The sequence below is a fragment of the Peromyscus maniculatus genome, chromosome 19, assembly GCF_049852395.1.
Source record: "Peromyscus maniculatus bairdii isolate BWxNUB_F1_BW_parent chromosome 19, HU_Pman_BW_mat_3.1, whole genome shotgun sequence".
Classification (NCBI taxonomy): domain Eukaryota; kingdom Metazoa; phylum Chordata; class Mammalia; order Rodentia; family Cricetidae; genus Peromyscus; species Peromyscus maniculatus.
Window position 1 is genome coordinate 26,562,582 of NC_134870.1, and position 285,718 is coordinate 26,848,299.

Genomic DNA, 285,718 nt, shown 5'->3' on the forward strand with positions numbered 1-285,718 from the left:
TAAATATTACATTCATCATTGTGTCTGGATGTGGGTGCTGGTGTGCTGTAGAAGTTAGTAGACTTTTAAAAGTTTGTTCTCTCCTTCCACTGTGTGGGTCCTGGGGATTGAACTCACATCCTCGGGCTTTGTGCAAGTGCTTTTACCTACTGAGCCATCTTATTTTTAATTGTTGAGATAGTGTCTCTCTCTATAGCCCAGGCTGACCTCTAACTCCCTGCAGCCCAGACTGGCTTGAACTGGTAGCAATCCTATATTAGCCGTTCCAGTACGAACATCACGGTACACCCAGCTAGAACCGGAGTTCTACTTTATCCTCACTAATTCATTTATTCATTCAATTGTCCACTCACTTGTGTATAAATCGAAAGTTTAGTGAGTGTCTGCGATGTGCTACAGACTGGACTGAGTGCTGGAGACCTGCAAAAGGACAGACCCCGTGACCTCTGTCTTAGTTAGGGTCTCTAAACTGTGATAACACACACAGCCAAAGCAACCGTGGCAAGAAAAGGGTTTATTTGACTTACGCGTCCATATCCCTGTTCATCACTGAAGGAAGTCAGGGCAGGAACTCAAGCAGGGCAGGAACCTGGAGGCAGGAGCTGATGCAGAGGCCATGGAGGGGTGCTCCTTACTGGCTTGCTCTTTATGGTTTATTCAGCCTGTTTTGGTTTGTTTTTTTGTTTTGTTTTGTTTTGTTTTTTTAAAATAGAACCCAAGATCACCTTCCCAGGGTGACCTCACCCATAACGGGCTGGGTCCTCCCCCATCAATCAGTGATTAAGAAAATGCCTTACAGACTTGCCAGCAGCCTGATCTACCGGTCTTTTTCTCAGTTGAGGTTCCCCCCTCTCAGATGGCTCTAGCTTGTGTCAAGTTAACATAGATCTCACCAGCATGGCCTCCCAGGGTTCACAGTGGGAGAAATGAATGAGCAAACAGGGACTGACAGGGCACAGTGGGATGAGAGGCATGCAAGGGGAACAGCGAAGCTACTGTGGGAAGAGGACCAGTTTTTCATCCTGACATGGGAACAAATGGAAGAGTGACCAGCTCAGCTGTGGGTGGCATACTTGCTCCATGTGTCCAGATGTACACCTGGAAGAGAAGTCTGTCTGCAGTGTTGAATTTGGGTCAGACTTCTTACACCAGCAGCACATACCCCTGAACTGACTTGATTAGGCCCCTCCCTGTTTTTTGAGTATACCGCTTCTAGTTCTTTCTCTCCCATTCCACCCACTCAGAAAACAGAAAGAAGTCAGGCCTTTATTACCAGTGGGTGGTCAGGGTCAGGATGAGGTGTTTCTAGGCTCTTGGCTTCTTACTCAGGGATTGAAATAAAAACCCATACAGATTTGCAAACAGCAGTAAAGGAACTTTATGTAAAGCAAAGCAGTAGAAAACAGTGGAATACAAGCTGGGTGATGGTGGTGTACACCTTTAATCCCAGCACTTGGGAGGCAGAGGCAGGCAGATCTCTGTGAGTTTGAGGTCAGCCTGGTCTACAGAGCGAGTTCCAGGACAGGCACCAAAACTACACAGAGAAACCCTGTCTCAAAAAAACCAAAACCAACTAACCAAACAAACAAAGAAAAAACCCAGAGCTGAATCTGGCTGCTCTTACAGGAGACTCAGATTCAGTTCCCAGCACCCACACAGTACCTCACAACCACCTGTAACTCCCATTCCAGGGGATCCAACATTTTCTTCTGGCCTTTGTGAACACAGGGATGCACATGATGCTCATACAAATATGCAGACACTCATGTGTACACATAAAATAAATAAGTCTTATAAAAAAGGTGAGAACACACTGCAAGTGCACAGCAGACCACATGAGAGAAGAGATTCAATGACTCTGACTATTGTTTGGGGCTTTGTTTGTTTGTTTTTTGAGACAGGGTTTCTCTGAGTAGTTTTGGTGCCTGTCCTGGATCTCTCTCTGTATACCAGGCTGGCCTCGAACTCACAGAGATCCTCCTACCTCTGTCTCCCGAGTGCTGGGATTAAAGGCGTGTGCCACCAATGCTCAGCTTAGGGCTTTCTTTTATAGGGTTCAAGAGGAGGGCGAGTTTGGTTACTGTCATGATTAGTTTTTGTCAACTTGAAACAAGCTAGGACCTGGGGAGAGGAACTTAAGTTGAGAAAATGCCTCCATCAAACTGGACTGTAGGCAAGTGTGTAGGGAATTTTCTTGATTAATAATGGATGTGGGGGGGGAACACCATCATGGGCAATGCCACATCTGGGCCCATGGTCCTGAGTTGTGTAAGGAAGTAGGACGAGCAAGCTATGAAGAGCAAGCCAGGAAGCAGCACTCCTCCTGGGCTCTGATCCAGTTCCTGCCTTGAGTCCCTGCCTTGAGTCCCTGCCTTTGAGTCCCTGCCTCGAGTTCCTGCCTCGAGTCCCTGCCTTGAGTCCCTGTCTTGAGTTCCTGCCTTGAGTCCCTGCCTTGAGTCCCTGCCTTGAGTTCCTGCCTTGAGTTCCTGCCTTGAGTTCCTGCCTTGGCTTCCCTCAACAGATTGTGACTTGGAGATGTAAGTCAAGTAAACCCTTTCTTCCACACGGTGCTTTTGGTCATGGTCTTTATCACAGCATAGAAAGCTAACTAGAGCAGTTATAAAGGGTGTAGCGAGGGTGGCTCTCAGTTTTGATCAATTGGCTCATATAATTATTTTCCTACTGTACACATCTCTTACTTTAACTTGCCTGGTTTTAATTGTCTACACGCCCCGTCATGCATAGGCATAAGATGCTAAATAGGAGGTTCTTCCTGAAAGCTCACTTGAGTAACAGTTTCGCATCATGAGCATGCACCCAAAACCAATTCAGGGTAGATGGGCTCCCCCTCCCCTGTACCGGGGTGTATCAGGAATACATTTGAATAGAAACTGTCAAAATTCCATGGTCATTAAGGGGAGGGAAACTTTATCCCATTGTTCAGAGAGTAGCTTGTGTATACATAGTTTAACGCAGGTGGAGGCTTGGGGTTGCTAGGTGCACTGTTCACAGAGGGATATATATGCTTCTGGTGCAGGCAGAGGAGTTAGGTTGCCAAATGCATTATCAGAAGAGGGAGTGTGCATAACCCAAACCAAGTGCCATCCTGTCCCAGTTCCTAAACTATCCCCTGCCTGTTTGCCTCACCTTGAACAACTACATAGTTTATGTAGCTGTAAGGAGCTCTGTACTAGAGGCCCCAAAGAAAACAGGCTGGTGGATTTTTCCTTCTGTCACATACCCAGGAAAGCCTGCTCGCTGTCAAAATTGGGCGATAGTTAAAATGAAACTAGACCCACATTACAAAGAAACCAATGCAGTGACTTATAGGTTGAGTGAAGAAGTAAGGGCTGGGGAAAGGGTGAGTTCATTCCTCCTGTCTGTCTGGTTCCTACACCCACAATATATGTCTTTGGGCAACCTCCCACACAGACTCTGACCCACCAACTACAGCTCTCCAGCCCTGAAAGGAGACCTTTTCCTGAGATTCCCTGCTGGTTAGTAATGGGCAAAATGCTGGGAGGGAAAAATAAAGAGAGAAAGGGAGGGGAGGAAGGAGAGAGGAGGGGAGAGTCTTTGAAAAGGAGAGGGCAGTTGGCCTCCTTCACTGTTGTGTGGGTGTCAATGAGCTAATCCATCAGTCAAAGCGGCAATCAAGAAAAAAGTGTGCAATTTTAAAAAGTACAAAAAGCAAAACCAACTGGCAAGCAACCAACCACCAAACTGTATTAATTTGGTGGTGGCCTGACGATCGGAAGGCCAATCATGGGACGGGGTGGTTCTAAGTTCTTCTGCCCTTGGATGAAGTTGGCCTGCAAGCAACTATCCCCATTTTCTAGAGGCTTGGCCTGGGTCAGGCACCTCACCACACCAAAGAGGAAATGGTAGAGTCTTGTCCTCTTCCCTCTGGAGACTAGTGGCCAGGATGAGTCATGGTCCTTGAAGAGGCTGGGCCCCCTGGACAAGGTCAGCACTGGGCAAAATTACATTAGCTAATAGCAATCAAGTGTGATTACTTCACCCCTCCAAAACCCAGGGCTGTCAGTCATTACTCTGGGGTTAAAACTACTCCCACTTCCCTGGTTTGTGTGAGGATCAAATAAAATCCTATAGAGAAAACACCATACAAAGACCAGAGTTTGAGCTGGGTGTAGTGACAGACACCTGTAATCCTTGAACTTGGGAGGTGGTAGCAGGAGGATCAAGAGTCCCGGGCCCCAAATCCACCCTAGTCCATCAGCACAGGTTAGCGGTGCTTCTCCAAAATGTATCTGCATCTGAGAATTCCTCACCACCTCCTCAGCCACCATGCCGACCCCAGCCATCACTGTCTTTTATCCAGTCTGGTAGAGCAGTCTCCTAACTTCTTATTTCCTACTAACTTACTAACTTCTAACTCCTGTTTTTAACACTTGTGTCCATAGAGCCCATTCCCTGCCTAACAGTCGTGTTTCTAAAACATAAATCAAATCACATCATCCCCTGGGTAAAGTGCTCCTTGGCTTCCAAGCTGTTTACGGCAGCCTATAAGGGAGGCTCCACGTTGGCTTGCCTCACCCTTAAATTGTGATGACGGCCACAGCTGCAGGCACCCCTTTCTGCCTCTTGCATATACAAAATCCGTGTTTTCCCCTAGGTCTGTTTTTAACTCAAGACCGTCACATAACTGCTCACTGCTTGTCTCGGGCCAGATGTTGTCTTCTCAGAGGACCCTTCTTGAGCTCCACCCCACATAAATGAATTTTGTCCCCACTAACACCAGGAGTATAACTTATTCCAAAACCACCGATTTCTGAAATGATTCTATTTCTTTGTGCACATATTGCCGGCCCCTGACAAGTGATTGATTCTCCAGGGACAAAAACAGAGCTTGACATTCTTTAAATGCCCCCCCTTTTTTATGAATAGATGAATATCCTTGCTCCAAAATGCACCCTCCCACCACTGTATCAAGATGCCTTCTCCTTCAGAGTAGAGATCTCATTTGGAAAGTGTTAGGGAGGCCTCCGCAAATATTTGCTGAATGAACAGAGCTAGAGTGAATTACACCAGCAAAGAATGCCACCCTGGGAAGGCCCAGCTAGTCGCAGGAATTAGCATTCTCCAGCAGGAGCCTGGCTTGCAGGCCTTGTTGACAAAGGGAAGAATTTCAAACCAGTCGAGTTGAAATGACATATTTGGACAGAATTGCTGTCCCATGGCTGCTTAAACCCCCCAATACTTATGAGGGTCCCTTTGACATTAAGTGTGAGACAGAAACTGAAAAGCATCATTTGCTTTTAAGGAAAGAGCAGAGGACTAGCAGAGGACTGAGTTTCAACTCTAAATGTGTCATGAATTAGTACCTTGGACAGGTCAAAGAATTTGAGGCCAGCCTGGGCTACATAGTGAGCTACAGGACCCTGTCTCAAATAAAGAAAATTCATTATGCAACTGAGATGCTCTTGAATTCTTGATCCTCTTGATTCTATCTCCCAATTGCTGGAATTACAGGTATGTATCACCAGGCCCACCTCTGAATCTTTTTCCAATGATTTCTTTGATACATAGTTTCTGGATATAAGAGAAAACCAAGACTGGGTGCGGTGGCTCACGCCTTTGATCCCAGCACTCAGGAGGCAGAGACAAGAGGATCTCTGTGAGTTTGAAGCCAGCCTGGTCTACATAGAGAGACCCTGTCTTTGAGACAGAGACAGAGAGAGAGAGAGAGAGAGAGAGAGAGAGAGAGAGAGAGAGAGAGAGAGAGAGAGAGAGAGAGCAACCTGAAGAATTCAGGAATGTCACTTAGAAGTTAGAACTCAGGTTTGAGAATTAAGTTTCTCAGTATCCTGACTTTGTCCCTTAATTATATCATCTAACTTCTCTCAGCCTCAATTTTCTTACCTCTGCCAAAAAGAACACCTATGTCCCAGGTTGTGGTGAGTCTTAGGTCAGCCAATGCCCGTAGAGTGTTCAGCCAGTGCACATATGTAGAGAGCACTCAATGGACCTAGATATTATTAACCTATCAATGACGGTGGTACACGCATTTAATCCCAGCACTTGGGAGGCAGAGGCAGGCAGATCTCTGGGTTCAAGGCCAGCCTGGTCTATATAAAGAAAGCCTGTTCCAAACAAGCAAACAAAAAATTCTCAAAGGCACCTGAAGAAATCTGTTGAGAAAAAGGGGATATTCTTTAAGGCTCAGGGTGCCAGTTTCCCATGATGGTTGATGCTGAGAAGTGGCTACAAGTTCAGCACCTCCCAGGACCGTGACGTCAATCACGGAGAAGGCCAAAAGACTACCGAGGAGAACTACTGTCAGCAACAGGGGCATGAGGAGAGGACAGCAGAGAGGCATGAAGCCTGCAGGAAACACCAGCTGAGGCACAAAGTGTGCTCAGAAAGCCCAGCCCTGGCTGTTGGAAGGGCTTGAGCCGGGAAACTTGGAGTCAGGAAAAAGAGCCCCAAAGGAGAGCCAAAGAAACCAGCTCTCCAGTTATTTCTGCCACCTTTGTTATTCTCTGTGATTACCAGAATCAGGCGTTGGTCCTTCACAGAACTGGATGGAAGGCAAGATCAAGCAGCCTTGATCCAAGCTTGGTGTTTATGTTTTGTTTTTATTTGTTTGTAATAGGTATTCGTGTAACCCAGGATGACTTCAACTTTCTTTGGAGCTAAGTACTACCATGAACTTCTGATCCTCATCATGACTATTTCCCAAGTGCTTGGACCAAGCTTGGGTACCTGAGTGTGATTCCTTGAACTCACGTAAAGATCAGAGAGAACTGACTCTATGGAGTTGTCCCCTGACCTTCATACATGTGCATTCACCCCACACAAATAATAATGCACTAAAAACTAATCTCTCTAGTGAAGTATAACACAGAGAAAAATGTGCAAGTCATATTCAGTGAATTTTCTCACCTCGAATAGACCTGGGAATCCAGGCGGTAGATCGTAGAACAACTTTATCGGATCACTAGATCTTCCCTGTGACTCTTTCCAGTCACTGTTGATCCCAACGAGTATCTCTTTCCTGATTTCTTTCACTATAGGTTAGTTTTATTTTTAATATCACGTTATTACCATGAGGGAGCAAGGCTCATACCATTGTGCTGTCAGAGGACCAACTTGGGGAGTCAGTTCTGTGTGTCTTGGGGACCAGACTCAGGCCATCAGGCCTGTCTCAGCCATCTCACTGGCCCAGTTTTTTACTTTGTATGAAACTGGACCCACACACAATGTCCTCACTTAGGTCTGGCTCCTTCTGTCACAAATGTATCCGCATCACCGTTTGGTACATTATTGTCAAAATTTGCCAGTTTGCTTATTCATTTCATCATCAAATATTAGAAGGGTTGTTTTGTGGGATTCTGTTTGGGTATTGTGCTGGAGATCAAATCTTGTGCATGCCAGGAAAGCACTTTATCCCTGAGCTACAGACACCCCCCAGATCTGTTTTCTTGTTTATTTGCTTGTTTGTTTTTTTGTTTGTTTTCTTCTGTTTTGAGACAGTGTTATGTAGACCAGGCTACTCTCCCTTCTCCCCCAGACAGGGTTTCTCTGTGTAGCCCTGGCTGTCCTGGAACTTGCTCTCTAGACCAGGCTGGCCTTGAATTCACAGAGACCCATCTGCCTCTGCCTCCTGAGTGCTGGGATTAAAGACGTGCGGCGGCGGCGCCACCGCCGCCGCCGCCGCCGCCGCCGCCGCCGCCACCACCACCACCACCACCACCACCAAGCAGCCTGGGCTAATCTCAAACTAGCAACTCTCCTGCCTCTATCTCTTTAGTACTAAGATTGTGGCAGTATCCCCACATCCTACTGGTTTCTAGTTTTCAATGATTTAAGTAATGCTTTAAAAAGATCATTGTTTTAAGTCTTGATAAACACTGGTACTTCTTTCTGTTGCATAAACACCTAAGAGTAAAATTCTTGGGTGATAGAGTAATCATACAGCTTTGGGAGTTACTGGTTGTATTAGCTACTTGTCTCACTGCTGTGCTAAAATCTCTGACACAGCAACTTAAGGAAAGGTTTATTTTGGTTCAGAGTTTACACAGCATTTCATGGCAGTGAAATCAGGGCAGCAAGAACTCGAAGCAGCTCGAGACATTGCATCCTCAGTCAAGAAGCAGAGAGATAAGTGATGGGGCCTGGTTTCTTTCCTTTTACTGTTCCATGTGAACTAGCCTGGAGAACGGTGCTGCTCAGTTAGGGTGTGTCTTCCTACCTCAGTTAACCTAGTCTAGAAGTCCCTCATAGACACACCTAGGTGTCTCCTTCGGTGATTTTTGAATTTGCCAAGTTGACAGTCAATATAAACCATCACCCTGCTTGGTGACTAGAGTTCAAAAAAGATATTCAAATTACATATGAGATCTCTGTGTGGGCCAAGTACAGTGGCGCCCACCTGTCACCCCAGCACTCAGAAGTCTGGGGCAGGAAGATCCAGGGTTCGGAACAAGCCTGGGCTACACCTCAAGACCTTGTCAAAGAGAAAAAGGAAGAAGCAGAAGAGGAGACGGAGGAGGAAGAAGAGAAAGAAAAGCAAAAAGAAGCAAGCTGGTTCAGGTGAAGGTACTTGCTGCCAAGCCTGATGACCTGAGTTCCGTCCCTGGGCCCCCCGGGGTGGAAGCAGAGAACTGACTCCCACAGGCTGTCCTCTGACATCCGTGTGTGTATACCTCCCTGATAACAATAAATAAACAGTGAGCTGCTGATTTTGTGGTCATGTAGCCTTTAGCAAGAGCTGACCAGTACAGAAGCTAGTTTAGTCTGCTGGCCATCTTTGCTTAAAAAAAAAAAAAAAAAAAAAAAAAAGGATTACAAGGAAGGAAAGAAAAACATCTCTATTTGGGCTGCCAGAGAAACTTCAGCAAGTCACTTCTCTCCAAGGAGAGACAGGAAAAAGGAGAGACAAGCAAGGGCACTTAGCGAGGGCCTTCCTTGCCCCCCGACTCACCAAGGACGCCGTGCATCATGACAGGCCCTTAATTTCACGTTTACCCTCCCTTGACAGCACCCCTCTAAACCCCACCACTTTCAGGGCAACACTAGATTAACTCTGCCCACTTGATGGCCTCGGATTGGAGTTTAGTTTTCTTACAACAGTGCATGAGTGTAACCAACACCACGCTTCCACCTCAGCTTTATTCGGACAGTAAACACATGGGGCTAATGTTCTAGTAGGAGCAGATGGACAACGAACAAATAGGAATGTGTCAGCAGTACTTGGGAACGACAGAGGAGCACAAATCCCTCCCAGGAGAGGATGGTATGTTGAAGAACGCTCTGGGTATAACAGGGCTATCAGAGAAGGACTGCAGAGCAGCCAAGATCTGTCCATGTGTGCGTCAGATGTGGGGGCTCAAACCTCGGACTTCTTGTCTGCAAAGCACGTGTTCTACCACAGAATCACCACTCCCGGCCCTGAGCTTTGTTTTGAATAAAAGATCATTCTGGCTAAGAGGCAAGGTGGAACTAGGAAGGCAGGAGGCCATCTCAGAGTCCAGGTCTGAGAGGATGGTGTGTGTGTGTGGGACTGGGTGATGACAGTGACGGTGGTGGCACATCTACACTCAAAAGGTAGAGCAGACGAGTTGTCGATGGATTGGCCTTAGAACGTGAGAGCAAAGGCAAAAACCATCTTGTTCTTTCCAGGAGCGATGGCAGCTTGCATGCACCGTACACAATTAAACCCTGAGTCTAGGACCCGACAACTGAACACACAGAAGTCCAGCCCCCCCAAACTTCCTATACCAAAGTTCTAGTCTTTCTTGTGTGAGAAGTAGCAAGCATTAAAACAAAAGAACTAGTCCTAGCTCATGGTGTCTTCTCAGGCAAGTTATACAACCTGAGCCTCAGTTTCCTCTTTTAGGAAAATGAAATAGCAATAGTACCCCCATCCTGGAGTTGTAGATAGTGAGGGCAGTGTTCATAAATATTCCTGACACGGAGACAGAGAACTTAGAATTCCTATGTTAAACAAATTCCCAGTTACAACAAGCAGACCAGGGCTGGGGAAATGGCTTTGTCAGTAAAGTGCTTAATTTGCAAACACAAGAGCCTTAGTTTGTCTGCCCAGTGCCCGTATACAAGCCAGCACACCGGCATGTGTCTGTAATCCCAGACCCTTGGTAGCAGAGGAAGATACAGGAGAATTCCTGAAGCTCCTTGGTCCGCTAGCCTGGCCAAACTGAATTGATGAGCTCCGGGCCCAATGAGAGACTTGTCTCAAAAAGCAAGGCAAGCAAGCTAGGCATTAAAGGCTTACACGCCTTTAATGTCAATCACTAAGGAGGCAGAGACAGGTAGATTTCTGAGTTCTAAGCTGGCTAGGGCTATGTAGTGAGGCTTTGTCTGAAAAAAAGGGGGGGGGAATTAATAAATAATAAAGGAGAGCAGTCATGAAAGATACCTAAAGTCAACCTCTGACCTTCACACACACAGAAACAAAACCAACAAGCCAGGTGTGGTGGTGTAAGCCTTTACCCCTAGCACTCAGGAGTCAAAGACAGACAGGTCTGAGTTCAAGGCCAGCTTGGCCTACATAGAGTCCCAGGGTAGACAGCCAGGGCTCCATAGTGATACCCTGTTCAAAACCACAACAACAACAAACAAACAAAACTAAGCAGACCATGGAGTAAGTGTTATCTTTATTTGGATCACAAAGTATAAATATGAACCAGGTTTTGGAAATATAGGTTGTAACAGTTCATAAGTGGCACCAGAAACTTCCATGGGACCATAACAGCATTACAGTTTTGGTGAGACGGTATAGTCTTCTTACCCAAAACCTTCCCTACCACCAATCTTCTCTGTAGCAATTGATAGGTAATCAATTGCCAAGGATAGTCAACTCCCACATTCCCTGCTCCTCCTCGGCCTTTCTCGTTACCAATCCAATCCCTTCTCCAAAGTGTCCTCTGCTCTACCAACCTCGGCATGGAGTAGCACCACAGGAACAGCAGGAGTAAGGGAAATGTCTTGGCACAGGGAGACTGGGAAAGGCTGATGGCAGAAAAGGGGCCGGGCAGCTGCAGGCATGGACGCCCAATGCCTTCTGAGATTTGGCAGGGAGAGGATACAGGTAAACACCAGTATCTATTACACACGGACATCAGCACCTTGGGCTTTCAGAACACAGACAGTAGACAAAAATCACCTAGGCAAGACTGCGGGTCCAACTCACAGAGTGGCTCTGCCCACATCAATCCCTACGCTCTGACCACACGCAACTTCCCCCGGGTACTCTGCTTCTGGGGTCTCTTCTGAAATGTAGACAGACAATAAATTACTGCAGATGGGTTACAGAGCACGTGGGAGTGTGGCACTGAGCCAGAGGGTAGAGCTGCAAAGAGGTGGGCCAGGATATTGCCAAAGTAACAGTCTAGGCACTTGAAATATTATTGTTAGATTGTTAAAAACTAAATAAATTAACATACATAGAATAAAATAAATATATAATTTAAGAGGCATTTTACAAACAAATAACAAAAAAAAAAATAGTTGTTATTTTCTTTCCCCTGTGGATAGAAGTCCCAAAATTCAGAGTTCTTGGGCTTGTGGTACTTCACAGTTAGCTCATCAAATCCAGCGTGCTGGAGGGTCCAAACAGCAGATCCCTTGTGGTTACTTGAACACACAGCTTCTCAACTCTGTTGCTTTCTTCCAATCCATAAATCATTCTTCCTTCCTCCCTTTTTTTTTTTTCAGTCAAAAGTCCTGGAGCATATGGGATCTAGCTGGCACTTTAATCCAGAAGCTAAGTGTTTAAACAAACCGGTGGGCTCGGTGTGGAGGGGACCAGAAAGGCCTGGAGGGCTCTTCTGCTTCCACTGTGTTGTGATCTGGATCCCAGTGGGCATGTCTGTTTGGCACTTAGAGGCTCTGATACTTTTTCAGAGCAATTACGGGAGGCCCAGTCAGGGTAGCAACTGGGAATGAAGAAGTCTTCACGGCTGCTTGCGAAGTCTTTCCCTTCTGTAGAACTTGTAATGAACCACGGTCTCAGAGGTAGCCGTCCTCTGAAGGTTCCTGGAGCACAAGAGGGAGGCATTGAAAGCTGGGTCCAATCTTAGGAAAGGCAAAGAACATTCGGAAGGGGGCTAAGGGTACTGCAACCTTGAAATCTAACTGGAGATGCCTCACCAAGTCTCTGAAGACAATTTGGCATGGGAACTGACTCCACAGTAGTAACCTGACCCCTGCAACCCCTGGTAAAGGAATTCAGCACTCACTGAAACCTACCCAAGACCCACCCGTGCCTTGGCCTCTCTCTGCTGCCCAGGGCAAAGAATGGACCATTACCTTGAGCACAGGTCCTTCTCAGTGGGAATTAGTCATGCCCAGCTTCACTTTCTCTTCATTTTCCACGTCATAACCTCCTCGCCTATGGTACCTGAGGAAGATAAAGGGTTGTGAGGAAATGACAAAGTGCAGGCCCCACAGCCAGTCCTTGCAAGGAACTCCCATGACTCTGGTTCTTGGAAAAGCCTGGAGGTTATGGCAACTCACTAGTCTTTGGCCCAAATCCAGCTTCCCCAAAGGGATTCCTGTCTCTACCAGCAGAGTATTTAGATATTTACATCTGTATATATATGCATGTTTTTAGACACAGCACCTAATAACCCAGACTGGTCTAGCATTTTCTATGTAGCCCAGGCTGGCCTCATAGCAGGTACACACCCGTCTTGCCTGACTTTATTTATTTTAATGTTATTTGGTCCTCAAAACATCCTTAGAGAATACAATCCCTGAAAGATTATCATCAATAATATTATCCATGCCTTTACTCCCGAACTACACAACAATGCCAGGAGAGAAATGTTTACGAGTGTCTCCATGGGTGAGTCACACAGGCCACAGGGATAGGAAGTGAACCCCATGAGGAACAGAGGAACAGAACCTGAATGGCCTGGCAATAGGTACTCTGGGCTCTACACTGGCTCCATGCTGTGTCAGACAAAATAGTTTTTTGAAAATATACAGTAACAAGCCCAGGGGTAGGAGAAAAGGCTCTGTTCCTAAGTCCTAGGAGGAGAAAGAAGTGAGCAATTTGCAGAACCGGCCTTCAAAGGCTCCAAACACTCACCTAAACATGAGAAGTCCCACTATGACAAGTAGACAGACAGATGACAATACCACAGCCACCACAGCCAAGACGGTAGTGTGGTCATAGGTATATAAGGGATTCTCCACCGGTAGGGTCAGCCCGTGACACCTCTCTCCATGGTAACCTGGGTGGCATCTAGAATAACCAGAAGAAGGTAGAGTTAATGGTGGAAGCACCCTCTCTCCCCTCCTCACCCCTACCCCAGAGTCTGCTTCAGGCAGGGAAACAGCGAGGGAGGAGCTGAAGGTCTCAGTTTAGATGTGTTCCACATGGGTCTAATCGATTTCATCTGTGCTAAGGTGTTTTGCTTCAGCCACCGAAGAGGACTTGAGCATCAGGCTGAAGGATGGAGCTGAGGGGGATTCAGTATCACTCCCTCTAGAGAGGCCCTTCTACATTCTGACCCAGAAATAAACCCAGCCTTGCCCATCAATGCATCCAGCATGCAGTCCCTCCCCACCGCTGCTCAGCCTATTAATAGTCCCTGTCCTGGTGCCAGGAATCGTTTTTTTCCCATTTCCTTCACTTAACTCCTAGCTCCCAACCTGGGAGCTAAACTCCAGCCTTTGGCCTCCGAATGCTGGGCTCTCGGGCCTCCTTCAGCACAGGACAAAACAAACAAACCGAGATAACATCTTCCTGCCCAGCCACCCCTTCAGTCAGTCAGAGCATGAAAGAATGTTAGAAACAATCCCTTGGCTCTTCTCCCTCAAGAAACAAATCACGTGACAACTGCCTCTTGGAACACAAAGCATTTCCTTGAAGCTCTTAGGAAGAAGGCTGCTGAAGAAACACATTCACATCCCTTCCTTTGATGTAGGTGGGAGCCCCATGCTACAGAAAGGTGGCAGGGCCTCCCAAGGCCATGCAGCAGGGCAGCAGCATGGGCACGGACTCTAACTTTGTCCACTCCACAACTGCTCATCCGCCAGCTGGGGCGGGGGGTAGGCTTGCCAGCTTGGGGACGTTAGTTAGGTCAGTAGCTGCTGAAGGAGGCACCAAGAACCCAGTGGCCCTCTACTCTGAACCGCATCTTCTTTGGAGGAGGTTGGGTACCTGGAGCCTCAAGAGCCTGGACGTATCCCTCCTTCCCGACGGTAGGGGCCTGGGAGGCTGCAAGGAGCAGAGATGTCCGCTCTGGCAGTGGCAGAGGGGTGGGGCTGGGTAGCACTGCATCCCTGTCCCTGTTTAGGACTACCTGTACCTATTCCTGGGTACGGAGCAGCGTAAAGACAGGTCAGGTCCACAAAGGACGGAATGGCTACCTTACCTAGCCTCTTCAGCGTGTCTAACTCTTGAGTCAGAGTCGGGGGGAAAAATACATCCCTACCCTGCCAGGACCCAAAGGAAGCTCCTGGGAGTATCCCTGGAAAATCATGTGTGCACAGAGATAAGGTTAGGTCTCATAACTAGGAAGCAGCAAGGCCAAGATCAGAAGCCACTACAATCCTGTCCACCCCAAGCAATGAGGGTAATTGAAGAAAACCTATCTGGTAGGTCCTGACCATATTGTTGTTATTGTCTATTATACACAGCTTGAATTATAAATAGCAAGCAATAAAGGCCTACCATGACCAAGCATTCTGCATTAACTGCTTCGCAAGGATTATTTTATTTGAACTTTGGTGCTGGGGCCTGAACTCAGGGCCTTTGATTCATTGAACATTTAAGGTCAAACCACCTGTGAAGTAGAAGTTATCATCCCCATTTTGAAGCTGACAAAACCAAGGCTTAACCTCTGCTAAATAACATGCCAAAGCTACAGAGTTAGTGAGTAGCAGAGCCTGGATTTAACCAGCAGTCTGGATGAGTTCAGCAACTATACTATTCCAGGGGAGGGAAGCAGAAGCTGGATCTGCTCTGCACTTCCAACCTATCATCACTGAAACCCTACAGGTAGTTACTCAGATGATAGAAATAAAACTTGGCCTCAGAGTCCTGCAATTCAGTTACATAATCTCTCTAACACCTCTGTCCTGAGTCAAAAGGATAATAATGTAAATGTGCTAATATTACCCACTCAGCCCTCCCTTCAAAGCCTGGCTTCCCTAGGGAAGGAGGGGGGCTGAGTACATTCCACACATCCCCGGATGAAGGGCAAGATCATGTGTCTTGCCCCAAGCCAACACACACATCCATCAAACTAGGACACGATTCTCCTCCCCTTGTCTGTGACCCACTTCAGAACTTGCACGACAACAGGAGTTCCTTCTAGAGTCCAGAGATATTGTCTACACGATCTCATATATTTCCATATCTACTCCAGAGGTTGGAGGAAGCATCATTTGATAGAGGAGATCAGTCTAAATGAGTTCCAGACCGGTTCTGTTATTTCTAGCCAGGTGATCAGAGGTAATAAAAGCCTACCTCAGTGGAGCATCACTAAAAGCCCAGCCGCAATTGTGTGAGTTATTATACAATCAAACCCGAGGGTAAAGCCTGTATCTCAAGGAATGAGATGCTCAAGCCAGATGGGGTCAAGAGAAGGGAGCCTCTGCATGTGAGCAGTGTGGACAGTGAGGTTCCAGGCCTGTCTCTCTCCTAGTTCAGTCCTTCCCGATCCAACTACCCCTAGGTTTCCTCTAGCCACGGGAAACTTTGCAGCCAATTTCTGGGTCAGTAGCCAGTCAGAAGCCCAAGAAAATTGCTCTTTGAGGGAAACCTTTGGCGGGTGACACAAGGATTTTCCTGTTTGTGGTGGCTGTCAAAGGCTGATTTAGGAAGCCAGCTAGCCTCGAGTTCACCACAGCAGCCAGGACACACCCTCAACTGGCAGTTTCTGGGTCTAAAGTAGAGGAGAAGCCACAAAAAGGGACACAGATGTAGGTGCACGGATGTTACATTGCCCCAAACCAGGATCTCTGTGTCAGAGAACCCAGCCTGGGAAGTGTGCCTAGGAAGGTGACAGAAAGTCTTCTAGTCACTCACTATGCTCTTAGACTAGTAAAATCCTAACGAGGTTCTAGGACTACAGCTGCCCTCCATAAAATCCTGCTCAACGCTGTAAGGACAGGGATAGAGGAGGAAAGCCAACACCCAGTGTGGCCTGGGAGCATGAAAAGCATGCTGGGATAGGAGTGAGACCCTGTCCTCTCCCCATGAATTTATTTAGCTGTTGATCTCATGCAGATAACTTTCTACTCACTCTCTGTGGTTTCCTCATTTTTAAAGTAGAGAGAGAAAGTTCTGCGTTCCCTCCCAGCAGAGGGCTTTTGGAAATCCCAAAGACCATTTCTTTTCATCCCTTTAGACAGTGTACTGCACCAATAAATACTCATCATGCCTGCTGGGCTGAACTTGATTTAAATGTAAACAATTAAGATCTCAAAGAAATAATACCAATATGATTGTTATCACTATTCCCAGATAGTGATAATATCTTACGCACACTTCTTGGGTTCTCTGAGTTTAGGAGGTCAGGGGAGTCCTGCTTCTCGGCTGATCAATGAAAGAGCTGCCCATCCATTTGCCGAAACACCCTGAGCCAGTGTGGCTAGACAGACTCCTGGCTCTTGTCCACCCTGACTACGCTCAGAGTCACTTTCTCCTCCCTGAGCTAATGATGCCATTTTACACATTTAAGACAAACATTTCCTGTCCTGTCCCAGGACACCGGGAAGGAGCAGACAGAGATCCTTCCATTCTTAAACAAGTCTCTCCAACACACCAAGCTCCTGCCCAGGGTGTTACAGGAAGGGACACACTGACTGTGACAGTGGGAAGCAATGGGTCTGTCTGCCAACTGCTAGATACAGGACAGAGCTGCTGTGTATGATTAGACAGGACAAGGATGCTTTTAAAAGCCAAAGGACCCATGTCAGTCACAGGTGGAAAAGATGCCATACAGACAGATTCTTTTGACAGGATGGGAGGCAGTGTACACACAATAACATCCTGGACTGTCCAGGGTCTCCTAGGAAGGGTCATAGGGCTCTAAGAGTCTGCCTCTCTAGGGCAGAGAAGAGAGCGGATGTTTGTAGCCTGATGTGGGGTGTTGGCCTCAGGCATAGTGGTTACATTATACCTGCCAGTGAGCATATCACCACCGACATCTCTGAGGGGTCCACCGTCATCTCTGAGGGGTTGCCACGGTGACCACTTGCTGGGTTTGGCCTATGAAAGCATAATAAACCCACACTCCTGACAGGGACTAGTGATGCTGCAGGCTGAGTTAGGTTCCACTGCTAATCCTGCACAAAGAAAACTGTTCTCCAACCCCCTATTCCACGCAAGGTCAATATCCTCTATGCCTCCCATGTCCTTCTGTCCCTTGCCTGGGTGAAAAAGCAAAGAGGAGGAGTTTCAACTCCTTCCACATGATGGTTCCTCTCTGTACAGCCCTCCCTTCTGTGCCTCAGAATCAATCCACGGCTGCTCACTCACACGCACGCGCGCACTTGAGCACACCTGCACAGCATGTGACTTCAGGCACCTTAACATCAGCTGCTCTCCTCCCGGGAACCCACTCCGCCACGTTTCCCATCAGCGTTTCTTTCCAGAGAAGGGTCCAAGGCCAGAATAAAAGACCTCCTTCACCAGTGTCAGCCCTCCTAGATACATGCTCATTTATGGGTATGCAAGAGGAAATGTCCTGAAGGATTAAGGAGCGTCACAAACCCATGCCACAGGAAATTGCATCCTCTTTGGTGGTGGTGGTGGCGGTGGCGGGGGACTTCCGCTGACTAAAAATATGTCCCTTCCTTTGAACTTCCTCCCAGAGGTTGAAAAGAAACTGGGTGAAATTATGAATTCAAGGAACAGTGACAAAGAACATGTGGCTGAGAGTGTGAGAATGGATCCTTTCTGGGATGGGCCACTTACTTGCATGATGGAGCCCGGAAATCCTTCAGGTATTTACATTCCCCATGGATGCAGTAGTCCTTATATCTCCTAAGACACGGGTCTCTCTTCTTTCCTAATCCCTTGCCTTTCTTCTTTTTTTTCCCATTCTTTTCTTTGCTTGGCGTGGCCAGAGCTTGTGGTTTGGTGGAGAAAGCAACTGCAGGAAAAAAAAAAGGTACCCATATAGACTCTGTCCTTTGGAGAAAATATCTGCAGATCTCAGCCAGGCTGATCTCAAACTTCCCGTTCCACCCACCCCAGTGTCTAAGACATGGAATTCTAGGTGGGTGCCCCACAGCTGAGATGAGGATGCACACATTCTTTGACCCCCACCTGGAGTCAGAGGCCTGGGAAAGCTCTTCAAGAACTACCAGAAAGAGGAAGCTTTAGGAGGAAATAGAAGTTGATTGGGTTCCAAGGAAGAAGAGCCTCATTCTAAGAAAGCCAGAGAAACTACAGCCCACTGAGCAAAGCTACCAGCCTTGCCCTCGAGTTCTGCCCACTTTCTACCCCCATCTGTGACTCCCCTACGTCGATGGGATTCTATTTTAGCCTTCAGTCAGCCTCATTTCCTGATACCGTTCTCAGTGACCCACTTGCAGGAAGATAGTGTCACAGACAAAAATTGCTTTGGGAGAAAGAACTTGGCTGTTTTAGGGTGGGAAGCTTCTAAAATAAGAGTGTCTATAGCTTTAGGACCTCCTCTGGAGTACCCATTGGTATCAGGGAACATGTTTGGTGCAGAACCTAGCTCTGAAACAGCAAATGGGCTATCCCTGATTTTAAAGACCTTACTTTTTTGAGTTTGTACAAAGTATCTGCCCCACCCCATGCCCTTTAACAATGTATGCACTTTTTCAAATAGCCATTCAGATTTATCCTCAAACATCCTATTCACACCTGGAATAGGGAGGGGGTTACAATACATACAAGGAACTATCCAGAAGGAACTAGACTATGACATCTCCCCTCTTCTTTGCAGGCTGCAGATACTGGGGGGTGGGGGGTGGGGAGAACAACTTCACATCCACCTGGGACTGGCCATTAGCCCAGGAGTCTGATGCCAGCCTCTCCCATCCCTGAATGCAATAGTTTAAAAGGTGCTTACTGCCCATAGCTACAGCCTGTGTCTGGTGGAAAGGTGAAAATGATAGGTTAGACTAGGGACATGGAATCCTCAAGACAAATGAGACTTCAACAAGGCCAAGGCACTCTCAAGATGAAAACCGCAGGATCCCCAAAAGGCAGGGAGGGACCTGCCCCAGGGCCGTGCAGGATTGGGATTAGAACTGTGGTCTCTGGTCCTGTTCCTCCTGGCTTCTTCAGAGTTCAGAAGGTGATGCAGGCGGCCAGGGGAAGCAGGGGAGGACCAAAGTGATCAGAGAGAGAGAATAAGAAGATTGACAGGTTAGGCTCCTGCTGAGGAGAGGGAGCAGTGAGTCAGGTTGGCAGAGGTATGAGGAGCAGCCATGTGGGTGGGGGGGTGAGTCACTTCCCAGCCCAGCCCTACCCAGCCTAAGAGAGAGCCAGGAGAATCCAGACTGTTCAGAACATAGGTGACCCCAAGGGTCCACTGTAGAGAGGGAAAAGTGTGGGACCCCAGCCTCAGTTTGGGAGCAGACTCTTGATTTATGCAAAGCAGAGCAAGCACCTCAGGAAAGCCTTGGGTGAGAAGGGAGCAGGCAGGCTGAGCAGCAGGTGGGGCTGAACAGGTGTGCCTCCTTCCAACCAAATATAGTCATTCCGGGGTCATGGGGCTTAGTGCTGGCTCCACCTCTGAGAATCACTGCAAGTGGCTAGAGGCAGGGAGGCTATCAGGTTCTGGACTCTGCCCAGTCCCTGCGCTCAGCCACAGAGACAGGTTGCAGGATCACACGTAACTCTTTCCTCTAGGAGTCTCCTTAGGGCAGAAAGTCTACAAGTTTCAGATGCACAGCCTTTCAGAGCCTCCCAGAGACCCAGCACTCACCATCCATGGCCAGCTGCAGCGGCACTAACCTCATCTACCAGAGCCAAGCGTTCCTCACAGCCCCCGAAGAAGACTAACACTGCACTTTCGATGCTCCCATCTGTCATCTCTCTTTATATGTAATCACCACGCATACAAACATACACCAGATAGGACAGCAGCTCCCCCTCCCCCCCCTATGCAGATACTCTAGAGAAAGCCCTGGGCGGTGGTGGGGCACGTCCTTAATCCCAGCACTCGGGAGGCAGAGGCAGGCAGATCTCCGAGAGTCTGAGGTCAGCCTGGTCTACAGAGGGGTTCCAGGGCAGCCAGTGCTACACGAAGAAACCCTGTCTTACCCCCCGCCCAAAAAAAAACACAACTCTAGAGAAAGCATCTCAACCATGCTTTCCTATCATCTAGCTTACCTTAGAGGACAATCTGCCTCTTTCGGTTTGCTCCAAAGTATACAGAAGAACCCACACCAGGTGAGACCAAAGATAAGAATGATAGCATTATTTGCAGAACTCCCCCCCCCCCCCAACTACAATCAGGCCATCAGCTTTTCCTTGAAGTCTTCCATAAACATCCCCTTAGGGCATGGGGTAGGGGGCAACAGCATAAATCTCGGGCCTGTGTATTCTTCAGCTTCGAACAGCATCTAAGGTTAGGCATCCCCCTGACCCACCTCTGAAAAGGTTAGGATCTGTCTCTTCCAAGTCCTGGACTTCCTGAGTACGACCATCTCCCGTGGGTAGCAGCTGGTTTGTGGATCCAGTGGGAGAGTCAGGGTTTCTGGTTGCTGCCGCCAGACCTCTCCGAAGCCGCTCCAGACTCTCACCGGTCACCAACGCGGACAACACTGGGCAAGAGAGGAGGCCACATCACACCCATCGCCTAGACCCCACGCCACCACGCCATCGGGGTCCACGCCCGCCCTCTAGGGCGCACTGGCCCCACCAAGTGGCCCGCTCCGGGGGTGGGGGGGAGGCACCGCATCGATTTTCCCACGTGTCCCCTGCACGGCGCCCCCACCCCACCCCCGACCTCGGAGACATCAGCTGCCCTCTTACCTGCGGCCAGAAAGAGCTTCAGCACCACCGACGGCAGCAGCTTCATGGTCCCGAGGCTGGCGGAGACGGCGAGGCAGTGATCACTTTGAATGCAGCGGCCGCTGGACGCCTGCACCGGGGCCAGGCGGCGGAGGGCAGCGAGATTCCACCAGGCAAGGTCTGCTGCCCGTTTCTGGGTGCGATCCAGCCGAGGAGCTCTGCGGCCGCGGTACGTCTGTCTGTTCGGAGTCGGTCAGTGCGTCCGCCCAGCCCCTGCGCGTCCGTCAGGCCGACCAGCAGCGTGTGGCATGCAGCTCCCAGGGCCGACTGAGCGCTCGCTCGCAGCGCGCGGCCGGGAATAAGGCTCCTGGAAAGGAGTGGGAGCCCCGCCCCGCCCGGCGCCGCCCCCTCCCCTCCCCCTCCCGCGCCGGGAAGCCCGCCCGGGGAGGCGCCGGCAGCGCTGCCCGGGACTAGGAGGCAGTCGGTCGGGGAGGGAGGACCCGGAGGCGCTCACATTTTTGGGACCAGGCCAGAGCAACCGTGGCCGGAGTGTGGGTGTAGAGCGAATGACCAGCAGGTGGTGAAGACCGGATCCTACCTTTCCTCCAACGCCGGTCCCGCGGCAGCCTAGTGAAAGCTGAGCTGAGAGCTGTTCCAGGCCTGCGTCCCTCTGCATCTTTGACAAGTCCCCGTTCCATACTAGGTATCTGCACTCAGAAGCCTACCGACAGGGCAAGCAGTAAATAATATTTCGTTTATCGTTTAAAAATTAGATACACGAATGCCAGCTCGTCGTCTCCTGAGGGCAGAGTGACCAGACCTGAAGTTGCAGTCTTTTTTTTTTTTTTTTTTTTTTTTTTTGTGATGCCAGTCCAGCAACAGCAAAGGAAGTTAGGAGTGGCCTCCACTGCTTCCCCCGGGGGACATAGTCTGCTTTAGGATTTCTGAGCTGTGCAACAGAATTCCCAGGCGTTTGCAATCAGAGAGACACAGAGTATGGGACAGGCCTCATACTCTTCCTTGGGTAGGTACTAAGAGCACCCTCTCAAACATGAGCTCTCCTCTCAAAGGACCCAACCAGCTAACCTAGATGAGTATGTGCAACCCATGCCAGACTGATGCTTCTCTTCCAGCTGGTGTATTTTTACGGGGAAGGGGTCGCCTGGAGTCAATGTCCTGACTCAAATAATGACTCCCTCAGTAAGTATTTCAGCTCCCGGGGACGTGCTGGGTAGGGAGTTTGACACAGGGCTGGGTTGGCATTCAGAGTCCTCAGTTGTGCCAGACAGAGCACTTGCCTGATTCAGCCATGTGTAGGGATAAAAACAGGCCTGCTATTTATACACTGTCTATCCCACTCTTTCCCCCCGCCCCACCCCCACACTGCAGGGGGTCAACCTGGCTCGCCCCCTCTTAATTCTCCTCCATACAGTCCCGGGCCTAGGTTCCCACAGTGCACCGCCGTGTCTACAGACTCAGACTGCTACTTACTGTGCGACCTTGGACAAGACAACTGATTTTTATATTTTTGGAAGGAGGCTAATTTGTTTTATTTTCTGTGTGTGGGTGTTTGCCTGCATATATGTCTGTGTACAACATGCCTGCCTGGTCCCCACAGAGGTCAGACGAGGGCATCAGATTCCCCAGGACTAGAGTTACAGGTGGTTGTGAACCCCTGTGTGGACATAGGGAATCAAACCTGGGTTCTCTGGAGGAACAGCCAGTGTTCTTAGCTGCTGGCCGTGTCTCTAGACCCTAAGATAATTGACTTACTAAGCCTCAGTTTCTGCATATCCCGAGTGGGAATAACAGCAGTAATATTAACGACATCTACTTTGCAGAGAGTTTTTTGAGGATCGAATGAGGGGACAAATATAAAGCAGAAAGTATAGTGATGGGTATAAGCTCTTGATAAATGTGACCTATTATTGCTGTTGTTATCACCGGACAGTCAACCTTGGCTACTCCTTTTCCTTAGAGCCCTTTTCCCGTCCTTCCCTGGACACCCAGTCTGGCCAGGTGTCAGGATCCATGTGCAGACAAATGGGTTTCGGACGGAAGCTAACTTGTCACCTATTTGGCCCAAAGCCACCTTGGGTGCTGGTCTGGGTACACAGTATCGGGCCTAGGACCTCAGAGATGGCCACCACCCCAGCCACACCTTCATCTGCACCAGCAGGTGTTTGATCACCTTCTTAAAAACCAAGCCATCTAGGGGTCAGGGTTCTCCCTAGGGCAGGGTGGAGGGAGATACTTCCTGACACATGACCAAATCACTCCCCCCCCCCACACCATTCACGCCCTGCTCTCCTGTCCTAGCCTGCTTCTTCCTTCCTCTGCTAGGTCCTTCCGCCTCACCCCCACGTCAGCCCAGCTTCACTGGGGCAACTCCAGGCTTTCATCACACAGGAGCCTCACCCTATCCAGGTCTGTGTGTCAGGTTTTACGAGGAAGGGCCTGGAGAAAAGAAGACAAAAAACCTGAACTGGACTTGGGGTAGTCACTTCCCTTCCCAGAACTGCACATAGTCTGGGACTAAAACACTGAGCAAAATAAAACAAAATGACAGGATGGGAATGCAACTCGGTGGCAGAGGGTTTGTCTAGCAGGTGCAAAGCCCTGGGTTTGATCTTCAGCTCCTCAAAAGTGCTCAGAAAAGAAAAACCGCCGCCGCCGCCGCCGCCGCCGCCGCCGCCGCCGCCGCCGCCACCACCACCACCACCACCACCACCAAAAGCAAAACCCTGGGCACGGTGACACACACCTGTGATCCAGGCTCCTGTAAGATGGAGGGAAGAGGATCAGGAGTTCAAGGTCATCCTCCTCTATACATTGACTTTTAGTCCCATCTGGACTACATGAGGATTAGTCTCAAAACCAAAACATCTCAATCATAATTCGTCCTGGGTTAGCCTCATTAGCTGGCTTATTCCAGAAGCATTCACAAAACACTTTTCAGATGCCAGGGAGATCCTGAGATGGGAGTTCAAATGATGTGCTAGAAGAGGATGCGTTCTGGTGCCTGCACTCACACCTTAGGTTTGATGATGGATTAATAAAGCCTTATCTGAAAAGACGACGGGTAAACTGAGGCCTTGGGTGAGAAGAAGAAAACAGACATGTGATTATTGGTGACCGAACATTCCAAGTCTCATCAATAGTGCAAAGAACAGGATGTAGAAACAAGCTTGAAGCATTCAGAGAGGAGCATGCAGACCAGAAAGGTGGTGATGTGAAATCCCAGTGGGACAAAGGCTAGGGCAGAGAACGGAGGACATGAAGATGTCAGGGTAGACAGTGAGTTTTATTCCCCATCATTGTGAGAATCCAATGAGATGGGAATGGAAAAGCAGAGTTATGCAAGAATGTTCCATGTTCTTTTTGCCTCCTGCAGGTCCCTCTCCCTGCTTTGGTGGTCAAGGGCCAGAGTCTGATGGATAAGTCTGCTTTCTTGAACTCTCTCTATTGAGCAGGAGCAAACTGAGGCTTGGGGACTGACCAGCCTTTTGCTACTAATGAGTCAATAGGGAACTAATCTAGAGCAGAACCCATGGCATCCTGTTTCCCAGCCCAGGCTAGGTTCCCAGGCAGCTAGAAAGGCAGGCTCCCTGGGACTCTGAGTGCTGCTGACTCACTGCTAAAGCACTGAGTTCTTGATCTGAGTACCCTTGCATGCCAGCGTGGAGGAGCTGGGAGAAAAGGAGCCACAAGACACTGGAGTGGGGCGGCATGAGGGGTGCTCTTGGAGAGGGACCACTCGTGATCCCTTCCCCTCTGCGGCTGGTACATATATCTTGTAGGTGGGTTCCCTTAAACCTGACTGTGCATCAGAATCACCAGGGGCTATACTCAAGATGAAAAGGCCCAGCCAGCAGTGGTGGCGCACACCTTTAGTCCCAACACTTGGGAGGCAGAGACAGGTGGATCTGAGTTCGTGGCCAGCCTGGTCTACAGAGGGAGTTCCAAGACAGCCAGAGCTACACAGAAAAACCCTGTCTTGAAAAACAAAACGAAACAAAGAAGGCCTAGACTCAGGGTTGGGGATGTAGCTCATTGGACGAACACATGCCTAACACGTACAAGGCCCTGCACTATGAAAACAACCAACTAAACAAACAAAACAAACGAAAGGTTATGTAAAACCAGACATGGTGGTTCATACCTATCATCTCAGCACTTGAGACCAAGACAGCAATATCAAGATTGGAACTGGAACCTCTGAGGCAGGGGCAGAGGAAATTTGAGTAGAGAGACACATCCATGTGCTCAGTGCTTAGCTTGTGTTCTCTTATTGATCCTCCAACATCAGATATGCTAGAAACGTCACCCCCATTGGACAGGATTAGAGCTCAAAGATGTATGTAACAGCCTAAGGCCACCCAGCTAGAATTGCTATGGCTGACCAATGTGCAGCCCTCTCTTTGATTTGGGCTCCCAGCTTCAGTTTAACGGCATCCGAGCCGGTGGTGAGAAGGCAGCAGCTTCCCCTCTGCCCGTGCAGACAATACCATCGTCAGCTTTACCCAGGGAGTCCTGGGGTGTGCGGACCACAGTCACTGCCTAACTGGGCTCAAAGGTGGGTTGAATGAGAGCAACAGAGCAGCTGGTGAGGTGGATACACTCTTAGCAATCACACAACTCGGAGTTTGAATTGTGGTGCTGATTTTAGTGTCTTTTTGTTTTTTTCCAGCTTGTTTGACATTTATTTGTTTTAGCATTGGTTGTGAAATGCTTGCTGGAGCCAATCCTCTCCTTCTACCATGCGGGTCCCAGACCTCACACTCAGGCAGGCCACCGGGCTTGGCATCCAATGCCCTCACCTGCTGAACCATCTCTCCAGCCTCTTTGTTCAGCTTTCTAACCTGTAACAAGTTATAAGTGTCTTCTTATATGCAGTTTATACATCTCGAACTGAGGGCAATGATAGTATCACAGGGCTCTTGTGATGAATAAATCAGATCGTGTATATGAAATAGAATATGGCTGGGTGGTGGTGGCGGCGGCGGCGGCGGCAGCGGCGGCGGCACACGCCTTTAATCCCAGCACTCGGGAGGCAGAGCCAGGCGGATCTCTGTGAGTTCAAGGCCAGCCTGGGCTACCAAGTGAGTTCCAGGAAAGGCGCAAAGCTACACAGAGAAATCCTGTCTTGAAACCCCCCCCCCAAAAAAAAAATAAATAAATAAATAGAATATGGTGTCTGACATACAGAAGGTGGTAGATGGTTAATCACAGTTGTTATTATAAACAAGTTCTCTCTCTCTCTCTCTCCTTTTTTTTCTTCCCAAGTGGGGATTTGATATATATCTATGCACTCAACACGTCCTGTGCCTTGCTTCAAGCCTTAGATTCCTCACTTAAAAATATGAGTTTCCAGGCTGTGGTGGCTCACGCCTTTAATCCCAGAACTTGGAAGGCAGAGGCAGTCGAATCTCTGTGAGCTCGAGGCCAGCCTGGTCTACAAAGCAAGTTCCAAGACAACCAGGACTGTTATACAGATAAACCCTGTCTCCAAAAACCAAAATAAAAAAAAAGGAGAAAAAAATGAAATGAGGGGTTAAGCAATTGTGCGGTGTCTAGGGCCAGGGAGGTCCATCATGCTTTTTAATTTTTTTCCCTTGTCATGCTGCTGTCAAAAAGCTTGCTAAGACAGTTCTGCGATGATCTAGAGTAGCTAATCTAAAATACTCTTTATCCTGGGCCAACCTGCCTCGGAGATGAAGTGCCAGATATGGCTATGCATAGTAATGAGGTAGAAAATTACAAGTTTGGAAACGTCATACCAAGAACAGCAATTCTTGCTCAGAGTTCATACAGAAGCTTGTGCGCAGAAGATCTGGTGGTGTCCTAAGCAGCCCCAGAGCTCTATTGGTTTGGGGGAGAGTGATTAAAGAGAGCACTCTACTAGGGGATGCTTTAGCAACAGGTAGCCATGAGGCTAGAGCCACCCAAACTCAGACAGTCAGGATGTACGGTCACTATTCCGTCTCGGGCTGGTTTCTCTTAGCCTAGCTGAGTCAGTTCATCAAGCAACATTTAGAATGTTGAATTATGGCCTGTCTTTGGGGTCCCCTGTACCCCTTTATGTTGGCCTGAGGCATCAGGTAGTGAATGGGGATGGCCATGCTCTGACACCTGAGTGGGGCCAGGATTTGAATAGTATAAAGAACAGGAATGGATGTGGTAGGAGGAAGCTTTGGTAGAAACGTCTAGAAATCCAGGACACTCAGCCAGGAAAGGACATTTATGATGTCCCCATTCTCTCATTTATTTCCATTTCCAACTGCATTTCTGTGACTTTATGCTTCGGCCATTCCCTATCACAGATGGCTTTCTGCTGGCAGAAAGGGAGCAAAAGATTCCTCCTTCCTCAAACAACCCACCTCCCTCTTCAAGGCTTAGATTCCTTAAATTAAAAAAAAATAGAGGGGTTTGAGCAGTCATGCCATGTCCAGGCATTGGCCGTGGAGTCCATTATGTGTTATTTCCTGTCATGCTGCTGTCAAAGGCTTGCTGAGACAATCTCCAGACTCTGTAGCGGCTGATCTACAGGCATGATAGCTTTTGCCTGTGACTCAATCTCTTTGCTTGTAAGTTAAGGCCAGGTGATGGTGGTACATGCCTTTCATCAGGAGGCAGAGGCAGATGGATCTCTTGAGTTTGAGGCCAATGTGGTCTTCAGAGGGAATTCCAGGACAGCCAGGGCTACATAAAGAAATACTGCCTCAGCCGGGCGTGGTGGCGCACGCCTTTAATCCCAGCACTTGGGAGGCAGAGGCAGGCGGATCTTTGTGAGTTCGAGGCCAGCCTGGGCTACCAAGTGAGCTCCAGGAAAGGCGCAAAGCTACACAGAGAAACCCTGTCTCGAAAAAACCAAAAAAAAAAAAAAAAAAAACCAAAAAAAAAAAAAAAAAAAAAAAAAGAAATACTGCCTCAAAAAACAAAAGGAAACAAAAAAACAAAAGCATCTACTTATGGTGCTCTTGGGACAATTGAAGGATAGTCTCTGAAGTGCTTAGGAAAATGCAGAGCTCCATGTGAGTAAGTTAGTACTCTTGTTAATTTTTCCAGTGCTTAACCTTGGAATGCAGTCACACCATATTCTGTACCGGAAACAAGCATGTTCAGTTCCTCATTGGTATGGAGTTACAGGGCAGAAATTTAACAGTTTAACAACCATCTACAGCGAGGGCTGGTCTAAGACAATGGTTTAGGAAGGAGGAGATACTGCCCCCTAAAGGACACTTGAGGAATTTGTGGGAGAGTTTTTTGTTACCAGGTAATTCTTAATGTGACTGAGAAAAAAAGTGGGCTACATAGCTAAGGATTGTGCCCAGCCAGCTGTGGTGATGCACATCTGTACTGTAATTCCAGCACATGGAAGGTAGAGGCAGGCTGATCTTTGTTGAGTTCAAAGCCAGCCTGGTCTACACAGTGAAGGCCAGGCCAGGCAAGAGTACATAGTGAAACCCTGTCTAAACAAACAAAAAACAAAAAAATGAGAGACCTCGGCCCTGACTGGGATGTCTAGAGCATGTTCCTCCCTCAAGGCTCGGGGACCTATGTAGAAAAGGGGGCAGAACTATTTATAAGGCCAGAGGTGGCAAATGACTTTAAGGCAGCAGTGTTTTCTAGACATAACAGGACAGTTAGATATATGAACTCAGTGACTGCGACAGTACACATGAAACCTGCATCATTTCAAGCCAGGGGAAAAAAACCAGCATGGAGGAGAGGAGGTGGACACCAAGTCCTGCCCCTAGTGTTTGGTGTTTGGCTGGTCCTGAGAAGGGGAAAGTCGGTTCCCTAACGGTGTGGCACCTGGCATGTCCAGGGCGGAGCCCGTGCCCAGAGGAATCAGTCCACACAAGCGGACGTGATGAGTTCAAAACCAGAGAGGAGGAACAAGAAGTTGAGGAGGTGGGGGAGGTTCGAGAGGATCTGGGGGGAGGTGGGGGAGGGGAGTAAATAGGATCAAAATACACTGTATGAAATTCTCAAAGACTTGATTAAAAAACTACTAAAAGAACATAAAAACAACAACAACAAAAACCCAAAACACCAAAAAGGAGGGGTTAGAGAGATGGCTGCTCCTCCAGAGGACCTGGGTTCAATTCCCAGATCCCACAGCTCCAACTGTCTATAGTTCCAGAACCAGGGGATCTGACGCTATCTTCTGGCCTTCAAGGGCACTGCATGAACACAGTAGACTTAACACACATGTGTGGGCTGGAGGGGACACCCATATCCGTAAAATAAACCTAAAAATACACAGAATGGAAAACAAATAAATTGCCGTACATTTCATACTTCTTTTGAGCGGCCTGCTGCCTTCCTGGCTAAAAACCTTGCGCTTAAACCCATTTCTAATTGATATAAAATATACAGAGGGGTTTTCCTTGAGCTTTTCCGGGAAGGACGTTTGAATGGAATGCTCATTTTGGTGGTATCTGAATCAGTCAGTATCTATAGCTGTCATATTCCTGGTAAGCCTGTGTCGACATCTGTAATGTCATTTCTAGAACAGTCTTGACGGAAGAGTTACATATTGAATGACTTTGTTTTGAGATGGGGGGGGGGGGGAGTATCCTGCTATTATGTCCAGGCTGACCTTGAACTCTTGGGCTCAAACATTTCCTCTGCCTCTACTTCTGAGCAGCTGGAGCTAAAGATGCTCCATTTGCCTGCCTCCAGGTACTGATTTTAAGACTAAGTGTGCAGATAGGGTATTACCTTTGAACAGAGTTCTGGTAACAGCCCGTGTTATAAACATGAAGTATGAAAAAAAGAAACTCCCCCCCCCCCCTTTTTTTGAGACAGGGTCTCATGTTTCATAAGCTGGCCTCCGAGAATGATTCTGAACTTCTAATTCCTGCCTCCATCTCCCAAGGGCTGGGACTGCAGGCATGCACCACTGCATCCAGTTTATTCTGTGGTAAGGAGTGCACCCCAGGCTTTCACACGTGCTAGGAAAGGAGTCTACCAACTCGACTACACCCCAGTCCAGATTTTAAGGGAGGTGAAAACCACTGACACTAAGAGACAGGCATGAGGGCCAGTGAGATGACTCAGTGGGTGAGGGAGCTTGCCACTGAGTCTGAGGAGCTGAGTCCAATCCCTGAGTCTTACAGGCAGGAGAGAACAGAATTCTGATAGTTGTCCTTCAACCCCCACACAGACTCTCTCCCTCTCCCTCTCCCTCTCTCTTCTCCCCCCACTTCCCCCCCCACACCCGGAGCTGAGGACGGAACCCAGGCCCTTGCACTTGCTAGGCAAGCGCTCTACCACTGAGCTAAATCCCCAAGCCCCACTTTTTTATATACACACCAAAAGAGCTCTCTTGTATCCTTTGGTAAAGTGTTATTCTAGGTATGCTTATTGATGAAGTCTCTTGTACAAATTATTGCAGTTCCTGTTTTTGTTTGTGTGTGTGTTTGTTGTTATCTGCTTTGTTGTTTGTTTTCAAAACAGGGTTTCTTTCTCTGTGTAGCCCTGGATGTCCTGGAATTTGCTCTGTAGACCAGGCTGGCCTCAAACTCAGAGATCTGCCTGCCTCTGCTTCCTGAGTGCTGTGATTAAAGGTGTGTGCCGCCGCCGCCGCCGCCGCCGCCGCCGCCGCCGCCGCCGCCCAGCTACTTAGTTGTTGTTTGGGGTTTTTTTGGTTGATTTTTTGATACAAGGCCTCACTGTGTAGCCCTGGTTGTCCTGGAACTCTCTGTGTAGACCAGACTGGTCTTTCAAACTCAGAGGTCCACCTGCCTCTGCCTCCGGAGAGCTGGAATAAATGTGTGTGTGTGTGTGTGTGTATGTGTGTGTGTGTGTGTGTGTGTGTGTGTGTGTGTGTATGTGTGTATGTGTGTGTGTGTGTATATGTGTGTGTGTATGTGTGTGTGTGTATGTGTGTATGTGTGTATATGTGTGTATGTGTGTGTGTGTATGTGTGTGTATGTGTGTATGTGTGTGTATGTATGTGTGTATGTGTGTGTGTGTATGTGTGTGTATGTGTGTGTGTGTGTGTGTGTGTGTGTGTGTGTGTGTGTGTGTGCCACCACATCAGGCTCTATTTTGTTCATTTCTTTACTACTTGCTAGAATGTCACCTTCACCTGGGAGGAGCACACAGGGAGCGGGGCCACACTCATCCCTGTGGCGGCAGTCTCCCATATCTTACTGCAGGAGGATCTGATTCTTGGGAATTATCTACCCAACCATCTTTGTTTCCACAAAAGAAAGCCGAGACTCAGAGACAAGGCCCTTCATCAAGGACTCCCGAGAACTCTGTGACTTCACCAGGATGAGAACAAGGACCTTGAACTCCAGGGTGCACATCCAGGGCTGCTCCTACACACAGCATGCCTTCCCCTGGCCCTGTCTAGGAGACCAGAGGCTGACCTGGTTTCCTGGGCAACTCCTTCACCAATCTGCCCAGCTCTGAGCACCCAGGCTCAGAGGTTGAAATGAGGCTGGGGAGGAGGTGTGGTGGCACCAGAGGTTATAAGGAACTCTTGGTGCTGGGCCACAGAGATAGGCAAGGACAGACTTTCCAAACTTTAGCAGAAGTTATGGTGGGGAGTGTGTATGTGTTTGGGGTTATTCATGTCTAACCCCTCAAGCTTTCTTGAGTCACTTGCCCCCTAAGGTTGGGACACATTCTTGAAGGAATAGTCACAGGGGTTCCCCTGCCTTTTCAGCCCCTAGGCCAGTTTCGGCTCCTCTGGGGACTGATCCACCTCAGTGACTTAGTGACTCCTTCTGCCTTGGACCAACCTCCTGAACTATTGAGGAGGTTGAGGGACAGGGACATCTGAATCCCATTTCCAATGAGGGCTTTGGTTCTCATTCAAACGAGCCTGACTGTCTTTCCCCTCCCCGTCCTGAGATGCACCTCCACATGCCATCCCTCGGGGCCAGACTGCGTTGGGCCAGGACTAGGCAGAGATTCAAATACTCCTCCCTGCCATCTTGCCATTTCCCAGCCTTGGCAGAAAAACAAAAACACAACCGCTCGCTCTTAGGGAGCGGCTCCCACGACTCAGGCCATGGAGAGCAGCGCCCTCGTGTGGCCCCCAGAAAAAGCGCAGTTCTTGGCCCAACCCTTCCTTTCTATGCGTTCATCGAACAAATATTTATTGAGGGCCACTATGTGCCAGGCTGCTCAAGGCTCTGGGGCCAAGTCAAGTAAGATACCGCTTCACGGGCTGTACAGCTGTATGCGTGTGTGTAGAGAGGCAGGCAATAAACCCCAAACAGTAAACAAGGTTACTAGTAGTAACTACTAAGTAAGAAAAACAAAACAGAAATGTCATAGAATGATTCCAGAGGGAAGGTTCCTTGAGTAAGTCATCTTTGAGATGAGACCCGAGGCGCAAGGGTCCAGGCATGTGAGGACCCAGGGAGAAGATATTCCTTGCGGAGAACAGCAAAGTCCCTTGGGCAGGAGCAGGCTTTTCATTTCCCAGAAAGGGGCTGGAGGGTAGGAGGTGAGCAAGACCGTAGCAAAAGATGTGTTCAGGAGGGTGGGGTGGTGCGGTCACCAGCAGCAGCGAGAGACACAACTCGAGGCTGCCAGCTAGGCAGCCTGAAGTGCTCCCCTCAGATACTCAGGGGCTCTATTCAGGGAGAGGATGTGCTGATGCCTTTCTTTATCTCATCCACGGAATTTCGTCTTGGAGGAGGAGACCTTTTTAAAGGTACATTCCGTAGCCAGCGGTGGTGGCATGTACCGCCACCATGTACCTTTAATCCCAGCACTTGGGAGGCAGAGGCAGGCAGATCTCTGTGAGTTTGAGGCCAGCCTGGTCTACAGAGTGAGTTCCAGGACAGCCAGGGCTACATGGAGAAACCTTGTCTTGAAAAACCAAACCAAAACAAACCAAAACAAAAAAGGTACATTATGTAGGCTTGCAGCTGGAGAAAGGAGTGCCCTTACTTATATATAAGTCAGAAGGGGATTGAACTCAAGGCATAGCTCATTGTGTGTGTGTGTGTGTGTGTGTGTGTGTGTGTGTGTGTGTGTGTGTGTGTGTGTGCGTGTGCGCGCGCGCCCTCATGTAGAGCTCCAGTCTCCTAAACGGCTGGGATTACAGGCCTGTGCTACCAGGTCCAGGTTAGAAAGCCTGAAGGGAGAGTTGGGAGTGTTGGGGGTGTGTGTGTTGCCTGCATATATGTCTGTCCATCATCTGCGTGCCTTGTGCCTGAGAAGGCCAGAAGAGGCGGTGCCATATTCCATGGAATTGGAGTTACAGACTGTTGTGAGCTTTATCAAACCAGGGTCCTCTGGAAGAGCAGCAAATGTTCTTAATCACTGAGCCATCTCTCTAGCCCTAAAAATATTTTTATTATACAGTATTCTTTTAGCTATCCTGGGTCTTTTGTTTTTCCATATGAAGTTGAGTATTTTTTCTTTCCAAGTCTGTGAAGAATTGTGTTGGGATTTTGATGGGGATTGCATTGAATCTGTATATTGCTTTTGGTAAGATTGCCATTTTTACTATGTTAATCCTACCTATCCATGAGCTTGGGAGATCCTTCCATTTTCTGATATCTTCTTCAATTTCTTTCTTTAGAGATTTAAAGTTCTTATCAAAAAGGTCCTTCACTTGTTTAGTTAGTGTTATCCCAAGGTAGTTTATATTATTTGTGGCTATTGTAAAGGGTGATGTTTCTCTGACTTCTTTCTTAGCCCTTTTATCATTTGTGTATAGGAGGGCTACTGATTTTTTTTAGTTGATCTTGTATCCTGCCACTTTACTGAAGGAGTTTATCAGCTGTAGGAGTTCCCTGGTAGAATTTTTGGGGTCAGTTATGTATACTATATCTTCGGAAAATAGTGAAAGTTTGACTTATTCCATTCCAATTTGTATCCCTTTGATCTCCTTTTGTTGTCTTATTGCTCTAGCTAGAACTTCAAGTACTATATTGAATAAATATGGGGAGAGTGGACAGCCTTGTCTTGTTCCTGATTTTAGTGGAATCGCTTTGAGTTTCTCTCTGTTTAATTTGATTTTCTTTTCTTTTCTTTTTTACCTTTTTAGAGCTTTATTGGGGAGAGAGAGAGAAAGGGAGGGAGGGAGAGAGAGAGAGAGAGAGAGAGAGAGAGAGAGAGAGAGAGAGAGAACAGACGGAAGGAGAGAAAGCAGAAAGAGAAGCTCGCTTTTTTTAAGATTTATTTATCTATTGGAATTTGTAAGAACAAGTTATAAAGGGCTAAGGATAAAAAGGCTTAAATAATGATTTAAAAAATGACTTGAGATGTATAAAAAAACATGTTTCAGATTTCTTTCTCTTGCTATTCTGCTGTTATATTGAGACTCTAAAGTTACATAATTTTGCTCTAACTAAATACCATTTGGAATTTTTGTCTCTTTAAGGAGATTCTTACAGGCTTCAAGAGACCTAAACCCAATGCCCACAGGTGAAAACAGACTTCAAAAAATACTATTAATCTATGGTTTTTTTTCCCCAACTGCCTGTTTCCTTAAGGGACACATCTTTTTTTTCTCTCTCTGAAACTCCCCTTTCTCATCTGCCAAAACCATGCACTTAAAATTTCCAAATAAACACCTAAGAGAAAAATTTCCTCTTCAAAATTTCTTAACTTCATGTTCTTCCCATTACTATATATTTGTTCTAACAGATTTCTAATCACTTAAAGGTTACAGACTACTCAAACTGCTGCCTGTACGTCCCTAGCCTCAGATGGTCCTACATCACCTGGACAACAAATGAAGCAGTCCACTCTTCCTGGACTTGGTCAATATTCCAGCCTTTTGGGTCCCCAGATACACCCCAAATTTCAGCAGGAAGTCATTCATTTATTTACAAAAGACTGGAATATTGATTTACTAACCTGGGATATATGCTGAAAAGTCTATTTAACATACGCTATCAAAAAATTACTAATGTTCTCAATAGACTAAAAGATTTACTGCTGCTTTAATTTTGTGCATCACTATACTCATTACTACTGTAAAAAACTGTTGCTACATTAATTTTAGGCATATCTGCCTTGATAGCTATTATTACCACCTTTGCTGTAGCTACCACTACCTTAGAGTGCAAGAAATCCATACTGCTCATTTTGTTAATGAATTAAATAAAATTTTTCCTTGGCTTTGTCAAAAAAAAACTATTTATTTATTATGTATACAGTGTTCTGTCTCTGCACGTATCCCTGCAGGCTAGAAGAGGGCACCAGACTTTATTACAGATGGTTGTGAGCCACCATGTGGTTGCTGGGAATTGAACTCAAGACCTTTGGAAGAGTAAGCAGTGTTCTTAACCTTTGAGCCATCTCTCTGATTTCCGTATGTCGAACCATCCTTCCATCCCTGAGATGAAACCTACTTGGTCATGGTGGATAATTTTTTTGATGTGTTCTTGGATTCGGTTTGCTAATATTTTGTTGAGTATTTTTGTATCAATGTTCATGAGGGAGTTTGGTCTGTAATTCTCTTTCTTTCTTTTTCTTTCCTTTTCTTTTTTTTCTTTTTTCTTTCTTTCTTTCTTTCTTTCTTTCTTTCTTTCTTTCTTTCTTTCTTTCTTTCTTTCTTTCTTTCTTTTTTTTTTTTTTTGGTTTTTTTTCGAGACAGGGTTTCTCTGTGTAGTTTTGGGCCTTTCCTGGAACTTGCTTTGGAGACCAGGCTGGCCTCGAATTCACAGAGATCCGCCTGCCTCTGCCTCCCAAGTGCTGGGATTAAAGGCGTGCGCCGCCGCCGCCGCCGCCGCCGCCGCCGCCGCCGCCGCCGCCGCCGCCGCCGCCGCCGCCACCACCACCACCACCCAGCTGTAATTCTCTTTCTTAGTTGCATCTTTGTGTGGCTTGGGTATCAGGGTAATTGTAGCCTCATAAAAAGAGTTTGGTAGTGTTCCTTCTGTTTCTATTGTGTGGAACACTTTGAAGAGGATTGGTATTAGTTCTTCTTTGAAAATCAGGTAGAACTCTGCACTGAAACCATCTGGTCCTGGGCTTTTTTTGGTTGGGAGACTTTTGATGACTGTTTCTATTTCTTTAGGGGTTGTTGGTCTATTTAAATAGTTTATCTGGTCTTGATTTAACTTTGGTATGTGGTATCTATTCAGAAAATTGTCCGTTTCTTCCAGATTTTGCAATTTGTGGAATACAGGTTTTCGAAGTATGACCTGATGATTCTCTGGATTTCCTCGTTGTCTGTTGTTATTTCTCCCTTTTCATTTCTGATTTTGTTAATTTGGGTGCTCTCTCTTTGCCTTTTGGTTAATTTGGCTAGGGGTTTGCCTATCTTGTTGATTTTTTTCAAAGAACCAACTCTTTGTTTCATTGATTTTTTTGTATTGTTCTCTTGGTTTCTATTTCATTGATTTCAGCCCTCAATTTGATTATTTCCTGGCGTCTATTTCTCCTGGATGAGTTTGTTTCTTTTCTTTCTTTCTTTTTTTTTTTTTTTTAAGATTTATTTATTTATTATGTATACAGCATGTATGACTGCAGGCCAGAAGAGGGCACCAGATCTCATTACAGATGGTTGTGAGCCACCATGTGGTTGCTGGGAATTTAACTCAGGACCTCTGGAAGAGCAGCAGTCAGTGCTCTTAACCTCTGAGCCATCTCTCCAGCCCCGAGTTTGTTTCTTTTTGTTCTAGAGCTTTCAGTTGTGCTGTTAAGTCATTGGTATGAGATTTCTCCATCTTCTTTATGTGTGCATTTAGAGCCATAAATTTTCCTCTTAGCACTGCTTTCATAGTGTCCCATAAGTTTGGGTATGTTGTACTTTCATTTTCATTGAATTCTAGGAAATCTTTAATTTCTTTATTTCTTCCTTGACCCATTGGTGCTTCAGGTGGGCATTATTCAGTTTCCATGAGATTGTGGGCTTTCTATAACTTTTGTTGTTGTTGAAGTCTAATTTTAAGGCATGGTGGTCTGATAAGATACAGGAGGTTATTCCAATGTTTTTGTATCTGTTGAGATTTGTTTTGTGACCAAGCATGTGGTCAATTTTAGAGAAGGTACCATGGGATGCTAAGAAGAAGGTATATTCTTTTGTGTTAGGATGGAATATTCTGTAGATATTTATTAAGTCCATTTGAGTCATAACATCTGTTAGGTCCTTTACTTCTTTGTTAAGTTTCAGTCTGGTAGATCAGTCTTTTGGTGACAGTGGTGTGTTGAAATCTCCCACTACTAATGTGTGGGGTTTGATGTGTGATTTAAGCTTTAGTAATGTTTCTTTTATGAATGTGGGTGCCTTTGTATTTGGGGCATAAATGTTCAGAATCAAGACTTCATCTTAGTGGATTTTTCCTGTGATAAATATGTAATGTCCATCCTGATCTCTTTCGATTGATTTTAGTTTGAAGTCTATTTTATTAGATATTACCATAGCTACACCAGCTTGCTTCTTAGGTCCATTTGATTGATAAGCCTTTCCCCATCCCTTTACTCTGAGGTAGTGTCTGTCTTTGAAGTTAAGATGTGTTTCTTGTATGCAGCAGAAGGATGGATTCTGTTTTCTTATCCATTCTATTAGTCTGTATCTTTTTATAGGTGAGTTGAGACCATTGATATTGACGGATATTAATGACCAGTGATTGCTAATTCCTGGTTTTTTTTTTTTTGTGTGTGTGTGTGGTAGTGTTGTATTTTCCTTCTTTGGTATTTGTTGGTGTGGGATTATCTATTGTCTGAGTTTTCATGGGTGTGTTTAGCATCTTTAGGTTGGATTTTTCCTTCTAGTGCTTTCTGTAGGGCTGGGTTTGTGGACAGGTATTGATTAAATCTGGTTTTGTCATGGAATATTTTGTTTACTCCACCTATGGTGATTGAGAGTTTTGCTGGGTATAATAGTCTGGGTTGGCAACTGTGGTCTCTTAGTGTCTGCATAACATTTGTCCAGGACCTTCTAGCTTTCATAGTCTCTATTGAGAAGTCTGGTGTTATTCTGGTGGGTATGCCTTTTTATGTTACTTGGTCTTTTTCCCTTTGCAGCTCTTAATATTTTTTCTTTGTTCTGTATGTTTAGTGTTTTGATTATTATGTGGCGAGGGGACTTTTTTTTTTGATCCAGCCTATTCGGTATTCTGTAAGCTTCTTGAATCTTCATAGGTATTTCTTTCTTTGGGTTAGGAAACTTTTCTTCTATGATTTTGTTGAATATATTTTCTGTGCCTTTGAGTTGGTATTCTTCTCCTTCTTCTATCCCTATTATTCTTAGGTTTGGTCTTTTCATGGTGTCCCAAATTTCTTGGATGTTTTGTGTTACGACTTTTTTGTCTTTAGTGTTTTCTTTGACTGACAAATCTATTTTCTCTATTGTATCTTCAGTGTAAGAGATTCTCTGTTCCATCTCTTGCAATCGGTTGGTTATGCTTGCTTCTGTAGTTCCTGTTTGTTTAGTCAGAATTTCTGTTTCCAGCATTCCCTCAGCATGTGTTTCCTTTATTGTCTCAAATTCATTTTTCAGATCTTGAATTGTTTCCTTCATCTGTTTAATTACTTTTTCTTGGCTTTCTTTTATTTCTTCCAATTTTTTGTTTGTTTTTTCTTCCATTTATTTTTTTATTATTTTATTTTATTTTACAATACCATTCAGTTCTACATATCAGCCACGGGTTCCCCTATTCTCCCCCCTCCCACCACCTCCCCTTATCCCCAGCCCTTTTCTTCCATTTCTTTAAGGGAGTTTTTCATTTCCTCTTTAAGGACCTCTATCATCTTCTTAATGTCATTTTTTAGGATTGATTTCTTCTGCCTTGGTATGTTCAGGTCTTGCAGGTATAGAATCGGTAGGTTCTGATGTTGTCATATAGGTCTTTATGTTGTTGCCTGTAGTTTTGCACTGGCGTCTACTCATCTCTTCCTCTGCTCGGTGTAGGTCGTGTCTGTGTCTGAAGGTGCCTCTCTTGTTCTAATTGTTAGTCTTAGTCTACTAAGAGTTGTTGGTTAAATTGGTGCTGTTGGGCTCTGTTTCTTCAGGAGCAGCTTAGTCCAATCAATGTTAGTGGGTTCTGTCTCAGGGAGCAGTTGTTCCCAGTTGGTGTAGTGTAGGCTTATGGTTCTAGTGATCTGGTTTGGTGGCTGGGTGGTGCCTTCTTTTGTGTTCTCAGGTCACGTTTTGCTCATTCATCATCTCCTCAGCTGGATCTTGTTTCCTCAGACTGCAGACTGTAGGATTCTGAAACCTCTCCCGAATGGATCTCAGCTGAGAAGGTTGTTTAGTAGGGAAATCTCACCAACACCTCCAAGTTGTTGGGTTTCGTAGGATCGGCAGCTGGGCCCTGGGTTGGCCTCAGACAGAGTGTTCGGATCCGTGCTGGTTCTGTCCCACAGAGATGACTCCTTCCCCGAGTGCTGGGATTAAAGGCATCTCTAAAAATATTTTTAAAAGAACCCTTAGCTAGGAGTGGTGGCACATGCTTTTAAGCCCAGCAGTCAGGGGGCAGAGGTAGGCAGATCTCTGAGAGTTCAAGACCAGCTCAGTCTCTGTAACAAATTCCAGGCCCGCCAGGGATATATAGTGAGACCCTATCTCAAACAAACAAATAAAATCCTTATGGCTGCTGTATGGAAGATGGACTTTGGAAAGTGAGGAAGAGCCAAAGACAAAGAGGTTATTGCAAAAGTCTAGTGGGCTACTGAAATAATTCAGGTGAGAAATGATAGTGGCTTGGATCAGAGTAGTAGTGTTGGAGTTGGGGAATGTGGTTGGATTCTCAGTACATTTGAAAGGTAGCATCAATAGAATTTGATAAAGGACCACATTGTTTTTTGTAATTTTGGCTCCAGAAACTCGTACTTATGTACACACACACACACACACACACACACACACACACACACACACAATCTCTACCATCTTCAGTGAGGATTTGAGTTAAAAGGGGCAGGTAACTAAATTGGGTGTCCAGACATTGGATAGAAGAATTTAAGATATAGGCATTATGTTCTCCATGACCTGTCTCTACTTTCCAAAGTTAGCCCATTTAAGAGCTCTTTACTTTCTGTCTCCCTTGCCTGGCCTAGCTTCCACAAGCCCAGTTATTTATTAGTTCCTTCTTGGTCCAAATGTGTGTCTGTGGCCCCCATGCTATACTGTTGACACCCAAACAGTCCTGGATTTGTGGTGTCAATATTTGATACAGGATGGCCAGGGGCAACAGAATCTGGGCTGGGTAGCAGTTACTCCTATCTATTTACACAAAATACAGTGAGGTCAGATGTGGTGCACATACACAGGTTGGGCACTTCTGAAGGGTCTGGGAATGGCTAATTAGTCTTACAGACACTTAGACCAGCAGGGCTCTGAGAACAAGTAGAGGAGATGACCAGTATTTTCTGGAGCCAACAGGCTTGGCTTGGCTTGTGCTGAGCTGTAGTAAGGGGTGCAGTATAAATGCAGCCAGCCAGAGGGCCCCAGGACAGCACAGCTCCCCAGATTGTGTGCAAGCCTCTCCAAGATGAAGCTGCCAGGCCAAGAGGACTTTGGGCATTCTAGTGCTCATGAAAATGTCCTTGCGGAGGAAGTGGACAGTGGCCTTGGCCCTGGTCCCGGCCCTGGTGATCCCTCAGACACAGACAATGGGGAGTCGGGGATATCCCAGGACCCTCTGCTCTTCATTCAACTGAATGAGCTGTTGGGCTGGCCCCATGCACTGGAGTGGAGGGAGACGGGCAGGTGAGTAGGACCTGGCTAGCTCTACAGCATCCTTCCCACCTCAAATTAGGGTTTGTCCCTTGTATTCTTTCCACGATACTCAGCTTCCTCTACGTGGTTCTGAGTTCTCTGAGACCCAATGAAGGGTGACTGCTCAGGGAGAGCTACTCCGCACAACTGGATCAAAGGCAGCTGCACTGCCTTCTACGTACTAGACGTGGGAGAGTCTCCCGACAACACTGTCTATCCCTTCGTCACAGGTGGGTGCTGTTTGAAGAAAAGCTGGAAGTAGGCGCGGGCCGGTGGAGTGCCCCCCATGTGCCTACCCTGGCCTTACCCAGCCTCCAGAAGCTTCGAAGCCTGTTGGCCGAGGGCATTGTACTGCTGGACTGTCAAGCTCAGAACCTCCTGGAGCTTGTGGGTAGGCTTGGGAGACATTCTATTCCCTGGGAACTTCCCCCCCAAATCTTTGAATCTTCCAGAGCCTCTCCCTCCCCCATCCTACCCCAGGGACTGCCTGTTTCTGTCACAGAGATAGTGATGGAAAAGCAGCTGGGGGTGGTGACACATGTCTGTAATGTCAGTACTTGGCAGGCAGAGGACAGGAGGACCACTGAAAATTAGGCAGCCCCGTTTATGTAGTGAGATGCGTCTCAAAACAACATCTTGCATGGGAGTTCATTAGCCCATGCATTTCCTGAGAAGGAAAAACTCAAGGAATGAGAAGCACAGAAGGGCAGTGGTAGGACAGAGAGCTCTCAGGAGGGGGTTTGAATGTCACGCCTATTCTGCAGAGCAGGTAATCAGTGGGGAGTCCCTGAGCCCAGAACTGAGAGGACAGCTCCAAGCCTTGCTGCTGCAGAGACCCCAGCACCACATCCAGACCCCAGGCATCAGGCCCTGCAGAGGTGAGAGATGCCTCCTTGGGCCTAGGATCAAGACTCTGGCATAGGAGGAGCCCAGGTACCTTCTGTTTTCTTGAGCCAGGAGTGGTCGTGACTTGGCTCAGTCCTCAGGCCAAGCAAGATTCATGGGCAAGAGGAACCTGGTAATGGTGGAGGCAGAAGAGTGGGCACCGGGGCCATAACAGCCAGGGCTCTCCAAAGGGCTGCACTTGGCAGGTCCTGTGCCAGGAGCTTTACATGCAGTATCTGCTCATTTAAACTTCAGTTACCGTGGAGACGTCTACCACAGCTGTCCCCCAGTAGGCCTTCCCCTAAAGCTTGTGCTCTTCACTACTATGCATTCCTGTTTTGCAGGGTCTAGTGCTTTCAGAAATGCTTCTCATGATGAGGACAGCCCCCTGAAGGTTTGTGGCCCTTCCTTGGGCAAGGCTGGGAGGAAGATCGGGAATTGAGAGACCCACCTTCCACCTGGCTCCTCAGTTGAGTTTCTGCCAACATCTCCCTCTCTAAATAATCTCTCATACTCTGCCACCCAGCATCAGAACCCCTTGAGACAGAAGCTGCCTCCGGGAGCTGAGGCAGCAGCAGTGTTGGCAGGAGAGCTGGGTTTCCTGGCTCAGCCACTAGGGGTCTTCGTAAGACTGCGGACTCCAGTGGTGCTGGAGCCTCTTACGGAGGTGATCTTGCCTAGCAGGTGAGGTGACTGAGAGTCAGGGAGGGCTCTGGGGCACAGAAGGGCCTTTACTGAGGAGGGTGGGGTCTTTGGATCCAGTTCCCTGAGAGTGTCTAGGAAATGCTACCCAGGGGTGAGTCTGCAGAGCTGGTGTGTACCTGAGCAGCAGGGAGGTCAGCGCTAAGTGTCGGAGGCTCTCTTAGCAGGCAGTGCTGCCGGATGAGAGAGCAGCTTGGAGGCCCCATTCCTTCTTCAGGTTTTTCTGCCTCCTTTTGGGTCCTCCCACCCTGGAAGGGAGCTACCGCGAGATGGGTCGGGCAGCAGCTGTCCTACTCAGTGACCCGGTGAGTAGAGCAGGTGTTCCTCTGTGCATATTTGCGTGTGTGTATGGAGCATGCATACAGACTCTGATCAGAAATAACAGTGAGGCAGAGTGTGGCTTTGTGTTTGTAACCTGGGGGCTGACATTTCCATAACTATCAATGTAGCTGGATTGCAATAGGCACAGCATGAATGAATGAATGAATGAATGAATGAATGAATGAATGAATGAATGAACGAATGTATGCATTTGTGTGCAAATTATAAATCTGACTGCTTGTAGTTTGTGTGAGTGTGGTTTTGAGAAAATACAAGTGAAAACACTTGTTCAAATAGTGCATTTACTGTCCACTCTGTGACCTTAAATGCAGCAATTCCAGTGGTCAGTTCGCCGGGCAAGCGATCTTCATGACCTTCTGGCAGCCCTGGATGCCTTCCTACAGGAGTTGACAACTCTACCCCCAGGGCGGTGGGACCGAACAGCCCGGATTCCCCCGCCCAAATGCCTACCCTCTCAGCACAAAAGGTACCTGGGACCACAATTCCACACAGATCTTCCCTTTGGTTATGGGTCTACCGTGCTCCCTGTCTAAGTTTGGCATTCACACAGTGGGACTATGACCTGGATCTAACTTCTCCCCGACAGTTTAAGAGCTGCCCTTAGCAGCCACCACAGTAGCCTCCAGGGGGCGGGGTGTCACGGACTCCGGAGTCAGATGTCAGGTTGGCTGAAGATGTCAGCCCATCTGGGGTTCCCTTTCTGCTCAGACTCCACTCGGAACTGCAGGAAGTCACTGGCCTCTCGGGCCGGAGTGCGTCCCAGGCAGAGGACTGGCACCACCATGGACAGCACACACCCAGCCCAGAATTGCAAAGGACCGGCAGGTGAGGGGAGCTGGATGGGAACAAGGGCTGGGATCTTATGGAAGACTCACAGGGGCATCACAATGTGCAGGCAAGGTGGGAGGGGCTCCCCTGGATACAGAGAAAAGCAGGATGCAGGCAGGGGGTATGGAAACCTGGATCACTGACGACCCACGGGTGGGAGGCTGTTTGGGGGTCTTGTCCAGGACGTGCGCCGGAAGGCATGCTGGTACCCCAGCGATTTCTTGGACGCCCTACACCCCCAGTGTTTCTCAGCTGTGCTCTACATTTACCTGGCCACAGTCACAAACGCCATCACTTTTGGGGGTCTGCTGGGAGATGCCACTGAAGGTGCCCAGGTGCGTGGGTTTGTATGATGGGATTGGCATAAACTTTGGTGTCCCACCGGCCTGACCTCTTGGGACTGTGAGTGGGGCTGAGACTCCATGGGAGCTAGGGCTCCTGTGTTGGGAGGTCAGGGTCCTATGAAGAGCTATGTCCACTTCCAGGGAGTGCTGGAGAGTTTCCTGGGCACAGCGGTGGCTGGCGCTGCCTTCTGCCTGATGGCAGGCCAGCCCCTCACCATCCTTAGCAGCACAGGACCAGTGCTGGTGTTTGAGCGCCTGCTCTTTTCTTTTAGCAGGTAGGAGACCTCTCTCACCTCTCCAGCCGTTGGTGGGTGAAGAGGAGAGGGTGGGGGCTCTCTCTGGCTTGAGGGGCACCTACCCTGGGTTAGGCGGGGAGCAGCTAGCCCTGACTGTCCTCACTCCTACAGAGATCACAGCCTGGACTACCTGCCCTTCCGCCTGTGGGTAGGCATCTGGGTGGCCACATTTTGCCTGGTGCTGGTGGCTACAGAGGCCAGCTTGCTGGTGCGCTACTTCACCCGATTCACAGAGGAAGGATTCTGTGCTCTCATCAGCCTCATCTTCATTTATGATGCCGTGGGGAAAATGCTGAACTTGATCCGTGCCTATCCAATCCAAAGGCCGGGATCTCCTGCCTATGGTTGCTTCTGTCACTACCCAGGACCAGGAGGTAGGTGAGGGAAACTGATACCTTGGCCAGCTGAGGAAAGAGGTGGGAACTGGGCTGCTAAGTTCAGGAAAATGCTGAGTACTTATCCAACAGCCAGAACTCTCCTTTCGGGTTCAGGATCAGGTACAAAAGAAATCTACGGAAATCCCAGGATTGTGTTTATTTCTGACAGCCCTGATAGAAGAGTATGGGATCTACATATGGGTTAATGGGCTTCCTAAGAGTAAAGCCAAAATCAGACTTACCCATCCCAGAATGGCAGCACTGGATGGGGGACTGTGTTGCACCAGAGGAGCAGAGCAAAGTACGCCAACCAGGCAGCTTACTCTCGAGAGAAGAGAGGAAAGGGCAGGACCAAGCATGCCTGCCTCCACTGCCTAAAGTCCCCAGTCCAACAAATCACAGCTCCTGAGTGAAAGAGGAAAACCAGGTGGAGGGGTTTGGAATGTTACGCTTACATAGATCCCTCCACGTGGAAGGTAGCAGCAGAAATGGGGGAAGGTGTCCTTGGTGGAGAGGGGGCGGCCCAGGGGGAGACAGGGTCTCATGTAGTCTAGTATGGTCTCCAACTCACTATGTAATCAGTGATGACCTTGAACACCTGATCCCCCTACTTCGATCTCCAACTGCTCAGAGCATAAGCGTGAGGCATCAACTGCCTAGGTAAAGACGTATCTTTTCTAATCTGTGTCTGATTCTACTAGTCCTGAATGAGCCCATTTCTTGCTCTGGTAGACACAGATCTGTGAGTGCATGCATTTGGTCAATGTTTGATGGGCAAGTGTGGTGGCTCAGTTCTGTGCTCAGCGCCAGAGACACAGAGGGCAGGGAATCCGAGGGCGTGAGTGTACACAGTAGCAACTTGCAAACACACCCAATCAGCAGGATGATCAGAATCAGGACCTTTCTAGTTCAGGTGGAGCAACAAAGTCGACTCCTGTGGAGAAAAGTTTCTCAAGGAAGGAGGGCTTAACGCCAGAATTCTCTGCTTCCCAGGAAATGCATCTGAGTGGACAAGCACAAAGCACAAAGACACAGATGTCTTAAGCGTGGTGAGAGCCTGCGCCAAGAAAGGTCTGAGAAAGAAAAGAGTTAGAGGTCTTCGGCTCTTCCCACCCAGGGAGGAAAGAAAGCTTCATTGATTACTTCAATTTAGCCTATGGCCAATCCTGGGTCCCTGATGTCTCTGTGGGTTCCCTTCCTTTGAGGTGGGTCCTCTGCTGCCCACTGTCCAATACCTTAGCACCCCTCTATTCAGCACCTAGGGCTGGTCAACGCATCCTTGCTGTCTCCACCCGAGTGCACCCGGCAGGGAGGCTACCCGCGAGGTCCCAGCTGTTACACGGTGCCAGACGTTGCCTTCTTCTCCCTTCTCCTCTTTTTTACTTCCTTCCTTTGTGCCGTGGCCCTCAAGCATGTCAAGAACAGCCGCCTCTTCCCCTCTGTTGTAAGTTCCGTTTTTTCTTTCTGTGTAAAAGCTCTGGTTTTAGCCCTGGGTCCTGTCTGCACATGGGAAAGGTGGAAAAAGAAACGGAAAGGCGGGCCCAGACTAAACCGTCCACTATATGGCCAGGTGCGCAAGGTGTTGAGCGACTTTTCCTCAGTCCTGGCCATCCTGCTGGGCTGTGGCCTGGACGCCTTTCTTGGCCTAGCCACACCGAAGCTCTTGGTGCCCACAGAATTCAAGGTGAGAGCTGGACAGAATGAGGGAGGAGGATGGGGACAGTGGAGCCAGCAACTCTGGAGTAATAAGCTGCATAGATTCCGTACTTCTCTTCTTCCGCATCTTTCCCTTCACTCATGATAGAGAGAGCAAAAACAATGGCCTCACAGAGTCGTTGAGTGATAAAACGAGGTAGCTCAACAGACACATAAGGCATGAAGAATGCTGTACACAGTAGCTGTTATTATAGGGTAGGTGTTGGAGGATGGGCTCTGGGCAGCAGGCTTGGGTTTGAATTCCAATTCTGCCTCTTCCTAGCTGGCTCTAGGCATCTATGTTTTTTGGAGACAGAGTCTCCTGTAGTTCAGATTTACCTCAAACTCCCTATGTAGCCAAGGCTTGGCCTTGAACTCTTGATCTTCCTGCTTTGACCCTCCATGTGCTGTGATTACAGGCATGCACCATCATCCCTCCCCTGAGAATTTCAGTCTATAAAAATAGGATAATCGATAGCCGCCTCTCATAGGTTGTTTTCGGGTTTACATATCATAGTCTAAATAGTTACTACAGTGCTCGGCGCATACCACATACTGAGTGAATGCTGCTGTTACGGCTTCTCCCCACCACCGGCATGGCCCTACCCACTTCCATACACCCTACTCCTCTTTACACCCCTCACTGCCAACTCTGATTCAGTAAAGCTGGGGCTCCCTCTGTAGGGCATAACAGTATACAGTACCAGACTTTGCCTGGACAATAGGAAACCTTCCCCCCACTGACCCCACCAGGGCAGGACAGCAAGGGGGCTCTAATGGGGGTGGTTTTAGGGCTCAGAGCCTCAGCCAATCACCTGGGCCCCCTCCCCACCACAGACGCTTATAATCAGAGCAGACGCAGACACACCTAACCCCGCCCCACCTCTGCCCCAGACTGAGGCAGGTCTGAACCTGAGCTGCCCCGTTCTGGATGGTGGGGTGGGGTGTGAGCCTAAGGAGGAAGGCTGTGAATAAGAACAAAGCAGTGTGTGCAGCTTATATTCTCCAACTCTTCTTCCAGAGAGAGAGAGAGAGAGAGAGACAGACAGACAGACAGACAGACCCTGGAAACTAAAGCCCAGAGCCCTTGGCTCCATCCAGACTAGTCCCTTCTTTCTGTTCCCTTTTAAGGCACTGGGATACACGAAGGAGAGGTGTGTGTGTGTGTGTGTGTGTGTGTGTGTGTGTGTGTGTGTGTGTGTGTGACAGTGCTACTATCTAGAATCTAAGGACTTGGGAGCAGGAGGTAGATTGTGGGAGAGTGTCAAGATGGGAGATAGGGGTGTGCAGGTGAGGTGTTCTTGGGAGACACTTTCCAACCTGTCCATGGAATGTCCCCTCAGCCTACACTCCCTGGGCGTGGCTGGCTGGTGTCTCCGTTTGGAGCGAACCCCTGGTGGCTGAGTGTGGCAGCTGCCTTGCCTGCCCTGCTGCTATCTATCCTTATCTTCATGGACCAGCAGATCACAGCAGTCATCCTCAACCGTGCAGAGTATAGACTGCAGGTAAGGCTGCTGGGTAAGGGCCGAGATAAGAGACAGAAACCCAGAGCGGGCTCCAGACGGCACTTCTAGCTTCAAAACCACCCCCACTTCCTGCAGAAGGGAGCTGGCTTCCACCTGGACCTCTTCTGTGTAGCTGCTTTGCTGCTGCTCACATCGGCACTTGGGCTGCCCTGGTATGTCTCAGCCACTGTCATCTCTCTGGCCCACATGGATAGTCTTCGGAGAGAAAGCAAAGCCTGTGTCCCTGGCGAAGCCCCCCACTTCCTGGGCATCAGGTAAAGCATGTAATCAGTAGGCTGGAGTGAGAAAGGTGTGGCCAAAGAGTTATGGGATGTGTGAGTTATTCGGGTAGCTTCAATTCTGTGCTTATGCCCTTTAAGAACTGCCATGGGGAAAGTAGATGCACTTTGAGATGGGTGAGGGGCCTCAAAAGAGTGTTATGCAGGTGGTGGTGCACATCTTTAATCCCAGCGCTTCAGAGGCAGAGCCAGGCAGATCTCTCTGAGTTCAAGGCCAGCCTGATCTACAGAGCGAGTTCCAGGACAGCCAGGACTACACAGAGAAACCCTGTCTCAAAAAACCAAACCAAACCAAAGACCAAAACAACCAACCAAACAACAACCCCCCGTCCCCCGCAAAAAGAAGAGCATTATAAATGTAAGGGTGAAGGTAGCCAGGGATAAAGTGGAGGGTGAGATGCCACCTAAGAGTCCCCACTCAATGTAGAAGCATACCATGGACGTTGCAAAGGAATCCATGAGAAAAACAATTTTGTAGCTGTTAGAAACAGAGTCTACCTAAAATACATGACATCGACTAACTTTGTAAATTATTAAATATTAAGTCTTTATGGCAGTGGAAACTGCTAATTTCCCACCAAAAATAAAAAACAACTTATGGAATTGGGGATGGAATTCAGTGGTAGTGCTGACCTAGTACATATGAGGCCCTAGGTTCGATTCCTAGAACCACTAAAACAAACAAACAAACAAACAAAAAACCCCAGCGGGCTGGTGAGGTGGTTCAGTGGGTAAAGGTACTTCTGGCCACATCTCATGACTTCCTGGGACCTGGGTGGTAAAAGGAAAGAACTGACTCCTGCAAGTTGTCCTCTGACCATCACATGCACACCAAGACAGGCACATACTTATATACATGCATGCACATACACAGTATAAGTCAGTACAATGTAATAAAACATTTTTGTTTTTTGTTTTTTTTTTTTTTTGTTTTTTGTTTTTTTTTGTTTTTCGAGACAGGGTTTCTCTGTGTAGTTTTGCGCCTTTCCTGGAGCTCACTTGGTAGCCCAGGCTGGCCTCGAACTCACAGCGATCCACCTGGCTATGCCTCCCGAGTGCTGGGATTAAAGGCGTGCGCCACCACCGCCCGGCTTGTAATAAAACATTTTTAAAAACCCAAACAAAACAGAACAATGAACCTGAACTGATGAGGGGCCTGGGCCCCATGCTGGAGTGCTTTGCCTTTCCTTTCAGTTTTTTACAGCAGGCAAGGGGCCTTCGCCAGGTAACCTATTGAGGGAATCCCTCTTCTCTCTGGATGCCAGGTCTGTTCTAGGCCTGGTTAAGGGGTCTAGCCTGGGTGCTCGAGGAGCACACACAGAGCCAGGTAATTCCTCCTTCTCCCCACAGGGAGCAGCGGCTGACGGGTTTGGTGGTGTTCATCCTTACAGGCGTCTCCATCTTCCTGGCACCTGTGCTCAAGGTACACGTTTGGCCAGGGTCAGGGCCAGTGCAGCAAGAGCAATAGAACAGACTCTGGTTAAATTCTTACTAGTGTTCCAAGAACTGCATCTTCTTCTCACACTGTTTCAATAATCCTCATCTAACTAATCCTGAGAGACACATATACTCTACAAACGAGAAACCTGATGGTTAAAGATGTAATTTGTAAGTGCCTGCCAATTTCTCAGATTAAAAAAAAAACCCAGATTTCCAGAGCATGGTGGATTTTACCTGTAATCTCAGAGCCAGGAGGTTGAGGCAGGAGGCTTGCTTCAACTTTGAGGCCAGCCTGCATACACAATAAGTTGCAGGCCAGCTTAGGCTATAGTATGAGACCCTGTCTCAGAAAAAAACAAAAAAGTGGTGTGTGTGTGTGTGTGTGTGTGTGTGTGTGTGTGTGTGTGTGTGTGTGATGGCTCAGTGAATAAAGGTATTTGCTAACAAGCCTGAATTTGATATTGGGCCTGAGTCTATAAGATGGAAGGAAAGGACTGATTCTAACAATATATTCTCTAATCTCCATGCTTGCACACACACACACACACACACACACACACACACACACACACACAGAGAGAGAGAGAGAGAGAGAGAGAGAGAGAGAGAGAGAGAGAGAGAGAGAGAAAATATAGTAACAATAACAACAAAAGAAACCAAAATAGACCAGGTGTGGTGGTCCCATAATTCAAGCACTTAGAAGGTGGAGGATCAGGAGTTCAAGTTCAAGGCTAGCCTCAGTTATATAGTAGGTTTGGGACCATCTTGGTCTACATGAGACCTTATCTAAAAAATAAACATTTAAAAACTGTACCTAATTTCTTGGCCAGTAGGATTTCTGTTCGGTAGAGTGGGATATAGGGATTCCATCACCCCTAGGGTTCTAGCACTGCCTTTGTTCCAGTCTCCCAACAAGCTTAAGACTATGTCTGTATTCATGTCCCAGAAAAACTTCAAAGCAAAAACCATTCACTCTTTCTCAAGGTTTATGAAACTTCTGCTGGGTATCCCACTGTGCTTGGTACCAAAGAGAGGAGAGAAGTCCTGAAAAGGAATATGAAACCAAACTTTACCAGAAACTTTACACACACACACACACACACACACACACACACACACACACACACACACAGCCTAGCTATAGAAGAAAAGGTCAACAAGCCAAGCAGTCAAGGAGGGTGTGGAAATGTCAGACAAGAGTCATTGGCAGGAGGACAGGAGCAGGAGGTTAAGCAGGGCCAAGGTCATGGAGGCTGGGTGAGAGTGACGCAGTAGGAGAGCCAGATGGACTGGATTAACCACTTGCTAAGTAGGGTGACTCTCCTAAATGATGTGCCAGCCACTGTGCCAGGAACTGGAGGTATACAGTGGTGATAACACACATCTCTATCCTCCTTGGAGTCTGGAGATAGAGGACAGATTTTTAAAAGTTAGAGCAATGGGATAACTTCAGATGATAACTTCTGTGAAAAAAACAAAAGTGGATAAGGTGATTAAGAGTGCTAGGGCTGGCCTGGCAAGATGGTTCAGTGGGCAAAGTCTCTGGCATGCAAGACGGACGACTGACCTGAGTGCAGTCCCTAGAACCCATGGTGGGAGGAGAAACCCACTCCCCCAAGTTGATCGTTGACCTCCGTACACAAGCTGTGGAACACATATAGTAACAGTAGTAAACAAATATTTTTAAATTTTACAAACAGTGCCAGGGCTACTTCAGATTGAGCAGTCAGAGAAGACCTTTCCAGAATGAAATGAGATGAAGCATGAGTGGATATAAAGTACAAGAGAGGAGTATTTGATTGATTGGTTGGTTGGTTGGTTGAGACAGGGTTTCACTATGTAGCCCTGGCTATCCTGGAACTTGCTACATAGAACAAGGTGGCTTTGAATTTATATACATCTTCCTGTCTCTGCCTCCCAAGTGCTGGATCACAGGTGTGTGTCACGATGCCCAGGCATGAGGGACATTTTAGGAGGAAAGAATAGCAAAGCAAAAGGCTTTGAAAGGGTAAGGAATAAATGCCAGCATACGAATGGAAAGTGGACAGTATATGGGAGCATATAGAGCAGAGGGCAATGTGAAGATAATACAAGAGGAAGCTGCATATGGTGGCACAATGTAATCCCAGCAATCAGGAGGTTAGGGCAAGAGGATGTAGAGTTCTAGGTCAGCAATACTGTGATGAAATAAAAAGATTGGAGAGGCAAGTTACTTTGTCTCTCTATTCCTCATCTGTAAAATGCAGACAACAATAATAATCTACCTCATGTGATTGGCATGAAAAGACTCAATGAAATCAGGCATACGAGATGTGAAAGGAAAAGCAAGGCCTGGCAGGCTCCAGTTTGGAGGTCTAAGTGGGGCACATGGGAGGCTGGAAGGTAAGTTCCTTTGCTATCTGTCTACTACTAGTTCATCCCAATGCCTGTGCTCTACGGCATCTTCCTGTACATGGGAGTAGCAGCACTCAGCAGCATCCAGGTGAGCTCATTACAATCACCTGGCAACCCCACTCCTCCTCTCCACATTTGCCGATCTCCCTCAGATCCATTATCCTGCTTCTCCTGGACATAGGAACTCTGCTGCCATGCTCTAGATGGGGAGGCCAAGGGAGCTCTCTGCCCTTCCCCTTGCAGTGCGTGTAGCTAACAGTGATATCCTCCAAATTATCTCATCATCCCGCTTTCTTTTCCTCCCATTCTCCCAGTTCATGAAAAGAGTGCAGCTATTGTTGATGCCAACAAAACATCAGCCAGACACGCTGCTCTTGCGGCATGTGCCTCTGAGCAGAGTCCACCTGTTCACAGCCATCCAGCTTGCCTGCTTGGGTCTGCTTTGGATAATCAAGTCTACCCCTGCAGCCATTATCTTCCCACTTATGGTAACTTGGATGTGGGGTGTTGAGCAGTTCTGGGAGACTCTGAGCTTGGGGTGGTGGCTGAAGAACACTCCTCTCTCTTACTTTCCCTGGCTCTTTCTGGTTGGAAATCCTAAGACCAAGAAAGCTGGCTGGGGGATGCTTACAGATGAATTAGTCTCAGGATACTTGATTCGCCAAGTTTCCTAACTAATTTGGGTTTGTCCACAAACCCCCCCCCCCCCCCGCCCCCAAATAACTGAGCTCCTGGAAGGACAATGCTGACACTTTTGTTACTCAGTAAGGCTTAACAGAAGAGAAAGTTACAAACTTCTGGCTTTGCAATAGGACCAATCTAGTTCCACATGCCAGGTGTGTGACCTCAGGGAAGTTACTAATCTTTCAGGGCTTCAGTTGCCTTTTATGTACAATTTGAGTAAACTACAAACTGGGTACAATGTTTTTTGCTTGTAACCCCAGTACTTGGGAGGCTGAGGCAGAAGGATCACATTGTGTTTGAGGCCAGCTTGGACCTCAAGGTGAGATCCAATCTTAAAAATCAAAACAAAAAGTGGATGTGGTGGTAAACACCTGTAATTCCAGCACTCAGGAGGCAGAGGCAGGGGGATCACCACAAGTTCAAGGCCAGCCTAGTCTACATAGCGAGTTCCAGGCCAGCCAGAAGTACACACTGAGCTGCACAGTGAGAACATGTCTCAAAAACAACTAACCAACCAACCAACCAACCAACCAACAAACAAACACAAAAAACTAGGCATGATGGTGCACACTTGTAATCCCAACACTAACACTTGAGAGGTTGAGGATCAGGAGCTCAAGGTCATCCTTAGCTACATGGCAAATTCAAGGCCAGACTGAGCTACATAAAACCTTACCTAAAAACAAAGCAATAGCAAACAAACAAAAAAAGGGTCTACTTCGTAGAAATGTGTCAGCACTCAGTGAAATAAGAGGAGGCCTAGGACTGCTTGTCCCAGCTGCTGTTGCTGAGAGCCTGGGGCTTGTTTCTCTCTCTACAGTTACTGGGCCTGGTGGGAGTCCGAAAAGCACTGGAGTGGGTCTTTTCACCACAGGAACTCCTCTGGCTGGATGAGCTCATGCCAGAGGAGGAGAAGAACATCCCTGAGAATGGACTGGAGCCAGAGCACTTGTTCAGTAGAAATGACAGTGAAGATGTAAGTTCCAGGCTGAGTCTTTCTGAGGGAGTGGGGAGGGGTTGAGAGGCTGCTGTCCGGAGCTGTCCCTAAAGTCTGAGATCTTCATTCAACCTGAAGACCTGATCAACATAGGCATCCCTGTTGTCTCTGTATTACTGCAGGCAGAGCGGAGGGCTTAGGGAAACCTTCCTCCACAGGCAAAGTTCTGGTTTATGAGTCCATGGAGACAGAGAGAGCTATCACACAGCTCTGTGAGCTAGCTTCTCTACCCAGACCTTTGTTTTGTTTTTAATGTAAATTCCTATCTAGTTCCTGAGTCCCTTTTTTTTTTTTTTTGTCTGTTCCCAAACTGTCCTTGGATATTTCTTCCACAGTCAGAACTGATGTATCAGCCAAAGGCTCCAGAAATCAACATCTCTGTGAATTAGCTGCAGTAAGAGTGTGGAGACACCAGGAACCAAACACAAGGTGAGGGTGTGGGGCAAAGCGCTCCTGGGGTGGAGGGAGGAAAGGTGTGGGATCAGACCTTGGGACCTCCTGTTTGCTGGATGGATATCCTGGTTTTCTGCCCATATTCCGGTCCCTTGTGAACTCTGGGATGTGGAGGAAGTAGAAAGGAACTTCCCAGAGGGAAGAATGAATTCCCAGGGCAGTTCTGGATTTTTGCCGGTAGAGGGAGGTCAAGCTTATTACAAACAGATCCCAGGAGATGGAGGTGCGGAGGAGAGGAAGGGGTGAGTGGCCCAGGAGGGAAGACTGGGAAGGGAGGCGGGAGGAATAAAGCCTATGCTCCCTTCTTCTGCCCAGGAGTCCCCTCCCCGAGGTTGGCAGGAACCATGCTCGCTCCAGACAAGCCTTCATTTTATTCACCCATGCAGCACTTGTGATTTATATCAACATAGGATAGACAGAACAATCACAGCCCCTGATCCCAGGAAGCTGAAACTGGAGTGGGGGAGACAGAAACATGGACGATTTTTAGTGGGAGAGCGCTGGATAAGGAAAGAAGCACAAGCCATGAGAAGAGCAGAGGACCCTTGCATGGAGGTGGGGTAGGAAGAAGAAAGGGTTTAGGAGTAGAACAGAAGTGGGCCAGGTAAGATGGAGGGGAATATTCTATGCAGAAGCCACACCATATGCATGAGCTGAGAAGCTGAACTGAACTTTCCTTGTGGACAACAGTACATCTCTCCATACCTCTACCTGTCTAAGAACCTCCATCACTTGAAATGAACCTTTTCTTTCTTTCTTTCTTTCTTTCTTTCTTTCTTTCTTTCTTTCTTTCTTTCTTTCTTTCTTTCTTTCTTTCTTTCTTTCTTTCTTTCTTCTTCTTTTTCTCTTTTTTTTCTTTTTGGTTTTTTTGAGACAGGGTTTCTCTGTGTAGCTTTGGAGCCTGTCCTGGAACTCACTTTGTAGACCAGGTTGGTCTCGAACTCACAGAGATCCACCTGGCTCTGCCTCCCGAGTGCTGGGATTAAAGGTGTGCAGCACCACCACCACCACCACCACCACCTGGCTTTTTTCTTTCTTTTTAATCTAGAGGGTATTGTTACATAACCTAGGCTGCCCTCTAACTGGTAACCCTTCTGCTACATCCCGAGTGTTGAGATTACAAGTGTAGGCCGCCATGTCTGGTTCTGCGTGTTTGGGGACATGTGTGGGACGGGCTAAAGAGCAAAAGGACAAGTCAGTCACTGGCTAAGCCAGAACAACATCTCCCAGGCTCTCCGTGTCCCTGTCCCCGCTGTGTGTCCCTGTGACTGCCTTGATCACTATGTCCTCTCTCAGTTCACAGGTGTTTTATTCAGGAAGTCAGCATTGGTGGCCTTTGGCTTCACTGCCAGATGTTGTTGGCTAGGGACCTGAATTGTGACGCAGGATTGAAAGGCAGCTGGCAAAGACTACCTTTGGAGCTGGGGTCTAGGGGTGGGAAGTAGCAGGAGCAGCTGGTTTGTTGCTGCTTAGGAAAGACAGACAAGCCAGAGGAACCAAAGCAGGTGCCAGTCACTCAGTCTTTACACAGTAAAGGGACCTGAACACAGCCCTTTTATTTATTATTTATTTATTTATTTATTTATTTATTTATTTATTTATTTATTTATTCATTCATTCATTCATTTATTTGAGACAGGGTTTCTCTGTGTGATCCTGGCTGTACTACTCTGTAGACCAGGCTGGCCTGGAACTCAGAGATCCGTTTGCCCCGTTTGCCTCTCTCTCCCTAATGCTGGGAATAAAGGTATACACTACCACTGCCCAGCTAAGAAGTCCTTCTATTTTTAAGTCCTCACAATAGCTTGTAGGGATCACCTTTTCTACTTATAAAAGGGGGGAAAAGGACAGATGTGTGGTTCACATCTGTAATACCAGCACTTGGTAGACAGAGGCAGGAAGACTGCCACAGATTTAAGGCCAGTTCAGTACATAGTGTGAGACTTTGTCTCAAAAAAAAAAAAAAAAAAAAGGGTGGGTGGGATGGGGTGGAGAGACAGGCACATGCCTTTGATCCCAGCACTTGGGGAGCAGGGGTAAATGGATTGCTATGAGTTCAAGGCCAGCCTGGTCTACATGGCAAGTTCTAGGACAGCCAATATAGAAAGACCCTGTCTATAAAAAGAAATGGTCCTTTTTTCCAGAATAGGTATTCTCCACCTGATACTTTTTTTATGCACATAGAATAAGCTTTATTGCTTTATTGATCACAAAAGTAAATAAGGTTACTAGAAAGTACTGAAACATTACAGAAATTGAATTTTTTTCAATTTCTATAATTTTGAAATTAAAATTTACTGGAAATAACCACTGCCCATATTTTTGTGTTCAATGTTAAGATTTATTTCAATGAGCTGGACAGTGGTGGCACAAGCCTTTGATCCCAGCACTCTGGAGGCAGAAGCAGGTAGATCTCTGTGAGTTTGAGGCCAGCCGGGCCTATAGAGTTGAGTTCCAGGCATCCAAAGCTGTTACACAGAGGAACCCTGTCTTGAAAACAACAACAAAAAACCCAAAACCAGCCAAACAAAAAGATTTATTTCAATGAACAATATATGTTAATTTTGTTGTTTTTGGTTTTGAGTTTTTCTAGACAGGGTTTCTCTGTGTAGCTTTGGCTGTCCTGGAACTCACTCTGTAGACCAGGCTGGGATCCTGAAACTCAGAGATCCAACTGCCTCTGCCTCCCAGTGCTGGGATTAAAGGCATGCACCATCATTGTCTGGCTGAACAATTTGTTTATTAAATTGAATCATACTATGGGGTTTCATAACATACCTGCTACTTAATATTCATTGGATAGTTTCTTTACATATATATCTATCTCATTCTTTTTACTATCTATTATCTTAGTTGCTTTTTTATTGTTATGATAAAATACCACGACCAGAGCAACTTATAAAAGAATTATCTAATGTGGGGCTTCCAGTTTCAGAGAGTCAGAGTTCATAACTGTCACAGTGGGGAGTGTGTCAGCACGAAGACCCGGCACAACACAGTGGAGGGCGGGGTTCAGAAGTGGTCCAGCATCTTGAAACCTCAAGGGCCACCCCCAGTGACACACCTCCTCTAACAAGGCCACACCTCCTAATCCTTCCCAAACAGCTCCACCAACTGAGGACCAATTATTCAAACATATGAGCCCATGGGCTATTCACGTTCAAACCACCATATCTGTATATAATGAATAATTTTATAAGTTGAAGAAGATAATAAAGAGTATACAAAATGTCTTCTGCAAGTACAAGAATTTTCATAGTGTAAATACCTAGGAGTGGAATTAAAGAATAATAAGGAGTATGAAAATGCCATAATAAAGCCCATCATTTGCCAGGCAGTGGTGGCACTCGTCTTTAATCCCAGCATTCAGGAGGATCTCTCTGAGTTTGAGGCCAGCCTGGTCTACAGAGTGAGTTCTAGGACAGGCTCCATAGCTACACAGAGAAACCCTGTCTCAAAAAACAAAAAACAAACAAACAAACAAAAAAACAACCACTACCACCACAACAACAAAAACCATCATTTGTATATAAACTTGAGAATTTAAAGTATATATATATATAGAGAGTTGTTTTTTGTTTTGTTTTTTAGGGTCTGGAGAGATGGCTCAGCGATTAAGAGCACTTGCAGCTCCTCCAGAGGACCTGAGTACGATGACCAGCATCCATACGGCAGCTTATAGCCATCTCTAACTCCAGTTCCAGGGAGTCTAGCACCCTCTCCTAGCCTTCTTGAGTACCAGGCATGCACAAAGTGCCCTTGAATACATGCCGGCAAGATACACATAAAATAAAATAGATCAATCCTTAAAAATACTTTGTGGATAATTAAAAAAAAGAAGACTGAGCCAGATGTGGTCATGTACACCTGAAATCCTAGCACTGGAGATGCTGAAGTAGGAGGATTTCAAGTTTGAGGAAAGCCTAGGCCACAGGGTAGGTTCATGGTCAGCCTTGGCTACATAACAAGTCTGTCTCAAAACAGGAAAGACAAAGAAGAGCAACTCGTAACAAGGAAGGGGATGGGGACTGGCTCAATGGCAGAGCGCTTGCTTTGAGAACATATGACCCCCAGATACTCCTGCCCTTCTCAAAGACAGTAGCAACAGAGAGAACACCTTTAGGTTAAAAATAAGATATTTTAAACTGGGTCATAGGTACACATCTGTAATTCCAGAACTCAGAAGGCAGTGGCAGGAGAATTCTGAGTTCAACTACATGGAGAGTTTAAGACTAGCTTGGGCTGTATAAGTCTGTGTTTCAAAAACCAAACGAAACTAAACCAAAACAAACAACAACAAAGGGCCACCAAACCTCTTCCCCAGCCTCATTTCAACCTCTGAGCCTGGGTGCTCAGAGCTGGGCAGATTGGTGAAGGAGTTGCCTAGGAAACCAGGTCAGCCTCTGGTCTCCTAGACAGGGCCAGGGGAAGGCATGCTGTGTGTAGGAGCAGCCCTGGATGTGCACCCTGGAGTTCAAGGACCTGGTTCTCATCCAGGTGAAGTCACAGAGTTCTCGGGAGTCCTTCATGAAGGGCCTTGTCTCTGAGTCTTGGCTTTCTTTCATGGAAACAACGATGGTTGGGTAGATAATTCCCAAGAATCAGATACTCCTGCAGTAAGATAGGGGAGACTGCAGCCCCAGGGATGAGTGTGGCCTCCCCCGGAGGCGCAGGTGATATTCTCTATCAGGTGGTGAAGAGATTTATCTTTGCTGCTGTGGTGGTTTAAGCCTTTTATGCCAGCACTTGGGAGGCAGAGGCAGGAGGATTTTTGTGAGTTTAAGGCCAGCCTGGTCTACATAGCAAGCTCTTGGACAGCCAGGACTAAACAGATAGATCGTGTCTCAAAAAACCAAAAATAAATTAAATAATAAAAACAACAAAACAATAGAAAAAACCAAACAAACAAAACCCTCAAAATGGCTAGTAAGATGCTTGCCACACCCAAATTTAATCCACTGGACCTACATGGTAAAATGAGAGATCAAGTTTTTTGACATCCACATTCATGTTGTGGCATATACATGCACACACACACACACACACACACACTAAATGTAACAAGAAAAAAAAAAAAAAAAAAAAAGGAAGCCCACTGGTTGCTCTTCCAGAGGTCCAGGGTAGGATTCCCAGAACCTACCTAGCAGCTTAGAAAGATCTGTAATTCCAGATCCAGGGAATGTGACACTCTTCTTCTGGCCTTCGAGGTTAACAGGCACAGTGGTGCAGACATACGTGCAGGCAAAGCACCTTAGACATTAAAAACCCAAACCCAAACAAAACCCCTGTTGTGAGCTAAGCAGGTAATTGTGCTTACCACCGAGCAGTTGATCCCTCCAACCCATAAGGTGGAAAGAAAATACCAATGCCCCAAATTTGCCCTCTGACTTCTTTTTTTTTTTTTTTTGGTTTTTCGAAACAGGGTTTCTCTGTGTAGCTTTGTGCCTTTCCTGGAACTCACTTGGTAGCCCCAGGCTGGCCTTGAACTCACAGAGATCCGCCTGGCTCTGCCTCCCAGAGTGCTGGGATTAAAGGCGTGAGCCACCACCGCCCGGATGTCTTCTGACTTCCAAATACCTGCTGTGGAACACATGTACCCACCTATCCCTAAATAAATGTAAATTTAATATTTTTCTTTCATCTTAAAAAAAATTTATGTCCGTGTGTGTCCATGTGGCACATGTGTGTGGTGCCTGCAGAGGCCATAAAAGGGTGTTAGAATCCCTGGAGCTGGAGTTACAGGCAGTTGTGAGCCAACAACGTGGGTGCTGGAAATAGACTTAGGGTCCTCTGGAAGCTCCGAAAGTGAGTGCACTGAACTACTGAGCCACTTCTCCAGCCTCTGGAAGGTATTTGTTTGCTTGTTTCTTTGTCTCTCTCTCTCTCTCTCTCTCTCTCTTTCTTTCTTTTTAAGATTTTATTTATCATGTAATACAGTGAGTGTTCAGCCTGCAGGCCAGAAGAGGGCACCATATCTCATTACAGATGGTTGTGAGCCACCATGTGGTTGCTGGGAATTGAACTCAGGACCTCTAGAAGAACAGTCGGTGCTCTTAACCTCTGAGCCATCTCTCCAGCCCCCGCACCCCCCCCCCCCCCCCCCGCTTCTTTGTTTCTTAGTGAAAAAAAAAATCTAAGCACTAATCACACGGATATAGGCAGATTACAGAACTGAGACTTGAATGTCAGGCAAACACTCTACCACTGAGCTATGTCCTTAGAACACACACACACACACACACACACACACACACACACACACATACACACAAAGACAAGGTCACAAGCTGAATGTGGTGCTTTAGTCTCAGCATTGAGGAGGCAGAGGAAAGGGGGATCTCTATCAGTTGGAGGCCAGCTTCGTCTACAAAGCCAAGTTCCAAGACAGCCAGGGCCGTTACACAGAGAAACCCTGCTGAGAAAAAAAAAAAGACAAGGGCACATTGTTATAGTCTTGGCTTCACACTGTTAAGCTCCAGGGATGGACCAATCTAATTAGGGGCAGCTAGGGAATGAAGAGAAGACAGACAAAGACACAGGACACACAGAAGACATAGGTTTGTGTGGACTGGGCTCCCTAATGGAGAAACTGCAGCATCTCAGAAGCTCAGGAGTTGGACGTGGAGGCAGGGTTACTACATATAGGTAAACAAGAAGATAAGGAGGCAAATGTTGATGGAATACAGCTGGACCAAGCAGATGGGTTTAGCTAATCTCCATAGCAGCAGTCTCTGTAGCGGAGAAGTCTTCAGGCCATAAAATATCTAGGAGGAGAAAGCTATGGTGGATGTTTTCTGCACATTACCAGTATGTATAGTTGGGCCCACTAGGAAGGCTTTGACATTTACTGAGCCTCACCTCTACCTCAAAGGTAGAAGGCTTTGCTATTTTCCTCTGCATTTGAGGCTAGGGTCTATGTCAACAACACACACTCACTTAGTATATCACACACTTAGGACTCCCTCCACTCCCCACATCATATTTAGCCATTCAAACCAGGCCAAATGATCTTAAGATGTAAGCTACCATTTTCTGTCAATAAAACAGGCCAAGATTATGGATTTTTAAGTCTTGTGTGCAGCAAAAATTAATTGATGCCTATAACACTGTTTGAAATCTTTAGATGAAAGACATACAGCTGTATATAGAGTCATTAGGGCCTCGCAAGGTCCAGGGAAACCCTTCATATCAGCCATTTAAGACCTCTTGTCTCCAGCCTGAACCTGTGGAATAATGGTTCTCAAACTTGTGTGGGCATTAAAATCCAGGGTTACCATGTGAATTCCCGGCCTCTTCTGTGGTTCTGATGTACACTTTCTATTTCTCTGTCCCTTTGTCTAGTACTTCATACTTCTTTTTTTTTTGTGATATATATTTTTTATTTTACAATACCATTCAGTTCTACATATCAGCCATGGGTTCCCCTATTCTCCCCCCTCCCACGCCCTCCCCTTACCCCCAGCCCACCCTCCATTCCCACCTCCTCCAGGACAAGTCCTCCCCCGAGGACTGTGATCAACTTGGTAGACTCAGTCCAGGGAGGTCCAGTCCCTTCCTCCCAGACTAAGCCAAGTGTCCCTGCATAAGTTCCTGGTTTCAAACAGCCAACTCATGGAATGAGCACAGGACTTGGTCCCACTGCCTAGATGCCTCCCAAACTGATCAAGCCAATCAACTGTCTCACCTATTCAGAGGGCCTGATCCAGCTGGGAGCCCCTCAGCCTTTGGTTCATAGTTCATGTGTTTCCATTCATTTGGCTATTTTTTTCCCAATAATTGAGTAAAACTGAAATTGATTATATGCCACAGTCATCCTAGGGACCTCCATGCTATATATATAGCCTCTATGGTTCTATGGGTTGTGGTCTGATTGTTCATTTTATATCTAGAATCCACCAATGAGTGAGTACATACCATAACTGTCTTTCTGGGTTTGGGTTACCTCACTCAGGATGATTTTTTCTAGTTCCATCCATTTGCCTGCAAATTTCATGCTTTCATTGTTTTTCTCTGCTGAGTAGTACTCCATTGTGTATATGTACCACATTTTTTTCATCCATTCTTCCGTTGATGGGCATCTAGGTTGTTTCCAGGTTCTGGCTATTACAAATAGTGCTGCTATGAACATAGCTGAGCATGTATCTTTATGGTATGTATCAGCATTCTTTGGGTATATGCCCAAGAGTGGGATGGCTGGGTCTTGAGGTAGTTCGATTCCTAATTTTCTGAGAAACCGCCATACTGATTTCCACAGTGGTTGTACAAGTTTACATTCCCACCACTTCATACTTCTTAACACTTGAGATCTTTTTTTTTTTTTTTTTTGCAAAAGGATCTGAGAGTGTACTTGTACGTGTTGGTTCATTTTTGTCAACTTGATACAAACTTAAGACATATCTAGGGAGAGGATATATATATATACATATATATACATACATATACACATATATGTATGTATATATATAAAACACACACACACATATATTGTGTATATATATATATATAACTTTATTAAATTTTTTTGAGACAGGGTGTCTTTGTGTACCCCTGACTGTCCTGGAACTCACTCTATAGCCCTGGCTGTCCTGAAACTTGCTCTGAAGACCATGCTGGCCTCAAATTCAGAGGTCCACCTGACTGATTCTGCCTCTCAAGTGCTGGGATTAAAGATGTTTGTCACCATACCAGGTTGGAAGAGGAAATCTGTTTTTTTGTTTTTTTCTAAGACAGGGTTTCTCTGTGTAGTTTTGGTGCCTGTCCTGGATCTCGCTCTGTAGACCAGGCTCGCTTTGAACTCACAGAGATCCATCTGGCTCTGCCTCCTGAGTGCTAGAACTAAAGGCGTGGGCCATTACTGCCCAGCTGGCAGAGGAGATCTTAATTGAAAAAGTGCCTCCATAAGATTGGCCTGTAGGTAAGTCTGTGGGAGTATTGCCTTGATTAATGATTGATATCACTGTGGATGGTGTCATCCCTGGGCAGTCTGGTGATGTATGAGAAAGCAGAATTTCTCTGTGTGGCTTTGCTCCTTTCCTGGAACTTGATTTGGAGACCAGGCTGGTCTCAAACTCACAGAAATCCGCCTGGATCTGCCTCCCGAGTGCTGGGATTAAAGGCTTGGGCCACCAAAGCCTGGCTATGTATCTTCTTTGAGCAAATGTTTCTTTGCCTTTGTTTGTTTTGTTTTTCTAGACATAGTTTCTCCGTGCAACTGTGCAACAGGCTGAGTATCCTGGAACTCTCTCTGTAGACCAGGCTGGCCTCACAGAGACCCACCTGCCTCTGCCTCCTGAGCGCTGGGACTAAAGGTGTGCATTACCATGCCTGACTCCTTTTGCCTTTTTTTTTTTTTTTTTTTTTTTTTTTTTTTTTGAGACAGGGTTTCTCTGTGTAGCTTTGTGCCTTTCCTGGAACTCACTTGGTAGCCCAGGCTGGCCTTGAACTCAGAGATCCACCTGGCTCTACCTCCCAGTGCTGGGATTAAAGGCGTGTGCCACACCACCGCCCGGCTTTGTTTTTGTTTTTGTTTTTTTGAGATAAAGAGACACACACACACACACACACACAAAGAGGGGGAGAGGGAGGGTGAGAGAGAGAGAGAGAGAGAGAGAGAGAGAGAGAGAGAGAGAGAGAGGAGAGAGAGAATCCTGTGTCCCAGAATGTTCTTGAACTCCCTAGCAGAGGTTGGCCTTGAACTTCTGATCCTTACCTACATCTCATCTCCCCTGTGGTAGAATTACAGTTGTCTGCCACAATATCTACTTTTGCAGTGCCAGGAATGGAATCTAGAGCCTTGTGCATGGTGAGTATGTGTTCGGAACTAAATCTCCAAACTGAGGACTTTCTTAGTAACATTTGCTTTTCTTTCTCCTTTAAGTGCCTAACGAGAAAGAATACATTGAATGTTGGTAGATTTTATACTAATGCCTCAAATAATTGTGCTAAGGTATCAGCAGGTAAGTTGTTTTTCCCCAAGACAGGGTTTCCCTATGTAGCTTTGGCTGTCCTGGATCTCACTCTGTAGACCAGGCTGGCCTCAAACTCACAGATCCACCTGCCTCTGCCTCCTGAGTACTGGGACTAAAGGCATGTGTAACTACTGCCTGGCAAGCAGGTAAGTTTTTAATTTTGTCTCTTCCTTCTCCTCCTCTTTTTATTGTGACAGGGTTTCAATATGTGGCTCGGATCAGCCTCAAACTCACGGTGACCCTCCTACTTCAGTTTCCCAAGTGTTGGGGTTATAGGTGTGCTGAACCATGCTCAACTCAAAAACAGTTGTTACTTCAGGGGCTCCCTGAAAAGGTCTTCAAACCTCTGGGCATATATAGATCACACTTTTGAGAATTGTGGCTGGGCGGTGGTGGCACACGCCTTTAATCCCAGCACTTGGGAGGCAGAGCCAGGTGAATCTCTGTGAGTTCAAGGCCAGCCTGGGCTACCAAGTGAGTTCCAGAACAGGCTCCAAAGCAACACAGAGAAACCCTGTCTCGAAAAACAAAAAAACAAGAGAGAGAGAGAGAGAGAGAGAGAGAGAGAGAGAGAGAGAGAAAGAAAATTGTGGTAATAAAACTGGGTGTTTATGTTAAAAGATGTCAAATATTTTTCCCTAAGTTCCCATTTCTCTAAATTAAGTGCACTTTGTAGATTTGAGAGTTGGGCATGTGGCTCATGCTTATAAACCCAGCCAGCCCTTGGAAGGCTGAGGTAATAGAAGGATTGCTGCTAGCTTGAGGCTACTCTGAGTCACACAGTGAGTTCCAGATAGCCTGGACTGTAGAGTGAGATCCCATAACTAGCAAACAGTGGAATAGAAGTTACTTCAGAGGAGATAGCAAGGATTTCTTATCAGGTGTTTGGTGGTATGTGCCTGTAGTTCTAGTACTTGGGAGGTAGAGGTGAGAGGGTCAGGAGTTCAAGCCCAGTTTGGGCTACAGAAGACCCTGTCTAAAACAAACAACAACAACAACAAAAAAAAAAACCCAAAACTAAACAAAAATAATAATGTTGGCTAGCTTGGTGTCACAAGCCTGTAATCCCAACTATCCTAAGGGTTGAGGCAGGAGGATGTCACTTTCAAGGCCAGCCTGGCCAACAAAGTGTGGTTTCTTTAGGTTTAGAGTGTAGTTCAGTGGTACAGTACTTGCTTTGTTTATTTGGTGCCCATACGTTCAATTCCAATATTGCAAGAAGATTAGGGGGTCAGGGATATAGGGTACTTGCTTAGCATCTACAAAGCCCTGGGTTTGATCCCAGAACCCTATCAAATGGGAAGTAGTAACAGATATCTGAGTTAGAGCTGGGAGGATAAGGAGTTCAAGGACATCCATGGTGACATAGTGAGTTCCAGGCTAGCCCGAGCTACACACACACACACACACACACACACACACACACACACACACACACACACACACCTTTTATTTTTTGAACAGGGTTTTTCTGTGTAGCCCTGGATATTTCAAACCTAGCTCTGTAGACCAGGCTGGCCTCAAATTTACAGAGATCCACCTGCCTTTGCCTCCCAAGTGCTGGGATTAAAGGTATGCACCATTACCACCCAGCCTAAGATTTTTATTTTTTTATTTATGTGTGTTTGTATGTATACACTGTGTACATGTAGGTGCCCCTTGAGGCCAGAAGAGAGCATCAATTACTCTGAAAATAACCTGGAAATAGTGTTACATGTGGTTGTGAGCTGCTTGATGTAGATGCCGGAAACCAAACTTAGGTCCTTTGAAAGAGCATGCATTGCTCTTAATCACTGTCCACCTCTCCCTGGGCTACATATTTTAGGGTGATGATCTGGGTGATTTTAGGGGTTACTACAAAACTGCCACATGTTTTGTAAACAAATTCAAACAGTGCATATACAAGTAAAGTGTTGTCTTTTTAAAAACTGAAATGAGAGGTGGTAGATCAGAACTTCAAGTCTAGCCTGGGTTACATGAGACCCTTCTAGGATAATAGGATAGATTTTCTTAACTTTTTTTTTCTTTTAGACAAGTATATACAGAATCAGAAAATATTTTAGCTGTATAACAAGTTATTTACCATTTCCTCACTGATGGACAAATAAGGTTTTAATGAATATTCATGTACACACACACACACACACACACACACACACACACACACATGCACACACCTTGGCTCATATGTTTTTGCACCACCTCTTCCCCAGAATTAAATAGGCTTGCTAAAGGAAAGGTATATGTATAAAAAATCTGGAGTGGGGCTGGAGGGATGGCTCAGTGGTGGTGGTGGGTTTAAGAGCACTGGCTGTTTTTCCAGAGGATCTAGGTTTGATGCCCAGCACCCACACTGTAGCTCGAAACTGTAACTTTGTTTCAGGGGATTTGATGCCCTCTTGTCTCTGTGGGCACTGTATGCACATGATACACAGACTTACATGCAGTCAAAACACCCATACATATAAAATAAAAATAAATCTAAACACAAACAAACAAAACAGAAAAAGACCATCAACACAATTAAAAAAAAAAAAAGGCCCCTAAGTATAAGCCAGTGAGATGGGTCAGCCACGGTATAAGCCTGAGGTCCTGAGTTTAACCCCCAGAACCCACATTAAAAAGAATAATAATAAGCCGGATGCGGTAGCACATATCCATAATCCCAATGGCAGAAAAAAGAGGGATCATGCATCAACACCATAGAAGGAAGATAACTGACTTTCATAGGCATACCTGTGTGTTCTCTCTCTCTCTCTCTCTCTCTCTCTCTCTCTCTCTCTCTCTCTCTCTCTCTCTCTCTCACACACACACACACACACACACACACACACACACACACTCAGATGAAGTCACCTCTAAGATGATCTTACTAAAGATTCTACCCCTCTGCTCTGGTGCTCGTGGCACATGAGAAAGCACGAGAACTTATGAGGCCAATTATTGAACACGGGATTACGAGGCTCTAAGTAGTGGTCTAACCAGTTTTGTTTTAAATATTTCTGAGTTCTTTTGTCATTCTCCAGAATTCCTAACATTCTCATGAAATGCTAGGTGTATAGGACAGTCCTTTGGACTTTCTAGTATGGCTCAATCTTGATTCAAAACTGCTGATTTATGAACGGAGATTTTGAGAGGTCACTGACAAGCCTGCCCACTTCTCAGATATGTTTTCTACATGACAGTGTAATAGTGCAGTAATTCTCTTTAACCGGCAAACTTTTATATCTAAATCTCTGATGAAGTCCAATATTGTTGTTTTCTTCCCCGGCGCCACTAGTGCTGACAACACAGGGTTTGAGAAGGGCTTCTAGGGGCTGGAGAGATGGCTCAGAGGTTAAGAGCACTGGCTGTTCTTCCGGAGGTCCTGAGTTCAATTCCCAGCACCTACATGGTGGCTCACAACCATCTGTAATGAGACCTGGTGCCCTCTTCTGACCTGCAAGCATATATGTAGGCAGAACACTGTATACATAATAAATAAATAAATCTTAAAAAAAAACCAAAAGGGCTTCTAGATGAAAAGTTCCAGAGAGTCCTGACCACTTTTCTTTCATGAAGCTTCAAGCAGACTCAAGGCTCAAACAGGCTTTCTGTACATATGCTCTTGGGGCCACAGTAGACAACATGCCATTCTTTAAGGAAGAACACCTGGGAGGTGGCACTGTCACCTTGCCCTGCAGGTAAACGCCTTGCTGCGTCTCCTGATTTATGAGCCTGCCTTGATGAGTGAGAGGTGTGGCAAACTGAGTTAAGTTCAAACACTCCACAAGAGTTGCAGAGATCAGCCTGCAGAATGACTCAGGCCTCACCTGTAAGTTAAAATTGCTCCTCCAATTGGAGTCCTGGGCTTGCTCCTTCCCCGCTTTGGTAAGTGCTTCTAAGTCCCACAGAAAGCGATGTGACAGGTAAGATCCTGTCTGCTCTCTCAGAGATTTTCCCAGGAGATACCGACACTAATGCCCAGTCTTCCAGCCACTGCTGTAGTAAAAGGGGAATGTGAGAGAAGGCAAGGTGCCTCAGAAGGTGCCCACAAGGGGCCCCCTCCCATCATCCACACACAACAGCAACAGTAATGATAGAGGTGTGAGCTGTGTGTGATTGTGAACACCGGCATTATTGGTGCTTGTTTAGTGGAGGCAGGAAGTTCATGAGTTCCAGGCCAGCCTCAGCTATATGTTGAGTTTGAGGCCAATCTAGGGTATATGGGACCCTGTCTCAAAAACAACTGTCAGGTATGGTGAACTTGATGCCAGCACTTGGGAGGCAGAGGCAGGTAGACCTCTGTGAGTTTGAGGCCAGCCTGGTCTACATAGTGAGTTCCAGGCCAGTCAAGGATACAAAGAGGCCCTGTCTCAAAAAAGAAAAAAAAAAAAAAAAAAAAAAGAAAACAAACCTAAACCTCTTCAAACTTTGAGGTGAAGTGAGGCCAGTCTGTAGTTGGAGCCGCAGAGCAAGACCCTGTCTCAAAAATAAAATAAGTTAGAAAGAAAAGTGATAGGATTATGAAACCTAGAGGATTCTCAGGAGTCTTTCTGACTCAAAAGTGCGGACGACTAAATGCCAGGCCACAGTAAACTGTGAATTGAGTGAGTTCTTGTGTTGGGGTTACTATCTAATGGCTCCCTCATCAAGAAAGTGTTTATATACGAGAACCCAAGTTTCCACTGACCTGGGACTAGCAGGACATGGCACTAATAACTAAGGAGAGCTTCTAAAGAAAGCAAGTGTGGCTGCCTAATTTGTAGTAAGATACATATGAAAGGTGCAAAGTGGATACTTGAGGCAGAAGCAGAAGTCTGGACCTTTCCAAGGGGTCTATTGATTGTTTGGTTTTGCATGTCCAAATGCAGACTGGGCTGTATTCCAACAGTTGCTGGTGTGCGATCCTCAGACTTTTCGCTTTTCCTGTACTATGTACCCATATGGGGGAAATGCCATAGAACTGCTACAACTTTTCATCTTTCACTGGAAAAATGCATCTTCCAGGGAAGGCAAGACCCAATGTATACTCTCCAAGGGCTCACAGGGGAGAAGTGACTTAGTCTACATTTTGCAATTTTGTATCTTTTTGAAACATGTTTCTAGTTACTGTAAAGACAGGAACCTATGTTTCTGTTCAGCAGTTTCTCAGGAGTTCTGGACTTCACATGGGTTAAGTTCCTCCAAAGGATGAATCAGTCATCTACACCTTCACCTGAAAAATGGTTGTTGCTAGCCCAGACATGGTGGTGCATGCCTAAGATCTCAGCACTTGAGAGGTCAGGGCAAGAGAATTCCCTTGAGTTTAAGGCTAGAGTGAGACCATGTCTCAAAAAACCAAGTAAAAGAAGTACAAACAAACAAAAACCCCTTCACACTGACAAGTATCCCATTTGACAAGCTGTTCATTTTATACATATGGTGGTTTTTTAAAAGACAGTCTCATGTAGCCCAGGCTGGCCTTGAACATGCTATGTAGTCAAAGATGACCTTGAACTTCTAATTCCTGCCTTCCACTCCAAGTGATTAGGATTACAACCAATGCAACCATACCTGTTTGATGAGATGCTGGGAATCAAACTCAGGACCTTGTGCATGCTAGGTTGGTACTCTACTAACTGAGCTATATTCCCAACCCTCCTATAGTGATCTTTTTCTTACTACCATTACTGAATCTTCTGATTACCCAGAGTAATGCATTACTTACAGATAAGTTAAAAACTAAGTTAAAGTCACTTATGGGTCAGCAAGATGGCTCAGTGGATAAAGCCTGATGACCCGAGTTCAATCTCTAGCTGGAATCCACACGGTGAAAGGAGAGAATATTAGTTTGTGTGCGCGTGTTCAAGGGGGCTAGAAAAAAAAGGTGTTGGATTCCCTGGAGCTGGAGCTACAGATGGTAGTGAGCTGCATGATGTGGGTGCCAGGAACCAAACTCAGGTCCTCTGCAAGAGCAGCGACGAGTTCTTGTTCTCTCTCTCTCTCAACTGAGACAGGGTCTCACTATATAGAGTGCATTTTTTCCTGATGGTAGTACATGCCATCCCAGCACTCAGGAGGCAAAGGCCGGTGGGTCTCTGTGAGTTACAGACCAGCCACGACCTACATAGTGAGACCCTGCTCCGCTCCCCCTACCACCCGAATCCACAAACAAAAACCTTGAAGCTGTAGAGCTTGCCCTCCCCCCTTTTTCTTGGCCTGCCTAAAGGATGGTAAAAAAGAAGTGTGAACTTAGAAACATTGTAAATATACCATATATTACTGGGGTGTAGCTCGGGAGCAGAGACCTCACCTAGGATACATGAAGCCTTGTGTGAAGTCCTCCACGCCCTAAATATACAAAACACAACAAATGAGGACAGATACAGCACCGTAAGTACTCCTGTTAGTTTCCTGTGGGACAATTTTTATTCTAATGCTCATTTCTAACAAGTATTGACTGACTGAGACAGGGTCATGCCATGTAGCTCAGTTTGGCCTTAAATTCTCAATTCTCCTGCCTCAGCTTCCTGAATGGTGGAATTACAGGTGTGGACCACTATACCCAACTCAAGAAGCACACACACATACACACGTGTGGCTAGTCTGGGCTACAGAGTTCCAGTCAATAACAACAAATGTGCCAGTGGCACACGCCTTTATTCCTACGACTTTGAAGACAGAAGCAGGGGGATCTCTGTGAGTTCGAGGCCAGTGTGGTATACATAATGAGTTCCAGGCCAGTCAGAGCTACATAATAAAAACAAACATACAAACAAACCAAACCAAAAAATCTAGCCAGGCACAGGAGTTGGAAGAGGGAAGGTCAGAAGTTCAAGGGCAGTCTCTATTGAAAGTTCGAAGCCAGTTTGGGCTATGTGAAACCCCTTTCCATAAAATAAAAATCAGGAGCAGGTGAGATGGTTCACCGAGTAAATACGTTTGCCACAAAAGTCTGGAAACCAGAGTTAGATCTCTGACAACTACGTAAAGGTGAAATGACAAAACCTGTTCCACCAAGTTGTTCTCTGACCTCCACTTTAGCACTGTGGAACATGCAAACACACACACACACACACACACACACACACACACACACACACACACACACTATAAAAAAGATTGCAGGGTGATGGTGGCACATGCCTTTAATCCAGCACTCAGGAGGCAGAGGCAGGAGGATCTATGTGAGTTTGAGGCCAGTCTGGTCTACAGAGTGAGTTCCAGGAGAGGCTCCAAAGCTACACAGAGAAACCCTGTCTCCAAAAATCATAAAAAGAAAAAAAAATTAAAAATTAAAAAAAAAAAAAGAGGCCTGGAGGGATAGCTTGGTGGTTAAGAGCACTGGTTTTTCTTGTAGAGGAACTGGGGTCTGAATCCTAACATCCACACAGCAGCTCACAACCATCTGTAAGTAATTCCAGTTCCAAGGGATCTGACACCCTCTTCTGGCCTCTGTGGGTCCCAGGCACATACATGTGGTATACAAACATACATGTAGGCAAACACTTACACACATAAGAAATTAAAAAAAAAATTAAAAGCACAGAGCTGTAGTTCTATGGAATAGTCAATCATTCTGAACTACACATCAGTCACCAAAATTCTAGGAAACTTAGAGTCTCATAATAATAAACTACTGACAAGTGTTTCAGGTAAAGGTTCAGGGGAAACAATGAGTATTGCTCAATCATATTGACCATGCTCTCTGGGTTAGTTGCTAGGTACTGAATCAAGTATATAGTTCTCAAATGGATGGAGGAAATGAAAATATCCAGTTTTCAGTTTCCTCTCTTTCAGATTCATTAATTTGTTTAAATACTTTAATGTACTTATTCATCGAGTTGCATCAGAAATTATTTTTGTACTTGTGGTAGCAATGACAAGTAGTTCCTTTGTAATGTTGCACCAGTCAATACCTGTTTTTGCCTAAGGATGTATCCAAACCAATTCTGGATAATCCAGCTTTGAAGTGGGTTGGGCAGTGTTTTTTTTTTTTTTTTCTTTTCTTCTTAGTTGCTTAGTTTGGATTGTGAGCTAGTCACACATGCCTTGAAAACATCGGAGGATGCAGGCTAATTAAAACTGTATATGTTAGCCGCCACACCTTTAATCCCAGCACCTGGGAGGCAGAGGCGGGTGGATCTCTGTGAGTTCCAGGCTAACCTGGTCTACAGAGGGAGTTCCAGGACAGCCAGGGCTACACAGAGAAACCTTGTCTTGAAAAAACCAAAACAAAACAAAATAAAACAAAGAATCCAACAACAACAAAACCTGTGTATGTTGTTTACATAAAAAGTTATATAAAATAAGATCTCTCCCATTTCCTACAACTTACTATCTAGAAAGAACATTTACTAAGTATGTTCTTATCATAGGAAACACTGTCCTTGGCATATGAAATGCCAAAATGAGCAATTATCAAGTCTAAGAAATCTTAAAAGTAATAAAAAAAAAAAATGCTTGGCAGAACCAAGTGTTGGTATTACAAGCATGCCTGATTATGCCCAGAAACAAAACAAAACAAAACAAAAAAACCCAACACTATATTTTTGTGAGCTTGGCTCTTAACGGCCAAGAGATGGTTGATTTCTTCAGCCCATTTATATTCTTTATAGTATTTTCAAAACCCAATTTAATGGAGGTGAAATACTGAATATTGCACAATGGAGACAGATACAATTCTTAATAAGAGCTCTAAGAAGAAAATGACAAATCTTTTGTTTTTAGCTAATGTGTACATCAGCTGGATAAAAGGACATTTTTTTCATGCAAGCTTCACCAAATCCCTTTGTGATTTTAAATAATGAATTAGTGAGAAACCGTAACACTTTTAACCATTTTTATTGATAAAAAGGGGGAAGGGGTTGAGACGGAGAGGAAGGGGAATCATTAGAGAGACCGGTGAGCTCCTTGGTCAGAAATTTTGTTAGAACTGGTTTAGCTGGCAGAACCCAGGACGCGCAGCGAACTCCTGAAGAAAGAGAGAGGATTAACTAAGAAAAACGAATCTTCTCTCTAAGTTGGCCACTCTGCTCAGCTCTGCGTGCTGCTATCAACTTTAACTTAGAGCCACCCAGTGGGGAGGGGTGCTCACGTTCCCATTTTACAGAGAGTAACATCAAACGCGCCGAGGTCACCCAACAAGGAAGTGGCGGCACCTGACCAGAAAGAGCCCGCGCGCGCGCGCGCACGCCCTCTGCTTTGCGTCCAGCCTCGCGGTGGGATTCCACGCACCGTTCCATCTTCCTCCTCCGCGGGACAGTTCCCGGGACGGAGGGATGGCGCTGTCCAGCCCGCGGCCCCGCCGGGCCGGGCCAGCCCAGCCCAAGGCTGCAGAGCCTGGCCACCACCTGGCGCGCGGGCTGGACCCAGAAGCCTCGGGACGGCCACCCGGAGCGGCTCCCGGGTTGCTTAAGCTCCGCGCGCTGGGTTCAGCGTCCAGAGCGGTGCGGGCGCGGGCGCTCCCCGTCCCCGGCTCCCTCCCAAACAGCCGGAGGCAAACGGGTTAAGTAGCCTCACCTGTCCCGGGGGCGGAGCCTGCTGTGCTGACTGACGTCGCGGTCCGCCAACTAGGCAAGGGCAGGAAGAAGGGGCTTCGCTGAGACTGATTGCTTCTTTCCGCCAATCCCCGTGCAGCTACTTCCGGCCATAGCCGCGGCGCCCGCGGGAGAGCGACAGGTGGGAGCTACTTTGTTACCTCGACGCCTCTTGCATCTTGGACGCACAAGACTCTCCAAGCGAAGGGTTAGGTTTACTTCCTATTTTGTTCATTCTTGCGGGTTTTCACGCCAGCCCTCCTTTTAATGAGAAATGGAAATTCCCCAGCCCTTTCCCGTCACCTCAGATGGGGGCGGGATGAACAAGACCCCCACAGGCCAATTGTACCACGCGACGTCCCGTGACAAAATGACCGACAGTCTCTGGCGCCAATTGAGTTCCCCATTGCTAGGGTTCATTGTGAGTGGCCGCCGGGCCAACTAATCCACTTTAAGGTCGTGATACGATAGTCACGGAGGCTGACCAATCGACAGACAGGGAGACCGGAAGTCAGCGCGGGAGAAGTAGGGGGGCGGGCGTTCACAACCGCCTAGGCCTGCGCGGGTCAACGCAGCTTGGGGGCTGCGAGCCAGCTAGCAGCGCGTGACGGAGAGCGTGAGCGACAGATCGCTTCGGCCAATGGTTCGCAGGCGCCTGGGAGTCGCAACCAGTGATGAGTCTAAGGGGCGGGAGGCAGCAGGTTAGGCAGTGAGAAGTTAGTGGCGCTGCTGGGACGGGGGGGAAGGAGACGCTTCTTCCTCCTGCTGCTCCTCACCTTCCTGGGATCAGCCGCGGCTGGGGCCGCGAGTGATTCCGCGGCGTCTCCGGCTCCGCGCGCGAACCATGCTGACGGACAGCGGGGGCGGCGGCACCTCCTTCGAGGAGGATCTGGACTCCGTAGCTCCGCGATCCGCCCCAGCTGGGGCCTCGGAGCCGCCTCCGCCGGGAGGGGTCGGGCTGGGAATCCGCACCGTGAGGCTCTTTGGGGAGGCTGGGCCCGCGCCGGGAGTCGGTGGCGGTGGTGGCGGCGGCGGCGGCGGCGGCAGCGCGGGCGGAGGGGACGCAGCGCTGGATTTCAAGTTGGCGGCTGCTGTGCTGAGGACGGGCGGCGGAGGTGGTGCCTCTGGAAGCGACGAGGACGAGGTGTCCGAGGTATAGCTCCAGGACCCTTGTCTCTAACATTGCGTGAGACGTGGATTCTTTGGGTCGACACCCGGCGGCTGGTGCGCTCTCCCGCTTCCCGGGTGCAGTGCTCTCTTGACAGCAGTCGCCTGCAGGGCGACGGTGGCAGCGGCGCGGGCCTAGCGAGCGCTCTGCTTGCTCTTGGGCGCGCGTCTGGAGCGGGACGGCTCCCCGTCCCCCGTCTGCAGACCCACAATAGGGAGCTCTTTAGTCTGCGAGCTTCGCGCGGGAACCCGGACTCCGCAGGCTACCTCCCGCCCACCCCGCGTTGGAGATGGGGGAGGGCGGGGTCTTTGGAGCCCGAGTCCCTGCCCTTGGTACTGAGGGAGCCCAGAGACAGATTGGAGGACACAGCTAGCTCAAAAAAGCCTCTCTGCTGTTCCTCTGCCTTACCGTGTTGCCTTGCCTATGCATTTAAGTAGAGCGCTTCTTATTTTCTCCTTAGTTTGAGGCAGGTGAGTATTAAGTTTCTCAGCTTTCACGCTGAAAAAAATAATCACGTGACTGGCTCTTGGACGTTTTGTGAAGTTCGACAGGAAAAGGAAGTTCCAAGGCATCTTTGAGCTTCGGAATAGCTGGATAGTCGAACGCTGAGGTTTTTAGCCTGGGAGAAGGTGAAGCATCCAACACACACCTTTTCTCGTGAAGAAAATGAGTTGAGCTCTTGCATTTCTTTTAGCACGTGTGCACATTTCAGGTGTGAGCAACTTAGGATGGTAGATACTCTTTGGTCTCTTGGGAGAAAAGATGACATACATAGTTGTAGATATTTGCACACTTAATCGCATAGTATACATTTATAAGTCACTATTTTCTTTGACAGTGGTCAGACTAGAGCACTGTACTGTGATATTTTTAAAGTGCTCAGAATTACTGTTTTTTTTTTTTTTTTTGGCAATGATTTATTGAATGTTTTAATTTAGCCTGTGAGTTGCTGTGTAGATCAGGCTGACTGAACTTTATGTGATCCTTCTCCTGCCTATATCTCCTTAGTGCTGCATTACAGGTGTGCAACACCATGCCTAGCTAACTATTTCTTCAATGTTGGTCCTAACATGCCTGGTTCATCCCTTGTGATTTTAACCTCTGGTTCTGGTGTTAAAGTACAGGAATTTCTGTGTACCACAATGATCCTGGCTTGTACATTTGAGAGAAATAAGGAGAAATTACTGCAGAATACAGTTACACACTGTTATTCCTATGTCTGAACAGGAGTTTCTTTGGACTCAACATTTTACTTTGGAAAAAAAAAAGCTATGTATGTTATCCATTCATATTTTTCAATTTCACTGTAAGAAAATAAATGCTAAGCCAAGAGATGAGAGAAGAATTTTACTTGGGTAGTCAGTTGTTGGGATGGGTAGTCAGTTGTTGGGAGAGTCTGCAGCTCCCTCAATTTTGGGTTTGTGGAAGGCTTTATCCTTTTAGTGAAACTCGATGAGAGCTGAACCCAAAACACATGTTTAGCTAGGAAATAAACTGGTGGTTAACTTTAGATTCTAAAATTTTGTTTCATTTTTCTTTGTAACTTGAAAGGGAAGCTCTGAAAAGGTTGGCTTTATTCTAAATGTTAGGGGAAGATAGTCACCTTGATTTGGGGACCACTTTGACATAATTGGCATGGATGAGATTAGAGGTTACTAATAGCTTTTATGAATAGTGTTTAAATTTCTTCACAGATAAAAGTGCTAGTGAACTTCCAAGTCAAATTTCTGTTTCAGTCACACACACACACATTTCATATAATGTGTGTTAAAGCTATAGGTATACCTTTTCATCCTTTTTTTTTTTTTTTTTTGTTTGAGACAAGGTCTTACTGTGTAGCTCTGGCTGGCCTGGAACTGGCTTTGTAGACAAGTTGGCCTTAAATTCACAGAGATCAATCAGCCTGCTTCTGCCTTCCAAGTATCAGGATTGAGTGCATGTACTGCCATGCCCAGCTTAATACTTAAAGAATTATTATTATTATTATTATTTGCTTTTATATGTAATGGTGTTTTGCCTATATGTGTGTATACCACTTGAGTGCCTGGTGCCCATGGAGTCCAGAAAAGGATGTCATGTCCCCTGAAACTGGAGTTACAGCTGTTTGTGAGCCATCATGTCAGTGCTAGGAATTGAACTGGGGTCCTTTGGAAGAACAGTCAGTGTGCTCTTAACCACTGAGCCATCTCTCCAGCCTCAGAACACCTATTCTGTTGGTTTTGTTTTTTCAAGACAGGGTTTCTCTCTGTGACAGACCTGGCTGTCCTGGAACTCACTTTGTAGACCAGGCTGTCAGAGATCACAGAGATCCACCTGCCTCTGCCTCCCAAGTGCTTGGATTAAAGGCATGCGCCACCATGCCTGGCCAGAACATCTATTATTCTCCTGCTTACTTATATATTCTGTGCCAAAAAAAAAATGATTTTGGACATGAGTGTATATTCATATTTTTTTCTTTTTGTGGACAGGGTTGTACATTGTAGCCCAGGCTGGACTTGTGTATGCTAGGCAGTCTTCTGTCTGTGCCACCATTATGTCTGGTTGGCTGGCCTTCTTTTCTTTTTCTTCCCTTAAAAACAACAACAATAACAACAACAGAAACAAAACAACTTTAGTTTTGGAATGTAGCTCTCTGAGGTTTATAGAGATTTTTGGAGAGAAAGGGTGGGGTTTCATGTGCATGCAGTTTGTTAACCTGTGGAGAAGGAAAGCTATTTTTGTGGTTTTTTCCTTTTAGAAAAGAAATTCTTGAAATATTTCATAGCAGCCGTAAGTGTTGTAGGGTATATATAGTCTGCCTTTGTAAATGAAATGAACTATTTTGCTTAAGTAAGCTATTTACCTTTTCTGTTTTCTCTTTCATGAGCTGTCTTATCCTTTTGCTTTAGAAGGGATAACAATGTTCTTAGAAAAATACTAATGTATGAAGTATTTGATGAAATAATAATAAAATCCTAATTTTCATGTTTCCTAAATTATTTTAGAGACAATGAATTAGTTGTTACATAGTTGGAAGTGGAGACTGTCTTCTTCCCCATTTGGGGCAGAAGGTAAGAAATGAGAAAGAAAAGACCAGTACTGTCTTTTGCTGGTTATGTTAAAAGGTCCTGCAGTTTGAGGAGGGGATCTAGGACTATTACTATTAGTAAATTTTTTTCCTTAATCTTAATCTATTATTATTATTATTATTATTATTATTATTATTATTATTATTAGTGCAGTAGCATTCTTGTGGATGTCATATGGCAACTTGTGGAAGTCAGTTCTCTCTACTATGAGTTCTGGAGTTTGAACTGAGATGGTCGGGCTTGAAGTGTTTGTGACTGCTGAGCCATCTCTCCAGCCTCCATACAATTTTTTTTTTTTTTTAATACTGGAGTTATATTATCTTAGGGAATGCTGTCATTTGGTTATTTATTTGTTTAGTGGTGTTGGGGATTAAACCTAGGGCCTTGCATATGCTAGCAGTACTCTCTAATTATATCCCTAGCATCTCTTTACTTTGTAAGATTTGAGAGAGGTGCTTACTAAGTTGCCCAGGCTAACCTTGACCTTGCTTTTTAGCTCAGACAGGGATTAATCTTGTTTTGTTTTTGTTGTTGTTGGATTTTGGGTTTTGTTTTTTTTTTTTGTGTGTGTGTTTTTGAGACAGTCTCACTATGAAGCCCTGGCTGTCCTGAAACTTATGGAGATCCACCTACCTCTGCTTCCCAATTGCTGGGATTATGCCACCACACTGGACTTAGAACTTTTGATACTTCTGCTTCAGCCTCAGTGTTAATAGGCGACACCACCAGATTCAGCTGTTGCATATGGATTTTTTTTTAAATATTTATTTATTTATTATGTATACAGAAGAGGGTGCCAGATCCCATTGCAGATGGTTGTGAGCCACCATGTGGGTGCTGGGAATTGAACTCAGGACCTCTGGAAGAGTAGTCAGTGCTCTTAACCTCTGAGCCATCTCTCCAGCCCGCATATGGATTTAAATATAGGGGAATATCTGTTTTGTATTTCTTCAGGGTTATTGAGTCTCTTCCTTCTCCATATAAGTCCTTAACTAGAGGAGTAAGAACTTACATTAGATAATAGAGGTCAGGTTAAAAATTTCTTAGAGCTAGGTACAAAACTAATCCAGTGAGTTGGGAGAATGAGTCAGGGGATCAGGAGTTAAAGGCCAACTTCAGTTTCATAGCAGGGCCAGCCTGAGCTACATGAGAACCTGTCTCAAAAAAAAACCAATATGAATGAGTTAAAATTATTTTTTAAAGATTTATTTTTATTTATTTGTATATGTGTGGTTCTGTTGGAATCTCTAGAACTGGAAGGCGGTTGTAAGCAGTCCAGTGTGGGTGCTGGGATCTAAATTCAAGTCCTCTGTAAGAGTAGTCCATGCTCTTCACCACTAACCCATCTTTTCTTACAAACCAGTTTATTTTTTTAATTATTTTATGTTCATGACTATTTTGTTTATATGTATCTGTGTGCAGTGCCCACAGAGGCCAGATGAGGGCGGTGGATCTCCTTGGGACTGGAGTTACAGACAGCTATGAGCTATCATATAGATTCTGGGAATTGAACATAGATCCTCTGGAAGAGTAGTCAAGTCTTCTTAACCACTGAACCATTTTTCCAGCTCACAAACCATTTTCTGTTTATTTGTTTTTTGAGACAGGGTCTCACTGTGTAGCTCTGGCCGTCCTGGCACTCACTATGTGAGCTGGCCTCAAACTCACAGAGACCCATTGACCTCTGCCTCCCTAGTGCTAGGATCAAAGGCATGCACCACTACGCCCAGTTACAAACCAGTTTTTTTAATGTGAATTTGAGAGTGATACCTTTTCCCTTTTTAACAGGCTGAAAGAAATAATTCCTAAAGAAAGGACTTTTTTAGATTGATGAATTTTAAGTTACCTATTGTAAGAGTATGCATATACTATATTTGAATAATATGTGACATCTTTTTAAAATTATGAAAATGCTGGGTGTGGTGGTACACATATATACCTTTAATCCCAGGCAGACAGATTTCTGAGTTCAAAGTCAGCCTGGTCTATATAGACTATATATCGAGTTTCAGGCCAGCCAGGGCTACATAGTGAAACCTTGTGTGGGTTGGGGGGAATTACTACAAAGTTATGGGGCTTAAGGTGTATCTCACTGGTAGGGTAGAACTCTTGCCTAATGCACATGTATCTCTGGGTTCAATCTCCATTAAAGGGGAAAAAAAGGTTAAATTTATTATAAAACTAAACAGTCTTATGAAGAACAATTCAACAGTCTAGAAAGAAAAGATAACATAAAAAGTAAGTTCTTCCAACTTCAATTAGCATTACAACTCACATTCTTTAAGGTAGCCAATGATCTTTTTCTTTTAATAAATGTATATCATATTGATAGTTTTTTAAGCATATGCCATATTTACAATTATGTAGAAGCACAAAGATGCTGAATATGAACCTGAAAATTATAGCAGAAGATTTGTAGGGATTTTTTTCCTCTCTGAAAATTACTTTTAGATTCAAAAGCACAGGCTGGATGGGTGGATCAGTAGTTAAATCAAAAGCACAGACCATATAGAGTTTGTTTTTCCTCCCCTGGCAAAGGAGCTAGTTAATTTCTTTTATAGTTATTTGTTATATAACACAGAGCAGGGTTTTTCAGTAGCATAGTGAAATTTTGGGCCACATCAATTCTTTGTTGTGAGGGTTCTCCCATGCATTAGCAGCATCTGTATCTATCCACTAGATGCCAGTAGAAACTACGTGATTGAGATAGACCCAACTCCTTCAGATGTTCATCTGATGCCTCCTGTGAACAAAATCACTCTTGCTTGAGAACCACTGGGATAGAGGCAGCACTTGTGAGGGATGGCAATTTTGTCATGAATACTCTGTATTCAAACTTTAGGTAAACAAGGTGATTCACTGCTTTTAATAGCATCTCAAGGCTTACACTTAACCTGAACAAGAGAGAGAGAGAGAGAAGGTACTAAAAAGTTTAATGTAAAACTAGTCAGAAATGTTTTAAATTTTCTAAAGTAAGTTTATCAGTTAAAAGAAATTTTACAGCCGGGCGTTGGTGGCACACGCCTTTAATCCCAGCACTCGGGAGGCAGAGGCAGGCGGATCTCTGTGAGTTCAAGGCCAGCCTGGGCTACCAAGTGAGTTCCAGGAAAGGCGCAAAGCTACACAGAGAAACTCTGTCTCGAAAAAAACCAAAAAAAGAACTTTTACTTTAAATATTTTCAAAAAGTTTACCTAGTTTTTGTGAAAATAAACATACAAAAATTGTTATGAGGACTTTTAGTGTGTTCAAGACAGAAAGAGTTTTATTATATAAGTACCAGTAGTAATAAAATAGGAAATATAACTATTTTATTATATAGTTATTTAATATATAATAAATAAATAAAATAAATAAATATAATTATTCTAGTGTGTAAGTTTTGGAGACATTGGAAATGGTAAATCAAGAAGAGGCTATGTGCTATTACTGTAACTGTTATATACTTGATATAACAGACAATGATATTTTCAAGAGTATCAGTCTTGACAATATCATTCTGTACAGCAGTAAGACAGCATAGAAGTTAATGTGTTGATTGTGATTATTTGAGTTATGAATTTAGAGCAATGTAGAACTGGTTGGTGTGAGTGGGAGGAGACCTTATTGTGAAATGAAGTATGAGAGTTTTGTTTCTGTTCATTTTTTTTAAAAAGCGTCTTTAAACATATAACATGTAGTTCATAATCTAATAAAGGACAAGTAATGAACTCCCTTTTTCATTTTTTAATGTTCCTTTAAAAAATTGTGTGTGTAAGAGAGCAGAGGGAAGAAGGGAGGGGGGAGAAAGGGGTGAGGAAGGAAGTGCAGGACCCATTGTCCGAAAATGTAGAGGTCAGAGGACAACTTTTGGAAGTTGGTTTTCTCCTTCCACTTGTAGATCTGGGTCCAATGAAGGTTTGAGGTTTGTGTGGCAGTGTGTTTACCTGCATAGCCATCTTTGTTGTCCCCATTTCCCCCTTTCGTGAGACACAGTGTCACACATACAGCCCAGATTGGCCTGAAACTCAAGATCATTGTGCCTTAATCCCTAAATGCTGGGATTACAGGTACCTATCCTTTTTTCCCTTAGTTCCTTTCTTCCTTTCTCTTGTGTGTGTTTTTAGGTATATAGCCCAAGCTGGCCTCAAACCTGTTAATGTAGTTTAGGATGACCTTAAACTCTTACTCCTCCCACTGGAGTTAGAGGTGTGGACAGTCATCTAGCTCTCTAGTCTTGAAGGAAGCACAGGGTCTTGCTTTCTAGCCCATGCTGGCTTTGAACTCTGAAAAACAAACACACAAACAAACAAACAAAAAAACCCAGAGTCTTTCTATTTAGTCCTAGCTGTCCTGAACTCCATATGTAAACCAGGCTGGCCTCAAATTCAGAGATCCTCCTGCCTCCTAAGTGCTGGGATTAAAGTCACCAAGCCCAGCCTCGATTTGCTCCTTTAGCCTTGGGAATGGAATTATAGGGATGTGCCACCATCCCCAGCTTTTGATGGTTGTGAATAATGCTGCTGTGAATATAGGTAGACAAATATCTCGTTTAGATACTGTGTTCCATTCTTTGGATATATGACCAAAAGTGAAATTCTTTTTTTTTTTTTTTTTTAAGATTTATTTATTTATGTACCTTATGTATATGAGCGCTCTGTCTGCATGTATACCTGCATGCCAGAAGAGACATTATAATGTATAATGTAACTGTGTGGCTTGGAACTCTGGCATTGTTTACTCATTCAGTCTTTGGCTTTTTTCAAGACTTATTTTTAATTTTAATTATGTGTCTGTGTGGAGCTGTATGTGGAATCTGCATGTGAGTGCTTGTATTAGTGGAGGCCAGAGGCATCAAATTCCTCTTGAGCTGGAGTTAGAGGTGGGTGCTAGGAAGAGAACTCTGATCTTCTGCAAGAGTAGTATGTGCTTTTAACCACTGAGTCATTTTTCTAGTCCTACGGTTTACTCATTTTTTACAGAAGAAACTCTTTAGTGGGTGGACCTTCTTCATGAACTCATCTTTCATAATAAAATTCCATATAGTTCCAGGCTGGGAATGTAGCTCAGTTGGTAGAGTGCTTGCTTAGTACAATAGGAAAATCTGGATTTTATTCAAGCACAGTGTAAAACCAAGCTGTATGGTACAAGGCTATATTTCCAGTACTTGGGAGGTAGAGGCAGGAGGATCAGAAGTTGAAAGTTGTCCTCAGTGCATACTGAATTAAGAGTTAGAAGACAGCAGGGGCTCTAATGGACCCTATCTCAAAAGAAAGAAAAGTAAAAGCGAAAGAATTCTAAAGGTCCCTGCCGGTGTTTTAGAATACAGGGAAACTAAGGCAAGAGGATCATGGCGTGCCCAGGCCAGCCTGACCTATACATTAAGGAATCAAAGGATAAGGGTGGCTGGGGAGATAGCTCAGTTGGTAAAGTACTTGCCAGGCAAGCATGGTGATATGAGTTAGATCCCCAAGATCCATGTAAAAAGTAAAAAGCCACAAGTGGCAGTGTGTGTTTGTAATTCTACTCTGGGGAGACCAAGACAGGTAAATTCTCTGGAGCTTGCTAGCTGCTAGCCAGCCAGCCTAGCCTAGCCTAGCTAACTTAATTGGCTATTATTCCCAGGCCTCAGCGAGATACCTTTTCTCAAAAAACAAGGTGTATGGTGCCTGGGCAGGAAGAGCATCTAAGGTTGTCCTCTAGCCTCCACCTCCACCCCCTTCCTTAGCAGCTGAGGCTATAACTCATTTGGTAGAGTGCTAACCTAGTGTGGATGGATCCCTAGGTTTGATCTACACATAAACTAGACTTGGTGATGTCCACCTATAATCTCAGCACTTTGGGGGTAGAGGCAGGAGAATCAGAAATTCAAGGTGGTTCTTAGCTATATAGTGAGTTACACAAGACCCTGTCTCAAGCTAGAACAAAACAAGAACTGGTGATTGTAGCTTGGTGGTAGAGTACTATCATATCCTGTACAAAGCCAAGGATCTGTCTTCTTTGCAAAAAGAAAGCAGAAAAACTCTTTCAAAAGTTTTAGTCCTTAATAACTTAAGAATTCTTTTAAAATGCTTTGTCAAACCTGATGACCTAAATTCAGTATCTAAAACCTGTATAGTGGAAGGAGAGAACTGATTCCAACAGGTTGTCGTCTGACTTGCACATGCATGCTATGGGACACAGAAAATACACACAAGCGCACACGCACACGCACACACGCAAAAATTTTTTTTTAATTAAAATGAATTTTGCTTGGTTGAACATCCATTTATTCATCTATCCATCCATGCTGGGGACTGAAACCTAAGGTTTTGGACATCCCAGGAGAGAGCTCTGTGGCTGAGCTATATTCCCAGTCATTTTTTTTTAAAGATATCATTTCATACTGTAGTATTATCCAGGCTGTTTTATAGCTCACTTTGTGTAGCCCAGGCTTCCCTGGAATTTATAGCAATCCTATTTCAGCTTCCCAAGTATTGGGATTATAGGCGTGAGCAGCGATGCCTGGCTCCCAGCTTTTTATCTTTTTCTTTGTGGTGCTAAGGATTCCAGCCCTCTTTCCTTTTTATTTTTTGAGACAAGAATCTCAGTAAATTGCCCAGGCTGGCCTTGAACTCATTTCTAGCAGGTTTTGAACTTCGTGCCTCAACTTCCTAGGTATCTGGGATTACAGGATTACACCACCAGGTTACACCTGATTGTTATTTTTGAGTAGATTTATTTATTTAGAGTCATCTTATTTGTTAAGCTTTATGCTAGGCTTTAGATGATAAAAAAAATACTACCTGCTCTTCAAAATATCAGTTTTTTTTTCTAGTAATAGGAGCATTTCAAGGAATGAAAAAACTTTTACATGTCCTTTTAAACTCCTTGCAATATTAATGAATTTATAGTGTGTCCCAGGAATGTTGCAATTTAATTACCTCATCATATTTAATTTTGTTATGGCTCTGTGACAATCCAAGATACCAGATTCAATTTATAACTCTTGTTATGCATTAATTGCATGATCTCTATAAAGATAGTGTTTGAGTCTTTACTTGAGGCTATGGATAGACCTTAAGAGGTGGATCTGTGGGCTGGAGAGATGGCTTGGCAGTTAAGAGCACTGACTGCTCTTCCAGACATCCTGAGTCTAATTCCCAGCAACCACATGGTGGCTCACAGCCATCTATAGTGGGATCTGATGCCCTCTTCTGGTGTGTAGGCATACATGCAGATAAAAAAGAGGTGGACTTACAAACATAATTAAAATAAAAGCATTCCTACTCAGTTATCATGGTTTGTTGTCTTGTGTCTTGTGCTCATGTTTTAGTAGAAGTCCAACTACTTTATCTTATAAACTCTTTGTGTGTGTGTGTGTGTGTGTGTGTGTGTGTGTGTGTGTAGATGTAGGCAGGAGTATGCCATGGCATGTGTGTATGGAGGTCAGAGGAAAACTTTTTTTTTTTCTTGAGACAGGGTTTCTCTGTGTAGTTTTGGTGCCTATCCTGGAACTCGCTCTGTAGACCAGGATGGCCTCCGACTCACAGAGATCTGCCTGGCTCTGCCTCCCAAGTGCTGGATTAAAGGCATGCACTACCACCCGGCCAGAGGAAAACTTTTGGGAGTGAGTTCTCACTTTCTACCTTGTCATGACAGGGTTTCTTGTTTCTGCTACTGCACCGTGTCCTGCAGCCTAGCTGTCCCATGGGCTTCTGGGTAATTCTTCTGTCTCTGCCTTCTATCCCATGTCTGGCTTTTCACTTGGGTTCAGGGAGTTGAACCCCGATTGACAGACTTTCCTGGCCAAGTGCAGTTAGTACTTTTGTCTGCTGAGCCACTCCCTGGCCTAATGTGCTGTATACTATACCAGCATATTCTACTTCTAGGCTTTTGCCATTTTCAGGTCCCTCTGATAAGAACATTCTCCTTTAAGATATCCAGTGTAGCTTCCCTCTTCCCTATCTCTTAAGTAATTTTAATCTGAGTGGTGGTATTGCTGGATATCCATGGCCTGTTAGTGTGTTTGGTATAGCATTGACTTGACTACTTTTTAACACTGAGCTACATACATCAGCAGCCTGATACCCCCACTTATTTAAGCTATTTAATTTTTTTCTGTGTAGCCCTTGGCTGGCTTGGTGCTCCCTGTGTCTCCCAGGCTATTCTCACACTCTCATACCTTAACCTTCCTCCATGCTGGGATTACAGCTGTGTGCTACTGTTCCCAGATTCTTTTAAGAGACCTTCCAACTATCTCTTGTTTGTTTTCTGTAAATATCTCAACCTCTCCAGTTCTAAAACTGAAACGATCATTTCCTTCTTCCATCTACCTCATCCCTTCTTCCTCTATATGTGTGTGTGTGTGTGTGTGTGTGTGTGTGTGTGTGTGTGTGTGTGTGTGTGTGTGGTGCTGGACATTAAATCCATGGCTTTGGGCATCATCCTAGGCAAATACTTTAGCACTGAACTAAATACTCAGCCTCATCATTGTAAGTAGCATTGCCCTAAAACCTAGTAACTTACTGCCCTAACTCAAGCCAGAGACCTCATAGCTCACACTGCTGCTACTTCTCACCATAGACATCTAACTCATTCCTTTTTCTGTATTCTCACTTCCGCTATAAATGAAACTGTCTTTCACCTATACTATAGCTGTCTGTCTGCCTCTAATCTTGTGTCTCTAGATCTTTACCCTGCCATCAGAGTAAATTCTCTTTTAGCAAAATGTTATTTATTTCAGCTGGCTTGGTGGCTTACACTTGTGGTCCTGCAACTGTGGAGGCTGAGGTAATAGGATTGCTGCTAGCCTGGGCTGTTGAATAGTCCCAAAAAAAGAAAGAAAAAGATTTTTCACAGCATACAAGATTATTTAGGATTTTGCTTTTGTTATCTTTCCAGATTGACCTTCATTTGCTTTTTATATTTAAGCCATACCAAATTGCTGTAGTTCTGAACATCAAGCTATTTTATATTCTGGAATATATGCTTTCGCTGCTTTGGCTTCCAGAATCATAGTAATATCTATGATATGTTGAGCGCTCATTGTCCACTGCACTAAATGCTTCCTTATATATTCTAAAAATAAACCTCGTAGGTGCCATAGAAGGAAAATTATATGGTTCTTAATTTGCATATGAGGAACATGATATATAACACTATATATATGTATATGTATATGTATATGTATATAACGCAGAGTTATATTCAGTTAATGATAGTGCTAGGCCTTTTCCTTTCTCTCTTTTTCTCTCTTTCTTTCTTTCTTTCTTTCTTTCTTTCTTTCTTTCTTTCTTTCTTTCTTTCTTTCTTTCTTTCTTTCTTTCTCTCTCTCTCTCTTTCTTTCTTCTTTTTCTTTTTTCCTTCCTTCCTTCCTTCCCTCCCTCCCTCCCTCCCTCCCTCCCTCCCTCCCTCCCTCCCTCCCTCCCTCCCTCCCTCCCTCCCTTCCTTTCTTCCTTCCATTTTTGAGGCAGGATTTCTGTACCACAGCCCAGGCTATCCTTAAACTTGACATCTCCTTCCTTAGCTTCTGAATAAGATATAGATGTGTATTCCCACATCCAGCAAGAGTCAGGATTTGACCTGATTCAGACCTTTGGTTTTTCTTTTTCTTTTTTTTAGGATTTATTTATTTATTATGTAGACAATGTTCTGCCTGAATATGTGCATGCAGGCCAGAAGAGGGCACTGGATCTCATTACAGATGGTTGTGGATCACCATGTGGTTATTGGGAATTGAACTCAGGCAGGACCTCTGGAAGAATAGCAGGTGCTCTTAACTGCTGAACCATCGCTCCAACCCGACCTTTGGGTTTTAAAATCTGTTTATATACTTATTTTTTTCAGGGGTGGGGGGTTGGGACAAGGGTCTCTCTACATAGCTCCATCTGTCCTAGAACTCAATATGTAAACCAGGCTGGTCTTGAACTCAAGAGATCCGCCTTCCTCTGCCTGTGGGTTGCATGTGCCACCATGCCCAGCTATGGACTTGATATTAACTGTAGGCTGAAGAGTGATAAACTTATTTATTTTGAGATGGGTTCTTGCTGTGTTGTCCAGGCTAGTCTTCAACTTGTAGCCTCATATATCATTCATTCTACATCAGCATCCCAAGTAGCTGAAACTATGAGTGATGAGTTTTTTTTTTTTTAAGTTTATATTGTTCTCTCTCTCTCTGTGTGTGTGTGTGTGTGTGTGTGTGTGTGTGTGTGTGTGTGTGTGTGTAGGTCAGAAGACAAAGTGTGGGAGTTGTTTTTTCTCTTGCTGCCAGAGTTTTAGGGTTTGAACTCTTCAGGGTTACTAGATTTGTATGGCAAGCATCTTTACCCACTGAGTCAGCTTGATCTCCCCACTCCACCCCCCCCCCCCTTTTTGAAACAGAGTAATCCATGTTTGGCCTCAAATTTACTGTGTAGCCAAGGCTATTCTTGAACTCCTGCTTTTACCTTCCAGGTGCTGAGATAACAGGTGTGCCACCACACCTTGCTTGTAAAGGCTTTGTAAAGACTACCAAAAATGAAATTTGTGGTTGCTAATATTCAACTGTCAACTCAATGCCATTTTTTTACTCATATTTAAGAGCTTAGGTGATGTCACTTGTCTTTGCCTGGTTTGACCACATGGCTAGTGTATGTATATAATCAAAATAATGCATATGTTTTATGTTAGAAGTCTTTTTTGTTTGTTTGTTTTTCAAGACAGGGTTTCTCTGTTTAACAGCTCTGGCTGTCTTGGAACTCACTTTGTAGACCAGGCTGGCCTTGAACTCAAAGAGATTTCACCTGACTTTGCCTTCCAAGTGCTGGGATTAAAGTCATGTGCCACCATCACCCAGCCCAAAAAAAAAAAAAATCTATTTCTTAGAAATATAGGCTAAGAATAAGATAAAGTAAACTAGATACTGGTTGGTTGTTGAAAAAAGTTTTTTAAAAATCATTTTACCATTATTAGTCTTAAACCATATTAGTATAATTGAAAGTTTCACATTTTTATACCTTTATGAGATGGGAAACAGAACAGTAGATAGAAAAAAAGAGACGTAAATATGAATATTAATTGTGGGCTAGAAAGCCGGCTCAGTGGCTAAGGCTGTTATGCTGTTCTTGCAGAGGACCTGAGCTAGATGCCCAGCTGTCCATGTTAGGCAGCTCAAATCACCTATGGTTCTAGTTTTAAGGGTCTGGTTGCTTCTTTGTTTGTCTTTGTTTTCTGAGGGTACCTGTGCTCATGTTAACATAACCCACAGGAATATACATATACATATAATTAAAAATAAATCTTAATAAATTCCAAGGAAGCTGTGTAACTTAATTTTTAAAAATTCAATTAGAATTAACTTGATTTAAAATTGGAGGGTTTCATGTATATTTTTTAATTTGATTATTGTTTATACTGTTTATTAATTTCAGCAAAATATACATCAAATGCCTGCTAGGTATGATGTATTCTTAGGTGTGCACCATCACACCCAACAGTGGGTTAAATCTGACTCTTATTTTTTTAGAGTCAGAATAAATTATTTAGAAAAGAGGACAATTGTCTTATAATGGCTTAGCAATGCTGTTATCTGTTTTTCAGTATTGGAGATTGAGCCTCGAGTTTTGCACGTTAGGCAAGTGTTCTAATGTAAGATATATACCCAGTCTCCTAAACATTTGTTTATCAGTGTTTGTATATGTGTGTGCATATATGGGTGCCAGTGTAGAGGTCTGAGGACAACTTGCAGAATTCAGTTCTCTCCTACAATGTCGTTCCCATGATCAAGCTCAGATCATTAGGGTTGGCTGCAAGTACTTTTACTCTCAGCCATCCACCCCCACCCAACACCCCCGCCCAACATTTCTGTTTACTTAGGACAAGGGTCTTACTAAGTTGCCTAGGTAAGCCTTGTACTTTGATCTTCTTGCCTCAGCTTCTTGAGCAGCTAGGATTTCAGGTTTGCACTAGGAGGCCTAGCTGTATGTGTTTGTGTGTAATTGTTATTTTGCTATCTAGATCTGTGTACAACTTCCCAAGAGGTTATACACATATACTTCATAAAAATCACATGTGTATATAGATTTTTATGCTCTCTGCTAGGAACATAAAGATACAGCGCTCTCCAAGAAACTTATTGGTGTGTCTGGGTTATACCTGCTATCATGCTTAAAGATTAACAGAGAATGCTCCCTCAAAGTTCTGTCCTCAGGGCTCATGTTTATATAATTATCTAGTTATATTTGAATTCCAAATAATACTGACTTATCGTTATTATAGTCATATTGGCATCAGCTTCATCATTATTTCATCTTTAATTCATAAACAGGTTGAATCATTTATTTTGGACCAAGAAGATTTGGATAACCCAGTCCTTAAAACATCAGAGATATTCTTATCAAGTACAGCAGAAGGAGCAGATTTACGCACAGTGGATCCAGAGACCCAAGCGAGACTGGAAGCATTACTAGAAGCAGCGGGTACTCTACTGATTTTCTCTTTAAAAGTAGATCTCATCAGGAGTGGTGGCCCACGCCTTTAATCCTAGCACTTGGGAGGCAGAAGCAGGAGGATCTTCTTAGGACCATGGTCTACATGCATAGATCCTATCTCACAACAATGACAACAGAAAAGTGTAGATCTCTCTAAGATGTCATACAAGGTTACCTCAGGAATATTTGACATACCAAATTTACAATCTGTTTATTTTCTAAAAAGTTCTCACTTTGTATTTTAAAAATTCTTGGTTGAATGCAATGAATAATTTTTTACTATTTTTTTAAGTTAATAAAGATATTTAGTTATCAAGGACAACATCAGATGGAAGTTAAGTGTAGTGGGTTTTTGTTTTGTTTTTTGAGACAGGGTTTCTCTGTATAACAGTCCTGGCTGTCCTGGAACTCTGCCAGTCTGTAGACCAGGCTGGCAGAACTCACAGAGATCCACCTGCCTCTGCCTCCGGAATGCTGGGATTAAAGGCGTGCACCACCACTGCCCAGCCTGTTAAGTGTAGTTTATAAAATTTTTACTGTATTGAAACTGATTCTGGGAACTCTAATATTGTTTATTCGTTTTAATTGATTACCTTAATTATAAATAGCTATTTTTTATTTTTAAATGAATACAAATTTAAGACTATAATATATCAGGCTATGCCAAACTACTGGTTTTGAAGTACCAGCAAAGAAAATCTGTGATAGGCCTAATGTGATAGCTCATACCAATAATACTAGTCCTCTGTAGGGCTTTTTTTTGCTGGACAGCCTGGGCTACATAGTGATTTCCAAGCCAGCTGGAGCTACAGTATGAAACTTTGTCTCAAAAAAATGATTCAGGGCTGATGAGTTGTCTCAGCAGTCAAGAGCACTGGCTGTTCTTCCAGAGGACCCGAGTTCAATTCCCAGCACCCACATGGGTCTCTCAACCTACATTAAGCTAAAATACCTATGAACACAAAACATGGATCCAAATATATAATAAGCATGCTTTCTCACTGGGTGTTGTACATATATATATAAGGAAAACTGAGGCACATAATCACAGTTACATGTTACAGACTTAAAGAAACAAAGCACACATAATATGCTTTCTCAAATATATACTTATTTTTAATTTACTATTATTTTTTAAATTTTATGATCATTGATTTTCTCCCCCCCCCCCCCATGTATCTGTGTGAGGGTGTCAGAAGCCTTGGAACTGGAATTATAGACAGATGTTATGCATGTGGGTGCTGGGAATTGAACCCAGGTGTTCTGGAAGAGCAGCCACTGAGTTTAACTGCTGAGCCATCTCTCCAGCCCCTACTTACTATTTTATAATGTAGTGTCTGCTCTTTATTTACTATACAAAGTTTCCATTGCACTGTAATTAAAGCCTTTTATCTTCTCTAAAATACAGAACTCTAGAGCAGGGTGTAGTAGCACAAGCCTATAATCCTGTCACCTGGGACACTGAAGCTAGAGAAATGCCTCAAATTCAAGACCAGTTTAGCCTCCATAGCAAGACCTTTTCTCACAAAAACAAAAGAAGGAAGTCTAGCCAGCTGCTGGAGTGCATGCTTACAGTTCTGTCACTTGGGAGGCTGAGGTAGAAAGATTACTACAAACCTGTAGCTACCCTGACCTATAAAGTAAAATTCTTTTTTTTTTTCCTTGACTGCATGTGTTAAGTAGGTGCCTGGGAGGCTAAAGTAAAAGGACCAAGCATCGAAGGCCAGCCTTGACTACATATTGACTCTATCTCAAAAAAATGTTTTTAGAGAAATTAATAGATACATTTAAAATTATTGTTTATTTAAAATTATTAATTTTTTAAAAATTTGTACATATTTATATGTGTGAATACTTGTGCCACTTCATGAGTTTGGAGGTCAAATGATAACTTTTGGGAGGTAGTTTTCTCCTATTACCTTGTCACTGAAGTTAAACTCAAGTCATCGGGCTTGGCAACAGGTACTTTTACTTGATGAACTGTCTCATTTCCTCATATGTTCTATTTTTAAAATAGGACCTAATCCAGGCATGGTGTCACACACCTTTAATCCCAGCTCTCAGGAGGCAGTGGCAGGTGGATCTCTGAGTTTGAGGCCAGCATGCTTTCTTTGTCTACGTATTGAGTTCCAGGGCAGCCAGGACCACATACACCCTGTCCACCTCCCCTCACCACCCCCAAAAAAAATTCAAATAAAGAAATAACCAAGACTACAAAGAGAGACCTTTTCTGTAATAAATAAATAGATAAATAAAATAATAAAAAAATGGTAGCTACACATTAAGTGCCATACTTTTACTTTATATTAGCTGTTAGCTGGCCTTATGTTACACTCCTATAACCGAAGCAGTTGTTGTTGGAGGCGGGTGAATCAGGAGTTCAGGGCCAGCTTTGGCTGTGTATTACATTTGAGGCAACCTAGACAATATAAAAACTAAAGGAATAAAGACTGTTAAAATTCAAAATAAAATTCAAAATAAAAAGTCCTAAAGCACAAAAATTAATTCAGCTTCCTAGTACTACTAACCAGGTGTGTGGTAAGCGCGAATGATCTCAGTACTCAGGAAACTCAAGGCAGGAGGATCAGAAATTCAAGACCAGCCTAGGTTATATAGCAAGCCCATATCTTAAAAATAAGATTGTATATATATTTGAGGTGTTGGATAGATGTCTCCATGGACAAGAGTGCTTGCTGTGCAGTATGAGAGCATTAGTTTGGATCCTACAACCACATAAAAAGTCAGGTGTGGCAGGCTTGTAACTCCAGTGCTGTGGGGGAAGCAGACAGGAGATTCCCTGGGCTTGCTGGCTGTCAGCCTAGCTACTAGTTCACTGAGAGACGGAGTTTAGAAGGACTAAGGTAGAGAGTACTAGAGCAAGCATTGTGATATTCTCCTCCAACCTACACAAAAGCATGTGCATATACTATATACACATACACCATACTCTCATATACATACATGCACATACAACACTGAAAACCAAAACCTCAAACTGTACTGTTAGAGGTTCAGAAAGATCATTAACAGCTTTTTAACATTATCAAAGGAAGGAAAATTTAAATTTCATCTATTGACTAGATAAAAAGATATAAAGGAAATTATGGAAACTATTTATAAATTACATAAATTCATTGGGTGTTACATATTTTGGTTTTTTATTTATGGTATCTGTCAAACTCAATTTAAAATGTTACCCAGAAGATGTTAAGTGCATATTTGACCAAAAGGGGAGAAAATGTTGGATTACTTATTATGATAAATTACAGGTTCTCTCCTTCATTGCTACTGAAAATAGAATGGGCAAGTGTCCTGTACTAGAGCGGTTTTTTTTTGGGGGGGGGGGAGGCAGTTCAAGATAGGGTTTCTCTGTGTAACAGTCCTGGCTGTCCTGGAACTCACTCTGTAGACCAGGCTGGCCTCAAACTCACAGAGATCCTCCTGCCTCTGCCTCCCGAATGCTGGGATTAAAGGCATGCACTACCACTGCCCAACTGGAGATTTTCTGATATGACAGTTCTTCAAGTGAAATATTACTCATTTGGTACAATAAGGATCATATTAAGTCAAATGCAGAATTAAGTATAGGCAAAGTTAATATGTATATTGTGAAGATGGAAATACCGAGACATGGGTGGTTATGGCTTTGACGTTAGTGGTAGAGCTGAAATCATCAGCCCTATTTATTTGCGGTCAGGTTCATATATGGGGTCTATGTCGTTTCTTTGGCATGTGTGCTTAAAATACAATTTCAACACTTTTTTGCTTTTTCTTCCCTTGCACTGCCTCACTGACTAAGGAATTGGCAAATTGTCAACTGCTGATGGTAAAGCTTTTGCAGATCCCGAAGTACTCCGGAGACTGACGTCTTCAGTGAGCTGTGCACTGGATGAAGCTGCTGCTGCACTGACACGGATGAGAGCAGAGAACACACACAGTACAGGACAAGTGGACACGTATGCATTCAGTACTTTGTTAGCATTAAATGTTTTCTTGAAAAACGTGAGCCAAGTGGGTATTCTAAGTTGATATATGAGTATGTACATACTATATGAATATAAAAAGTGATATTTTTATTCATCTATTTTGAGACAGAGTTCCTCTATAGCCCTGGAACTCATTGTAGACCAGGCTAGCTTTGAACTCGGAGACCTGCCTGCCTCTTTTAATTGCTGGGGTTAAAGGCATGTACCACCATGCCTGGCTTCATCTTTTTTTTTTTTAAGTATTTTTATTTTTATGTGTATGAATGTTTGCATGTATGTATGCTTACTACATGTGTGTCTCTCCTTCCCCCACAAAATGCTGCATGGACCAGGAAATGTTTTTTTTTTTTCCCCAGACAGAGTCTCACTATGTAGCTCTAATTAATCTGGATGCTTTACATATCCTGGAATTGAATTTGCTAAGTAGACCAGACTAGACTCAACTCACAGAGATCTACCTATCTTTGCCACTTGAGTGCTGGAATTAAAGATGTCTCATTCTGCTGGGTACTGGTTTTATTTTTGAGACAGGATCCTTACTCTGTAGCCCAGGAGGCTCTTGAATTCTCAGCACTCCTGCCTCAGCTTCCTTAAATGCTGCTGTTAAAAGTGTGAGCCACTCTACCTAGCTTTGCATCCACTGTTAAACATTTTTGTGGGTATTCAGTATTACAGTATTTGAGAAATCCAAACTGAATTAGACCTAGTTTCTACTTCAAAATAAGTTACACATCCTAAAGGTTACAGTAAATCTAACCTGACTACTTGATTAGTCATAAATGAAATGGATTACTTACTCAACAGTCTAGTTGCTGGTTGTTTAAATATGGTTTGTGGAGTATGAGTAACTATCAGAGCTTGTTTGAAGTATACAGTCTTAGGCTATGTCTTGGCATGTGTTTGTGATACTTAGCACTCTGTAGGTAGAGACAGGGGCATTGACAGTTCAAGGCCAACCATGGCTACATAATAAAGTTAAAGTGTGAGCTGTAAAAGAGAGCCTGTTTCAAAATAACTGTATGTTTTAAACTCAGACTATAACCCAGACATACTGGATCAAAATCTGCATTTTGATAGTCAGTATGGGTAGACTCCTAGATTTAAGTTAGGAATGCTGGCATACCTGTAATCTCAGCACCTGTGAGACTGAAATGAGATGATTAATGTGAATTCAAGGCCAGTCTGGGTTACATAGTGATCTTGAGGACTGCCGAGACTATAGTATGAGAGTCTGTCTTAAGGAAAGGAAAAGTCTGTTCATGGATTTATTTATTTATTTGTTATTATTATTATTAGACAGGATTTTACTATGTAGCCTTGTCCGTCCTAGAACTTGCTTGGTAGACCAGACTGACTTTGAACTTACAGAGATCCCCTGCCTTTGCTTCCTGAGTGCTGGGATTAAAGGTATACCTCAACACTGCCAGGGTCAGTTAGTTATTTTATAGCAATTGTTTTTATCAAGGTAAGACTTTGAACCATAGTTTCATGTACAAAAATATCTTTGTGAATCAATATGGTGGTAGCCTTTCAAAGCTTGTCCATTTAATGCCTCCAAAGATAACTTTTTTACAAAGGAAAAAAATAGTATCTTGGCAAAAGATCTGCCTCTTTAAGGAGGCAGAGGCAAGCAGAACTCTGTGAGTTCAAGGCCAGTCTGATCTACATAGTGAGTTCTAGGACAGCTGGAGACATATAATAAGACCCTGTCTCAAAGAATAACAGACCAGTTAATTGGACTCACCATGGGTGGCTTTTATGCAGTCTATTACAGCAGTGTTTGTTAACACAAATAGTAAAGACAAAAATGTGATGTCAATTTTAATTACAAGAACTCTGGATTCATTTGTAGATTATGATTACTGTAAGTTAATGCTTTGAGAGAAGCTTAAGCTTCAACCCATACCAGAAAACAGCAACAGAAAAAAGGTAGTCCCTTTGTGCTACATCAGTTACATTTTAAATTATTTTTAATACTTTAAACTGAAAAACAGTCCCAGCACTTGGGAGGCAGAGGCAGAAAGATCTTTGTGAGTTTGAGGCCAGCCTGGTCTACAGAGCAAGATCCAGGCCAGCCAGGGCTACACAGATAAACCCTGTCTCAAAAAAACCAAAAACAAAAAAAACCCCAAAAAACAAAAGAACTTGAAAAACAAAACTCTAAACAAACTGGCTAACACCCTAATTTTATGTATAATGACAGTATTATTTAAAAAATATTTTATTTGATGTGTGAGAATACATGCTGCATGTGTATATTTGCATCACGTGTATGCCTGGTGCTTGTGGAGTCAGAAGAGTGTCAGGTGCTTGTGAACTGAACCCAGGTCTTCTGCATGAGCAGCAAGTTCTCTTAACTACTGAGCCGTCTCTTTAGTCTCATAATGATTATTTTATACTACTTTTGTATAAGAAGAATTCTACTATCAGATTTGTACCAGAAGAATTCTTTTTCTTGCTGATGTTTTGGGATTTGAAATTAATGGCTGTGGCCCAGAAAGATAAGTGGTAAAAGGTCTTACTGCCAAGCCTAATAATCTGGGTTTGATTCTTGGGACCCACAAGTTAGAGGGAGAAAATAAACTCATGAATTGTCCTTTGACTTCCACACACTCATGATGTGGCAGAGGTAGAAGTACACATGTACACACATACACACAAATAAATGTTAAAAAAAAAAAAAAGCTAATAATTCACCCTAAGAGCCTACTGTTTTCTCTGCTGAGGAACCCACTGCAGAGCTAGTGCTGATGTTTTCACTGCTGCTGTTATATGAGTCGATGTCTAAATGTGATTTTGGATAAAATATTTCTTTCAAATTAAGCTTATATAAAACTTTCAATATCTTAAATTGCTAAAATGACACAGTAGTGCATGCCTTTCATCCCAGCACTTGGGAAATTGAGGCAGGTGGATCTCTGAGTTTGAGGCTAGCCTGGTTTACATAGTGAGTTCCAGGACAGCCAGGGCTATGGAGAAAGACCCTGTCTTTTAAAAAATATTGCTCAAATATTCTTCTAGGACTTCCAGTATTGTTGTATTTAAAAAACAACATTGTTTCATAAACTCAAGATTACAAAGTCTGAGGGCCAGTAAGGTTTGAAACTCAAAAGATTGTCAGGCTTGGTAGCACTTGCCTTTCCCCATTCAACCATCTTGCTGGCCCTCAGTCTCTGTGTGCCTGTCAAAATCTGTACTGGAGCTAGGTTTGGTCGAATTTGAGTGTAATCTCAGCATTACATAGTAGAGTTTGGGAACCTTTTGGATTACATTAGACCCATATTAATAAACAGACACAAGAGTACTTCTATATTCTAAAACCCAATAGTGATTCTATTAGTTGCCTTTGAATTTGTAAGCTTTGAGGATTGCTATTTTGTGAAGTCAACTTCAGATATAAAAAGTTTACCAGAAAGATTTTGAAAGATAAAAACAGCAGTTATTGAGGGATGATGGTTGGGAAACCAGTGTAGGAAGATAAGAGAATCAACAGAAATAAAGTATGTATGAAAGTCTGGTAATGAACTGTATTATATATACTATTAAAAAATAAATAAAAAAATAGGGCAGAAGAGATGGCTCAGCAGTTAGGAGCACTTGCTGCTCTTACAGAGGACCTGGGTTTGGTTCTTAGAACTCACATGGTACCTAACAATTGTCTATAACTCATAAAAAATACATCTATAATAATAATAAAAAAATAGTGTATTTTCAAATTCATATTTTTGCCTAGTTGAAGTTTGTATATAATTACAGTTACAAATAGAATACTTGGCACAAAATGCTCATGCCAATTTATCTTTGCATTTTTCTATATGTGTCTGACTATTTGATGTAATTTTGTATCATAGGATCATGAGTCTTTTTGCACCAGTTAATTTTGTGTAATGTTTGATTTTAGTCGCAGTCTGGCAGAAGCTTGTTCAGATGGAGATGTGAATGCTGTTCGCAAATTGTTAGATGAAGGCAGAAGTGTAAATGAACATACAGAAGAAGGAGAAAGCCTGCTGTGTTTGGCTTGTTCAGCAGGATATTATGAACTGGCACAAGTAAGCAGAAATAATCTTTATTCATTTTAGTAGTGCTGGGGATCATCAAATCCAGGGCCTTCTGCAGGTGAAGTAAATGCTTTACCCCCTGAGCTGCATCCCCAACCCCCAAATAATTGTTAGTGTTTAAAATTATAGTTATTTTTATGACTTGTAAAAGAAACTATAATTAGAGGCCAGAGACCCTTCCTTCCCTTTCTCTTTTAGAAATATATACAATTCTTTTTCTTTTTGCATATATGTAGCTAGGCATGGTTTATTTTTTTTAATCATTTATTCAAAGCTAATCCTATTGAATAAGAATCACTTAATAATCATATTTTAAGCTCTTCTGTTTTTGGCGTTTTTGTGTACAATGTTGTATGTGTATGTTTGAATATGTGTGGGCATGCATATATAGGCCAGAAGTTGATGTTAGGTGTGTCTTCCTTGACCACTGTCCACTTTGTTCACTGAGATAGGGTCTTTTACCCTGGTGGACCTAGAGTGCACTGGTTTGCTCCTCTAGCTAGCCAGCTTGCCCTGTATCTGCCTCTCAAGTTCTGGGAACTCCAGCCCTCAGGTTTTCATAGTGAACACTATCTATCTACTGAGCCATGTCCTCTGTTCTAAACTTTAAAAAATAGTATATAAGCTCAGCAGTGGTGGCATACACTTTTAATCTCAGCACTTGGGAGGCAAGGGAAGGTGGATCTCTGATCCTGGTCTACAGAGTGAGTTAGAGGACAGCCAGGGTACACAGAGAAACTGTCTTGAAAAAGAAAAGAAATAGTGTGTAACTGGGGCTTGAGAGATGGCTTTGTGGTAAGAGCACTGGCTGCTCTTCAAGAGGACCCAGCACCCACATGGTAGCTTACAATTATCTATAACTCCAATTCCAGAGGATCTGATGCCTTAGGGCCTCTGTAGGCACTATGTATGGATGTGGTACACAGACACACGGGCAGGCAAAACACCCATACACACAAAATTTTTAAAAAGAAAATAAAATAGATAACTGGTCAGGTGAGATGACTTAGCAGGTAAGGTCATCTACTACTAAGCCCAAGACCTGACTTTGAGTTTGATTACTGGGGCCCACATAGTGAAAAGAGAGAGATCCAATTCTTACAAGTTGTCCTCTGACTTCCACCTGTGTGTTGTGATCCTTGTGTGCCTGTTCACACAGAGAATTAGTACAATGTAATTAAAACAAAACAACACATAGCTAAGGTGGTGGTGCCCACTGTAATTCTAGCACTTAGAAGACTGGGGCAAGCAGGTAACAAGTTTGAGGTCAGGCTGAGCTACATAGTGCGTGCCTGTCTCAAAAAACAATAAAAAACAATAATATAACCATAAAAGAAAGTAGAAGTTTATTTCTGCTCCATTCAGAATGCCCCTGTTCTAATGTTTTTTCCTTCTACATAGAGCGATATTGGGAAGTAAACCATTTTTATTGTTCCCTTGCTGGACAATCTCAAACACAGCACAGATTCTTTTACAACTGCAGACATATAGGATGGCTAATGGAATCTTCATTAAAGACCACATGTACTAGCTAGGAGTGGGGGTGCATGCCTACAACCCTAGTGTTTGGGTTGTGGGGATAGCAGGACCTGGGATTCAAGGTTGTCCATGGCTGCCTCGTTAGATACATAAGATCCTCTCTCAAGTGGTACTGGAAAAATATATGATCTGACCTGTCATTCTAACCAGTAAAAATTGTATTTTCCTAAAAGGTGATTATTTTTATCCCTATCTCAAAAGGTTATCTTCTCGGATTGAATATTTTGTCTGTAAGTACTATTAATAGTAAACAATAATAACTTCTTTGTGTGTTTTTAAAGGTACTACTAGCTATGCATGCTAATGTTGAAGATCGAGGGAATAAAGGAGATATAACTCCTTTGATGGCAGCTTCCAGTGGAGGTTATTTAGATATTGTGAAATTATTACTTCTCCATGATGCAGATGTCAACTCCCAGTCAGCAACGGGTATGTAGAAATTGATATGAAGGAAAAACTGACATAATTTTTTTATTATATTACAAATTGACTGCCAGGCAGTGATGGCACACACCTTTAATCCTAGCACTCAAGAGGCAGAGGCAGGCGGATCTCTTTGAGTTTTAGGCTGGCCTGGTCTACAGAGAAAGTTCCAGGACAGCCAAGGGTACATAGAGAAACCCTGTCTCAAAAATTTAAAAAAAAAAAAAAAAAAAAAAAAAAAAAGACATAATTTATTATAACATGATAATAAAAATTTGATTACTAGAGCGTTATGCGATGGCACAGTGGGTAAGACACTTGCTGCCAGGCTTAATAACTGAGTTCCATTTCCAGGATGCACATGGCAGAAGGAGGGAACCAACTCTTGAAAGTTACCTCTTCTTTCACACTTAGGCCATGGCATACACATACCCCACCTCATGCACACACAAAACAAATAAATGTAATTTCAAAAAATTAGATTATCAGGAAAAAATGAATGGAAACCTTCTGAAAATAATTTTGACTTTGAGATCTTAAAAAGTCTTTGTTGTAGTTGTTGAGTTTTGGTCTCAACATGTAGACCAGGATGGCCCTTGCACTCAAAATCCTCTTTTTTCAGCCTCTGGAGTGTTTGAATTATAGCATGCACCAACATGCCTGGCTTTTTTTGAAAAGTCTTTAAGCCAGTATGCAGCCTTACTGAAGTCCTTGTACTCAGGAGGCTGAAGTAGGGGACTTCTTGAGTTTAAGGATAGTCTGGGGTTGATAGCAAGGTCCTATTTCCAACAACAACAAATCTAACATAAACTTGAACCAGGCATAATGGCACTTGTGTATAACCTTAGCATTTAGGAACCTGAGGCAGGACGATTGCTGTGTGTTTGAAACACATGTTGGGTATATAGGGTCTTCCAGGACAGTTCTAGTCTGCATAATAAAACCATCTCAAAACCAAACAGTGTAGGTTCTGTTTGGTCAAGATAAACAGTTTTCTGCTACAAATAGTTTCTTTTCTTTTGTCCCAATGAAATGTAATGTATAAGAAAAAGCTGTATGTCCTGTAGTTCTTTATCTCATTCAAGTGTAGCTCCTCTGACTTTGTTTATGGTGTCAGATTTTTCATTTATGGTATGCTGAATAAATTTATTAGTAAGAAAATACCTACCCCCAATTTACTTCTCCCTCTTCTTTTTTTAAACGCATAAAGAAAGTTTTAATAATATATATCAAAAGTATGATTTAAGTTTAGATCTGGGGCCAGGAATGTAGCTAAGTTGGTATAGTACTTGCCAAATGTGCATGAAACCCTGAGTTTGGGCTGGAGAGATGGCTTAGCCGTTAAAGGCTAGGCTCACAACCAAAAATATGAGTTCGGTTCCCAGCACCCACGGCTGTCTCTCCAGCCACACCCCCCCCCCCCAAAAAAAAAAAGAAACCCTGAGTTCAATTCCCAGAATCACATAAGCCAGATGTCTTAGTTACTTTTCTGTTGCTGTGACAAAACACCCTAATCAAAGCAACTTCTAAAAGAAAGCATTTAACTGGGTTTATAGTTTGAAGGCATTAGAGTCCGTGATGGTGGAGCACAGACATGGCACAAGAATAGCGGAGAGCTCACACCTTTTTTTGTTTGTTTTTTGAGTCAGAGTTTCTCTGTGTAACAGTCCTGGCTGTCTTGGAACTCACTCTGTAGACCAGGCTGGCCTCAAACTCAAGAGACCTGCCGCCTCAGCTTCCCTAGTGTTGGGGTTAAAGGTGTGTGCCACTACTGCCCATGCACGCATTGGGAATGGCAGAAATCTTTTGAAACCATAAAGTCAGTCCCCAGTGATACACCCACTCCAAGACTACACCTCCTGATCCTTCCCAACCAGTTCTACCAACTGAGGACCACATATCCAATCATATGAGCCTATGGGGGCCATTCTCATTCAAACCACTGTATTTCACTCTATAACTCCAAATAGGCTTGTGGCCATATCATAATGCAAAATACATTTAGTCCAACATCAAAAGTCCTTATAGTCTTATAGTCACAGTCTCAATACTGTTTTAAAGTTTAAGTCTTTTCTAAAACTCAAGGCTAGTGGATCTTAACCTGTGGGTCATGACCCCTTGGGGGTCAGACAACCCTTTCACAGGAGTGGCCTAAGACCATTGGAAAACACAGATACTTACATTACGATTCATAACAGTAACACAATTACAGTTATGAAGTAACAATGAAAATAATTTTATGGCTGAAGGGTCACCAAAACATGAAGAACTGTATTAAAGGGCCACAGCATTAGGAAGGTTGAGAACCACTGCTCAAGGCAACCTCTTAATTGTAACCCTTCTTAAAATCAGAAAACAAGCCAGGCGGTGGTGGCACACGCCTGTAATCCCAGCACTCGGGAGGCAGAGCCAGGTGGATCTCTGTGAGTTCGAGGCCAGCTTGGTCTACAGAGCTAGTCCAGGACAGGCTCCAAAGCTACAGAGAAACCCTCTCTCGAAAAACCAAAAAAAAAAAATAATCAGAAAACAGATTATATACTTCCAATATACAATGGCACAGATATATACATTACCATTACAAAAGGGAGAGATGGGACACAGAGAGGAAATACTAGACCAAGATGGAAACCAGCAGGGCAAACTCCAAATCCTGTAGCTCCATGTATAGTATCAAAGGACTTAGATGGTTCTTCCCTTCCAGCTTTGCAACCTGCAATACACTTCTTTTTCCGAGGCTAGTTCCAACCCCTGTATGCAGCTCTCCCTGGCAGACATCCCATAGCTCTGGCACCTGTAATATTTTGGGATCTCTGATGCAATCCAGCTGTCACCTTGACAGCTTTATGAAGTGGTCTCTCAGAGCCTCTATGCAGGGCCATCCCTGCTACACATCTGGCTTCAGTGGCTCTTCTTAACCATGGGACCATGGGGGAAGATTTCTTTACTCCTGTATCCTTTGTACTGCCCGCCCCCCCCAGCTGAGGACTGAACCTAGGGTCTTGCTACCACTGAGCTAAATCCCCAACCCTTCCTTGTACTTTTTTTTCTTTTAAGATTTATTTATTTATTTATTATGTACACAGAAGAGGTCGCCAGGTCTTATTACAGTAGGTTGTGAGCCACCATGTGGGTGCTGGGAATTGAACTCAAGACCTCTTGAAGAGCAGTCAGTGAGCCATCTCTCCAGCCCCCTCCTTCGCACTTCTAAAGCACATGGACAACATTGCTAAGTTCATCTGCCTGCTTGGACTGGATCCTGGTGCCCTTAAATCATATTTATAGCAGCTTTCATTTGTTGTTGCTTTCTAGGAACAGAAAATTCCTTAAGCCTTTTTATAAGTTGGAAGCTTAGCTGAGTGGAGTCTTCCCTTTATTTCTATGTGGATCAGGCCTCACCTTAATCTCCTTACCTATTTCAGCACAAACCTTAAATTTTAAACTGTATAATTTCTATTTATTTTAGTCCCATTTGCTCATTTTTATAGTAACCCTACATAAGAGTGATTATTAGGCTGTCTTCAAAATCTCCGACAAAGAAATTTCCTGTTATTGTCGATTTATCCTCAGGAAAATTCTTAGGACAAGAAAGCTGCCACATTCTTTGCCAAAATATCACAAGATTATCTAGAGCCCAGCTGGTAACATTGTTTCTCTCCCAAACCTCTTGAGCTAGGTCTCCTTAGCACTACTGTCTTCCAAGCTCCTACTAGAATGGTCCATTAAGCTCTGCTTACAACATTCAACTGCTTTTCTAGTCTAAGGTCCCAAACTCTTTTACATTCCTCCCCAAAACCACATGGTCACATCTGTCACATCAATAGCCCACTCTCTGGTACCAACTTCTGTATTAGTTAGGGTTTTTATTGCTGTGATAAAACACTATGACCAAGGCAGTTTATAAAAGAAATTGTTTAATTGAGCTGACAGCTTCAGAGGGTTAGAGTCCATGATGACAGCAAGGACATGGCGACAGCAATGTCTGAGAGCTCACATCTTGATCCCCAAGTAGGAGGCAGAAAAAAGACTGGAAATGATACCTCAGTGACAGATGTCCTCCCACAAGGCCACACTTTCTAATACTTCCCAAATAGTTCCACCAACTGGGGCCCATGTATTTAAACATGACCCTATGGGAGCCATTCCTCTTTAAACCAGGTTTATGTCTATAATCCCAGAACTTCCAAGCCTGAAGCCAGAGAAGAATTCCTGTGAGTTCTAGACCAGCATGGACTACAGAGTGAGAAACTATCATTTTAAAAAAAGGGCAGTGGGTGGGCTGGAGAGGTGGCTCAGAGGTTAAGAGCAGTGACTGTTCTTCCAGAGGTCCTGAGTTCAATTCCCAGCAACCACATGGTGGCTCACAACCATCTGTAATGAGATCTGGCGCCCTCTTCTGGCCCGTAGACATATATGCAGACGGAACATTGTATACATAATAAATAAATAAATCTTTGAAAAAAAGGATCGTGCGGTAGTGGCACCCATTCAGCCATTAGCCAGGCAGTGGTGGCACACTTTAATCCCAGCACTCAGGAGACAGAGGCAGGCAGATCTCTGTGAGTTTGAGGCCAGCCTGGTCTACAAATCGAGTTCCAGGACAGCTAGGACTGTTACACACAGAAACCCTGACTCAAAGAATCAAAAAAAAAAAAAAAAAATTTTTTTTTTTTTTATTGCTTTTGAAGGTGTTAAGCTGAGAGGAGTGTATACCCATCTTGTTGGGTTATGTTGTGAATGTGAGTGTAAGATATTTGTCTCAGGTCTGGAGAGATGGTATGCCATTTAAGATCAAATACTGCTGTTACAGAGGACCCAAGATTATTTCCCAACTCCATGTCAGGTTGCTCTCAACCATCTGTAACTGTAGCTCCAGGAGGATCTAACACCTCTTCCTCTGCCAGCACCTGCATGCATGTGTTCATATCCACATTCATACACACACACACACACACACACACACACACACACACACACACGCACACACACACACACACACATATATATATATATATATATATATATAATAAAAAATTAATTTTTTAAGGGAAGCTATATGTCTGGGGGAAAATGTATCCAAAGCAATGAATTGTCTTTTGACTGGATCTGCTAAAAACATTAAAAAAAAAATGGATAGAAATAAAATGTTCAATATTCAAAGTTATACAGTATTTAAAAAAAGTACTTTTAAATAATTTAGAATTTTATTTTTATTTTGTTTATTTGGGGTAGGGACTTTGAGATGGGGTCTCACTGTGTAGCCTTGACTGGCCTGAAGATCACAATTTAGACTAAGCTGGTTTTGAACTCAGATCTCCCTGCCTCTGCCTCCTGAGTGCTGGTATGTAGAAAGAAGCCTGGCTATGTATCAGGCAGTAGATATGTGCCAATAGAATCTTTTTTTTTTTTTTTTTTCTCGAGACAGGGTTTCTCTGTGTAGCTTTGCGCCTTTCCTGGAGCTCACTTGATAGCCCAGGCTGGCCTCGAATTCACAGAGATCCGCCTGGCTCTGCCTCCCGAGTGCTGGGATTAAAGGCGTGCGCCACCAACGCCCAGCTAGAATCTTAATTATACTCTATAAAAATGGCTAATGAAACTACCTCACCCCTGCCCTCCCATTTCCACTCATGATTTTAACTCATTTAATTGGAAAAATAGAAAATTTCAAAAAGAAGTTGATTTATCTTCCCATAAGTAAATTTCTAATTAAGCTATTTTTTTAATTAATTGATTGATTTACTTATTTTACATGCTCTTGTATGCACACATGGAGGCCAGAAGAAGCCATCCTCTGTCACTGCCTACTTCTTTGAGGCAAGGTCTCTTCCTGTCCTGGGACTCTTTGTTTTCTTGACTAGGCTAACAGCCCATAACCTGCTCTACCTCTCTCAGAGCTAGTGTCCAAGGCAGATGCAGGATGTCTGGCTTATGTGGGAGTGGTGATCTAAACTCCAATTTCATGTTTTTGTATTTTGAGACAAGGTTTCTCTGTGTAGTCCTGGAATTCACTCTGTAGACCAGGCTGGCTTCCAACTCAGAGATCTCTTGCCTGTGCCTCTAGAGTGCTGGGATTAAAGGCGTGCGCCACCACCGCCTGGCCAATTTCATGGTTTTAACCAGTGAGCCATCTCTTCAGCCCCGAATTTATTCATTTTGTTCAGTAGACTGTACCTCCTACTGTATGCCAGAATTATTTAGAGTGATTACTAAAAATATAGTTTCCAGGCTGATAAGATGGCTTAACTGGTAAAAGCACTTGCTATTCAAGCCTGATGACCCAAGTTGATCCCTGAGACCCACATAAAGATGGAGGGAGAAGACCAGCTCCTGAAATTTGACTTATGATTTCTACATGCATGCACACCAACATACATGTATGCCCTTACTCACACAATACTTATAACTAAATATAATTTTTTTCTCCCCTCACCCCCCCTTTTTTTTAATGGCGTTGGTCTTTTGCCTGCATGTATGTCTATGTGAGGGTGTTGGATCCCCTGGAACTGGAGTTACAGACAGTTGTAAGCTGCCATGTGGGTGCTAGGAATTGAACCCAGGTCCTCTGGAAGAACAGCCAACGCTCTTAACCACTGAGCCATCTCTCCAGCCCCCCCAATAAATATAATTTGTAGGAAAAGTTCCCAGGAGTTTCCTTCTTTACTCCAAAGCAGGAGTTTCCTTCTTTACTCCAGTTGGGGAGACAGCTGAAAAGGAGTTTCCTTCTTTACTCCAGTTGGGGAGACAGCTGAAAACCATAGCACTGTACTTGGACTTTATCTGGGGAGGTGTCCAGCATTCTTGTTACCTGGTTTAGCTGCTTTTTGCTTGGTATCAGATATCCTTACTTTTACAGGTACCTGCTCATCATCTGAGGATCAGCACAAATAGCTATTCCCTTTTTTGGAAAACAAAATAAAACCCAGACTAGGTGGTTCAAACCTGTGTAGTTTGGGCTTAGACAAGGAGGTTGCAAAGCTGGGCCATCTCAAAAACAAAACAAACAAATCAGCTTTATTAAGATGACTCATATTGTGGAATTCATGTTTTGAGTGTGCAGTTCTAGAGTTATGCAATCTAATTTTAGATTAATTTTGTCACTATTGAAAGATCTCTGCAGGACCAGGATTCCATTCTCAGTGCCTACATTTGAGCTCACAACTACCTGTAATTGCAGCATTGGAGAATCTGATGCCTTCTTCTGACCTCCTTGAGTACTAAGGACACATGTGGTACACGTACATACATGTACATATATACAGGCAAAACACTCATAAATACATAAATCTAAAAAGATAATAAATAAAGGATCTCTACCCATTTGCATTTTGCTCAGTTTTAAGCACCATTATTCTTTTTTCTGTGTTTAGATTTGCCTTTTCTATACCTTTTATATTGTCTAGACACTTAAAATATATAGCATTTTGTATTATGCTTTGAAGAAATTCTGTCAGAAAATAAAGATAATGCTTTAAATTGATGACAGTAAAAAAGAACTGAGTTGGGGATGATTTTTTAATATTTGTAATTCCAGCTACTCATGAAGTTGAGGCAAGTAAATTGTGAGTTCCAGACTAGTGTGGGTAACTTGTAGAAAGACTACAGGGTGAGGGTGGGAGGAGAACATGTTTGTCTAGCATGTGTGAGACCCTGGGTTAACAAACACAAACAAAACATATAACTTGGGATAGTAGTTGTGGTTTATGTCAAGGAATTGGAGAGAGATAACGAGAACAGTAGCATGACATCTATTGTTTCATAATTTTATACTTTTTTGTTCTTTATTAGGGAATACTGCACTAACTTACGCCTGTGCTGGAGGGTTTATTGACATTGTAAAAGTGCTACTTAATGAGGGTGCAAATATAGAAGACCATAATGAAAATGGACACACGCCCCTAATGGAAGCAGCCAGTGCAGGTCATGTGGAAGTTGCCAGAGTTCTTCTAGATCATGGTGCAGGCATCAACACTCATTCTAATGAATTCAAAGAAAGTGCTCTAACACTTGCCTGCTACAAAGGTACTTTTTAATGTCAGAATGTTTATAATTGTTTTCATAACAACTTCAAATTTCGAGTATCGAGTATTGGGTTAACTTGTATATTCCTTCTTTATCTGAGTATTTGAATTAACTTTATATATATTTTTTCTTATGGTGTAAACTTATAAGACATATTAGAAAGCCCATTTTAACCTGTATTTTCTGTACTATCACAATATATATATTATTATTTTAATTCATTTAACTATGATGTCAACCAAACAACTTATAGGTTTAAGGATTTCCCTTTGTTCTATTTGATTTTTCCATTAAGAATTATACACAAATCTATTGATATACAGTTGATGTAGAAAACCTGAAAAATGTGGTTGTAGCACAAAGAAAAATTTAAATGGTCTGTAATATTACCATCTAAAGGGGGAAAAGCATGTAAACAATATTTTAGCATATGTCTAGTGTGTTTTTAAATAAGTTTTAAAAAATATACATACTTTTGAAATAAAATAATTTAACAGTTTTAGAGTCTGTTTATTTTATTTAGTAGTTATCCTGAATATGTACTCATCAATAAATGTTCTTATAACGTATTTTTTAATGATCACATAGTATTTCAGTTAGATTTTCTAGACTGGTATAACTGCATATACCACAAAACACAATATGATTTGTACAGAAGAGAAACCTAAGAGTAAACTATCTTGTGCTACTATTATAATTCAATCTTGTCAGTAAGATCTAAGAGTGTTATTTTTCTGTTGTACATCCTAGTATATGGTTTCTGTCCTTAATGTTATCTGTAGTCCAAAGACAGAGTCCAGCAGTACATACTTTAAGATGAAGAGGGTAAGAGCAAAGTAGCAACTGCCTTCCAATTTAGTAAGTTCCTTCAAGAAGTCTCTAGAAGCTTCACTTTGAAACTCTCACTGCGTTCCATTGGTTCCTCTCTGCTACCAGGAAGGCTGGAAAGTAGTTTTAAAAGTTAGGCATATTGCCCCCTAGGTAAAATTCAAGTCCTGTCTCTCGAGAATAATAATAAGAATGAATATTGAGGGAACTCAAAATCTCTGCCAAATACATGAAATTGGGTACACCCATCATTTCAGTGGATACACCATAGTTTCCTATTGTTGGACACGAATTTTTCCCCAGTTTTTTACTATTATTTAAAAACACTGTGATAACATCCTTGTGCAGACATTTTTGCCTAATCTCTGATTATTTCCTTAGGATAAATTCTGGAAGTGGAATTGCTGGGTCAAAGGGTATGGACGTTTTTAAGGCTTTGATACATACTTCCAAATTGCCTTCTAGAAAGGTTGGACCAGTTTACTAGGTGTCTCAGATCCCACTAGGTTGTCTGAGAATCCCTTTACCCACCTTTCACCCCCTCCAGTATTGGGCATTATCATTCTCTTTATTCTTTGCCATTTTGGTAGCTAAAATAATGGTGTCTCATTTAATATCTCTTCTATCAGCTTAATATCCATTTATGTACCTTTTGAATTACCATTTTATATCCTTCACCTGTTTTACACTGAATGTTGGTATTTTTCTCATTGACTATTAAGTTTTTTTTTTTTAATTAAATGTATTAAGAGGATTGGAATTACATTTAAATGGAGTTGGTTTTGTGTGTATTTGCTCGTCATCACAGTGAGGTTATGGTGATTTTAAAGCTGTTTTTTTCTAGAAAATATGTTCTAATAAACTTTACCTGGCTTTCTGTTTGATTCCTGTGTTTTCATAGTTTGTATAGATTAAATTGGAGAACAAGTATGATTTACTTAACTAGAAATATGTGCCTTAGAAAGTCAGTCTTTAAAATTTAGAGAGTATAACCTTACTGAGAGTGCACCTACTTAATTGTTTTCAGTTGACTTTGTAAAACTGTCATTGATTTTATTAAATTCAAATTAAAACCTCATAGATTATATATAGACATTTGAAAATAAAACTCTTCAATTTAATACTCATGCATTAGATTGATAGTCAATTCTTTAACCTTATTTTTAAGGCCATTTGGATATGGTTCGATTTCTGCTTGAAGCTGGTGCAGATCAAGAGCATAAAACCGATGAGATGCACACTGCCTTAATGGAGGCTTGCATGGTAATTTAATTGTAATTACTTGAAATTTTGTAGGGGAAAAATTCATGCATTTGTCTGAGAATTATTGTTATTGTTGTTTCATGTGTGTGTGTGTGTGTGTGTGTGTGTGTGTGTGTGTGTGTGTGTGTATGTGTGTGTGTATGCAGGTACATATGCAGGTGCAGACAGCTTTGGGTGTTACTTCTCTTATACTTCATCCACCTTACTTGTTGAGGCAGGGTTTTTCACTGGCCTGGAACATTCCAAGTAAAATAGGCTGGCTGACTTTGAGCTTTCGTGATCTGAGTATCTCCACGTCACTATTGTGCACACCTGGTTTTATTCTTTTTCTTTTTTTAAACTATGGGTTCTGGTGACCAAACTTATGTTCTCTTGCTTAACATGGCAACCACTTCAACTGAGTCCAGTCTCTACGAATTGTTAGTTAATTTTTGGCTTGTATTTTTAACTGAATTCTAAGTAAAAAACAAAACAAAACAAAACAAGTAACGCTTTAATATATGGACTTTAGAGGATGATAGCAACTAGTAATCTCAGTGTAATGTTTTTAGGGTTTTGTTTTGTTTTTTTTAAGACAGGGTTTCTCTGTATAGCATTGCTGTTCTGGAACTCACTTTGTAAACCAGCCTGGCCTTGAACTCACAGAGGTCTGCTGCCTCTGCCTCTCAAGTACTGGGTTAAAGGTACCACACGGCCCTTTTTTCATTTTGTGTGTATGGGTGTATTTCCTGCATGTATGTCTGTGCACCATGTGTGTGCAGCGCCCATGGAGTTCAGAAAAAGATGTCAGATTCCCTGGAACTAGAGTTTGGGTCTTGAGAATCAAACCTGGACCCTTTGGAAGAGCAGCCAGTGCTCTTAACTGCTGAGCTCCAACCCAAAGATATTAATAAAAAAAAACTCTTATTTTTTGAGATGTTAGACATATTTCCAACTTGTTTATCTGTTGTTTTCTTATTGACTTCATACTAGCCCACATTGGTCTGAAGCTGAAGCTAGCTACTTGCACCTTATTATGATCCTCCCTGTCTCAGTTTCATGAGTTCTGGGATTACAAGTTGTGAACTATCATGCCTTGCTCTCTACATTTTTATAGTTTCATATTAAAATCCATATTAAAATCCATTTTTATAGTTTCATATTAAAATCCATATTAAAAAGAATCATTGAGTTGGTTCAGTGAGTAAAAACTTGACATATAAGCCAAATGACCTAAAATGTGTCCCCAAAACACATGATGAGATACTCAGTTCATTGGCCTATTCGTTTATTGACTGGATAATTTGTGAGGTGTTTTTTCACCCTAGATTTATTTATTTCATATGTATGAATGTTCTGCTGGCATGTATCTCTGTGTGCTACATGTATGCCCAGTGCCCACAAAGATCAGAAGACTGTGTCAGATACCCGGAACTAGAGTTGTGGGGATTGTGAGCCACTGTATGGCTGCTGGGAGCTGAACCTCCGTAGAGTTCTCTAAACCACTGAGCTATCTGTCTCTCTAGCTCAGTTTGTGAGATTGTGATGCTTTAATATTTTTAGGTTTTTTTTTTTTGCTTGTTTTTGTGTTTTGTTTTTGTCATTGGTCTTGGTGGGTTTTGTTGTTGTTTTTTCTTTTTCTTTTTTATTGTTTTGTTTTTGAGACGGTTTCACTGTGTAGTCCTGGCTGACTTGGAACTTGATATGTAGTTAGGCTGGCCTCAAACTTACAGAGACCCACTTTCCTCTGCTTCCCAAATGCTAGGATTAATTTTTTTCAGTTCTTAAAACTGACATTTTAATATGAGTCACCTAGCTTTGGCATTTATGTTAAAAGGGATTAAAATTTGGCCAAGAGTCCATGAGATAGCTCAGCAGATAATGGTGCTTGACACAAAGCCTGATACCCCGAATTTGACCCACATGGTGAAGACAGAGAACTCTACAAGTTGTCCTCTGTCCTCTGACCTGCACACACATTCTTATCCCCCTTCTCTTTCTTTCCCACCAACCCCTTCTCCCTCTCTTCCCACTTAAAGTAAAATAAGTTAAAATGTAATAAAAATTAAGCAAAGGAAATTCCATATATTAAAAAAATAATTAAATCTGAAATGTTGAATTTCAGTATTCATCTCATCTATTATGTGGGTCTATGGGTTTGAACTCAGGGTTTTAGTGTGTGTGTGTGTGTGTGTGTGTGTGTGTGTGTGTGTGTGTGTGTGTGTGTGTTGTTTGCCAGAGGAAGCCAGAAGAGGGTGTTGGAGTCCCTGGATGTATAGCCAGCTAGTTGTCAGCTGCCATGTGGGTGCTGAAACTGAAGCCTAGGTCCACTGGAAAGAGTATGCATTGCTCTTAATCCAGGAATCATCCCTGTAGCCACCCAAATTTACTTTTTATTGATATTGTGATCACTTTTGAAATGTAGAATGATATAACATTTGACTTCCTATGCTTGTAACAAGTATTAAAGCTAACAGTTTGAAGTCAAGGACTGAAAGTCTGGAGAGATGGCTAAGAGGTTAAGTGTCTTAGTCACTGTTCTATTACTGTAAAGAGATACCATGACCAAGGTAACTCTTACGAAAGAAAGGATTTAATTGGAGGCTTGCTTATAGTTTCAGAGGGTTAGTCCTGTTTCCCATCATAGCAGGAGTATGGCGGCATGCATGGTACTAAGGCAGTAGCTAAGAACTGCATCCTGATCCATAGGCAGCAAGCGCGTGCGCGCACACACACACACACACACACACACACACACACACACACACACACACACACACACACACACTCTGGGCCTGATGTGGGCTTTGAAATCTCAGAGCCCACCCCCAATGACACACCTCCTCCAACCAGGCCACAACTCCCAATCCTACTCAAACATCCCACCCACTAAGGACTAGACCTTCAAATATATGAATCTATGGGGGCCAGTCTCATCTAAACAACCACAGAGTGATTAGTGCTCATGCAGAGGTCCTATGTCCCAGCACTCATGTGGTGGCTTGCAACTGCCTGTAACTCTAGCTCTAGGGGATCCAGTGCCCTCTAGCCTTTTGGCACATGGTGCCTGTAAACTCATTGGCACACAAGTATACACATAAATATAAATAAATCTTTAAAACCAAAAAATTTGTGGACTGGAGTGGAGCTCAGTGGTTAAAATATGGGCTTAGTGTATATAAAACCCTAATAAGTAATTTACATGAAAATAAAATACGTTTTTAAAATATTCTTTGATTTGGTGCAACAGGTTGCTATGATGAGGCAAAGATAGAACAGTACTAAGCCATAGGGACTTAGCTAAGTATAAAATCCCAATTGGTAATGACTTCACAGTTCATTATGGTTTTTTTGTCTTGTTCTTGTTTTTTGTTTTTGTGTTTTGTTTTCCTTTCTAAAGATCTAATACAGTTCCTACATTTGAAAATAGAAACCCTCTAAGTTTGAGAATATGGTTATATTTGACCTGATAGTTGTATGAGCAGTAATTCATTTTGAGGTAGTTGACTGGATTTGGTAGTTTTTTTAATTTGAAAGAATATAAAAATTCCAAGTTATTTGTAATTGTGACTATTTTTTTTCAAATTGGATTTGTTTAGAAAATTTTGCACTTTGTGAAAATTAAGGTAATTTAAAACATTTATTTTTATTCTATGTACATTGGTATTTTGCCTGCGTGTATGTCTGTGTGAGGGTATTAGATCTTGGAGTTACAGACAGTTGTGAGCCGCCATGTGGGTGCTGGGAATTGAACCCAGGTCCTCCGAAAGAACAGTCAGTGGCTCTTAACCACTGAGTTATCTCTCCAATCCCATAAACATTTAAAAAATAGAATAATTGGGCCTTAGGTAAGGTTCAGGTGGCATGATAATAATGTATGTTATCTAACCTACATCAGCTAATCTTTGTTTAGATCCTTGTTCACCTTCCACTTTAAAAAAACAAAAGCTAGCCGGGCGGTGGTGGCGCACGCCTTTAATCCCAGCACTCGGGAGGCAGAGCCAGGCGGATCTCTGTGAGTTCGAGGCCAGCCTGGGCTACCAAGTGAGTTCCAGGAAAGGTGCAAAGCTACACAGAGAAACCCTGTCTCGAAAAACCAAAAAAAAAAAAAAACAAAAAAAACAAAAAAAAAAAAAACAAAAAACAAAAGCTAAACATAAAGCGCTCTTTGTTTCATCTCTGAACACTGCAGGATGGACATGTAGAAGTGGCACGCCTGCTTTTGGACAGTGGTGCCCAGGTGAATATGCCTGCAGACTCCTTTGAGTCTCCTTTGACTCTAGCTGCTTGTGGGGGACATGTTGAGTTGGCAGCACTGCTTATTGAAAGAGGCGCAAATCTTGAAGAAGTTAATGACGAAGGATACACACCCTTGATGGAAGCTGCTCGGGAAGGGCATGAAGAGATGGTGGCACTGCTGTTGGCACAAGGTACATTATACATTGTGCATTATAACAATTAATGTCCTTGTGTGTTTTGTCTATCAGTTGAAATAGATACTGTTTTTGTACTGATGAGAAAATAAATTTTCGGTAGCCTAGGCAGGCCTTGAACTTTCAATCTTAAAAAATTCTCAATACTCTAGAAGGAACAACCTAAGCAGAGATGGTAGATGATTATCATATTTGAATACTGTATTATAATTCTCTTTTAGCTAGTTCTGTCTTTTGTTGTGCTTCCAGGTGCAAATATAAATGCCCAGACAGAAGAAACCCAAGAAACTGCTCTTACCTTGGCTTGCTGTGGAGGCTTTTCTGAAGTTGCAGATTTCCTGATTAAGGCAGGAGCTGACATAGAACTCGGCTGCTCCACACCTCTCATGGAGGCTTCTCAGGAGGGACACCTGGAGTTGGTGAAATATTTGCTGGCTGCTGGTATGTGACTTTAAAAATGCCTTTATCACAGAAAGAAAAATACAATACTTTACTAATCTAAAAACAGCTGAACTAAGAAATAGAGTGCAGAGGTGACTATCGGAGTCTACGGATAATGTAAGAGGATGAAGAATCTACAGCAAGAAAGGGAATGTTGGCAAAGAGTGCTAAGGATCATTGACTTGCCCCCTGCACAGAATGGTAATGATGCTTAAGAGTAATGGAGTGTCTTATTTTTTTTTAATTTTTATTTATTTGGAGAGAATATGAGGATGTAAACACAGGCATGCATGTGCCATAGCACACATGGAAGTGAAAGAAAGGACAGCCTTGAGGACTTGATTGTCTTTGCACTGAGGATTTCAGTAATTAAACTCAAGTTGTTAGGCTTGTACCATAAGTACTTTCACTTGCTAAGCTGTCTCTTCACCTCCTAATTCAAAATTTCTTTCTTTTTTTTTTTTTAAAGATTTATTTATTTATTATGTATACAGAAGAGGGCGCCAGATCTCATTACAGATGGTTGTGAGCCACCATGTGGTTGCTGGGAATTGAACTCAGGACCTCTGGAAGAGCAGTCGGTGCTCTTAACCTCTGAGCCATCTCTCCAGCCCTAATTCAAAATTTCTAATGTGAACAGACTGTGGGTATTTTTACCATCAAGAAATAACATCTATGTCGGGTGATAGATAATAATTAACATGATTTGATTATTCTAGTATGTTCTTAGCATAACATTGTACCCCATAAATGTATACAAGTATTGTCTGTTAAAAATAAAATTAGCTTAGTGTTAAAGGGTTGCTTTGAATGCATTAAGCTCTGGATTTATTAGCTTGTTGTGCATCTATGATCTCAGGTACTAGGGAGGCTAAGGATAGAAGATCTCCTGAGCCCAGCAGTGTGATGCCAGCCTGAGCAATCAATATTCCAAGACCTTGTCTTTAATAGACTTCTTACTGTTGTTAGTATTTGCTTAGTGATTGTAAGGCCTCTTATAAACTCTCCATTCTTTTCTTTTGGAAGAAGAGTTAATTCTTCCTGCTTAGTCTGTGTTGCATAGTCATGGCTATGGCATGTACTTTAAACCTGTTCATTTTTTGACATTTCTAAGTTGCTTCAAAAAGAAAATCACAGGGTTGGGGAGGTGATAGCTCTGCTGATAAAGCACTTGCCATGCAAGCATGAGGGTCATACCCGACACCTGTGTAAAAGCTGTGTGGGCCTGATGGCCACCATGTAACCCCATGGATGAGGAGGTGGAGACAGGGAATCCACAGAGCAAGATGACTAGCTAGGCAAGCTTCAGATTCAGAGAAAGACTCTATCTCAATAAATAAGATAGAGAATGATCAAAGAAGACACCCAGTGCCAACCTTTGGCCTTTACAAACATTAGCAAATATGTTCTACACATGTGTGTAGTGTATTCACACATAGACACACATACACGCACTAATGTACACCACAGTCACATACATAGAACCCAAAAAAGTGGGAAATAATTTTGTTGGCAAAGACTTGTTTCAAATATTTACACTTCATTCTTTCCCCTCCACCCCCCACCCCCGAGACAGGGTTTCTCTGTAGCTTTACACCCTTCCTGGATCTCACTCTGTAGACCAAGCTGGCCTTGAACTCACAAAGATCCGCCTGCCTCTGCCTCCCTGAGTGCTAAGATTAAAGGCGTGCACCACCACCACCCAGGCTACACTTCATTCTTAAATAATATCAAGCAATAAGTATCATACTTTAGAATATATGTTGTCTGTAGGATATGGCAGGAAAAAAAATCAATCCAAATAGAGATAAACTTGTCTTTTAGAAGTAATATTGAGTTTCTTATTTTATCCAGGTCTGACGCATTGTTGTAAAGCTGAAGTCTAATATAGTGGCACACGCCTGTACTCTCCACACTAGAGAGGTAGAAGCAGGAGGATCCAGCATGGTCTGTAAATTGACAGCCAGGGCTACATAGTGAGATCTTGTCTCAAACAAAACAAAACAAAACAAAACAAAACAAAACAAAAAGAACTTTATATAGGTGGAATCAGGAGTTCAAGATCATCCTTGAACCACATAACAGTATATCTGAGATACATGAGACCATGTAGCCACAAACCCAAAACAAAACAAAAGAACTTACTGAATACTAGATATTTTACTCAGCTTTTGTATTATCTCTATTAATCGCCTCTAGTCATTGTGTTATAAAAAATGTTAGCTTGATGTGGTGGTGCATACCTTTAATCTGAACACTCAGGAGGCTGAGGTAGGTGGATCTCTGATTTCAGAGCCAACCTGGTCTACACAGCAAGTTGCAGACTCTATAAAAAAAGTGAGATCCTGTGTGAAAAAGAAAGATTATTAAACTTTGTTTAGTTTTTTTTTTTTTTTTTTTTGAGTCTGAGTCTCAATATATGTCTTTGTTAGCTCTTAGCTCAACCTTCTCGGAAGAGTAACTGGCTTAAACACATTTTTTTTAAAATCTTGAAACTGACTGATTCACAGTTGCTATATAATCTCACCAAGCTAACCTAGCTAGCATTCAGTGATTAAACCTGGAGTCTCTAGCATTACTTTATGTTGTGTCTCGGTTGACTCTCATATTTGGCACCTGTTGCTGACTTCAACGCTATTATTTAAAGTTTTATTTATGTGCATGTATTTGCCTGAGTGTATATGTGTGCACTGTGTATATGCAGTGTCCCTAGAGACCAGAAGAGGGTGTAGGATCCCCAGAACTGGAGTTGGAGTGATTGTGAGCTGTGGTGTTGGTACTAGGAACTGAAACCAGGTCCTCTGCAAGAGCAGCAGATGTTCTTTACCTCTGAGACCCTTCAGCCTCTAAGTGTAATTTGTAAAACTTTAAAAATTAATTTTTATGCCGTTATACAATGGTTTACTATGTCTCTAAAAATTAAGTTAAAAATAGCCACAGTGCTTTTTTTCCTGCTTCTAAAAAGTAGGGTCAGCTGTGTGTGGTAATACACATCTTTAATCCTAGCATTCAGGGAGGCAGATGCAAGGGCATCTGTGTAAGTCCAGCCTGGTCTTCATAGCCAGCTCCTGGACAGCCAGGACTACATAGAGAGACCCTGTCTCAAGATACCAAAAATACAAAAACACACGGTCACTGAGTAAATGCATAGAGATCTGCCTGTCTCTGTCTCCAGTGTGCATTATCATGCTTGCCATGCATAAGAAATTTTAATCTGCAGGTTCTCTGTAGTTTTTCACATGTTTTTTCCTTGTGATTTTTATGTGTTGTTGTTGAACAAATGATGAGTTTATTCTTTAGGCTTCCCAGTGTATATATTTTGCTAATTGTATTTCTGTCATTAATTGACACATATATATATATATATATATATATATATATATAATGTATGTATATAAATCTCCACACACAGGGTTTTTCTGTGTAGTCCTGGCTGTCCTGGAACTTGCTTTGTAGACCACGCTGGCCTCAAATTCACAGAGATCCCTCTGCCTCTGCCATGTGCTGGGATTAAAGGAGTGTGTCACTACCACCCAACTCCTTTTTCCTATATTTTCATGAATTTAATGGTTAGCTTTAGAGGGAAACTCAGTTGTATTCAGGTAGAATTTTTAAAACTAGGAAGGCCTTCTCAGTGATATTTATATAACTTCCATGGGCATCTGGTTTTTCAGTGTCTAGTTTTTGCTATCTTTTTATAGTATCATTCATTAGCCATTATTATAATTAAGTCACTTATATTATAAGAGGTTGCAAAGTAGAGATATCCTAGAATTCTATTATTCCATTCTTGCTCATTAGCTGGGATTTTCTGTAAAAAGAAATCTACCCTTAATCAGAATTTGGTAGGAATTCATATAGCAATAGTAGGATAAAGTCAGGCTTGACTTTTCTCCCCCACTTTTTAAAAATTTATTTATTTCTATTTTATGTACATTAGTGTTTTACCATGGGTGTCAAGTCCCCTGAAACTGGAATTACAGACAGTTGTGAGCTACCATGTGGGTGCAAGGAATTGAACCCATGTCCTCTGAAAAAGCAATCAGTGCTATTAACCACTAAGCTATCACTCCAGCCCGGACTTTTCTCCCCCTTTATTTATCCATTTCTAGAAGTAAAGAGATGAACCTGTAGTATCCTTCAAAAGTAACCAATGTAGTTCAGCGGGTGGGAGCGAAGGAGTGTTTTGTTCTTTGGTGTTGTTTTGTTTGTTTGTTTTGTTTTTTGGGTTTTTTGTTTTTTGTTTTATCAAGACAGAGTTTCTCTGTGTAACAGCTCTGGCTCTCCTGGAACTTGCTCTGTAGACCAGGCTGGCCAGAAACTCACAGAGATCTGCCCTTGTCTCCCCAAGTACAAGAATTAAAGGTGTGTACCACCACCATTTGGCCTCTTTGATGTTTCTTAAAATTACTATCTGTGTGCATATTCGTGTGTGCGTGCGTGCGTGCGTGCGTGTTGTGTGTGTGTGTGTGTGTGTGTGCTTGTGCAGACGTGTATGTGCTTGAGTGCATGACCACAGGTATACCACAGTGTGCATGTGGAGGAGAGGACATCTTTATTGAAGTCATTTTTCCTTCTTCTACCTTTTTGTGGGTTCCATAGGTCAAACACATATTGTCAGGCTTGGGTGGCACTGTTAGCCTGCAGAGCTATCTTACCAGCCTTTATGTTAGGGTCCTTTGAGCTTCAGGACTTTTTAGTTGGTCAGGATTAGGAAATATATATTTTCTTAAACATTTAAAAAATATGTCATAAATTCATTGTTTATACTTCCAGTTTAGAACCACAAGGTTTTTATTTAACTTAAATAATTGTGTTTTCTTTTAACAAGAAAAATTCTGTTCTTACCAAATAATTATTTGCTTGATTTGTACAATAGTATATAGAGTTGTTTGAGAATACAAACCAATATTGATATCAATATGGATATTTACAGTTTAAATTTTTTTTTTTTGTATCTACTACTTAAGGTATGTTTTGTCAGATGTACAGGCACATTTTTCTGCTTTAAAATAATTTGGTTTATTGCTTTGTTGTCAGGCAAAACACATTTTTATGAAGTTTAGTTAAAGGAAATAAGATAAAAACAGAAAATACAAATACCTAAACTGTATTTTGGTGGTGTTTTCACATTTTCATTTCTTTAATTTCACCATATTGTAAAATTGGACTAATATAATTCCACAACTCCAGGGTAAATGTGTCATTTTATTTTATTTTATTTTTCTAGGTGCTAATGTGCATGCTACCACAGCAACAGGAGACACAGCTCTAACCTATGCTTGTGAAAATGGACATACAGATGTTGCAGATGTTTTACTTCAAGCAGGGGCACATTTAGTAAGATATTTTAAATTTCAAATATTTGTGCATAAATGCTAATATTTATCCATAGCTACCATTTAGAAAACATTAGTAATGATCAATAGTTTGTATGTTTTGCGTAAAATAAGGATTGGTAGTATGGCACACTGTGTAAAGGCCTTGCTGCGGAGACTTGAACAACTTAAGTTTGATTCCTTGAACCCACATGGTAGAAAAAAAAGATAACCAGCTCTCAGAAGTTGTCCTCAAACCTCATGTGTGCATGTGGTCACACACACACACACACACACACACACACACACACACACACACACACACACACACACACAGATTCAATTGAATAAGCCAAGCCTCTGGCCCCCTGTAAGTTGTTGGATATATTAAATGCATTTGGAAATGTTTAATAGAAAATACTGTTTCTTTCCCTAGATATTAGTTTCTCATCCTACCTCCATTTAACTTGTACTTTTAAAACTGCTCTTTATTACATATATCATAAAATTCAGTGATGTATTCACAGAATAAAGTAACTTGTTAATTCACTTTGGATGATTCACTTTCTCTGACTAGAAGCATTTAAAAGCAAAGCTTCTTCTGAGCATTCTGAGCATATAGTTGAGTGGTAGAGGGCCTGCCTGAACATGTGTGAGGCCCCAAATTCAGCTCCCAGGATGACAAAAGGAGACTAAAGCTGATACTGTCAACTATCCTCCTAACAACATTACCATGTTCTATTTTTCCTATCCTTTTATATTTGGCTTTTCATAATATCAAATTAAGTAGCAAATTCATATGTATTATAATGCTTAGAGCTATGAAAAATTATAAGTCAGGCAGTGGCGGCGCACACCTTTAATCCCAGCACTTGGGAGCCAGAGACAGGCAGATCTTTGTGAGTTCAAGGACAGCCTGGTCTACATAGTGAGTTCCAAGACAGCTGAGGCTACACAGAGAAACCCTATCTTGGGGTTAGGGGGAGGCGTCTCTAGAAAGTTATAAATAATACAATGAATAGTTAAAATAGTTGGCATGAGACATACATAGCTAGAAATATAGAGAATTTTAGTTAGTTTCACTTATTTTGGTAAATGAATACAGATGCCTTTTATTTCCCTAACAGACATTGTTAGAAAATAATTGAATTAAGTAGGTATATAATATGGTTATACTATTATCATTTCTACTAATCTAAATACTGTAATGATAATCATTATTCATTTTGGTATGTTGAGACAGAGTTTTGCTGTGTTTTCCTGGCTGGCCTGATGCTATGTAGACCCAGACTCTTGTCTTAGCCTCTCACAAACTGGGATTATAGGCTGGTACCACCACCACCCTAGCATTCATTCCTTTTCTTTTTTTTTTCAACATATATTTTTACAATTTAATTAATTACTATTGTGTATGTAATTGTATAAGTACCATAGCAGACATGTAATGTCAGAGGGCACCTTTTGGGAGTCAGTTCTCTCTGTCATGGGATCTAGAGATTGAACTAGGTCATCAGGTTTGTGTGACAAGCTCTTTTACCTGTTAAGCCATCTTGTCAGCTCACTCTGTGTATGTGTGTGTTGGGGGTAGTGGATGGAGGCCACAGGTTGGTGTTGGGGTCTTCCTCCATCACTCTCCATCTTTTATCTTGAGGTAGAGTCTCTCAAACCTAGAACTTACCGATTTGGTTAATCTAGCTAGCTTGCTTCCCCTGTCTCCCATGTGCTGGAATTATAGGCAGGCCACACCATACAAACCTGGCACCGATGTGTGTGTGCTGTGGATCTGAACTCTGTCCTGGTCCTCATGATTGCACAGCAGACAGGTGCTAAGTCTTCTGTCAACCTTAGCATCCATTCTTACACATTAGTATCTGCTGCATCATTTAATATTTTGGGGAGATACATGAGATTTATAACAGTAGATCTCAATATGTTGCCTTTCTGGATTTTTTCCCTTCTATTTTGTGTGTGTGTGTGTATTCTTCTCTTTCTCAGAGTGAGGGGATTGTACTGCAGTATGCTTATGGAAGTCAGAAGACAATTTGCAGGTGGCATTATCTCATTCCATCATGTTGGTTCTAGGAATCAGCCTTGGGTTGTCAGCCTTGGTGGTAAACATCTTTACCATCTGAGCTATCTCACAAGCCCAAGAATCTCTTCTTAACCATCACACTCTCTAATCCATTTTCTATGCAAGATGATTTTTAAAAATGTATATCAAATGCTCTGGTGTCATATTATTCTAGGCTGTTTCCTTAATTGCTGCAGAAAATTTTAGAGCAGAAAACTGAATTTTAATATATTTTACTATTCTCACCTCTCTCCTCCTGCACCAGTATTAAGGATTAATTTAAATGCTAAAAGTCACTCTACCACTGAACTATATACCTAGTCTTACTTTTTTTTTTTTTTTTTAAAGATTTCTTTATTTATTATGTAGACAGGAGAGGGTGCCAGATCTCATTACAGATGGTTGTGAGCCACCATGTGGGTGCTGGGAATTGAACTCAGGACCTCTGGAAGAGCAGTCAGTGCTCTTAACCTCTGAGTCATCTCTCCAGCCCTAGTCTTACTTTTTTTAAAATTCAATTCAAGGTCTCATTAAGTGCTCAGGCCAACCATGTATTTACTTTGTAGCCCTAGTAGGCCTTGAACTTGTGCTCCTCCTGTCTCAGCCTCTGAAGTAGCTAGAATTACAGGTCTATACCACCAGAACACATTCTCATCTTTATAGCATACTTTACTAAAACATGTATGACTTACGGCCTACCCTCCCTCCCCCCTCCCCGCCCAGGACAGGGTTTGTCTGTGTAGCACTGGCTGCTGTTCTCTGTAGACCAGGCTGGCCTCAAACTCAGAGATTTGCCTGATGCTGCCTCCCAAGTACTGGAATGAAAGGCGTGTGCCACTGTGTCCAGCTCAATGCATTGGCTTCTTTTACCACAGTTCTCTAGCACCTCCTCAGTATAAGTCAAGTTAAAGGTAGAGAACTTACAAAATTTTCATTTTTTAATAGTATGATTTGGGTTATGAAGTATTAAGACATCTTTCTCTCTCCCTTGATCTCTCTATCCAGATCTCCCTCTACCTTCCCCTCTTTAAGTTTGGTTTACTAGCTGGGTGGTGTGGCACTCGCCTTTAATCCCAGCAATGGGGAAGTGGGGGGCAGAGCCAGATGGATCTCTGTGAGTTTGAGGCCAGCCCGGTTTATAGAGCGAGATCCAGGACAGGCACCAACTACACAGAGAAATCCTGTCTCGGGGAAAAAAAAAGTTTAGTCTACTGTGATGTCAAGTTTTCCAGGCTTCCGTGTCCAACCATTTTATAGTGCAGAGTTTTATTAATAAGAGGTATGAAGTCATAATTTCTAAAGTACTTAAATGACAGTCACTTCATATTAGGTGGCAACGTAGTGTCAGCTAACATACTTAGAGATGTTTTGATTTGATGTCTTATATTTTCAAACTATTTGTGAAGATAATTCTCTTTGCCTTTATTGTGGCGTGTTGATTTCAGCACTAAAACAGTACTTATAAAGGAACTATATGTTGCTGTAGACTTTCCTTTAAATGAACTTTCCAACAGAACTAAAATGGAGTAGGACAAAGAGCAATATATAAATTGAGTAAATAAATAGTCTATTCGTGTTTCTTGCTCCTTGGCCTGTCTTCCATTTCTAGATTTATACTGTACTATACTACTGATGGGGGATTTCTGTATTTAAAGAGTTTATCCCATAGTAAACAACTAACATAGATACTAGAACTAAGTACATTAATTTCATATTCATTGAATGAGATTTTGAGATTCCCTACAGCATTTCATTTGCCTGCATTGTCATTAAAGTAGTCTACTGAAAAAAAGAAATGCCTGTGGGGGGCATCTTACAATTCTGTACATTAAACATTGGAAAAGTAACAAATTTTCATCATTTCATCAAGTCACTAATTTGAGAATGGTTCATGCATATAACCCTAACACTCTAGAGACTGCGACAGAAAGATTTTTGAGAGAGTTCCAAGCCATCCGAGGTGCATACCGCGTTACAGCCTTATCTGGACTATTCTGTGGGACTGTCTCATAAAACAGACAAATCAAATCAAAACAAAACAAAAAACACTTCTGCCTCATTCTTATATGTAAAATAAAATGTAATACCATCATCTAGACTATTTGGTCATGTAAATTTTGCTATCGTCATTAAGAGTTTCAGAAGAATTTCAAAGGGAGATAGTACAGTGTAGTAGAAATGTCTTTTCTTATGCTGGGAGATAGTAAACTTGGGTCATGTTTTGTTTTGTCTTGTCTTATGATTTGGTCTCATGTTGTTACCCAGGCTTTCCATGAACTTGCCATGTAGTAGCTAAGGATAACCTTGAAGCTCTATTACTCCTGCCTTGATTTCCTGTGTGTATGTGATCTAGTTCAGTTTGTTGAATTACTGCCAAGTATACCCGGGGCTTCAAGTTTGATCCCCAGCACAGCATAAACCAGGTGTCAATACACACACAGGAACTCAAGGCAGTAGCATCAGAGTTTCAAAGACATGACAAATTCAGGGAAAGCTGAGTAACATGAGACCATATTACAAGACAAGACATACAACTTGGGTTCTTTTTTTTCTTAAAGATTCATTTTTATTATTTTAATTTGTGTATGTGTGTCTTGTAGAGAGGAGTTAGATGCAATTATGAACTGCTAATGTGGGTACTGGGAACTGAACTCTGGTCCTCTTAATCACCAAACCATCACTCCAGCCCAAAATCAGAAGATTAAGAGAAGTTTAGAGTTTTTATCTCAATAAATCACTTAAAGTCTCTAAACTTCTCTTAATCTTCTGCCTTTTTTCTCTTTCTTTCTTTCTTTCTTTCTTTCCTTCTCTCTCTCTCTCTCTCTCTCTCTCTCTCTCTCTCTCTCTTTCCCTCCCTCTCTTCCTTCTTTCTTTTTCTTTCTCCCTCTCTTCCCTCCCTCCCTCCCTCTTTTTCTTTCTTCTTTCTTTCTTTCTTTCTTTCTTTCTTTCTTTCTTTCTTTCTTTCTTTCTTTCTTTCTTTCTTTCTTTCTTTCTTTCTCTCTCTCTCTCTTTCTTTTTCTTTCTTCTTTCTTTCTTTCTTTCTTTCTTTCTTTCTTTCTTTCTTTCTTTCTTTCTTTCTTTCTTTCTTTCTTTCTTTCTTTCTTTCTTTCTTTCTTGTTTTTCTTATGGTGTCTCACTGTGTAGCTCAGGCTGGCATCAAATTTCCAATCCTCCTGCCTCAGTTTTCTAAATGTTGAGATTTAGGTATGTGACACTATACCTGAATCCCCTTTCTTTATCTTCCACTCCCCCCCCCCCCCCCCAGAGATCCACCTGCCTCTACCTTCCGAGAGTACTGGGATTAAAGGCATGCACCATTACTACCCAGCTAAGATTTTATTTTTTATTTTTTATTTTATGTGTATAGCTGTTTTGCCTGCATGTATGTTTGTGTACCACGTGTGTGCGGTGTCCACAGAGGCCAGAAGAGGGTGTTAGATCCTCTAGAACTTGAGATTCAGATGGTTGTGAACTGCTATGTGAGTGCTGGGAATTGAACCCTGGTTCTCTGCAAGAGCAGCAGCAAATGCTTTTAACTGATGAGCCATCTTGCTAGCCGTCAGCACTTTGTTTTTAATGAGGTGTTTAGACCAAATGAATTTTAGTTAAGTGGCTGCAGCAATCTGTTTTTATGATTTGTAAAGATCATGTTAATCCAGTTAGTTACCTGTCTGCTGGCATGGATGGGGTATGTATGTGGTCCTAAGATGAAATACTTGAAAAAAAATAAAATTTCAAGGTATAAATTATTACTGGTAATGGTAGTAAGTGCTATATAATTGTTCTTTTAAAATCTTTGTATATATGGGTCTAGAGGAGTGGTCTTACAGAGAGGACCTGAGTTTGGTTCTTTAGTACTCTTGATGGGTGGCTCACAGCCACCTGTAACTTCTAGGAATCCAACACCCTTAACTGGCCCCCTCAAGCACCTACACTCATGAACAGACCTCCCCACCATATACATAATTAAAAATTAAAATCCTCATATGTACTAGGTGTATCATATAGCACATTATTTTTTAATTTACTTATGGTGACTGCTTATGGACATGTTTTATAGAGTTTTATGTGTTTTAATAGATAAGAGTTGTTAATTCCTAAAATACACAATTAATACATTGTCTATTTCAATAAAAATAATCTAGTATTAAAAATTCAAATTATGGGCTGAGGCACCAACTCAGTGGTAGAACACTTGCCTTGTTTATGGATTCTTTCCTAGCAACACAAAGTGAAAAAAGGTAAATCATCCCAAGTTTTTTTTTTTTTTTTTTCCACTTACAGTTTCATACTACTAAAATAGGTCAAAGAATTAGGAAAGAAATTTTTTTTTAATGTCAGTATTAATTTGGAACATAATTCCTTAGGTTACCTATTGTTATTTACAAATAATTAGTTTACTCACAGTTTCCGAGTGTTCAACTCATAATTGTTTGGTCTTGTTTGCTTGATCAGAGTATCATAGTAGAAGCACAAGCGGAGGCTGCTCTTTACTTCTTGTCAGATAATAAATGAATAGAAGCTTTATTTTCATATCCATACTATTATATATCTGTACCTAATATACTTTGCTTATTTGCACTAATACTGAACACAGAAAATAAACTCAGGTCAATGTTTAGTATGTGGCTTTCTGAAACTGTCTTATCTGATATTTTTATTTTATTAGCATATATTGTACACAATAATGAGTTTAATTAGGACATTTTCACACATATATAATGTGTTCTGATCATGTTTACTCCCCCTTTCATTACCCTCTTATCCCTCTCCCACTTTTCACCGATTTCCTTCCTCTTCCCAAGTAGTCCCTCTTCAGTTTCCATGGATTTTGTTATTTTCTGTGACTCAGTGAGTTTAGTTAGGATTATTACAGGAGCTTAGGTGAGGTTATATATGGGAACATGAGTAACTTACCAGTAACTACACCAGAAGAAAATGTCTCTCCCTCCCCCGGCAACCATTAACTGCCTCTAGGTCCTCAGAGAAGGATGGAGCCTTGTGAGGCCCTACCCCCAATCAACTGTTAACCGCCCCTCCCCCTTCCATGAGGGAATGTTGACAACTCAATCATGTGTAGGTCTTATGCAGGTAAGCACAGTTGCTCTGAGTTCATGAGTGTGATGGTTTTGTCATGCCCCGGAAGACAGCATTCCATAAGACTCTACCCCTTCCTCCAACTCTTCCATTCTTTCTACCCCCACTTCTGTGATAATTCCTGAGCCTTGGGATTGGGGGTGAAGGGTGGTACCGATGTCATTTAGAGCTGAGCATTCAACAGTCACTTATTCTCAGCACTTTGCAGTAACACCAACCACAGCAAAATGAAGCTTCTCTGACAAGAGCTGGTAGAACAGCACTAATTTATTGACATAAATGTAGTTTTTTGGTTTTTTTTGAAAATGTGCATGCCGTATATGTAGGTGTCCCCTGGAGGCCAGAAGAGGCTGTCAAGACCTCCTGGAACTGGAGTTAAAGATTTGGGTGCTAAGAAGAGATTTCTGGTGCTCTGAAAGAGCCAGTACCCCTTTTAACCAATGAACTATCTCTTCCAGTGCCTCAGCATAAATATTTAGAGGGCAATTTGACTACCACAACATGTCCACTTAGTAAAACAGCAGTATTTTCTTCCTCTTTAGAGCTTGTGACCAGCATGGAGTTTTGAGTAGGTTTTTGTTTTAAAGACAATCCTCCTGCCTTCTAGAGTGCTGGGTTCATAGGTTATCTGAATTCTAGCTAAGAAATTAAAGGACTTTGCTGACTGACAAAGAAAATCTTCTTCAATTTAAAAATATTATGATGTCTCAATGAAGAGATTTGCATTGCTAGTGGTGGTTTATTCCTTGGCATTATTTGTATGTGGTATTTAAAGAAATCTCCCAGAAGAATAAAGTTAATTTTAGTGAATCTCAAACTTAAATGAACAACCTTCTATTGATACTAATGTCTTAATTAAATATCACAAGCAAATACACATGAAGTAGACAAATTCTAGCTGGTAAATGACTCAGCTGAAATACAAGAACATTTTCATAGCCAGGTATAATGGAAATCTCTGCACTGGGGGGCACAATAGGCAGGCAGATCTCTGTGATTTTGAGGCGAGCCTGAGTTCCAGGAAAGCCAAGACTATATAGTGAGACCTTGTCTTAAAAAAATGTGTGTGTGTGTGTGTGTATGTATGATATGTTTGTGTATTTAGCTATATAAAGTATTTAGCTATATAGAGTAACAGGAGAAAAATGTAGCACACCTTTTCTTTGTGTTAAGGCACTGTCATTTAAAAATGAACCTGGAGTATTTAAAATGAAATTTAGTTTTATAATATAAAAGTATGGCAAGAAATGTCAGTTGGCAGTGGAAATGTGTGCTTCTGACAAGTAAAAAGGAGGAAAAATAGCAGTGATGTTCTTTGTCCATCTTCCTTAATGAAGGAGCTATAGTTTAAATTGTTTAAAGTAGTAGATACAATGGATATTGTTACAAATTTGTTGACTTTTTTTTTTTTTTTTATTTGTTGACTTTCTAAGGGATGTAGGTGCTGACTACTAATGGTATCAAAAGTATATTCAAGCTAGGCTTGGGAGCTTATGCCTGTAATCCCAGTATTGTGGGGGCTGAAACAGGAGGATTGCTATGAATTCAAGGCAGTTTGGTCTCTACAGAATGAATTCAAGGCCAACTTGGGTTATAGTGTGATACTCAAAACACCAAATGATAAGAAGCATATTATGCTCAAGATTGTTTTCTTTTGTTTTTGTTTTTGGTTGGGTTTTTCTTTTTTATTTATTTATTTTATTTTATTTTTTGGTTTTACGAAACAGGGTTTCTCTGTAGCTTTGGAGCCTGTCCTGGAACTCGCTCTATAGACCAGACTGGCCTCAAACTTAGAGATCCACCTGTCTCTGCCTCCCAAGTGCCTGGATTAAAGACATGGGCCACCACCGCCTAGCTCAAGATTGTTTTGCTACCTGTATTTATAATAAGACTGGGGGTGCTGATGAATTTGTGTTAAAAGTTGTTCTTGTATGTTGCATATAATAAACATGGTAAATATTTATATAGTCTTTGTTTAATGAACCATACATTTTACGTTTAAATGAAGCCAATAAAAGGAAATAGGTGTATAGGTAGATGATTTTTGTCTGTTATTTTTTGTTTGTTTGTTTTGTGTTGCTTTTAAAATTTTTTACATTTATTTCTTGTGTGTGTGCATATATGCACATTGTACTTGTGGAAATCAGAGGACAACTTGAAAGAGTCAGTTGTCTGCTTCCACAATGTGGCTCCAGGGATTGAACTCTGGTCATCAGGTTAAGCTGCCAGCACTATCTAACTGGCCTTCTGTTGTGTTTTTTGAGATGAAGTCTCAAGTAGCCAAGGCTTGCCTCAAGTTCATTATGCAGCTGAAGATGATTTTGAACTGATTTGTGTGCCTCTACTTCCAGAGTGCTGGGACTACAAATATGAACCACGGAAACATAGCTCTGCGATTAAAGTTAGACTTACAAGATAGTAAATAAAATGTGCAATGTAGGAAAATAAGGAAATAATTTGGATATGAAAACTAAGCAAAATCCTCTGGGGCATTTGATGTCTTCATACATGTGTGGCTTGACTGGAAATCACAGAGGATTAGGGTTAGGGTTAGGGTATCTACCTGTCTCTGCCTCCCGAGTGCTGGGATTAAAGGTGTGTTCCCACTACCACCTGTCGTGTATATATATTTTTTTAATCTAAATTGCCAAGAATGCTAGTTGCCTACATGTAAATTCAAAGTTCTTTCTAAAAAGGGTTTATTTTAGAATTATCTATGTTTGCTCATTCTCTCATAACTTTGAGATGAAGTAAAAATTATAACTAATTTTATTATAATAATAATTAGATTATTACTAATCTACATGTAACAATTAAAAAGTCAAAGTAAACTTACTTTTTGTCAGTAGTTGAGGAACAGTATATACAATCTGGACTTTGTAGCCACTTGTTTATCAGATATAGTAGGGTGTACTCGTGGACTTAATACTGTCAAGGGCTGAGACAGAACAATTGCAATTTTGAGACCTGTTGACCCTGTCTCAAAATAAAATTTAAAAGAAAAAAGTCTTTTTGGGTTGGAATTTCTTTTGCTGTAATCCAGTTTAAATTTTCCAATCGTCTGATAATCCACACTTAGGTGTTTTTTAAGTTTTTATATACTTTATATGTGTTCTGTATGTCTGTGAGCCACTTTTGTGCCTGGTGCCCATGGAAGCCAGTAGAGGGCATCAAATCTCCTGGAACTGGAGTTCTAGAAGCTTGTGAGCCCTCCACCTCCCCATGTGGGTCCTGGGAATTAAACTTTGGTCCTCTGGAAGAACAGCAAATGTTCTTACCTGCTGAGCCATCTCTCCATCTCCCATACTTAATTCATAATGTAGATTAAAGTTTTCTGTAACTTGAATTGCTAAATGGTCTATTAATAATAAACCCGGAGCCAGATATTAGGGGTGAAAGCTGAAAGATCAGAGGAATAGAACAAGCCAGCCACAAGTTTTTACTGCTAGAAAATCCTCAGCCCAAGAGTGGTACTTCCTGTATACTCACATCTTATCTACCTTTCTGTGCCCATCTTACTTTCTCTCTCCACCCAGCTACATCATTTCCTCTTTCCGCCCAGCTCTTTCACTTCCTGTCTGTCTACACAGACTTCCAGACCTCTGTGGTTAACTAGTGCTGAGATTAAAGGCGTGTGCCACCACACCTATCTCTGTTCCCAGTGTGGCCTTGAACTCACAGAGATCAGTTGAATCTCTGCCTTCCGAATGCTAGGTAGGAATAAAGGGATATGCCTGACCTCTATGTTTAATATAGTGGCTGGCTTTGTCCTCTGATCCACAGGTAAGCTCTATTTCTTAGAGCACAAAATATCACCACAGTTTTTTATTGTGTTCTGTTGATAAAGCCCTATTTTTAAATTTGATTATATGGCAGCTAAGTGACTTTCTGAGTTAATTTAAAAGAATGGTGAAATGAAACCTGTCATCACTTTTTCAGCGTTTTCTTAGTAATAAGTCAACTGGACTAGCAGAATTCACATTTACGTACAGAGTATAATTTAAACATAAACCTGGAGGATAGGTAAGAAAACTCTACATAGACAAAGTTATCAGCAACAATTTCAGTACTTAGGTGAATGTAGTAAGAGTTTGCACATTAACCATACTAAGACTAGTAACCATATAAGCAAGTTCCTTTTAGTGCCATTTGATATAAGGCCTGGGTAGAAGCTGTTTTATCATTCATTCTTGTAGCTGCAAACTTTCTAAAGAAGAATAACGATTTTGCTGGTAAAACTTTTATCTTTTGCCTTTGATTATTCAAGTGTTTCTATTCTAAAAAATTCTGTCCATTGGTATATTTTTGTTCCCAATTACCCCTAAAATACTAATGATTTTCTTTTCTTTTTGTGTGTGTGTTTTTTGTTTTTCCAGACAGGGTTTCTCTGTGTAGCACGGCTGTCCTGGAACTCACTCTGTAGACTAGGGTGGCCTCAAACTCAGAGATCCGCCTGCCTCTGCCTATCTTTTGGTAGAATCCTTTAAAGTGTGTGTGTGTGTGTGTGTGTGTGTGTGTGTGTGTGTGTGTGTGTGTGTGTGTGTTCATGCGTTCGTGCTTGTTTGCATGCATGTAACAACATATGTAGAGGTCAGAGGACAGCTGCAAAAGTCTGTTCTCTTCTTCCACCCTTTGATAGAGTTCTTAATGGCTTTAAATAAAAGATCAAGATTTTTTTAATCACTCTATGGGACTTGTTTCTTTTTTCACAGTTCACATGAATGGTTACGAAAAATTCCTTAATTATTGTAATTAGAAAAATTAAGTTATTGGGAACCAAACATTATTAGTTTTAGTATCTTTAATGATTATTGTTGGGTATGTGAGGTTGAACTTGCCCATGATAGGTTGTGCTATGTAGTGTAACTGAAATGAACCTGTACATTAGGCGAATTGAAGTGAGTAGTGTAAGTGTCCACGAGTATTAAATCTTCCTTGTTTATCATATCATTAGTACTAAGTCCTTAAAATAAATATAAATATAATTAGTTGATACTGAATCATTTTTCTGTTTCTTTAATAGGAACATGAATCTGAAGGTGGAAGAACACCTTTGATGAAGGCTGCAAGAGCTGGTCATTTGTGCACTGTTCAGTTTCTTATTAGCAAAGGTAAAGCAAGTTTAAGTGGCTGTTACTATGCAGCAGGTGGATAACTTTGGGAGTTCGCTTATGCTTCTGTAACTAAACAGAACATCTAGTCATACCCAGCAACAACCCTGCTCATATAATCAGAATTGCCAGAAATAGGAACATATTGAATACTGCCCTTCTAAATAATTCCATTGCCTGAATTTATTGTTAAACAACTTAAAAAAAATAATCTCATGTTGCAATAACAGCCAGCCAGGCGTGGTGGCACACACCTTTGATCCCAGCACTCAGGAGGCAGAAGCAATCGGATCTCTGAGTTTGAGGCCAGCCTGGTCTACAGAGCAAGTCCCAGGATAATCAAGGCTACACAGAGAAACGTTGTCTCAAACAAAATAAAACAAAAAAATCACATTATTGTCTTGTCTTTCTCAAAAAGTTGTTTTTACCTAGTTTGGGATTATGTTTAGTTGAAAATTAAATAGACTACAACAGTAGTTTGGTTTTTTTTTGTTTTGTTTTGTTTTTTGTTGTTTTTTTTTTTTTTTTTTTTGTCTTACATACATATTTTATTTGTGCACCCCAATAAAACTTATCTGGGGATCAGAAAACAGAGCCAGCCACCAAATTAGACATAGGGGTCAGGCATGGTGGCACACACCTTTAATCCTATCACTGGGGAGGCAGAGATCCATCTGGATCTCTGTGAGTTCAAGGCCACACTGGGAACTGAGCTAGGCAAGGTGGCACACACCTTTAATCCCAGGAAGTAATTTGGCAGGACACAGAAAGGTATATAAGGTGTGAGGAAACAGGAACTTATGCTCTGAAGGCTGAGGGGTTGGTAAGGTGAGTTTGGCTGTGGCTTGTTCTGTTCCTCTGATCTTTCAGCATTCTCCCCAATATCCAGCTTTGGGTTTTTTATTAAAGGACCATTTAGGATTTGTGCAACACATATCAGTTTGGAGTCAGAATTAGTAGTTACCAGGGTGGAGAGTAACTAAAAGGGTACACATGATGAGATTCTCTGTGGATAGTGTTCTAGTTCTTGATCCGGGTTCTAGTTACACAGGTGTGTTTACTTTGTGAAAAATTTCAAGCTGTATGCCTATAATTTATACGTTTTTTATCTTCATCATACCTGAGAATCATCTTTAAGTGATATTGTAAACTAGCTTGATTTCACCTGTGTTAAAAATACTGTTTTTCTTTAAAGGTGCCAATGTGAATAGAGCTACAGCCAATAATGATCACACAGTAGTGTCACTGGCATGTGCAGGGGGCCACCTGGCGGTGGTTGAACTACTCTTGGCTCATGGAGCTGACCCTACTCATCGACTCAAGGTATTCCACTTTGGTGTTTTATTTTTGTTGGTTTTTTTTTCGGGGGGGGGGGGACGACTGGGTTTCTGAATGTAATTTTGGCTGTCTCTGGAGTTCATTTTGTAGACCAGGCTGGTCTCAAACTCAGATCCTCCTGCCTCTGCTTCCCAAGTTGTGGAATTAAAGGCATGAGGCACCACACCCAGCCCAAGTTATTTTACTTAACTATAGCATATGAGTAATACTAGCTGATTATGATAACAGGATTGTCAATAGGTAGGCTGGAGCAGTACTATTGTAGGTTCAAAGCCAGCATGGAGTAAATACTGAGGCCTTGTTTAAAAAAAAAAAAAAAAGCAAGCAAACACAAACCACCAACTACTAAGATATATTATTATTAAAGGTATGCTTGATCTCTTAGTGCTTAGTATTAATTACTGTTAAATGAGATTTGAACTGCTTATGGTGACAGTATTTGGAAATCCAGAGCAGCAGGATTGCCTTGAGTCCAAAGTAATTTTTGGGCTAGATAGCAAGGCTGTCTCAAAACCTGAAAATAAAATTATTACATTTGATTTTATATGTCTTACTAAATAATTTTATCAGGTTATAAGAATAAATTTATAAAGAATTAACTATGGTCAATTCTTTCTTAGGATGGATCAACAATGCTTATTGAAGCTGCAAAAGGTGGCCATACTAATGTTGTTTCTTATCTGTTGGATTACCCAAATAATGTTCTGTCGGTTCCCACCACAGATGTGTCTCAGCTTACCTCTCCTTCACAAGATGAATCTCAGGTAGAGTAAAATAGAATATTTCTTGATATAAGTATTCTTTGAAAGTTTTTGTTTAACGAAAGCAATAGTTCTTTTCTATTAAGTATCCTGGAAGTTCATAGTTGAATAAATACGTTGGAATTTTATTTTCTCTTTTACTCATATAGAATTTGAACAAGAGTAAATTGGCCAGTATATAGGGAGTAATGTGATTTGTACTCCTAACTATAACTGGGGCTGCAAGACTTTCACTTCAGCAAGAGATAATGTTATTTAACCTAAATCATTGAATACTTGTAGTGTTCTTGAGTCATCTTATTCAGTATTTCCAGAAATTACTCCTTGAATGAAGGCTTAAGAAAAATTTTAAGCTTTAACAAATAAAGTGAGGAGGTGGGAGAGATGGGTAGCATTCAAAAGCACTTGCTACTCTTGCTAGGACCTGGCTTTGATTCCCAGCACTCACATGATGGTTCACAACCATCTATAACTCCAATTCCAGGGGACCTCATGCTTCCTTCTGACTTCCAAAAGCACCAGGCTCACATGTGCCACACTTATATACACTCAGGCAAAACACTCATATACATAAAATAAATCTTAAAAAAAAAAAATGAACTTGATGGTATATGCGTTTTCTTTATGGACCTTTGTTTTCCTCTATGATCTGAGATGACTCTTTCTGAGTTGACATTTTAGGTCCCACGTGTACCCATACACACACTTGCCACGGTTGTGCCTCCCCAGGAACCCGACAGAACTTCCCAGGAGACGTCTCCAGCCCTTTTAGGAGTACACAAAGGTTAGTTGTTGAATTCTTTTTCTTAAAATGGATACTTTTCCAACTAATTAATAAATTATACTTTAATGGTATATAAATATAATATACCTGTGGCTAATTAAGATACATAACTTTACAAATGTCAATACTGAGGATGCTTAAAATAGGAGTCTTAAGTATTAGAAACCTGCTTTACTGTTTTCCTGTTAACATACTGCTAGATGTAGTTTCATCGGTAAAATTACTTAAGAAATAAATTAAGCTGTTTATTATATTAAAGGAGAGAAATTTGTCAAACCTTTTTTTCCCCCTACCTGAAAACTCTTGTTTTGTTTTTCAAGACAGGCTCTTGCTATGTAGCTGTGACTAGCCTGGAATTCAGTACTTGGACCAGGCCGGGCCTGATATTGTAGCAATCATTCTGCCTCTGCCTCAGTGCTGGAGATATGAGCATGTGCTACCACACCCAGCTTTTATTTGACAATATTTTAGCCAAACTGTAGTGTAATAATAAAAATGTGTGCTGGTTACCTCAGTAAATCTTTACAGCATTAATTTAACTTATGGAAAAAGGTTGAAGAATTGCAGTCTTGTTTATATAGAGCAGGAATATAGTGGGTGAACCTGAACAAATGATTATCAGTCTGTGAATTTAGATGATTAATTAATCAAAATGTGTATGAATAAAATCCAGATGACTTTGTTAATGAAATTATTATTATTATTATTTTTTTTTTTGGCATTTTAAGACAGGGCTTTACATTGTAACCCAGGCTGGCCTGGAATTCTCTTTGAAGTCCAGGCTACCCTCCTGCTTATGGCAATCCTCTTGTCTCAGTGTTCTAAGTTCTGGGATTATAGGCGTGAGCCCCAAATGATTATTAAGAAGGGTGTACTCTGTTTGAAGAATTTAAGCCTCTCTGGTTTTGTTCTCCTATCTTTTCATTTGTAGATATAAAGTATCTTCTCTTGATAATTATATGTTGTAATATCTGAGTTTGCTCAAGTAATTTCTAGGATTTTAAAAACTACATAAGAGCCAGGCAGTGGTGCCACATACCTTTAATCCCAGCACTTGGGAGACAGAGGTAGGTAGATCTCTGTGAGTTCAAGGCCAGCCTGGTCTACAGAGCCAGTTCCAGGACAGGCTCCAAAGCTACACAGAGAAACCCCGTGTCAAAAAACCAAAAAGTTTAATAATTTATTTAATTAAATTAAAAACTACATAAGAGTTGGAACTATTACATAGTGGTGAAACACTTATGTAGCATACATGAGGCCCTGGATTTTATCAATACTTGCTGCCCTATTGATAAAATTATTAAGGCCACTCCACATAGTTAAAAGGGAGGTTTATTTAGTGGCATAACTTACAAATGAAGGGATAGGTAGGTTGCAGGGTCTGGGAAAGAATCTAGCGCAGTCCGGCAGTGTTCTCTGGAGAACTCTCCTCAGTCTACCTCCAGCGTCCAGGATCCAGGAACCAAGAGAGCCGGTGGTCCTCTCATGGCCCCGCCTTGTAGGCATGACAGTTACCAAAGACTCAGTGGGAGTTAGAATTTCCAGATCAAAGCTGGAATGGCTACCCACTACACTGCCCAAAAAACTTAACATAAAAAACTCTATGAATATGTCTTACTTAGTGTATGATAAATAAAAGACTATGTGATAAATAAAATCACAATTAGATATGTAAGTATTTGTTAATGTAGCCACCATGCCTGTCTTCCTGCTATTTTTAATCTTAGCAAATAATAAACTTACATTTTTATTTATTTATTTATTTATTTATTTATTTATTTATTTATTTATTTATTTTGGTTTTTCGAGACAGGGTTTCTCTTGTGTAGCTTTGCGCCTTTCCTGGAACTCACTTGGTAGCCCAGGCTGGCCTCGAACTCACAGAGATCCGCCTGGCTCTGCCTCCAAAGTGCTGGGATTAAAGGCGTGCACCACCACCGCCCGGCTAACTTACATTTTTAAAGGAATCTGAACATTATAACCAGCTAACACCCTTTTCTAAAATATTTTAAAGTACCTCTGTTTTTTTTTTTTTGTTTTTTTTTTCAGATTAAAAAATTATTACTGTGTTCAGGTGTTCATATGATGTGTGTGTGTAGGAATACATGTGCCATAGTACAGGTGTGGAGGTCAGAGGACAACTTTGTGGAATGGTTCTCTCCTTCCAACTTCACTTGGTTTCTAGGGATCGATCACACAGGTCACCAGGCTTGCAGCAACCACCTTTGCCTTTTGGGCTGCTTTACTGGTTCTGTTTTGGGTTTTTTTTTTTTTTTTTTTTTTTTTTTTGAGAGGGTCTCATTGCGTGGTGCAGGATAATTCCACTATCCTCGTGTCTCTGCCTGCCGAATACTGGGATTACAGGTTCATGTCCCTGTACCTGGTTTGGTTTTGTGTTTGAATGGCTAAACCCTATAAAGGACTGTAAGAAATAGAGCTTCAGAAATTCAGTATTTAATAGGAAATCACTTTTAAAAGTTCACACAAAGCCACAAAATAACCAAAAAAAAAAAAAAAAAAAAATCTAGACAAACTGTTCAGAGAGGACTTGGAGTATTTTAAATCTAGAGCTAAATATGTAAGCAACAGAAAACCTTGGGTGGTGATCTTTATGTTGATATTCATAAGCACTGTTTTTACTTAGAAACTATCTTATACTAGGAATCCACCTCTTTCTTCCATTCTGGTTTACTGTTTTACTGAGTGGTATAAAAATTAACTAACCCTCCTAAAGACACTTTTATTTTACTAAATTTTTAAGGAAGGACAGTAGTTAACATTTGTATCTAAACATTTGGGCACTTCCTCTTAGGTGCCTAACAATTATAAAGGGAATATAGTGTGATAATATATTGGATTAAGCTGTCAGGTTAGTTTAAAAGAAAAAAAAAATCAGACTCATCATAGAATATATGTCCCTGTAAATTCTGTTTTGTTTTGTTTAAGTCACTTGGAGGCTAGAAAGTGGCTTAGCAGTTAAGATTGCTACTCTTCCAGAGAACCTGAATTTGATTCCCAAGACCCATGTTGGACAACTCACAACTACTTATAACTATAATTCCAGAAGATTCAATACCCTTTCTAACATCCATGGGCACACATACACATAAATAAAAATAAAATCTTTCAGAATGAAAATGTCCTTTGGGTCAAGTGTGGTGGTGATACAAGCAAGTCTTTATGCTATCACTTGCAAGGCAGGCAGATCTCTGTGAGTTTGAGGCTAGCCTAGTCTTCATAGCAAGTTTCAGTCTAGCCAGGGCTGCATACCTAGAGTCTGTCTCTAAATAAATAAGTAAGCAAATAAACAAACAAATAAATAAATAAAGGGGCTATTTGATGTAAAAGTATACAATGGACATGGATTGGTTAGATATAAAAGTCCATCTTAAAACAAAGATATGTTAAGTTTTAAAAATTACATTGTATTTATCTTGTGTGTATGTGTGTAGTCACACACATGGGGTGTATGGGAAGGTCAGAGTACACTTCGCTGCGTTGCTTAGTATGTATAAAACCCAGGGTTCAGTTCCTAATAGTACTAGTTTAGATTTTGTTATCTTTTTTTTCTTTGTGGTGCTTAGTATTGAGCACAGGACCTCATACACAATAGACAAATACTCTACTACTGAAATATATACCCCTAGCCCAACATATCTTTTATGGAGCTTAAACCTTCTTGAGAGGTGAACTTTAGTTATAAAAGAGTGCTATAGTTCTGTGAACTGTAGTACTTTGTTATTGTTTCCTTCTGACTTGTCACTTCCCTCTCTTTCAAGACTTCAAGTGTAGGGTTGAATTAATCACACTCAGTTCCTAGTATTTTGTCATTATAACTCTTCTGTTTTTTCTTGTATTATTTTCCCAGTGTATCTGAAGTCCACATTCTTTGTCTTACAAGTTCTTATACAATGCTCACTACTTTCCTCTGTGTTGATTTCATCTGTATCATTCTCCACCTCATTTTTGTATGAGATAGGATCAGTGACTGAAGCACACCAGTTTGACTAGGCTAGCTGGCCAGCAGCCCCAGTGACCCTCCTGTCTCTCTCTCCCCATTGGTGAGATTACTGGCTTGGGCTGCTATGCCTAACTTTTTATGTGGATCCAGATTAAGGTCTTCATGCTTGCACAGCAAGCACCTTACTGACTAAATCATCTCCCTAGCCCATACCGTGTGTGTGTGTGTGTGTGTGTGTGTGTGTGTGTGTGTGTGTGTGTGTGTGGAGGTCACAGCAGGTTTGACTGAGGGATTGTCTCAAAAATGAAACTGACATTATAATTAAAGAATATAATGTATAATTTAAAATATAATATAATATGTACTTTAAAGAAATCAAGATATAGTAATGAACCTGGCATGGTAGCACATTCTTTAATCCTAGCACAGGCGAAGTTGAAGCAGGAGGATCACTGTCAGGTCAAGACTAGCCTAGACGACAAACAAGCAAGACCCTGTTTCAAAATAAAACAAAAAAAGGCTTGATGTGATGATACCTGTTTTTAATCCAGCACTTAGAAGGCAGAGACAGGTAGGTTTCTGAATTAGTGGCCAACCTAGTCCCCATAGAGAGTTTCCGGGCAGCCAAGACTACACAGTGAGACTGTCTTTAAAAGAGCAGTTTTTAAAGTTGTACTTCAGGTTGACAATGTTTAGAGAGAGAGACCCAAACAGAGATGTAAGGGAAAATGTGTGCTGCCTCACCTCCAGAGTTGTTTATTGGAGTCAGTGTCGATGAACTCTCATGTCTTTATGAGAAATTATTAAACTATATAGAAAAATTTGTGTATGTTGTAATTCAAATTGAATTTTCTTCTGTAAACTTTACTAATATCTCTACTAATTTTTATTCATGTAATCATGTTTATGTAAGTTTATGCATGCCTAAACTTACCAACGTGCTTTTACTTATAACTACTTTTACTAAAAAGAGATAGGTTGGGTGAATCTGTTATCATGAAACATAGACGGTCTATCTTTGGACATCTTGGTTAAGAGATTTCTATGTTAAAACTGTAGATAACAAATGTTTTTCTTTGGTCATTTTTTTTAATTGCACATTGTACTAATTCATTGGTATAGACTTGAAAATAATAATATTAAGTTCATTTCATTAGAGGGCTAAATGTTTCGCAGGTGCGAATCTCACTTACCTATTGCCCATAAAAATAAGTAAGTTAATGAATGTACATCAGTGGTGGGGGAGTGTAGCTCAGTGATAAAACATCTACCATGCACAAGACTCTGAATTCCCTCCCCAACGCTGCAACAGAAGCATAGGTCTGGGGATGTAACTCAATGGAAAAATGCTTGCACAAAACACTCAGTTCAGTCCCCAGCAACAGAAAATTAAAAAACAAAACAAAACAAAAAAACCCCAAAAACTAAAAACAACAACCCAGCAATAAAAGTGATTTCAAACTGCTATAGACCACAGTTTCTAGTGCATACTTTTTCTAGTTTTTTTACTAGGCGGGGAAAGCTTAGAGGGAACAAAAAGCATAGGATAGAAGCCAAACCAAAAGAGATGGTGACTCCTTCTACTTCTAAATTGTACTTGATATGTTTTATATATATACATACATATATATATATATGTATATAAAACATATATATATATATAAATGGGAAATATTTGAAGTTGGAAATCTTATTTTCTGGTGTCTTTTAATACTTCATATTAAATTTTTGTTGTCAAATGAACCCTTGTCAAAATTTTTACCCACTAACTGGTATCTCTCTAGCTTCAGGTGACATACTGTTTTTACCACCCTTGGTTTATGGAGATAATTATAGATTGTGTTAGTGCTTTGATGATTCCCTGTCCAGATAATATTAACTCCCTAGCTTTGGATATTTCAACTATTGACTCTTTGAAGAACTGCTTTTTATGCATTATATTTTAATTTTTTTATGTTTTCATTTTGTTATGTATATGTACGTGCAGATGCACAGATGTCATGATGTATGGAAATCAAAGGACAACTTGAGGAAGTTGGTTTTCTGTTTCTATCACATAGGCCCTAAGGATCAAACTCAGGTTATTAGGCTTGCAGCTATGGCATCTTGCTGGCCCATTGTCATACATTTAAAAGAATTTTTTTCATTTAATGTGCATGCATGTGCAACTCAGTATATTTTTACATACCATGTGCATGCAGTGCCCATGAGCACCAGAAGAGGTGTTGGAACCCAGGAACCAGAGTTACAGGCAGTTGTGAGCTGCCCAACTTGGGTGCTACATATGTTCTATATATACTTCTCTGTTCTATGAAATGCTTCTTTTAATTCCATGTACCATGAGTGTGCCATTAGTAATCATTCTTCTCTTGTTTTGGATCATCTTATCTCTGAATGTCCAATGTAGTCATAATATAATTTACCTTCTTGGCAGCCTTAATCCTGGTGCAAGCACAACTATATTAGGAAAGTTTTAAGACATATTCAATCTTTGCTGAGTCTTTACATTTACTCTGCTTATGTCATTACATTTACTCATGAAACTGAAAGTTTTACTTGCTGTGCTAGTTAGTGAACTTATACATTGCTATTTGTTCTAATTTTGCCTTTTTATTTCCATTAATTGTTAAAACATTTGGCTCCTTTAAGGTCTTATGAAAGTAATAATCAAATTATCGCTCAAATCTAATGGCTTTTGCTCTAAAAGAATAGTCTTTTCCTACCACTTTGCTGAAGTAGGAACATGAAATTTAATATGATGTGCTTTGCTAAATTTGTATTAGAGAGTAAGTAAGCCTCTGAAAGTGATTGCAATGTAGTACTGAAACTAGTCTTCTGACCAAAGGGAAACCTTGGATCCTTTTAGGAAGTTAAAACATATACTGCATATGTTTGAACTATCTAAAGTTTTTATTCAATTTTTTGGAGATGTGGTCTTAATTGTGTTGGCCTTGAATTCCATATCCTCTTCCTTTAGTTTGCTATAGAACTAGTATTATAAGTGTGTGTCATCAGGCCTGGCATGTAGTTCTAAGATGTCTTATTTTCTTTTAGTGTATAAGTCTTTTAAACTTGAGAATGGTTTTTGGTATAAGATGATTTTTCTTTTAAAATTTCTTGTGTGGGGGCTGGCAAAATGGCTCACAGGGAAAAGACATTTGCCTCCTAGCCTGATGACCTAAATTTGATCCCTGGGTCCTTCATGGTAGAAGGAAGAAAACTAACATCTGCAAGTTGTCCTCTAACCTCCACAATATGCTGTTACATGAACACACACACGTGCTCTCCCTTTCTTCCCTCTCCCTGAACAAACAAACAAATACATAAAATGTTAGGAAAAAAAAAATCCTTGAATGTGATGGTGTATACTTGACCTCCAGCACACAAGATACTGGAGCCCTGAGATTGAGTTTGAGGACAGCCAACTGAGACTCAATCTTACACAAAAAGAACAAAACAAATTTTAAATGACTTGTGTTTTTTATTTTTATTTTTGGTTTTTCGAGACAGGGTTCCTCTGTGTAGCTTTGTGCCTTTCCTGGAACTCACTTGGTAGCCCAGGCTGGCCTCGAACTCACAGAGATCCGCCTGCCTCTGCCTCCTGAGTGCTGGGATTAAAGGCATGCGCCACCACCGCCCGGCGACTTGTGGTTTTAATGTTAACTACAATTCAGGAGAAGAGTCAGCTATTTTACCCAATTCTCTTTTTAAAAAGAAAATACCTTTACTGGGGACTGAAGAGATGGCTCTGTGGTATAAAGCAATTGTTGCTCTTGCAGAGGACCCAGGTTTGATATCCAGTACTTATATAGCTACTCACAAGCTCTGAGAACTCCAGTTCCAATGGATCTGAACCTCTCTTCTGGCCTCTATGGGTTCCAGGCATGCACAGACATACTTGAAGGCAAAACATCCATACACATAATTCAGTAAATAAGTTTTAAATTAAAAATAGCTTTATTGTTTTTAACTGTGAAGTTCACTCATTTTAAAATATGCAGTGCAGTATGTTTTGGTAAATTGGCCAAGTTCAGTGACAATCATAACTATCAAGTTTCGAGGGGTCCTCATTGTTGTTACTCTTGACATTGAGACAGTCAGTCTTACTGTGTAGCATAGGCTGGTCTCAAAGTCTTGATCCTCTTGCCTCAGCCTCCTAGTTGTCGGGATTTCAGGCATTTACTGCTCCACACAGTTCCCACTTAGCTTTAACTGCCCCCAAAAGATCTGGTGCCTGTTTGCATTTGAACTTTATTCTCATTGCCATACCCCAAGGCCACTGCTTTCTTTTTTATCTTATGTATGCCTTTTCTCTGTAAATTTTATGTAAGTGGAATTTTGCAGTATATAATTTCGTGTCTGGCATCTTAATTCAGCACAATGCTTTTGAAGTTTCATCTACGTTGTTAGATGCATTGGAAATTTGTCCTCTCTCCCCAAGTAGTCCTAGTTCTTCCTGAATTTGCTCGAACAAGTCAAGAAGTATATCAAAATTTTTATTTATCCTCTTTAAGGCTATTAATAATTACTTTTCAGCAGACTTGTTATAAGGAACAAATATATTTAATAACCTTAAATAATGTTTTCTTTTTAAAAAAATATGTTTCAATATGAGTATTCCTATATGGAATATCTGATTTTTGTCCCTATTAATAACATGCATTGTTCCTCTTTTAGGTGGATATTATTTGGAAGGTTTATTTAAAATTAGTTTAAATTATCCTTTGTGGTAGAAGTTTAATACAGTGTTTAGGTATAACAATGTTAGACTTTTTTTTTTTTTTTTTTTTGGTTTTTCGAGACAGGGTTTCTCTGTGTAGCTTTGCGCCTTTTCCTGGAACTCACTTGGTAGCCCAGGCTGGCCTCGAACTCACAGAGATCCGCCTGGCTCTGCCTCCCGAGTGCTGAGATTAAAGGCGTGCGCCACCACCGCCCGGCCCAATGTTAGACTTTTTAATGGAGAATTTTATAAAGACTCATCTTTGGTTTATTGAGAACAAGTTTCCAGGTAGTTCAGGCTAACCTCAAATTCAGCTATATAATTGAGTATAACCCTTAACTCCTGATTCTTCTACTCTGTTCTCTGAGTGTTGACTTTACAGGCATATGGGCTGCCATGCCTGTCTAAAGAAGACAATGTCTTGAGAAACTGACTTCACATTGTATTTTAGTATAAGAATAGAACTATTTTGCCAACTTAAAAAATATTTGTCCTATTTTGTTCTCTTGGAGTAAATTTTATTTGTATAATTATTCCTAAAATAATTACTCTGAAAGAGCAATTAAACTAATATTAATATTGTTCTGAATGCCATTTTATTCTGATTTATATTAGGTATTTTCCTTTTGTTTTGTTAGTTGGGTTTTTTATTTGTTTGTTTTTGTTTTTTTCTTTGAGCCAAGATACTCACTGTGTAGCCCTGGATGACCTAGAATTTTCTATGTAGACTAGGCTTCCCTGGAACTCACAGAGACCCCTCTGCTTGCCTCTGAGTGCTGGGATTAAAGGCGTGTGCTAACATGCTTAGCTAGGATTAAAAAGTCCATCCTGATCAGCAAAATTCTGAGATTCTTTTTTTTTCCTTTTTTTCTCTTTGTCCCATCATAATTTCTAAAATCCTCCTACACTTAAAAGTAGATTTTTTTAAATTCAGTTTTTGGGTTGATAACATCCCAGTTTATGCTATGTGAAAACAGATGAGATAGTTCAGGTTTAATCTACCTTCCACTGGTGTGACTTTTGAATCATCCTAGAGCGTTAGTTACAATGGTTTGGGGAAGAAAGTCTGGGAGAGGGGAGGGATATGTTTTTTTTTTGTGTGTGTGTTTTTGTTTTGGGGACTCTGGTTTTTGGTTGTTTTGTTTTTGTTTTCTCTTTTCTTTCTTTTTTTCTTTTTTCTTTCTTTTTTTTAGCATGGCACTTTTTCAAACATTTTTCATGTGCTTAGGTGCATCCAAGCAGAAGTCCAGTTCCCTGCAGGTAGCAGATCAGGACCTACTGCCACCTTTTCACCCATACCAGCCTTTGGAGTGCATAGTAGAGGAGACTGAAGGCAAGCTGAATGAACTGGGACAAAGAATTAGTGCTATTGAAAAAGCACAGCTTAAGTCGTTGGAGTTAATTCAAGGTGAGCCTCTGAACAAGGATAAGATAGAAGAACTTAAAAAGAACAGAGAAGAACAAGTCCAGAAGAAGAAGAAAATACTGAAAGAACTGCAGAAAGTGGAAAGGCAATTGCAGATGAAAACACAGCAGCAGTTTACCAAAGAGTACTTGGAAGCCAAAGGTCAGAGAGACACAGAGTCTCCCCACCAGCAGTGCTCTCATAGAGGAGTCTCCGTGGCAGGGGAAGAAGAAGGCAGTCTCCCAGAGGATCACTCTTCAGAATCACCCCAGGTTGATGCAGTCTTATTTAAAGATCATGGTATTGGTGATGAGCAACAGTCTCCACCATCAGCAGAACAAATTGATTTTGTCCCAGTCCAGCCTCTATCATCTCCACAATGTAACTTTTCCAGTGACTTAGGTTCTAATGGGACAAATTCTCTTGTGCTTCAGAAAGTATCAGGTAACCAGCAGATCATAGGACAGCCTCAGATTGCTATTGCTGGACATGAGCAGGGGCTGTTAGTACAAGAGCCAGATGGACTCATGGTTGCAACTCCAGCCCAGACGCTTACCGACACTCTTGATGACCTGATAGCAGGTGGGTTAAGAAATATATCTAAGATACTTTCTCTTTAATCTGTGTGCTCAACTTCTTTAAGTGCCCCTTCAAAAACAAAAGACTTTGTATTTCTCTATTTTACAATTGTGTTTGTAAAATTACTTGGATTCCTTAGGAATTTTGAAAGCCAATTTGATTAAGTCCAATAACACTAACACATTAAGGGTGTTTCCCCTTTTCTATTTAGAAACAAACAAACAAACAAACAAACACATTTCAAAGACAAATAAGGTTACCATAATCCTTTAGAAATTTGCTATCAAAGCCACTCTTACTTCCTGGATAGGAGCACTCATTAGAATCTCTTATATGATTTAAAAATAAGCAGGTAAGGCTACCCATTTAATTTTCTTGCCTGTGAATTTCATGTTTGGACATGAAAATTTTAAATGACACTGCTTTTTGTTATTAGACCAATTTAATTATCTCTAATTAAATGGGAAAAGCTGAACATTCCATGGTATAGAGTTTGTGTTCAGAAGATTAAAGTACATTTAAACTATTGTACTTGATGTTTTAGAGAGTGGAATTTTTGTGTAAACTCCTGATGAACAAGCCATAAGACACACTGAAGGGTGTGCGTGTATACATGGGCATTCATGCACATACACACAGAAAGAAGGACTAATAATCTTAAAGTGTATGTTTCTGTTTATTGTTGTGTGGAAAATTACAACTAGATATGAAATGAGGTGCACAAGTTTACTTTCCCTTTCATTGTCCTTGCAGCAGTGGGAAAACAGTGCAATTAATCATTTACCTTCCTAAAGATGGCTGGTGAATGTATCACCTCCATGAGAGCCCAGTTCAGAATTGCAGCCAGAATGGCTGTTGACAGTGGATGAAGACCAAGAACTAAGATGTAGCTGGAGTGATATTCAAAGGCAGGCCAGTCCTCTGTCTCTTGATTGCAACATTTTTTTTTCCTTATTGTTGTCTGTTTCCTCTTGTCATATTCTCCTCCCCTTCCTACCCCAATTATACTATCCCAGTTTCCTTTCTTCTTTTGTGAGCCTTTAGTCTTCCTAATCATTACTGAATCTTGACAAATGTGCAATAAGATTAAATCAGAAATTTTTCTTGGTTATATGTGTTACTTCCATTGGTTATAGATGTCATTTTTGCCTTTGAGGCTCCTCTGCCATGTAATAGGTAGTACTGTTCAGAAGAGAAATGTCTAGTTTTCTTAAAATTCAAATGCTGGAAAATATTTTAAGGGGTTAGGATCTTTATTCTTTAAATTGAATTTTTATATTTTTGATTTATAGAGCTTCTTAAGTCAAATTTACTTTCACAGAAACAGCTCTAAAGGAAACTTGTAGTTAACGTTATACTAATTATGACAGATGTTTCTTAAAAGTTTTTATTTCACTGAAATGTTTTTAAATAGAAATGATCTTTTACAGAGTTCATATGAAACTTTAAAAAGAAATTACCTTAGAAAACATCTTTTAGTGTCATATGTTAATTGACATAATAAAATTTAATATATATTTGACATTAACTACTCATCCGATTTTAAATAAGTTTTAACTTTTAAATTGATAAATAAAATTCCATTTTATGAAGTTGATCTGTTTTGAAATGCATGGAGATAATTGTATTCTCTGTTCAAGATGGTGACATGTCTCACTTAAAATTATTTTTCCCAAGTCTAATGTTCTTAATTGACAGTGACAAAAATTACACAAGCTTAATAGCTAATTCTATAGTTGTAAAACATTTGAGCTTATCAGTAGGATTATGGAGCAAGCCATAAACAGAATTAATTCTACTTAAATTTATTCTCATTAGTGAAAGAGAGAATAATGTGTATCTTAAAGTTTCACTTTGGAGAATATATATATATCTTTCTTTCCATAAGAAATATAAATTTCTCTCTTTAAGAATGTTTTCTCATTATTGCTGTTCTACTCTCAAAATATTTTCATGATAATTAATGAATTGTTTGCATAAATAACTTATAAATGTTATAACTTGTTTATTAAGTTGGCTTATAGCTAATATGTCATACTCTCTATGGTCCTAAACAGGATATTTAATCTTGATTAGGAACATGGTATCCCCAGTCTCCTTCTTCTGAAAGCACTAGGCTTTTAGTAGTTACCATAATAGCAAGTGATCTCAAAAGTTAAAATGTATATCAAATTAATATGAAATTTTAATTGTACATATGCTCATGGGAGCAGTTATTAGATCTGTTATTTCTAATTTTTCGTTTGTATTTTACCAGTTTTCATTAGTTTTAATAGCCATTTATCTATTTTCTTGAAAAAAAAAATTTTTTTTTTTTTAAATCCCTTCTTGGGCAGGGTTTTTTGACTGTAATCCTAGCACCTGAGAAGCAGGAGCAGAAGGATCAGGAGTTCAGAGTCATCCTCACTATATGTCAAGTTCAAGGCCAGTCCTGGCTATACAAGACCTGTCTTCAATAAACAAAAAGGAAAGGAAGGAAAATGTTTAGGTTAAAAACAAACAAACAAACAAACAAAAAAAAGTTAGGACTAGAAATTTAGAGCAATTTAAAGAAATTCAAAATAGTTTTAACTGTTGAGCAATTCTAGAAAGCATTTAATAAAAATTTCATTAATATGTAAAGAGGACTGGTTAAAAATATCAATTATTTACACCTATGGAGCACTTACCATCTGCAAGCTTTGTGGTAGTTACTTTATATGCACCATCTCAGGCTGTTTTAAATCCTCCCATAAAATAGATTTTCCCACCTCAATTCTGTTGCAAACTGAAGCTTAGAGAAGGGAAGTAGAGAGTATCCCCCTTGTACATTTCCCAGACTCAGGAGTTCCTTCTCACCTTTAATAACTACATCCATCTGCTTTGCAAGTGCTGGTAAGTGCTTAAGTGCACACCTTGAATTTGGGGACTCATAAGGCAGAGGCAGGCAGATCCGAGTTCCAGGCTAGTTAGAGCTACATAGTGAGATCCTGTCTTTTTTGTTGTTGTTGTTGTTTTGTTTTTTCAAGACAGGGTTTCTCTGTGTTGTTTTGGTGCCTGTCCTGGATCTCACTCTGTAGACCAGGCTGGCCTCGGACTCACAGAGATCCGCCTGGCTCTGCCTCTTGAGTGCTGGGATTAAAAAGTGTGCCCCCCCCCACCCCCCACTCACCAACCTAAGACAGAGCACCTGTGTGGCCTGGACAGGCATCTCCATGACGGGTAAGGTGACCTGCTGACGTCCCACACAACCCAAGTCAGAAACTCATTTTTTAGTAAAAGGGGGACCTGTAGGTCCCTGGCCCCCATTTTGGGTAACTGTTGTTTTCCTTGTGGACCTTGACCTTGATATCCTCCCTATGCTAATTCCCTGTGAAGTTCCACCCTCCTGAATGCTAAAGGGAAGTTCCTTGTCTGTGTATCCTAAATAATGGGCGTTAACAGCTTAGATGCAAGATTGTAAAACATCAGTAGCGAACTTCTGCCCTCCGGGGTTCTCCCATAGTGCTGTAAGACTGTATTTAAGACCTCCTCCCTCCTTCAATAAATGACATTCGGCATTTAAAATTAAAATATATATATATATATATATATATATATATATATATATATATATATATATATAAATAAAAGTGTGCCCCCACCACCTGGCAAGATCCTGACTTTTATAAATAAAAAGAGAGAGTGAGCATTAGTCATTTGAATAAAAGTTCTGCAATTTATCTTAAAAATTCTATTATTTCTTACAACAGTTGCTCTTATTTTTATATTAAGATTTGATATGTATGTGAGTTTTACTGTAGTTTTGTGTCTAATACAGTATTACTGTTGGCACTTTGATGCATTTGTTTAAATTACAGTTTTAATGTGATTTGCTTTAAGTGACACTGAGTGATCATTGTTGAAAGATAAAAACGTAGGGCTGGAGCGATGGCTAAGAGATTAAGAGCATGTCCTGTCCTTCCAAAGGACCCAAGTTTAGTCCCCAGTACCCATGTCAGGTGGCTCACAGTCACCAGTAGATCTGGACATGGTGGCACATGCCTTTAATCCTAGCATTCAGGAGGCAGAGGCAGAAGGCTCTGTGAGTTTAAGGCCAGCCTTATCTACATAAAGAGTTCAAGGCCAGCCAGGGCTACATAGTGTGATCCTGTCTCTTACACACATACACACACAAAGATCAACCACTCCAATTTCAGGAGATCAAAATTTTAGCCAAAGGCATCTGAATATACATGTGACACACATATATAACATACATAAAATAAATAAAAATAAATAAGTCTTTTTACAAAAGAATTAGGAAATCCTCTTATTTTGTAGGGATCTATAAGATATTTTAAGTAATAATTACCTCTAATGTTAATATTTAATTTTTAAGCTTTGATTTTGTTTCTTTTTTTTATTTACTTATTATGTATACAGCGATCTGTCTTTACGTATCCCTACCTGCCAGAGAGGGCACCAGATTTCATTATAGATAGTTGTGAGCCACCATGTGGTTGCCAGGAACAAACTCAGAACCTCTGGAAGAGCAACTTGTGCTCTTAACCTCTGAGCTATCTCTCCAGCCCTCATTTTGTTTTTCAAGACATGGTTTCTCTATGTAGCCCTGGCTGTCCTGGTAGACCAGGTTGGCCTCACCCTCAAAGGCAGAGGCAGGTGAATCTGTGAGTTCCACCTGCTTGAGTTCTGGGATTAAAGTGTTACTTAGGTTTTAATTGAAACTGTTTTATCTGATAACAATAAAAATTTCTGCTGTTTTATTTTTTTTTGAGTTACTGGGCATTTAGCCCAGGACATCACAAATGTTAGGGAAGTCCTCTATCTATGACCTCAGCCTAGTTTGTTTTTTGATTTTAAAATAAGATCTCACTCAGTTGTTCAGTGTCCTTAAATTCACCCTATATCCAGGCAGGCCTTGTACTTGTGATCCTCATAACTTGGCCTTTGGAGCAGCTAGGTTAAAAACTAGTACTACCAGGCCTGGGATTCCTGTTTGATTTTGAGACAGGGTCTCATGTAGTGTAGTCCAGGCTAGCCTTAAACTCCTGATACTTAAACTCTAGCTTCTATCTCCCAAGTACTAGGATTTACAGGTGGGTAGCACCATGTCCACTAAGTGATAAAATTTTGCAACATATTTTGCCTACCTAGTAGCAATAAAATTTTTATGTTAAGATTTATTATTATTTTATACCATATGCAAAATATTGCTTGGTTTCATAAAAAGTCAGGTTAAAATAATTATATTTGGTTCTATTGCCCTCCTTTTGAACAGTGTAAAAATTTAATTCAGATTGTATATTGATTTTTTTTGTTGTAGTTGTCTGTTTTTGTCATTTTAAGAGACATTTTGTTCAGAGATAGGAAATGTTTTAAAATTTATGAAAATGTCATGGTTCTAAAGTATAATGTTCTTATAATACAACCTTTATAACTTTCATTTGTAATTAATCCTATTAAAGTCACTTTCCATGGAATGGTTCTGATTGTCATTATTACAGAGAAAATATCCTAGGATAATGTAGTATAAAAATGTATAAAATATAATACCATGTTTTGGGTAATAGAGCTGTTAAATACATAGGAAGCGGTCTTTTTTGTTTGTTTTTAAAGTAAGTTCTGTAAAGGAGTCTTCCATAACATCACATTCCAGCTTTCCATGCTAGGCAAATACTTTTAAAAAATTTAAAACACTAAAAAAAAAAAAAAGATGACATGAATAAACTGATAGAAATATAATTCTTTTCTAAGGTATATGTTAATAATTATAAGACCTACCACTGTAAATCTGTCAGTAAGGGTTACCTATCAATCTAGTATGTTGGGGGGGTTGTTGTTTTGGACCTGTCTTCCAAACATACCAGGTATTTTGAGATGTAACATTATCTGCTTCTTTTGTTGCATGACAAAAAGTTGTAAAGCTTTGTGTCCATTGTGCATATTTTTAGGTGAAACAAAAGTTTATGATATTATAATAATTCCTATTTATAGCCGGATACTTAAAAGTTACTTTCATGGTGAATAAAGTTGTTGGAATTTATATTGCCAAGATGGTTTTATATATCAGTGAAAGTAAAGGAGATGGTTCATGCAGAAGCAAATCTAGGCATCTTAAATTTTGCTAAGTCTACTAAATTAAACTGAGATTGGCACATACCAGTAATCCTAACACTTGTAAGGTAGAGCAGGAAGATCAATAGTTCAAGACCAGCCTTGAATACATGAGACTCTGACTTTAAAAATTCAAAGATCTAGTAAATCACTAAGTTCTGTCCTTTATAGGTTTCGTTGCCATCATGGAAGCTTCATTTTTTTTCTATACTATTGGTTATATGTCTCCCCCCCCCTCCCCCCCCCCCGAGGTTTTTTTTTGTTTTGTTTTGTTTTATTTTGTTTTGTTTTGTTTTGTTTTCCTGGTGGTAGAGGGAGGTTGTAGCTTTGAAACCTGTCCTGGAACTTGTTCTGTAGACCAGGCTGGTCTTGAACTCACAGAGATCCATCTGCCTCTGCCTTCCAAGTGTTGGGATTAAAGGCATGCACCACTATTGCCCAGCTGTTTTTATTTTCTAATACAGTGAGTAATAGTACTGCAAGTATTGTAACATGTCTTGTTTTACACTTATTGAGCACTTACCTTGTGTCAGGCACTGTTGAGTGCTTTGGATACATTATCTCACAAACTGCTAACATCTTTTTAACCATTTGTGAGTCAAAACTCCATCCTCCATGAAACAAAGATATAAGAGACATAAAATAAATAATATTCAACTTCGGTTTTCAAACACCACAATATCTGGGTTTGTTTTCTGAGGCAAGGTCTCATGAAGCCTAGGCTGGCCTTAGATTTGATGTGTAGCTGGGGATGACCTTGAATTCCTTCCTGGCCTTCCTGCCTCCACCTCCCAAATACTAGAATTATTGGAGTCTATCACCATTCAAAACTTCAAACTCCAAATTTTGTGATTTCAAATACAAATTTCTAGTATTCATTTTAAAAATAGTTCGACTTTCAGAAATTGATTTTATCTAAGTGGTGCACACTTCCCCCCACCTTGTGCCCGCCCCCCAGACTAATTTAATTTAAAAATGTCAGCAGGCATTTTTGAGCTTGAGGCCAGCTTGGTCTACATAGAGAATTCCAGGAAAGCCAGGGCTATATATAGTGAGACCCTGACTCAAAAAATAAATAAATAAATAAATAAATAAAAATAAAGTAAATGCTGATTTTTAAAAAACACATTCCCTTCTGTTTGTTTGTGGGGAAAGTGATCTAACTTGTTGACTGCCCTGCCCCTTTTCATTGTTTACAGAATATTTTTGTCTAACTTTTGCAAACTAAGATAAACATTCTTTGTTTTTTGATGGGTATCCCACTCTGGCCTTGAACTTGTAATCCTCTTACTTTAGACTTCTGAGACCTAAGATTACAAATCGATCACTATACCTAGCTAAAAACTCTTAAATTAGGAATTAATATAGTACTTATTGGCAGTGTAATATGCTACCATTTATTATATATCCACTAACAACTGGCCCTGTGTTCAGTTACACTTAACTATTTCAAGTGATCTTCCCAGAAACTTTTCAAGGTAGGCACTATTCTTATCCTCATTGTCCATATAAATTAAGGCTCAAATAAGTTAAATTAATTGCATGAGTTCACAAAGTCATTCAATATAGGTTCTTTTGACTCCAAAGCTTGTGATTTCACTGTAGTATGTTACTCATATGGACATTTCTGTTTTACATGTTTTTCTATGTACAAACATTATTATTACTCATGTAAGTGAAATTTAGCAATACAAACATTATTTTTCAGCTGTGAGTACCAGAGTGCCTGCTGGTTCAAACAATCCCTCTCAGACTACAGAATGTCCTACACCCGAATCCTGTTCTCACACTCCAGCCAATATGGTTTCCCCATCCGTGCCCCCTGTGTATCCTTCTGTTGACATTGACGCACATGTAAGTAGATTTCATATAAATTTGTTTCACATGTTCTAATTATTTTGGAAGGAAAAATTGTCATTGTACATTTATGAGGGAATGAAATGTTTTTTATTGAGAACTCTTTTATAAAGATATGAATAAATATTTTTTTCTCCTCTAGACCGAAAGCAATCATGACACAGCTTTAACCCTGGCCTGTGCAGGTGGGCATGAAGAACTTGTATCTGTTCTCATTGCACGAGATGCTAAAATTGAGCACAGAGACAAAAAAGGTAGGAAACACTGACAAATGAGTCTTAGTATTTACACACACACCCGAAATTGTAGAATTTTTGCTATGAAGAAGTAGTTCTTACATTTTTAGTAATAAAATAAATAGACAGTGGCCAGGGTCATTCATCTGTAGAACGAAATAATTCTCTGAAAATTAAGAAACATAATATAAAGTATTAGTGAAGGTGATGGAGTAGCAGGTCCGAGCTCTTTTCCTTCAGGCCCTAGGCTCAAAAACAAATTGTGGATGCCTTTGTCTTTGATCCTGAGGTGGTGTGGGGTATACATTTTAATAGTTTTTATTGAGTTAGCATTTCCTTTTGCCAAGTGTTTGTGTGTTTTAAACATTAACAATTTAGAATTTAGAGCAGTATCTGCCCTGAAGTCTTTTAAATTAAAATAAAAGGGAATTGAGAACAGTGGAATTACAGTAAATAAAAACCACAGATTTCTTAGAATTTTTTATTTTCTAATTTAGGTTTTACTCCACTCATCCTGGCGGCAACAGCAGGGCATGTTGGAGTTGTTGAAATCCTTTTGGATAAAGGTGGAGATATAGAGGCACAATCTGAACGAACTAAGGATACTCCACTTTCTTTGGCATGTTCTGGTGGACGTCAAGAGGTTAACATTAGTTTTCTTTCGTAAATATTTTTCTTATAGTTTTTAATGTGTATATGCTTATTACTTTTTCCAGGTTTTTTTTGTTTGGTTGTTTGGTTTTTTGAGACAAGGTTTCTCTGTGTAGCTTTGCACCTTTCCTGGAACTCACTCTATAGCCCAGACTGGCCTCGAAATCGCCTGGCTCTGCCTCCCCAGTACTGGGATTAAAGGCGTGCACCATCACTGCCCAGCCTTGAAATTTTTTTTAAATATGTAAGTTTATATATATTAATATTCACATGCACATGAATGCCTGTGGAGCCCAAAGATTTCAAATCCTAAAGCTGAAGTTATAGATGATTATGAGCTGCCTGATTTGGGTACTGGGAATGACTGAACTTGGGTCCTCTGCAAGTGCAGTAGATTCTCTTAACTACTGAGCTCCAGCCCCATGATCAATATTTTAATTACATGTAAAACACATGTGTTTTACAAGTTCAATAATCTAATGGTTTTCAACCTTCCTAATGATGAGACCCTTTAATACAGTTCCTTATGTTTTGGTAACTCCCAACCATAAAATCATTTTTGTTGCTATTTCATAACTGTAATTTTGCTATGATATGCAGAATATTTGATATGGGACCCCTGTGAGAAGATCGCTCAACCCCTGAAAAGGGGTCACGACCCACAGGTTGAAAACCATTGCCATAGACTTTTTGAGGATTGAAATACATTTATTTAAGTATAATAAAAATAGCACATACCTTTTAAAAGAATATGTTTTTACCCATAAAGACAAATACGAATTGTCTTTATTTCTACATTTATTGGCATTCAGTCAAGTACAATTCTAACATGTATAAAATGCAAATCCATGCTCATTAATTGACAAATGGAAAAGGTCTTGTTTCACTATAACTGGGATTTTGAAGCTCTGAATTTCTTTTCCCTGCCTGGTCATGGGTTTTTAGGACAAGGTCTCATGTAATGAGCCCAGGTTGGCCTTCAACTCATTATAGCTAAGGCTGGTTTTGAATTCTTCATCTTCCTGCTTTCACCTTACAAGCACGGGGATTACAAGTGTGTGCCTCTGCATAGAGCACAACACTCCGAATTTGTTTGTTTGTTTGTTTGTTTGAGTCTCAATCTCTTATTTAGCTGAGGGTAGCCTTGAAGTTGAGGCAGTCTTTCTGATTCTAATCCCTCCAGAGAGCTGAAATTATAAGATTGATCTACCACACAGGCTCACAATTTTTTAACTTACGGATATGAAATTCAGCTGGGCGTGGTTGCTGTATATTTATAATCCTAGCATTTAGGAAGCTGAGGCAGGAGAATTGCTGCAAGTTTCAGGTCAGTCTTGGCTACATAAGCAAGACCCTATCTCAAAAACAAATATGACCACCACAAAAAAAGAAATTGAATCCATTTATCTAGTGCTGATATTTTAATACTTAAGAACTAATAAAATATATTTAAAATGTCAGATATTTAGACAAGAAAATTGCAGGTTCTACTTATTTGTGTTTCCTTCATTGTAAGTTGAGCACTAGGTATAAACTTGGTTTCTCTGTCCATATTTTACTTCGTAGGTGGTAGATTTGCTTCTGGCCCGAGGAGCCAATAAAGAACATAGGAATGTGTCTGATTATACACCACTGAGTCTGGCTGCATCTGGAGGATACGTGAATATTATTAAGATTTTGCTTAATGCTGGGGCAGAAATTAATTCAAGGTATCACCTGTTCCTTCATCTTACCATTCATGATTGCTGAGCTTTTAACCCTAGAGCAAACCATCTTAAGTGGGAATTAGTTTTTGTTTTTGTTTTTTATTCTTGTCTCATATAGTACATCTTTCCCCCAAAAGTTATGTTTTAAATTATGAGATTTTTGCCTTTCCTGATTTAGACAGATCTGTTCATCTAGGTTAGAAATCTTTCTTTACTGACATTTTCATCTGTTGTGCTTTTTTTTTTTTTTAAGAAAACAAGGCATCATCCTAATTTTCTGAGCACATTTCTTCCTTAGGACCGGGAGTAAACTAGGTATTTCTCCTCTGATGTTGGCTGCAATGAATGGACATGTTCCTGCAGTGAAATTGCTGCTTGATATGGGTTCAGATATTAATGCACAAATAGAGACCAATCGGAACACAGCTCTCACGCTGGCCTGTTTCCAGGGCCGAGCAGAAGTAGTGAGTTTGCTTTTGGACCGCAAAGCCAATGTTGAACATAGGGCAAAGGTAAGAAATTTTATAATTTGTCAACATTTTCAGCTTCAGTTTTATAGAAACAAGTATGGCATTTCAGCTCATCCCCAGTGCGGGTTTAGGGAACTAAACAGTGCCAGTGATACACACTATTAACATTTAAAAAAATCATCTTTAATGACACATATACTTACTATGCTAAAAACCCTAAACAAAAAAACTTCATGCATTTTAAAATTGGACAACAAAAATCTAGTTTAACCATGATAAATTCTGAGAGATTTATGACTATTTTGAATTTAGAAATAGCAGTACTTTGACTTTCTTTACCCTGAAATATTAGGTACTTATATAGCTAGGTGGAAGTTTTTTAAATGAAATGACAATTGAAACCTTATGTCACTTAAGATTGGAAAATCTGAATGAAAAGTTCATGTGTCTCATTTATAACACTCCTTTTCTTTCTTTCTTTCTTTCTTTCTTTCTTTCTTTCTTTCTTTCTTTCTTTCTTTCTTTCTTTCTTTCTTTCTTTCTTTCTTTCTTTCTTTCCTCCCTCCCTCCCTCCCTCCCTCCCTCCCTCCCTCCCTCCCTCTCTCTCTCTCTCTCTCTCTCTCTCTCTCTCTTCTTTCTTTCTTTCTTTCTTTCTTTTCTTTCTTTCTTTTTTTTTGAGACAGGGTCTCTTTATGTAGCTGTCATAGAACTTGCTCTCTTTGTAGACCAGGCTGGCCACAGAGACCCTCCTGCATCTGCCTCCTGAGTTCTGGTATTAAAGGCATGCACTACCACTCCCAGCCTTTTTATTTTTAAAAAATTTATGTGTATGAATGCTTGTCTGCATGTGTATATGTGTACCATGTACATGCCTGGTGATTGCAGAGGTTAGAAGAGCTTGTCAGTCAGATTCCCTGGAACTGTAGTTACAGGTGTTTGTGAGTCATGATGTGGATGCTGGGAACTGAATTCAGATCATTTGCAAGAGGAGCCAGTGCTCCTAACTGCTGAGCCATCTTTTCAGTCCCTCAGTTAATATTCTTAAAATACATTGCAATACCATGAAAACCTGTCTGAAACAAAAAGTTTGGGGGCTAGAGAGATGGCTTAGTGGGTAGGGATGTTTACCTATTAGCCTGATGACCTGAGATCCCTAGAACCCTCATAGTGGAAAGAAAGGATGAACTCTCTGAAAGCTGTCCTCTGACTTCTACATGTGTGCAATGGCATGAGCATCCTCTCCAACACATATACAGAATAATTAAATAAAAAAAATTTATAAGAAAATACAAACAGACCAATAATTTGTAGGAGGTTACATCAGCAGTCAAACATTTCCCCAAAATAAAAAAACAGAGCTGATTGTTACACTGGTAGACTCTACAAAGAAATTGAGGTAATTCTTTCACTCTTTCATGCAGTATATAATTTGCCTTGATCGTGTTCCCTCTCCTAATATCCTCTTCTCCCTCCTACTGAACCCCTTCTTCCCAACAAGTCCTTATCCTATTTCCTTTTTAAACATTTTGTATTACATTTGTTTCTTTGTGTGTATGTTCCTGTGTTCACAAGTGCATGCCAGGTCATGTATGGAAGTCAGAGGATAACTTGAGGTAATTGGTTTTCTCCTTCCACAATGTGGAACTTGGATTGAAACTAAGGTGGCCATACTTGTTATCACATGCCTTGACCTGCTAAGCCATCTCACCAACACACATACACCCACTTTTGTGTTTGTGTGTGTGTGTGTGTGTGTGTGTGTGTGTGTGTGTGTGTGTTCATGAGCATGGGTGGGTGGGGGTTATTTACTTAAGCAAAGGCACATTACCTATCAGTTGTTACATCACTAAGGAATAGGAGTTCTTCTCTTCCAGAAGCCATTAACTCTCAAGGATGGGTGGAGCCTTATAAGCCCCTCTGCCATCCATGATAGAATGTCTTCTGTAGGTAGCCACTGTTGCTGTGATGTCATGGGTGCAGTGGTCATGTGACATACAAAAGATCGCCTTTTCCTTTTCAATTACAAGTATTAATTGTAGTCTATTCACCTATTAAAAGCCCTAGAATGATGCATACTGTTTGGGGACTAGTATTTGTTTGTTTTCTTTCATTTTGGTTTGGGGATTGTTTTGAGACAGTAACCCAGGCTAGACTTGAACTGAACCTCCTGACTCTACCTCCCTAGTGCATGGATTACAGGCACCATGCCTGGCTTAAGAAGTGTCTTTGATAAAAAGTCAGGCCAGGCATGGTGGCATAGTCTTAAAATTCCAACATTATAGAAGCTAGGGCAGGAAAACTTGATGATTGAGAACCCCCTGGGCTATATAAGTAAGACTCCTTCAAAGGGATGGGGTAAGAAAATGAGTAATTCTAGCTCCCTCAAACTCACTCTTCCTGCCTCAGCATCCTGAGAGCTGAGCTCAGGTATCTTGGCACCTGGCTTTGCTTTCCTTCTTGTTTACGATTATGAGTGAGTGTACTCTGGCATGCCTCATTAATTCTAACAATTCTCACTTGGTGTTTAGTAAGATTTACTTATTCAAGTATTTATTTATTTTGGGTGCTATTGGAACAGGATTTCATGAGGTCTACACTAGGGATTATCTTGAGATCCTGATCCTTCTGATTCTACCTCCCAAGAGTTGGGATTATAGGAGCTACCACAAAACTAATTTAGTACAATTGAAAAAAGAATGTTATTTAGTTTTTTCATGAGATAAAATCCGAAACAGAATGTACTTAAATATGAATTAGCTGAGCCTTTTAAAGAAGTTACATAATTTCATTGTATTTTTTACTGATTTAAACAGACTGGTCTTACCCCCTTGATGGAAGCAGCTTCTGGAGGATATGCAGAGGTTGGAAGAGTTCTCCTTGATAAAGGAGCAGATGTCAATGCGCCTCCTGTCCCTTCCTCAAGAGACACTGCTTTGACAATAGCAGCAGACAAAGGCCACTACAAATTCTGTGAGCTCCTGATTAACAGGTGAGTAAATTTCTGTTGATACATGTAGAACTCTAACGATCCCTTTCGCTTTCTGTGGACCTTTAAAAGTGAATTTAAACACAAATTGTATGGTAAAGAAATCATAACCATAAAATGTCAGCCTCTTATAGTAAACATACTGTTGATTTTTTTTTTGTTGTTGTTTATAGGGGAGCCCATATTGATGTTCGTAACAAGAAGGGAAATACACCACTTTGGCTGGCATCCAATGGTGGTCATTTTGATGTAGTACAATTGCTAGTGCAAGCAGGTGCTGATGTGGATGCAGCAGACAACCGAAAAATCACACCTCTTATGTCAGCATTTCGCAAGGTAATATGGCATAAGGGGAAAAGATAAAATTTGATGCTTTTTAAACTACTATAAGTTGAAACCTTGTGCAAAATATAAACTGAAGTCACTGATTATTGCTGGACATGGTGTTTCCTGCCTTAATCCCAGCACTCAGGAAAGCAGAGGCAGGAAGATCTCTGAGTTCAAGGGCAGCATGTTCTACATGAGATCCAGGCCAGCCAGGAGTGAAACCCTGTCTTTAAAAACAAGCAAACATTACTATTGCCAGGCTTGGTGGCACATCTTGTAATCCCAGCATTCAGGAGGTGAACTCTGGATCTTCAGAGTTTCAGGCCACCTTGGCTATAAAAGTAAGTTAAAGGCCAGCCTGCGATGCATGAGTCCCTATCTCAAACAAACAAAAACACTGCTGTCTTTTCATTATTTTCTGGCTACACCTAAGAATTATTTGGTAGTTCACTGTAATCAGCTTTGTTGTTAATTCATTGATGTCCTGAGTAGCTTATATTATGTCATACTACTGAAGCATAAAATGTAGGGCTGGGGAGATGGCTCAGTGACTAAGAATTTTTTCTCTGCATGCAAGTTGCTTAGCACACAGATTAAAAGCCAGTCATGGCTACACCTGCCTGGAACCCCATTGTTTGGGTCAGGGACAACCTAGTTAGAATGACAAGCTTCTGGTTGAGTGAAAAACCCTGTCTCAAGGCAATAAGGCAGAGAGATTAATACAGTAAAACACCCAGAGTCCTGCTCTGGCCTCTGCATGCACACATACCACACTTACACGCATATAACTCACACACACACACACACACACACACACACACACACACACACACACACCATGAAATTTAAGGAAAGCAATAGATACATACAAATGGTTGTTTCTGAATAAAAGGGAATGAACTTTTATGAAAAATTTATGACTCATTATATATGTGTGTATATATATGTATGCTCATTTTCTGCTTTTAAAAAATGTCTACATCTTATAATTAATGACAGATAATAAAGTACTGCATGTGGTCTATGAAGCCCAGCCCTGCATAATTTTGTTCTTGTTACCTTCCATGGCTGAATCATTTATATTTCTCTTCCCCTTTTGTATACTATATTGTATTGTCACTGGCCTAGAATGCACTAGGCTTTTGCTCATTTATTTCCCTTTTTTGAAAATTTACTTACTTACTCTTCAACCTGGGCCACCATTCTGCTCATCCTTTATTTCTTATTTTAAATGACTTTTCAGAGTTATTCTCTAATACCCAATTTGAGAAAGGTTTTATAGTTGAAATTTTATTTTCATTTTAATTTGTAATTACATGTTCAAACATTTTTACTATTTTCATGCCCATGAGGGCTAAGAAACATTACTATCATTTTCCTACTGATTATTCCCAGTTTAAGGTTTTGTTTATTTATTTATTCTAGTTTTATGATTTTTTTTTTTTAAGACCAGTCTTACTATATAACCCTGACTGGCCTGGAACTAAAAATGTAGACCAGGATGTCCTTGAACTGACAGAGCTTCTGCCTCTCAAGGTCTGAACTTAGAGGCATGTACCACCACATCCAGTTTCAGACTTTTTTAAAACAAAAATGTATTTTATATGTAGAATGTTTGCCTGCATGCATATATGTGCACCATATGCATGTTTGGTATGAAGGGAAACTAGAAGAGAACATTGGATCCCATGAAACTAAAGTAACAGATGGTTGTAACCATCATGTGTATGTAGAGAACTGAACCCCATCTTCTGCCAACATAGCAAGTACTCTTATCCACTGAGCCATTTCTCCAGCCCCCCAGTTTTTTGTTTTTTGTTTTTTGTTTTGTTTTAATTGTGGGTATTGCATGGGCATGCAAGTGGATGCCAGGGGCTTTAGATCCTAGATACTTTAAACTCTAAGCCATCTCTCCACCCCTAACCCCCCCCCCCCCCCCCAAGACAGGGTTTCTCTGTGTAGTTTGGTGCCTGTCTTGGATCTCGCTCTGTAGACCAGGCTGGCCTCGAACTCACAGAGATCTACCCATCTCTGCTTCCTGAGTGCTGAGATTAAAGGCGTGCTGAACCACCACCACCACCACCACCACCACCACCACCCACCCACCCACCCCTAATATTTTTAGACTTAAATGTCTTCTGCTGGGTGGTGGTGACCCATGAGTTCAGTCCCAGCACTGAGGAGGCACAGGCAGGCAGATCTCTTAAGAGTTCAAGGTCAGCCTGGTCTACAGAGAGAATTCTAGGGAAGCCAAGGCTCCACAGAAACCTTGTCTCAAAAAACAAAAGCAAGGGCTGGAGAGATGGCTCAGTGGTTAAGAGCACTGACTGCTCTTCCAGAGGTCCAGAGGTCCTGAGTTCAATTCCCAGCAACCACATGGTGGCTCACAACCATCTGTTAGGAGATCTGGTGCCCCCTTCTGGCCTGCAGTCATACATGCTGTATACATAATAAATCTTTAACAAAACAAAACAAAAAACAACCCAAAAAACAAAAAAATCTTTTAATTAAAGTCTAATTTAGAGCAAAGAACAAAAATCTTGTACAGTTTGACTTTGTATCAATGCATATACCATGTGCTTCATACCCTATAAAGGTAAAAAGTATTTTCCTAACCCTAGAAGATCATCTAGTATCTGGTTTGGATTAATTTCTTGTCCCAGAGGCAACTACTTTATATTTTCTTGTCTCCCGTAGAAACAGACTAATATCTTCTTTTGTTATAGTTAGGAAGCCCGTTTGTTGTGGGGATTGCTTTTACTATTGTTTGCTTGTTGGGGGCAGGGGGCCGGTGTATGTGTGTGTGTGTGTCTGTCTATCTGTCTGATAGTGTGTGAATGGAAGTCAGAAGACAGCCTGCAGGATTCAATTTGTTTCTATCCTTTGGGTCCTGTGGAATCACATTCAGGTTGTCAGGCCCTATGGCAAGTGCCATCACCAGCTGAGTCATCACACCAACCTGAGACAAGACGTTCTTGAGGATGTTTTAGGACCCTAATAGGAAGGGAAACTTTGCAAGCTTTGTTGTATAAAGTAGATGTTCTTAGACTCTTACCTATCATTCAATCCCCAGTAAGGGCATCTAGAAAGTGTTTTATCAGCCAGGTGTCTCACACCTTCAGTCCCTGCAGTCAGGAGGCAGAGACAGGTGGATCTCTGAGTTTGAAGCCAGCCTGGTCTACAGAGTTGCAGGATAGCCAGGGCTAAACAGAGAAACCCAGGCTTGAGAAAAAAGAGTTTTATCTATATGCAAGTCATAAAGTTCAGGAAAATGTTATAGACCACCTTGTTTATTAGTAAGATGAAACCCAAATAATGCTTCGAAACCTAGATAAATAGTGTTTACAGACTTAGTGCCCTTTTCACTGAGATTCATTTCACATTGCCCATTTTTACCTTATTAGTAGATTTATTATATAAAATGCTTTTTCAATAATACTTTCTTGCTTTCTGTGGGAAATGGGATAATTAATATCTCTTCTTTTTTTTTTTTTTTCCCAGAGCTGAGGACCGAACCCAGGGCCTTGCGCTTGCTAGGCAAGCGCTCTACCACTGAGCTAAATCCCCAACCCCTTAATATCTCTTCTACCATATACTCTTTGCTTGCTTGCTTGCTTTTGTTTTTTGAGATTAGGATATCTTTATGTAGCCCTGACTGTCCTGAAACTTACTATGTAAACCAGACTGGCTTCTACATCACAGAGATCCATCCATCCATCTTGAGGGCTGGGATTAAAGGCATACACCATCATGACCAGCCTACCACCATATGTCCTTGAGCATGTTATACTTACATTTTTCTGTTTATAAACTGAACAGTGTCCATATTTCCATAATTACAAATTTAGTAAACTATAATTTTTCACATTAAGTTTTTAAACAAGGATAAAATTTCAAAGAATCCTTTCATGATGTTTTGTTGTATTTTTTATAGGGTCATGTAAAAGTTGTTCAGTATTTGGTGAAGGAAGTCAATCAGTTTCCATCTGATATAGAATGTATGAGATACATAGCAACAATCACAGATAAGGTAAGTTTACTGTGTTATTGAAGCACATTTTCATTCTTTAGCATTATATGCCAAGAAGTATAATGTAAGAACTTGCTTCCCCTGGGCATGTACTCTGACAAGAGTATATGCTTAGTTGGCAGAAGGTACCAAACAAAGAACTTTTTCTTCTTGTCATCTAAAGGTTAGAATAGGGGTCTTATTGTGGGTGTTGGTGGCACATGCCTTTAATCCCATCAGAGGAGGAGGCAGAGGCATGAGGAACTCTCTGAGTTGGAGGCCAGCCTGGTCTACAGAGTGAGTTCCAGGACAGCCAGGGCTGTTACACAGAGTAGCCCTGTCTCAAAAAGCTCCCACACCCCCAAAAAAGAAAAGAAAGAAAGAAAGATGCCTTTGTCTTACATGGTGATGCACACTTAAATTCCCAGTACTTGAGAGGAAGAGGCAGGAGGATTGCTAGAAGTTCGAGGGCAGCCAGAGCTGCATAAGGAGATGTTGTTTTTTTTTTTTTTTTTTTTTTTTTTTAAAAAAAAAAAAAGGCCTTATTTTTGCCACATATGGTAGTTCCATACCAGTTGTTCCAGCACTTGGTTCAGAGGCGGGGGTTCAGCAACTCAAATTCAAGTCCAGCCTTAACAGTTTAATGGGGTTGGAGGCTAGTTTGAGCTGAGATGCTATCTCAAAAAGAAAAAAATTTAAAGATGTTTCCTTCTTAAGAAAGATGGATGCAGAACTGAACTCAAAGTGTAATTTGATTTGATTTAGCCAATTTTCAGTAGTTGAAGTTTTAACTTGTGTACCTTTCTATTCGGCTCCATTTATATTGGATCCTTTACTTTAAATATTTTTGTACTTATTATATAATTATATTTTGGCCTGCAGGAACTGCTGAAAAAGTGTCACCAATGTGTTGAGACGATTGTGAAGGCTAAAGACCAGCAGGCTGCAGAAGCAAATAAAAATGCAAGCATTCTGCTAAAAGAACTCGATCTGGAAAAGGTGAGGGGTGGGATGAGCATCTTGTTTGTTTGTTTTAATTTTTTTATATTATTATTATTATTCTGTTATCAGCTTGATACAGTACAAATTCTTATCCTAATAGTGAAATGTTTCACTGAAGTTTGCCCAGTGATTGAGTAAAACCAAAACATATTATAAGCCACAGTCATCCTAGGAGCACCTTGTTGAAATCAAAGTTGGAGTAGTTTATTGTCTGTATGAATAGTAGTCTTTAGCAAAATATGATTAAAAAGTTATAGTAAACTTTCTCTCTTTTTTTGGTCTTTGGAGACAGTGTTTCTCTGTGTAGCTTTGCACCTTTCCTGGAACTCACTTTGTAGCCCAGGCTGACCTCAAACTCACAGAGATCTGTCTGCTTCTGTCTCCTGAGTGTAGCTAGAGTTTTCCGGCCTTGCCCACAGTCAGGACAAATCTCTGTCACCCGCCAGTCCCACAGCCGCTCAGACCCAACCAAGTAAACACAGAGACTTATATTGCTTACAAACTGTATGGCCGTGGCAGGCTTCTTGTTAACTGTTCTTATATCTTAAAGTAACGCATTTCTACAAATCTATACCTTGCCACGTGGCTCGTGGCTTACCAGCATCTTCACATGCTGCTTGTCCTGGCAGTGGCTGGCAGCGTCTCCTTCTGCCTTCCTGTTCTTTTATTTCTCCTCTGTTAGTCCCGCCTATACTTCGTGCCTAGCCACGACCAATCAGGTTTTATTTATTGACCAATCAGAGCAACTTCACATACAGACCATCCCCCAGTACAGCCAAGTGCAGACCATCTCAGACACCTGCACTCAGGCCCATGGTCCTAATCATCCTCTATGCAAACCTGCTGGGTAATGCCACAAGGAACCCAAGAAGGGCTCCCACGGGACATACATTAACATCCCACAGCACCTGAGTGCTGGGATTAAAGGTGTGTGCCACCACTGCCCAGCATAAACTTTCTTTGTAAAGTTCTGATATTCTGAACTATCAAAATAAACATTGAGACCATATAATGCAGAGACTAGATTTTTCTCACATGACATCACTGTCTAAGTTAAGTGGTTTTAACATTAGTCTTTGAAGTATACTAAAGCATTGAAAATCCTTTGTTTATTATAAGATTTGGACTAAAGTGGCTTATTACATTGCCTTCTAATGAGTGTTTAAGGGTTAGAGGTGGAACTTAAGAATAGAATGCTACAACACACCCTGTCTAAAAGTATCAATCCGATGAGGACCAGGCATGGTGATGCACACCTTTAATCCCAGTACTTGGGAGGCAGAGACAGGAAGATCTGAGAGTTTAAGATTGGCCTCATCTACATAGTGAGTTCTAGGCCAGCTAGGAAAACATAGTTACAGACTATTTCTCAAAAACAAATGAAGAAGGAGGAGGAGGGAGGCTAAAAGTATTTGAGCAGATTTGCAAAGAGAAGTTACCCCTCTACTATGATTTCCACAACTGAATAAAAAGGATATGTATTCTTAATGATCCAGTTTTAGAAATCCAACAAAAGGCAAAGACTCAAGGTCTGAGTATGAATGGCCACTAAGATGGCTCAATAGATAAAAGCATTTGCTGCAAAAGCAGAGTTCAGTCTCCGGCACCCAAATAAAGGTGGAAGGACAATTCTGCAAAGCTGTCCCCTGTGATACCCTGTGCATACACACACACACTTATGATAATACTTGTAATAGAAGTAGTAACAATAATAAATTTAAGATAAAAAATGTGTGCAAGGACATTCATCCTATTATTATAATAGACAAAAGCAAAAACCTTAAAAGTCTTGTCATTTGAAAATTAATTTTAATACTTTCATGTATTTGATTACAGAAACAAGACTGAGAAAAGTTATATACATTTTTGTTTTATTTTTTAGTTTGATTTTTGTTCTTATTCTAAGACAGGACCATATTCTTAGCCAAGGCTTACTATGCCTCAGCTGGAATTGAATTCATAACAATATGTTTATCTTGGCCTTTTAAGTGCTGGGATTACAAAAATGTACCTATCCAGCTCATTTTGTTTTGTTGTTTCCATTCTAAGTTAATTGTATGTGTGTGGTGCTAGGGATTCAGCCTGGAGCCTTGCACATGCTAGGTAAGTATTCTACCCTCAGGCATGGTAGGCAAGCACTTTACCCATGAGCTATAGCCCCAGCCTTCTTTTTGCTTTTATTTCAAGACAGATTCAGAATAGGCGGTGGTGGCACATGCCTTTAATTTTGATGACATCCAGTTTGTGTTTTCTTTTGAGACTGTCATCCACGGGAAGTAAAGAACAGAAATGACATTTCATTTAGTATTTAAATTACTGCATCGGGGCTGGAGACATGGCTCAGCTGTTGAGCACTTGTGTTGTTGCACTTGCAGAGATCTGGGTGCAGTTCCCAGCAGCCACATTGGTGGCTTACAACCATCCATAACTCCAGTCCTAGAGGATCCCGTGCCTGCCTTTGACCTTCTTGGGCACCAGGCATGCCAAGAGGTGGAAAGAACACCTATACACAAATAAATCTTAAAAAATGTTTTTACATTATTAAATTAAATGATACACTTTATTTGCAGTCAAGAGAAGAGAGCAGAAAGCAAGCTCTTGCAGCTAAAAGAGAGAAGAGAAAAGAAAAGAGAAAAAAGAAAAAAGAGGAGCAGAAAAGGAAACAGGAAGATGAGGAGAACAAACCTAAAGAGAATTCAGAACAACCAGAGGGTGAAGATGAAGAGGAGAATGACGAAGATGGTAAAAAAGACTCATCTGATTTAGATATAAATTCATCCTTTGTTAGTCAGCGTAGTAAATAAACCTGTAATCCTACCATATAGGATGCTAAGGCAGGAGACGGTCAGGCTAGGCTACATAGAAAGACCCTGTTTCTAAGTAAACAAGTAAAATTTAAATTAACCTTTTGGGAGGCACCCTTGTTAAGGGTTTCATTACTTTAATCTGAAATTGATAGTTGGTTTTTATAGTAAATAATACTAAATGCTTTACACTATAAACTAATAGAGAAAACAAGGTGAAGGCAAGCATGACTTAAAGAGGTGGAGTGTAATTTAAGTCAACCAGTAAAGCACCTTGTATATATATATTAAAGGGTATTATTAAAGTAAAAAGTTTGCCAGTCTTCCTTCGGGTTCTTCTCTACCTGTAACTTCCCTGATTAGAATAATTCCTTAGTAAACTCTTAGCTGAGGTTAAGGCCAAAAACCATGGATGTTAGCCTTGTCAGTTGAGATGTTTGTGGTGCTGCCTCGTAGTTCTTGGAGTAGGCAATTAATTGTGTTTCAATTCTAGTTCGTTGATATTATTCCGGATTTTTCCTAAATTCATACTATATTATAGTTTTTGAATAGTTCATAGGACTTGAATTATCAGTCTTAAGAATACTAATGGGAGGGCTGCAGAGATGGCGCAGTGGTTAAGAGCACTGGCTGTTCTTCCAGAGGACCCAAGTTCAATTCCCAGCACTCACATGGCAGTTCACAATTCACCCACAAACTCCAGTTCTAGGGAATGCACCCTCACACATACACACATGCAGACAAAGCACCAATGCACATAAAATAAGTAAATAAATCATTTAAAGAAAAAAAGAATACTGATGGTGTGTGTGTGTATACATATATATTCATTCTACACCAACTTACACATCAGAATATTATTAGTGAAAAGGAAAATATAACCTAAAAGGTTGATTTATTATGAGATATTTTATGTATTCTGTCACAATTTGTTTTGGGATCTTTGGCTCTCATTGTGATTTTTTTTTTTTTTTTTTTTTTTTGTAAATAACTTCAGCAGAGCAGGAAATTCCCATAGAGCCTCCGAGTGCAACCACTACCACCACAATTGGAATCTCTGCTACATCTGCCACGTTCACAAATGTATTTGGGAAAAAAAGAGCCAATGTAGTGACAACCCCCAGCACCAATCGGAAAAATAAGAAGAATAAGACAAAAGAGTCCCCTTCCATGGCACATATAATTTTACCTGAACCACATATGTCTTTAGCAGAACAGAAAGCAGATAAAAACAAAATCAATGGAGAACCTAGAGGTGGTGGTACAGGTGGCAACAGTGACTCGGATAACTTAGATAGCACGGACTGCAACAGTGAGAGCAGCAGTGGTGGGAAAAGCCAGGAGTTAAACTTCACTGTGGACCTGAATTCCACCGGTGACAGAAGGGGCCCCACAGTTCTCAGTTCTCAAGAAGAAAAGACGGTTCCTGCCACTTCCAAGACTCAGACACGGTAAATTTCCCTATTTTGTTAACTCTATATTCACTGCTCTTGCATAAAATTTCACAGTTTGTTATCTAAGTACAAGTGGTATTGAAGTATCTAAAATATTACCTTGCCTCCAGTCTTCAGAATTAAAATTCATCTGTCCTTTTAATCATGTGCTTATTGTAAAGATTACTAGATATTTTTTATAAGATTCTTAGTCTGAAGTTTAAAACTATTACCATGCTTTGATTTTATTTAACGGTGTTAATTTTATTGTATAGCCCATTTTGATACTAAAATAGATGGTGGACTCTTTGCTTATAGTGTTTGTTTTCCTGTCTTGATTATCGAATATATATACCAAGCTTTAAAGAGTCTTTCATTATAATTTTGTTATGTACTCGCTTGAATTTCTACCTTGAATATATCTTTTGTTGAATTCTGTAATTCCCTTTTCTCAGCCTTGAAGGTGAAGTGAATTCTAATTCCTTATCAGCAAGCTACAAGTCATTGCCCTTAAGCTCTCCAACCACGAAACTGAATCTCACTAGTCCTAAAAGGGGTCAAAAACGAGAAGAAGGGTGGAAAGAAGTTGTTAGAAGGTAAGTGGAATCAATCCCATCTGTTAGTTTGTTTGCTTCCTTGTTTGGCTCTTTTTTTTGCCCCCAGACAGGATTTCCTTAGGCAGCCCTGGCTACTGCTACCTTCAAGTGCTGGGATTACAGGAGTATGCCACCCCAATGGCTTCTTATTTTGCTTGTTTTTTTTTTTTTTTTTTTTTTTTTTTAATGAGTCTGATGCAACCCAGGCTGACCTTAAATTACTGATCCTCCTGCCTCTACTGCCCAAGTGCTAGGATTACAGGTGTATACCAACACACCTGGCTTAAAATCCTCCATTTTGTATGCTAGGTTACCTATTTGATTGAATGTAACCATTATTACAAACTAATACCATACTAAATCCAGAATATGCTAAAACAAAATTAGAAGGAATATTTACATGCATATTTCATATGACAACGAAGTAATGAATTACATTTTATGTAGGCTAAATTTGAGACTTTTAAAAAATTGCTAAATATGAGCTGTTTATTGTTTACAATTATAAGCTAGCATATATTACTCAGTGTAGATTTTGTTTTATTTTTGAGACGGGACTTTACTATGAAGCCCTGACTGGCCTTGCATTCATAGAGATCCACCTGCCTCTGCCTCTCAAGTGCTGGGATTACAGGTGTGTGCCACCACTACTCCTACCCCAATATGGTATGCTTTTGTTTTTAATTTAGAAAGAGAAAGCATATTAATTGCAGATTAGTTGACTTGTGATATTTTGAGCAGATTTGAATGTTTACATTATGAGTGAGCTAAATAAGATTTTTGTTTGTTTGTCTTTTTTGTTTTGTTTTCTTTTTGATACAGAATCTCAGTAAGTAGCCTTGGCTGTCCTGGAATTCACAATGTAGCCCAGGCTGGCATCAAACTCAAAGAGATCCGCCTGCCTCTGCCTCCTTAGTGCTGGGGTTAAAGGCGTACGCCACTATGTCCCATTTAGAAATTTTGTTTAAATGGCAATTAATTTTTAATCTAATTTTCCTCAACTAAATTCAATATAATAATATATTCTAAAATAAGAATTCAATTAAGGTGAGACTATTCTATAAAATTCTATCAACATACTTAGAAATCTTAACTTTTTGTTCCAATATTTACTATTTAAAGAAATTTGATTTCATAAGCTCATGGGCAGCCTTCATTTTATAGGTCAAAGAAATTATCTGTTCCAGCCTCAGTGGTGTCCAGAATAATGGGAAGAGGAGGATGCAACATTACAGCAATACAAGATGTTACTGGTGCCCATATTGATGTGGATAAACAAAAAGATAAGAATGGAGAGAGAATGATTACAATAAGGTAACTGTAAAAAAATAAAATAAAAACATATATTCTGAATCAAAATTTTATAAGAATCATACACACACACACACACACACACACACGTAAAATTTATTTAATTTTATGTACATTGGTGTGAAGGTGTCAGATCTCCTAGAACTGGAGATACAGACAGTTGTGAGTTGCCATGTGGGTACTGGGAATTGAGCCCAAGTCCTTTAGAAGAGCAGCCCATGCTCTTAATGACTGAACCCATCTCACCAGCCCCAAGAAGCATACTTTTACTAGATAGGAATTTTTTTTTTAATTTATTTATTTATTATGTATACAGTGTGCTGTTTGCACATATCCCTGCAAGCCAGAAGAGGACACCAGATCTCATTACAGATGGTTGTGAGCCATCATGTGGTTGCTGGGAATTGAACTCAGGACCTTTGGAAGAACAAGCAGTGTTCATAACATCTGAGCCATCTCTCTAGCCCCCTAGATAGGAATTTTATTTGAGAGTTGGAATATAGCTCAGTTATGGTAAATTGCTCGCCTAGCACATATTAATCCCAGGGTCAACACCAAGGGGAGAAAAATTGATTCATAAGATTATGTAGGGAAAAAAACAAGATCAAAATGTATTGTATAATTTTTTTTCTATTATAAAAATGATTATCTAAGGTGTGTTGTTGTTTATATTTTTGGTCTTACTTCATTTGTTCTCCAGGGGTGGTACAGAATCAACAAGATATGCAGTTCAACTTATCAATGCACTTATTCAAGATCCTGCAAAGGAACTAGAAGACTTAATTCCTAAAAACCATATCAGGACACCTGCCAGCACCAAGTCCATTCATACAAACTTCTCATCTGGAGTAGGCACTGCAGCAACTTCCAACAAGAATGCATTTCCCTTGGGTGCTCCACCTCTTGTAACATCACAGGCAACAACATTATCTACCTTCCAGCCCACTAATAAACTTAGTAAGAATGTGCCAACAAATGTACGATCTCCTTTCCCAGTTTCTCTTCCCTTAGCTTATCCTCATCCTCATTTTGCTCTGCTGGCTGCTCAAACTATGCAACAGATTCGACATCCTCGCTTACCCATGGCACAGTTTGGAGGCACCTTCTCACCTTCACCTAACACTTGGGGACCATTTCCAGTGAGACCTGTGAATCCTGGCAATACAAATAGTTCTCCAAAGCATAATAATACATCCCGTCTACCTAACCAGAATGGACCTGTTTTACCATCAGAATCTCCTGGACTAGCTACTGCCACTTGTCCTATCACTGTCTCTCCTGTGGTTGCTGCTAGTCAGCAACTATGTATGACGAATACTCGGACTCCTTCATCAGTCAGAAAGCAGTTGTTTGCTTGTGTGCCTAAGACCAGTCCTCCAGCAACAGTGATTTCCTCTGTGACAAGCACTAGTAGTTCCTTGCCTCCTATCTCCTCCACATCTACCACTAGTGGACAAGTTACCACCACATTTATGCCTACAACTACTCCTCAAGTACAACTTTCTTCACAAAAGACAGAGTCTTTCTCTGCCATACCACCTCCCAAAGAGAAAGTGTCCACACAGGAGCAGCCCTTGACAAACCTATGTACACCATCTCCAACTGCAAACAGTTGTAATAGCTCTGCCAGCAACACCTCAGGAGCTCCAGAAACTCGCCCATCCGGTAGTCCTACTCCTCCCTCCAATAATACACAACAGGAGGGACAGCCACCCAATGTGTCTGATTTAAATCCTATGTCAATGCCTTTTGCCTCTAACTCAGAACCTGCTCCATTGACTTTGGCATCACCTAGATTGGTCACTGCTGATAATCAGGACACTGGTAATTTACCTCAGTTAGCTGTACCAGCACCTCGAGTTTCTCATCGAATGCAGCCCAGAGGTTCTTTTTACTCGGTGGTACCAAATGCAACTATACACCAGGATCCCCAGTCAATTTTTGTTACCAATCCTGTTCCTTTAACACCACCTCAAGGCCCACCAGCTGCAGTGCAGCTTTCATCAGCTGTGAACATTATGAATGGTTCTCAGATGCACATAAACCCAGCAAATAAGTCTTTGCAACCTACATTTGGCCCAGCCACACTTTTTAATCACTTCAGTAGTCTCTTTGATAGCAGTCAGGTACCAGCTAACCAAGGGTGGGGAGATGGTCCCCTGCCCTCAAGAGTTGCTGCAGATGCCTCTTTCACTGTTCAGTCAGCCTTCCTGAGTAACTCTGTGCTTGGACACTTGGAAAATGTACACCCTGACAACTCCAAGGCACCTGGCTTCAGACCACCTTCCCAGAGAGTTTCTACCAGTCCAGTTGGTAAGTCATTATTATTGTTGTAGCTAAATGTGGGGCTATTATAACTCACCTTCTAAGCTAGTAGGCACTTATTTTGCACCTAATATTATATAACCTTAAAGAAATAATGCCTTTTAGTTAATGCTGCTTAAATAGGCCCCCAAAATTGCTGTATGTAAATCACATAAAATAAGCTATTTCATACTTTTTCTCTATTTCTCCTAACAGTAAGGAGATTGATTATACCTTGTATTGTACCAGTTTTTTGGGAAGTTGGTGTCTATTATATTAATAAAAAGGATTCATGGCATACTTCAAGGATTCCAAATTTATAGACTTTTAAAATTATAGTGATTATTTGTTTTTTCTGATTGAAAACATTGGAAATGCACACTGCTTAGGTATTGCCCCATCATTCACATTACTTTATATTACATTAATGGTGCTGCTACTGGGAAAGATTAAGGTCATGTGCTGACTCTTAATAGATTTTTTTTTTGTTGGAGACAAGGTCTCATTCCGTAACCATACTGGCCTTAAACTCATAGCAGTGTTCCTGTATCAGCCAGAGAGTACTGGGATCATAGGCATGATCATAGGCATGAACCACTATTTCTGGCTTTGTCTTCTTGACTTAGAAATTAGATGCTGCTATGGGTTCTAAGAGATCACTGCTATCTATTAGTTGTATACCCACTGGTGAGTGCACCAGGCTCAGATGGTTCCAAACTCAGGGTCAAGCAGATAGCCCTAGTAAATTTTTTTTTTTTTTTTTTTTTTTTTTTTGGTTTTTCGAGACAGGGTTTCACTGGGTAGCTTTGCGCCTTTCCTGGAGCTCACTTGGTAGCCCAGGCTGGCCTCGAACTCACAGAGATCCGCCTGGCTCTGCCTCCCGAGTGCTGGGATTAAAGGCGTGCGCCACCACCGCCCGGCAGCCCTAGTAAATTTTGTAGGACACTAAATAAAACCCAATAATATGGAACAGGGATTTGTACAGAAGAAGTGGGGTTGGCTCAGGTAGGAATGAAATAAGTGATTGTTACAGGGGAGAGTAATCAGAATACATTATAAACGTGTGAAATTGTCAAAGGAAAAAAATAACAATTAGCTGCTGATACTGTATTAGAAAGATATAGATGCTAGGCGGTGGTGGTGCACGCCCTTAATCCCAGCACTCAGGAGGCAGAGCCAGGCGCATCTCTGTGAGTTCGAGGCCAGCCTGGTCTACAGAGCAAGATCCAGGCACCAAAACTACACAGAGAAACCCTGTCTCGAAAACAAATAAACAAACGAAAAACAAAAAAAAGAAAGGTAGATGGATTGGGAGCCAGTTTTGACTTGGAGATATTTGAAAGAGGAAATCTATTTTGCAGAGAATAAGAGCAAAATTTTAGTCCAATCTGCACTATACTGAAAAATGAGAAATTCTTAAATGTCTGAAATTATTTCAAAACTTAAGGTAAAGCCAGGCACTGGTGTCACACAACTTTTTTTTTTAATGTTCATCAAATTTTAATATTTTTTTTAAACGTCAGTTTTTTAAAAAAATGTAAATAATATCTTTAGATATTTCTTTGCTTTTAATGTATATATGAATGTGCTGCCTGCATGTGTGTATGTGCACCAAGTGGGCACACAACTTTAATCCCAGCACTTGGGAGGCAGGCAGATCTCTGTGAGTTCAAGGCCAGCTTGGTCTACAGAGTGAGTTCTAGGACAGGCTCCAAAGCTACACAGAGAAACCCTGTCTCAAAAAAAAAAAAAAAAAAAAAAAAAAAAAAGGTTAAAAAAAAATAACATCATTTGTAGTATATACCTTTAATTGCAACACTTAGGAGACTGAGGTTGTAGGGCCACAAGTTCTAGGCCAACCTTAACTGCATAGCAAGATCCTGTCTCAAATGCAAATGTGAGTACTAGAGAGAGCAGTTAAGTGCACTAACTGCTCTTACAGAGAACCCTGGGTTCAGTTTCTACCATCCACAGCAGCTCACAACTGTCTATAACTCCAGTATCTAGGGATCTGACACCCTTTTCTGGCTTCCATAGGCACCAGGCATGTACATGGTACACAGATGTATATGCAGACAGAACACCCATACACATAAATAAAATTAATTTTTAAAAATAAAATAAAAATCTGCTGGCCCACAGTAGTGATAAGGAATATGCAAGTAAGGTAAAACATCTATACACATAAAAATAAAATATATGGGGCTAGAGCACTGACTGCTCTTCCAGAGAACCTGGGTTCAATTCCCAGCACCCACATGGCAGCTTACAACTATCTGTAACTCCAGGATCTGACACCCTCACACAGACATACATGTAAGCAAAACACCAATGCACATTAAATAAAAATAAATAAATTATTTTTATTCTCTTCTAATTGGAAAACTGCTTTTTAGTCCATGACACCCTTTTGATAGCTTTATACTGCTAGTTTTATGTTGTTCTGGATATGGTATAGACTTAACTTTTATTTCAGATATGTTTAGATTTACTTGCCTTTTTCAGGAAAACATAGCTGTTATTTTTCAAATAGATCTATAACCTTGCAAAACTATTATCCAAACTATCATCTATACAGGTTTTTTTTCCCTTCCTTTTTTTTTTTTTTTTTTTTTTTTTTTTTTTTTTTTTTTTTAGCTTTTCAAGACAGGGTTTCTCTGTATAGCCTTGGCTGTCCTGTAACTCTGTAGACCGAGCTGGCCTCGAACTCACAGAGTTCCACCTGCCTCTGCCTCCTGAGTGCTGAGATTAAAGTCATGTGCCATTATTGTTCTTTTCTGTAAATAAGCATCTATTGTGACTATTAATTTTGGGAAACTAGTAGAAATTTTGAGAACCCTCAGTGTGAAAGAACTCACTGTTAGTGTCCTCAAGGGCTTGATAGAGAATATTTTTCTTTGACTTTCCTTACGAGGAGAAAATGAGGAGCTGGGGTGCATACACATGCACCTGGAGACCAGAGGATAAATGTCAGATGTCCTCCTTGGTGGCTCTCCAGCTATTATTTTTTTAATTTTTATTTATATATGCATGGATATATGTGTACCTGTATGCCAGTACTCTCAGGTAAGAAAAGATGCTTAACCCTAATGCTAGAGTTACAGGCAGCTGTGAGCCACCAAATATAGTACTGGGGACCAAACTTGAGTCCTGACAGAACAGCAGAGTGTGCTTAACCTGTGACCCTCTCCAACTTGTTATTTTATGTTGTGTGTGTGTTTGTGCGTGCGCGCGCGCGCACATGTGCCTCAGCACACATGTGGAGGTTAGAAGACAACTTGCAGGAGTTAGTTCTCTTTCCCCAATATGGGTTCCTAAGATGAAAACTCCGATCATTAGGTGTGATGGCAAGGGCTCTTGACTGCTTACCCAGTCACTAGTTCCTCTGCCCCTTAGTTTTTGAGACAGGATCTTCCACTGAGCCTTGAGCTCAGTAACTTAGCTAGACTGGCTGGCCCGCCACCCCTTGGGATCTTCTTGAGTCTGCCTCTCCAGTGCTGGGGTTAAATGTGCATACTACTGAGCCTGAGTACTTGGGATCAAATCAGGTCCTTTTGCTTATACAGCAAGTGTTTTACCTACTGAGCCATTTCTTCACTCCCATTTCTATACTTTTTAAATACTTTTTAAATGGATATGTGTATTACATACCAACACTTTTTTTCTTAATGATGGAGAAATCAATTGTTTAAAAGTATCCTCTTAAGATAATTTTTGATAATTTTTTATGCTGATAAAACGGTATTTTTTTTTTTTGGCTGGGCATGGCAGCATATGTCTATAGGTGTATCACCTGGGAGACAGAGACAGGCAAAGTTCAAGGTCACCTTGGTCAACGTAATGAGTTTCATGCCAGTCAGGTTAGGGGGAAAAAAGAAAAAAAAAAAAAAACAGGCTGAAGAGGTGGCTCAGCAGGCAGTTAGGAGTACTTGTTGCTCTTATGAAGGTTCTAGGTTTGATTCCATAGTGACTCACAACCATCCGTAACTCCAGTTTCAAAGGATTCAACATTTCCTCCTTTTCAGATAGAGTCTCACACCTATAACTCGGGCTGGTCTGAAACTCACAGAGAACCACCTGCCTCGGCCTCTAGTGCTCCACTACACCCAGCCACCCTCTTCTGACCTCTGAGGGCACCAGGCTTGAGTGTGGTATACTTACAGACATTGAGGCAAAACATTCATACACAAAAATAAACTTAAAAAAATAAAATAGCCAGGTGGTGGTGCTGGTGCTGGTGCTGGTGCTGGTGCTGGTGGTGCACGCCTTTAATCCCAGCACTTGGGAGGCAGAGGCAGGTGGATCTCTGTGAGCCTGGTCTACAGAGCAAGTTCCAGGATAGCCAGGGCTAAACAGAAATGCTGTCCTGGAATACATAAGTAAATAAATAACTTAAAAACAAAAACTACTTGTTCTGGACTGGAAATTAGTACGTACCTATAATCTTTTTCTAGAACTTTGTCTCATTTCCCTAATACACTCAATAGAGAAATCAATGAAACTTAAAGAAAGCACTAAATTCAAATTTATACAAACTAATGGAAGCTATGATATGGTTTGCAGTTTTTATGAGACTACTGAAATTAATGTTATTTTATTGGGTTTTTTCTTCTTTGTGAATAAAGAAACATTGGTAAATTTTGTTGATCATCTTCATTGGAAATAACTATAGCTTTGTAAATAACTAGCTGTACTTGAAGTTTCCTCAAAAGGTAATGCAGACATTATTGAGCAAGTACCACTTAGATATGTACAATATAATCTTATTTCATGTCCCATTCAGTAACAAAAGCTTGAAAATTTATTTAGAACATTACTCAGATGAACTTGCATTTTGAAACACTGGGCTCACTTTCCTATAGTTAGAGATATTGGGTGATATTCTTCTGATTATAAAAGATTGGGTTTGGCAATATAGTATAATATATATGAGTTCATTTTTCTTTGATTTATGAAAAATAAGCCATATTCTTTATCTTGAAGAAAAATTAAGTAAACCTTAAGCTCTCCATTTTAAAGCCTCAGCTAACTGAATGTCTTGAACCTGTTTTATTTCAGGGCTGCCATCCATTGACCCCTCAGGAAGCTCCCCATCTGCTGCTGCTCCTCTGACAAGTTTCTCGGGCATACCAGGGACAAGGGTTTTCCTGCAAGGGCCAGCACCTGTTGGGACTCCGAGTTTCAACAGACAACATTTTTCTCCCCATCCTTGGACAAGCACCTCAAACACAAGTAGGAATCCTAGAGAAACTCTTTGCAAGGAATATTGAATTAGTTTCTGGTTACATTTATGTAGTGGTTTTAGTAAAATAAGCAATATGCAGATACTTGAGGTTTGTATGTGATCAATCTAAAAATATTTCCATTGGGACTTTAGAACAATTAGTAATACACATAGTAGTTTACAAAAGGCCCTTGTGAAGGAAGGCAGTGTTGTGAAATTACTTTACTCTGAACTGATTTGAAAGTGGCCCTTCTGACATGGTTTCACGCTTATTTTTGCATTTTGTGGACATATTATAACCTTTTACAGATGTACCTTTATTTTTACTTATTTCAATATTTAGAACATGTGAATTATTTGGTGTCACATAATATATGATATTCTACCCCACTGCCTTGTTCTGGGAATTGAGCTCTGGGCCTTGCACATAACTAGGCAAGTTCTTTACCACTAAGCTACAGCTGCAGCTCCTGATTTTTTTTTTTTTTTAATGTAGTCCATATTAGCTTTTTATTTTCTTCGTTCTTTTGAGACAAGGTTTCTCTATGTAACCTTGGCTGTCCTGGAACTTAGTATTTAGACAAGACTGTTCTCAAACTCACAGAGATCTGCCTGCCTCAGCCTCCAGAGTACTGTGATTTAAGGTATGCCTGATCTGTATTAGCCTTTGCGACAAAGAAAACTACACACACATATTACCTAAGTCCATTGAAGAATCAAAGTTATCACTTGAATTCTAGAATGATTTTAACATTTAACTTTTTTCCTTATGGAAAAGGGGGCTATAAAAATGGGTGGAAAAAAAAAAACAAATGTTTTCCAGACAGTAATTTCAGTAGTCTTTAAACACTGCCTTAGTAAATGTAAGATGTAATTATGTTTTCAGAGGATTTAGTATAATAGTAAAGTCTTTTCTAGCTTTGTCCAGTTCAATTGGGAAATTGAACCTTACAAGCTCTTTATACTTAGCTTTAGGCAGAAGTAGTCTAAACAGCAGTAATAGAAATATTTTCATTTGAATTATCCTTTTAAATGAACTTTTCTTTACAGAACCCATGTTGTTGGAATAGATCTTTACAAGGTTTCTCATATTCCTTTAGTTTTTATATGTAATAAAACAATAGAGAAATATTTTGCCACCAGGTGACTCTCCTATTCCATCTGTTTCTTCGGGATCATCTTCACCTCTTTCAGCCACTTCTGCACCACCAACATTGGGCCAACAACCCAAAGGAAACAATGCCAGTCAGGATCGAAAGATACCTCCTCCTATTGGGACAGAAAGGCTGGCCAGGATTCGGCAAGGAGGATCTGTTGCCCAAGCCCCTGTAGGGACCAGTTTTGTTGCTCCTGTTGGACACAGTGGGATCTGGTCATTTGGTGTCAATGCTATGTCAGGTACAGTTACCTTACCCTTTCTTTGCCAAGACATTTTGAATAAGTTATTAGAGTTTGCCATTTAAACTTAATTCCTAGGGGTAGGGTAAGAGGGACTAGAGAGAAGACTCTGGTAAAGAGCATTTGTTGCTCTTGCAGAGGACCTAGGTTCAGTTCTAAGCACCCAAATGACAGCTCGCCTAGTTCCAGGGCATCTGATGCCTCTTCAGACCTCTGTGGGCTCCTGCATGTAAGTGGTACACACACACACTCAAGCATGCACATAGACACATAAAATTGAATAATTTTCCCCCAGAACTGAATTTCTTCCGTTTTTGTTTTTGTTTGTTTGTTTGTTTTGTTTTTCGAGACAGGGTTTCTCTGTGTAGCTTTGTGCCTTTCCTGGATCTTGCTCTGTAGACCAGGCTGGCCTCGAACTCACAAAGATCCGCCTGCCTCTTCCTCTTTTTTTTTTTTTTTTTTTTTTTTTTTTCAGCGCTGAAGACCAAACCCAGGGCCTTGGGCTTGCTAGGCAAGTGCTCTACCATTGAGCTAAATCCCCAACCCCAGAACTGAATTTCTTAAGCTTGTGTATATTGGTACACACCGGTAATTCCAGGACTCCAGAACCTTAGGCAGGAGGATCACCAATCCCAGATCAGCATGAGTTACACAGTGAGTTCATAGTCCAGACTGAGTTGTTGCACAGTAAATCCTTCTCTCACACAAAGCCAGAGAGGACTGACGTAGCCCTAAAGTAGAGCACTCACCTTGCATATACAAAGGCATGGATTGGCTCTCTAATTCTGCACAGAAGCAAAAAGTCTTTAGTTTTTAATGGGCATAGAGACACAACATACCAAAGTGTAAAAGAAGAAAAATCCCTCTATACTTAACATTCAGTGAGAGCAAAGTATTTATATCTCTGAGGGATTCATTTCTATCCTAGTCTAGAATGTTATTTGGGGTGATATATAGAATTGATCAGAAGTAAAAGGTTCAGCTGGACATGGTGGCTCAGGAGGCTGAGGCAAGAGTATTGACGTGAGTTCCAGGCCAGCCTAAGCTACCACAGTGGGTTTCTTTCTCAAAAGAAATATGATTCAAAGCTTAATTCCTTAAGGTTTCCAGTGCAGAACAGAGCAATTATTTGAGTTCTTTCAGGTAAGGAGTTGGGAGTATGCAGAGGCATTCACCTGGTTTTCTAGGAACTTGATTTTTATTTGTTTGATTGATTAGTTATGGCTTGCTAGAGTGTGATAAACGTCATAGGAACCCTTGAGAAGGGTTATTTTGATAAAATTTGATATAAGGGAATAATAATCCAGCTGAGCAGTGGTGGTAGTGCATGCCTTTAATCCCAGCACTTGGGAGCCAGAGGCAGGTGGATCTCTGAGTTCAAGGACAGCCTGGTCTACAGAGTTGAGTTCAAGGACAGTCAGGACTGTTACACAGAGAAACCCTGTCTCAAAAAAAAAAAAAAAAAAAAAAAAAAAAAGTAATATTTTATTATTTCATCTAAGCAAATACTAAACACTATTTTTAATTCTTTTTTCCAGAAGGCCTATCAGGTTGGTCACAGTCTATGATAGGGAACCATCCAATTCATCAACAATTATCAGATCCAAGCACATTCTCCCAGCATCAACCAATGGAGAGGGATGATTCTGGAATGGTGGCTCCTTCTAACATTTTTCACCAGCCTATGGTAAGTGGCTTTGTGGATTTTTCTAAAGTGAGTTGACATGCATGGTTGTAACTTTGATACATTGCCAACCACTGTGGTCACTTGTTAAGGAATAGTTTGTGTGGAAATGACTCTTCTATTTCTGTGACTGTTTTAAGAGGGTACTGTTGTTTTATAGTATTTTGCCCTCAGCTGTCCTGAAGCTGTCCCATCCTTCTAAAAGACCTGAGAGATCCGAGTTCTGTGCCACATGTGTAAGGGAGGTCTCTACCCTCCAAAGAACTGGCTGTTGGGTTCAGTGTTCTTTCATGCGCTTGCCGTTTCCTGGCTGCCTTATAGCCAGATTATAGCTGTGAATGCTCATATAGAATTACACTTATATTTGAGATGGGGTCACACCATGTAGCCCCTGGCTGTCCTGGAACTCACTGTGTAGACCAGGCTTTTTTCCTCAACTCAACAGAGATCCGCCTACCTCTGCCTAGGATTAAAGGTGTGCACCTCCACACACAACTACTCTTTTCTTATTAGTAAAATTGAACTACGAGACAATTGAACGTGTTATGTTTTTATCCAGTGTGAGAAAGTTCCTGATAATTTCATATTGGATTTTGTTTTGTTTTGTTTTTCTTCTTTCTTACTGAAAAATACTGCAAATGAAAATGAAACACTTGATTTCTTAATACTGTGCCATGATATACTAATAGAATTCTCAGAAGTTATTTGAGTGAAGAATTATAAAGAGGTCTCAGCTGGTATTAATGGAATCATTATCTGTCATTTTATGATTAAGATGTCTTTTTCTGCTGTTTTAGGGCCTGCCAATTTCCATGTATGGAGGTACCATTATACCCTCTCATCCTCAGCTTGCTGATGTTCCAGGGGGCCCACTGTTCAATGGACTTCACAACCCGGATCCTGCTTGGAACCCTATGATAAAAGTTATCCAGAATTCAACTGAATGCACTGATGCCCAGCAGGTAAAACAGGCTTTTCAGATTTATCATGTGACCCTGAATTTGATGGGAAATGTAAGGTCTGAGTTAATCTGAATTAAGTTTTTCATTATCAAGATGATGCTACTAAACATTCTATTTCTTATATGTGTATTCTTCCTAGGCAGAAACAGTGCATTGCCATTGAATTTATATATTCATTTCACAAATGTGTAAAGATTCCTAATTAGAAATTCCAATTTTTCCTCCCCCTTTTCAGATTTGGCCTGGCACGTGGGCACCTCATATTGGAAACATGCATCTCAAATATGTCAACTAAGTTAGAAGGTCTTTACTCTTTAGCCTTGTTTGGGAAACCTATGACTTTGGAAGAACTCTGGGGTTTTTGGTTTTTGTTTTTTTTCGTTTTGTTTTTTAATGTGCCTAACTAAAATATTCTCTGAGGCTTTAGCAATGGAAATTTGATTGCCCATTGTGTAAGAACAAATTGATTTCTTATCCACCTGAGTATGTTCTCTGGTTGGTTTAGCCATTTTTGACTTGAGATAAGATGAACCTAGTACTTTTGGCTAAACATACTGAATGCTACTTGTATGCAGAAGAGAATTAGATGATTACATGTTTCAACTTTTTAGGGTGGTAAATACATGTATAATTGTTTACATACTTAAAAGAAAAAAATATGAGTAAATTTCTTGTCATATAGTGGCTCTACTTAATGTAGCCTGTATTAATGTGAAATATTTACCAGAATATTCAATAAAAAAAATGAACAGTGTTTAGAAGTGGGGTGTGATCCTTTCAGTGGTCATGAAGATTCCAGCCAATCCACAGCCATTTTAAATTAGATTGCGAATCCTATATTTATTTGTAACATGCTTTTCACATTTAACACTGTAGAATCTATTCTTGGACAGCCATAAAAAGCACTGCTAAAGCTTGTTAGCTTTCCTGTCTTCCGCCTCATTAAATATGAGGATGTTCAAGCCCTTACAGTTTGTCTTAGCTGACATTAGCGAATAGGCCGCTTGGCAAGTTTTGCTCTTTATGGATCATGACTGTGTAAGAACCTTAGGCTTTATATTGAGCAGATTTAGGGATACCCAAATCATTCACTTTCGGTTCCTTTTGTGCTTCTTGGCTTTTGAGTTGAGACATAAGAAATGGGGGAGGGAAGGGGTGACTTCTGTTAATAGGTTATATTGATGAATACTGAGTACTATTTATAAATAGGTGACTAATGCTGTGTTTAGTTCCATGGCCTCAAAAATGGAGAGTCAATATGCTCTTAAGTTAATCACAAAAACACTGGAATAGGTTGGTTAAACCATACACTTTGCCAAGAATCTGACACAACAGAGAAAGAAATTCTACTGAAATATATCATCAGTTGTGTTTGTTTGTTTTGTTGTTTTTTGTTTGATTTTTCGAGACAGGGTTTCTCTGTGTAGCTTTGCGCCTTTCCTGGAACTCACTCTGTAGCCCAGACTGGCCTTGAACTCAGAGATCCACCTGGCTCTGCCTCCCGAGTGCTGTGATTAAGCCATGCGCCACCACCGCCAGGCTTTTTTTTTTTCCTTCCTTTTTTCAGTTGTGTTTTAATGTAGTTGAATATCCCAGGGACTGAGAGAAAGCAAAAAAGAATGCATGCAAACACATACATACAAGCAACAACTAAGAGTAGAGAATCATGAAAGCAGCACTTTAGAATTCTTAATAATCCTTGCCTGAATCCTAAGCCATCACCAGGTCAGAAATACCCTATTAATTCTATGTAAGATGTAACTTGGTTCTTTGGTCTTCCATATCATTTTACATATGAGAAAGCTTCCTTAAACTTATTTCTTATTTTCTATTTTTGATGAATTTGGAAAGTATCACTGGTGGGAAGTTTACTGCCTTTATAGTGGTCATATCAAATCTTCTCAAGAGGCCATCTCACTCTAGGGCAGAACAGTTCCTTAGATTACCTACATATCTTGCTGTTTCCTCCTATCGATAACAGAAATAATCACTTAAAATTAGTGAATTGAATGAAACTCCTCTTGATAAAATAGAGAAAAGTAATCTTAAGTAAATTGTTCAGTAGGACAAAAAGGTGAGTTTTATTCTACATTGATTTTCTGTAAAATATTTGAATGATCTGGATGAATCCTGAAATCTATTTCTAAACCCTGAATAGAACAGAAGGAATTCAGTCTCAGGTCAGAAACTAGACTCCATAAAGAGAAAGGGAGGAGAAACCCCTAGAGAATTGGGAAGAAAGAGGAGTTGTGCAGTAGGAGCTCTGGGGAGACCTTCCTCCTTTCCCTTTCCCCAACCTCACCCTCCTTTCTATTTGGATCTCAGTAGCCTAATCCCAGCCCTATTTTACCTGCTATAATCTCTTCTTCCTCTTCCTGCCTCTTCCTGCCATTACTTTACTGCTATTTTACCAACTTGAACATTGGATAAAACCTAGCTCAGGTAAGAACTTGATTATTTTCAAAACATACAAGGGATGGAGGGAGGCAGTCTGGGTACAGTTGGAGTGAGAGTCCACGGACTAGGTCCTATTTTCATTCTGTCACTTACAACTCTGGCTGTAGGCAAGTCATCTCATTTGTCTGGGCTTCACCTTCCCCATCTGAACATGAAAGCAATCCTAAGTTGACCCAGAGGAGTCTTACAGTTATAACACAGATTTTCTTCTTTTTCTTGTCAGTGAAAATGTATGGTATTGGGAATACTGGAAACAAACATTTGCAGTTCTGAGGTTTGGTTGTGATAATTGGAATCAAAGGCCTTCAATAGAATACTAAAGACCAATATTGATTTGGAAATTAGTGAAAGCAGAAGAATATGTAACATAACCATAGTGAGTCCTTAAGTTTTAAAGAAACATCCTGCTAAGTAAGGCACATGTCAAACCCCATGAGAATAAAAGCTCTTCCAAGGAATAAAACTGTATCTTCAAGGTTTCCGGATCCATTTCTTTCAAGTAGTGTTCAGTGTAATAAAACTGTTGATGTTTTAGAACACTTTAAAACTGTTGTGGCTACAGTGTGCTGACTTGCCCTTTTGTAGGCCAGTGTGCTTTCTTCAGTCCCTGCTCTCAAGGGGGAAATTCCATCACCTCAGCTAACCAGACCAAAGAAGAGAGTTGGACAAGCAATGGTGGCCTCTCCTAACCAGAGGTAAGAATCTTAAGCCTTATGGTTTCTGTTCCTCCTCCCAACTGTAACACAAGAGGTCTGTCCTTGGTTTGAGTTAGCTTGTAGAAGGGGGAGAACTAGGCACAAGTTTCAAGCCAAACAAAGTTCAGCATGGTTGTGCATCCCTGTGTGCCAGCACTTACAAAGTGAAGGAAGAAGGGGGATCAGGATTTTCATGCCAGCCTCAGCTCCATGAAAAAGCTTACCATCTCAACACTACCTACATCTCCCCAGCAAAAGGCCCAAGGATAGGACTTTTTTATACATGGTTCTTTCCTAGTGTTGAAGACCTTTGGACCGCATTGTAAACCCAGAAGAGGCAAACAGACCTGTAGGAAAACAGCTTCTGAACATCTTGTTCTGTGACTAGCAAGAAGTACTTCTACCAAACAATACAGCTGTTCATATCTTCCTAGATGACCCTGTCCTGGCGTGAGGGCTATGATGACATTGCATTTTCTATTTATTTACTCTCAGTGATTTGGCAATTGACCACAGGCTAGGTCTTTCACCATCACTCTACTTTAGGAAATGAATGTGAAAGATAGTTTTTAAGTATCAAAATTTTAAGTGTGTTAATACCACATCCAATAAAGGTCATAAAGCCAGGCATAGTGGCCTGTGCCTGAAAGTTCCTTCTGAGGTAGAAGGATCACTTGAGCCTAGGAGCTCAATACTAATCTGAACAACATAGGAAGTCCTCCATATCAAAATAATAGTGGACATGAGCCTGGGCTTCAAAATCTAATTAGAGGACAAGATCATGAACACATCAGCTAATTTCAGACCGGTCTGTGAATACTTTTCACTTATATAGGAGATCCACCTGCCTCTGCCTCCCCAGTGCTGGGAGTATAGGTGTGTGCCACCAAACCCAGCTTGTTTTGCTTTATTTTGGTGGTACTACTGGGAATTCAAAGCCATTGAAGAATTAAGTGGTAGAAGTCTGGTATTTGCCTTGTAGGTTTAATTTTATCTCTGGTAGTTAATCCTAGGCATAGTTTTTGTTTTGATGTTTTTTTTTTTTTTTTGGTTGATTGTTTTTGTTTCTGTATCAAATTTTAATTAGTGTGACCTAAACTTCTGATGCTTTATCAGGTTGTGCAGTAGTTTCCTAGCCCTGCCAGTCAGTCCATAGTATGTTATAGAGTTACCTAAGAAAAGCAATAGTAATAATACTGGCTGCTATTTTATAGTAGAGAATCAAAGTCAAAGAAGGAAGACATCATTTCACATGCACCTTTCTTGAAAATCTCTAGAATTGTTTGGGTTTTATTTTCATTTTGGCAGTGCTAGAACCGCAGGCATGCTACGCAAGCACTCTGCTAGCTGGGCTACATCTTCAGCCCCTATAATTTTTGTGTTATCTCACTGTGTAGACCTGGGTAGCCTCAAACTTAGGGATCTGCCTGCTTCTGCCTTTCCAGTGTTAGAACTAAAGAATGTGCCACCACATACAGCCAGCCTCTTTAGTTCTATTTCTGTTTTTTCTTAGTCTCTTTGGTGAATCACTTTCTTAATTAAATATTAGTATGCCAGACCTCTTCTCGCACTGCATCTTCTCAGATGATACATCCCATACTCTTGTATTTCATTTCATTCATATCTGAATAAGCAGACAGTTTTCCCCTTGGACTTCTGATTATAGCTCCTCATAGTGCTCTATCTTGTTACTTTGCACACAGTATTCATTCCTTAATACAAGATGTGCTCCTTTTTGTTTTCCCTTTTACAGTTCTAGCTACCAAGATTCGCAGACCAAGAGATTGGGAGTTACCCTAGCTTATCTCCATTTTCCTCAGCCTGCCCTTGATTAGATCACTTCACCTTCCACCCTTAAATTTTTATTACATTTATTGGGGGAAAGGGCATGCATGTGCATGTCGCTGTGCCTTTGTCAGGGGACTGCTTGTAGGAATTGGTTCTTTCCTTCCACTTCATAAGGTCCCAGAGATGGAACTTAGACCATCAGGCTTGACAGCAAGTGCCTTAATCTGCTGAGCCATCTCACTGGCCCCTACTCGGTCCTTTTGTGTATCTGAATTTATCCATTTTTCTGTCTCCATTGCTACTGCCCAATGGACTCATCTTCAGTATCAACATCCTCTCTACTCCATGCGCCGACTCTTAACCATCAGGTTATTTTTTCAGTTTGCTTAAAAGTGAAATTGTCAGACAATTATCCACAGCTTGCTTAGATATGCACCACTTTGTAAGAGACTCCAGTACCTTTTGGGGAAGAATAAAATATATGTGCACCTGCTACCTGGAGTGTGATTCTGAAAACCTGCAGCTTCTGCATTAACAGGAATTGTCTGTCATATCAAGCTCAGCCAGGCTTGGTGATGCATGCCTTTAAGCAATCAATACTCAGATATAGAGGCAGGTAGATCTGAGTTGAAAGCCAGTCTGGTCTACATACCAAGTTCAGGCCAGCTAGGACTACACAGTGTGATCCTGTCAAAAAATAATAATTAAAAAAATAAAGTCCATTCTCTAAGGCAAGCCTACCTTTGATGTTCCTTTCCAGAGAGCTAACAGGCTAAGCCTTCCTCACCAAGTCCATAGTTAGCTATGACTATCAAAGAGCTGGCCTCTGTACTTTTGATGTCTTGACTACAGCCTTCCCTTCCCCCACCCCCTAATTTACTTTTTGTAGACCTGGTGTCACCTTCAAAAAGCTTCTGACTTCCTGCTATGCTCAAAGGCAGGCCATCAAGACACTTAAACCAAGTACAGCAATTTGCTACCAGAGGCACTGGGCAGAAGGACCCAAACTCTAGCCACTCTGGTGGGATCTCTGGGCATGTTTTATCATAGAACATGGTTCATAAGTGCATTACTGCCTGAAACTGTTGAAAGAAATGGGTACAGCCATACCTCCCAACATCCAGGAGTAACTAGCAAATAAACTTCTCAACATCCCTCAAGTCAGAGCAGATCCTGAGAGTTCCTGAGCGAGTGGGCGGAACCCTTAGGTTGAGTGACTGGCCAATGGCCCACCCCGGGTGTGACGTATCCTAGTGTTGTTGCCTGCTGCCACACGTGGTCAACTGAGACTGCCTACACCTCAGACCTGTTTTCCGGGCATTCCCGGCTTTCAAGGCACCCACTGTTGCCTTCCCGCTGCGCTGCTCGCTATGTCCACGTCTACGAGTTGCCCTATTCCAGGGAACCGAGACCGGCTCCCAGACGGCTACAGCACCACGCCGGGGGGCACACTCTATGCCACTACCCCGGGAGGTCAGCGGGCAGGGCAGTGGGGGTGGGGTGGGGCGGACCTTGGAATTGCTTCTGCGGGCTTCTCTTCAAATTACAGCGAGACATTTGAAACTGTTTTACAGAGAAACTCAGAGCAGTGCAACAGCGCTTTAAAACTGGCTTTCTGGTGCTTCTGGGCAGGAATTGACTCTGCCCCGTGCCTATGCTGCACCGAAGTCAGTGGTGCTAAGGAATAGTTTTAAGTCCCAATAGACTTCCTAATGCTGAGACCTTTGAAATAGCTCCATGTTGTGGTGATCCCCAACCATAAAATTCTTCCCATTGCTACTTCATAACTGCAATTTTGCTACTGTTATGAATTGTAATGTTAACATCTGTTTTCTGATGGTCTTAGACGACCCCAGAGAACCACTGCATTAGAAGGTGGCCACAACAGAAAGCAAGTATTATGAAGTAGTTGCAGCACTGGGTTGTGAGCTGCTGGGCTGGCAGACAGGTTTCTGCCATGTGGAATCAGAAGGGAACAGCAAGAATAGGGCAGGGCTCTTTGAGGCCACTGCTGGCCATGTTCCCATGGGTGAGGCTAGCCCTAAAGGACTTGGGGGTGGGAGTGTTTTCCAAGAAATGCAACTCTTCCTTGCAAGGTGTTAGAGCCCAGGAGGCTACACTGGGTGAAATTCTTAAAAGTTACTGAGCTTTTTGGTGAGAGGTTGGGCAGTTAGGCCCCACTATACCAAAGCAACAAGAACGGAACTGTAGAGTAACAGCCTCAAGTACGTGAGTTTAAAGTGTGCTGCCCCTTCTCAAGACTACCACCACCACCACTATCCTAGCCCAAAGCACCTATTTAGATTAGCTAGAATGTCCAACTTGCCTTAATGTTGCTTAGACTAAACTTGTTTGGGCATGACTTTTGTGGTGTGACTTGACAGCTGAATCCTAGCTGTGCAGTAATGTGTTCAAGTTCCTGGTTCTTAACTTCAGCCCTTACTCCTTCACAGGCACCAGGATCATCTACGACCGAAAGTTCCTGCTGGAGTGCAAGAACTCTCCCATTGCCCGGACGCCTCCCTGCTGCCTCCCTCAGATTCCCGGGGTCACAACTCCTCCAGCAGTCCCACCCTCCAAGCTGGAGTTGCTGAAGGAACAGAAGCAGACAGAGGAAGAGATAACCGGTAAGAAAGTGAGACTAGCAACTAAATGCATCTGTGAAGTAGAGTTGGGGTTCAATTCCAAGAAGGGTTCCTGTATTAACTGGGCTTACAAAAAGTTAGGAAGAGTAACTGCTCTCTTGACTTCTCTCCCCAGATGACGAACAATTTGAAATGGACATGTGAGCTGGACATGTGAGCCAATGCAAGTTGACCTGCGTGGAGTTACAGAAGGATCCCTTATGCCACTGTTGCTACCACCTCTTCTAGGGTATCCAAGGGCCAGCTGGCCTCATCTAATCTGGAAGAGTGACTTGTTGGTTCTGGGCTTCCTTTAGTTCTGAGGCAGCTGGACCAGGGATAGCAGTGGGCACTTGCCAAGCCCTTAGATTTCTCTGGTCTATACATATTCCTCCCAAACCCTGGCTCTCCCCTCAGGGTTGGCACTGGGGGACAGAGTATGTCACCTTCTGGCTGCTTAGTAAAAATTCAACTAAATGCTTTGGCTCCAGCGTTCTCCTCAGTGCTCAACTCTCAGCTACACAGTTGAGGGACCCAGCAGCCCTAAGAGGCTGCAAGTCTGTTCCCAGCTCCCACTGGCCCACTTCCTGCAGCAATTAGGGCTGGAGGCAGGCTATGAGAGAAGGCTGCTGGAGTTCCCAGGCCACAACAGCAACAGCCTGAGCCTTGCCAAGGGCTCAGGCTGTTGCTGTCTTTCCTGGAAGTGAGGCCCCCACTCCCATCCATTTGTATAGTGGACTCGTGGAAGAGATGCTGCTTCAGCTAACAGCCATCCCCAGCTTCTCCCTGCCTTTTCTGCTTCCTACCTCTAAGTACCAATCCCCAGTTCAATCCTGGAAACCTTGTGCCTTCTCAGCATAACCACCAGTAGGTTCCAGTCTTTTTGGTTTTTGAAACAGGGTTTCTCTGTGTAGCCCTGACTGTCCTAGAACTTGCTCTATAAACCAGGTTGGCCTTGAACTCACAGATAGCTGCCTGCCTCTGCCTCTCAAGTGCTGGGATTAAAGGTGTGCACCACCGCTGGGCTAGTCTTTCTTTTTTCAGATTTATTTCTGTATAGAGTGCTCTGTCTGCATGTATGCCTGTACACCAGAAGAGGGCATCAGATCCCATTATAGAAGGTTGTGAGGCACTTGATTACTGGGACTTGAACTCCAGACCTCTGGAAGAGCAGCCAGTGTTCTTAACTGCTGAGCCACCTCTTCAGCACCCTCCCCCCAAATCTTTTCTAGCCCTTTTAAAAAAAAGAAATAGCTGGACTGGAAATATACTGGTGGTTATGCTGAGAAAGGCACAGGTTTCCAGGATTGAACTGGGGATTGGTACTTAGAGGTAGGAAGCAGAAAAAGCAGGGTGAAGCTGGGGATAGCTAAAAGTGGCCTCAAACTCATTGGAGTACAGGGTAACTTTGAACTCCTTTCTGCCTCCATGTCTCAAATGTTAGGAACTAAGGTGTGTGCTACTACACGCAAAAGAAAGGGAGAAATCTGGTCTTTTTCTCCTTCAGTATAAACAGCAGAAACCCTAATCACTGATTCTAATAACAATGCACCAAAAATACAGCAAAAGGTGTGGTCTCTTCTGACAGGACAGTTTCCAGATGTTTGAATCTATTCTCTGGCTGAAGTGAAATTAACCAACAACACTGTACCACATCACAAAGAATGTGCTTCTCAGTCCAATCTTGAGAAAAGCAGGTAGCAATATGGCTATGCCCATCAAGGCCATTCCTGATGAATGGAACAAAGAATGTTATTCATGGGGCAGGGAAGCTGACACCAGAAGAACCAGTCTGGCACCAGAGTGGCTCACCTTTCCTACCTCCTTCCCACCATTGAGATGTTTATTGAAATGTACATATTATGAGTAACAAGTGATCTCGCAGTGGCCCATGTAGGTCTTTGGTCAGGCCCAACAGGACCGATAGTCTCCCTGGTGGTAATGGGAGCCACGTGAGAAGAGGCCTTCCACACCAAGGCACAGAAGATCATGTGAGTGAGTCTGGGGAGCCCCCAAGATTAGGAAGACTGTTGGAAGCCTGGTACTGGTTCTCAGATGCCACTGTAGATTTCTCTTGTTCGGCCTCTTCTGAAGACAGACTCTTCTTCTCTGCAATTAATCTTTTAACTCCCACCATCCACTGACTGACCTCAGTCACGTGGTCAACCATGAGTGAGCGGTGAATGTCATCTGCTGCATCCCACTGGTGGTGTGAAAGTTCTGAGGAGAGACGGCTTGAGCAAGCAGATGGCAGGAAAAGTCATGTCTTCCACCCCTCCCCTCCCAATCAGTAAACACCTCTTCACCTGTCAGTTCAGCCATCCATAGCAGGATAAAGGGCCCCACACATACCTTGCACTAGTAGCGCCATCCTTTTCTTTACAGGTATTGACAGCTTTCCTCCAGCCCACTGTTCCTGAAGCAGTGCCAGGCGTCGGCTGATGTCATCATATACCTGCTTCTGAGACAGAAACCCATCCAACTCAGTGTTGCCAGTATGTGCTTTGTCTGGCTCACCACTTTGACTCATGGTCATTAGAGTTCATATTCCTTTACCCAAAGGTTAGAGGTTTCCCGCCTCCCACTACTGATACGATGAAACCTATGGATCTCCTCCAAAGACAAAAGACACACATGATGAGAATTTTAAATTTTCAGTGCCTCCTCATCCCCTCAGAGACCCATCTTAATGTTACTGTTCAAATAAGGAAAACATGACCAAAGGTGGGACTGCCATGCTACATCCCCTTTCTTTAATCCTTTGTCTCCAGAGAACCGAAGAACCCTCATACAAAGTTTGTCTATCTCTTCCAGACTGAGCACAGAAACAACAGAGTACACTCTGAATGGCCTCAAGTTACAAAAATAAATAAGCTTATAATTCACTAATAGGAATTAAATACAACTCATTCCTACAAAGCCTCTATTACGGGCTGGTCCTTCAAAAGTCCTGAGAATCCCTCTGACATCGGTATTTTCCTGGAAAGACTTTAGGAGATTCCTTAAGGGCCCATCAGAAGCTCTGTCTGTAAGAACCATATTTGACTGGATAGAAGTCCTTTCCACCACTTGAAGTGCCAGGGCGTACCCTTGTGTGGCCACGGCAGTCCTCCAATGCCTGTTCCAGAGGTCTCAGTACATCTTCCATCAGAGCCTCAGACTCGGTGACTGGGGAACTTGGGGGTTCCACACCAGTAGCAGGACAAGTCCCCATAGGTGGAGGCCTGGAATCCTTACTTGAAGGAGGTGGATGACCCACTGGAAGAGGTCCAGAAGTTTCTGAAGTTGGGGCTGAAATGTTCAAACTGGATCAAACAAGGCTTAGTACCCTCCCAATGATCATTTTATTGCCCCCTCCCAATGATCATTTTATTCCCAATTCTCTTTACTTTGTTCACAATATCCAATCGACTATAAAATCTGATCACAGCTCCTCAACTCTAGCTCAACTCTTACCTCCTATTTCCCTTTTTTATTGTTTAAACCAAAGCATGTTAGGAACCAAACTCAAGTCCTCTAGAAGAACACCGAGTACTCTTAGCCACTGAGACATTTCTCCAGTCTCCCATTACAATTTAACACTTTTCATGGACAGAATTTAAATGGTACAGAAAACTGCATTTCTCCACTCTTCAAAAATAAACATTTTCCCCAGCGCTCAGGAGGCAGAACCGGACGGATCTCTAGGAGTTCGAGGCCAGCCTGGTCTACAGAGTGAGTTCCAGGAAAGGTGCAAAGCTACACATTTTGAAAAACCAAAAATAAAAAATAAAAATTTTTATAGTTCTAAACTTCACTTCCTTTCCTATTTCTAGCCATGCCTCTTACTTCACTGGTAGTCATCAAATGGGATTTTTTTGCTGCTGTTTTAGACAGTTTCACTCTAGCCTAGGCTGGCCTCAAACTTGTGGCACTCACCCTACCTTGGCTTCCTGAATACTGACACCACCATGCCCAGCTCAGGAACTCTTCACTGGTCCTTTTTAATCTACCTGTCACCCGTTGTAGCCACCTTCCTTCCTCAGAAGGTGCTTGTTCCTATTAAAGGGCATCTCTCCAATCCTATTTTGCAGCCCAGTCCTTCTTTAGGCCTCCCTCCTATGATTATTTCTTTTCTCCCTTAGGATCACTTCTTGGCCTTTGCTCTATCATTCCATGAATGTATAAATGGGCTGTATTATTTGCTACCAAAATCCCTTTACTTTCTATTTTGTTTTTTTAGACAAGGTCTGAAAATCCACACCCTCTCCTTTGGGGATAATGTTCAAGCCCATTACATCAAATCAAATATTGCATGCATCCCACCACCTCCAAAACTGTCTTCCAACTCTCCATTAAAAAGCAAAACAAGCCAGGTGGTGGTGGCGCACGCCTTTAATCCCAGCACTCGGGAGGCAGAGCCAGGCGGATCTCTGTGAGTTCGAGGCCAGCCTGGGCTACCAAGTGAGTTCCAGGAAAGGCGCAAAGCTACACAGAGAAACCCTGTCTCGAAAAACCAAAAAAAAAAAAAAAAAAAGCTAAACAAAACATCATTTTTGGAGCACTCTAAACCAGGCAAAGTTATTCTCACCTCAGCGTTAGCACTTACCTGTTTCTTTTGCTTGAAATGTTTTTTGCATCTTTTAGTGCCTTTTAGTCACACTCCGTGTTTGCTCAAATAACAACCCCGACACCTTAGTTACCTGGAAAGCATTGCTTCCCCGTTTTCAGAGTCCCTACCAAGACATTTTAGCTTGTTCACTGCGTTTCACTCCTGTGTTGGACTCAAACCGTTCCTGGCTCTTGCTAGAAAAGTGCTCAGTAGATACCAATTAAACAAATGAGTAAGTACCACAGTCTGAGATGCTTATAACACAAAGACCATAGGATCCTGGGAAGAGATCCAGACAGGAAACATTTGAAAACAGTCTGAATGAGCGTAGTCCTTAGTCTAATATACCATTTACTGACCAGGACTGCAGAAAGAACGGGCTCGGAAAGCGCCTGCGCTGTGCCTCTTACTGGATCCCAACCCCTCTCCTAATCGAGTCCTTGGAAGAAGAAAACAGGCCGATGGGACAGGTTTATCCCAGACACCAACTTTCCGTACAGGATTCCGCCCACGGCCCTTACGCACCTCTAGGGGATCCATCCTGCGGGGCTGCGACCCTCTTAGTAAGGGGCGTGCGTCTGGGTCCACCAGTCTGCGTCTGCAGCCCGTACGAGAACTGCGGAGGGTCGTTCCAGCCGCGTTCCTTATTGCCTGCGAAGGCAAGGAAGTGTGTGAAACGAGACCGACCAGGAACCCCGTGGAAGCTACTCTGGGGTCGGGGGGAGTCGGAAGAGTTCGCACCGAGTACCCCCCAGCCCGCTCACCCGGCTTCACGTAAAGCTCCGCCATCTCCACTTCCGCACCGCCAGCGGGGCAGCGCGTCACTTCCGGGGCGGTAGCTCACTCACTTCAGCCTTTGCCGGACGGTCTGGGAGGAGCTGCCTAGAGAGCTGGGCACCAATTCCTTCAAGGGCAACTGGCTAATGATCTGGAGGCCTTGTCACAGGGCACCAAACAGGTAGGTTTTTCTGATGGCTCCTAGTTAGCTCTCAGGAGCAAATTCAAACACCTTAAGTACCCGCTGGACCTAACCACGTCAACCTCTGGAAGTTCGCGTATCAGCAGACTGCCCTGCACAATTTTTACATTTGCTCTAGGCGTACTAACAAGAGCTTCTTCAGCACTCAAATAAGTCAGCTCTTGAGAAGTCTTCTGAAATGCCTTGGACAAGTCTCATCTGAGCTCCCACAACCCTCTGGTAGTTCCTGGTATCTTCTGCTTCTCTGATTTGGTCGTTTCTCCCCTGAAAGTCTCAGGAGGAATAGTAACAAATATGCTACTTCAATATCTGACACAGAAAAAATCCGTAAAAAGTGTTTGCTGAATGAATGTAGTCAGATTTCCATAATGAACCATGCCCTCGTGACTAAAGGCAGTCACCAACACCAATCATGTACCCACCTCACACAGGCTGATGGCCCCAACATTATCCCATGTCTAATACACTCACAACTAGTGAGGTCACTGAGGGACTTTTATTTGCACTGATTCTGCTATAAAGTTGCTGAGGTAGAGCCAATTGTCCAGGGTTGGACAGGGGCAAGGAACAAAAGGACCCAAGGAAAAGGGCGCCAGGGGCCAAAGTTATAGTGCAGGGCCTCTCAGTCATCCATATAAACAACGAACTTGTTAATAAATACAGGGGAGGCGAGGTTCAGGGATAGGTAGGAAGGTGAGCGGCTACAGAACCCTGGAGACTGGAGGAATACAGAGCCTCCTTCCCCAGCCTCTAAGATCAATTTAGGACATATGGAGAAGAGAAGGTTTTAGCCTGAAGGCATCAAGGAATGAGAAGACGCCCCTCTTTCGAGGAGCTGCTCCAGTCCCCCCAACCCCTCCTTTCAATAGGGGGGGAGGCAGGGGGCCACCAGGGGAGTCCATGGAGCTGGTCCTCTTGAGCCGAAGGCGGGCACGGGCCTGGGCACCCCAGGCCTTACCCCGAGCTGCTGAGGCCACCAGACACTTCTGGTATTGAACCTAGGAAGAAGGGGGAGTGTGAGTATCCAGCTTTCTGTCCTTGGACAACTGAAAGCTTCTCTAAGGCAGGTAACTGGCCGAGAATTGGGTCTGATATCATGTCCATAGTCATGTCTTTGGTCCCTATAGCAACAACAAAAACATAAAACATGATGTTTACTGTGCACTTAAGGAAAGTTAGACACTGTGTCAGGTGCTTTACATTATAATTTAACCTAGTTAGTTGTGAGGGATTGCTGTACTCATCTTGCAAATGAAGATACCAAGGTTCAGAGATAAATGATTTGCCTGAGGCAGTGGTTCTCAACCTGTGTGTGTGTGTGGGGTGTGTGTGTCACATATCAGATATCCTACATAACAGATTTCACTTACTTACATTATAAATAATCATATTTATATTACAGTAGCAAAATTACAGTTACAAAGTATCAATGAAATCACTTTATGGTGGGAGATCACTACAACATGAGGAACTGTATTAAAGGATCGCTGCATTAGGAAGATTGAGAACCACTGGTCTAAGTCAAACAAATAGAAAATGTTAGTTGTGGCATTCAGTTGTAAGTCTGTCCAGCTACAAAGCTTGCACTTTGTTTTTTGGTTTTTCGAGACACAGTTTCTCTCTGCAGGCTTAGCTATCCTGGAACTCACTCTGTAGACCAGGCTGGCCTGGAAAACTCAAAGATCCGCCTGCCTCTGCCTCCCGAGTGCTGGGATTAAAGGTGTATGCAACCACTACCTGGCCAAAGCTTGCACTCTTAACTAAACCTACCAGAAGAGACTCTCCTCCATCTCTCACTGTTCTGTAACAATATCTGGCAAAACAGATTCTCTAGTGAAGAGAAAGTCTATAAACCAAACTCGTATTTAAATTACTCAGAGCAGATACTAATTACTTAGCCTTCCTACCTCATCTTGTTTACCTGCACTGAGCTTAAGCAGGTAAAATCTACAGATCTCACTTTACTGTCCTGCTTAAAATCCTTCAACTCAGTGCCCCAGGCTAATCTATAAGGTTCTCATGACCTGTTTCTGTCATTCTTTCTGTTCTCATCTAGCATCACATCCTCTTGCAGACCACCCACACCATGTTCTTCAGGACTCTACCACACTAACTTCTCTCTCCTGTCTACTCCTGAGGTTCTCTGGTATCTCTGCCCTATGTCTCTTCACCTGGCACACTTCTTTGGGTACCTTTTCTTTTCCCCCTTCAGGTGGCCTTTCTGCCTTTTAAGGAAGCATCTCCATCATCATGTGATGTGTAACTTGTTTCGGATGTGTTTCTGCTCTGTTCTGTTATGGCAAAGGCTGTGTGTACCTCCTATATCAAGAAATTCTCAGGATTAATTATAGTAGATACCCATTTGCTGAATGAATAAGTGAACTGAATTAATGTAGCGCAAGCATCCTACATTCAAATGCCCACATACACCAAGAAGTATGTTGAATCAGTCAAATAGTGCCCACTCTGTATAGCACAACTTCACCCACATGCTGAAAGGTGTTATGTAAGTATGCCCATGAGTGTTTGTGCGTGTGTACCTTGTATTAGTATTCCCTGTACTTTAAGAAATCAGAAACAGCAATTATTATGTGAAATGCCCTAGACTTTGAAGTATTGGTAACTAACACAAACTTGGCAAAAACAGCATGAAGAGCCAGATATACCTGTGAACCCAATCTGGCCCTGGGTTCGCTGGGTTGTGATTTAAGTGGAGCTGCCCATCTTGAGCCTGCTCCATAGTACAGAGCAGCTGCCAGGAAAACCCCCTCCCATTCCCATTCCATCCCTAACTCACCATACAGGCAGCTTGCACAGCTTCAGAGAGTCCCCCAGCATGAGGCTGGCACCAGAAGGCTGCGCACTGGAAGCTCTGACAACCAAGGTCAGCGATGAGGCCAAAGGTATGTGGATCACGACCAACACCAATAAAGGTTACAAGGCGCACAGGGCACTGCCACAGTGGCTCTTCCTCTGCACTGGCCTCTGCCTGCCCACACAAAGGCTAGTCACTATAGAGTTAAGCAAAGGCCAAACCCTATACTTCCAGAACCAAGAAAAGACACACCCCCACCTCAGCATGTCTGCTCACCCTCCAGAGCCCCAGACTTCGACCTCTTGTGGTACCTGAATGGGATGTGCAGTCATCAGAGAGTCAGACACACTGAGCACAGCAGGGACCCAGGTTTTCTGGTCCCCCCGGGCAGTGAGGATACCAATGGCCTCATTCAGCACATCCATACCTGAGGAGACATGCCTACTGTGCTGTCTGGCTTGGATAGAAAGGGTCTGCAGGGAGTTTCTAGGACCCTTTAATTTACTTGGAATTCAGAAAGATGGAGAAAGAATAGTTGGGGCTGAGCTTGGAATTCTGAGTTGGAAGCAAGGGTATATCTCTAACTATATAAGGCCATGCAAGAACTCTAAGACTCAATACAGTATAGATCTCACCTCACCCATCTTCCCTCTCCTAACACATCCCAGCCCATCCAGCCCCCAGTCCTCACCCATGGCTTTGTTGACTGGTAGGATCCCCATGTACAGTGCCTCATACTTCTGAGCAGCCTGGCTCACTGCATCCAGCAATTCCACTGAAATACACATATCAAGCACCAATCTAGCATAGAAACTCAATTGCCCCTTTCCCCACCCTTCCTGTGGTATAGTTTAGGACTACACTACTATGTACAGCTTTCGCTATGTAACCAGCTCTGGCTGGCCTAGAACTTATGATGAACAGGCTGGCCTTAAACTTGTGACAGTAGTCCTATTTCTGCCTTCCAAGCGCTAGAATTACAGGCATGCCTCACCATGCCTAGCTTCTCTACCCTAATGAATGAGCCAGGTCTCAAGCTAGAGCTGTTGCTTGTGGAAGAAAACCTGGAGATGTACCTTCAATTCACTGCTTTGGATCTTGGATCTAGACTCTCTCTCCAGGGAGAAGCTAAATAGCCAGGAACCCCAGGCCCTCCATCTTTCCCTCAAGCAGCCTCATGTTGCAATCAATGCAGCGAGCCCTTTCCCATACCTTGCCTCGGGAAGTCTTCAGGGGAAATAGGATCTGGAGAACAGCAAGCAGCTTCTCCACTGACTCCTACTCTCTCTGACAGGATCTAAAAGACAGTGCAGCCAGCATGAGGCACACAGAAAGAAAGAGAAGTCAGGACACGGGGCCAAGCCCACCCTATCCCAACTCCATATTCCCTGCCCACCACTGGCCCTCACCTGTGCACAGAGTCCCTGTAGGGCACTTGCAATGGCCTTTGCAGGCACATCACAGCGAAACACATGGCACTTGAGCATACAGCTGTCTTTGTCACCCGCAACAAAGGCAAAGTCCCTGGCAGGGGCAGGGATAAGGCTGGTTAGGGGCAGGGGCTTCTGAGTGCCTGTAAGAAGCTTCTAAAGTTAGGTTAAAGATATGGCACAGTTGGAATGGGGAAGTTAGGGATAGGGCTCAGAGTACCTAGTTGTCACATACCTGTCACTGTTCCAGAAGCATGTGGGAGCACAGGATAAAATCAGCCCAGCCTCTCAGACTCTCCCCTATCTGTCCCTGCTGAGCTGGGCCCACCCACCCCAACCAGGACTGAACCAGGCAGGGAAGGCCATGCTGGGTCCACATCAGAGGATCTGTGTCCAAGGGTTCAGCATCAGTGGGGATCACAGCCTGCAAGGGGGGAAGGTGATGCAACTCTCGCTTGGGGGAACGCAGAGTCCTCACCGGCCCTTGGAGCTGCCCACACCCCAGACACGGATGTGAACCAGAGGCTGACAGTGGATCAGACTGTGGTCCAGGGGATTCACCAGGCTCATGGCATCTTTCTTCAGGATCATCAACATGTTCTGGCCCTGCCAAGGACAGAGAGCTGACAGCTGAAAACGGCTAACACGGCAAACAAGCAATTCAGGGAAAACGTACTTTGCTAAGCCATTGGCATTCTGAACCCCTAGGGAAATAAAACAACTCACCTCACCCCAGGCCCCGTCATGGGGCTGGCTCCGGTTGCGAGTCTGAGCGAGCTGCTGGATACAGTTATTGACAGCAATACTGCTCTTCCCTGGTGCCAGGTCCTCCTCAGGTACCTCTACCCAGCCCAGAGATCGGACTGCAAAGCACTAACCGGATAGGGAAAAAGAAGTGACCAGATGTGAAGTGGATGATACAGGATCCATACTGATAAACTCTGGTAGTCCTATTCTTGACACTTAATCAACCCCGCTCATTATTATTCCACCCCTGACCTTTCCCTTGACATCTCCTAATGTCTTAAACTGGCCCTCAGGTCCAAACACTACCTTAGCTCCCGGCTCCAGGCTCCGGACATAGGAATCTTCACCATACCATGTTAGAGAGTTACTGGAACAGAGTGGAGCCAGTAAAAGGATTAGGATTCCTACATTAGGGGCAATGGTGAAACCTAGCCTACTTGATCAAGCACAGAATTTGGGACAAGAACCAAAATATAGCACCACAAATGCAAACTCAGAAAAAAAGGAAGACCCAGAACATAGTACATTAACAAAATGAGTTTAAAAATTGAAGAAATCCAGGACACAAGACACAAGCATAAACTAAAAGACATAAATATGGACATGAATTAAAGATATGGACAAAAGCCTCAAACTAGAACAAGAGATTCTAGAACACAAATAGGGACACCCCCCAAATGAAGCCAATGGACAGGGTCTATTAGAACATGATGGGCCAGGACAGAGAACACAGAACATAGAGCTAATGATAAGAACTTGGAACAGACAAAATTCAAAATACCCAGGAGTCAAGAACATGGGACAAAGCCAAGCACAAACAGAGCCCTAAACGGGCAGAGTCCAGAACCACAGTTTTGGTTTTTTCGAGACAGGGTTTCTCTGTGTAGTTTTGGTGCCTGTCCTGGATCTCGCTCTGTAGACCAGGCTGGTCTCTAACTCACAGAGATCCACCTGGCTCTGCCTCCACCACCGCCCGGCCCAGAACCAGTTTAAAAGCAAATTGTGGAGGCAGGCGCTGTATCATCTGTGTGAGTTCCAGGCCAGCCTGGTCTACATAATGAGTTCCAGGCCAGTTAGGACTACATACACAGTGAGACCTGAGACCCTATCTCAAAAAAAAAAAAAAAAAGTAGACTGTAGGTACAGCTTGATTCTTTTGAGTGCCACAGTAACCCCCAAGGCTTTCATTTGGCCAAGGCCACCCCTGTTACCTCCGGTTCAATGAACTGTCCAGGCTGGAGAAGGATCTCCCCTTGGGGGGTCGAAGTTCCCAAATCCCCTCCGTCCCCTATGGAGTAGAGGATAGTTACTGTAGCAGCAGGCCTAGGTCCACACATGAGCTCAGGCCCCCTCCTCGGTTCTACCTACCGTTCCTGGGTCCTCTGCACCTCCTAGTTCCCAGGTTGGGCGCTGCCACTGAGTGCTACCGCTGGGTACATGCCAATAATAAGTACCTGCAGCATCACGAATCTTTCTCCAGCCAGGGGGTAATCCTGTCTCCCCCTCCAGATTTTGGTCCCCCCACAAGTCATCTATAGGAACAAGGGATTAAATCAAGGGGCATATTTCTCGTGAGTTCCCAACAATACCGCCATAACCCTCCCTCCATCCCACAGCCCTAAACCTAGATCTCAACTCCCCAGTCGTAAAGACAGCACATGCAAGGATCAAGGTTCACTTATCCCCCGGTTCTCATTCCCCCGAGACGCCACCACCCCCACCCCGTGTTTGAGCCTCGGGTAGCCTTCTTCCAGCCCTCATATCCCCTCGGTTTTTGGTCCTCCCAGCCGGACCCTCGGTGCACACCATCGCAGTTGACCAGAATGATGGCCAGCATATAATCCTTGCCCAACATAGCCTCAGACGGCCTGCGCTCTCAGCCCAGGGCGACCTCCGGAGCTGCGGGGCCCCAAAGCCCAGCCTCTGCGCCGGAGACCGCCGGGCCAACTGGCGCCGCGCAAACACGGGGCGGGACTGGGCCGGCCTTGGGGGAGGGCGGAGGCGGGCCTGAGCTGCCTGCGCCGCGGCGTCTGGGTCCCCGCGTCCTCGCGTGTTTCGGTGCGTGTGTCCTACGAAGCGCACCGGCCCTACGAACTCCGCACCCGCAGGCCGCTGGGAGTTCCTCAGACGGCGGCGGAAGACGGGCGAGGACGTGCACTATGTGCACCGGGGCGCGGATGAGATCATCCGCGCGGAGCATGAGATCATCACGCCACGACCTTTCCCCGCGCGCGCACACCGCCGAGGACCAGGCGGGAGGGGGCCGGGGGCCGTATCTGCCCGCGTAGCCTGGAGCCACTCGGAAAACGCCCCGCCTCCCCCTTCCGCCCGCCCCGCCCGAAATGCCCCGGAAGTGCGTCTGCCCTCAGTAAAGATGGAAGTAGCCTTTGACACAGGGAGGCGGGGCTGCGCGTGCGCAACAAGTCCGGCGGGGGGGAAAGATGGCGGATGACAAGGTGAGTGGAAAGCGAGGGCTGCTTCTTCGGTCGGTGTGGTTTTCCAGATTCCTTAACCTTTTTAGATTTGAGCAGAGACGACAGGGGTAATTCACGTTTTGTCCCTGGGCTCCTGTCAACCGCCTCAACAGGAGGGGGCTTCAGGCGAAGGGCTACCCTTCTGGGAACCGACACGGTACCTCGGCGTGAGCACACGTTCAGATGTGTTCACTGTAGCAATGCTCGTTCCGGCCGTCGTCTAGCCCTGAAGTCTCCCTTCCAGAGACGGCATTTCCATCCCACCCCTTACCGCCCCCCTCATTCGGCTCTTCTCGCTCACTCGTTGGATTTCCTTCTCACGAGCCACCAGACAGAGTCATCTCATTACACTCTTGCTGACAGGCATTCGCGACACATCCACGTCGTCTCTCAGTTTGAAACGGCCTAAGCAGATAGGTACCAGGTTAGCCTTGAACTGTACCGGAAACCCATTCTTCACAGTTGGTCTAGAAGCCCAGCATCACCCACAGATGTATTCATATCTGGGACACAGCAGTGGAAGCTGACTAATGGCCATTTTCAGCAAGCTTGTACCTCCAGCAATAGTATTTCCTGCATAAAGCTAACTGGAAGTTTCTCTGCTTGCTCTGTGATTCTGTAGAATTATAAGTTCCTGGTGCAGCCGGGAGGCGGTGGCACACACCTTTAATCCCAGCACTCAGGAGGCAGAGCCAGGTGGATCTCTGTGAGTTCGAGGCCAGCCTGGTCTACAGAGCGAGCTCCAGGACAGGCACCAAAACTACACAGAGAAATCCTGTCTCGAAAAACCAAAAAAAAAAAAAAAAGTTCCTGATGCACATTGTCACCTCCCTGGCCCCCATGTGAGGGCTTAGCTTTCCAGTGTCTGTCTTCCTTTATCATGGCCATCTCAGGGAGGTTTTGTAGGAAGAGATTTATTTGGTTCTTCCCATCATCCCTCCCACAGCTCACCTAGTTCCTAGCCTCTGATAAAATTGAGCAGGGCATGGGACTGGGTCAAGTCTGCTGGAGCCAGCCTCTCCCTTGTCCTAGGATTCTCTGCCCAAGCTTAAGGACCTGACATTTCTCAAGAAGCAGCTGGAGCGCCTACAGAAGCGTGTGGAGGATGAAGTCAACAGTGGTGTAGGCCAGGTAAGGCCCCCAGTTGCTCTTGGGAATGTTGAATAGGAGATAGACTTTTATTGTAGCAAATGGGCATTGAGGGCTCAAGAGAAATCTCCCTGCAAGGGGGGTTGGGGGGGGGAGCACTTGAACTGGGTATTGTGGTGCACACAAGTTCAAGGCCAAAGTGGTCCATGTAGAGGATTGTAGGCCAGCCAGTGCTAAACACAAGAGACCTTATCTCAAAACCAACAGGGGAGGAAAGAATAGCATTTGAGCTGAGATCCCGAGTAGGTGTTAAATAGGTGAAGTGGGACCGAGCATCCCAAGTACTGGACAGACACAGCCGTGGTGATAAGCAGCAATCTGAACAGGCAGCGGGAGAAAGGCAGTTAGTTCGTAGTCATCAGAGACCCTGCTAGTAAATGAAACGGGAGAAACAGGCAGGGCTCAGGTTCCTCAGAAGCCCCTCTGGCATTCTGGCTGAATGCGTTCTGGTTAGAGCCCTCTGAACCTGGGATTCTGGTATTGTGTGACTGGGACTCTGGCATTCTTCTTCTAGCTCCAGAATTTTGAGATAATCTTTGGAGAAAAGAGGACGAGTGAGGACAAGCGTGCGGCCGAATGGTCTAAGCCCATCTTAAAAAGAGAGCACGCCTGATTTCCTTCTGTGTTTTTCCCTGCAGGATGGCTCACTCTTGTCCTCCCCATTCCTCAAGGGATTCCTGGCAGGCTATGTGGTGGCCAAATTGAGGGCGTCAGCAGTGTTGGGCTTTGCGGTGGGCACATGCACTGGCATCTACGCAGCTCAGTCATACGCTGTACCCAACGTGGAGAAGACGCTGAAGAACTACATTAGGTCACTACGAAAGGGGCCTGACTAGACCCTCTGGGGAAGGCAGGATGAGCGCGTTGGGCCTGCAGGTAGAGGCCTTGGTATCACGGACACTCTCTCTGGCTCCCCCTGCTGTTGTTCATTTGCTGTCTCCACCTCTCCTGCCTTTTTCTTCCTTGCTTTTCTCCCTGCAGAGCGTGGGCAGTGGTTTGCCAGCCTGCACCCTGCACCCCTTCCCTCCCTAGTTCCGTGGGACTAACCCCCAAACTGCGGGACATGAGCCCTCTCTTCAAGCCCTGACTGTGGAGTGTGTGACTGACTCTGATCCTCAGTGTGCTCTCTGGTGATGTCCCACAGTTCTGCCCTCGGTTTCCTTCCAGTGTGTCCCAGTTCCTCTGTCCCTTGCTAGCTACACAGGCCACCCAGGGTCTGGTGTGGGCCATGAGTGTAGAAGATGGGGGTATGCCAGGCCTTGCCCGTCCAAGACAGGCTCGCTGGACCCTGATGCTCTTCCTGTCCACTGCCATGTATGGTGCCCATGCACCATTCTTAGCACTGTGCCACGTGGATGGCCGAGTGCCCTTCCGGCCCTCCTCAGCTGTGTTACTCACTGAGCTGACCAAACTACTCTTATGCGCCTTCTCCCTCCTGGTGGGCTGGCAAACATGGCCCCAGGGCACACCACCCTGGCGCCAGGCTGCGCCTTTTGCACTCTCAGCCCTGCTCTATGGCGCCAACAACAACCTGGTGATCTATCTGCAGCGTTACATGGACCCCAGCACCTATCAGGTGCTGAGCAATCTCAAGATTGGAAGCACAGCTCTGTTGTACTGCCTCTGCCTTGGGCATCGCCTCTCGGCACGTCAGGGGTTGGCACTGCTGCTGCTGATGGCTGCAGGAGCCTGCTACGCATCCGGCGGCTTTCAGGAACCTGCCGACACCCCTCCCGGCCCCCCGTCAGCAGCCGGAGCCCAGCCCATGCCCTTGCACATCACTCCACTGGGACTTGCGCTCCTCATCTTGTACTGCCTCATCTCCGGCCTGTCCTCGGTGTACACAGAACTGGTCATGAAGCGACAGCGGCTGCCCCTGGCTCTTCAGAACCTCTTCCTCTACACTTTCGGGGTGATCCTGAACCTTGGACTCTATGCGGGCAGTGGCCCGGGCCCAGGCTTCTTAGAGGGCTTCTCTGGATGGGCGGTGCTCGTGGTGCTGAACCAGGCAGCAAATGGACTGCTCATGTCAGCTGTCATGAAGCATGGCAGCAGCATCACGCGCCTCTTCGTCGTGTCCTGCTCCTTGGTGGTCAACGCCCTGCTCTCGGCTGCGCTGCTGCAGCTCCAGCTCACAGCCGTCTTCTTCCTGGCCACACTGCTCATCGGCCTGGCTGTGTGCTTGTACTATGGTGGCCCCTAAGGCCCTGACCGCCCCCACCCTCACTTGTGGCTGTGTAGATCAGATGCGGCCACCAGAGCCACCTCCCACGTCACCACCACACCCCGCCCCAGCAGCCCTGTACCAAGTGCCTTGTAAGGAAAGCTAAGGTGGCCATGTTAGCCTTTGGATGTTCAGGTGGGTGAGAGTTACCCCTACATGGCATAAAGAGTGGGCTTGGCTAAGGAAATACCTAACTGCACCCCTGTATTCCTTCATACTGAAGAACTGGAAGCCCCAGACCCAGGCCTGGGCAGCCTGTCCCTGAGGAACCCTGCCTTGTCCTGCATGAACATGGCGACTTCAAGTCAAGTTTCGCTCTTCTCGCCTGTGTGGTCGGTCACTCCTGAAGACTCCCTGCCCTGAGGCTTGGTGATGGCTGCTCCAGCCCAGCATGACTTCCACATGAGATACATTAGTTTGCCTGCTCCACAGCCTGTTCCTCTTACCCGGCCATTATTCTGGAAAGGTCAGGGAGGGCTGGGTCTTGACTCACTTCAGGGAACAATGTCCCTGGGCCCTGGCTTAAGCCTACACTCCTGCCCCTGTGCTAACTCGGGGGCCCTGGTGGAGCCCACTTCACCTCTGAGGCATTTAGGAGGTACTGTTTTTCCCACTCTTGCCCCCTTCTAGTGGTGTCCCAGCTCCCAACAGCCAGGAAAGGCTCTGCAGAGTAACCAGGGGCCAGGTACAGAAAACGTTTATAGCTAATCAGTGTCCAACTACTTAAGCAATAAGGTCTTAATAAAGTGTTCAGGTGTAGGGTGCTTCCTACAACCATTCACATTGTCTCTGTTTTCTATGTTTCATGGATCCCCTCAAACAATTTCCCTGAGTTTCCTAAGTAATTTTGGAGTAACATCTAGAGTAAGAGAGAAATCTCCCAGCTGTTGACAGTGGCGTTGTCTTGGGAGCTCTGGATCTGAGACTGTCTTGACCGGTTATGGTGGGGCACACCTGGGATCCCAGCCATCTGGGAGGTAGAGCAGGAAGAGCTCAGGTTCAAAGTCAGGCTGAGCTGCTTAATGAGCCCCTGTCTCAGGAAAGGAAGCATTGATGGTTAGTGATGCAAACTTGTACCTCTCCTTGGGAGGCAGAGACAGAAGGAGCAAGAGTGCAGGTGGGCCTGGCTTAGTGGTTAGGATTGCATGCTGCTCTTGTAGAGGACCCAAGTTCGATTCCCAGGCAGCCACAGCCACCCATAACTCCATCTCCAGGGGGAATCTGACACCTGTGGCCTCCTACAAACAAATAATTAAATATATACATTGGTTTTTCAAGACAGGGTTTCTCTATGTAGCAACTCTGGCTGTCCTGGAACTCACAAAGATCTGCTGGCCTCTGCCTCCTGAATGCTGTCGTGCACCACCACTGCCTGGCTAAAAATATTTTTTTTAATGAAAGGCCAGCCTAGGTAGGCTACATTAGAGTGATCTCAAAGAAAATGAAGGACTGAAGTTGTAGTTCAATAGACAAGCACTTGCCTACATGTGTAAGCCCTGTGTCTGATCCCCAGCACTGGAAAAAAAAAATGTTTAAATCACAAGCCCTAGGGAATTGAGAGAGTCTTGGGACTGAAAAGTATTCTGCTCATTAGAACAAATTAGGCTAGAAAATACATTGTAGTCCAGACTAGCCTGGAATGAATTAGATAGCCCAGGCTGTCCTCAAATTGGAAGCAATCCTCCTACCTCAGATTCCAGAGTGTAGAGTTTGTGCTCATGAAACTCCCTACCCAGCCACTGTTTTGACTCTTATTCCCTCTGGTTCTGTCATGACTAGTACCTGTAGTTGTTTGTCCTTTGAAATCCTGGCCAGAGGACTGTCAGCCTGCTCCCTAGACCACTGGGTGAGCTTTTCAAGAGTTCTTTTGTTGTCCTGGTGCCAGCCTGTAATCCCAGCACTCAGAAGTTGGAGGTAGGAGACCCAGTAATTCAAGGTCATCCTTAGGTATATAGCAAATTCCAGAAGATACCTGGCACGCACAGACCCTGGGTTCCATCCCTAGCACGAGAGGAAGAGGAGGAAGAGAACTCTTCCTTCTCTATTTAGTTCATGGTCCTTGGGCAGTTCCTAGGACGGGTCATCTCTGAAATGAGGGTCAAATGGAACAAACAGAGGGGAGCTGAAAACACAAAATGAAATAATAGGTAGTGGGTGCTTAGCAGAGATTGGTACAAAGAGACGTGGTTAGTGATGGTGGTAATGATCTGTAATGACGGCCATCTTGGTTGATGTTCCCCACCTTGCTCTCCTTTCTGGGGCCCTCATGAATGAGGACAAAGGAAGGCAGCCCCATGGTGGTCCTGATCAGGTTCCTCTCCGGGCAGGACTCCAGCACAATGGGCCCTGCCTGCACTCTGCTCAAGCTGCTGGTTCCTGGCCTGGAGCTCCTGGGTCTTCAAGGCCAGATCAATGGAGTCTTGGAGGACTCCAGCCAGCAGACTGCGGTGATGGTGTTCTGTGGCCACGGCCTTCTCCTCCCACAGCCTCTGCCAGGCTTGGAATACCTGTGTTCAGAGTCAGAGATGCCTGTTGGTCCATCAGCCTTGGCACCAACTTAAGGCCTACCCTCTGTCTCCACTGACCTGCAGCAAGTGGCATGTCCGAGCCCGGGTGGCCTGCACATACAGGTCATAGAGGGTCACCAGGTCATGCTCTGCCATGTCCCGTTCTGCCTGCAGGGCTTCCACCTGAAGTCTCAGCGCTGTCTGCTCCTTCCATGGTCTCTCTCTCTCCTCACAAGCCTGCAGATAAAGTTGTACCTTTTGGTGAGTGCCACCTGCGCAGGGCTTTGTGCTAAACACCTCAGGCACGAGATCGCATTCTCCCCCTGGCAACCTTGCAAGAAAGTTTCCCTTTTACAGATTTGCAAAATCTGTGCACCAGGGAAGTGATCCGATTGACCAAATGCCCATGGCTAGTGCGGGACGGAGCTGAAATGGCACATGCTTTCAACAGTTCCCATCCTCACGTGGTGAAATCCAAACCCAGAGATGTGACGCGCTGTCTCTGTAACCTTGCCCCCGACTACACACTTGTGAGGCTCTAGCCAGATGGCGCAGTCTGTGTTCCACAGCCGATGTTGCTGCTCTGTCGTTCCTCTTTACTTAGCCTCATCTGAGAACGTGTCCCCACCCACCACATACACAATTTCTAAAATTTATTTTATTATTATTATTATTATTATTATTATTATTATTATTATTATTATTATTATTTTTACAGGGAGAGGGTGAAGATGAGTCAGGCTCTTCGTTATAGGCCCGGCTGACCTTGAACTCACAATCCTCCTGCCTGTGCCTCCTGGGTACTGAGAGGTCCTGTACCACTGGACTTGGCCACATGTTTTATTTCTTCTGTTTTTGAAGCAGTTTTATTTATTTGTTTATTTTACATCCCAACCACAGTTTCCCTTCCCTTCTCTTTCCCCTCACCTCTGCTCTGCCCCGCTCCCCTCAGTCCACTCACTCCTCTGTCTCTGTGCGGAAAGGGACAGGCCTCCCATGACAAAGCATGGCATTTCAAGTTTCAGTAAGACTCCCCTTGTATTAAGGCTGAACAAGGCAATCCAGTATGAGGAGTAGGTTCCCAAGAGCCAGCCAAAGTATTGGTCACAGCCCTGTCCCCATTGTTGGGAGTCTCTAAGTAGACCGAACTACACAACTGTCACATCTATGTAGAGGACCTAGGTGGGTCCCATGCAGACTCCCTGGCTGGTGGTCCAGACTCTGTGAGCTCCTCTGAGCCAGGTTAGTTGTTTCTGTGGGTACAGGCTTTATTTCCTCAACAGGCATTTACTGAGCACCTGAGAGCTGAATGCAGTGAATTCCTGGGCTGACTCTAGTTTTCCTTAGTTTCTACTTAGACCCAGTCTCTTCTGGTCCACTCCAGCCCAGGTAAAGTGGACCTCATTGTTCCAACCTGCCTATGGCTGCCCATCATGGTGAACAGCATTGAACATGACCTTTTCTGTCCACATAAAGCATGTGGACCAGCCTGGTATGACTGAGTCTAGATCCTTGCCACAGTGCCTGGCCTTTGTACAAGGAGCCTCAAGCCTCATCCTTCTCCCTCCCTCCTCACCTCCGCCACCAGGCCTTTAATATGTTTACAGGCCACTTCCTCCTGATGATCCAGATGTTTCAGCTCTTCCTGGATCCAAATCTGGTGTTCCTCTCGAAGTCTCTGCCTCCGAGCCTGGGCCAGAGAGAACTGCAGAGCCACATCTGGAACCTGACAGGCCTAAATGGCATCGTTTAAGGCTTAGTCAGAAGGCAGGGTATGCATACATTTGGAACACAGACACCAACCTTTCCAACAGAACTTCTAACTGCCCTGGGAGAGTCCATAGACTGAACAGACTCAGGAGGCTGTGGGTCGGGGGAGGATTTCCTCTGCCGCTGTCATAGTGTAAGAGTCCCATCACTATAATCCATCCCAGGACAGCAGCTCCTCCCATGACCACCTCCCCACCTCCCAACCCCCACCCCACACCCCAACCCACCCCCACCCCCGCCTAAGAGATCCAGGAAGCCTTGAGGTCCTTGTTAGAAGCTCCGTATTCCTTCCCAGTACCCACACAGGCCCCTTATTCCCCCAAGTTTCCAGTTGTTCTGGGAGTACGTGAAGTGTTAATATTACCTGTTCCTCAGAGTGCCTGAGAGCATGTTTATGGTGGAGCCCAGACCCTAGAAATTCTCTTCTTCCTGCCTCTGGAGGAAAATGTCATTAGTCACATCAAAGTGTACACACACACACACACACACACACACACACACACACACACACACACACACACACAAATTGTAGAGGGGATGAATTATATAATGTAACCAAAGCTCAGGACAATAACACACTTCCCTGCCGGAGATGGGGAGGGAAGGGAAGGAAGAGGCTGGTTCCAATCATTCTACAGCAAATCCCGGAAGACAGTGCCCCCTTTTGGACAAGGAAGGCTTTGTCTAAAGAACCGGTTCTCCACTTGTGGGTCTCGACCCCTTAGCGAGTCAACGGACCCTTTCACAGGGGTCACCTAAGACCATCGGAAAACACAGATGTTTACATTGCAATTCATGACTAACAAAAATTACAGTTACGAAACAGCAATGAAAATAATTTTATGGTTGGGGATCACAACGTGAGGAAGGTTGAGAACTCTAGAAGGATTAAAGCACCATATTCCAGGGCCTAGAGTGAGATTGTTCGTGATGCTGGACTACTCACATCTCTCTTCTGAGTCTCAGTGTGCTTACCTGACAAATGAGCAAAATGTCTTCCCTGCTTGCTGTAGGTCGGTAGCTTGCCTTTAACCTTCAAGAGACAATCCGAATGTCTCAGTGGATTGCCAAAGCCTGTGTGCCTCTGCCTCCATCTCCAATCCATTTCTGACCCTCTTCCCGCCTCCATTCTCCAGCAACTTATATTGCCTGCAATTCCCCAAGATCTGCTGGTCTCAGTTTCTGCATGGTTCTCTCTGCCTGGAACATTCTTCACTGTCTTTACAAACCTCCATCGGGAATCACTTCCTATGAAATCTTGCTTTCCTCTCTTTTCAAGGCTATATTGATGTCCCCTAGTGTCAGGTGTTGCCGAGCCTTTCAGAGAGCATTGACCATGGCAGTGTTAATTGTTTCTTCTCAGACTAAACTCTGCCAAGGCAGAGAAATCCCAGGGCTCACATGGCTCTGCCCCCAGCCTATGGTGCATGGTCAATAAATGTTTGGGAATCAATAAATAACTGGAATATTCTATAAATGAAGAGGAGGGAGGCAGACATAGATAGAGCCCCATGAGTTTGGTTGAGAAAATGGTACCTGTGGCTCTGGGAGCCCCGCAGCCTCAGCTCCAGCCCCTTTGGGTGCATGGCTTCTTGGGCCCCGGGCTTTTACCACCTAGGAGAAAAAGACTCAAGTGGGGACTGGCCACTTCTGACCCAGGTGCCCCGTCTCACCTTGCGTACCTGTAGCTCCCAGAGTGTCCTTCTCAGTTGGTTCAAGCCACCATCAGTCAGGGTGTCTCCAAGGAGGCCTAAACGCAGCGTCTTCAGGGTGGCCCTACGGGCCCTCATCTCCTCTACTGCATCCCACAGGGTGGGCCTCACCTCTTTCACCTGTACCCTCTTTTCTGAGGCCCCCGACAGAGCAGCCTGAAGCAAACTCAGAGAGCTCCCTAGAAAGAGACAACACAGTAGGCTCCTCTTTCCTGCGCCACAGAATCCACTGCCTGGAATACTCCAAATGTCTATCAGTGGCTGTTTACCAAAGCACCCAGCCCTGGCCAAGTCACCTGAGCCGCTCTGGTTAGCTGAGGCAGGATAGCAAGTTCCAGGCTTGGTTTCACAACTCAGTGAGCCCATCTCAAAATAAAAAGTAAAAGGGGCTAGGGATGTAGCTCCGTGGTAGACTTGCCTGATATGTGTTAGGGTCCTTGGTTCAATCCCCAGTCCAAAATCATCATTATCATCTTCATAGTCATCATCACCACCATCATCATCATCTTCATCTGCAGCAGCATCAGCACTGCCACCACCATCACTAATAACTCCTACTTGACGTTCTCTGTGCCTGATGGCCCTGTGCTCTGGCTGCTCTTGGATTTATCTCTGTATCCACGGCAACGCTAATCCATCTGCCACTTAAAGCCTGTGCCATTCGCCAGAGTATAAAACCAACCTGCAGATACACACACTCGCCTGCCCCTCCCTGCATGCCCGCCTCCCTGCAGACTGGTGTTTATCTATAGGTTAGTTTTATATTCGGATTAATATCTCCAGGGTGTGAAATGCTCCAACTTTTCTTCTTCCATCCAGCATGGGACAGGGGTAGGTCTGGGACCTTCTGGCCAAATGAATGTCTGTTGATTGTGGGGACAGAGGGTCGGACTTATTTTTTTTTTAACTTATGGAAATTTTCAAGCACATACAAATATAGGAAATCCATCTACCTACCTCCAGCTGTAACTTCTGCTCTTTTGCTATTTTTTTTTCCCTTTTCAGATGTGGGGATCAACTCAAAGGCCTTCAGCATGCTAGGCAAGTGCTCACCACTAAGCTGCTCTCCAATCATTCCGTGATGCTGCTGCTGTTTCCAGTCTTGTTTGTGTGAGGCTGTCTGGCTGTGTAACTCACTCTAGCCTTGAATTTGCAGGCCTCTGACCCCAGTCTTCTGCGTGTTGGGGTTACAGGTATGTGCCACCAAACTCAGCTCCAGTGCCATTGTTGCCTGACCTGTGTCCCCCCCGCCCCCCCGAACCTCCCCCCAAAGCTCTAGTATTACAGCCTCAGGGGCCTCGTTCATTGTGGATTTTGTGAAAACGTGAAAGTGTTTTCTCCTCTGTGGTCCTTTTCTAATATATGAATTAGGCCTGCCTCCCTCTCCTTTGTGAATTAGATCTGCATTCTGGGATGTGGCCGCTTACTCCTGCAATCCCAGCACTCAGGATGCTGGGACAGGCAGACTTCCAGGAGTTCAAGGCCAGCCTGGGCTACAGTGAGATCCTATTGAAGAGAAAAGGTGTTAAATGCTTGATAAAGATTTTGAATGTGGCTGGGCAGTGGTGGCTCACACCTTTAATCCTGGCACTGGGGAGGCAGAGGCAGGTGGATCTCTGTGAATTTGAGGCCAGCCTGGTCTACAGTGTGAGTTCCAGAATAGCCAGGGCTGCACAGAGAAACTCAGTCTGGAAAAACAAATTAAAAAAAAAATATCCTGAACGTGGTGGCAAACAGCCCTAACCCCTGCACTCAGGAAGCTAAGATAGAAGATGTTGAGTTCTAGCTAGCCTGGGCTGCACATGTACTTCAGGAACAGCCTGACCTACACGGGGAGACCCTGCCCCAAAGAGGGGGAGAGGAAAAGTTGGTTAAGTTGTTGAAAATCTCTGAGGTGCAGGGGTTGAGTCTTCTGACAGTTACATGCTGGCCACATGCTTCCTGAATGCTGGCCCACCCAGGGCTACAACAGGACAGTGGCTGGTTGAGTAACAACATGAAGAGAGCCTACCAAGTCCCAGAACTCCCCCCCCCCCATCACCTCGCGAGTCCAGACGAAGAAGGAGGCTACTGCAGGTGTTTCCCTCCAGGAGCCAGGAGACAATCCAGGGCAGAGAGCCCTCCACCTCCTCCCCAGCCTCACCAGCCAGCACGCGCAGCAGGGGGCAGTGTCTGCCAGAGCGAGAGAAGAAAGGCAATGCCCTGTGGTAGATGAGGAGGAACACTGGCCCGAATCACCCAGCCAAGTCTATTTTCACTTTTTTTGTACCACCAGACAGAGGTTAAGAGGACTTGCTGCTCTTGCAGAGGACCTGAGTTCAGTTCCCAGTATCTACATCAAGTGGTTCAAACTGCCTATAACTCCAATTCTAGGGGATCCATAGGCACTGGACATATGTGATGCACATACAGACAAGCAGACACACACAGACATATGACTAAAAAAAAATGAATTTTTTTTTTTGATTTTTCAAGACAGGGTTTCTCTGTGTAGTTTTGCGCCTTTCCTGGGACTCACTTGGTAGCCCAGGCTGGCCTCGAACTCACAGAGATCTGCCTGCCTCTGCCTCCCGAGTGCTGGGATTAAAGGCGTGCGCCACCACTGCCCGGCCCAAAAAATGAATTTTTTTTAAAAAGAAACTTACACAATAAAAGATAGAAGAAACCTTAGCATACTCTGAAATTTAAGTTACTTTCCTGCCTTCTTTTTTATTTTTATCTTGTATTTGGACACTTTCAAATTTGGAAATATTTCTGTGATACTACACATTTTGCAAATTGGCCTGAAAAGATTATTTGCTGTGATAACTTGAGGTTTTCATTATTTTTATTTATTTATTTTATGTATATGAGTGCTCTATCTGCTACATGCCTTTACGTCAGAAGAGGACATCAGATTCTGCTATAGATGGTTGTGAAACTCCATGTGGGTGCTGGGAATTGAACTCGGGATCTCTGGAAGAACAGCCAGTGCTCTTAACCACTGAGCCACCTCTCCAGTCTCCAGTTGTCATTATTTTTTTTAACATTGAAGGAAAAGGTATGAATGGGGGCGTGAAGATGGGCTAGCTACTTGGGGAATCTTCCAGTCTTGGCTTTGAACATTCAGATTCACATCCATACTCTGGCCTCCACCCCACCTCCCAGTGTAACCAACCACAAGACCTCCTCAGACTTACGGGCCTCCTGGAAGCTGCATGACCCTCAAGGTTCCTCGACACACCTGCTGGGCCTCAGGCCCAGGGCAGGACATGGTGAGCGTGAGCAGGGAGCAGGCCCTGCAGAGGACATGGCCAGCTTGGAAACAAAACCTAGAGCTGTACAGGGACTGGGGGTGGGAGGGGTGACAGGTGTCTCCTCCTCACCGGCCTGCACTCCCAGCAGCCTTCAGGTAGAGCTCAGAGGCGGCTCCGGCGTCAGACACCTCCACTTCTCTGGCGTCTTTCACCACCCTGAAGGAAGGGGAAGCTGAACACCGACCTCTAGCCCCTGTCCTGTGCTCTGCAGCGACCCCTGGCATCTCTGTGTTCAAAGCCCAGGACAGTGTCCGTAGCACACGAGAATCCCCCCAAAGGCTCGGAGCTCATTATATCTTCTGAAATGACTCTCATCTGCCTAATCTTGTTTTTTTTCCCCTGTGGTCTGCCCAGGAAGGGAAACGGGTTAGCTGGGACCATTTCAAAGATGGAAAAACTGCTCTGGGAGGGGTTTGGAACCACTCAGTGTGATACTGGACTGGTTCAGGCCATGAGGGTTGGCAGGAGAGCTGAAATATATTTGATATGAAGGGAATAAGATGTATAGGTGTGGGAAAGGAAAGAGGGTGGGGGAGAGGTCCTGGGAGCCCATCTAGGCCCAGTAAGCATGACTCCAAGCTCAGGGCTTCATTCTCCTGGGATAGCGGAGTAGAAACCTCCTAATCTTGAAGCTTATCTTGATCAAAAGTTTATCTGGAAGGTGTCACTGTGGCTTTAAGGCAAGTACCCCTGTCCTGTTGGGTCTGAATACTTACAAGCCCAGTGGGGCCACATCCAGTACTGGCAGGTCCTCCAGACATGGGGAGAGCAGGTCCCGAGTCTGCCCGCTGGGGCTAATCTGGGGTCACACAAAGACAATTGTCACAAACTCAGCCTTTTCTCTCCTCTAGGTCCTAAGTGAGGACAAAAATTCAGCCATTATTCAGGCAGTGGTGGCACACTTTAATCCCAGCACTTGGGAGACAGAGGCAGGCAGATCTCTGTGAGTTCGAGGCCAGCCTGGTCTACAGAGGGAGATCCAGGACAGGCACCAAAACTACCCAGAGAAAGCCTGTCTCGAAAAACCAAATAAACAAAAACAAACAACAACAACAACAAAGCCACACAATTCAGCCATTGACAGTTGGCATGCAAAGGTGACCCCAGAGAGTCAAGCCCCAGCTGGACCCATCTCCCTTCCGGTTCTCCACAAGCCTCAGGGGGCTCCTGTGGTGACACTCCGCTCTGCCCTCCCAGTTTTCCCAGTGACCTCACCTGCACCAGGCTGAGAGTGCAAAGCACAGGACCGGAGCTGCAGCGAGGCGGAGCTTCCTCAAACAGCATCTTCAGGACCTAAGGCCGAGAAAGGAGCTCAGTGGGGGATGAGAAAGCATCATTCCGTCCTTCGAAAATGAAATCTATTAACAGGCCCTGTGCTGGTACTGGGTACACGGTGGACAGAACAGAAAGTGTGCTAGACCCCTCATCCCCTGAAGGCAGAAAGACAAACTAGCAGGCTACTTCAGGAGGCTTTCCCGCTGCTGGGCAGGGCTGTGGTAAGGTTCTGAGGCAGCTGTTTTGGTTTGAAGGTCTTTTGATGAAACCTTCACAGTAAAGCTTTTAAGTGTAGTATCGGCGGTATTACCAAGAAGTGTGGAAGGCAGATGTCCTGGGACTTTGATCTGTGTGCGCCACTTCTCCCTGAATCTCTCATCCATGAGCCACAGCGGTCCATCTTTCTTGACTTCTCAGCTGCATAAAGTGGCCTTGGTAAAAGGTCCTTCAAGGACCACAGGGTACATAGGAGACCTAAGCTGCCCCTAGTCTGGCTGGAGTGGGCAGGTAGATTTCCCAAGTAATACTTGAACATCAGGATACCCATGTGCTCAGGCTCCTCACCTGAGGCACAAACCGGGCTGCCTCTGTTTCCCGGCCCTGGAGCAGCAGAGCTGTACTGTATCCTTGTCCCACGGAGGCCAACATCGGCTGGATTTGTGTCAATAGCTCCAGCTCGGCTTCCTGTAGGAACACACAGGCACATCCCTCTGTCAGGTGACCTGTTACAGCCTGCTCTGAGCCCAAAGATCGGACCAGCCGGAACCCCAGGATGCAGAGGCTGAGAGCTTTCACTCTCCTCCCGTTCCCTTTCTCAGAACCCCTACCTGAGCAGCGCCAGGGCGCAGGACTCTGTCGAAGGTGAAGCAGTGTTCCTGCAGGGTCGGCGGTGGTGATATTTCCACCTCCCGCTGCTCGCCTCGTCCCACACCGTCTACCTGAGGCTCCGGAGTGCCAGGCTGAAGTAGGCGAAGGCTCTTGGATCCCTCCAAAAGGAGTGTGGGGCCGTGGATCTCCTTGAGGCCTGAGAGGGGTGGGCTTCGTGTAGGTTTTCAGGAGAGATGATCTCAGAGGCTCCTTAGTCTTGCCTTCACCCCCAACCTCCGACCTCCGCTGGCTTAGCCCGACTCTCTGGCTGGCCTCCTGCAGGCTCGCTCTCTCTCTCTCTCTCTCTCTCTCTCTCTCTCTCTCTCTCTCTCTCTCTCTCTCTCTCTCTCTCTCTCTCTCTCTCTCTTCCCTTTTGAATGTAGTTCTGGGAATTAAACCTGGGACCTCTTACATACATTGCAGTATTCTACCACTAAACTATAGTCCCAATTCTTTTTTTTTTAAATACAGATTTTCGTGACATGTTGCTCAGCCTGGCCTGGAACTCTGCTATTTATCCAAGGATGACGAACTTCTGATCCTCCTGCCTCTACCTTCCCAGTAATGAGACCCCAGGCAAACGCCACCATACCCGGCTTACGCTGGGAAACAAACCCTGGCTTCCCTCACAACAGGCAAGCAGCGCCAACTGAGCTACGCCCCAGGAACCCCCAAAGCTTCCTACCTGACCCTTGACCCGGCTCCACTTCCACCACCACAATCAGCGTGGCAGGTGGGACTGAAGAGACAGTGTGAGCCCCTCGAGGGCACAGAGCCGCCTGGCCCACAGCAGGTCCTGTGCTCACCACCTTTCCAGGCTCCATGGCTTCTGAGCCTCTCAAATTCCTCTTAATAATTCATGTCCCTCATCTGTGGGTGGGGTGGTGGGTGACTCTGGGCAGGTTACCTCTCAGAGAAAGTGACCTCCCCTCTCTTCAGTGTGATTATCCCTTATGAAAAAGTTCAGACATAAAGCAGTGGGAAAAACAGGATAATGAACCCTCAGGTGACCAACTTCTGCTCATTCAATCGGCTTTTTTTTTTTTTTTTTCCCCTTTCGGTTTTTCAAGACAGGATTTCTCTGTGTAGTTTTGGTGCCTGTCCTGGATCTCACTCTGTAGACCAGGCTGGCCTCGAACTCACAGAGATCCGCCTGGCTCTGCCTCCCGAGTGCTGGGATTAAAGGCGTGCGCCACCAACGCCTGGTTAAAAAAGGATTCTTTAACACCCTACTTTATAACTATTTCAGTATATATTTCTCATTTTTTTCTTTTGTTCTCTTTTGGGACAGTGTCTTATATAGTCAAACTTGCTATATAGCTGAGGGTGGCCCTGAACTCTTGACTGTTGTGGCTGGTGTTCGGTTCACTCAGGTCTATGGAAGAATAGGGGAGTCAGCTTCTGGTGAACTGACTGACCGTAGCTTTGCAAAAGGCTTTTTTATTGTTATACAATTTACACCTTAGCCAGTCAGTTTCCGAAAACCAAAACCTCTTATCTGAAGCTCCCCAAAGAGACAAATGCCAAAGACCCAGGACTTCTCAGTCTTCTGAGTCCTGCCACAACCAAGTTTTGCATAGGCTTCGAGCCTTTTAGGAAACAGATAAGATTTACATACTTGAACCCTAAGGACAGAAGAGGTAGCAGTCACAAAAGGCAGGTCAGGACTGTGCCAAGCTCTGCGGGAACCCCTGCTTCATCCGGTCCTACAGCTTCTCCCTCCCAAGTGCTCGGGTTACAGGCATGCATGTGCTGCTACACCAGGTTGCTTGTGTCTATTCTAAAAGATCACCAGTATTTATTTTAATATCAGGTTTTTGAGATGATATAATTCATACGACACGTGATTTACCCTCTGTGTATGTGTCTGAGGGTGGTGTGTGGAGGCCGGAAGCTGATGGCAGGTTTTTCCCTCAATTGCTTCTTCATCTTTTTATTTATTTTATTTGTTAATTAGTCAGTGTATTAGCTACTTTTCTGTTACTGTGATAAAATACCGTGACCAGAAGCAATGTAATGAAGAAATTTAGCTTATGGTTGCAGAAAGCTAGAGTCCATAATGTTGGGGGTGGGTGGGTGAGGGTGGGATGCCTACAAGAGTTGGAAGGCCAGGCAGTGGCTACACCTTTAATACAGGCCGACAGCCTGGTCTACAGAGGGAGTTCTAGGACAGCCAGGGCTACACAGAGAAACCCTGTACCGGAAAAAAAAAAAATGAGTGGGAAGCTGGCTGACGACATTTCTTCCGCACACAGGAAACAAAAACAGAGAACTGGAAGTGGGGTGAGGCTTTAAACCTTCAGGTCTTACCCCAGCGACACCCCTTCTCCGGCAAGGCTCTACTTCCTAAAGGTTTCACAGCCTCCCTAAACAACATCCCTGATTGGGGAGCAAGTGCTGTGAAAACATGAGCCTACAGAGTATTGGTTAAGCGGTAGTGCTCTTGGCGGGCAGCCTCCTGCGGCGGCCGTGCCGACAGATATGAATGTTGGGATGTATCGGTGACAGAAGAGTCACGAGCCATGGTTACCTTTCTAGAGCTTTATTGAGAGAGAGAGAGAGAGAGAGAGAGAGAGAGAGAGAGAGAGAGAGAGACCGACCATGGAGGAGGGAGAATACAGAGGCTATACGGAAAGAGAGCGCACAGAGAGTTAGGCAGGCTGGTGACGTAATTAAGGACATAATCCTTACACAGATTACAATCTTTTAAGCTACCTCAGTGAGTTATTTAAATATTTATTATTTATTTATTTAGAGACAGCATTGAATTTAGCATTGGTTGGCCCAGAGCTCCCTCTGTAGACCAGGCTGGCCTTGAACTCACAAAGATCTGCCTGACTTTGCCTCCTGAGTGCTGGGATCAAAGGCGTAAAGCCACCATGCCTGGTTCATTTATTTATTTATTTTATTTCATTTATTTTGATACAGGATCTTTGTCTTCGTGTTCTATGGCTGTGAAGAGACACCATGATGAAGGCAACTCCAACAACAACAACAACAACAACAAAGAAACAAAACATGGGACTTGCTTACAGCTTCAGAGGGTTAGGGCGTTGTCCTGGTGAGAGCAGGGCCGCATGCAGGCAGGCATGGCGCCCGCTCCCAGTGGACCTCCTCCTCCAACAAGGCCACACTTCCTAATCCTTCCCAAGAGTCCACCAAATGGGAAACTAGCATCCAAATATTTCAGCCTTTGCAGGCCAATCACATTCAAACTACCGCAGTCTCTCTGTGTAGCCCCGGCTAGCTTGGAACTCACTACATAGACCAGGCTGGCCTCAGACTCATAGATCAGCCTGCCTATGTCCTTTGAGTACTGGGATTAAAGGCACATGACACCACACCTACCTGGCTTTATTTATTTATTTTTTTAAAGATGTATTTATTTATTATGTATACAGTGTTAAAAATGGACTAAAGAGCTAAACAGAGGATTCTCAAAAGAAGAATTACAAATGGCTGAAAGACATTTAAAGAAATGCTCAACATCCTTAATCATCAGAGAAATGCAAATCAAAACGACTCTGAGATACCACCTTACACCTGCCAGAATGGCTATGATCAAAAACACTAATGAAAGTCTATGTTGGAGAGGATGTGGAGCAAAGGGAACACTCCTCCACTGTTGGTGGGAGTGCAAACTTGTACAACCACTGTGGAAATCAGTATGGCAGTTTCTCAGAAAATTGGGAATCCATCTACCTCAAGACTCAGCCATCCCACTCTTGGACACTCAAGGAATGCTCAATCATCCCACAAAGATACATGCTCAACTATGTTCATAGCAGCACTATTTGTAATAGCCAGAACCTGGAAACAACCTAGATGCCCGTCAACTGAAGAGTGGATTAAGAAAATGTGGTACATATACACAATGGAGTACTACTCAACGGAGAAAAACAATGACAGCATGAAATTTGCAGGCAAATGGATGGACTAGAAAATATCATCCTGAGTGAGGTAACCCAAACCCAGAAAGACAAACATGGTATGTACTCACTCATAAGTGGATTCTAGATATAAAGCAAAGACCAATCAGACTGCAACCCACAGAACCAGGGAGGCTACATAGCAGGGGGAACCCTAGGATGACTGTGGCTTATAATAAGTTTTGGGTTTACTCAATTACTGGTCAAGCCTCAATCAAACATTTCATTATTATTATCAAGCTGATAATAGAAAAATAAGTAAATAAATAATTAAAAAAACAAACAAAAAAAGATTTATTTATTTATTTATTTATTTATTATGTAGACAGCGCTCTGCCTGCATGCCAAAAGAGGGCACCAGATCTTATTACAGATGGTTGTGAGCCACCATGTGGTTGCTGGGAATTGAACCCAGGACCTCTGGAAGAACAGCCAGTGCTCTTAATGCTGCTGAGTCATCTCTCCAGCCCCGGCTTTATTTATTTTTGAAACAGGGTCTTACTAAACCTAGAGCTCATGAATTTGACTAGCTCAGCAAGTCCCAGAGACCTTTGTCTCAGCCTCCCTAGCTTTGGGTTTACAGGCATATGCTGTTGTGTTCAGCTTTTTATATGGGTGTTAGGGATCCAAACTCCTGCCTGCATAACAAGCCACTGACTGAGCCATCTCCTCATCCCTCTTCTCATCCTTTGTAAATAGAGTCTCACTATGTAGCCCAGGCTGGCCTTGAACGTGTGATACTCCTCCCTAATGCTGAGATTGAGTTTAAGTCAACACCACTATACCTAGCTTACAGTTTATCATATGTAATTTAATTCACTGGTTATTAGTGTATTGTCAGATATGTGCAACTATCTCAGCACAGTTGACTAGAACATTTCCATTACATGGAGAAATCTACCAGCTCCCTAATCTCACTGCACCCATTTTGACTTCAGTCCTCAATCCTAAGACACCACTTGCCTACTTTTGATTTCTACAGACTTAATTATATTAGACACTGTATAAACAAGATCAGATACTCCATCACCTTTTGAGTCCAGTTTCTTTCAAGTACCATAACACTGTCAGTGTTGACCCACGTTGTAGCCTGGATCCATGCCTTTTTCCTTCCTATCTGAACAATGTTCTATGTAGGCCTCTGTCCCCATCTACCTGGAACCAAATGGAACTTCACAATAGAGTGCATCATCACCCACAACGCTGCACTCACTTCAGACACCAGACTCAGGCACAAGGTCTCTGAGGCGTCTCTGTCCCACCTACCCCCTTACACCCCAGTGTTTCTGTGGCTCTCCCTCACAGAACTTGTAAAAGCCCTGTGCTTGCTGCAGCCAATAGAAACTTTTAAAAAAGATCTTTATGTGCATGAGTGTTTAGTCTATATGTATGTATATACATCATGTGCATTTCTGGTGCCTTTGGCGGAACATAAGAAGGCATTAGATCCCCTGGAACTGGAGCGGTTTTTATTTTTTTGTTTGTTTGTTTTTTGTTTTTTGAGACTGGGTTTCTCTGTGTAGCTTTGGTGCCTGTCCTGGATTTCGCTCTGTAGACCAGGCTGGCCTCGAGCTCACAGAGATCTGCCTGGCTCTGCCTCCCGAGTGCTGGGATTGAAGGCGGGCGCTGCCGCCGCCAGTGCCACCTGGCCTGGAACTGGAGTTATAGCTATGAGCTACCACATGAGTGCTGGGCACAAAATCTGGGTCTTCTACAAGAGCAGCAAATGCTCTTGGCCACTGAGCCGTCTCTCAGCGTGGCTGATGCCAACACACTCACAGTGGCTCTCCCTTGGGGAGCCGGTGGCCACACTTGGATTATGTCTTAGCTTCCTCCTGTCCCTTAGGAAGCATGTGGGTCTGACTTTCTGGGTCTCTCTTTCCTCCTTCACTGCCCTTCTCAGGCTTCTAACTCGGCCTCAAACTGGAGAGACCGCAATTCTTTTCTGCTTTGAAACCACCAGTCTGGTTTGGCCTGAGTCATGATCCCTGAGAAATCAGGGATATTCCTCAGAGTGTGACAGGGTAGAACCTGATCTTTGTCCCATCCCTGCCTGCAGAGGGAGGGGTTTATCTCTACCGGGAACAGGGTGCATCCTTGCCTTGAGTGACAGATATCCCATAAAGTTTGAACATGTTTACACCCACTTAAACTGTATAAACTGATGATATGACTGTTCCATGGTGTGGTTAGGGAAAGGTTTGTATTATAGATCTGAGAGGGAAAACAGCTGGAGACATCTGGAGGAGTCCAGAGCAGAGAGAGAAAGGAGCAGACTGAACATGGCCAGTGCCCTCTGCAAGAGGGGAGAAGGGTAGAGGGCAGAGAACAGAGAAAGCCTAGGGCAAACAGCCTGGCATGGGGGCATTGAAATGTATAACATTTCTTGTGAGCAGGGATTGAGGGAGCCTGGGGGCTAGCATGGGCCTTGATTATGCTGCTCAGTGCCACAGGCTGTGTTGATTGGAGAGCCACGTGTTCCTTTTGCAGGAGGTAAGGGAAGTGACTCCGAGGAATGCCGGCTTTTATCTAGCCACCAGAAATCCTCCTCTAACTCAGCTCGAGCTCATTTCTGGATATTCAGCCTGCCCTTTGGAGTGGGGAGTTGGAGTTCCCTTTGGATCTGACCCACTGACAGATCGCTGTCAGAACAGATCGACTCCCACAGTGTTTGTGCCCAATCACACCCTTGTTTATTCTCTCCAACCAGAAAATGACTGACCCTGAATTACCCACTGGTAGGGAGGTGCTGGGTGTCGACCAGCCCGGAAGAGGCCCACATGTTTTTTTCCAAGGGAAGTTGCTTCAAAGCGCTGGGCTATTTCTACACTTGACTGAATCTCTGTACGGCCACTCCTATCATGTTCCTAAGCAGCCACCTCAAGTGGACATGTTGGGAAATTTACTTCCAGCTTTAGAAACTTGTTCTACTAGGCTTCATTCTACTTTAAATTTTATTAATTTTTATTTCATGTGCATTGGTGTTTTGCCTACACGTATGTCTGTGTGAGGGTGTTGGATCCCCTAGAACTGGAGTTACAGACAGTTGTGAGCTGCCATGTAGGTGCTGGGAATTGAACCAGAGTCCTCTGGAAGAGCAGCCAGAGCTCTGAACTGCTGAGCCGTCTCTCCAGCCCCTCTGCATTCTACTTGAATCTTTCAAATTTCAACACTGAATTCCATAGAGGCATTTCTTTGTTTAATTTGTTTGTTTGTTTGTTTCTCTGTAGACCAGGCTGGCCTCAAACTCATAGAGATCTGCCTGCCTCTGCCTCCTGAGTGCTGGGGTTAAAGCTGTGACCCGCCGAACCCTGCTATTGATTTTGAAGCAGAGTTGGCCTGGAACCTGCTATGTAGCTTAGATTGGTCATAAGCTGGACATCATTCTGCCTCATGTGCCCTGGCAGGGATATGCCTCTAATAGGCTAGCTCTCCATTGTCCCTCACTGGCTGCCCTGGCAGGGGTATGACTTCAATAGGCTAGCTCTCCATTGTCCCTCACTGGCTGCCCTGGCAGGTATATGACTTCAATAGGCTAGCTCTCCATTGTCCCTCACTAGCTGCCCTGGCAGGGATATGCCTCTAATAGGCTAGCTCTCCATTGTCCCTCACTGGCTGCCCCGGCAGGGGTATGACTTCAATAGGCTAGCTCTCCATTGTCCCTCACTAGCTGCCCTGGCAGGGATATGCCTCTAATAGGCTAGCTCTCCATTGTCCCTCACTAGCTGCCCTGGCAGGTATATGACTTCAATAGGCTAGCTCTCCATTGTCCCTCACTGGCTGCCCTGGCAGGGATATGCCTCTAATAGGCTAGCTCTCCATTGTCCCTCACTGGCTGCCCTGGCAGGGATATGCCTCTAATAGGCTAGCTCTCCATTGTCCCTCACTGGCTGCCCTGGCAGGGGTATGACTTCAATAGGCTAGCTCTCCATTGTCCCTCACTGGCTGCCCTGGCAGGGGTATGACTTCAATAGGCTAGCTCTCCATTGTCCCTCACTGGCTGCCCTGGCAGGGGTATGACTTCAATAGGCTAGCTCTCCATTGTCCCTCACTGGCTGACGTAGGAGCAGGCCATCATTTCCAGTTAGGAGTCAGTAAAAAACAAATGTAAGCGCAAACAGCATTCAGTTCAACCCTCAGAGTTGATGTTTTCTTCTTTCTTAGATCAGAGCAGTGGCTTCCTCCAAGAAGATGCTGACTGCTCACCTTGGAAGTGGTATTGTAAACCAGCAGCTCTTTGCTGGTCAGAGGACATGGCCAGAAGGGGACTGAATCTGGCAACATCTCAATCTCAATGTCAGTTTTTAGAAAAGAAAAGGAAGAAAAAGGAAACTTCTATTTTCTAGAGAACAGTACCTCCTTATAGTTTCCCATTAGTATGGTCTTACACAAACCATTTGCTTTTTGCTAAAGAACATTTTTGAGTATTTCATTCTCCTTTAAAGAGTTTTTACAATAACTCTAAAATATGCACATTTCATGTCTAAATCTTTTAGTTATAGGGAAAGTGTTGTAGAATATTATTTTAAGCTGTATTACTTTTGTTTACGTTGTATTTGTTTAACTCTGTGAAGCTGTGTTACTTTGTCTGTCTAAAGCACCTGATGGTCTAATAAAGAGCTGACTAGCCAATAGCAAGGCAGGAGAGAGAAATAGGCGAAGTTGGCAGGCAGAGAGAATAAATAGGAAAAATCTTGGAAAAAAAGAAGTAGCCAGAGAAGGAGGAGGACTCCAGGGGTCAGCTGCCCAGCTACCCAGCAAGCCACATAGTAAGAGTAAGATTTACAGAAGGAAGAGAACAGGAAAAGCCCCAAGGTGAAAGACAGACAGGCTAAGTTAGGTGAAGGAAAGCTGGCAAGAAACAAGCCAAGCTAAGGCCGGACATTCATAATTAAGAATAAGCCTCCATGTGTCATTTATTTGGGAGCTGGGTGTTGAGTCCCCAATAAAACAAAAACAAACAACAACAGGAACGTGCCACCTAATGTCTAATGGCAAACTAGGAATTTCTCCTCAAATGGAAATCCTCTGGTCCAAAGATTCAGCAAGTCAGCCGGGCAGGTGTGGCAAGATCCTTTAATTCCAGCACTCAGAGGCAGGCAGATCTCTGAGTTTGAGGCCAGCCTGGTCTACAGAGTGAGTTCCAGGACAGCTAGGGTTACACAGAGAAACCCTGCCTCAGAAAACAAACAAAACAAACAAATAAATTCAGCATTCATCACTGGGTGATACCCACCAGCTCTTTTTTTTTGTTGTTGTTTTTGTTTTTTTGAGACAGGGGTGTTAGGATTCTGTACATGCGCAGTTTGGGTCTAACATCTTACATCATCAGGGAAACGGGCAAAGTACCTGCTGCGTGGTCACACAGTCACCCGCCTTAAAAAAGGCTGGACAGGGACCCACACCCCTCTCTTTTTCTGTCTCCTCTCGCCATTTTTCTGTCTCTCCAGGCCTGGTTTCTTTCTAATAAAGCTCTTTCTGACTCTGGTAGTTGTAGCTGTGGCTCGTAACTTCTCTGCCATGCTCACTGACCCACCAGTACTGTTCATCCTTTCATGGGTGCTGTGACTCGGATCTCGGATAGGAAGTTCTCTTCACACCCAGCGTCCGGGGCTGAGTGTTGTGGAAACTCTGTACTGAGGGCCTGCGACCCTGCCCACCGCCGCCGTGTCCAGCAGCCGCCACGTCTCCCCAAGATTGATGAGTCCCTTCCTGTGACTGCAGCCTGATCTATATTCCTTGTGCCCCAGACCCCCCAGGACCCCTGGACCCCACAATTTCTCTCCTGACCAGGACCACCGGGTGGCCCATGTGCTGCGTATGCTCCCAGCCCTTATTCCTCTCTTGACGAAGGCAGGAATAACCTGTGCTGATTCGTAGATCCTTCTCCTTGCCTCAGGGATGCCTGGGATTGGAGTCTGATCCCGGTTTGTTATTTTAATTTTTTATTTTTCTCTCTCAGCTGCAGCCATGGGACAAAGGGGCGGATACCAGTAAAACTGGCAGATATCAGTAAATTTGGCCACATAACAGCTTTGCAGGAACTTCTTTTAACCCCTTTCCAGAGAACAGGCAAATAAAGAGTTACTTTATCCCCAAGCTTTTTGCTAAAGCTCTGAACCCTTCTCCCTCCCCATTTCTGATGTTTTCTCTGCCATGTGCAACCACTTCTGTCTATCTGACTTCTGCTTTCTGCTTTCCGACAGTGGGTGGGCTTTAGCCCACCTCACCTTAACTCCTGAATGACTGGGTGGGCAGGCCGCTTCTCCTGACTCTCACCTTCACTCATCTTAACTCCTCCCACTCGTTCTCAAGCTGCCGTGAGAGGTACAGATGGGTCCATGCAGGCTAGGATCCATGCAAATAAGTTTACAGTAGTCAGGATGGCTTTTAAGCCAGAAATCAGTTTATAGCCTGCCTTCAGGCAAGTCTTCCAAAAGCTGTCCTCAAGCCAGCAAATGGAGTAAATCTGTCTCTTGTTCCCCAGACCTCCCTGACTAAAATTTAAAGCATCTGGAGAGCAAGGCTCCTGATCCCACAGGCCTAAGTGTCATCTGTGGCATTCAAGGTGTACCAGGGAAGAGATTAAAAAGCCCGAGGACAAAATTGCCAAGTGCTGGCACACCCTGGCTCCCAAAAGCTGTTGGGTCCCTGTTTTAAGTGAGGAAAAAGGCCTCGGGCTAGCAAGTGCCCTGCCAGGCCATCAATAGCCTTGTTGAAAGTGCCACCTAGAAAGACAACCAGTCAGCTGACTGCCCCCAGGCACCAAGATGGCATGGGAACATCAAACTAAGACCTCCAGCAGACCTAGGCTTGGCTACAGGCTTGCAGGGAACCCAGAACACAGTAGGGAAGTGATCCATTTCTTTCCTTCTGGACACCAGAGCCACTGACCCAGTCCTGGGAGTTTTGGGGTGTCACCTCTCCTCGTTTCCCTATTGTCGGGGTAGGGAGGACAGCCTTACCCACCTCACCAGATTTAATTGCACTTTCAGGGTTACTTAATGGGAAAAGATTTCCAGCTAAGATAGGAGCTTTCATTTCATTGCTCCCTCCATGTGCCTCACTCCAGACCCACTGCCTGTGCTTCTCCTCGGGCACACAGACAAGGCCCTGATCTTTGCCTTGTCCCTAATTCCAAAGAAATAAGTTCTCATATACCGCAAGCTTTTCTCTTCCCAGTTCCCTGTTCTAACTCACTGCTCAGCTAATGGTACAGGACCACCACAGAACTGGAGTCCAGAGATCATCAAGTAAAAAAACTGTAACAGCTAAAAGGTATTTACACCCCCAGACCCAAAAATGTCTGGTTTCTACAAAAACAGACTTTAATATAACAATCTGTTAGTGTTAAATGCTTTAAAAAAATAATCTGTCTCTGATAAAGCTTAACATGTTCCAATCTCTCTGTCTCTCCCATTAACATTAACCAATACAAGCAGAGTACTAACACCACAAATGGTCACTAATCTTATCATGGCTGCTTCTTAACATGTTGAAAATTTTTCTCAAGCTCCAGAAACCAGCTTAAATCCATCTGCACAGGTCGGATCTACTTCAGGCCATCCTGCCAGACACAAAAGTGGCCAGGGTGCCAAGCCAAGAGGGATGCATGGCTTCAGAGCAACGGATGACAGACAGCACATCATCCCACAACGCCTGTCTACTTCAGAAGACCCCCTTTGCTACCCCCTCCAAGAGCCAACCAACGCCGACCAAGTCAGCTGGAAGCAGTTTTTCCAGGAGAAATGATGCCCCTATTCCTATTTACTTGCTTTTTTTTATAGTAAACAAAAGTCTGGAATGTTAGGATTCTGTACGTGTGCAGTTTGGGTCTAATGTTTTACATCATCGGGGGATGTGGGCCACGTACCCGATGCGTGGTCACACAGTCCCCGCCTTAAAAAAAGGCTGGACTCGGACCCCACCCCTCTCTTTCTCTGTCTCCCCAGGCCTGGTTTCTTTCTAATAAAGCTCTTTCTAACTCTGGTAGTTGTAGCCGTGACTTGTAACTTTTCCACCACGCCGCTGACCCACCAGCACTGCTCATCCTTTCAAGGGGTTCTCTGTGTCGTTTTGGTGCCTGTTCTGGAGACCAGGCTGGCCTCAGACTCACAGAGATCCACCTGGCTCTGCCTCCCGAGTGCTGGGATTAAAAGTGTGTGCCACCACTGCCTGGCTACCCACCAGCTCTTAATGTAAACTCCTAATAAGTACTTCATACCAGCTATTGTTTGTCTTTTTAATGGCACTTTTTAAAAAATATTTATTTATTATGTATACATAATATACATAAGATGTATACGTACTTCTGGAGGCCAGAAGAGGGCGCCAGATCTCATTACAGATGGTTGTGAGCCACCATGTGGTTGCTGGGAATTGAACTCAGGACCTCTGGAAGAGCAGCCAGTGCTCTTAACCTCTGAGCCATCTCTCCAGCCCCTTAATGGCGCTTCCTTGTCTTTTGGAACTTCTTTACCTCTCTCTCACCATCTCTCTCTTTTCTCCTCTCTCCCTCTCCCTCTTGTGAGAAAGAGTCTTCTATAGCCTATGCTGGCCTCCAGCTCCATGTTGATATGATGTTGACCTTGAACTTCTGATCTTCCTACTTCTGCCTCCCAAGTGCTAGGATTACAGCTGGGGGGCACTGTGCTTGGTATATGGGGTGATGACGATCAAACCCAGGGTTTTGAACATGCTATGAAAGCACTGTACTAACTGAACTGTTTCTCCAACCATTCATCCTCCCCTTTCCTCCCTCCACCTTCCTCCCTCTCCCCTTCCTCCCTCTCCTCTCTTTCTGCTGTGATCAAATCCAGGGGCCGCATAGCTAAACAAATGCTGTACCTCTGAGCTATATCCCCAGATCCCCCGTTGACACTTCAGCTTCTATTAAAATTTTTTAAAAAATATTTCATGTGTATGGATGTGTGTTATGTGAGTGTGTGTGAGTTACAGAGGGTTGTGAGCCACTGTGTGGGGCTGGGAACTGAACCTGAGTCCTCTGTAAGAGCAACAAGTGTTCTTAACCACGTAACCAACTCTCCAGCCCAAACTTCAGCCTCTGTTTTGTACTCATCAAAATTAACAGCCTGTGTAGATCTAGGCAATCTTATTGGTCTCCATTTGTCATACCCATTTAATACAGCCTGGGGGAGAGGGTTATATTCCTTCTAGTTACAATACCAGCGAGGGGAAATATTTTCCAGTTGGGTATATTATTCCTCAAATGCATTTAGCCAATAGAGATGTTATTCACATGCATAGTCTGTTCAAATATAACTATTTTACTTATTTGTTTCTTTCACTTGAAACAGGGTCTCACCATGTAGCCAGGCTGGTCTGGTCTTAAACTTGTAATCCTCCTGCCTCATTCAGTCTCCTCAGTGCTGAGAACACAAATACAAGCCAAAACATGTAAATGTTGGTGGGTTTTGTTTGCCCTTTGCCAAGGTTTCATTATGCAGACCAGATTAGCCTGCATCTGCCTCATGAGTGTTGAAATGAAAGACATGGGCCATGGGGACTGGAAAGATGACTCAGTGGTTAAGAGTAGTGGCTGCTCTTGCAGAGGAGCCTAGTTATGTTCCCAGTACCCATCACAATCAGCTGTAACTCCAGTTTAAGGGAATCCTTCTGCATAGCACCAGGCATGTATGTGATGCACATACATAAAAAAATTAATCTTTTTTTTTTTTTAAAGGAGTGTGCCATCACATCCAGTAAAAGATAGTGGGTTTTTTATTTGTTGTTTGTTTGGGGTTTTGGTTTTTGGTGCTTTTTGTTTTTAAAAGATTTATTTATTATGTGTGCAGTGTTCTGTCTGCATGTATGCCTGCAGGCCAGAAGAGGGCACCAGATCTCATTACAGATGGTTGTGAGCCATCATGTGGTTGCTGGGAATTGAACTTAGGACCTCTGGAAGAGCAGCCTGTGCTCTCAACTTCTGAGCCATCTCTCCAGCCGCTGTTTTGTTTTATTTTTTGTTCGTTTGTTTTTTTTTCGAGTCTAAGATAGGGTTTCTCTGTCTCTTTGTAGCCCTAGCTGCCCTGAGTCTCACTGCTGTGGAACAATCCTTTTATACACTGTGAAGACGTGTTCCTCTTATTGTTAATGAAGAGCTGACTGGTCAATGGCTAGACAAGAAGAGGTTAGTCCAGAGAACCAACTGAGCAAATTCAAGAAAAAAGGGCAGAGTTGCCAGCCAGACACAGAGGAAGCAGAAGATTAATATATCATGCTGAAAAAAACCACGTGGTAAGGCACAGATAAGTAATATGAATTAATTTTAAGTTGTAAGAACTACTTAGTAACAAACCTAAGCTATTGGCCAAGCATTTATAATTAATAATGTCTCTGTGTGGTTTTTTGGGAGCTGGCTGGCAGTACAGAGGAAGTCCACCAACATCTCACAATGTAGACCTGGCTGGCTTCAAACTCAGGAGCATCTGCCTTGACTGCCTCTGCCTCCTAAGTGCTAGGATCAAAGGCCTGAGACACCACACTGGGCAATAACAAAGTTTTCATTCATACTTTGGCCTGACTTTCATCAACTCTCCCAACTCTAACTTTAGCCTCCATTAGGATGGCGACACATTTTACTTTACATATGCTAAGTAAGGAAAGTGTTCCCCATCCAAGCATGATTTATTCCCATAAACTACCCGGATAAAGGAGAAAACAATTTCGTATACAACCTGTTTAAATGGTCCACTTCCATCCTTTATCCCACCCATTTGCCTGTGTATGTGGTCTTGATCTAACTGTGGTCTCCACTAGGGCTTCAGTAAGGGGATGCTATCACGAATATGGCTCCAATATCAGAAAGTCCCCCAAATGTCTCTTTTCCACTCCCTAGCTGCTCTCCTCATTCATGTACATCCTGTGGGTTGGCAGTGGGAGAAGAGAGCTTTGAGCTGAAGGACTCTGGCCCTTTGTTCTCAGGCCCTGTACTGGTTTGGTTGTGGGGCTTTCCCCAGGTGATTCGGGTCAGGTTTCTTGAATTACCCAAACAAAGGTGAATGAATCACATTGCGAGAGCAGTGTGAGCGGTTCCCATTGTTGATCCACCTACCCTCTCAGTGTGGCACCGCATCCTATCTGTGCTGTTCCTTCTGAGGCAGGAAGAAAGATGGGGAACACTAACGGGCAGGGCATGGGAGGGAAAAGAAACTCCTTATCCTGGGATCTTAGTTTTTATTTTCTGCTGGCTGAGAATCAAGACAAATATTTATTATGTAACATAACTGACAAAGCCAAAGTTCCCTACAGAGATTGGTATGTTTTCCTAAAGTCACTGTTAGCAGAGTCATTAGGGACAGAGCATGGACCTTGGCAGTGCCAACAGGCCGGCTGGGCATGGCCACCTATTCTCAACAGACCAGACAGACATACAATAGTGAAAAGCAGAGGGGGAAAAGTTTATTCATTGACACCATGGTGTGGAGAGGAACAAATAGAAGTCCTAGTGACCACCGTCCAAGTCCATCTTGACGTTCTGACGTGCAGTTTGGTTTAAACAGAAGGCAAGAGGTATGCCTAAATAAGCAGTCCGCTCCAGGTACAATTGGCTCTAGCACTCGCCTGCCTTTGTCTAGGCTCCAGGACTTCCTGCAAGGGGGTCTTACAAGTTGTCAAAACTGTGAACTCTCAAACTGGCGGTGGTGGCGCATGCTTTTAATCCTAGCACTAGGGAGGCAGAGGCAGGCAAATCTCTGTGAGTTCGAGGCCAGCCTGGTCTACAGAGTGAGATCCAGGACTGCCAAGACTGTTACACAGAGAAACCCTGTCTCAAAAACAAACAAACAACAACAACAACAAAAACCTAGGGGAAAAAAAAACCAAAGAACAAATCTGTGAACTCTCCCTAAGAGACAACTTTCTCCTCTGGTTGGCATCAGGCCTCAGCCTTTTTCTTTTCCTAGCAGGAGATCTCTGGGTGAGCCAAGGAAAAGGGTAGGGAAATTTTATTTATTCAGGGACCATTGTTTAAATAACCTGAAATCCAAAGGGAGGGACACAAATGTCTTTTTAGAATATTTTGATTGGCCCAGGATGGTTACAACACCTCAAACAAGAATGTTAAAATAGCAAACTTACTTGGAGCCAGAATATCTGTGGTTTTCCCTCTAGCATTCTTCTCTCTAAGTTTCAACAATGAGTCTCATAAAACATCCTACAATCTAATGTAGAAAAGAAAAGCCTTCAGGGCTGGAGAGATGACTTGGCAGTTAAGAGCACTGACCGGAGGACCTGGTTCAATTCCCAGCACCCATGTGGCAGCTCGCACCTGTCTGTAACTCTAGTTCCAGAGGATTAAACACTGTCACACAGACATATATTCAGACAAAACACCAATGCTCATAAAATATAAATAGATAAATAAATAGATAGATGAATAAATAAACAAACAAACAAACTTTCAGCATAAGGCAAACAAGGGCTATTGCTGGCATTTAGTACTAGAGTGTTTTCCTAGCATGGACAAGGTCCTGGATTTGATACCCAGCTCCACAAACAAACACTTTTACACTGGTGAATTTGATTCTGTCTGGTATGGTGGTGGTGGTATGTGTTTGTAATGCCAACACTTGGAAAGTGGAGGCAAGGGGATCAAAGCCAGCCTCAGGTATATCATGTAATTGAGGGGGCAGTAAAGAAATCACAAAAATGGCCACTCCATGGTTAGGGAAAGGTTTTGTTGTTGTTGTTGTTGTTGTTGTTGTTGTGTGTGTGTTTAATCATAGGTGAGAGAGAATATGGAGAGGCATCGGGGAGTCAGGGGATGGGGGGAGCAGAGAGGAGAGACGGAGAAAGGAGCTCCTGCCGATTGCCAGGTCTATCTCTAGGGCACAGGGAGGGTAGCAAAAATGTTGGGAAAGTCTGCCAGTTCTAAGGGGTGATATTGAGGCGGGAGGAAGGTGGCTTCGCTGGAACACCCTGGGAACCAGCACCGGGCTCTGATCTGTTGGAGGCTTGCTTGAGTTAATAAAGAACTAGACTTGAGTTAATAAACTAGAGCTTGAGTTAATAAAGAACTAGACACTGTCTCCAGAGGTTCAGGGAAGAGGGTGGGACCAGGTAAGAAAGCAAGGCTTTTCCTGGCAAACAGAAACCCACTTTACAAGGTTTCTGAGGAACGCTGAGGTTTGCTGGGTCGGAGTTCAGCCTGAGCTGAGCCCACACTGTCGTTTTGGTGGATTGAGACCTAACACACAGATCTAAGCTTTCCGGGCTGTATGAGAACTGTCTCAAAATCGAGGGAGAGAGAAAAAGAGGCAGACCACCTTGTATGTTTTTCACCTTTCACCCCAATTTTAAACTTTGCTTTAATATTTAATTAAACTTTGTTATAAGTTACATCATTTAAACAATATACCTTCAAAAGCCACAAAATCATTTACATAGCCACTGTAAAGAGACCTAAGGAAGACTCTCCCTCTTGAGAAGCCCGCACCCGTGCTTCAGGTGTATAATTAATTCCTAATTCACCCCCTTTCCTTCCTCTGACAGTCTGCACTTAAACCTGAAGCGGCCTTATCCCTTCTCTCTACGTAATAAATTCACTAACTTTGTTTTACTCTGATTTGTTTTAAAATCCTCTTTTGTATGGTCAAGGATGTGACCTCATCAGACTGAAGGTCATGAAGGAAGACCCCCTCTGGCTACCAACAACAGTGCTGGGCTGTGTCTTTCTGCTGCTTCTGACAATTCCATTTAATTTAATTTTTTTTTTGAAACAGGTTTTTTCTATGTAGCCCTGGCTGTCCTGGACTTGCTATGTAGACCAGGTTGGCCTCAAACTCACAGATCCACCAGCCTCTGCCTCTCAAATGCTGGGATTAAGGATAAAAGGAGTGTGTCATCATTGACCAGCCGACAAATCCATTTTATTAATAACTGCTTAAAGATGGGTTCCTTGACCCTCTTTGTCTTCTGTTCTTTCCCTATTCTCTTCAGACTCAGGCTAATGATCTCTGCTATTGCCTCAGTATATTGCTCCCTTTGGAAAGGGCTCTGAGGACGTACATACCTCAGGCCAGCCAGCATCTAAGTGACTCACCATCAGAAGCCTCACCAATTTGTTCCTTCAGTGAAACCCTGAGACTAAAGGCTGGAGCCCAAACCACCAGATGACAGACAGTAGGGCCCAATTATTTGTATCATTTTAATCATTAATAAATAACAACCATGTGATGGTATACTTAGCTTTTCTTTTTAGATTTGTTTATTATGTATACAGTGTTCTGCCAGCATGGAGGCCTACATGTAGATGAAAATTTCTCCAGCCCTGCCTTGCCCAGCAGTGCGGACGAATCTCTCCCACCCTTGGTCCCATAGCCGCTTATAAAATAATCACTCAGGGGCTTATAGTATTTACAAACTGTATGGCCTATGGCTTCAGCTTCTTGCTAGCTAGCTCTTTCTTCTTAAATTAACCCATTCCTATTAATCTGTATGTTGCCACCTGGCCCTGGCGTTACTCGTCTGCTGGCATCGTTTTGCTCCTTGCACGGTGGATGGGGTCCCCCTTCACTCTGCCCTTCTCCCTGTTTTTCTGCTTGGATTTCCTGTCTGGCTGTAAGCTTTCTTGCCATAGGCCAAAACAGCTTGATTTATTATCCAATGGGAACCACACATATTCACAGCATACAGAAAGACATCCCACAGCACCTACATGCCAGAAGAGGGCACCAGATCTCATTACAGATGGTTGTGAGCCACCATGTGGTTACTGGGAATTGAACTCAGGACCTCTGGAAGAGCAGCCAGTGCTCTTAACCTCTGAGCCATCTCTCCAGCCCCTGTATACTTAGCTTTAATTTGTTTTTAATTTCATTTCACTTTTTAAATTGTGTGTATATGTGTGATCACAGGTACAGGCTGTGCCAATGCCTGTGGAGGCAGAGAATAGAAACATTGTTCCTTGGGTCAGGAATGTGTCCATCTCCCTGGAGACAGGGTCTTTCACTGGCCTGGAGCTTACCAGTTAGCTTTTCCTTGTTGGCCAGGGAGCCCTAGGGATCTGCCTTTCTCTGCCTCCAAAGCACTGGGATTCCAATTGCATGCCATAATGCCTGGCTTTTTTTTTTCTTTTTATATGGGTGTTAGGAATTGAACTCAGAACCTTGTGTTGCAAGATGAGCACTCTGTCAGCTGAGATATCCACCAATCCCAAGCTCAGATTTTCCTATACATGAAGTAACCCAATTCCTTGTGTGTTGGATTGGTAATTTCCAAATTCCACTTACGATTTTATATCTAATAACTGATCACACAGAGCTCCTCCGTGCTAGGGTTAAAACTGTGGTAACCTACCCAGGAATACAGTTCCTCATTTTCCTTCCTTTTATTCTTTCTCTTCGCACATCACACACAGTCTCCTCTTATTCACAGCATCCGTCACCTAAAGTCAACTGTGGTTAGGAAACAGCAAATGGAAAATTCCAGAAATCATTCGTAAGTTCTCAATGGCACCCTGTTCCGGATGTCATGATGAAACTTGGTGCTGTCCCATCTAGTCCTGACTGGATGTGACTCATTCCTTCGTTCAGGATATTGACACCATACACTGCCACCTCTTAGTTACTTATTCGTCAGAGCCAAGTGTGAAACACAGTGACTGTTTGTCACAACTATTCTATTCTATAACAAGCGACCATTGACAACGTCCTCCTGTGCCCGATTTTAAAATCAGATTTATTCATTTTATTGTATGTATGAGTGTTTTGCCTCCATGTACATACATGCACCCTCGAGTGCTTAGTGTCCTCAGAGGTCAGAACAGATCCCCGAGAACTGGGGTTACACGTGTGGACCACCATATGGGTGCTGGGAATGGAACCCAGGTCCCCTTCAAGAGCAACAGGTGATTCCAACCATTGAGCCATCTTTCCAGCTCCTCCTGTGCCCAGGTTATAAACTACACCCCCAATTCTCCTCTTTCTGCCTCTTGAGTCCTGTGGGTTACAAGCATGTGACACCAGGTCCAGTTAATGCAATGCTAAGAACCAAATCCAGAGCTTTCTGCCTGCTAGGCAAGCACTCTGCCACCTGAGCTATGTCCCAGCCCTGTGAGATTTTGTTGTTGTTATTGTGTTTTGAGACAGGGTATCATATAGCCCAAACTGGCCTAGAACTCACTGTGTAGCTTTGGATGAGCTTGAACTGTTTTTACCTCCCTGGATCTTCCTGTTTTCTTTCCTAAAAGATGGGATTACAGGCACATGTCTCAACATAGGCCTGGCTGTCCTGGAACACACCATTTAGTCCAGACTGGCCTCAGACTCACAGAGATCTGCCTGCCTCTGCCTCCCAAGTGATGGGATCAAAGGCATGCACCACCACACTCAGCTCTTCTGATTTTTTATTATGGTAAATGTATGCCATAAAATTGGCCATTTGATCATGTTTGAATGAATCAGTGTTGAACTGGTAAAGACCCAATACGGTATAATATGGTGACATTATTTAACTTCACGATGTCATGGAGCCATCACCACTGCGGGGACGCTTGGCTCAGTCTGGGAGGAGGGGACTGAACCTGCCTGGACTGAGTCTATCAGGTTGATCTCAGTCCTCGGGGGAGGCTTTGCCCTGGAGGAGGTGGGAATGGGGGGTGGGGTGGGGGGAAGGGGAGGGGGGCAGGAGGGGGGAGAACAAGGGAATCCGTGGCTGATATGTAGAACTGAATGGTATTGTAAAATAAAATAAAATAAAAGGGGGAAAAAAGAATTCTTTGCACCACTCCAAAGAGAAACTCTGTTTTTGTCAAGCAATAACTTTCCCATGCACCCTGCTTCTAGACTCTGGTAACCTTGAAACTATTTACTATCTAATTTGATTTTTATCTTCTAAATGTTTAATATAAGTAGAGTCATACTATGTGTGTCCTTTGGTGTGTGTGTTATTTCATTTAGAATATTTATTTTCAAGGTTCATCTTCGTTGTAGCATGTATCAGAACTCCATTGTTTTCAATCACTGGATAATATTATATTGAATCCATTTTGCATATGCATTTACCTATGGATTGGATCTTTTCCAAGTTTTTGCTATTGTGAATAATGCTAAATGTGTGGGAATGCTTTTTCCTGAAAAATGCCTTTTTCTTCCTTCCTTCCTTCCTTCCTTCCTTCCTTCCTTCCTTCCTTCCTTCCTTCCTTCCTTCTTTCCTTCCTTTCATTCTTTCCTTCTTTTTTCTCAAGACAGGTTTGTTCTGTGTATCAGTCCTGGCTGTCCTGGAACTCGATTTGTAGACCAGGCTGGCCTCAAACTCACTGAGATCTACCTTCTTCTGCCTCCCGAGTGCTGGATTAAAACAGAAATGCTTTTTAAAGTTTGCTTTTACAAATCAAGCTTTCACCCAACCTATAACAAAGTTAGTTATGTGCTTCGAGATTGTTTTAAACTAAGGACTCATTCTGCTCACATGCTATGTGCTCAATCTGTTCAGAACAGTCTGACGATACAACCAATCCTACAGTATGTTGGACTTCCAATATAAATTAACTCCTCCAAGCTCAGCCTAACACACAGCTCTCATTGTTCCATATTCGTGAAGAAAGGCATTCAGGTCTCTGACTCAGAACAATGTGTATGTGTGAGATGTGGTGATGCCCAGGTTTGAGACTATTCTCTGGAAGCAATCAGGCATTGAAAGTGGCGTCTCTCAGCACCCCAAAATGTTGGGAGCAAGATGTGGGTATAAAGTGATACCTGGTGCTTTTGTGTGCTGTTCTGAGTCAGTAGCTCCAGAAGAATGATTTTCTCCCACATGCCTGTAAAAGATCGATTAGGATAAAAGTTCCTCATTCCATCTCCTCACTGTGTTTGCTGTGCTCGATGTACAGAGGGGACGCTTTCTTTTAGGACTTCCTTTTTAGATTAGACATCTCTTAGAGAAGACCATTCTCTTCCAGACTAGACTTCTTTTACTTTAGACTACTATTAAATGAGAACAAGAGAGATAAAACCTCTGAATAAATCAGGCCTCATCTCGAAGAAATGACACCAAAAGTTAGTCTTTTCTCTTTTATGCAGCATCACCACAAATATGAACATTTTGATACAAATTTGTGGTTGAAACCCCTTCCTCATTTTGTTTATTTGTTTCTTTCCTTCTTTTGAAATTCTCTTGTAGCCTAAGCTAGCCCCAAATTCATTATACAGCTGAGGATGACCTGGAATTTCTTTCTTTCTTTTTTTTAAAATTATATTTTGTTTATTTAATATATGTGGTGGCACAGGAGGGGCCGGCCACACGTGTGCCAAAGAGCGTGTGTGGAAGTCAGAGGACAACTGTGTGGGATGTGGTTCTTTCCTTGCACCGTGGGGGCCTGAAGGGTCAGACTGAGATAATCGGGCCTGGTGCCCAGTTCCTTTACCCACTGAGCCATGCTGCTGGCCCTGGGTCCAGCTTTAAACCGGTCAGTTCAGCCACAGAGCCTGGTCTCTCAGTAAAGTGGCTGTATGACGAGTGTAGGTAACGTGACGTGTACAGTGTGAGCGTGTAGTCCGCCATCCATAACTCAATGCATTTGTTTGGGACGAAGAGCCAACAGAAGCCATCCATCATTGAAGGGAGATGGTACGTGGGTAAATACCTAGTCTGGGAAACCGTCCCTCTTGATGGACTGACTGAGATGGGTGAGAGCTTCTGGGACTCTCATGTTAGCTGCATGCTTGCTGTCATGTCTGCGTTTTTTAGAGAGGAGGTGTCTTGCAGCTACAGTTGTCAAAAGGAATAAACATGATAATTTAAGAAGACCTTCCATAATCAGAATCTCCTGTAAGCAAAAGAAGGTATACTTAACCAAGTTTGGGGCTAGAAGACTCTACCTCAGACGACATCATTAATTAATGTCATACAAGGTCTTCGAGGATTGATAAAATCTGGGTATACAGAAAGGGCCTGCTTATCCCATGCCCAAAGACACGTGTCCACATCTTACCACCCCCCGACCTGGAATTTCTAATCCTTCTTCATCTATCCCTCCAGTACAGATTACAGACACGTGTGTGCTCAGTTAATGTGGTGGTGGTATCCAAATCTAGGGCCTTTTGTATGTTAGACAATATTTCTACTGACTGGACTATATCCCTAGACTTTCTTTAGTCTTTGAGACCTAGTCTTACTATGTAGCTAAGGATAGCCTGGGACTCATAAATCCATACTTCTGCCTCAACTTTCTTTTTTTGTGCTTTTTTTTTTCCGTTTTGAGACAGGCTCTCAAGGAGCCCAGAGGGACCTTGAAGTCACTATGGCAGCTGGGGATGACACTGAACTTCTGGTCTTGTTGCCTCTGTTTCCCAAGTGCTGGGATTATAGGCATGCGCCACAACACTCAGATTGGCTTAATTTCTTCAATCCACTCTCATACCCCACATCAGAGGAATAAACTTTTTCTATAATTATTTTAATAGCTTCAAAAGAAAATTTTGACAAAATCCAACACCTTCCATGAAAAAAATTCAACAAGAGGAAAATCTAGGGAGTTTCCTCTCATGGTAATGAAGTGTACAGAAAATGTCAGCGGAGACCATATTTGATGGTGAAAGACTGGATGTTTTTGCCCTAAGGTCATCAACACAAGGATGTATGTTCTCAAGGCCCCTAACAATGGACAGGAGGTTCTGGCTAGTTTTAGGTCAATTTGACACAAGCTACTGTTAACTGAGAGGAGGAACCTCAATTGAGAAAATGCCTCCATAAAATCAGGCTACAGACAAGCCTGTAGGGAATTTTCTTTATTGGTGATTGATGTGGGATGGCCCAGGTTATTGTGGGTGGTTCCACTCCTGGCCTGGTGGTCCTGTGTTTTATAAAGAAAGCAGGATGAGCAAGCCACAAGGAGCAAGCCAGTAAGCATCACTCCTCCATAGCCTCTGCATCAGCTCCTGCTTCCAGGTGCCTGCCCTGTTCGAATTCTTGTCTTGACTTCCTTAAATGATGAACAGCATAAACCAAATAAACCCAAGTGGCTTTTGGTCATAGTGTTTCATTCATGGTGTAGCAAGAATAACCCTAACTAAAAAAAGGGCTTTGCCAATTGTGTGTCTGACCCGTATGGGGAACGCCTTTGGCACTTTCCATGGGTCCAAGTCTTTGTCATGGCTGTGCCCATGTCAACAATACACATTCACGCAGGACTTCACTCTCTCAGGGCTTCCTCCAGTGCCTATAGGCAGACTCAGGTCAATATAAACAAATGTGTAGACAGATGGACAGAAATTCATGTAAGCCATGCCAACAATGGGTACTTGGCAGAAAACCTTAGACAGATATGAGGGGTCTGTCAGTCCCTTGACACACACATCAGATGGGCAGATGACAGATCAGTGGCAGCCATCAACATTTCAGTGTTTGGTGTCTTCCTCTTATGGAGTCCAGGTAAGGCTATTGTACTTTTGTTTTCTTTTTTAATGTCTATGGGTGTTTTGCCTGTATGTTTGTCTGGGTACCATGTGTGTCTGGTATCCTTGGAGCCCTAAGAGGGCATTGGATTTTCTAGAAATGGAATTACAGATGGCTATGAGTCCTGTTGTGGGTTGTGTAGCTCAAGTTTTCCTGGTCCCACCCAGACCCGTGGTCCCTCACTCCTGCAGCAGCTCAGACCCAAATGAACACACAGAGGCTTAATATTATTTATAACTGCTTGGCCAGGTTATACTACTGACTAGCTCTTACACTTAAACTCAGCCCAGTTCTGTTAATCTATGTGTCTCCATGTGTTCTGTGGCTTTACCTGTGTGCCATTACATGCTGCTCCCTGGATGGCAGACTGGCATCTCCTGACTCAGCCTTCCTTCAACCAGAATTCTCCTCTCTGCTTATCTTGCCTATATTTCCTGCCTGGCTACTGGCCAATCAGCATTTTATTTATCAACCAATCAGAGCAACACATATTCAAGCATACAGAACATCCCACAGCGGGGTTGTGGGAACTAAACCAGGTCCTCTGGAAGAGCAGCTAGTGTCTTAACAGATGGGTTGTCTCTCAGGCCCTGGTGTTACACTTGTACTTTAGTATAGAGTGTTGGATAAATCCTTGGGCTTTGCTGGGCAGCAGTGGTGCATGCTTTAATCCCAGCACTCGGGAGGCAGAGGCAGAGGCAGAAGCAGGCAGATCTCTGTGAGTTCGAGGCCAGCCTGGGCTACAGAGTAAGTTCCAGGAAAGGCACAAAGCTACACAAAGAAACCTTGTCTCGAGGGGGAAAAAAGAAAGAAAGAAAGAAAGAAAGAAAGAAAGAAAGAAAGAAAGAAAGAAAGAAAGAAAGAAAGAAAAGTTAAGTTAAGTTCTCAGGCTTGGTTTTCCAATTTTTTTTGGTTTTTGTTTTTTTGAGACAGTGATTTTCTGCCTAGCCCTGGCTGTCCTAGAACTTGTTTTGTAGCATTCGCGTCTGTTCCCAGCAAGTACAGTGTATTGGACTGAAGAGAAGCTCCTGTTTGACTTAGTTTCCAATACAAAGTTGAACTAGATAAGCCCCGTTTGTGTAGGAAGCACAGTTCTTTTGTTTTGAGCTAGTTCATTATACCGGCACAATAGGAAACACAGTAGAGTACAAGAATGCCATTTTCTCAAAAGCAGAGTGTTTTTCTTGTATGGCAAACTAGGGTTCAATTAAACTTCCTAAACGTAGTTGAATCAAACTGTTTCAAGTTCTAGCAGCAAGGGTTAATTCAGTGTAAGAACACCACTCTTGTGCTATTCTGGCCATACACAGTGCAAACAGCATTCATGTTTGTTCCCAGCAAGTACAGTGTATTGGACTGAAGAGAAGCTATGGTTTGACTTATTTTCCAATACTGAGTTGAACTAGATATGGCCCGTTTGTGTAGGAAGCACAGTTCATTTGTTTTGAGTTAGCTCACTGTACTGGCCCTATAGGAAACGCAGTAGAGTGCAAGAATGCCCTTTTCTCAAAAGCAGAGTGTTTTTCTTGTATGGCAAACTACCGTTCAATTAAACATCCTAAATGGAGTTGAATCACATTCAGTTTCAAGTTCTAACAGCAAGAGTTAATTCAGTGGAACAACACTACTCTTGTGCTCTTTTGGCCATACACAGTACAAATAGCATTTGCATCTGTTCCCGCAAGTACAGTGTATTGGACGGAAGAGAAACTACTGTTTGACTTATTTTCCAATACTGAGTTGAACTTGATATGCCCCGTTTGTGTAGGAAGCACAGTTTTTTTTTTGAGCTAGCTCCCTGTACTGGCCCTATAGGAAACACAATAGAGTGCAAGAATGCCCTTTTTTCAAAAGCAGAGTGTTTTTCTTGTATGGCAATCTAAGGTTCAATTAAACTTCCTAAAGGGAGTTGAATCACATTCAGTTTCAAGTTCTAGCAGCAAGTGTTAATTGAAGTTAAGAACACCACTCTTGTGGTATTCTGGCCATACACAGTACAAATAGCACTCCTGTCTGTTTGACTTAGTTTCCAATACTGAGTTGAACTAGATATATACCGTTTGTGTAGTATGCACAGTTCATTTGTTTTTTCAGCTAGCTCACTGTACTGGCCCTATAGAAAACACAGTAGAGTGCAAGAATGCCCTTTTCTCAAAAGCAGAGTGTTTTTCTTGTATGGCAAACTAGGGTTCAATTAAACTTCCTAAACTTAGTTGAATCACATTCAGATTCATATTGTAGCAGCAAGTGTTAATTCAGGGTAAGAACACCACTCTTGTGCTATTCTGGCCCTACACAGTGCAAATAGCATTAACGTATGTTCCCAGCAAGTACAGTGTGTTGGACTGTAGAAAAGCTCCTGTTTGAATTAGTTTCCAATGCAGAGTTGAACTATATATGCCCCGTTTGTGTAGGAAGCACATTTCTTTTGTTTTGAGCTAGCTCACTGTAATGGCCCAATAGGAAACACAGTAGAGTGCAAGAATGCCCTTGTCTCACAAGCAGAGTGTTTTCTTGTATGGAAAACTAGGGTTCAATTAAACTTCCTAAACTTAGTTGAATAACATTCATTTTCATATTGTAGCAGCATGTGTTTTTTCAGGGTAAGAACACCACTCTTGTGCTATTCTGGCCCTACACAGTGCAAATAGCATTCTCGTCTGTTTCCAGCAAGCACAGGATATTGGATTGAAGAGAAGCTCCTGGTTTACTTAGTTTCCAATACTGAGTTCAACTAGATATGCCCCGTTTATGTAGGAAGCACAGTTCTTTGTTTTGAGCTAGCTCACTTTACTGGCCCTATAGGAAACACAGTAGAGGGCAAGAATGCCCTTTATTCAAAAGCAGAGTGTTTTTCTTCTATGGCAAACTAGGGTTCAAAAAACTTCCTAAACGGAGTTGAATCACATTCAGTTTCAAGTGCTAGTGGAAAGTGTTAATTCAGTGTAAGAACACTATTCTTGTGCTATTCTGGCAATACACAGTACAAATAGCATTCGCGTCTGTTCCCAGAACATACAGAGTATTGGACTGATGAGAAGCTCCTGTTTTACTTAGTTACCAATGCTGAGTTTAACTAGATATGCCCCGTTTGTGTAGTAAGCACAGTTGTTTTGTTTTGAGCTAGCTCACTGTACTTGTCCTATAGGAAACACAGTAGAGTGCAAGAATGCCCTTTTCTCAAAAACACAGTGTTTTTCTTTCTTTCTTTTTTTTTTAAAGATTTATTTATTTATTATGTATACAACATTCTGCCTCCATGTATGGCTGAACACCAGGAGAGGGCACCAGATCTCATTATAGATGGCTGTGAGCCATCATGTGGTTGCTGGGAATTGAACTCAGGACCTCCTGAAGAACAGCCAGTGTTTATAACCTCTGAACCATCTCTCCAGCCCCCAACACAGTGTTTTTCTTGTATGGCAAACTACGGTTCAATTAAACTTCCTAAATAGAGTTGAATCACATTCAGTTTCAAGGTCTAGCAGCAAGTGTTATATCAGGGTAAGAACACCACTCTTGTGCTATTCTGGCCATAAACAGTGCAAATAGCATTCGCTTCTGTTCCAGCAAGTACAGAGTGTTGGACTGAAGAGAAGCTCCTGTTTAATCTAGTTTCCAATACTGAGTTGAATTAGATATGCCCCGTTTGTGTAGGAAGCACAGTTCCTTTGTTTTGAGCTAGCTCACTGTATTGGCCCTATAGGAAACACAGTAGAGTGCAAGAACGCCCTTTTCTCAAAAGCAGAGTGGTTTTCTTGTATGGCAAATTAGGGTTCAATTAAACTTCCTAAACGGAGTTGAATCATATTCAGTTTCAAGTTCTAACAGCAAGTGTTAATTGAGTGTAAGTACACAACTCTTGTGCTATTCTGGCCATACACAGTGCAAAGAGCATTTGCGTCTGTTCCCAGCAAGTACAGTGTATTAGACTGAAGTGAAGCTTATGTTTGACTTAGTTTCTAATACTTAGTTGAACTAGATATTCCCCGTTTGTGTAGTAAGCACAGTTCTTTTGTTTTGAGCTAGCTCACTCTAGTGGCCCTATAGGAAACAGAGTAGAGTACAAGAATGCCCTTTTCTCAAAAAAGAGTGTTTTTCTTGTATGGCCAACTAGGGTTAAATTAAACTTCCTAAACGGAGTTGAATCATATTCAGTTTCAAGTTCTAGCAGCAAGTGTTAATTCAGGGTAAGAATACCACTCTTTTGCTATTCTGGCCATACACAGTGCATATAGCTTTCGCTTCTGATCCCAGGAAGTACATTGTATTAGATTGAAGAGAAGCTCCTGTTTGACCTAATTTCCAGTACTGAGTTGAACTAGTATGCCCCATTTTTCTAGGAAGCAAAGTTACTTGTTTTGAGCTAGCTCACTGGACAGGCCCTATAGGAAACACAGTAGAGTGCAAGATTGCCCTTTTCTCAAAAGCAGACTGTTTTTCTTGTATGTTAAACTAGGGTTCAATTAAACTTCCTAAAGGGAGTTGAATCACATTCAGTTTCAAGTTCTAGCAGCAAGTGTTAATTCAGGGTAACAACACCACTCTTGTGCTATTCTGGCCATACACAGTGCAAATAGCATTCGCGTCTGTTCCCAGAAAGTTCAGTGTATTGGACTGAAGAGAAGCTCCTGTTTGACTTAGTTTCCAATACTGAGTTCAACTAGCTATGCCCAGTTTGAGTAGTGAGCACAGTTCTTTTTTTTTGAGCTAGCTCACTGTACTGGCCCTATAGGAAACACAATAGAGTGCAAGAATGCCCTTTTCTCAAAAGCAGAGTGGTTTTCTTGCATGGCAAACAAGGGTACAATTAATCTTCCTAAAGAGAGTTGAATCACATTCAGTTTCAAGTTCTAGCAGCAAGTAGAATTCAGGGAAAGAACACAACTCTTGTGCTCTTCTGGCCATTACCAGTGCAAATAGCATAAACGTCTATTCCCAACAAGTACAGTGTGTTGGAATGAAGAGAAGCTCCAGTTTGACGTAGTTTCCAATAATGAGGTGAACTAGATATGCCCCATTTGTGTAGGAAGCACAGTTCTTTTGTTTTGAGCTAGCTCAATGTACTGGCCCTAGAGGACACACAGTAGAGTGCAAGAATGCCCTTTTCTCCAAAGCAGAGTGTTGTTCTTGTAAGGCCAACTAGGGTTCAATACAACTTCCTAAACGGAGTTGAAACACATTCAGTTTCAAGTTCTAGCACCAAGTGTTAATTTAGGGTGAGAAAACCACCCCTGTGCTATTCTGGCTATACACAGTGCAAATAGCATTCTCGTCTGTTTCCAGCAAGCACAGTGTATTGGACTGAAGACTAGCTCCTGTTTTACTTAGTTTCCAATACTGAGTTGAACTCGATATTCTCCGTTTGTTTTGGAAGCACAGTTCTTTCGTTTTGCGCTAGCTAACTGTAGTGGCCCTATAGGAAACACAGTAGAGTCCAAGAATGCCCTTTATTCAAAAGCAGAGTGTTTTTCCTGTATGGCATACTAGGGTACAATTAAACTTCCTAAACGTAGTGGAATCACATTCAGTTTCTAGTTCTAGCAGCAAGTGTTAATTCAGGGTAAGAACACCACTCTGGTGCTATTCTGGACCTACACATTGCAAATAGCATTCACGTCTGTTCCCAGCAATTACAGTGTATTGGACTGAAGAGAAGCTCCTGGTTTACTTAGTATCCAATACTGAGTTGAACTAGATATGCCCCGCTTGTGTAGGAAGCAAAGTTCTTTTGTTTTGAGCTAATAACTGTAATGGCCTTATATGAAACACAGTAGAGTGCAAGAATGCTCATTTCTCAAAAGCAGAGTGTTTTTCTTGTATGGCAAACTAGGGTTCAATTAAAATTCCTAAAGGGTGTTTATGACATTCAGTTTCATGTTCTAGCAGCAAGTGTTAACTCAGGGTAAGAACACCACTCTTTTGCTCTTCTGGCCATACACAGTGTAAAGAGCATTCGCGTCTGTTCCCAATAAGTACAGTGTATTGGACTGAAGAGAAGCTCCTGGTTTACTTAGTTTCAAATATTGAGTTGAACAAGATATGCCCCGTTTGTGTAAGAAACACAGTTCTATTGTTTTGAGCTAGCTCACTGTACTGGCCCTATAGGAAACACAGTAGAGTGCAAGAATGCCCTTTTCTCAAAAAGAGAGTGGTTTTCTTGTATGGCAAACTAGGGTTCAATTAAACTTCCTAAAAGGAGTTGAATCACATTCAGTTTCAAGTGCTAGCAGCAAGTGTTAATTCAGGGTAAGAACACCACTTTTGTGCTTTTCTGGAACTACAGAGTGTAAACAGCATCTGCTTCTGTTTCCAGCAAGTACAGTGTTTTGGACAGAAGAGAAGCTCCTGTTTTGCTTAGTTTCCAATCCCGCTTTAAGTAGATATGCCCCGTTTGTGTAGGAAACACAGTTCTATTGTTTTGAGCTAGCTCAGTGTACTGGCCCTATAGGAAACACAGTAGAGTGCAAGAATGCCCTTTTCTCAAAAGCAGAGTGTTTTTCTTGTATGGCAAACTAGGGTTCAATTAAACTTCCTAAAGGGAGTTGAATCACATTCAGTTCAATTCTAGCAACAAGTGTTAATTCAGGGTAAGAACACCACTCTTGTTCTATTCTGGCCATACACAGTGCAAATAGCATTCGTGTCTCTTCCCAGCAAGTAAGTGTATCGGACAGAAGAGAAGGTCCTGTTTGATTTACTTTCCAATACTGAGTTGAACTATATACGCCGTTTGTGTAGAAAGCACAGTTCTTTTGTTTTGAGCTAGATCACAGTATTGGCCCTATAGGATATACAGTAGAGTGCAAGGATGTCCTTTTCTCAAAAGCAGAGTGTTTTTCTAGTATGGCAAACTAGGGTTCAATTAAACTTCCTAAAGGGAGTTGAATCACTTTCAGTTTCGTGTTCTAGTTGCAAGTTTTAATTCAGGGTAAGAACACCACTCTTGTGCTATTCTGGCCATACAGAGTGCAAATATCATTCATGTCTCTTCCAAGCAAGTATAGTGTATTGGACTGAAGAGAAGCTCCTGTTTTACTTAGTTTCCAATACTGAGTTGAACTAGATATGCCCCGTTTGTGTAGGAAGCACAGTTCTTTTGTTTTGAGCTAGCTCAGTGTACTCGCCCTATAGGAAACACAGTAGTGAGCAAGAATCCATTTTCTCCAAAGCACAGTGCTTTCTTGTATGGCAAACTAGGGTTCAATTAAACTTCCTAAACAGAGTTGAATCACTTTCAGTGTGAAGTGCAAGCAGCAAGTGTTAATTCAGGGTAAGAACAGCACTCTTGTTCTATTCTGGCCATACACAGTGCAAATAGCATTCACTTCTGTTGCCAGCAAGTACAGTGTATTGGATTGAAGAGAAGCTCCTGTTTTAATTAGTTCCCCATACTGAGTTGAACTAGATATGCCCATTTGTGTAGGAAGCAGAGTTCCTTTGTTTTGAGCTAGCTCACTGTTCGGGTACTATAGGAAATACATGAGAGTGCAAGAATGCTGGTTTCTCAAAAGCCATGTGTTTTTCTGGTATGGCATAATAGGTATCAAATAAACTTCCTAAACGGTGTTGAATCACATTCAGTTTCAAGTTCTAGCAGTAAGAGTTAATTCAGGGTAAGAACACCACTCTTGTGCTATTCTGGCCATACACAATGCAAATAGCATTCACGTCTCTTCCCAGCAAGTAAGTGTATTGGACAGAAGAGAAACTCCTGTTTGATTTACTTTCCAATACTGAGTTGAACTAGATATGCCCCGTTTGTGTAGGAAGCACAGTTCTTTGTTTTGAGGTAGCTACTGTACTGGCCCTATAGGAAACACAGTAGAGTGCAAGAATGCTATTTTATCAAAAGCAGAGTTTTTCTTGTATGGCAAACTAGGGTTCAATTAAACTTCCTAAACGGAGTTGAATCACAATCAGTTTCAAGTGCTAGCTGCAAGTGTTAATTCAGGGTAAGAACACCACTCTTGTGCTATTCTGGCTCTACACTGTGGAAAAAGCATTCGCGTCCGTTCCCAGCAATAAAGTGTATTAGAATGAAGAGAAGCTCCTGTTTTACTTTGTTTCCAATACTGAGTTGAACTATATATGCCGTTTATGTAGGAAACACAGTTCTTTTGTTTTGAGCTAGCTCACAGTACTGGCCCTATAGGATAAACAGTAGAGTGCAAGGATGTCCTTTTCTCAAAAGCAGAGTGTTTTTCTTATTTGGCAAACTAGGTTTAAATTAAATTTCCGAATTGGAGTTAAATCACATTCAGTTTCAAGTGCTAGCAGCAAGTGATAATTCAGGGTAAGAACACCACTCTTGTGCCATTCTGGCCATACACATTGCAAATAGCATTCGCGTCTGTTCCTAGAAAGTACAGTGTATTGTCTGAAGAGAAGCTCCTGTTTTACTTAGTTTCCAATACTGAGTGAACTAGATATGCCCCGTTTGTGTAGGAAGCACAGTTATTTTGTTTTGAGCTAGCTCACATTACTGGCCCTATAGGAAACACAGTGGAGTGCAAGGATGTCCTTTTCTCAAAAGCAGAGTGTTTTTCTTGTATGGGAAACTAGGGTTTAATTAAACATCCTAAAGGGAGTTGAATCACATTCAGTTTCAAGTGATAGCAGCAAGTGTTCATTCAGGGTAAGAACACCACTCTTGTGCTATTCTGGCCATACACATTGCAAATAGCATTTGCGTCTGTTCCTAGTAAGTACAGTGTATTGTCTGAAGACAAGCTCCTGTTTTACTTAGTTTCCAATATTGAGTTGAACTAGTATGCTCCGTTTGTGTAGGAAGCACAGTTCTTTTGTTTTGAGCTAGCTCACAGTACTGGCCCTATCTGAAACACTGTGGAGTGCAAGGATGTCCTTTTCTCAAAAGCAGAGTGTTTTTCTTGTATGGCAACATAGGGTTCAATTTAACTTCCTAAAGGGAGTTGAATCACATTCAGTTTCGTGTTCTAATAGCAAGTTTTAATTCAGGGTAAGAACACCACTCTTATGCTATTCTGGCCATACACAGTGCAAAGAGCATTTGCGTCTGTTCCCAGCAAGTACAGTGTATTAGACTGAAGTGAAGCTTATGTTTGACTTAGTTTCTAATACTTAGTTGAACTAGATATTCCCCGTTTGTGTAGTAAGCACAGTTCTTTTGTTTTGAGCTAGCTCACTCTAGTGGCCCTATAGGAAACAGAGTAGAGTACAAGAATGCCCTTTTCTCAAAAAAGAGTGTTTTTCTTGTATGGCCAACTAGGGTTAAATTAAACTTCCTAAACGGAGTTGAATCATATTCAGTTTCAAGTTCTAGCAGCAAGTGTTAATTCAGGGTAAGAATACCACTCTTTTGCTATTCTGGCCATACACAGTGCATATAGCTTTCGCTTCTGATCCCAGGAAGTACATTGTATTAGATTGAAGAGAAGCTCCTGTTTGACCTAATTTCCAGTACTGAGTTGAACTAGTATGCCCCATTTTTCTAGGAAGCAAAGTTACTTGTTTTGAGCTAGCTCACTGGACAGGCCCTATAGGAAACACAGTAGAGTGCAAGATTGCCCTTTTCTCAAAAGCAGACTGTTTTTCTTGTATGTTAAACTAGGGTTCAATTAAACTTCCTAAAGGGAGTTGAATCACATTCAGTTTCAAGTTCTAGCAGCAAGTGTTAATTCAGGGTAACAACACCACTCTTGTGCTATTCTGGCCATACACAGTGCAAATAGCATTCGCGTCTGTTCCCAGAAAGTTCAGTGTATTGGACTGAAGAGAAGCTCCTGTTTGACTTAGTTTCCAATACTGAGTTCAACTAGCTATGCCCAGTTTGAGTAGTGAGCACAGTTCTTTTTTTTTGAGCTAGCTCACTGTACTGGCCCTATAGGAAACACAATAGAGTGCAAGAATGCCCTTTTCTCAAAAGCAGAGTGGTTTTCTTGCATGGCAAACAAGGGTACAATTAATCTTCCTAAAGAGAGTTGAATCACATCCAGTTTCAAGTTCTAGCAGCAAGTAGAATTCAGGGAAAGAACACAACTCTTGTGCTCTTCTGGCCATTACCAGTGCAAATAGCATAAACGTCTATTCCCAACAAGTACAGTGTGTTGGAATGAAGAGAAGCTCCAGTTTGACGTAGTTTCCAATAATGAGGTGAACTAGATATGCCCCATTTGTGTAGGAAGCACAGTTCTTTTGTTTTGAGCTAGCTCAATGTACTGGCCCTAGAGGACACACAGTAGAGTGCAAGAATGCCCTTTTCTCCAAAGCAGAGTGTTGTTCTTGTAAGGCCAACTAGGGTTCAATACAACTTCCTAAACGGAGTTGAAACACATTCAGTTTCAAGTTCTAGCACCAAGTGTTAATTTAGGGTGAGAAAACCACCCCTGTGCTATTCTGGCTATACACAGTGCAAATAGCATTCTCGTCTGTTTCCAGCAAGCACAGTGTATTGGACTGAAGACTAGCTCCTGTTTTACTTAGTTTCCAATACTGAGTTGAACTCGATATTCTCCGTTTGTTTTGGAAGCACAGTTCTTTCGTTTTGCGCTAGCTAACTGTAGTGGCCCTATAGGAAACACAGTAGAGTCCAAGAATGCCCTTTATTCAAAAGCAGAGTGTTTTTCCTGTATGGCATACTAGGGTACAATTAAACTTCCTAAACGTAGTGGAATCACATTCAGTTTCTAGTTCTAGCAGCAAGTGTTAATTCAGGGTAAGAACACCACTCTGGTGCTATTCTGGACCTACACATTGCAAATAGCATTCACGTCTGTTCCCAGCAATTACAGTGTATTGGACTGAAGAGAAGCTCCTGGTTTACTTAGTATCCAATACTGAGTTGAACTAGATATGCCCCGCTTGTGTAGGAAGCAAAGTTCTTTTGTTTTGAGCTAATAACTGTAATGGCCTTATATGAAACACAGTAGAGTGCAAGAATGCTCATTTCTCAAAAGCAGAGTGTTTTTCTTGTATGGCAAACTAGGGTTCAATTAAAATTCCTAAAGGGTGTTTATGACATTCAGTTTCATGTTCTAGCAGCAAGTGTTAACTCAGGGTAAGAACACCACTCTTTTGCTCTTCTGGCCATACACAGTGTAAAGAGCATTCGCGTCTGTTCCCAATAAGTACAGTGTATTGGACTGAAGAGAAGCTCCTGGTTTACTTAGTTTCAAATATTGAGTTGAACAAGATATGCCCCGTTTGTGTAAGAAACACAGTTCTATTGTTTTGAGCTAGCTCACTGTACTGGCCCTATAGGAAACACAGTAGAGTGCAAGAATGCCCTTTTCTCAAAAAGAGAGTGGTTTTCTTGTATGGCAAACTAGGGTTCAATTAAACTTCCTAAAAGGAGTTGAATCACATTCAGTTTCAAGTGCTAGCAGCAAGTGTTAATTCAGGGTAAGAACACCACTTTTGTGCTTTTCTGGAACTACAGAGTGTAAACAGCATCTGCTTCTGTTTCCAGCAAGTACAGTGTTTTGGACAGAAGAGAAGCTCCTGTTTTGCTTAGTTTCCAATCCCGCTTTAAGTAGATATGCCCCGTTTGTGTAGGAAACACAGTTCTATTGTTTTGAGCTAGCTCAGTGTACTGGCCCTATAGGAAACACAGTAGAGTGCAAGAATGCCCTTTTCTCAAAAGCAGAGTGTTTTTCTTGTATGGCAAACTAGGGTTCAATTAAACTTCCTAAAGGGAGTTGAATCACATTCAGTTCAATTCTAGCAACAAGTGTTAATTCAGGGTAAGAACACCACTCTTGTTCTATTCTGGCCATACACAGTGCAAATAGCATTCGTGTCTCTTCCCAGCAAGTAAGTGTATCGGACAGAAGAGAAGGTCCTGTTTGATTTACTTTCCAATACTGAGTTGAACTATATACGCCGTTTGTGTAGAAAGCACAGTTCTTTTGTTTTGAGCTAGATCACAGTATTGGCCCTATAGGATATACAGTAGAGTGCAAGGATGTCCTTTTCTCAAAAGCAGAGTGTTTTTCTAGTATGGCAAACTAGGGTTCAATTAAACTTCCTAAAGGGAGTTGAATCACTTTCAGTTTCGTGTTCTAGTTGCAAGTTTTAATTCAGGGTAAGAACACCACTCTTGTGCTATTCTGGCCATACAGAGTGCAAATATCATTCATGTCTCTTCCAAGCAAGTATAGTGTATTGGACTGAAGAGAAGCTCCTGTTTTACTTAGTTTCCAATACTGAGTTGAACTAGATATGCCCCGTTTGTGTAGGAAGCACAGTTCTTTTGTTTTGAGCTAGCTCAGTGTACTCGCCCTATAGGAAACACAGTAGTGAGCAAGAATCCATTTTCTCCAAAGCACAGTGCTTTCTTGTATGGCAAACTAGGGTTCAATTAAACTTCCTAAACAGAGTTGAATCACTTTCAGTGTGAAGTGCAAGCAGCAAGTGTTAATTCAGGGTAAGAACAGCACTCTTGTTCTATTCTGGCCATACACAGTGCAAATAGCATTCACTTCTGTTGCCAGCAAGTACAGTGTATTGGATTGAAGAGAAGCTCCTGTTTTAATTAGTTCCCCATACTGAGTTGAACTAGATATGCCCATTTGTGTAGGAAGCAGAGTTCCTTTGTTTTGAGCTAGCTCACTGTTCGGGTACTATAGGAAATACATGAGAGTGCAAGAATGCTGGTTTCTCAAAAGCCATGTGTTTTTCTGGTATGGCATAATAGGTATCAAATAAACTTCCTAAACGGTGTTGAATCACATTCAGTTTCAAGTTCTAGCAGTAAGAGTTAATTCAGGGTAAGAACACCACTCTTGTGCTATTCTGGCCATACACAATGCAAATAGCATTCACGTCTCTTCCCAGCAAGTAAGTGTATTGGACAGAAGAGAAACTCCTGTTTGATTTACTTTCCAATACTGAGTTGAACTAGATATGCCCCGTTTGTGTAGGAAGCACAGTTCTTTGTTTTGAGGTAGCTACTGTACTGGCCCTATAGGAAACACAGTAGAGTGCAAGAATGCTATTTTATCAAAAGCAGAGTTTTTCTTGTATGGCAAACTAGGGTTCAATTAAACTTCCTAAACGGAGTTGAATCACAATCAGTTTCAAGTGCTAGCTGCAAGTGTTAATTCAGGGTAAGAACACCACTCTTGTGCTATTCTGGCTCTACACTGTGGAAAAAGCATTCGCGTCCGTTCCCAGCAATAAAGTGTATTAGAATGAAGAGAAGCTCCTGTTTTACTTTGTTTCCAATACTGAGTTGAACTATATATGCCGTTTATGTAGGAAACACAGTTCTTTTGTTTTGAGCTAGCTCACAGTACTGGCCCTATAGGATAAACAGTAGAGTGCAAGGATGTCCTTTTCTCAAAAGCAGAGTGTTTTTCTTATTTGGCAAACTAGGTTTAAATTAAATTTCCGAATTGGAGTTAAATCACATTCAGTTTCAAGTGCTAGCAGCAAGTGATAATTCAGGGTAAGAACACCACTCTTGTGCCATTCTGGCCATACACATTGCAAATAGCATTCGCGTCTGTTCCTAGAAAGTACAGTGTATTGTCTGAAGAGAAGCTCCTGTTTTACTTAGTTTCCAATACTGAGTGAACTAGATATGCCCCGTTTGTGTAGGAAGCACAGTTATTTTGTTTTGAGCTAGCTCACATTACTGGCCCTATAGGAAACACAGTGGAGTGCAAGGATGTCCTTTTCTCAAAAGCAGAGTGTTTTTCTTGTATGGGAAACTAGGGTTTAATTAAACATCCTAAAGGGAGTTGAATCACATTCAGTTTCAAGTGATAGCAGCAAGTGTTCATTCAGGGTAAGAACACCACTCTTGTGCTATTCTGGCCATACACATTGCAAATAGCATTCGCGTCTGTTCCTAGTAAGTACAGTGTATTGTCTGAAGACAAGCTCCTGTTTTACTTAGTTTCCAATATTGAGTTGAACTAGTATGCTCCGTTTGTGTAGGAAGCACAGTTCTTTTGTTTTGAGCTAGCTCACAGTACTGGCCCTATCTGAAACACTGTGGAGTGCAAGGATGTCCTTTTCTCAAAAGCAGAGTGTTTTTCTTGTATGGCAACATAGGGTTCAATTTAACTTCCTAAAGGGAGTTGAATCACATTCAGTTTCGTGTTCTAATAGCAAGTTTTAATTCAGGGTAAGAACACCACTCTTATGCTATTCTGGCTATACACAGTGCAAATAGCATTTGAGTCTGTTCCCAGCAACTACAGTGTATTGTACTGAAGAGAAGCTCCTGTTTTACTTAGTTTCCAATACTCAGTTGAAGTAAATATGCCCTGTTTTTGGAGGTAGCATAGTTCTTTTGTTTTGAGCTAGCTCACTGAACTGGCCCTATAGGAATCACTGTAGAGTGCAAGAATGGACTTTTCTTATGCAGAGTGTTTTTTTGTATGGCAAACTTGGTTTCAATGAAACTTCCTAAACGGAGTTGAGTCACATTCAGTTTCCAGTGCTAGCAGCAAGTGTTAATTCAGTGTAAGATGACCACTCTTGTGCTATTCTGGCCCAACACAATAAAAAAGCATTTCTGTCTGTTCCCAGCAACTACAATGCATTGGACTGAAGAGAAGATCCTGTTTTACTTAGTTTCCAATACTGAGTTGAACTAGATATGCCCCATTTGTGTAGGAAGCAGAGTTATTTTGTTTTGAGCTAGGTCACTCTATTGTCCCTATAGGAAACACATTAGAGTGAAAGAATGCCCTTTTATTAAAAGCAGTGTGTATTTCTTGTATGGCAATCTAGGGTTCAATTAAAGTTCCTAAACGGAGTTGAATCACATTCAGTTTCAAGTGCTAGCTGCAAGTGTTATTTCAAAGTAAGAACACCACTCTTGTGCTATTCTGGCCATACACAGTGCAAATAGCATTCGCGTCTGTTCTCACCAAGTACAATGTACTGGCCAGAAGAGAAGTGCCTGTTTTACTTAGTTTCCAATACTGAGTTGAACTAGATATGCACTGTTTGTGTAGGGGGCACAGTTCTTTTGTTTGAGCTATCTGACTGTACTGGCCTTATATGAAACACCGTAGAGTGCAAGAATGCCCTTTTCTCAAAAGCAGAGTGTTGTTCTTGTATGGCAAACTAGGCTCAAATAAACTTCCTAAAGGGAGTTGAATCACATTCAGTTTCAAGTGCTAGCAGCAAGTGTTAATTAAGGGTAAGTACACCACGGTTGTGCTATTCTGACCATACTCAGTGCAAATAGCATTTGCGTCTGTTCCCAGCAAATGCAGTATATTGGACTGAAGAGAAGCTCCTGTTTTACTTAGTTTCCAATACTGAGTCGAACTAGATATGCCCCGTTTGTGGAGGACGCATTGTTTTTTTGTTTTGAGCTAGCTCACTGTACTGACCCTATTTGAAACACAGTAGAGTGCAAGAATGCCCTTTTCTCAAAAGCAGAGTGTTTTTCTTGTATGGCAAACTAGGGTTCAATTAAACTTCCTAAACGGAGTTGAATCACATTCAGTTTCAAGTTCTAGCAGCAAGTGTTAATTCAGGGTAAGAATACCACTCTTGTGCTATTCTATCCATACAGTGGAAATAGATTTCGCGACTGTTCCCAGCAAGTATAGTGTATTGGACTGAAGAGACGCTCCTGTTTTACTTAGTTTCCAATACTGAGTTGAACTAGATATGCCCCGTTTGTGGAGGAGGCACAGTTTTTTTGTTTTGAGCTAGCTCACTGTACTGGCCTTACTGGAAACAGATTAGAGTGCAAGAATGCCCTTTTCTCAAAAGCAGAGTTTTTTTCTTGTAATGCAAACTAGGCTTCAATTAAACTTCCTAAAGGGAGTTGAATATCATTCAGTTTCAAGGTCTAGCAGCAAGTGTTATTTCAGGGTAAGAACACCACTCTTGTGCTATTCTGGCCATACACAGTGCAAATAGCTTTCGCGTCTGTTCCCAGCAAGTACAGTGTATTGGACTAAAGAAAAGCTCCTGTTTTACTTACTTTCCAGTACTGAGTTGAACTAGATATGCCCCGTTTGTGTAGGAAGCACAATTATTTTGTTTTGAGCTAGCTACTGTTCTGGACATATGGGAAACAGAGTAGAATGCAAGATTGGCCTCCTCAAAAGCAGAGTCTTTTTCTTGTATTCCAAACTAGGGTTAAATTAAACTTCCAAAGGGGAGTTGAATCACACTCAGTTTCAAGTTCTAGCAGCAAGTGTAATTCAGGGTAAGAACACCGCTCTTGTGCTATTCTGGCAATACACAGTGCAAATATTATTCGTGTCTGTTCCCACCGAATATAGTGTATTGGACTGAAGAGAAGCTCCTGTTTGACTTAGTTTCCAATACTCAGTTGAACTAGATATGTCGCGTTTTTGTAGGAAGCAAAGTTCTTTTCTTTTGAGCTACCTCACTGTACTGGACCTATAGGAAACACAATAGAGTGCAAGAATGCCCTTTTCTCAAAAGCAGAGTGTTTTTCATGATTGGCAAACTGGGGTTCAATTAAACTTCCTAAAGTGAGTTGAATCACATTCAGTTTCAAGTGCTAGCAGCAAGTTTTAATTCAGGGTAAGAACACCACTCTTGTGCTATTCTGGCCATATACAGTGCAAATAGCATTCGCGTATGTTCCCAGCAAGTACAGTGTATTGGACTGAAGAGAAGCTCCTTTTTTTTCTCAGTTTCCAATATTGTGTTGAACTAGACATGTTCCATTTGGGTAGGAAGCACAGTTCTTTTATTTTGAGCTACCTCACTGTACTGGCCCTTTAAGAAACACAGTAGAGTACAAGAATGGCCATTTCTCAAAAGCAGAGTGTTTTTCTTGTATGGCAAACTAGGGTTCAATTAAACTTCATATACGGAGTTGAATCACATTCAGTTTTAAGTTCTAGAATCAAGTGTTAATTCAGGGTAAGTATACCACTGTTGTGCTATTCTGTCCATACACTGCAAATAGATTTCGTGTCTTTTCCCAGCAAGTACAGTGTATTGGACTGAAGAGAAGCTCCTGTTTTACTTAGTTTCCAATACTGAGTTGAACTAGATATGCCCCGTTTGTGTAGGAAGCACAGTTATTTGTTTTGAGCTAGCTACTGTTCTGGACATATTTTAAATAGAGTACAGTGCAATAATGCCCTTTTCTCAAAAGCAGACTCTTTTTCTTGTATGGCATTCTTGGGTTTTAATAAACTTCTTAACGGAGTTGAATCACATTCAGTTTCAAGTGCTAGCAGCAAGTTGTAAATCAGGGTAAGTAAACCACTGTTATACTATTCTGGCCATACACAGTGCAAATAGCATTCGTGTCTGTTCCCAGGAAGTATAGTGTTTTGTACTGAAGAAAAGCTCCTGTTTAACTTAGTTTCCAATACTGTTTTGAGCAAGACATGCCCCGTTTGGTAGGAAGCAATGTGCTTTTCTTTTGAGCTACCTCACTGTACGGGAACTATAGGAAACACAGTAAAGAGCAAGAATGCCCTTTTCTCAAATCAGAGTGTTTTTCTTGTATGGCAAACTATGGTTCAATTAAACTTCATAAACTGAGTTGAATCACATTCAGTTTCAAGTTCTAGCAGCAAGTGTTAATTCAGGGTAAGAACACCACTGTTGTGCTATTCTGGTCATACAGTGCAAATATATTTCGCGTCTGTTCCCAGCAAGTACAGTGTATTGAACTGAAGAGAAGCTCATGTTTTACTTAGTTTCCAATACTGAGTTGAACTAGACATGCCCTGTTTGTGTAGGAAGCACAGTTCTTTTGTTTTGAGCTAGCTCACTGTACTGGCATTATTGCAATCAGATTAGAGTGCAAGAATGCCCTTTGATCAAAAGCAGAGTGTTTTTCTTGTATGGCAAACTAGGGTTCAATTAAACTTCCTAAACGGATTTGAGTCACATTCCGTTTCAAGTGCTAGCAGCAAGTGTTAATTCAGGGTAAGAACACTATCCTTTTGATATTTTGGCCCAACACAGTAAAAAAGCATTCCCATCTCTTCCCAGCAACTACACTGTATTAGACTGAAGAGAAGATCCTGTTTTACTTAGTTTCCAATACTGAGTTAAACTAGATATACCCCGTTTGTGTAGGAAGCACAGTTATTTTGTTTTGAGCTAGCTCACTCTGTTGTCCCTACAGGAAACACAATAGAGTGCAAGAATGCCCTTTTCTCAAAAGCAGAGTGGTTTTCTTGTATGGCATTCTATTGTTTCAAGTAAACTTCCTAAACGGAGTTGAATCACATTCAGTTTCAAGTGCTAGCAGCAAGTGTTAATTCAAGGTAAGATCACCACTCTTGTGCTATTCTGGCCATACACAGTGCAAATAGCATTTGAGTCTGTTCCCAGCAACCACAGTGTATTGGATTGAAGAGAAGCTCCTGTTTTACTTAGTTTCCAATACTGAGTTGAACTAGATATGCCCCGTTTGTGGAGGAAGCACAGTTCTTTTGTTTTGAGCTAGAACACTGTACTGGCACTATTGGAAACAGAGAAGAGTGCAGGAATGCCCTTTTCTCAAAAGCAGAGTGTTTTTCTTGTATGGCAAACTAGGGTTCAATTAAACATCCTAAACGGAGTTGAATCCCATTCAGTTTCAAGTGCTAGCAACAAGTGTTAATTCAGGGTAAGAACACCACTCTTGTGCTATTCTGGCCCTACACAGTAAATTAGCATTCACATCTGTTCCCAGGAAGTACAGTGTATTGGCCAGAAGAGAAACTCCTGTTTTACTTAGTTTCCAATACTAAGTTGAACTAGATGTGCCCAGTTTGTGTAGGAAGCACAGGTATTTTGTTTTGAGCTAGCTCACTGTATTGGCCCAAGGGGAAACACAGTAGAGTGCAAGAATGCCTTTTTCTCAAAAGCAGAGTGTTTTTCTTGTATGGCAAACTAGGGTTCAAATAAACTTCCTAAAGGGAGTTGAATCACCTTCAGTTTCACGTTCTAGCAGTAAGTGTTAATTAAGGGTAAGAACACCACTCTTGTGCTATTCTGGCCATACACAGTCCAAATAGCATTCACATCTGTTCCAAGCAAGTACAGTGTATTGGACTGAAGAGAAGCTCCTGTTTTACTTAGTTTCCAATACTGAGTTGAACTAGATATGCCCCATTTGTGTAGGAAGCAGAGTTATTTTGTTTTGAGCTAGGTCACTCTATTGTCCCTATAGGAAACACATTAGAGTGAAAGAATGCCCTTTTATTAAAAGCAGTGTGTATTTCTTGTATGGCAATCTAGGGTTCAATTAAAGTTCCTAAACGGAGTTGAATCACATTCAGTTTCAAGTGCTAGCTGCAAGTGTTATTTCAAAGTAAGAACACCACTCTTGTGCTATTCTGGCCATACACAGTGCAAATAGCATTCGCGTCTGTTCTCACCAAGTACAATGTACTGGCCAGAAGAGAAGTGCCTGTTTTACTTAGTTTCCAATACTGAGTTGAACTAGATATGCACTGTTTGTGTAGGGGGCACAGTTCTTTTGTTTGAGCTATCTGACTGTACTGGCCTTATATGAAACACCGTAGAGTGCAAGAATGCCCTTTTCTCAAAAGCAGAGTGTTGTTCTTGTATGGCAAACTAGGCTCAAATAAACTTCCTAAAGGGAGTTGAATCACATTCAGTTTCAAGTGCTAGCAGCAAGTGTTAATTAAGGGTAAGTACACCACGGTTGTGCTATTCTGACCATACTCAGTGCAAATAGCATTTGCGTCTGTTCCCAGCAAATGCAGTATATTGGACTGAAGAGAAGCTCCTGTTTTACTTAGTTTCCAATACTGAGTCGAACTAGATATGCCCCGTTTGTGGAGGACGCATTGTTTTTTTGTTTTGAGCTAGCTCACTGTACTGACCCTATTTGAAACACAGTAGAGTGCAAGAATGCCCTTTTCTCAAAAGCAGAGTGTTTTTCTTGTATGGCAAACTAGGGTTCAATTAAACTTCCTAAACGGAGTTGAATCACATTCAGTTTCAAGTTCTAGCAGCAAGTGTTAATTCAGGGTAAGAATACCACTCTTGTGCTATTCTATCCATACAGTGGAAATAGATTTCGCGACTGTTCCCAGCAAGTATAGTGTATTGGACTGAAGAGACGCTCCTGTTTTACTTAGTTTCCAATACTGAGTTGAACTAGATATGCCCCGTTTGTGGAGGAGGCACAGTTTTTTTGTTTTGAGCTAGCTCACTGTACTGGCCTTACTGGAAACAGATTAGAGTGCAAGAATGCCCTTTTCTCAAAAGCAGAGTTTTTTTCTTGTAATGCAAACTAGGCTTCAATTAAACTTCCTAAAGGGAGTTGAATATCATTCAGTTTCAAGGTCTAGCAGCAAGTGTTATTTCAGGGTAAGAACACCACTCTTGTGCTATTCTGGCCATACACAGTGCAAATAGCTTTCGCGTCTGTTCCCAGCAAGTACAGTGTATTGGACTAAAGAAAAGCTCCTGTTTTACTTACTTTCCAGTACTGAGTTGAACTAGATATGCCCCGTTTGTGTAGGAAGCACAATTATTTTGTTTTGAGCTAGCTACTGTTCTGGACATATGGGAAACAGAGTAGAATGCAAGATTGGCCTCCTCAAAAGCAGAGTCTTTTTCTTGTATTCCAAACTAGGGTTAAATTAAACTTCCAAAGGGGAGTTGAATCACACTCAGTTTCAAGTTCTAGCAGCAAGTGTAATTCAGGGTAAGAACACCGCTCTTGTGCTATTCTGGCAATACACAGTGCAAATATTATTCGTGTCTGTTCCCACCGAATATAGTGTATTGGACTGAAGAGAAGCTCCTGTTTGACTTAGTTTCCAATACTCAGTTGAACTAGATATGTCGCGTTTTTGTAGGAAGCAAAGTTCTTTTCTTTTGAGCTACCTCACTGTACTGGACCTATAGGAAACACAATAGAGTGCAAGAATGCCCTTTTCTCAAAAGCAGAGTGTTTTTCATGATTGGCAAACTGGGGTTCAATTAAACTTCCTAAAGTGAGTTGAATCACATTCAGTTTCAAGTGCTAGCAGCAAGTTTTAATTCAGGGTAAGAACACCACTCTTGTGCTATTCTGGCCATATACAGTGCAAATAGCATTCGCGTATGTTCCCAGCAAGTACAGTGTATTGGACTGAAGAGAAGCTCCTTTTTTTTCTCAGTTTCCAATATTGTGTTGAACTAGACATGTTCCATTTGGGTAGGAAGCACAGTTCTTTTATTTTGAGCTACCTCACTGTACTGGCCCTTTAAGAAACACAGTAGAGTACAAGAATGGCCATTTCTCAAAAGCAGAGTGTTTTTCTTGTATGGCAAACTAGGGTTCAATTAAACTTCATATACGGAGTTGAATCACATTCAGTTTTAAGTTCTAGAATCAAGTGTTAATTCAGGGTAAGTATACCACTGCTGTGCTATTCTGTCCATACACTGCAAATAGATTTCGTGTCTTTTCCCAGCAAGTACAGTGTATTGGACTGAAGAGAAGCTCCTGTTTTACTTAGTTTCCAATACTGAGTTGAACTAGATATGCCCCGTTTGTGTAGGAAGCACAGTTATTTGTTTTGAGCTAGCTACTGTTCTGGACATATTTTAAATAGAGTACAGTGCAATAATGCCCTTTTCTCAAAAGCAGACTCTTTTTCTTGTATGGCATTCTTGGGTTTTAATAAACTTCTTAACGGAGTTGAATCACATTCAGTTTCAAGTGCTAGCAGCAAGTTGTAAATCAGGGTAAGTAAACCACTGTTATACTATTCTGGCCATACACAGTGCAAATAGCATTCGTGTCTGTTCCCAGGAAGTATAGTGTTTTGTACTGAAGAAAAGCTCCTGTTTAACTTAGTTTCCAATACTGTTTTGAGCAAGACATGCCCCGTTTGGTAGGAAGCAATGTGCTTTTCTTTTGAGCTACCTCACTGTACGGGAACTATAGGAAACACAGTAAAGAGCAAGAATGCCCTTTTCTCAAATCAGAGTGTTTTTCTTGTATGGCAAACTATGGTTCAATTAAACTTCATAAACTGAGTTGAATCACATTCAGTTTCAAGTTCTAGCAGCAAGTGTTAATTCAGGGTAAGAACACCACTGTTGTGCTATTCTGGTCATACAGTGCAAATATATTTCGCGTCTGTTCCCAGCAAGTACAGTGTATTGAACTGAAGAGAAGCTCATGTTTTACTTAGTTTCCAATACTGAGTTGAACTAGACATGCCCTGTTTGTGTAGGAAGCACAGTTCTTTTGTTTTGAGCTAGCTCACTGTACTGGCATTATTGCAATCAGATTAGAGTGCAAGAATGCCCTTTGATCAAAAGCAGAGTGTTTTTCTTGTATGGCAAACTAGGGTTCAATTAAACTTCCTAAACGGATTTGAGTCACATTCCGTTTCAAGTGCTAGCAGCAAGTGTTAATTCAGGGTAAGAACACTATCCTTTTGATATTTTGGCCCAACACAGTAAAAAAGCATTCCCATCTCTTCCCAGCAACTACACTGTATTAGACTGAAGAGAAGATCCTGTTTTACTTAGTTTCCAATACTGAGTTAAACTAGATATACCCCGTTTGTGTAGGAAGCACAGTTATTTTGTTTTGAGCTAGCTCACTCTGTTGTCCCTACAGGAAACACAATAGAGTGCAAGAATGCCCTTTTCTCAAAAGCAGAGTGGTTTTCTTGTATGGCATTCTATTGTTTCAAGTAAACTTCCTAAACGGAGTTGAATCACATTCAGTTTCAAGTGCTAGCAGCAAGTGTTAATTCAAGGTAAGAACACCACTCTTGTGCTATTCTGGCCATACACAGTGCAAATAGCATTTGAGTCTGTTCCCAGCAACCACAGTGTATTGGATTGAAGAGAAGCTCCTGTTTTACTTAGTTTCCAATACTGAGTTGAACTAGATATGCCCCGTTTGTGGAGGAAGCACAGTTCTTTTGTTTTGAGCTAGCTCACTGTACTGGCACTATTGGAAACAGAGAAGAGTGCAGGAATGCCCTTTTCTCAAAAGCAGAGTGTTTTTCTTGTATGGCAAACTAGGGTTCAATTAAACATCCTAAACGGAGTTGAATCCCATTCAGTTTCAAGTGCTAGCAACAAGTGTTAATTCAGGGTAAGAACACCACTCTTGTGCTATTCTGGCCCTACACAGTAAATTAGCATTCACATCTGTTCCCAGGAAGTACAGTGTATTGGCCAGAAGAGAAACTCCTGTTTTACTTAGTTTCCAATACTAAGTTGAACTAGATGTGCCCAGTTTGTGTAGGAAGCACAGGTATTTTGTTTTGAGCTAGCTCACTGTATTGGCCCAAGGGGAAACACAGTAGAGTGCAAGAATGCCTTTTTCTCAAAAGCAGAGTGTTTTTCTTGTATGGCAAACTAGGGTTCAAATAAACTTCCTAAAGGGAGTTGAATCACCTTCAGTTTCACGTTCTAGCAGTAAGTGTTAATTAAGGGTAAGAACACCACTCTTGTGCTATTCTGGCCATACACAGTCCAAATAGCATTCACATCTGTTCCAAGCAAGTACAGTGTATTGGACTGAAGAGAAGCTCCTGTTTTACTTAGTTTCCAATACTGAGTTGAACTAGATATGCCCCATTTGTGTAGGAAGCAGAGTTATTTTGTTTTGAGCTAGGTCACTCTATTGTCCCTATAGGAAACACATTAGAGTGAAAGAATGCCCTTTTATTAAAAGCAGTGTGTATTTCTTGTATGGCAATCTAGGGTTCAATTAAAGTTCCTAAACGGAGTTGAATCACATTCAGTTTCAAGTGCTAGCAACAAGTGTTAATTCAGGGTAAGAACACCACTCTTGTGCTATTCTGGCCCTACACAGTAAATTAGCATTCACATCTGTTCCCAGGAAGTACAGTGTATTGGCCAGAAGAGAAACTCCTGTTTTACTTAGTTTCCAATACTAAGTTGAACTAGATGTGCCCAGTTTGTGTAGGAAGCACAGGTATTTTGTTTTGAGCTAGCTCACTGTATTGGCCCAAGGGGAAACACAGTAGAGTGCAAGAATGCCTTTTTCTCAAAAGCAGAGTGTTTTTCTTGTATGGCAAACTAGGGTTCAAATAAACTTCCTAAAGGGAGTTGAATCACCTTCAGTTTCACGTTCTAGCAGTAAGTGTTAATTAAGGGTAAGAACACCACTCTTGTGCTATTCTGGCCATACACAGTCCAAATAGCATTCACATCTGTTCCAAGCAAGTACAGTGTATTGGACTGAAGAGAAGCTCCTGTTTTACTTAGTTTCCAATACTGAGTTGAACTAGATATGCCCCGTTGTGTAGGAAGCACAGTCCTTTTTTGTTGAGCTAGCTCACTCTATTGTCGCCATAAAAAACATATTAGAGTGTAAGAATGCCCTTTTCTCAAAAGCAGAGTGTTTTTCTTGTATGGCATTCTAGGGTTCAAATAAATTCTTAACGGAGTTGAATCACATTCAGTTTCAAGTGCTAGCTGCAAGTGTTAATTCAGGGTAAGTAAACCACTCTTGTACTATTCTGGCCATACAAAGTATAATAGCATTCGCTACTGTTCTTAGCAAGTACAGTGTATTGGCCAGAAGAGAAGTGCCTGTTTTACTTAGTTTCCAATACTGAGTTGAACTTGATATGCTACGTTTGTGGAGGAAGCACAGTTCTTTTGTTTTAAGCTAGCTCACTGTATTGGCCCTATGGGAAACACAGTAGAGTGCAAGAATGCCCTCTTCTCTAAAGCAGAGTGTTTTTCTTGTATGGCAATCTGGTCTTCAAAATAACTTCCTTAACGGAGTTGCATCACATTCAGTTTCAAGTGCTAGCAGCAAGTGTTAATTCAGGGTAAGTTATCCACTTTTGTGCTATTCTGGCCATATACAGTGCAAATAGCATTCGAGTCTGTTCCCAGCAAGTACAGTGTATTGGACTGAAGAGAAGCTCCTGTTTTACATAGTTTCCAATAGTGTTTTAAACTAGATATTCCCCGTTTGTGTAGGAAGCACAGTTCTTTTCTTTTGAGCTACGTCAGTGTACCCGACCTATAGGAATCACGGTAGAAGCAAGAATGCCCTTTCTCAAAAGCAGAGTGTTTTTCTTGTATGGGACACTAGGGTTCAATTAAACTTCCTAAAGGGAGTTGAATCACATTCCGTTTCAAGTGCTAGCAGCAAGTGTTAATTCAGGGTAAGATCATCACGCTTGTGCTATTCTGGCCATACACAGTGCAAATAGCATTTGAGTCTGTTCCCAGCAAGTACAGTGTATTGGCCAGAAGAGAAGCTCCTGTTTTACTTAGTTTCCAATACTGAGTTGAACTAGATATGACCCGTTTGTGGAGGAAGCACAGTTCTTTTGTTTTGAGCTAGGTCACTGTACTGGCCCTATAGGAAACACAGTGGAGTGCAAGAATGCCCTTTTCTCAAAGCAGAGTGTTTTTCTTGTATGGCAAACTAGGGTTCAATTAAACTTCATAAACAGAGTTGAATCACATTCAGTTTCAAGTTCTAGCAGCAAGTGTTAATTCAGGGTAAGAACACCACTGTTGTGCTATTCTGTCCATGCAGTGCAAATAGATTTCGCGTCTGTTCCCAGCAAGTACAGTGTATTGGCTAGAAGACAAGGTTCTGTTTTACTTAGTTTCCAATACTGAGTTGTACTAGATATGCCCCGTTGTGTAGGAAGCACAGTTCTTTTGTTTTAAGCTAGCTCACTGTACTGGCCAAATTGGAAACAGATTGGAGTGCAAGAATGCACTTTTCACAAAAGCAGAGTGTTTTTCTTGTATGGCCAACTAGGGTTCAATAAAACTTCCTAAATGGAGTTGATACACAATCAGATTAAAATCCTAGCAGCAAGTATTAATTCAGGGTAAGATCACCACTCTTGTGCTATTCAGGCCATACACAGTGCAAATAGCATTTGATGCTGTTCCCAGCAACTACAGTGTATTGGACTAAAGAGAAGCTCCTGTTTTACTTAGTTTCCAATACTGAGTTGAACTTTATATGCCCCGTTTGTGGAGGAATCACAGTACTTTTGTTTTGAGCTAGCACAGTGTACTGGCCCAATAGGAAATACATTAGAGTGCAAGAATGCCCTTTTCTCAAAGTAGTGTGTTTTTCTTGTATGACAAACTAGGGTTCAATTAAACTTCCTAACGGAGTTGAGTCACATTCAGTTTCAAGTGCTAGCAGCAAGTGTTAATTCAGTGTAAGAACACCACCCTTGTGCTATTCTGGCCCAACATAGTAAAAAAGCATTCGCGTCTCCTCCCAGCAACTACACTGTATTGGACTGAAGAGAAGATCCTGTTATACTTAGTTTCCAATACTGAGTTGAACTAGATATGCCCCGTTTGTGTAGTAAGCATACTTATTTTGTTGTGAGCTAGCTCACTCTATTGTCCCTATAGGAAACACAATAGAATGCAAGAATGCCCTTTTCTCAAAAGCAGAGTGTTTTTCTTGTATGGCAATCTATTGTTTCAAGTAAACTTCCTAAACGAAGTTGAATCACATTCAGTTTCAAGTGCTAGCAGCAAGTGTTAATTCAAGGTAAGAACACCACTGTTGTGCTATTCTGGCCCTACACAGTAAAATAGCATTTGCGTCTGATCTTAGCAAGTACAGTGTATTGGCCAGAAAAGAAGTGCCTGTATTACTTAGTTTCCAATACTGAGTTGAACTAGATATGCCCCGTTTGTGAGGAAGCACAGTTCTTTTGTTTTAAGCTAAGTCACTGTACTGGCCCTATATGAAACACAGTAGAGTGCAAGAATGCCCTTTTCTCAAAAACAGAGTGTTTTTCTTGTATGGTAATCTAGGCTTCAAATGAACTTCCTTAACGGAGTTGCATCACATACAGTTTCAAGTGCTAGCAGCAAGTGTTAATTCAGGGTAAGTAAACCACTGTTGTAGTATTCTGGCCATTCGCAGTGCAAGTAGCATTCGCGTCTGTTCCCAGGAAGTATAGTGTTTTGGACTGAAGAGAAGCTCCTGTTTTACATAGTTTCCAGTACTGTGTTGAACTAGACATGCCCCATTTGTGTAGGAAGCAAAGTTCTTTTCTTTTGAGCTACCTCACTGTACTGGACTTATAGGAAACACAATAGAGTTCATGAATGCCCTTTTCTCAGGCAGAGTGTTTTTCTTGTATGGCAAACTAGGGTTCAATTAAACTTCCTAAAGTGAGTTGAATCACATTTAGTTTCAAGTGCTAGCAGCAAATGATAATTCAGGGTAAGAACACAACTCTTTGCTATTCTGGCCATATACAGTGCAAATAGCATTCGTGTATGTTCCCAGCAAGTACAGTGTATTGGACTGAAGAGAAGCTCCTTTTTTTTCTCAGTATCCAATATTGTGTTGAACTAGACATGTCCCATTTGGGTAGGAAGCACAGTTCTTTTCTTTTGAGCTACCTCATTGTACTGGACCTTTAAGAAACACAATATAGTGCAACAATGGCCATTTCTCAAGAGCAGAGTGTTTTTCTTGTATTGCAAACTAGGGTTCAATTAAACTTCATAAACGGAGTTGAATCACATTCAGTTTCAAGTTCTAGAATCAAGTGTTAATTCAGGGTAAGAATACCACTGTTGTGCCATTCTGTCCATACATTGCAAATAGATTTCGCGTCTTTTCCCAGCAAATACAGTGCATTGGACTGAAGAGAAGGTCCTGTTTTACTTAGTTTCCCATACTGAGTTGAAGTAGATATGCGCCGTTTGTGTAGGAAGCACAGTTATTTGTTTTGAGCTAGCAACTGTTCTGGACATATTTTAAATAGAGTAGAGTCAATAATGCCCGTTTCTCAAAAGGAAACTCTTTTTCTTGTATGGCATTCTTGGATATTAATAAACCTCTTAACGGAGTTGAATCACATTCAGTATCAAGTGCTAGCAGCAAGTTGTAATTCAGGGTAAGTAAACCACTGTTGTGCTTATCTGTCCATACAGTGCAAATAGATTTCTCATCTGTTCCCAGCACGTACTGAGTATTGGACTAAAGAGAAGCTCCTGTTTTACTTAGTTTCAAATACTGAATTGAAATAGATATGCTCCGGTTGTGGAGGAAGCACTGTTCTTTTGTTTTGAGCTAGCTCACTATACAGGACCTATTTGAAACTGATTAGAGTGCAAGAATGCCCTTTTCTCAAAAGCAGAGTATTTTTCTTGTATGGCAAACTAGGGTTCAATTAAACTTCCTAACCAAGTTGAATCACATTCAGTTTCAAGTGCTAGCAGCAAGTGTTAATTCAGGGTAAGAATACCACCCTTGTGCTATTCTGGCCCAACACAGGAAAAAAACATTCGTGTCTCTTTCCAGCAACTACACTGTATTGGACTGAAGAGAAGCTCCTGTTTTACTTAGTTTCCAATACTGAGTTGAACTAGATATGCCCCGTTTGTGTAGGAAGCACAGTTATTTTGTTTTGAGCTAGCTCACTCTATTCTCCGTATAGGAAACACAGTAGAGTACAAGAATGCCCTTTTCTCAAAATCAGAGTGTTTTTCTTGTATGCAATCTAGGGTTCAATTAAACTTCCTAAAGGGAGTTGAATCACATTCACTTTAAAGTGGTAGCAGCAAGTGTTAATTCAAGGTAAGTACACCACTCTTCTGCTAATCTGGCCATACACAGTGCAAATAGCATTTGAGTCTGTTCCCAGCAACCACAGTGTATTGGATTGAAGAAAGCTCCTGTTTAACTTAGTTTCCGATACAGAGTGAAACTAGATATGCCCCGTTTGTGGAGGAGGCACAATTCTTTTGTTTTGAGCTAGCTCACTGTACTTGCCCTATAGGAAACACAATAGAGTGCAAGCATGCCCTTTTCTCAAAAGCAGAGTGTTTTTCTTGTAGGGCAAACTAGGGTTCAATTAAACTTCCTAAATGGAGTTGAGTCATATTCAGTTTCAAGTGCTAGCAGCAAGTGCTAAATTCAGGGTAAGAACACCACTCTTGTGTTATTCTGGCTCAACACAGTAAAAAAGCATTCCCGTCTGTTCCCAGCAACTACACTGTATTGGACTGAAGAGAAGATCCTGTTTTACTAAGTTTCCAATACTGAGTTGAACTAGATATGCCCCGTTTGTGGAGGAGGCACAGTTCTTTTGTTTTGAGCTAGCTCACTGTACTGGCCCTATAGGAAACACAGTAGAGTGCAAGAATGCCCTTTTCTCAAAAGCAGAGTGTTTTTCTTGTATGGCAAACTAGGGTTCAATTAAACTTCCTAAACGGAGTTGAATCACATTCAGTTTCAAGTGCTAGCAACAAGTGTTAAATCAGGGTAGGAACACCACAATGTGCTATTCAGGCCATACACAGTGTAAATAGCATTCTTGTCTGTTCTCACCAATTACAGTGTATTGGACTGAAGAGAAGCTCCTGTTTGATTTAGTTTCCAATCCTGAGTTCAACTAGATATGCCGCGTTTCTGTAGGAAGAACAGTTCTTTTGTTTTGAGCTAGCTCACTGTACTGGTCGTATTGGAAACACAGTAGAGTGCAAGAATGCCCTTTTCTCAAAAGCAGAGTGTTTTTCTTGTATGGCAAACTAGGGTTCAATTAAACTTCCTAAACGGAGGTGAATCACATTCAGTTTCAAATGCTAGCAGCAAGTGTTAATTCAGGGTAAGAACATTACTCTTGTGCTATTCTGGCGCTACACAGTAAAATAGTATTCGCGTTTGTTACCAGCAAGTACAGTGTATTGGCCAGCAGAGATGCTTTTGTTTTACTTAGTTTCCAATACTGAGTTGAACTAGATTTGCCCCGTTTGTGTAGGAAGCACAATTTTTTTTGAGCTAGCTCACTGTATTGGCCCTATGGGAAACACAGTAGAGTGCAAGAATACCCTATTCTCAAAAGCAGAGTGTTTTTCTTGTATGACAATCTAGGGTTCAATTAAACTTCCTAAACGGGTTGAATTATATTCAGTTTCAAGTGCTAAAAGCAAGTGGTAATTCAGGGTAAGAACACCACTCTTGTGCTATTCTGACCACACAGTGCAAATAGCATTCGCGTCTATTCTCAGCATGTACAGTGTACTGGAATGAAGAGAAGCTCCTGTTTTACTTAGTTTCCAATACTGAGGGAACTAGATATGACCCGTTTGTGTAGGAAGCACAGTTCTTTTTTTTGAGCTAGCTCACTGTACTGGCCTTATAGGAAACACAGTAGAGTGCAAGAATGTCGCTTTATCAAAAGCAGAGTGTTTTATTTGTATGGCAAACTAGGGTTCAAATAAACTTCGTTAACGCAGTTGAATCACATGCAGTTTCAAGTGCTAGCAGCAAGTGTTAATTCAGGGTAAGAACACCACTCTTGTGCTATTCTTGCCATAAAAAGTGCAAATAGCATTCGCGTCTGGTCACAGCAAGTACAGTGTATTGGACTGAAGAAAAGCTCCTGTTTTACTTAGTTTCCAATACTGAGTTGAACTAGACATGCCCTGTTTGGGAAGGAAGCACAGTTCTTTTCTTTTGAGCTACCTCACTGTAGTGGCCCTATTGGAAACACAGTAGTGTGCAAGAATGCCGTTTTCTCAAAAGCAGAGTGTTTTTCTTGTATGGCGATCTAGGCTTCAAATAAACTTCCTAAAGCGAGTTGAATCACATTCAGTTTCAAGTTCGAGCAGGAAGTGTTAATTCAGGTTAAGAATACCACTCTTGTGCTATTCTGGCCCTACATAGTAAAATAGGATTCGTGTCTGTTCTTAGCAAGTACATTGAATTGGCCAGAATAGAAGTGTCTGTTTTACTTAGTTTCCAATACTGAGTTGAAATAGGTATGCCCCGTTTGTGGAGGAAGCACAGTTCTTTTGTTTTAAACTAGCTCACTGTACTGGCCCTATTGAAAACACAGTAGAGTGCAAGAATGCCCTTTTCTCAAAAGCAGAGTGTTTTTCTTGCATGGCAAACTAGGGTTCAATTAAACTTCCTAAACGGAGTTGAGTCACATTCAGTTTCAAGTGCTAGCAGCAAGTGTTAATTCAGTTTAAGAACAACACTCTTATGTTATTCTGGCCCAACACACTAAAAAAGCATTCGTGTCTCTTCCCAGCAACTACACTGTATTGGACTGAAGAGAAGCTCCTGTTTTACTTAGTTTCCAATACTGAGTTGAACTAGATATGCTCCGTTTGTGTAAAAAGCACAGTTCTTTTGTTTTGAGCTAGCTCACTGTACTGGCATTATTGCAATCAGATTAGATTGCAAGAATGCCCTTTTCTCAAAATCAGAGTGTTTTTCTTGTATGGCAATCTAGGGTTCAATTTAACTTCCTAAAGGGAGTTGAATCACATTCAGTTTCAAGTGCTAGAAGCAAGTGTTAATTCAGGGTAAGATCATTACTCTTGTGCTATTCTGGCCATACACCATGCAAATAGCATTTGAGTCTGTTCCCAGCAACTACAGTGTATTGCACTGAAGAGAAGCTCCTGTTTTACTTAGTTTCCAATACTGAGTTGAACTAGATATGACCCGTTTGTGGAGGAAGCACACTAGTTTTCAATTAAACTTCCGAATCAGAGTTGAATCACTTTCAGTTTCAAGTTCTAGCAGCAAGGGTTGATTGAGGATAAGAACACCATTCTTGTGCTATTCTGGCCTTACACAGTGCAAATAGCATTCATGTCTGTTCACATGTTACTTAGTTTCCAATACTGAGTTGAACTACATATGCCCCGTTTGTGCAGGAAGCAGGGTTCTTTTGTTCTGAGCTAGCTCTCTGTACTGGCCCTATAGGGAACACAGTAGAGTGCAAGAATGCCCTTTCTCAAAAGCAGAATGTTTCTCTTGCATGGCACACTAGAGTACAATTAAACTTCCTGAACGAAGTTGAGTCACGTTCACTTTCAACCTCTAGCAGCAAGGGTTCATTCAGGTTAAGAACACCACTCTTGTGCTATTCTGGACATACACAGTGTAAATAGCATTCGCTTCTGTTCCCAGCGAGTACAGTGTATTGGACTGAAGAGAAGCTCCTGTTTTACTTAGATTCCAATACTGAGAAGAAGTACATTTGCCCCGTTTGTGTAGGAAGCACGGTACTTCTGTTCTGAGCTAGCTCACTCTACTGGCCCTGTAGGAAACAAAATAGAGTGAAAGAATGCCGGTTTTTCAAAAGCAGAGTGTTTCTCTTGCATGGCACACTAGGGTTCAATTAAACTTCCTAAACGGAGTTGAATCACATTCAGTTTCATGTTCTAGCAGCAAGGGTTCATTCAGGCTAAGAACACCACTCTTGTGCTATTCTGGCCATCCACAGTGCAAATAGCATTCACGTATTGTACCAGCCAGTACAGTGTATTGGACTGAAGAGAAGCGAATGTTTTACTAAGTTTCCAATACTGAGTTGAACTAGATTTGCCCTGTTTGTGTAGTTCGCACAGTTCTTTTGTTCTGAGCTAGCTCACTGTACTGGCCCTATAGGAAACACAGTAGAGTGCAAGAATGCCGGTACATCAAAAGCAGAGTGTTTCTCTTGCATGGCACACTAGGGTTCAATTAAACTTCCGAAACGGAGTTGAATCACGTTCAGTTTCAAGTTCTAGCAGCAAGGGTTCATTCAGTCTAAAAACACCACTCATGTGCTATTCTGGTCATACACAGTGCAAAATAGCATTCGCGTCTGTTCCCAGCGAGTACAGTGTATTGGACTGAAGAGAAGATCCTGTTTTACTTAGATTCCAATACTGAGTTGAACTAGATATGCCCCGTTTGGTTGGAAGCACATTTCTTTTGTTCTGAGCTAACTCACTCTACTGGCCTTATAGGAAACAAAATAGAGTGAAAGAATGCCCGTTTCTCAAAAGCAGAGTGTTTCTCTTGCATGGCACACTGTGGTTCAATTAAACTCCCAAAACGGAGTTGAATCATGTTCAGTTTCATGTTCTAGCAGCAAGGGTTCATTCAGGCTAAGAACACCACTCTTGTACTATTCTGGCCATACACAGTGCAAATAGCATTCACGTCTGTTCCCAGCGAGTACAGTGTATTGGATTGAAGAGAAGCTCCTGTTTTACTTAGTTTCCAATACTGAGTTGACCTAGATATGCCCCGTTTGGTTGGAAGCCCATTTCTTTTGTTCTGAGCTAGCTCACTGTACTGGCCCTATAGGAAACACAGTAAAGTCCAAGAATGCCCGTTTCTCAAAAGCAGAGTATTTCTCTTGCATGGCACACTAGGGTTCAATTAACTTCATAAACGGAGTTAAATAACGTTCAGTTTCAAGTTCTAGCAGCAAGGGTTCATTCAGGCTAAGAACACCACTCTTGTGCTATTCTGGCCATACACAGTGCAAATAACACTCGCGTCTTTTCCCAGCGAGTACAGTGTATTAGACTGAAGAAAAGCTCCTGTTTTACTTAGTTTCCAATACTGAGTTGAACTAGTTATGTCCCGTTTGTGTAGAAAGCACAGTACTTTTATTCTGAGCTAGCTCACTGTACTGGCCCTATAGGAAACACTGTAGAGTGCAAGAATGCCCGTTTTTAAAACACAGAGCTTTTCTCTTGCATGGCACACTAGGGTTCAATTAAACTTCCTAATCGGAGTTGAATCATTTTAAGTTTCAAGTTCTAGCAGCAAGGGTTCATTCAGGCTAGGAACACCACTCTTGTGCTATTCTGGCCATAGCAGTGCAAATAGCATTCGCGTCTGTTCCCAGCGAGTACAGTGTATTGGACTGAAGAGAAGATCCTGTTTTACTTAGTTTCCAATACTGAGGTGAAGTAGATCTGCCCAGTTTGTGTAGGAAGCACGGTTCTTTTGTTCTGAGCTAGCTCACTGTACTGGCCCTATAGGAAACACAATAGAGTGCATGAATGCCCGTATCTCAAAAGCAGAGTGTTTCTCTTGCATGGCACACTACGGTTCAATTACAATTCCTAAACGGAGTTGAATCACTTTCAGTTTCATGTTTTAGCAGCAAGGGTTCATTCAGGCTTAGAACACCACTCTTGTGCTATTCTGGCCATACACAGTGCAAATAGCATTCGCGTCTGTTCCCAGCCAGTACAGTGAATTGGATTGAAGAGAAGCTCCTGTTTTACTTAGTTTCCAATACTGAGTTGAACTAGATATGCCCCGTTTGGTCGGAGCACATTTTTTTTTGTTCTGACCTAGCTCACTGTATTGGCCCTATAGGAAACACAGTTAAGTCCAAGAATGCCTGTTCCTCAAAAGCAGAGTGTTTCTCTTGCATGGCACACCAGGGTTCAATAACGTCCTAAACGGAGTTGAATCACATTCAGTTTCAAGTTCTAGCAGCAAGGGTTCATTCAGGATAAGAACACCATTCTTGTGCTATTCTGGCCTTACACAGTGCAAATAGCATTCAAGTCTGTTCACAGCGAGTACAGTGTATTGGACTGAAGAGAAGCTCCTGTTTTACTTAGTTTCCAATACTGAGTTGAACTACATATGCCCCGTTTGTGCAGGAAGCAGGGTTCTTTGGTCTGAGCTAGCTCTCTGTACTGGCCCTATAGGAAACACAGTAGAGTGCAAGAATGCGCGTTTCTCAAAAGCAGAATGTTTCTCTTGCATGGCACACTAGGGTACAATTAAACTTCCTGAACGAAGTTGAGTCACGTTCACTTTCAATCTCTAGCAGCAAGGGATCATTCAGGCTAAGAACACCACTCTTGTGCTATTCTGGACATACACAGTGCAAATAGCATTCGCCTCTGTCCCCAGCGAGTACAGTGTATTGGACTGAAGAGAAGCTCCTGTTTTAATTAGTTTCCAATACTAATTGGAACTTGATATGCCCCGTTTGTTAAGGAAGCACAGTTCTTTTGTTTTGACACACCTCACTGTACTGGCCGTATAGGAAACACAGTAGAGTGCAAGAATGCCCGTACATCAAAAGTGGAGTGTTTCTCTTGCATGGCACTCTAAGGTTCAATTAAACTTCCGAAATGGAGTTGAATCACGTTCAGTTTCAAGTTCTAGCAGCAAGGGTTCATTCAGTCTAAAAACACCACTGATGTGCTATTCTGGTCATACACAGTGCAAATAGAAATCGTGTATGTTCCCAACAAGTACAGTGTATTGGACTGAAGAGAAGCTCCTGTTTTACTTAGATTCCAATACTGAGAAGAAGTACATCTGCCCCGTTTGTGTAGGAAGCACGGTTCTTCTGTTCTGAGCTAGCTCACTCTACTGGCCCTATAGGAAACAAAACAGAGTGAAAGAATGCCGGTTTTTCAAAAGCAGAGTGTTTCTCTTGCATGGCACACTAGGGTTCAATTAAACTTCCTAAACGGAGTTGAATCACGTTCAGTTTCATGTTCTAGCAGCAAGGGTTCATTCAGGCTAAGAACACCACTCTTGTGCTATTCTGGCCATCCACAGTGCAAATAGCATTCACGTCTGTTACCAGCCAGTACAGTGTATTCGACTGAAGAGAAGCTCCTGTTTTACTTAGTTTCCAATACTGAGGGAACTAGATATGACCCGTTTGTGTAGGAAGCACAGTTCTTTTTTTTGAGCTAGCTCACTGTACTGGCCTTATAGGAAACACAGTAGAGTGCAAGAATGTCGCTTTATCAAAAGCAGAGTGTTTTATTTGTATGGCAAACTAGGGTTCAAATAAACTTCGTTAACGCAGTTGAATCACATGCAGTTTCAAGTGCTAGCAGCAAGTGTTAATTCAGGGTAAGAACACCACTCTTGTGCTATTCTTGCCATAAAAAGTGCAAATAGCATTCGCGTCTGGTCACAGCAAGTACAGTGTATTGGACTGAAGAAAAGCTCCTGTTTTACTTAGTTTCCAATACTGAGTTGAACTAGACATGCCCTGTTTGGGAAGGAAGCACAGTTCTTTTCTTTTGAGCTACCTCACTGTAGTGGCCCTATTGGAAACACAGTAGTGTGCAAGAATGCCGTTTTCTCAAAAGCAGAGTGTTTTTCTTGTATGGCGATCTAGGCTTCAAATAAACTTCCTAAAGCGAGTTGAATCACATTCAGTTTCAAGTTCGAGCAGGAAGTGTTAATTCAGGTTAAGAATACCACTCTTGTGCTATTCTGGCCCTACATAGTAAAATAGGATTCGTGTCTGTTCTTAGCAAGTACATTGAATTGGCCAGAATAGAAGTGTCTGTTTTACTTAGTTTCCAATACTGAGTTGAAATAGGTATGCCCCGTTTGTGGAGGAAGCACAGTTCTTTTGTTTTAAACTAGCTCACTGTACTGGCCCTATTGAAAACACAGTAGAGTGCAAGAATGCCCTTTTCTCAAAAGCAGAGTGTTTTTCTTGCATGGCAAACTAGGGTTCAATTAAACTTCCTAAACGGAGTTGAGTCACATTCAGTTTCAAGTGCTAGCAGCAAGTGTTAATTCAGTTTAAGAACAACACTCTTATGTTATTCTGGCCCAACACACTAAAAAAGCATTCGTGTCTCTTCCCAGCAACTACACTGTATTGGACTGAAGAGAAGCTCCTGTTTTACTTAGTTTCCAATAGTGAGTTGAACTAGATATGCTCCGTTTGTGTAAAAAGCACAGTTCTTTTGTTTTGAGCTAGCTCACTGTACTGGCATTATTGCAATCAGATTAGATTGCAAGAATGCCCTTTTCTCAAAATCAGAGTGTTTTTCTTGTATGGCAATCTAGGGTTCAATTTAACTTCCTAAAGGGAGTTGAATCACATTCAGTTTCAAGTGCTAGAAGCAAGTGTTAATTCAGGGTAAGATCATTACTCTTGTGCTATTCTGGCCATACACCATGCAAATAGCATTTGAGTCTGTTCCCAGCAACTACAGTGTATTGCACTGAAGAGAAGCTCCTGTTTTACTTAGTTTCCAATACTGAGTTGAACTAGATATGACCCGTTTGTGGAGGAAGCACACTAGTTTTCAATTAAACTTCCGAATCAGAGTTGAATCACTTTCAGTTTCAAGTTCTAGCAGCAAGGGTTGATTGAGGATAAGAACACCATTCTTGTGCTATTCTGGCCTTACACAGTGCAAATAGCATTCATGTCTGTTCACATGTTACTTAGTTTCCAATACTGAGTTGAACTACATATGCCCCGTTTGTGCAGGAAGCAGGGTTCTTTTGTTCTGAGCTAGCTCTCTGTACTGGCCCTATAGGGAACACAGTAGAGTGCAAGAATGCCCTTTCTCAAAAGCAGAATGTTTCTCTTGCATGGCACACTAGAGTACAATTAAACTTCCTGAACGAAGTTGAGTCACGTTCACTTTCAACCTCTAGCAGCAAGGGTTCATTCAGGTTAAGAACACCACTCTTGTGCTATTCTGGACATACACAGTGTAAATAGCATTCGCTTCTGTTCCCAGCGAGTACAGTGTATTGGACTGAAGAGAAGCTCCTGTTTTACTTAGATTCCAATACTGAGAAGAAGTACATCTGCCCCGTTTGTGTAGGAAGCACGGTACTTCTGTTCTGAGCTAGCTCACTCTACTGGCCCTGTAGGAAACAAAATAGAGTGAAAGAATGCCGGTTTTTCAAAAGCAGAGTGTTTCTCTTGCATGGCACACTAGGGTTCAATTAAACTTCCTAAACGGAGTTGAATCACATTCAGTTTCATGTTCTAGCAGCAAGGGTTCATTCAGGCTAAGAACACCACTCTTGTGCTATTCTGGCCATCCACAGTGCAAATAGCATTCACGTATTGTACCAGCCAGTACAGTGTATTGGACTGAAGAGAAGCGAATGTTTTACTAAGTTTCCAATACTGAGTTGAACTAGATTTGCCCTGTTTGTGTAGTTCGCACAGTTCTTTTGTTCTGAGCTAGCTCACTGTACTGGCCCTATAGGAAACACAGTAGAGTGCAAGAATGCCGGTACATCAAAAGCAGAGTGTTTCTCTTGCATGGCACACTAGGGTTCAATTAAACTTCCGAAACGGAGTTGAATCACGTTCAGTTTCAAGTTCTAGCAGCAAGGGTTCATTCAGTCTAAAAACACCACTCATGTGCTATTCTGGTCATACACAGTGCAAAATAGCATTCGCGTCTGTTCCCAGCGAGTACAGTGTATTGGACTGAAGAGAAGATCCTGTTTTACTTAGATTCCAATACTGAGTTGAACTAGATATGCCCCGTTTGGTTGGAAGCACATTTCTTTTGTTCTGAGCTAACTCACTCTACTGGCCTTATAGGAAACAAAATAGAGTGAAAGAATGCCCGTTTCTCAAAAGCAGAGTGTTTCTCTTGCATGGCACACTGTGGTTCAATTAAACTCCCAAAACGGAGTTGAATCATGTTCAGTTTCATGTTCTAGCAGCAAGGGTTCATTCAGGCTAAGAACACCACTCTTGTACTATTCTGGCCATACACAGTGCAAATAGCATTCACGTCTGTTCCCAGCGAGTACAGTGTATTGGATTGAAGAGAAGCTCCTGTTTTACTTAGTTTCCAATACTGAGTTGACCTAGATATGCCCCGTTTGGTTGGAAGCCCATTTCTTTTGTTCTGAGCTAGCTCACTGTACTGGCCCTATAGGAAACACAGTAAAGTCCAAGAATGCCCGTTTCTCAAAAGCAGAGTATTTCTCTTGCATGGCACACTAGGGTTCAATTAACTTCATAAACGGAGTTAAATAACGTTCAGTTTCAAGTTCTAGCAGCAAGGGTTCATTCAGGCTAAGAACACCACTCTTGTGCTATTCTGGCCATACACAGTGCAAATAACACTCGCGTCTTTTCCCAGCGAGTACAGTGTATTAGACTGAAGAAAAGCTCCTGTTTTACTTAGTTTCCAATACTGAGTTGAACTAGTTATGTCCCGTTTGTGTAGAAAGCACAGTACTTTTATTCTGAGCTAGCTCACTGTACTGGCCCTATAGGAAACACTGTAGAGTGCAAGAATGCCCGTTTTTAAAACACAGAGCTTTTCTCTTGCATGGCACACTAGGGTTCAATTAAACTTCCTAATCGGAGTTGAATCATTTTAAGTTTCAAGTTCTAGCAGCAAGGGTTCATTCAGGCTAGGAACACCACTCTTGTGCTATTCTGGCCATAGCAGTGCAAATAGCATTCGCGTCTGTTCCCAGCGAGTACAGTGTATTGGACTGAAGAGAAGATCCTGTTTTACTTAGTTTCCAATACTGAGGTGAAGTAGATCTGCCCAGTTTGTGTAGGAAGCACGGTTCTTTTGTTCTGAGCTAGCTCACTGTACTGGCCCTATAGGAAACACAATAGAGTGCATGAATGCCCGTATCTCAAAAGCAGAGTGTTTCTCTTGCATGGCACACTACGGTTCAATTACAATTCCTAAACGGAGTTGAATCACTTTCAGTTTCATGTTTTAGCAGCAAGGGTTCATTCAGGCTTAGAACACCACTCTTGTGCTATTCTGGCCATACACAGTGCAAATAGCATTCGCGTCTGTTCCCAGCCAGTACAGTGAATTGGATTGAAGAGAAGCTCCTGTTTTACTTAGTTTCCAATACTGAGTTGAACTAGATATGCCCCGTTTGGTCGGAGCACATTTTTTTTTGTTCTGACCTAGCTCACTGTATTGGCTCTATAGGAAACACAGTTAAGTCCAAGAATGCCTGTTCCTCAAAAGCAGAGTGTTTCTCTTGCATGGCACACCAGGGTTCAATAACGTCCTAAACGGAGTTGAATCACATTCAGTTTCAAGTTCTAGCAGCAAGGGTTCATTCAGGATAAGAACACCATTCTTGTGCTATTCTGGCCTTACACAGTGCAAATAGCATTCAAGTCTGTTCACAGCGAGTACAGTGTATTGGACTGAAGAGAAGCTCCTGTTTTACTTAGTTTCCAATACTGAGTTGAACTACATATGCCCCGTTTGTGCAGGAAGCAGGGTTCTTTGGTCTGAGCTAGCTCTCTGTACTGGCCCTATAGGAAACACAGTAGAGTGCAAGAATGCGCGTTTCTCAAAAGCAGAATGTTTCTCTTGCATGGCACACTAGGGTACAATTAAACTTCCTGAACGAAGTTGAGTCACGTTCACTTTCAATCTCTAGCAGCAAGGGATCATTCAGGCTAAGAACACCACTCTTGTGCTATTCTGGACATACACAGTGCAAATAGCATTCGCCTCTGTCCCCAGCGAGTACAGTGTATTGGACTGAAGAGAAGCTCCTGTTTTAATTAGTTTCCAATACTAATTGGAACTTGATATGCCCCGTTTGTTAAGGAAGCACAGTTCTTTTGTTTTGACACACCTCACTGTACTGGCCGTATAGGAAACACAGTAGAGTGCAAGAATGCCCGTACATCAAAAGTGGAGTGTTTCTCTTGCATGGCACTCTAAGGTTCAATTAAACTTCCGAAATGGAGTTGAATCACGTTCAGTTTCAAGTTCTAGCAGCAAGGGTTCATTCAGTCTAAAAACACCACTGATGTGCTATTCTGGTCATACACAGTGCAAATAGAAATCGTGTATGTTCCCAACAAGTACAGTGTATTGGACTGAAGAGAAGCTCCTGTTTTACTTAGATTCCAATACTGAGAAGAAGTACATCTGCCCCGTTTGTGTAGGAAGCACGGTTCTTCTGTTCTGAGCTAGCTCACTCTACTGGCCCTATAGGAAACAAAACAGAGTGAAAGAATGCCGGTTTTTCAAAAGCAGAGTGTTTCTCTTGCATGGCACACTAGGGTTCAATTAAACTTCCTAAACGGAGTTGAATCACGTTCAGTTTCATGTTCTAGCAGCAAGGGTTCATTCAGGCTAAGAACACCACTCTTGTGCTATTCTGGCCATCCACAGTGCAAATAGCATTCACGTCTGTTACCAGCCAGTACAGTGTATTCGACTGAAGAGAAGCTCCTGTTTTACTTAGTTTCCAATACTGAGATGAACTAGATTTGCCCTGTTTTTGTAGGTCGCACAGTTCTTTTGTTCTGAGCTAGCTCAATGTACTGGCCCTATAGGAAACACAGTAGAGTGCAAGAATGCCCGTACATCAAAAGCAGAGTGTTTCTCTTGCATGGCACTATAAGGTTCAATTAAACTTCCGAAACGGAGTTGAATCACGTTCAGTTTCAAGTTCTAGCAGCAAGGGTTCATTCAGTCTAAAAACACCACTCATGTGCTCTTCTGGTCATACATAGTGCAAAATAGCATTTGCGTTTGTTCCGAGCGAGTACAGAGTATTGGACTGAAGAGAAGATCCTGTTTTACTTAGTTTCCAATACTGAGTTGAACTAGATATGCCTCGTTTGGTTGGAAGCACATTTCTTTTGTTCTGAGCTAGCTCACTCTACTGGCCCTCTAGGAAACAAAATAGAGTAAAAGAATGCCCGTTTCTCAAAAACAGAGTGTTTCCCTTGCATGGCACACTGTGGTTCAATTAAACTTCCAAAACGGAGTTGAATCATGTTCAGTTTCATGTTCTAGCAGCAAGGGTTCATTCAGGCTAAGAACACCACTCTTGTACTATTCTGGCCATACACAGTGCAAATAGCATTCGCGTCTGTTCCCAGCGAGTACAGTGTATTGGACTGAAGAGAAGATCCTGTTTTACTTAGTTTCCAATACTGAGTTGACCTAGATATGCCCCGTTTGGTTGGAAGCACATTTCTTTTGTTCTGAGCTAGCTCACTGTACTGGCCCTATAGGAAACACAGTAAAGTCCAAGAATGCCCGTTTCTCAAAAGCAGAGTCTTTCTCTTGCATGGCACACTAGGGTTCAATTAACTTCATGAACGGAGTTAAATAACGTTCAGTTTCAAGTTCTAGCAGCAAGGGTTCATTCAGGCTAAGAACACCACTCTTGTGCTATTCTGGCCATACACAGTGCAAATAACACTCGCGTCTTTTCCCAGCGAGTACAGTGTATTAGACTGAAGAAAAGCTCCTGTTTTACTTAGTTTCCAATACTGAGTTGAACTACATATGCCCCGTTTGTGCAGGAAGCAGGGTTCTTTTGTTCTGAGCTAGCTCTCTGTACTGGCCCTATAGGGAACACAGTAGAGTGCAAGAATGCCCTTTCTCAAAAGCAGAATGTTTCTCTTGCATGGCACACTAGAGTACAATTAAACTTCCTGAACGAAGTTGAGTCACGTTCACTTTCAACCTCTAGCAGCAAGGGTTCATTCAGGTTAAGAACACCACTCTTGTGCTATTCTGGACATACACAGTGTAAATAGCATTCGCTTCTGTTCCCAGCGAGTACAGTGTATTGGACTGAAGAGAAGCTCCTGTTTTACTTAGATTCCAATACTGAGAAGAAGTACATCTGCCCCGTTTGTGTAGGAAGCACGGTACTTCTGTTCTGAGCTAGCTCACTCTACTGGCCCTGTAGGAAACAAAATAGAGTGAAAGAATGCCGGTTTTTCAAAAGCAGAGTGTTTCTCTTGCATGGCACACTAGGGTTCAATTAAACTTCCTAAACGGAGTTGAATCACATTCAGTTTCATGTTCTAGCAGCAAGGGTTCATTCAGGCTAAGAACACCACTCTTGTGCTATTCTGGCCATCCACAGTGCAAATAGCATTCACGTATTGTACCAGCCAGTACAGTGTATTGGACTGAAGAGAAGCGAATGTTTTACTAAGTTTCCAATACTGAGTTGAACTAGATTTGCCCTGTTTGTGTAGTTCGCACAGTTCTTTTGTTCTGAGCTAGCTCACTGTACTGGCCCTATAGGAAACACAGTAGAGTGCAAGAATGCCGGTACATCAAAAGCAGAGTGTTTCTCTTGCATGGCACACTAGGGTTCAATTAGACTTCCGAAACGGAGTTGAATCACGTTCAGTTTCAAGTTGTAGCAGCAAGGGTTCATTCAGTCTAAAAACACCACTCATGTGCTATTCTGGTCATACACAGTGCAAAATAGCATTCGCGTCTGTTCCCAGCGAGTACAGTGTATTGGACTGAAGAGAAGATCCTGTTTTACTTAGATTCCAATACTGAGTTGAACTAGATATGCCCCGTTTGGTTGGAAGCACATTTCTTTTGTTCTGAGCTAACTCACTCTACTGGCCCTATAGGAAACAAAATA

At 42.7% G+C, this 285,718-nt stretch overlaps 9 protein-coding genes across 24 annotated transcripts; 5 read left to right on the forward strand and 4 right to left on the reverse strand.

The window, feature by feature from the left end:
• Positions 1-10,623: 10,623 nt before the first annotated feature.
• Positions 10,624-114,920, reverse strand: Hbegf (heparin binding EGF like growth factor). Of its 2 annotated transcripts, none has more exons than XM_016009287.3 (8): positions 114,793-114,920; positions 21,540-21,662; positions 20,963-21,180; positions 20,578-20,751; positions 17,921-18,098; positions 13,079-13,234; positions 12,295-12,385; positions 10,624-12,021 (listed from the first exon to the last, which is right to left on the reverse strand). In XM_016009287.3, exons 3-7 carry the CDS (start codon positions 21,006-21,008, stop codon positions 12,313-12,315), a joined length of 627 nt encoding a protein of 208 aa, XP_015864773.1. In that variant the 5' UTR covers positions 21,009-21,180; positions 21,540-21,662; positions 114,793-114,920; the 3' UTR covers positions 10,624-12,021; positions 12,295-12,312. The 2 variants fall into 2 exon arrangements, with proteins under 2 accessions (XP_015864773.1, XP_006991105.1); XM_006991043.4 differs by lacking the exon at positions 114,793-114,920 and adding an exon at positions 73,291-73,889.
• Positions 40,317-57,615, forward strand: Slc4a9 (solute carrier family 4 member 9). Of its 7 annotated transcripts, XR_013046045.1 has the most exons (23): positions 40,318-40,589; positions 40,829-40,989; positions 41,363-41,476; positions 41,828-41,877; positions 42,010-42,167; positions 42,403-42,490; positions 42,839-42,993; positions 43,236-43,352; positions 43,516-43,690; positions 43,841-43,974; positions 44,107-44,369; positions 45,366-45,421; positions 45,628-45,816; positions 45,943-46,056; positions 47,411-47,572; positions 47,669-47,847; positions 49,222-49,294; positions 51,725-51,793; positions 52,020-52,193; positions 53,210-53,365; positions 53,722-53,815; positions 54,021-54,081; positions 57,431-57,615. XR_013046045.1 is itself a non-coding variant. In XM_076555006.1 (22 exons), the coding sequence occupies exons 1-21, from the start codon at positions 40,372-40,374 to the stop codon at positions 53,773-53,775; spliced, it is 2,859 nt and encodes a 952-aa protein (XP_076411121.1). In that variant the 5' UTR covers positions 40,318-40,371; the 3' UTR covers positions 53,776-53,815; positions 57,431-57,614. The 7 variants fall into 7 exon arrangements, 5 of the variants coding, with proteins under 5 accessions (XP_076411124.1, XP_076411125.1, XP_076411121.1 ...); XM_076555006.1 differs by lacking the exon at positions 54,021-54,081 and having other exon boundaries at positions 57,431-57,614; XM_076555007.1 differs by lacking the exon at positions 57,431-57,615 and having other exon boundaries at positions 54,021-54,552.
• On the forward strand, positions 74,152-184,399 carry Ankhd1 (ankyrin repeat and KH domain containing 1). 6 transcript variants are annotated; one of them, XM_042264489.2, is made up of 34 exons: positions 74,152-74,460; positions 89,807-89,957; positions 93,769-93,925; positions 97,857-98,004; positions 99,834-99,981; positions 107,758-107,991; positions 109,988-110,082; positions 114,254-114,491; positions 114,744-114,935; positions 120,166-120,275; positions 132,445-132,532; positions 133,728-133,855; positions 134,491-134,634; positions 135,313-135,415; positions 145,325-146,083; positions 153,885-154,030; positions 154,176-154,287; positions 154,767-154,912; positions 156,487-156,629; positions 156,925-157,138; positions 159,910-160,085; positions 160,256-160,418; positions 164,344-164,439; positions 165,301-165,417; positions 167,991-168,162; positions 169,222-169,675; positions 170,113-170,253; positions 171,418-171,567; positions 172,265-173,877; positions 178,927-179,100; positions 180,236-180,490; positions 182,029-182,177; positions 182,972-183,136; positions 183,372-184,399. In XM_042264489.2, exons 1-34 carry the CDS (start codon positions 74,152-74,154, stop codon positions 183,429-183,431), a joined length of 7,650 nt encoding a protein of 2,549 aa, XP_042120423.1. In that variant the 3' UTR covers positions 183,432-184,399. The 6 variants fall into 6 exon arrangements, 4 of the variants coding, with proteins under 4 accessions (XP_042120423.1, XP_042120424.1, XP_076411126.1 ...); XM_042264490.2 differs by having other exon boundaries at positions 180,287-180,490; XM_076555011.1 differs by having other exon boundaries at positions 169,225-169,675.
• Positions 184,400-187,613: 3,214 nt separating this feature from the next.
• Eif4ebp3 (eukaryotic translation initiation factor 4E binding protein 3) lies at positions 187,614-191,177 on the forward strand. Its single transcript, XM_076555015.1, has 3 exons — positions 187,614-189,549; positions 190,530-190,703; positions 190,837-191,177. The coding sequence occupies exons 1-3, from the start codon at positions 189,447-189,449 to the stop codon at positions 190,863-190,865; spliced, it is 306 nt and encodes a 101-aa protein (XP_076411130.1). The 5' UTR covers positions 187,614-189,446; the 3' UTR covers positions 190,866-191,177.
• Positions 191,178-192,508: 1,331 nt separating this feature from the next.
• On the reverse strand, positions 192,509-196,604 carry Sra1 (steroid receptor RNA activator 1). 3 transcript variants are annotated; one of them, XM_042264234.2, is made up of 5 exons: positions 196,056-196,604; positions 195,817-195,942; positions 193,789-193,958; positions 193,053-193,161; positions 192,509-192,920 (listed from the first exon to the last, which is right to left on the reverse strand). In XM_042264234.2, exons 1-5 carry the CDS (start codon positions 196,078-196,080, stop codon positions 192,688-192,690), a joined length of 663 nt encoding a protein of 220 aa, XP_042120168.1. In that variant the 5' UTR covers positions 196,081-196,604; the 3' UTR covers positions 192,509-192,687. The 3 variants fall into 3 exon arrangements, with proteins under 3 accessions (XP_042120168.1, XP_015845309.2, XP_076411129.1); XM_015989823.3 differs by having other exon boundaries at positions 193,789-193,991; XM_076555014.1 differs by having other exon boundaries at positions 192,706-192,920; positions 193,156-193,161; positions 193,789-193,991; positions 196,056-196,095.
• Positions 196,605-196,747: 143 nt separating this feature from the next.
• Positions 196,748-203,492, reverse strand: Apbb3 (amyloid beta precursor protein binding family B member 3). Of its 2 annotated transcripts, none has more exons than XM_006996492.4 (12): positions 203,069-203,492; positions 202,631-202,794; positions 202,474-202,550; positions 201,569-201,629; positions 201,242-201,388; positions 200,994-201,121; positions 200,495-200,609; positions 200,298-200,382; positions 199,777-199,860; positions 199,397-199,512; positions 199,068-199,259; positions 196,748-197,268 (listed from the first exon to the last, which is right to left on the reverse strand). In XM_006996492.4, the coding sequence occupies exons 1-12, from the start codon at positions 203,115-203,117 to the stop codon at positions 197,032-197,034; spliced, it is 1,455 nt and encodes a 484-aa protein (XP_006996554.2). In that variant the 5' UTR covers positions 203,118-203,492; the 3' UTR covers positions 196,748-197,031. The 2 variants fall into 2 exon arrangements, with proteins under 2 accessions (XP_006996554.2, XP_076411128.1); XM_076555013.1 differs by having other exon boundaries at positions 197,253-197,391.
• Positions 203,493-203,578: 86 nt separating this feature from the next.
• LOC102924528 (SLC35A4 upstream open reading frame protein) lies at positions 203,579-207,890 on the forward strand. Its single transcript, XM_006996490.4, has 3 exons — positions 203,579-203,718; positions 204,769-204,867; positions 205,524-207,890. Exons 1-3 carry the CDS (start codon positions 203,704-203,706, stop codon positions 205,719-205,721), a joined length of 312 nt encoding a protein of 103 aa, XP_006996552.3. The 5' UTR covers positions 203,579-203,703; the 3' UTR covers positions 205,722-207,890.
• Slc35a4 (solute carrier family 35 member A4) lies at positions 206,114-207,890 on the forward strand. Its single transcript, XM_042264232.1, has one exon. It carries the CDS (start codon positions 206,114-206,116, stop codon positions 207,086-207,088), a length of 975 nt encoding a protein of 324 aa, XP_042120166.1. The 3' UTR covers positions 207,089-207,890.
• A 1,406-nt stretch (positions 207,891-209,296) lies between these two features.
• LOC102925347 (uncharacterized) lies at positions 209,297-218,789 on the reverse strand. Its single transcript, XM_042264228.2, has 14 exons — positions 218,497-218,789; positions 218,234-218,353; positions 217,610-217,687; positions 217,111-217,193; positions 216,464-216,550; positions 216,278-216,376; positions 215,140-215,270; positions 213,069-213,277; positions 212,923-213,000; positions 212,362-212,419; positions 211,751-211,821; positions 211,193-211,351; positions 209,695-209,853; positions 209,297-209,616 (listed from the first exon to the last, which is right to left on the reverse strand). The coding sequence occupies exons 2-14, from the start codon at positions 218,315-218,317 to the stop codon at positions 209,374-209,376; spliced, it is 1,539 nt and encodes a 512-aa protein (XP_042120162.1). The 5' UTR covers positions 218,318-218,353; positions 218,497-218,789; the 3' UTR covers positions 209,297-209,373.
• Between the last annotated feature and the right edge of the window lie 66,929 nt (positions 218,790-285,718).

Bases quoted from the DNA above. Each gene is read 5' to 3' on its own strand.
- Hbegf (XM_016009287.3), bottom strand. From the start codon at position 21,008: ATGAAGCTGCTGCCGTCGGTGGTGCTGAAGCTCTTTCTGGCCGCAG. The intron at 20,752-20,962 runs GTAAGAGGGCAG...TCTCTTGCCCAG, and splicing joins GAAGCTCTTTCTGGCCGCAG to TGTTGTCCGCGTTGGTGACC. The intron at 18,099-20,577 runs GTGGGTCAGGGG...TTTTTCCTGCAG, and splicing joins AGATCCTAACCTTTTCAGAG to TTGCTTTCTCCACCAAACCA.
- Slc4a9 (XM_076555006.1), top strand. From the start codon at position 40,372: ATGAAGCTGCCAGGCCAAGAGGACTTTGGGCATTCTAGTGCTCATGAA. The intron at 40,590-40,828 runs GTGAGTAGGACC...CCTTCGTCACAG, and splicing joins GAGTGGAGGGAGACGGGCAG to GTGGGTGCTGTTTGAAGAAA. The intron at 42,994-43,235 runs GTACCTGGGACC...CTTTCTGCTCAG, and splicing joins CTACCCTCTCAGCACAAAAG to ACTCCACTCGGAACTGCAGG.
- LOC102924528 (XM_006996490.4), top strand. The intron at 204,868-205,523 runs GTAAGGCCCCCA...TTTTCCCTGCAG, and splicing joins TCAACAGTGGTGTAGGCCAG to GATGGCTCACTCTTGTCCTC.
- Apbb3 (XM_006996492.4), bottom strand. From the start codon at position 203,117: ATGTTGGGCAAGGATTATATGCTGGCCATCATTCTGGTCAACTGCGAT. The intron at 202,795-203,068 runs GTGTGCACCGAG...TTGTTCCTATAG, and splicing joins CATTCTGGTCAACTGCGATG to ATGACTTGTGGGGGGACCAA. The intron at 199,260-199,396 runs GTACCACAAGAG...TTGTGTGGGCAG, and splicing joins TGACTGCACATCCCATTCAG to GCAGAGGCCAGTGCAGAGGA.
- Slc35a4 (XM_042264232.1), top strand. From the start codon at position 206,114: ATGAGTGTAGAAGATGGGGGTATGCCAGGCCTTGCCCGTCCAAGACAG.
- Eif4ebp3 (XM_076555015.1), top strand. From the start codon at position 189,447: ATGTCCACGTCTACGAGTTGCCCTATTCCAGGGAACCGAGACCGGCTC. The intron at 189,550-190,529 runs GTCAGCGGGCAG...ACTCCTTCACAG, and splicing joins CTATGCCACTACCCCGGGAG to GCACCAGGATCATCTACGAC. The intron at 190,704-190,836 runs GTAAGAAAGTGA...TTCTCTCCCCAG, and splicing joins GACAGAGGAAGAGATAACCG to ATGACGAACAATTTGAAATG.
- Ankhd1 (XM_042264489.2), top strand. From the start codon at position 74,152: ATGCTGACGGACAGCGGGGGCGGCGGCACCTCCTTCGAGGAGGATCTG. The intron at 160,419-164,343 runs GTAATATGGCAT...TATTTTTTATAG, and splicing joins TTATGTCAGCATTTCGCAAG to GGTCATGTAAAAGTTGTTCA. The intron at 179,101-180,235 runs GTAGGAATCCTA...TTTTGCCACCAG, and splicing joins GACAAGCACCTCAAACACAA to GTGACTCTCCTATTCCATCT.
- LOC102925347 (XM_042264228.2), bottom strand. From the start codon at position 218,317: ATGTTGGCCTCCGTGGGACAAGGATACAGTACAGCTCTGCTGCTCCAG. The intron at 216,377-216,463 runs GTGAGGAGGAGA...TGTCCTCTGCAG, and splicing joins GCTGCTGGGAGTGCAGGCCG to GGCCTGCTCCCTGCTCACGC. The intron at 209,854-211,192 runs GTGAGGAGGGAG...CTTTATCTGCAG, and splicing joins TTAAAGGCCTGGTGGCGGAG to GCTTGTGAGGAGAGAGAGAG.
- Sra1 (XM_015989823.3), bottom strand. From the start codon at position 196,080: ATGGCGGAGCTTTACGTGAAGCCGG. The intron at 195,943-196,055 runs GTGAGCGGGCTG...TTGCCTTCGCAG, and splicing joins GGAGCTTTACGTGAAGCCGG to GCAATAAGGAACGCGGCTGG. The intron at 193,162-193,788 runs GTACGCCCTGGC...TTTCTGTCTCAG, and splicing joins ACTGCCGTGGCCACACAAGG to AAGCAGGTATATGATGACAT.